The 288,358-nt window shown below is 45.0% G+C and overlaps 1 protein-coding gene and 1 pseudogene across 1 annotated transcript; both read left to right on the top strand.

Moving 5' to 3' along the window:
- Positions 1 to 73,903: 73,903 nt before the first annotated feature.
- LOC112892621 lies at positions 73,904 to 227,271 on the top strand (annotated as a pseudogene).
- A 3,928-nt stretch (positions 227,272 to 231,199) lies between these two features.
- LOC112892620 lies at positions 231,200 to 266,314 on the top strand. Its single transcript, XM_025959753.1, has 13 exons — positions 231,200 to 231,409; positions 237,714 to 237,861; positions 253,829 to 254,041; positions 254,162 to 254,301; positions 254,385 to 254,519; positions 254,609 to 254,852; positions 254,941 to 255,036; positions 255,111 to 255,439; positions 255,616 to 255,828; positions 255,910 to 256,002; positions 256,417 to 256,521; positions 256,612 to 256,972; positions 266,154 to 266,314. Exons 1-13 carry the CDS (start codon positions 231,200 to 231,202, stop codon positions 266,312 to 266,314), a joined length of 2,448 nt encoding a protein of 815 aa, XP_025815538.1.
- The last annotated feature ends 22,044 nt before the right edge of the window (positions 266,315 to 288,358 follow it).

The raw sequence follows: 288,358 nt of genomic DNA, 5'->3' as shown, positions 1-288,358 counted from the left end.
TTCAAGGTGTTGGAACGGAAAGGTGAGGTGGCATATCGTTTGGAGTTGCCACTCAATCTCTCGGGGGTGCACGATGTGTTCCACGTGTCTCAGCTGAAGAAGTGCTTGAGAGTGCCAGAAGAGCAAGCACCGATAGAAGGGTTAGATGTGCAGGAGGATCTGACCTATATCGAGCATCCGGTGAAGATTCTGGAGACATCTGAGAGAGTTACCAGAAATAAGAAGATCAAGATGTGCCGTGTGCAGTGGAGTCATCACACGGAGGATGAGGCTACTTGGGAGCGAGAAGACGAGCTGAGGAAGACATATCCCAATCTCTTTGCTAGCTAGCCTATCCAAATCTCGGGACGAGATTCCTGTAAGGGGGGTAGGTTTGTAACACCCTGAGGTAATTTCTTTAAATTTAATGAGTTTGTTTTGGGCTCAAATAAAATTTCCGGAGTTTTCCTTAATTTATCTCGCATTTAAAGTAATTTCATAACGCAAGTAATTAAAATTTATCATAGGATTAAATTGTTTGTGCACTCATGCTGCAGCATTGTTTTATTTGTGTTGAATTTATAAGGTTTGAATTCAAACTTGTTTGAATTCAAATAGTATTGTTTGAATGTTTGAGTGTAGAAAAGAAAAGAAGGAAGAAAAGGAAAAGAAGGGGCAGCCCACTTCCTCTCCTAGCCCAGCCCAACAGCTCCCTCTCTCCTTTCCCTCCCGGGCCCCCTCTTCCCTCTCCCCGCGTGGGCCAAGCCGGCCCATCTTCTCCTCCCTCAGCCGGCCCCCGTGCGCTTACCTCCCTCCCCCTTCTCTCGCTGTCACCCGGGCCCGCGTGTCGGCGCCGTTTCCTTCCCCAGCCCGAGCCGCGCTCTCCTCCCCTCTTTTCTCTCTGACTCAGCGGCCCCACGCGTCAGTGCCCTCTTCTTCCTCTCCCCTTTCTTCTCCGGCGCAACGGCCCCTCCGAGATTCCCGGCGAGCCTCCCCTCTAGGCCCGCACGCCGGTGTGCTCTCCGTTGCCCCACAAAAGGGGGAACCCGTGCGCCCTGGTGTCCAGAACCCTAGCCCTCATCGCCAGCTAAATCCCCAGCGCCGCCACCCCTTTCCTCCGCCGCGCAAGCTCCCTCGGCCTCACCACCGAGCCGCCGTTCCGCTGCGCTCTAGACCCCCACAGTCCCCGCAGCAGCTCCGCCTAGTCCTCCAGAAGCTTGCCGAGCCCCGCAATTTCACCCCGAGGCCCTGCATCACCAGGATTTCGCGAAGAAACCGCCGCCGGTGAGCTGTGCCGCCCCCGCAATTCTCCATCGTCGGCGATCCCCGGACGTCTCTAATCCTTCTGGCACCTTCGCAGGACCTTCGCGTGTCGAACTGAGGAAACCCGACGCTCGGAGAGCGCCCACAGCCGCCTTCCCCACGAGCGCCGCCTGTCTCCGTCCGTGCTCCACCGCCGCCGTCATCGCCAGCACCTTTGCACCGCCCCCCAGTCGATCTAAACCCCTCGGTGAGCTTCCCCTTCGCGCCCTGGTTCTTTTGCACTAGGAGTCGTGATCCTTAGCTAGCCGCAGAGCCTAGACCGCGCGCACGCCGGCGTGGTTTGTCTTGCCGAGCCGCTCTCACCGTCGTTCCACCCTAACCGAGCTCGAATCCACCTCCTCAAGTGCCCAGCTAGGTTCCCCGCGTTGTGCTCTACCTCCTGGGTTTGATCTCGTCGTGAAATGTCCCTGGGAACGCGTGATCGCGTGTCTCCGGCGAGCTCCCGAGCCGCGCCGCCGCGGGCTTGATCGCCGGCGTCTCCTGCCGCCGCCTGTGCTCCCCGACCCGACCCGAGCCGTCCGATCCGAAGTCAGCGGTCGGGATTAGATCCCGCGTACCTCTTCCATCCCAGCCCTCCGATCAAGATCCAGTGGACCGGACCCCCTCGGACAGATCGGACCGTCCGTAAACGGCAGTCAGATCGGACCGTCCGTAAACGGCAGTTAGATCGGACCGTCCGAACCGGATCGCGTGTAAACCGTTAGATCTAGATCCAGCGGCCACGATGCGCGTATACCCCTTCGCGAAATAGATCTGATCTGGGCCGTAGAAGTTAGATCCAGTGGTCCGCATTAGCACGTACCGCTTCAGCCTGGCCATTTTGTTAAAGAGCCCCTGCGCTTTTCAAGAATCAATCCGCAGTCCACTACAGTTCAATAACAATTGCAGTTTAGCCCTATTTCTTGCACCGAAGCCCTTGATCTTTATAGAATTTGAACCCGCAGTCCAAGCCCTGTATTTTCACGTGTTAGCCCCTGCGTTTAGCCTTTAATTACGTTTAGGTTCCTGGTTTTTGTCCAGAAACCCTTGGAAGTTCTGTTTTTCTTACAGTTTAGTCCCTGGACCTTGTTTTAGCCCTAGATTTTGCGTTTTAGCTCCGTTTTAAGCGCTCTTTATGTCCACGCGATCATTGTAACGCGTAGAATCGTTCTAGGCCAGTTTTATGTGCTATTCCATTGTATTGACGTACTATTTCTTATGTTTTGCTATTGTTTGCATGTGTGTGCATGTGTGGCTCATGTATTGCTGTTACGATCGTGAGTAGACGTCGAGCCACCGGAGCAGTACCAGGAGCAGCCATCTTCCGAGCAGTTCGAGCAGCAGCCGGGAGAGTACGAGGAAGGCAAGTATAACATGAACCTCCTATCACTTTTAAATACAATTTCATACTGCATTTTAATTCTGCATACCTATAAGGACTTCCTAGCCACCTTTATATTCTTATATATATCCTATGGGTTGCATTTTGGTTAGCTGTGCTAGGTTGCTGCGCTATAACAAATCTTGGTCCTTTTTAATTAATTTGATTAATGGTCTTATGCAACTTAATTCTGGAGCCGACCCTCTGTGCTGTGTGCTTGAGTGGTTTGTGCGTCCTTAAAAGATGTTTTTGTTAGAAACATGGTTTAGGGGGCCAGCACGGTGCTTAGTGCTTGGTTGGCTACTCTCCCTAAGGACCGGTTCATAGAGCGACAACCTGGGACAACCGCGCAACCACAAGACTGGAATGGGACGGTCTTGACTTACTAATTAGGTCGTGTTGGTTCGGGAGTAACTTACCTGCGTGGGCAAGAGGGGTGGTAAGCTTCAATGGTCCCTGCTCCTCCGGCTTGGTCTGTGCTGTGTGTCTTGTACCCCCGGAGGTGGGTCCCATCGTTGCTGATCCAGAATCCTTAGCGGTTACGCCTTACCAACGTGGTCCTTTGTAACGGTCTCGTAGTGTGCTTGCTAGCCATCTCACCTAAGGAAGTGTGATGAATAACTAGCGTAGCTCACGACTTGTGGGTAAAGTTGTGCAACCTCTCGAGAGTGTAAAACTGATATATCAGCTGTGCTCACAGTCATGAGCGGCCCAGATCCTCCGTCTGATTAGTGGGGTTATCAACCTTTGACGAGGGAGATTCCCCGGGTGGTTTTGGTTTGGATGGTTCCCAGTAGTTCTTAATTGACACTGATTAATTTCTTATGCAATTTGGGTTTATGGTAACTCATCCACTTGTAGTAATTAGCTTAAATAAAATTTGCCAAGATTAAAAGCTAATGCAGTTGAGTCAGCTAGCCTAGAGCCTCATAGTTTGTGTTATACTTGTTGAGTACGAGTTTGTACTCACACTTGCCTCTCTACTCTTCTGTTCTATTTCGGATATCTTCGACTGCTGCTCAGTGCCCGGCAACGTGGAGGACTACGTCAGCGGCTTCGACGATTTCTAGGCGTTGTCTCCCAGTCGACGTCCCTGTGGCGCCCAGCTCTTCATGTATTCATTTTACGCTTCCGCTTTCCTTGAACTGATCCTTGATTCAGTTGTAATAAAGATATTCATTTTATAATTTATACGCTTTTATTCGTGACATGTGTTGTGATATCTTGATAGTCTATTGTATATATGCGTGACTTGATCCTGGCGCATATATGATTGCTCGATTTATGTTCTTATAAATCGGGTGTGACAGATTGGTATCAGAGCCGTGTTGACTGTAGGATGAAGCCTAGATAGAATTGGTCGAGTTTAGGACTCCTTTCTCTTGCCTTGCTTCCGCAAACCTTCAACCACCATTTTTTCTGCCTCTATTCCTTGAGTCTTAAGCCCTAGATCTGCTATCTCTCCTGTCTTTTCTGGGAAATAGCTTGAACTTTCCGTAGACGTTGGCCTGAGTCGCCTAATCTTATAAGCTATAAGTTTAGGTAGTCCCGATGAAAATACGCTAGAACGAGTGTGTTAGTCGAGTAGTGTGGAAAACTCAACTAAGTTGTGAATATTGAATGTCTATTATTGTGCAAATGTATGATTTGGATCTTTGGTTGATTGCATAGTTTAGTAGTTAAATTTGTTCATGCAAATCGACCCTAACCCAACTCGAACTAAATAATAAAAAATTGAGTTAGATCGTTGGGGTAAAACCTATATTCCTTTCTTTCTGCCATATCCTTCTGAAGTTTCATTTCCGCAGCTGCACAATATCTCCTCCTCATAAACTTCGTTGTTGCAATCAGATGGTGAACACCAGGCGCACCGGTTCCGGTTCTGACCAGCAGGAGCAGAACAACCAGGGTACTGGTCAGCCGCTGCCGATGCCGCCACCACTGACCCCGGAGCAGTTCTTCCAGCTCCAGATGCAGATGATGGCGACCCTGAACAATACCGTTCAGGCTCTGCAGCAGATTCACGCCCAGCCACCACCTCCACCGCCGCCTCAGCCTCGTGATCGGCGTGCGGATTTCCTGAGAGGTCATCCTCCGACCTTCTCTCACGCCACGGACCCACTCCAGGCGGACGACTGGCTTCGCTCGGTGGAGCGCCAGTTGGTTGTTGCGCAGTGCGACAACCGGGAGCGAGTCCTTTACGCAGCAGGGCAGCTGCGAGGCTCCGCTCTTGACTGGTGGGAGTCCTACCCAGCTCGGGATCGTGATGCTCTCACGTGGGACCAGTTCCGTGAGCGTTTCAGGAACCATCACATTCCTGAGGGCATTATGAAGATGAAGCAGAAGGAGTTCCATGCCCTTAAGCAGGTAGATTTGAATGCAATTCTCGGCAATTTCTTTTGAGCTTGATCTATCCTTGATTTCTTTCGTAAACCTGATCAATTGAGCGATTTCTATCCTTGTTGTCTGTGTTCGTTATTGCAGGGATCGATGACGGTGACGGAGTACCGTGACCGTTTCCTTCAGCTTGCCCGCTATGCCCCTGCTGACGTCGCTCGCGATAGCGATAAGCAGGAGTACTTCAAAGAGGGACTGGATGATCACATCCAGTATGCGCTGCTGAACCACCGCTTCGACAACTTCAACCAGCTGGTTGATGCGGCTCTCAACACCGAGCGCAAGCGCTGGGAGATTGAGGATAAGAAGAGGAAGATGGCTCCATCCTCTTCGGGCAGCAACACTCGTCCCCGCTATCAGCATCCACCACAGCAGCAGCAGAGGCCGCCCCAGCAGTACCAGCAGCGGCAGTAGCTTCCGCCTCGTCCTCAGCAGCAGCAGCAGGCGGGACAGGGTCAGAGGCTTCCAGCGCCTCCGGCTCCACCAGCTCAGAGGCAGGGAGCGCCCACTCCTCCTCCTGGGCAGCAGGCCGCTGCATTTCCGCGAGTGTGCTTCCACTGCGGCGAGCCGGGGCACTACGCCAACGTCTGCCCTCGGAAGGCGCAGGCAGGACAGCAGGGCCGTGCAGCTCAGCCCAAGGCCCCAGCTCAGGGCAGGGTGAACCACGTGACGGCCGAGTCAGCGGCCGAGGCTCCTAACGTGGTCATTGGTACGTTCATGGTTAATGCCCATCCTGCTACCGTGCTTTTTGATACTGGTGCTACGCATTCTTTCATCACCCAGTCTTTTGTTGAGCATCATGGTATTCCTACTAGCACATTAAAGAGGTGCATGTTAGTATCTTCACCGGGAGGGCAGTTGAGGTCCCATGTCTTCTGTCCCAGAGTCAGTGTGGCCATAAGGGGGGTAGATTTCAGTGCAAATCTAATGGTGCTAGACACCAAGGGCATTGATGTGATCCTCGGGATGGAGACTCTTGCTAAGTGGGGAGTCCGGATTGATTGTGCTCAGAGGATGGTTCTTCTGTCAGCATCGGATGGTCAGGAGGTTACTGTTGGAGCTACAGAGCCTTCTGGATTTCTTCATCAGATGGAGGCTAGACCCACGGATGGTATTCGCGTGGTGTCTGAATCCCCGGATGTCTTTCCGGACGATTTGCCAGGTATGCCGCCTGATCGCGACATTGAGTTTTCTATTGATCTCTTGCCTGGCACAACTCCTATTGCTAAGCGGCCCTATCGTATGGCTCCTGTCGAGCATGAGGAGGTTAAGAAGACTGTCGACGAGTTGCTAGCCAAGGGCTATATCTGTCGGAGTTTCTCTCCTTGGGCTTTTCCTGTCTTGCTCATGGAGAAGAAGGATGGCGCGAAGAGAATGTGCGTTGATTATCGGGATCTGAATGCAGTCACCATCAAGAACAAGCATCCATTGCCCCGTATTGAGGATCTCTTTGATCAGCTTCAGGGTGCTTGTGTATTCTCGAAGATTGATCTGCGTTCGGGTTATCATCAGCTGAAGATTCGTCCTGAGGATATTCAGAAGACGGCATTCACCTGCAAGTATGGGCTATACGAGTATACGGTCATGTCCTTTGGCTTGACTAATGCTCCGGCTTTCTTCATGCATCTGATGAACAAGGTTTTCATGGATTATCTGGACACCTTTGTGGTGATTTTCATCGATGATATCCTGATATATTCAAAGTCAGAAGCAGAGCATGAGAAGCATCTGAGGCTTGTGTTGCAGAGGCTCAGAGAGCACAAGTTGTATGCCAAGCTCAGCAAGTGCGAGTTCTGGATTGACGAGGTTCCATTCCTCGGTCATGTTATCTCCAAGGGAGGTATTGCTGTGGACCCCGGAAAGGTGAAGGATGTGCTTGACTGGGTTGTACCACAGACGGTGAAGGAAGTACGCTCCTTTCTAGGCTTAGCAGGTTATTATCGGAGGTTCATTGAGAATTTCTCCAAGATTGCGAAGCCTTTGACTTCCTTGCTAGAGAAGGGTGTGGATTTCTCTTGGACTGATGAGCGTCAGAGTGCCTTCGAGGAGCTGAAGAAGAGGTTGACTACGGCGCCAGTCCTTACTCTGTCCGACCAGAGCAAGAGGTTCACAGTGTATTGTGATGCTTCGAGGGATGGTCTTGGTTGCGTTCTGATGCAGGAAGGCAGAGTGATAGCTTATGCTTCGCGGCAGTTGCGCCGGCACGAGCTGAATTATCCCACTCATGATCTGGAGTTAGCCGCAGTTGTGCATGCTCTGAAGATATGGAGGCATTACTTGTTTGGGCAGAGGTGTGATATTTACACCGATCACAAGAGCCTCAAGTATATTTTCACTCAGAGTGAGTTGAATATGCGGCAGAGAAGATGGCTAGAGTTGGTCAAGGATTATGACCTGGAGATTCACTATCATCCGGGCAAGGCTAATGTTGTAACAGATGCTCTGAGCAGGAAGAGCTATGTTAACATGGCCGTGACTTTTCAGATGCCTCAGGAGTTATGCGAGGAGTTTGAGCAGTTGAGTCTGGGGTTCTTGCATCACACCTTGGGTACATCATTCGAGGCAGAACCCACTCTGGAGGCCGAGATCAGGCAGCATTAGAAGGAAGATCAGAAGCTGCAGGAGATTCGTGAGTTGCTCAAGATGGGCAAGGCTCCTCATTTCAGAGAGGATGATCAGGGTACCTTGTGGTACAAGGGTCGTATATGTGTGCCGGATGTGAATGACCTCAGAAAGTTGATTCTGAGTGAGGCTCATGATACAGCATATTCTATCCATCCTGGCAGCACGAAGATGTATTACGACCTGAAGGAACGATTCTGGTGGTATGGAATGAAGCGTTCCGTTGCGGAGTACGTGGCTATCTGTGACACTTGTCAGCGTGTCAAGGCAGAGCATCAGAGGCCAGCAGGGCTATTGCAGCCGTTGAAGATTCCAGAGTGGAAATGGGAGGAGATCACTATGGACTTCATCGTTGGCTTGCCTCGTACTCAGAAAGGGTACAACTCCATATGGGTAGTAGTGGATCGGTTGACGAAGGTTGCTCACTTCATTCCGGTGAACACTACCTACTCCGGCGCTAGACTCGCGGAGTTGTACATCTCCAGGATTGTCTGTCTGCATGGTGTTCCGAAGAAGATTATATCTGATCGAGGATCTCAGTTCACTTCACGGTTCTGGGAGCAGTTGCATGATTCGTTGGATACGAAGCTGCGTTTCAGTACTGCTTATCATCCTCAGACAGATGGGCAGACAGAGAGAACCAACCAAGTGTTGGAGGATATGCTTCGGGCCTGTGCTATTCAGTATGGTACCAGCTGGGATAAATGCCTGCCGTATGCAGAGTTTTCTTATAATAACAGCTATCAGGCCAGTCTGAAGAAGTCTCCTTTCGAGGCCCTGTATGGTCGGAAATGCAGGACTCCATTGTATTGGGATCAGATTGGTCAGAGGCAGGTGTTTGGTCCGGATATTGTTGAGGAGGCCGAACAGCTGGTACAGCAGGTGCGAGAGAATTTGAGAGTCGCTCAGACTCGTCAGAAGAGTTACACGGATGTTCGTCGTCGGGATTTGACCTTTGCAGTGGGTGATCATGTGTACCTGAAGGTCTCGCCGATGAGAGGAATCCGCAGGTTTAATGTAAGAGGGAAGTTAGCCCCTCGATACATTGGTCCGTTCAAGGTGTTGGAACGGAAAGGTGAGGTGGCATATCGTTTGGAGTTGCCACTCAATCTCTCGGGGGTGCACGATGTGTTCCACGTGTCTCAGCTGAAGAAGTGCTTGAGAGTGCCAGAAGAGCAAGCACCGATAGAAGGGTTAGATGTGCAGGAGGATCTGACCTATATCGAGCATCCGGTGAAGATTCTGGAGACATCTGAGAGAGTTACCAGAAATAAGAAGATCAAGATGTGCCGTGTGCAGTGGAGTCATCACACGGAGGATGAGGCTACTTGGGAGCGAGAAGACGAGCTGAGGAAGACATATCCCAATCTCTTTGCTAGCTAGCCTATCCAAATCTCGGGACGAGATTCCTGTAAAGGGGGTAGGTTTGTAACACCCTGAGGTAATTTCTTTAAATTTAATGAGTTTGTTTTGGGCTCAAATAAAATTTCCGGAGTTTTCCTTAATTTATCTCGCATTTAAAGTAATTTCATAACGCAAGTAATTAAAATTTATCATAGGATTAAATTGTTTGTGCACTCATGCTGCAGCATTGTTTTATTTGTGTTGAATTTATAAGGTTTGAATTCAAACTTGTTTGAATTCAAATAGTATTGTTTGAATGTTTGAGTGTAGAAAAGAAAAGAAGGAAGAAAAGGAAAAGAAGGGGCAGCCCACTTCCTCTCCTAGCCCAGCCCAACAGCTCCCTCTCTCCTTTCCCTCCCGGGCCCCCTCTTCCCTCTCCCCGCGTGGGCCAAGCCGGCCCATCTTCTCCTCCCTCAGCCGGCCCCCGTGCGCTTACCTCCCTCCCCCTTCTCTCGCTGTCACCCGGGCCCACGTGTCGGCGCCGTTTCCTTCCCCAGCCCGAGCCGCGCTCTCCTCCCCTCTTTTCTCTCTGACTCAGCGGCCCCACGCGTCAGTGCCCTCTTCTTCCTCTCCCCTTTCTTCTCCGGCGCAACGGCCCCTCCGAGATTCCCGGCGAGCCTCCCCTCTAGGCCCGCACGCCGGTGTGCTCTCCGTTGCCCCACAAAAGGGGGAACCCGTGCGCCCTGGTGTCCAGAACCCTAGCCCTCATCGCCAGCTAAATCCCCAGCGCCGCCACCCCTTTCCTCCGCCGCGCAAGCTCCCTCGGCCTCACCACTGAGCCGCCGTTCCGCTGCGCTCTAGACCCCCACAGTCCCCACAGCAGCTCCGCCTAGTCCTCCAGAAGCTTGCCGAGCCCCGCAATTTCACCCCGAGGCCCTGCATCACCGGGATTTCGCGAAGAAACCGCCGCCGGTGAGCTGTGCCGCCCCCGCAATTCTCCATCGTCGGCGATCCCCGGACGTCTCTAATCCTTCTGGCACCTTCGCAGGACCTTCGCGTGTCGAACCGAGGAAACCCGACGCTCGGAGAGCGCCCACAGCCGCCTTCCCCACGAGCGCCGCCTGTCTCCGTCCGTGCTCCACCGCCGCCGTCATCGCCAGCACCTTTGCACCGCCCCCCAGTCGATCTAAACCCCTCGGTGAGCTTCCCCTTCGCGCCCTGGTTCTTTTGCACTAGGAGTCATGATCCTTAGCTAGCCGCAGAGCCTAGACCGCGCGCACGCCGGCGTGGTTTGTCTTGCCGAGCCGCTCTCGCCGTCGTTCCACCCTAACCGAGCTCGAATCCACCTCCTCAAGTGCCCAGCTAGGTTCCCCGCGTTGTGCTCTACCTCCTGGGTTTGATCTCGTCGTGAAATGTCCCCGGGAACGTGTGATCGCGTGTCTCCGGCGAGCTCCCGAGCCGCGCCGCCGCGGGCTTGATCGCCGGCGTCTCTTGCCGCCGCCTGTGCTCCCCGACCCGACCCGAGCCGTCCGATCCGAAGTCAGCGGTCGAGATTAGATCCCGCGTACCTCTTCCATCCCAGCCCTCCGATCAAGATCCAGTGGACCGGACCCCCTCGGACAGATCGGACCGTCCGTAAACGGCAGTCAGATCGGACCGTCCGTAAACGGCAGTTAGATCGGACCGTCCGAACCGGATCGCGTGTAAACCGTTAGATCTAGATCCAGCGGCCACGATGCGCGTATACCCCTTCGCGAAATAGATCTGATCTGGGTCGTAGAAGTTAGATCCAGTGGTCCGCATTAGCGCGTACCGCTTCAGCCTGGCCATTTTGTTAAAGAGCCCCTGTGCTTTTCAAGAATCAACCCGCAGTCCACTACAGTTCAATAACAATTGCAGTTTAGCCCTATTTCTTGCACCGAAGCCCTTGATCTTTATAGAATTTGAACCCGCAGTCCAAGCCCTGTATTTTCACGTGTTAGCCCCTGCGTTTAGCCTTTAATTACGTTTAGGTTCCTGGTTTTTGTCCAGAAACCCTTGGAAGTTCTGTTTTTCTTACAGTTTAGTCCCTGGACCTTGTTTTAGCCCTAGATTTTGCGTTTTAGCTCCGTTTTAAGCGCTCTTTATGTCCACGCGATCATTGTAACGCGTAGAATCGTTCTAGGCCAGTTTTATGTGCTATTCCATTGTATTGACGTACTATTTCTTATGTTTTGCTATTGTTTGCATGTGTGTGCATGTGTGGCTCATGTATTGCTGTTACGATCGTGAGTAGACGTCGAGCCACCGGAGCAGTACCAGGAGCAGCCATCTTCCGAGTAGTTCGAGCAGCAGCCGGGAGAGTACGAGGAAGGCAAGTATAACATGAACCTCCTATCACTTTTAAATACAATTTCATACTGCATTTTAATTCTGCATACCTATAAGGACTTCCTAGCCACCTTTATATTCTTATATATATCCTATGGGTTGCATTTTGGTTAGCTGTGCTAGGTTGCTGCGCTATAACAAATCTTGGTCCTTTTTAATTAATTTGATTAATGGTCTTATGCAACTTAATTCTGGAGCCGACCCTCTGTGCTGTGTGCTTGAGTGGTTTGTGCGTCCTTAAAAGATGTTTTTGTTAGAAACATGGTTTAGGGGGCCAGCACGGTGCTTAGTGCTTGGTTGGCTACTCTCCCTAAGGACCGGTTCATAGAGCGACAACCTGGGACAACCGCGCAACCACAAGACTGGAATGGGACGGTCTTGACTTACTAATTAGGTCGTGTTGGTTTGGGAGTAACTTACCTGCGTGGGCAAGAGGGGTGGTAAGCTTCAATGGTCCCTGCTCCTCCGGCTTGGTCTGTGCTGTGTGTCTTGTACCCCCGGAGGTGGGCCCCATCGTTGCTGATCCAGAATCCTTAGCGGTTACGCCTTACCAACGTGGTCCTTTGTAACGGTCTCGTAGTGTGCTTGCTAGCCATCTCACCTAAGGAAGTGTGATGAATAACTAGCGTAGCTCACGACTTGTGGGTAAAGTTGTGCAACCTCTCGAGAGTGTAAAACTGATATATCAGCTGTGCTCACAGTCATGAGCGGCCCAGATCCTCCGTCTGATTAGTGGGGTTATCAACCTTTGACGAGGGAGATTCCCCGGGTGGTTTTGGTTTGGATGGTTCCCAGTAGTTCTTAATTAACACTGATTAATTTCTTATGCAATTTGGGTTTATGGTAACTCATCCACTTGTAGTAATTAGCTTAAATAAAATTTGCCAAGATTAAAAGCTAATGCAGTTGAGTCAGCTAGCCTAGAGCCTCATAGTTTGTGTTATACTTGTTGAGTACGAGTTTGTACTCACACTTGCCTCTCTACTCTTCTGTTCTATTTCGGATATCTTCGACTGCTGCTCAGTGCCCGGCAACGTGGAGGACTACGTCAGCGGCTTCGACGATTTCTAGGCGTTGTCTCCCAGTCGACGTCCCTGTGGCGCCCAGCTCTTCATGTATTCATTTTATGCTTCCGCTTTCCTTGAACTGATCCTTGATTCAGTTGTAATAAAGATATTCATTTTATAATTTATATGCTTTTATTCATGACATGTGTTGTGATATCTTGATAGTCTGTTGTATATATGCGTGACTTGATCCTAGCGCATATATGATTGCTCGATTTATGTTCTTATAAATCGGGTGTGACATTGATGGATCAAGTGGCAAGCCTCAAGAGTAGTGTGGAGAAACTCTCAAGAGGAGAATACATCCACAAGGAGATTCTCTTCAACAATGCCCGTGACTATGGGAAGAGAGGTCTTGGTTCATTTCCGGAGCCAAACATAGCTACTACTCCTTCTCCGGAGATCAAGATTAGTTTCATCAAGGAAGTTGGTTCATATTGCTAACATTGCCAAGTCACCGGGCACCACACTAGGGAGTGCACTTTACCATCATGTCCTCTTCCTAATTTACCCAAGAATTACTCATCAATGTTTCAAAATAACCATTTTCTCTTGAGTAAAGTGAAGGGCAAAGTGAAGGCCAAGTTCATTGGCAAAATTGCTAAGGAGTCAAAGAAGAAGCTCCCCAAGCAACTTTGGATCCCAAAAGCTCTTGTCACACATGTGCAAGGCCCAAAGCTTGTTTGGGTTACTAAAACTCAAAAGTGAATTCTCATGTGTGTAGGTGAACTACAAAGCCGGTGGAAAACATTGGGTACTTGATAGCGGTTGCTCTCAACACATGACCGGCAATGATAGCATGTTCACCTCTCTTGAAGACCTTGGCGATCATGAACATGTCACCTATGGTGATAACTCAAGGGGGAAAGTCTTAGGTTTAGGTAGAATAGCAATTTCAAAAGATTTATCTATTTCAAATGTCTTGTTTGTAGAAGCACTTAGTTTTAATCTTATCTCTATTGCTCAATTATGTGATCTTGGACTAACGTGTGCCTTTGACAAGAAAGGTGTTGTAGTAACTCATGAAAAAGACAAGTCATTGGTATTCACGGGGTTTAGGCATGGCAACATCTATTTAGTGGATTTCTCTTCAAAGCAAACAAGCACCATGACATGCCTCTTCACCAAGTCGTCTCTTGGGTGGCTTTGGCATAGAAGAATTGCTCATATTGGCATGAGCAACCTCAAGAAAGCCCACAAGAGAGGGATGATCACCGGCATGAAGGACGTCACTTTTGACAAGAACAAGTTATGCAAAGCATGTCAAGCTGGGAAGCAAGTTGCAACACATCATCCCATCAAGACGATGTTGTCTACCTCCAAGCCGCTCGAGCTACTACACATGGATCTCTTTGGTCCAATTACATACAAGAGCATTGGTGGTAACCTCTATTGCCTAGCAATCGTTGACGATTTTTCACGCTACACTTGGGTCATGTTTCTAGGCGATAAGGGTGAAACTCCGGAGATCTTCAAGACATTTGCAAGAAAAGCTCAAAGGGAGTACAACTCCCCAATTGTGAAGATCCGGAGTGACAACGGCACCGAGTTCAAAAATGTGAAGATTGAAGAATGGTGCGATGAAGAGGGAATCAAGCATGAGTTTTCCGCCACCTACACGCCTCAACAAAATGGAGTGGTGGAAAGAAAGAACAAGACACTCATCACCCTAGCAAGAGCAATGTTGGATGATTATGGCACGTCCGAGAAGTTTTGGGCGGAAGCAATCAACACGGCGTGTCATGCATCCAACCGAGTGTATCCTCACCGACTCCTCAAGAAAACTCCATATGAGCTCATCACCGGGAGAAAACCAAATATATTCTACTTTCGAGTCTTTGGTTGCAAATGTTTCATCTATAAGAAGAAAAGGCTCGGTAAGTTTGAGAGTAGATGTGATGAAGGTTTCTTTCTTGGTTATGCATCAAACTCCAAAGCATATAGAGTATTCAATCAAACCTCCGAGTTAGTTGAAGAAACATGTGATGTGGAGTTTGATGAATCTAATGGCTCCCAAGAGGAGGTTGTTGGCTATGAAAATGTAGGTGATGAAGAGATTGATGAAGCTTTGAAGAATATGTCCATTGGGGATATCAAGCCAGAAAGAGGTGCATGAAGGCAATGATCAAGGGGGAGGACCTTCCTCATCTACACCAAGCACCTCCACGGCACCCCAAGTGGATGAAGATCAAAAAAAGTTGATCCACTACCTCAAGAAAATGTGTCAATGCCAACACCCCAAGTCCAAGAAAAAAAAAGCAAAATGTTCCACCACAAGCACAAGTCACCCATGATCCACCCCAACAAGCATCCACGCAAGTACCGCTAGTGAAGCATGGTCGCATCTCCAAGGATCATCCAATTGGTCAAATCATTGGTAGTCCTTTCAAAGGAGTAAGAACTCGCTCTAAGCATGCTTCATTTTGCGAACATCACTCGTTTGTTTCTTGTATTGAACCCACTAGCATAGAGGAAGCGCTTGAGGACTCGGATTGGGTGATGGCTATGCAAGAAGAATTGAACAATTTCACCCGCAATGAAGTTTGGGTCCTCGAAGATCCTCCGAAAGACAAGAACATCATTGGCACAAAGTGGGTCTTTCGAAACAAGCAAGATGAACATGGGGTGGTGGTACGCAACAAAGCAAGACTTGTGGCCAAAGGGTTTTCTCAAGTCGAAGGTTTGGATTTTGGTGAAACTTTTGCTCCAGTCGCAAGACTTGAAGCTATCCGTATCCTTCTTGCTTACTCTTCACATCATAACATTAAGTTATATCAAATGGATGTGAAAAGTGCATTCTTAAATGGCGTTATTAACGAACTTGTTTATGTTGAGCAACCTCCCGGGTTTGAAGATCCAAGGAATTCTAACCATGTCTATAGGTTGCACAAGGCACTCTATGGTCTCAAACAAGCTCCAAGGGCTTGGTATGAGAGGCTTCGTGACTTCCTAATCATGCAAGGCTTCAAGATCGGGAGGGTGGACACCACTTTGTTCACAAAAGACATCAATGGGGATCTTTTCATTTGTCAAATTTATGTTGACGATATTATCTTTGGCTCAACTAATGATCTACTAAGCCATGAGTTTGCTACCATGATGTCTAGGGAATTCGAGATGTCCATGATTGGCGAACTGACCTTCTTCCTTGGTTTTCAAATCAAACAAATGAAGGAAGGGACATTCATCTATCAAGAAAAATATACTAAAGATATCTTGAAGAAGTTCAAGATGGATGAGTGCAAGCCAATCAAGACACCCATGGCAACCAATAGGCATCTCGACTTGGATGTGGACGGTAAACCAGTTGATCAATCCCTCTATCGTTCTATGATAGGGTCTTTGCTTTACCTTACCGCATCTAGGCCCGATATAATGTTTAGTGTGTGCTTGTGTGCCCGCTTTCAAGCTAACCCAAAGGAATCACACCTTTCGGCTGTGAATAGGATCCTTCGGTATCTCAAGCACACTCCTAGCATAGGCTTGTGGTACCCCAAAGGCGCTAGCTTAGATCTCTTGGGATACTCGGATTCGGATTTTGCCGGAAGCCGTGTGGATCGCAAGAGTACCTCCGGGGGTTGCCACTTGCTTGGGCGTTCTCTAGTTTCTTGGTCGAGTAAGAAGCAAAATTCCGTGGCTTTGTCCACAGCGGTAGCGGAATATATAACGGCCGGTGCATGTTGTGCCCAAATCCTATATATGAAGCAAACCCTTTTGGACTTTGGTGTGAAACTAGATAGGATACCACTCCTTTGTGACAATGAAAGTGCCGTAAAAATTGCCAAGAATCCGGTTCAACACTCTCGCACAAAGCACATTGATATTCGCCATCACTTCTTGCGTGATCACGAAGCCAAGGGGGACATTTCCCTTCAAGGTGTGAGATCCGAGGAGCAATTGGCGGATATTTTCACAAAACCTTTAGACGAGATTACTTTTGTTAGGCTAAGGAATGAGCTTAATGTGTTAGATGCGGCAAACGTCATGTAAGTTGCCATGTCATATAGAAAAATGCATACATATAGGACACTTGTCTAACCATGGTAGGATAGTGATGAGCAAGGGTTTAGCTAGAGGTGGTGGTCCACTTGTTTTCCTCTAGACTTGTAGAAAGGCTCATCATGAAGAAGCTTCCCGTGGGTTCAAACTTGACAAGTAGAATTTAAATTCTCACTATGCATTTCTTGTCATATAGATGCGCACTTCATATGTACCTTACTTTCGCATATGGATGTAGCTTGCATTATCATTGCATGCGTAAGGGTCACAAAGGAGATCACTCGATGAAAATGAGACTTGTTTCATATACAAAATCTCAATTCATGAAAAGTGAAAAGAGTAAAGTGTTAGGTGCGCTATTGCCTAGTGAGCAATGTCATGATGAGTTTGAAGCTTTCTTTCTTCAATATTCCTATGACATGGCTCATACATTTTATTTGGCGCCTTGTCTCTCTTGCGGCTTTTCCTTGTGTTTGAAAAGAAAAATTATATAAGCTAGTGAGCTATCCTATTTACTTTGAGGGGTAAAGTCACCTATGCAAGTCCATTAACTTGAGTTTATTTGAATTTTATAAGTTTATTGGACTTAGCATAGAAGAGTGAGCTGAGTGAGGGTTTTTGGCTTCACCGGTTAAACCGACGTTCAATGGATCTTTACCCATCGGTTTAACCGGCGTTACTAAGTTTCAGCATCAGCTCAGTCAATTCAAGCGTTCAACCGGTGTATACAAATTACGGAGCATCGGATCAACCGGTGAACGTATCACAGATCTGACCCAGTAATCAACCGGCGTTTGTGTCGTTCAACCGGCGAGTTCATTTATTGGATCATCGGTTCAACCGGCATTCAGATGCAGATTTGGTGGAGTCTCGGATAAACTACACCGATGCAATCAACCGGCGTTCGAACCCTAAGCGTCGGATCAACCGGCGATAAGAAAATCTGCGGGGTCCACCTATCATATAACTCTCTTTTGCCCGCTCGCATCCGCCCGCTCGTCTTCACCGTCTGCCACCCCCTCGCCTTCGTCGTCGCCTACGCCCCGCGCCGCCTTGTGCCGCCCGCGTGCAACCGCGCCGCCGCCGCCTTGCGTCGCTCCGCGCGCCCAGCTGCAACCGCGCCGCCGCCCGCACTCCTTGCACCGCCACCGCGCCAGCGCCTTCTGCGCCGCATGCGCGCTACCGCGCCGCCGCCACCGCCATTCCGCGCCATCGCCAGCGCGCCTTGCACCGCACTCGCACATCCACGCCTCGCACGCCAAGTGTTCGGTGTTTTGCCCGAACCATCGCGCTCGCCCTAGCTCGCAGCGCCGCGTCCTAGTCACTTTCAGTTGTCGTGATGGGTCGTGAGAAGAGGAAGGGGAAGGAGATTGTGGTCAAGGAGCCCGCTCGCAAGCGGACTCGTGTAGCGAGAGAGGCCGAGAGGGCCGAGATGGTGGCCAAGGCTGCCCAGGAGCAGGCATCAGGCCGTGCTCGCCCGTTCGCAATCAGGGATTTGCCAGCCAGGGGCAGAGGCTGAGGTCGAGGCATGGGTAGAGTCAGAGGTGCCAGGGCCACCAGAGCCACGACTGCGGCAGCAGCAGCAGAGTCAGATCGGTCACTTTCAGCTGTAGAGTCAGATTCAAATACAGAGGCAGAGCAGTCTGATCAGTCACAGAGGCAGGACACACAGGAGTCACCGACTCTACGACGTTCTGGCCGCACTCAGCAGACGTCCCCAGCAGGAGACACTTCACCTGCGACCGAGCATCGCACTGGACCGAGGACGTGAGGAGGTCGCCAGCCTCAGGTGCCTCGCAGGTCCGTAGCAGCAGCAGCAGCAGCTCGTCGAGCCGAGGCCCTAGCGGCTGAGAGCGCAGTGTTCCGCATGGACACTGTTGTGCGTCTGGAGCCAGGTGTGCTGCTCCAGAACTTGACCAAGGCCAATGTGGCAAAGGTCAAGAGGCTCAGGTGGAGTGTTCAGGAGGAGGACTGGTTTCCCGTGACCCGTGACAGCAGAGTCGACCGTAGGTTATGCACACTTCTTCAGGCCAGTTTCTACGAGACTTACCAAAGGCGGGGCCACAGGATCTTCCCGCACAGAGTGCTTGACTGGGTGTCTCTGAGGATAGCCGCAGGGGGAGCAGATGTCAGAGAGCACTTTGCTCACTTCAGGGGGCTGCCCAGGTTACTCGGGATTGAGAGGAACAGATACATCGAGGACTGGGTTAGAGTTTTCTATGCCACAGCTTGGATAGCCCCAGAGCGCAAAGCAGTACACTTCATGTTTGGAGGCCAGGTCTTTGGTCTGTCCAGGGCGACATTAGCAGGGATTCTCGAAGTTGACTTGGTCGACGTCTCCCTGCACGAGATGGTTTATGGAGATGCAGATCCACCGCGCAGAGCCATGATTGGCGGGATTGCACCCTCTCACGAGGCGATCTCTCAGTGTTTCCGCCAGCCGTTCCCTGCCTCCTACGCCAGAGTTCCCAGCTTGTTGACCCCAGAGGCATACGCAGTTCATATGGCACTTCGGAGGACTCTGCTACCGAGGAGTGGCTACCCAGAGGGGTTCACAGGTCTGCAGCAGCTCCTGCTTCTACACATCCTTACTCACGAGCCGTTTGACATAGTTGACTTCATCTTGGCTGAGATCGAGGATGTTATCACTGACGGGATGGGTGTTGTGCGTCAGTTTCCATATGCTCACTGGATCAGCTATATCTGCTCTATGATCGTACCAGCTGAGTCACCCGTCAGTGCAGTCTACCGTCAGGACGAGGTTCCATGGTTCCCAGTTTACCGTCCGACAGCACCACAGGACCGGAGGAGAGGCAGACGGGCCGATAGTGCTGCCATGGCACAGTTGTCACCCGAGGCACAAGCTCGTGTGGCACAGGAGGACGAGGCACTGCTAGCCGCCGAGGCACAGCTTCCCGAAGGAGAGGATGAGATTCACTGGTCTGAGATTGAGTCAGACTCCTCCGAGGATGAGGAGTACTTCCCTGCACCAGCCCTAGCTAGTCACGACCACGAGGCAGGGGGGTCCAGAGAACCAGCCCCAGAGTCAGCAGCTGCTGCTACAGTTTCAGAGTCCCAGGTGTCTCAGCCGTCTGAGCTCACCGCACTTCTACAGCAGCTCGTGACTCAGCAGAGAGAGGACCGGCTTGCACAGGAGGAGGCCAGGAGAGCCCATGAGGCTCAGCTTGCTGCCATACAGAGGGAGGCCGCCCGAGAGCGGGCCGCGACAGAGGAGCGTTTTGTCGGGCTTATTGATAGAGTATCTCAGAGGACAGACGCTCAGTTCCAGCAGATGCAGCAGGGCATGATGGCGATGTTCGGGATGATCTCACAGCTTTACTCTCACACCGGACTCACCCCACAGCAGCCAGGACAGCCAGGCCTTCAGGGTGTTGGAGCACCTCCGCTTGCCGTTACACCAGCTCCAGCCCCTACTGCAGCTCCAGCTACCTCAGCGACTCCGGAGACCACGTTCTCGATGTCTGCACTACTTGGGTCTGCGGGTCGTCCATTCTTCTCACCACTGCCAGCGACTTCACTCTTCCAGGAGTCACCTCCAGCAGTGCAGACAGTCGGCCTCCCCGTCGTACCACAGACACTACCTTCAGGGGGAGGAGGAGAGGGTTCCTTGCTTCAGCAGTCGACACAGCCGGCAGCTTCAGCACTTACTACTTCAGATGTTGACACATCTTCTGTTGAGCCGGTCACTACTTCCACGGACTCTCTTCCAGGCAGTGCCAGCACGAGAGCCTCGACGACAGCTACACCTCCAGTTAGTTCAGCCCCAGCAGGCAGTTCTGACCAGCAGCTCCCGTCCGTCACCGAGGATCCACCGTCCGACGACGACGATGATGACCCGGACCATTTCCTCGCCTTACCGCGACAGCCGGATCAGTAGCTCGCCTCTTTTGGTGCTTTGATGCCAAAGGGGGAGAGGGAGTTGGAGTCAGGGGGAGGGTAGAGTTAGAGAGAGCTCATAGTTATCAGGACTTTGATGTTTTGTATGTTTTGTATCACATTTGGTGTTAATTCATGGATATGTACATTTGTCACTTGAGTATGCTGTGGTTTGAGACATATCTATGGATTTTGTTTGAGCCGTTGAGCTCTTTGGTTCTTGTCTTTCGAGTTTGCTTGTGTTTATTCTTGCCCTATCTTTCATGCTCTCTCGTTATTTATGTTTGTGTTGTCATCAATCACCAAAAAGGGGGAGATTGTAAGCATCTAGGCCCTCAAGGTATGTTTCGGTGATTAATGACAACCATTATTGTGACTAATGAGTTTGTGCAGCTTAATAGATCATTATCGCTCATTTGGTCATAAGTCAAAAGAGGCCCCTAATTTTCGTTATTCAAAAAGGCGATCTCGGCATTCAACTCAATTATATGTCAAGACTAAGGATCTTTCTAGTCCTAAGTGTCATAAGGTTGAGAAGGACACTTAGGTTAGTACAGGATTTATAGTTTTGTAGTGATCGCACTATTAAGAGGGGTTAAGGCTAAGTAACTTGAGCATGGACATGGTCATTTGAAAATGGATGTACACAATGGTCACTCAGGTTTCTAGAAGCTCAAATAAGTGGTTCTCAACTTATATCTCAAGAATATTTGGATTTCATTCAAGACTCAAATCAGAAAAGGCAAAATCAGAAAAATCCTTAACACCGGTTTAACCGACGCTCTCACTTTTCTATACGTCGGTTAAACGAAGTCAGCAGAGTCTGGACAAGTCAATACACCGGTTAAACCGACGTGTTTGAATTTAACGTCGGTGCATTAGTCCAGAGTTGGTTTTTCCAGGGTATTTCAAGCTCTATACACCGGTTAAACCGACGATGTTTGAAATGGGACGTCGGTGCAGTTGTCCAGAGACTTGGTTTTCCAGTTGATCAGTGGACAACTACACTCACCGGTTAAACCGATGATACGTCGGTTAATCTGCCTAAGTTGTAATGGCTAGTTTTCAGAAGGGGCAGTTTACATTCATCGTTTAAAACGACGATGACTATTGGAGGTACGTCGGATTAACCGGCGCTACGCAGCTTTCTGGCAGCTTTTTCTCCAACGGCTCTATTCGTGTGAGCTGCCTATATATACCCTTCCAATGGGTCATTTTGCTACTCTTGACACCAGGCAACATCCAAATACTCATACTATAGTCAAGAGCCACCTTGAGCTTCATCATTTCATATTCTTATTCATTCAATCAATCAAGAAGCAAGATTAAGGACTTGAGTAGAGAGAAGCTTGTGTGCATCCGTTCTTGGTGATCGGGTCTTGCTCAAGTAAAGGCCTTAGCTTGTTACTCTTGGTGATTGGCATCACCTAGGCAATCTTGGTGATCAAGGTGTTTCTCGCGGAGCTTGCCAAGGATTGTGGGAGCCCGGAGAAGATGATTGTACGTGGCTTGATCTCCACCACGCCGGGATGGTGAACGGAGACTCTTAGTGAGCGCTCTCGTCTCCGTGACTTGGGACGTGACAACACTCTTTGTGAGTGTCACAACGTGGATTAGGGGTGTGTGCCAACACATCGAAACCACGGGAAAAAATCCGGTCGTCTCTTGTCCACTCTCTTTATTCAAGCATTTTCTTTCATGCAATTTATTCATGTGCTTGACTTAGAGATCATATCTTGTTCTACCTTGCTAGGCTTTACTTCTCTTTTTATCTCTCTTAGCTTGTGTAGGTAGCTTAGTTATCCGGTTGGTGAATTGGTGCCTTACTAGCATTGCATAGGTTAAGGTTGCTTTACTTTGTTTTTAAAATTTGAAAAAGGCCCAATTCACCCCCCCTCTTGGTCCATCGATCCTTACATCAGTACAAACTGTGGGATTAAGCTAGGCTTGAATATCTCTTCTACAAATTGGGCATATAGGATAACCACTCGTGGCGGGAAAATCTCCTCTAACCAAATCTGTAGAAAGGTACCACTTTAGCTGGGTAGCCAATTGATAAAAACAGACTTACTCCTACTACATCTAGAAGGAATGGATGTTCTCTTAGGTATGGATTGGATGACCCAGCACCAAGTGTCATTAGATATCTTCTCCCGAACTGTGGAGATAGATTCACCTGAGCATGAACCTACCATTCTTTATCTTCCACAATGAAAGTACACCAATCTTTGTACCTATGCTACAACGGGGATCAAGTTAAAGGATATCCCTATCGTCTGTGAATACTCAGATGTCTTTCCAGATGGTTTGCCCGAAATGCCCCCAGATCGAGATATTGAGTTTATCATAGAACTTCAACTTGGCACAGCCCCCATCTCCAAGAGACCTTATCGTATGCCTCCTAACGAGTTAGCCGAGTTAAAAATCCAAGTCCAAGACCTCCTTGATAAGGGTTTCATTCACCCGAGTGCTTCACCCTGGGGTTGTCCAGCCTTATTTGTGAAAAAGAAGGATAATAGCTTAAGGCTATGTGTAGATTATCGTCCTCTCAATGCGGTGACTATCAAAAACAAATATCCTTTACCCCGCATTGATATTCTCTTCGATCAGTTAGCCGAAGCCAACGTATTCTCCAAAATTGATCTTCGTTCCGGCTATCACCAAATCAAGATCCGGCCAAGTGACATTCCAAAAACAGCCTTCTCCACCCAATATGGTCTATATGAATATCTGGTTATGTCATTTGGTCTTACCAATGCTCCAGCGTATTTCATATATCTCATGAATTCGGTCTTCATGCAAGAACTCGACAAATTTGTTGTGGTCTTCATTGATGACATCCTGATCTACTCTAAAAACTCAGAGGATCATGAAAATATCTTCATGTTATTCTGCAGCGATTAAGGGATCATCGCTTCTATGCCAAGTTCTCTAAATGTGAATTTTGGCTGGATACTGTTAAATTTCTGGGCCATACTATTTCCGGTGATGCTATATCCGTTGACCCCAGCAAAGTACAAGAAGTGATGGATTGGAAACCTCCGACATCTGTCCATCAAATCCGTAGTTTTCTTGGTCTAGCTTGCTATTATCGTCATTTCATTCCTGACTTCTCCAGAATAGCCAAACCTATAACCGAACTACTAAAGAAAGGTGTTAAATTCTCTTGGGATAAAAAATACGAAGATGCATTCCACACTCTCCGAGACCATCTTACAACTGCCCCAGTCCTAGCTCAACCAGATGTGTCAAAACCCTTCGACATTTATTGTGATGCTTCAGGAACCGGACTTGGTTGTGTGCTTATGCAAGACAACTGAGTCATTGCCTATGCATCACGAGCACTTAGGACTCATGAACAGAACTACTCTACCCATGATCTTGAACTCACAGCTGTCATTCATGCCCTGAAGATATGGAGACATCATCTGATGGGTACGAAGTGTCATATTTATACTGACCACAAAAGCCTCAAGTACATCTTCACACAGGCAGACCTGAATATGAGGCAAAGATGCTGGTTAGAGCTTATCAAAGACTATGACTTGGAAGTACATTATCATCCAGGCAAGGCCAATGTCGTTGCGTATGCACTTAGTCGCAAGGCACATTGTTCTTGTTTATCTGTAGAAGCTTTCAACGAAACTCTTTGTTGGAAAATGAGAAAGCTTAATCTAGAAATCATTCCCCAAGGTGACTTGAACCATCTCTCAGTTGAAGCCACGCTTAGGGATAGCATTGTTCTAGCTCAACAGTGCAATGAAGGGGTCAGAATCATTAAGCAGAAGATAACACAAGGAGAAGGGAAGTATAAGTGCTTCCGAGTAGATCCAGAAGGAGTTTTATGGTTCCACGAACGTATCGTTGTACCCAAGGACCACAAGCTCCGTAAACAGATATTGGACAAGGCCCACCTATCTAAATTCTCTATGCACCCTGGCAGTACGAAGATGTACTAGGATCTGAAACAAAACTTTTGGTGGACTCGTATGAAACAAGAAATTGCCAAGTATGTCTCAGAATGTGATATCTGCCAAAGAGTCAAAACCAGTCATCTGAAAACTGCTGGTAGTCTTCAACCTCTATCTATTCCCTCTTGGAAATGGGAGGATACCAGTATGGATTTTATCGTTGGCTTACCCAACACTTCTCTAAGGCATGACTCTATTTGGGTAATCGTTGATCGATTGACCAAGACTGCACATTTCCTTCCTGTGCATACTACATATAATGCCAAAAAGTATGCGGAAATCTATCTGGATCAAATCGTTCATCTTCATGGAGTACCTAAGACGATCATTTCTGATCGTGGAGCACAGTTTATTGCTCGGTTCTGGGAGCAATTGCAACATGCTCTTGGAATCAAGTTAATTCGAAGCTCCGCATATCACCCTCAGACAGACGGACAAACTGAAAGAGTAAATCAGATTCTGGAAGATATGCTTAGAGCCTGCGTCCTTCAGTATGACAAGAATTGGGACAAATGCTTGCCACTGGCAGAATTTTCCTACAACAATAGTTATCAGACAAGCATTAAGATGGCCCCGTTCGAAGCATTGTACGGTCGCCGATGCTGAACTCCTTTGAGTTGGTCACAAACCGGCGAGCGTAAAATCTTTGGACTGGACCTTGTCACTGAAGTAGAGGATAAGGTGAAGACTATACAAACTAATCTAAAAGCAGCCCAATCTCGACAGAAAAGCTACGCTGACATACGAAGAAGACCATTACAGTTTCAAGTCAGAGACTTTGTATATCTCCGAGTATCTCCTACCCGAGGTGCTCAAAGGTTCGGCGTAAAAGGGAAACTTGCTCCTCGATACATCGGACCCTTTGAAATTCTTGAAATCTATGGACCCGTAGCTTACCGTCTTCAACTTCCTCCTCAACTAGCGGCCATCCATGACATCTTCCATGTATCTCAACTTAGGAAGTGTGTCAAAGTTCCTACTGAGGTCATCGATTCTCAAACCATCGAAATCGAACTTGATCTAACCTATACAGAACATCCAATTAGAGTATTAGACACCAAAGAAAGAAACACTAGAAGAGAAACCATCAGGATGTTCAAGATTCAGTGGAACCATCACACAGAAGAAGAAGCAACATGGGAAACTGAATCTTATCTTCAACATAATTTCCTAGACTTCCTTCAAGCCAATCTCCAAACTTGATCGTTCAATTCCATCTTGTTCCGGAATCTCGGGATGAGATTCTTTTTAGGGGGGAAGGCTGTGACACTCAGGTACTTAGTATTGTTACATACTAGATTTTAGTATGAAATTGTGTGCAAAATGTGGTGAAAGTGTGTTTAGAAAAATTAAATGATAACGAAAAAGGGTTGTTTATATAATTATAAATTAATAAAGGTCCTTTAGTGTTAAATGGGTAAGTATGGAAGGTAAAATTTAAATGTATGAGGGTTGTTTTCCAAAAGTTAAAAACTTGCATTTAAATCGTAAATATAGGTGAAACTACACCTAGGATATAAATGTAGTGTAGTTTTTAAATAGGATTTAAATAAAGTTTAGAGACTTTAATAAGTTTCATTGTAGTTTCAAATCTGTTGCTCTTCTGCAAATGAACCTTAAAGCAAAGTTGAAGATTTTGAAAAACCCTACACTTTTGTTTTTGGGCCTATCTTTATTTGAGCTCTAGTTTGAAAGTTACTTAGACATTACAGTGAGGTCCTTGTATTTTTGGAGAATCGCAGACTGGTCCTTGTCTTCCTCCTCCAGCCCGACCTCCTCTGTTTCTCTGCCCGCGTGCCGCCACCGCTCTGCCGGCCATGTGCAGCGCCCTCGCCGCCCCAGCGCCACTCTGCACTAGTCCACGTGCCCTCCCCTGCCTCGCCGCCGCCTTCCCAACCCCGTGCTGGCCCGCTTCTGCTCTTCCCACGTCGCACCGCCGCTGCCCGTGCCGCCACGCGTGCCGCCGGCGTCGCCAGCTCCTGCTCGTGCGTGCAACGCCCCTCCTGGCCTTAAGGCGTGCTCAGCTGTTGCTCTGCGACCTTCCTTACTCACCCGAGCACCCCTAGTCCACAGCATTTCCTCTTCCCCGAGCTCGATCCCTCACCGGACCCCCGCCGCCACCACTGCCCACCGTCGTCAACATCCTCGTTGCCTCTGAACCCCAATCCAGCGCTGCTAGAGCACCATAGCGACTCACTGGTGCTCCCAAGCCCCTCCAATTTCATTTCCCCACGCCCGACCATCATCCCCGACAGCGCCGGTGAGCTCCCAGCTCCACCGCCGCTTGGCCTCCTATCGACCCGCCGATACAGAGCCATCTCACCTCCGCTAAAGGCACCAACAGCACCACACCAATCTGTAGAAGCCCCTCGACTACTTCCCCACCACCCTCCGGCATCCCAGCTTGCAGGACGCTGCACCGCCATCGCCGCCAGTAAGAACCCGAGCCGCCCCACCGTCGACGACCACCCTCCGCCCCGTCTCCGATCAAATTGGGTACGGGAAACGCATCCCTACACTCCCGTGATGCTCCTGCGCGCCTTGTTCACCCCTGTTCGCCGGCACCTCGCCGGGAACACTGCCGCACTGTCACCGCTGCCGCCATCCATCATCGCCGACCATGCTCCGTCACTTGTCCTGGTGCACATCAACCACCCATGAGCACAGTAGATCATGTAGGTCCTGTAGGACTAGTTCTACCCCGGCCAAACCCTCACCGGACTGAACCGCCGACCACCGTCGAGAGCTGTCGAGGACCCATGTGTATTTAAATGAGCTGTTCTAGGGTTTCCTATGCAAGAAACCTAGGGCCTCTCTGTAAGAACCCTAGCTAGTGTTAGCTGTCAGCTTGTAAAATCTATAGAAAATTGTAGAAAAATCCAAAAATTGCCAAACTGGTTTTGTTAAAAACTAGAATTCAGGCTCTACAACTTTTGTTAATGAAGTTTAGTTTGAAACTAAATACTTTTGAATCTATTTTAAACCTAATTAAAAGAGGTATTTTATGCATAACTCTTGCATACAAGCTTAGCTTCTTATGATCTTTGGTATGTAACTTATTTAGGTCATGGGTAAGCCAGTATAAAAATTTCATGCTTAGCATAGCTTTGTAGTTTGAGTTCCTTCAACCTTTTACAAATCAAATTAGAAAAGGTTTAAATTTAGGTAAACATATTCCTAAGGCTCTTTTGTCTAGATCTTTTTACCATAGCCTAATATATTGATAATTAGTTCATAATTAAATTTTCAAGAGTTTATAATTTTGATTGCTTGGGATTTGAATTTAAACATAAAGTTTGAATTCAAATTCAAATATTTTAGTTTCTGTTCCCAGAAAATTATGAAAAATTCACCATATGCTTATTTATTGAAAATAAACTTAACCACAAAAATCCATGGTCAGAACCTTTATGGTTTTAAAAATAAAAATCAAAATTGTCCAATTACTTCAAAGTAATTTTATGACTTAAGTATAACTAATAACTTGGAATCCAAACCCCCCTTGCTTCATGAGTCTATATTAATTAATTTGTTGGATTGCAACTTTATCATGAAATGAAATCTTTAACTCGAGCACTATTTCACTTAAATCATTGCATATCATGTAGAGTCAGCAACACTCGACGACGGAATCTACAAACTGGTTCAGGAACCCGAGCTTGGATTTTCTGAAGATCCTGCGAACATCACCGAGATATTAACTGAAGCCCCGAACCAAAGTTCGTAAGTCTTTGACACTCCTGACCCCAACCCCACTCAAGAAGGCAAGTCCCGATGCATACTCCAGTATTTCAATTTATTACAATTTTACTTATATATTATATATCTTACATTACGTCTAGGAGTTGAAATGAAACCCTAGATGCATAAATCCTAGGAATCCAATATATTGTACCCGAGTCCTTATCACATAGATGCTCTGCTAATAGGACAGGCAGAAGTCGAGTGATTTCCTATCATTCGCGCGATATAGGAGTTGGATGTTTACTCTTCTGCAATCACTATAAGGATGATGGATGGGGTCATGTGTGGTAACATGACTCGGAAGGTTACCCCGTCTATGTTGATAAAAGTTGATAAGGTCGCAGTGTGTGGTAGTGGTGGCTAAGCGTTTGAAAGTACTAGCCACATGCCGCGAAATATAGTAAAGCGGTAAGCCTAGTAACCAATCGGCCCGAGGAGTGGACATACCTCCCACCACTCGTAATTTGGTTTTTCTCATGCACCGACGTGCGGGAGTATGTTCCGTGCAGTGGACAGGAGTACGGTCATGTAGTCGCGCTACAGACATATGTCCTGCACAATTGGTGTGCGTACGGTCCTACAGTCGCTTGTGGTGGCCCTGTTCCATGAGTTGGAATGAAAGGCAAACGGTTGCTTCGGAATTATCGTTGGATATTCCAAGCGTGTGAGTTAGGTTTTCCTTGCAAGGTTTGGAAATTTGATTCAGAATCGTCCATTTCTCATGGAGATTGAGACTGCTTATTCCTTCTGCCACATAGAATAAGAAGTATAACTATTGATGGAATAATCTTGATGAATGTTAATCTCTACCTCGCTTGTCTAGTGTAGGTGCTTACCTAAAATGGCTAATCAAGTAGAATCTGAAAGCTAAAATTTGAAAGTAGATCATACTCTTTGTTGCTTTTTAGCTGAAATTAAACTCAGAACCTTTACAATGCCTTCATGAGTCTAGTTACCTGACTAAGTATACCACGAAGTGGGTAAGTCTTGCTGAGTATTAATATACTCAGTCTTGCTAGTCTATCTTCCAGGAATGACCTTCGAGAACCCCACGGATAGCCCTGCATGGCCAACTTCTGTTCCGTTTGGCTGGTCCATGGAGTGAGATCCATCCCCGGCTGGCATTGACCCTCCTGAGTGACACCAAGCTTTGGGCTGAGTACAGTGTCAACCTTCGCAACGTGCGTAGTTGCGTGTTTATGTTCCTTCCGCTGTGAACTTGGACAAGCTGTGTAGCTTGTCATGTTAAACACTGTTTGTATAAGTTTACATTAAGTTTGAAAAAGGTTTGTAATAATGTTTGCGTTTCTGTAAATTAAAAGTTAATGAGCTGTGCTGTGATTGTAAACTCGCCTTCGTGTGAGGTAAACCTGCTTCAATCCTGTTGAACCGTGGTTGTATCGGGCGGAGACCCGACAGACCAATGAGTTGTTCTGTTTGAAGTGCGTTGAGTTAATATCGGCTGTATAGCGATGATTAGCGCACTCGAGCCGGAATAATTCAGGCGGTTCTGCCACAACATTAAAACAGAAACTAGTAGAGACATGTTCTGGTCTTGAAATTTTTACACAAGTTTTAACAAGCAGAGACTAGTTTATAGTCTAAAAATCATTCACAGTACTGTCCTAGATCAAGAGATACATTTATAGGCTATTTAAAACAAGATTCATTTTAGCCCAAGTTATAATTTGTAACTAGTCATCCATCTATGCAAAGCAGTTGGGTTCATCAAAATGGTCACAACAAATTTTAGTTTGCATTTTTCTGATTTCTCTATGATTTTAGATTGATTTTACAAGTGACAGCCTCTTGAAAGCAAAAGTACTCGGGTTCTCGCAGATAGGTCCCTGAATCTAGCAGAAAGGACCCTAAAAAGAACTTGGCGATTGCAATGTAGTCCCTAGGCAGGGCTGCCATGGTTGGTGGTCAAATCTCGGCGAGGAAACTAGTCGGGAGAGAGGGGAAAGGGTGGGGGAGCACGAGGAGGTCGTGGGAAACCTGTTGGTGTGCTCGGTTGGGGCTGGGGTGGCCGGAGTTGGGCTGCCGGCTTGTGAGCAGGAGCTCCAGCGAGATGCGAGTGATTAACGGTGGTGGTCCGGCGAGAGAGGGCGGCGTAGGGAAGCCAGGGAGAACCAGCAGGTCGAGGGCGACCCGTTTAGAGCCTCGGTTTGGGTGGAGGAGGAGCGGAAAGTGGGGCTCGACGGTGAGGTCGAGTGGCAGCGCTAATGGCGGAGTGGTGGTCGTACTTGAGCGCGTGTGAGCAGGGGCTCGATGCAGCCCTTTTGTAGATGTGCAGGGAAATGGAGGAGGAGCTGGGCGTGACACAACGGAGGGAGGCGCAGCCGGTGTGGCAGAACCAAACTGAATTACATCAGCTCAAGTATGCGAGTCCACTCTTGAGGGCTCCAACGTGCTTCAAACGGTATAATCCCTTGGCTTGTCGGGTAACGTCCCGATAAACCACCAAATGCAGGATCAAACAAGGTACCTCGCACGAAGGTGAGTCCGGAGATATAATTGCCATCACATTTTACAGCTTACCATATTTTGCGGCATGTGGCTAGTACTTTCAAATGCTTAACCACCGCTACCACACACTGCAACCTTATCAAATTCATTAACACAGACAGGGTATCATCTCAACCATGATACCTCACATAAATCCCGTCCGTCATCCTTATAGTGATTACAGGAATGTAAACAGTGCAAGTCCTATATCGCGCGAGTGACAGGAAATCACCCGACTTCTACCGGTCGTATTAGCAGAGCGGCTATTCGAACTCAAGTGCTAGTATTCAATACATTGGTTTCTAGGATAATGTAACTAGGGTTTCTCATACAATTCCTATGAACGTAATGCATAAATAGATATAAATAATATAGGTTGCAGTGTAAATAAAGTAGGGATTATGTCCGGGGCTTGCCTTCTTGAGTGGGGTTGGGGGTAGGAGTGTCAAGGTTTTCCGAACCTTGGTTCGGAGCTTCAGTTAGATCTTCGACAGCGTTTCCAGGGTCTTCAGCCGATTCCACTCCTTGTTCCGGGATTAGCTCGTAGTCACCGTCGGTGAGAGTAGTCATGTCTACATGATATGCAAACTTATATGTTAAGGAATGCATATTCTTTTATTTTACTTCACGATAACATTGCAATCCAACGAAAGTATAATTTACTTTTTACACATATCATTTATTTCTCTACTGGGCAGTCATTTATCGGGTATCAACCATTTTACCTAATTATATTAAGTAATAGGGTTGGTTACCCTAAATATTTGACTAATGGCATGAGGTAACAGGTTGAGTTAGTTTTAAATATTTAAACTAATTATTAATAACTTTATCTATTTACTTTGCTAATTATTTATACTAACCCTAGGTTATTATTTAGCTATGGACTTAATTTATTTGGATAAGAGTATAACATTATCATAGCATGTTTTATTTATTCTGTTTGTTTTACACATGATCCTAGGTTGAGAATTTTAGGGACAGGTTACTCTACTCAAGAACAGTACCTCAAAATATTTTCATAATTTTTGAACATTTAAAACTACAGATAGTAAATATACAAGGTTAAATACGTATTATTCATAATTAAACTCACACATTATGAAAATATTACACAAACAGTAGGTTAATTATTTTTCCTAAGTACTACATGTCAAAACAAGATTAACACAATTGGTTTCACATTTTTACCATTTTTCTGCTAATTGCTATACATTTCCTTAGCCTACAACTAACCAAACTTAGCATTTAAATTAGAGCACAAACCACTTAGAAACTGAAAGTCAATCTATAAGGAAAGCTGTAGATCATAAAATGAGGATTCCAACAAATTTTAGTTTGCATTTTTATGATTTTTCCTTGGATGGATCTGGAATTTCAAAGTTGACAACACAAATAACACAAGGGGGTCCTTCTGGCACTATTCACATGTGTCTTGGCTTTGCATACAGCCCCCTGAGTTTTTGAGTCTTTCAACTTGTGGTCCTTAGCCATGGTCAGAAGGGGAGACAGGGGTTTGACCGGCCTCGTCTGGCGACGGCGATCGCCGGCGGCGAGGGTAGAGGGGTGGGGAAGCATCACTGAGTTCTCGCGCATCTGGGGGCGGTCGGGATCAGGTCGGGGTAGCTTGTAACGGCGGCGCGGCGAGGACAGTGCGGCCGGCGGCGGAGGTGAACGGCGGGAACGGCGCTCCGGTGGTTGGGGGTGGTGAGGAAGAGGTCGGGGAGCTTCTAGACAGTGTAGGGAAGCTCGGTGTGGGACCAATTGGGGTCGTGGGGGGCCGGAGAAGGGTGCTCCACGGCGAACAGAAAGCGGTGGCGGGTGGAGATCGCCAGCACTCATCGGGGAGCCGGTGTGGTGCACTAGCGATTCAATTGGGAGGTCGTAAAGCTTCACGGGGTCGAGAGGAGTCTACCTGAGGTGTTGTCGTAGTGCGGGAGGGCTCGAAGTGGACTGCCCATGGTGAGCAGGAGGCGGCGGCGGAACTCGTGCTGGCCGGAGCTGTGGAAGATGAGGCTCGGATGTGGGAGAGTGAAATTGATTGGGCTGGAGAGCACCAGAGGGTCATGGCGGTGCTCTAGTAGCGCTGGATTGGGGTTCAGAGGGAGCGAGGGCCGCTGACAACGGTGGGCAGTGGTGGCGGCGGAGGTCCGGTGAGGGAGATGAGCTCGGGAAAGGGAAATGCTATGGAAAAGAAGGACGGCAGCGAGTAAACAAGATCACTGAGCTGCCGTGGAGCGTGTGTCAAGGCCAGGAGTGGTGCTGCGGGTGCGAACAGGAGCTGGCAACAACGGCGAGGGCGTGGCAGCTGGTGGTGGCTCGGGAATGCGTGGAGGGCAGCAGGGGAGGGGAATAGGGCCAGGGCAGGAGGAGAACGACGCGTGGAAGTCATTCCAGCAGGAGGTGGCGCGGCGGCGGCGGCAGAGCGGCGGCCAGGGGCGGGGCACTGCGCCGACGGCAGAAGGAGCAGAGCAGAGGAGCACGTGCTCGAGGAAGAAGAAGAGAGGGGGGGTCCGGGGGACCTGTTTGGAAATCTCAAGAATTTCAGGGACCTCTTAGTAAACTAAAATTTCCCACTGATGTAGAGGTCTAATGAGGAAATGCCCAAAATGAAAGTTGGAGAGTTTTTCAAACTCTACAATATTGTTTTCGGGCTCAAGTTCAAAAACTCAAATTTTATAGCTTTTCATATTAAATTTTGAGCAAAGGTGGAATTTGAATTACTTTTGTCCTTACCAAGATGGATTTGATGTAATTTTGGATACATTTGTAAGTTTTCATGGGATGTCATGATGACTTGTATTCTTGCATTTTAGCCCTTAAGTAAATTCTGAGAGTTACTCTTATACTTCAATAATTTGCATAAGAGGACCCATATTTTTGCATTAATTATATTTAGGTCCTTGCTTTCACATAAAGACCTATTTTTCTTAGGATTTAATCTATCTATTGCATTTTCTTTCCTATGGTGATATAAATTTGACACCTAGTATTATATTTTTCCTAGGTTTTGATGCTATCTCCCATTTTACCCAATTAACACTAAAGGACCTATATTTTACAGAATCACAATTATACCCCTATTCCTTTGTACTACACGCATACACCATAGCAAACATACACTTTTCACACTAAAATCTAGTGTCTATATTTCTAATTACCTGAATGTCACAGCCGGGACAAGGTCGCGGCAAGGGCGCGGTGTCACCGGTGCGCCGTGGCTCAGTCGTCGAGAATCGATAGCCGCGTGGCATGTGTGCACTGGGCATGGGTGGATTCGGGGCGAGGCAAATCGCCGGCAGTAGGACTGGTCGGCGGCTAGTTGGGGCCCGTTGGGGGTCGCACCTTGGTACGGCTTGCTAGGGCTAGCATCATCGGCTAGGTGGCCGGCGGCCGCTGCCCCGTCGGACACCTACCCCTCGACGGGACATAACAGAAGAGGGGAGAGAAGAGAGAGGGAGTGAGAGAAGGGCTAGGATTCAAATTAAATTTTCTCAAATTTCCGAACAACAACTTGTAAAACTTTGAACATGAAAGTTGTACGGAATTTGAAAATCTATAGCTTTTGTTTTAGCCAAAAATTTATTTGAGCCACAGTTTAAAAGTTATTTTAAATTCAAGACTACTAGGATTTGAATTACTAGTTTTTTCTTGAGTTAAATTTTAAATTTGCAAAAGTTGTTTGAAGTAGACGTTGTAATGAGTGTGTTTTTATGCTATATTTTTTATGAAAAGTGGAGCATGAACAGTTATAAACACAAAAGGAATAAATCTCACATACACACATATATACACATGCACATACACATTCATACACATGCATATGCACACACGTAATTAGACGTATAGTTTCAATGATTCAGGGTCATTATGCATGATGTTATGTTTAGATTTTCTAGCTTAGGGTTCTAAACACCTCGGGTGTTACAGCTAAGGGTTATAAGGAAGTGGGAGAATGACCACAAGGGTTTTTGGGTCATATCACAACCCTAGGACGCGTCTGAATTGGACTCAACTTGATACACGACCCATTGGGCCAAAATATGGTGACGCGGCACCGTAGACTTTAATAAATTGATGATTGCGGTTGACTCCAAACAGATATTGTGACACCCTAGGTGTCAAAATTGTAACACATTAGGAAAGAATGTGTAATGTATGTATTGAATTGAGTGAAATTGAGTGAATGTGTGGAAATAATGACTTATGTGTAATTTTTCAAAAATATGAGTCCTTTTATGCAAAATATTTGAATTACAAAGGTAACTCTTAAATTTTACTAGGGGTTAAAGTGTAAGAATAATAGTCATCATTGCATTACATAAAACTTGCAATTAAGTCCAAAAATACATGAAATTTACCTTAATATGGACAAAATCTTTATAAAGTTTGAATTAAGTACAAGGTTTTAAAATAAAGCTCTATCGTTTGAGTTTTTGAATTTGAACCCTAAATAAAAGTTGTAGGTTTTGAAAATTTCTACAATTCTTTGTTTGACCATTTTCTCATTTGGGATATAGAACAGTGAGAAAATCTTGTTTTACATCGGGGACCCTGGAATTTTTGAAGTTCGCACATCAGCCCCTGTCGCCCCTCCTCCCCCCTTCTTCTAACTCTGCTCCCCCTCTGCCGCGCAGCAGCGCCGCCGCTGGCCGACGTGCCGCGCCGCTCGAGGCTAGCTCTTGCTCCAGCGCCACTCCACGTGTCGCCCGGGAGCACGGCCACCGCCTCAGCGCTTCCCTGCTGTCTTCTTCCGCGCGAGCCACGCCGCTCCGCCGCTGCCCGAGCCGCCAGCACCGCTTGACGTCGACCGCCGTGCCGTGCCGCTGCCATCGAGCATTGCCTATTTAAACTCGAAGCACGATTGCTGCAACCCTCTTTCGCCTGCCCACTCCCTCTCATCTTCTTTTCCTGGACACAACGCTGCCGCTGCCGTCGAGCTCCATTGCCGCTGCTTCGGGCCGCCGTCGACAGCTCGCCCCGCCCCTTCTCGAGCCACACCATCACCTCTAGCAGCCTTGCCATGATCCCGTGAAGCTTGCCAGCCCCGCCATCGCAACCCTTGAGCACCGCATCCACCTCGCCGACGAGCTCCCCCTCGCCGCCGTCTCAGGTCGCCGTGGGGACCCGCCCTTCCGGCCATCCTAGCTCCCGCCAAGTAGCTTGGGTGAACCGCCTTGACCCCCTGGAGCTATTCCCCCACCTCTGATCCACCGCCGGTGAGCCACCACGCCGGAACACCGCCGCCGTAGTCAAGCTCCATCGGCGCCACCTCGGGTCACCATCGTTCCACCCCCTCCGGTCAACCCCGACCTTCACATCACCCCCAGCAAGGTCCGCTCTAGCCCCCTGATCCTTCCTGACCGGTTCTCCCTCGCCGCCGGCGACCACCGTCGCCGGAATTCAGCCGGCGAGTCTCGGCTCTTCTTCCCCGACGAGCCAAGGACTCGATTGCAATGATCTAAATCTTTCTAAGGGCCTGGCTGCAAGATTCCAGTCCCTCCCTTCAATTCAAATCAGTGATATTTAGAAATTTGTAAGAATTTGTAGGAAATTCAAAAAAATGTCAAACCAATTTTGTTTGAATCCTTGAAGTAAACTCTACAACTTTTGTCTTATAACCTTAAGCTGAATAACAGAATATTTTGAATTAGAATAAATACTAGGAAATGGGTGTGCTAATTAGATCTCTTGATCCATAGCTATTCTGTTGTTGAAATTTGAAACATAGGATGTGTGTCTCATTTATAGCTTTATGTAAAACTTGTAGACTCAAAACTGTTTCCTAGCCATGATGTTTAAGTGTCTTTGTTTTATATTAATGAAAGCTTTAGGATTTATTCAAGCGAGAATCTTTTAGTGGTAATAGCTGAATATTTTACTCCAACCTTATTTCAGCATGTGTAATCCATGATAAAAGTTTGAATATCAGCAGCATAGAGTAGCTTGAGTTATGAATTTAGGCTTAGATTCAAAGATAATTAAAGAATAATAGTTCTGGGATATGAAAATTTATGAAATTAAATTAGAGTGTTACTTTTGAGTAGTGTAATATATTCACAAAATTGCAGCACAAGATCTAGTATAGAACTTCTGATATAAATAGATCTTAATATCACAATGCTACTTATTTTGCTTATTTTATAGCATAATTTCTATAAGGAGAAAAATCTTGATAAAATCACAGTAGTTTAGACTCAGATCAACTTTTTCCAGTAAAATTTTTATCCTTAGTTTTGTAGTAGATCAAACTAGAAAAATAGTTCTTGATCTAAATATGGTTTGATTGAATTAATTATTCTGATTGCTATGCTGTATGAAATATTCTAAAAATTTTATGATAAGCTTATTTCAATTAGACCTATTGATACTAATTTTTATAGCATTAGTAATCACTCCTAACTTAGGGTTTTATTATTTGACCAAGAATTAAAATAATAACCCCAACTCTTATTGAATGAGTAATTTAGTTAATTAAATCAACTAATGATGTTTAATGAATAGATTAGACTCTTTTCCATGTGTTTAATATCAGTAGTTTGATTGTTTAGAGTAACTAGGTAGGTTATCTGATGAAATTAGGTAATGTAATTTAATACTCAATAAAATGATTGCCCGTAGAAGAAGTTTAATTAACTTGTTAGATTGCAACTTTATTGTGAAATTTAATGGAAGAGTATGCATTTCCTCAACTGTAATGTTTGCATATCATATAGACTCGACAACTCTCGCTGACGGAGATTACCTGCTGATCCCGAACCAGAAAGGGATATTTCTGAAGACCCCGAGAACGTCATCGGAGATTTAACTGAAGCCCCGAACCCCAATTCAGAGGATTTTATTAACTTATCTGACCCCAGCCCCACCAGCGAAGGCAAACCCCGAACATAAACCGCTACTATTGCTACACTGCAAATTATATATTCATGTATATCTACTTGTGCATTTAAGTTTCCAGGAATTGTATTGAAACCTTAGTTGCATATTCATAGGAACCTATGTATTGAATACTAGATCCTGAGTCCGACTAGCTGCTAAGCTAATAAGACCGGTAGAAGTCGAGTGATTCCCTGTCACTCATGAGCTTTATTGGAGCTGCAATGTTTACATTCCTGCAACCACTATAAGGATGACAGACAGGGTTGTGATTATGATTCATGACTTTGGCAAAAACCCTGTCTGTGTTGATGAAAATTTGATAAGGTCGCAGTGTGTGGTAGCGGTGGTTAAGCGTTTAAAAGTACTAGCCACATGCCGTGAAATATGGTAAGTGGTAAGCCTAGTAACCGATCGGCTCGAGGAGTGGACATAACCCCCACCACTCGTAATTTGGTTTTTCGCGCACGCATCGACATGCAGGAGTACGTTCTGCACAGCGGACAGGAGTACCATCATGTAGTCGCGCTATAGGCCTACGTCCTGCACATTGGATGTGGGTATGGTCCTACAGTCGCTTGTGGTGGCGCTGATCCACGAGTTGGAATGAAAGGTAAACGGTTGCTTCAGAACCATCAGTGGATGTTCCAAGCGTGTGAGTTAGGTTTACCCTTGCAAGGTTTGAAATTCTATTCAGAATCGTCCATTTCTCGCGAAGATTGAGACTGCTTGATCCCTTTGCCACATAGAGTAATAAGAGCAACCTGATGATGATCAAAGATGATGTTTTCTTAAAAAGTTCTACCATGCTTGAGTAGCTATAGTTGCTTACTTAGAATGGATAACCAATTAGAACTTGAAAGCTAAAAGTTAAAATTAAGGATCTACTCTTTGTTGCTTTTCAGCTCAAACTATACCCAGAACCATTACAAGCCTTCACAGTCTAACTACATGGCTAAGTATACCATGAAACGGGTAAGCCTTGCTGAGTATTAGAATACTCAGCCTTGCAATGTGACCTTTGTTTCAGGTAATCCCCCTGAGAACTCTGTTCTGCCTGTACCCTGGCCCTATGCTCTTCCCGATGGTTGGTCCGTGGAGTGGGATCCGTCCCCGGTCAACACAGGTCCCTCCGAGTAATGTTGAGCTTGGGCTTAGCTCAATATCCGTTCCGCGACATTTGGTAGTGTCATGTTTTACTTTCCGCTGCAGATACTCTAACTTTAAATAGTTTTGTATAAATTCGTACTAGTTAGGTCTTGCTACCATATATGTTTGAATACTAATGTAATATTATGCCTGTAATGTAAAATTGTCAGTGATTGTATCTCTGGACTCGCCTTCGTGCGAGGTACCTTGTTTTGATCCTGAGTTAGGTGGTTTTATCAGGACTTTACCCGACAGACCATGGGGTTACACCATTTGAAGTGCGGTTGAGTACTTACTGCCTTCCGAGAAAGGATCAGCGCACTTGAGCCGGTGTAATTCAGGTTGGTTCCGCCACAGCTGGTATCAGAGCTATCAAGTGTACACCGAAGATATGAATTGCCTTAAAAATACTTTTAGTATAAAATTGGACCAACAAAGTATTTTACAAAACTACGTTGGTTTCATTAAGGATTGTGCTTAGTACGTAAAGCCCTAGGGTGATGTTTAATAAGGGAGTTAGAGGTGGCTATAGTATATATATATATATATATAACTCTAACTTCCAGCATTACCTTTTCGTTAAAACTTAAATTTATGCACAATCAACTTTACATTTTGTAACGACACCTTCAACGATGAGGTATGAAGGTAAGGATCCTCAGCTAACTGGGGAGTTAGCCTTCCCGTCGGTGATGCGAACCGAACGCTGTTTCTCAAGCAGTGGCCTACTTGAGATGCTGCCAATATATCAACTTCGGTTGGTTATATTGGGAGTATATGGTTAGGCACAGTGTATGGTGATCGTTGTTCATACCCTCTCATTTTGCGGTACCCCCGTGAATACGTTGTTTCGATAACGTATGTTAACGTTGTCTGTACGGCGGTAATGGTACAGATGCTATTTCTATAGTGAACAGTAATGATTAGAAACGCTTTCATGATATGCTGGCATGAAAGGTTCATTGGATATATATATATATTGTGGTTTTCTATAGGTACGCTAACCACGAATCGATAGGTTCTGAATGGTTAGGATTTGTCGACTAGATATTATAGGGAGAGACGTACCTATATTATGCCACCGTAACTAACCACGTAAGTCCAAAGATATTTGTCAGTTATTTTTGTTTGTGAGGACGTAGTACGTGCATGCATCTTTGAACTATTGTTTGTAAATTAGAATTCGTGCTCATGTTGTCATAAGGATACCTAGAGTGTTGTTATTTCCCAGTGCAGTTTTGAAATGGTTATACGGACAGTCATGGGGTTAGTATCTTAGCATCTTTCGATTCATCCTCAAGATCTATAGTATCCATCTGATGTTCAATCATTGCTATTATCAGAATCAGATGTCTTGTTTCCTTTATCTTGTGAAGTTCTTAGTAGGATGGATACTATGATGCATTCTAGCATTTCCATCAGCTTGACCCTCATCTTTCCACAGCCATTATCAAACTTTAGGAAATTTATATCCTATCTAACATTTGAATCCTTTTGATTCAGATGGCAAATGTTCAGAGGATCTATTGGGATGCTGAGGGATATGCTCACACTGATTGCCTATATTGGGAAGGGTTTCCGAGAATTCTGTGGGATACACTTCGTATCTATCACTACCCTGATCCACCCCAGTATAGGGGTCGTGAGTTTACTGAGGTCGGAGTCCCTCGATGCCGTGCCACTATCACTATTCCCCCGCATCCTACCCTTGAGTGGCAATCTATTGAGATAGAGGTTGTTGGATATCGTCTCATGGATGCTTTTGAAGCAGCAGCCCTTAAGGCTATCACCACATTTTGTGAACAGCATCCGAATACGGTAGCAGCTTACCCTAACGGACTATTTCCAGCAGTTTTTGCACACGATGCCGAGTGGACCTTCAGAACAACTTATCTCGGACGTTTAGTTGGAGATATAGCCGAGGAGACCCTCAGGGCAGTGATCAGGTATATGAACGCTCAGTATCACCTCCAGTCACTTAAGCAAAGGTGTATGGACGATATGGTGAATCTGGCCCAGGATTTTCATAGGAATCTTACCCTAAAAGATGACCAGATTCATTCGCTTGGTCAAGGAATTGCCGGGAGGGATACTACCATTGGACATTTGGAGGTGTAGATCTTGGAGGGTGATGCTCAAATTCTTCAACGCAACACCGTAATTGACTTTTTGCAGGAACAAGTCTGTGACATTTAGGTGCTTAGAATTAAAACACACTAAATGTTATTAGAAAGCATGTATGTTTGATTTTGTATAGGTGTGCCAACATTTGAATGCAAAGGGAAAAGGGCATTTGTGTAATTTTGTAAAATTTAGGTCCTTTAGTGTTAAATGGGTGAGAATGGGAAGTAAAAATATAAAACGTATAAAGGTTGTTGTGTGAAAAGTCAAGAACTTACTTTAACCCCAAATAGAGGTAAAACTACCCCTAGGATGCAAGTGTAGTGTAGAATTCTAAATGGGATTTACTTAAAGTTTAAAACTTTACCAAGTTTTATGCTAGTTTCAAATATTTAGCTCTTTTGCAACTGAACCTTAAAGCAAAGTTGTGTATCTTGTTGACTTCTACACTTTTGCTTTTGGGCACATTTTCATTTGAGCTATAGTATGAAAGTTATCTAGACATTACAGAGGAGTCCCTGTACTTTTGGAAAATAGCAGATCAGTCCCTTCATCTACCTTCAGCCCCCCTTCTCTGTTCTGCTTTGTCTTCGCTCTGCCCGACGCCCCCGCCGCCTTCGCTGGCCATGTGCCGAGCTTTAACTGCTCTGCGCCGCCCCTCTGTGCATCACGTGCTACTCCTGCACCTCGCCGCTGCCTTCCCGGCCTCGTGCTGGCCTCTCCCCGCCTTGCCGCACCGCACTGCCATCCGCCCGAACTGCCTTCCGCCGCTGCTCGCTGTCGCTGCAGCCCGACCGGCGCCACCTCCTACTTCTGGCACTCCCCACGCGTCACTCCTCGGTCGACCGCCGCTCTAGTTCTCCCCGTTGTCTTCTCCCGCACGCGCCACACTGCCCCCGCCTCTATCCGAGCTCCGCCCGCGACCGCCACGCTCGCCGCCGGCCACCAGCACCAGCTATCGCTCACTGTGCCCTCTCTTCAACTCGAAGCACATCCTGGAGCCCCCAATACACTTCTTCTTATGTTCCCGCACCCACATTCCCATGGCCAATTCTTCTCCCGACCACCGCGCCTCACCGGACCTCCTCCTTAGCTTCTGCTCGCCGTCGACAGCCACCCACGCCGCCTCCCATCCCCGATCCAGTGCACAATTAGCATCCCCATTACCCATTGGTGCTCCCCAGCCTACCCAATCTCGCTCTCGTGCACCGGAACGATCGGACCACTACGCCGGTGAGCTCGAGCTTCCGCCGCCGCTCGGCCTCGTTGTCGTCCCGTCGATCCACCGACTCTTAGCCCCAGCTAAGCACACAGTCAGCACTACATCATTGCGTGGAAGCTTCCTGACCACTTCCCCGCTGCCCTCCTGCCCTCCGGCCACCGGAACGCCAGCGACATCCTTCGGACCTCCGCCGCCCGCCCCTGTTTGCCGTCGTTACACCGCCTCGGCCCCTCTTGTGACAGTTCAAATACTTGTAAGCTAGGCACATTATTTATTTAATGTGAAGTATGTGCTTGTTAGTGTAAAGCTTGTGTGTGTTTATGTGAAGCTTTTGAAAATTTAAAATGCAAGTAAAAGGGGTATTTTTATAATTACGGAAAAACTAGGGTTGTTTTTGCAAAATGTTTTTGGATGGGAGGTAATTTCATAATAAGGATGTTTATATAATTTATCAAAATACAAGTCCTTTTATGTAAATTAGTTGAAGTATAAAAGTAATATCCAAAAATTACCAAGGGTCAAAGTAAAAAAGGTGAAAGTAATCATTACCAGCCTTAAATGCTTGCAAATAAGCCCAAAAGTTCATAAGATTTATACCATTAGGACAAAACTTATGTAATTTTTAAGTTGAGAGCAAAATGGTAAAATAACACAGTGTGCTTTAGGTTTCTGAACTTAAGCCCTAAAGCAAAGTTGTAGGATTTGAAAAGCTCTACAACTTTTATTTTAACCATCTTTTCATTAGAGCTTTGGAACAGTGGAAAAAAAATTTAGTTTACAGTGAGATCCCTGAGGTTTTGCAAATTCCAGAAAGGTCCTTCGGACCCCCTCTCTCCTTCTTCTTCCTCTAGCTTCTGCTCTGCTCCTCTGCTCTGCTTCACGTCTGACGCCGCCGCTTCTCCGGCCATGTGCTGAGCCTCGGCCGCTCCCCGGCGCCACCTCCAGCTTCTAGCCACTCCACGCGTCGCTCCTTAGCCCAGCTACTGCCCTAGCTCTTCTTGCTGGCCGCCTCGCCGAGTACCATGTTGCCTGTGATACTGCCGGCGCCGACCAGTCTCGCCGGCACTTCTGTTCGCCGCCCACCGCATCAACGCAGCCACCCAAGGCCGCGGCATTGCGCCCTTTCCACTCTCCTCTATCTCTACAACCTATAAAAGGCCGGTTCTACCTCACGGTCGCACTACCAGAAACCACCGTTGTCCTCCATTGTTGCTGCTCAACCATCCCACGCCGAGCTCGCCGCTCCGGCCTCTCTTCCCTTGAGCTGACCCCCAAAATCGCTTGCCCCTAGCCCCTTGAAGCTCCTCCCCCTGTTCCCCATCAACCCCGCTCGCCAGAGCTCGCCGGAGCACCACTGCCACCATTAGCAAGTTACTGTCACCGTCATCGGCCCTCCTCCAGCCACCCCGGTGCCAACCGAGCCCATCCAAAGGTAGCCCTCGTGTCCCTCGTGCTCCCCCACCTATCCCTCACCTCTGGGAAGCACCCCATCGCCGGAATCAAGCTCCCTGAGCTTTCTTTATTCCAAAAATCGCGACCAGGGACCCCATACAACAATAGGAGTAATTCCAGGGACCTATCTGCACAGACCATGACTCAGATGAATAGTATCACGCTGGATCTTTTTGAAATCTTTGGCTGAAACTTTGAAAAATCGTAGTAAATCATAGAAAAATCAGAAAAATGCCAACCTAGTTTTGTTGGAATCCTTAAGTAAAATTCGACTACTTTTATTTAGGAAGTTTGAGCTGTAGGTGTATATTTTCTGATGTATATTAAATATTAGGAAATGAGTGTTTTATTTGTATCTCATGTTATATGCATGTGTTGTGTATGAATTCTGGAACCTAGGTGCTATGTCCCATGAGTAGCTTTGTGTAAAAAATTCGAGTACTTTACTGTTCATTTACTTAGAATTCGAGTACTTTTTGTTGTATGTTGATAGAAAGTTCATAATTTAATTCTAGCTGCATTCCTTCATGTTTAATGCTGAAAATTTTACCTTGGCTTTGCTTCAACATGTTTAGTACACTGTAAAAATTTCGAGCCCAGAAACTATGTGCATGTTTGTAAATCTATTTTTGTTCAGTTTGTCTTGTTGAGGCTAAAATAAATACCTTAGGTTGGCAATAAATGCTGGTAAATTGTTTTTACACTCCTTATCAGTGTGTTATCATGCAAGTTAATCTGTGCTACCAGATCCTTGCTGCATGTCAAGTTGTTGCATTTATTTGGTTCCTAGATATAGTTTTCTTTTTGAGTGTTACTAAGAGGTGCTTTCCTACTTGTTAATTTCAGTAGCGAATTCTTGTTCCTGAGTAAGTCATGTTACCCTTGTTGGATAATTATAACATGAGTTATGGTTACAACAAGTGTCTCTGTGCGGCTGCTTAGATTCTGAGCATGTGCTTTAAAGTTGATTGCTTATGCGTGATATTGTTTGTATGCTTGCTAAAACTAGCTCGTAACCCCAGTACAACTTAGCTAACATACCTAAGACCTTGTGACATTTGAGTCATTATGTACGATTTGGAATAAATTATGAACCACTTAAAGCTATATTTAGTCATGTGTGCTTGTTGTTACAATATGATTCTTGTGCCACTTGTTCGAATCTTAATTAGACTTGTTATGCAACTGTAAAACAGATGAGAAGTCTAATCTGCAAGTGAAACATTTGATTTATATTTAACCTGCTGGTGGTGTGACACTAGACTTAATTAGCTCTTGGTAGCCAAAGTCCTTGCGATAGATTGACTGAAGTTAAATTGTGCACCATGCCTGATGTGCTTGCTGCCCCTATGGCAGACTGTTATGATGTTTGGTTAACCTTCTCTGCCAGCACACTTATATCAGCCGATTTATCGACTGAGATGTTGGCCATGCACCCCTTTAGCAATATACCCATAGGACACATACCTATCGGCCATATGTCTTCAAACTACGCACCCGTAGGACACCCATCAGCTGTATGCCCATCAACCTCACGCCCTCTTTAGCTACCCATCTATCGACACCAGCCCATCGGCCACATTCTCTTTAGTCTAGTTCCATATTTGTAGTCTCATCAGCTTAAGTCCGATGTTAATGTCCTATTCCACCTAGTTCTTGTAGCAGGTCTGATTTAGATGAACCCATCGGCTATACGTCAATTGATTATTATACTGACGTAATCAAGTCGATGCAACCACACCTAGTTACCTAGGATAACACTTAAGCACATCTCAGTTAGGACACAACTACTTTAGGAATCATCCCTCTGCTAAAGTAATCGATGCTTTCATCGATCAATTAGAAAACCGATGTACCTTTCTATCGGCTAAACCCCTTTTGTTTCCAATTGACTCTGCTGGAGTCTTCAACAAATAGCCGATCTTAATTAGTTGTCCTCCTAAAGCTCTGTCTAAGTTTAGATCAGATCTTCTTGATTGTTATATGAGTAATATGTGAAATGAGTGTTGGATTGCAGCTTTATTGTGAAGTAAGATAGTTTTATGTGCACACTTTGAATGTAATGTTGCATTGCATGTAGATACGACTACTTCCGCAGACGGTACCTACGAGATCTCCCAGAAGTCTATAGAGGATATTCTTGAAGACCAAGTGAACGTCATCAAGGGATTAACTGAAGCCCCGAACCAAAGTTCAGAAGATCTTAACTTTACTGACTTCAGCCCCACCAGTAAAGGCAAGCCCCGGACATAAACCTACTACTTTATTTACACTGCAATCTACCTTTATATATATGTATACTTGTGCATTACGTTCTTAGGAGTGGTCTGGAAACCGTAGATGCATCACCCTAGGAACCAATGTACTGAATATTAGAAACTGAGTCCGATATGCTAATAGCACCGGTAGAAGTCGAGTTATTTCCTGTCACTCGCGCGATATAGGAATTGATTGATTACAATTCTGCAATCACTATAAGGATGACGGACGGGGTTATGTGTAGTATCTTGGAAAGAAAGGATACCCCGTCTGTGTTGATGAATTTGGTTAAGGTCGCAGTGTGTGGTAGTGGCAGTTAAGCGTTTGAAAGTACTAGCCACATGCCGCGAAATATGGTAAGCGGTAAGCCTAGTAACGAATCGGCCCGGCAAGTCGACTCGTCTCCCACCACTCGACTTTTATTTTATGTTACACGCACCGACTGTGGGAGTACGTTCTGCGGAGCAGACGGGAATACGGTCATGTAGTCGCACTACAGACGTATGTCCTGCACATTGGATGTGCGTATGGTCCAACAGTCGCTTGTGGTGGCATTGTTCCACAACCCGGAATGAAAGGCAAACGGTTGCTTCGGAACGACCTGTTGGTGTTCCAAGCGTGTGAGTTAGGTTTACCTTGCAAGGGTTGAAATTCGATTCAGAATCGTCCGTTTCTCACGAAGATTGAGACTGCTTAACTCTTTTGCCACATAGAGTAACAAGTGTAATGTTGTTGATGAGTAATACTGGTGTATGTTTAAAAAGACTCTACCTTGCTTGAGTAGTTACAGGTGCTCACTTAGAATGGTTAAAGGAACTAGAATCTGAAAGCTAAAATATGAAAGTAAGGACCTACTCTTTGTCGCTTTTCAGCTGAAACAAAACCCAAAACCCCATTAAAGCCGTCATGGTCTCGTTATGGGCTAAGTATACCCAATATCGGGTAAGCCTTGCTGAGTATTAGAATACTCAGCCTTGCTAGTTATTTGTTTTTCAGGTAATGTCTTTGAAGACCTACTCTTACCATGCCATGGCCTTATGCTTTGCCTGATGGATGGTCCGTGGAATGGGATCCGTCCCCTGCCAACAGTGGTGATACCGAGTGATGTCGTGCCCGGGCTTAGCATGACATCCGTCTTGACGACGTGCTGTAGATCATCGCGTATGTTTTCCGCTGCCAAAAACTATAACTTTAACAGTTTGTAATGATTTCTCTAGATTTGAAACTTCATACTGCTTTTGGAAACTCTTGTAATGTAATTCCCTGTGATGTAAAATATGATGGTGACTGTATCTCTGGACTCACCTTCGTGTGAGGTAACCTTATTTGATCCTGTGTATCGGTGGTTTATCGGGACGTTACCCGACAGGCCAAGGGATTATACCGTTTGAAGCACGTTGGAGCCCTCGGGGTGGACTCACGTACTTGAGCCGGTATAATTCAGGTTGGTTCTGCCACAGCTGGTATCAGAGCTATAAGGTTACTCTGGAGATACATTTTACCTTAAAAATGCTTTCAGTATAAAAGTTTGACCAACAAGATGTTTGGCAAAGCCGCATTGGATTCGTTAAGGATTGTGCTTAATACGTAAAGCCCTAGAGTAATGCTTATGAGGGAAATAGAGGTGGCTATAATATATATATATAACCCTAACTACCAGCATTACTTTTCTGTCAAAACTTAAATTCATGCACAACCCAACTTTACTTTCTGTAACGACACCTTCGACGATGAGGTAAGAAGGTAAGGATCCTCAGCTAACTGGGGAGTTAGCCTTCCCGTCGGTGATGCGAACCGAACGCTGTTTCTCAAGCAGTGGCCTACTTGAGATGCTGCCAATATATCAACTTAGGTTGATCATATTGGGAGTATATGGTTCGGCGCAGGATGTGGCGATCGCTGTTCATATCCCCGCATTTTGCGGTACCCCCGTGAATACGTTATCTCAATAACGTATGTTAACGTTGTCTGTACGGCGGTAATTGTACAGATGCTGTTTCTATAGTGAACAGTAATGTTTGGGAACGCTTTCATGACATGCTGGCATGAAAGGTTCATTGGATATATATTATGGTTTTCTGCAAGTATGCTAATCACGATTTGATAAGTTCTGAACGGTTAGGATCTGTCGACTAGATATTATAGGGAGAGACGAATCTATATGATGCCACCATAATTAACCACGTAAGACCAAGGTTACTTGGCAGTTATTTTTGTTTGTGAGGACGTGTAGAACATGCATGCATCATGTCATCTTGGATTGATTTGATTGCCTTGCTTGTTACGTTGTTGTACTAAAATGTATTGCTTGTATCTGAATGCCCGCCTAGACTTTGTGTTGTAGGAGCCAACATAATCTGCTAGGCTAGCCTGGAGTTGAGAAGGCCTGTTGTGAATCAAATGGGTTGGGTCATGTTTGGACCTTGTCGCCAATCTTAGCTTGACACCCAAATCAAACCCTTGATCTTGCTTTGAATCTATTTTGGCAGAAGCACTGAGCTTTTCCTTTGATAGTTAAACCTTGATAATTGTCAGTAAACCTTTCAATCCATCCTTCAGTGATTCGTCTATCCTCTCTTGATGTTGTACCTTATATTGTTGGCTATTCTGGTTACAACATCTGAAAGTTGCACCTTCAATCTTTGCTCAGATGATTTTGGATAAATTAAAAAGATTTATGACAATGATTACTTTTTTTAATACAATTCTCCCGGCAAAAGTCAAGCATCATAACATATACCATTTTTGGTCTGTGCATGGTGTTGCATCGTCATCGAAAATCCGTAGACTAACTAATCGGTGTGCATCCAGTACAACTTCGGGTTGTCTTCGGTTTCCTAAATCTATCTTGTTGCTGTTGGCACTACAGGGTTGTTATTCCTCTTTTGTGGTGGTGTTTAATCACATAACCATGATGCCGTGTTAGAACCTAAGGCCTCATGTGCGCTGCAGCCATATGATTGAGCCATTAGGAGCGCACTGGTGCCTAGGTATATGTGACGTAACTCACTGCAATCTCTTTTTATGCAACCTTACTAGTGTCCTAACTTTTGATCCTCGCTCAAGGATATAGAACTACCCAGGTGTTAGTTACGAGAGAACGGTTGCAGGGTGTGAGTCATATGCATCATCAACTCATGAGGGTATGCATCATACTTTATGCATTTCTTATGTGCATACATCACAAGCATCATCATCCTTGCATCATGGTATACACATCATTTGGCCAGCATCATGGTAATTGCATTGTGTCATATGCATCATTTCGGTCGTGCACGGAATCCTCCATCCTAGTGATACACCATCATTGCAATCATACATCTTAACAGTGCATCACGTTCATAGTCATTATCCCTTGATTGCATCAGTATAAATAGGCATGTTTTGCAATCAACATCATCTAAATCATTCAGATAATAAACTCTGAGCAGGAATGTTTCAAACATCACTTATCAATCTCTCGTACTATCCTCACTTGCTATCCATGAGCTTTGTGATGAATGTCGCCGACATTTATCATCGTCATGTGGTGATCTTAGCTCTATGAGAACTTGATCACCTTTTCCTCTCTTATCTTGTCATACTCATCCATGTACAATCTATCCATGCTCTCGTTATGCTCATCTTGTCATACTCCAATGGCTTTTACCATCAACCTCAATCTTCTCTGGTATGATTGCTTCCTGCCACTTTTGATGGGTGCTTTGCTTCTCTCCCATTAAGAGTCTTTCGTCCTGAATCTCGGGACGAGATTCTTTTTAGGGGGGAAGGCTGTGACAGTTCAAATTCTTGTAAGCTAGGCACATTATTTATTTAATGTGAAGTATGTGCTTGTTAGTGTAAAGCTTGTGTGTGTTTATGTGAAGCTTTTGAAAATTTAAAATGCAAGTAAAAGGGGTATTTTTATAATTACGGAAAAACTAGGGTTGTTTTTGCAAAATGTTTTTGGATGGGAGGTAATTTCATAATAAGCATGTTTATATAATTTATCAAAATACAAGTCCTTTTATGTAAACTAGTTGAAGTATAAAAGTAATATCCAAAAATTACCAAGGGTCAAAGTGAAAAAGGTGAAAGTAATCATTACCAGCCTTAAATGCTTGCAAATAAGCCCAAAAGTTCATAAGATTTATACCATTAGGACAAAACTTATGTAACTTTTAAGTTGAGAGAAAAATGGTAAAATAACACAGTGTGCTTTAGGTTTCTGAACTTAAGCCCTAAAGCAAAGTTGTAGGATTTGAAAAGCTCTACAACTTTCATTTTAACCATCTTTTCATTAGAGCTTTGGAACAGTGGAAAAAAATTTAGTTTACAGTGAGATCCCTGAGGTTTTGCAAATTCCAGAAAGGTCCTTCGGACCCCCTCTCTCCTTCTTCTTCCTCTGGCTTCTGCTCTGCTCCTCTGCTCTGCTTCACGTCTGACGCCGCCGCTTCTCCGGCCATGTGCTGAGCCTCGGCCGCTCCCCGGCGCCACCTCCAGCTTCTAGCCACTCCACGCGTCGCTCCTTAGCCCAACTACCACCCTAGCTCTTCTTGCTGGCCCCCTCGCCGAGTACCACGTTGCCTGTGATACTGCCAGCGCCGTCCAGTTTTGCCGGCACTTCTGTTCGCCGCCCACCGTATCAACGCAGCCACCCAGGGCCGCGGTATTGCGCCCTTTCCACTCTCCTCTATCTCTACAACCTATAAAAGGCCGGTTCTAGCTCACGGCTGCACTACCAGAAACCACCGTTGTCCTCCATTGTTGCTGCTCAACCATCCCACGCCGAGCTCGCCCCTCCGGCCTCTCTTCCCTTGAGCTGACCCCCAAAATCGCTTGCCCCTAGCCCCTTGAAGCTCCTCCCCCTGTTCCCCATCAACCCCGCTCGCCGGAGCTCGCCGGAGCACCACTGCCACCATTAGCAAGTTACTTTCACCGTCATCAGCCCTCCTCCAGCCACCCCGGTGTCAACCGAGCCCATCCAAAGGTAGCCCTCGTGTCCCTCGTGCTCCCCCACCTATCTCTCGCCTCTGGGAAGCACCCCATCGCCGGAATCAAGCTCCCTGAGCTTTCTTTGTTCCAAAAATCGCGACCAGGGACCCCATACAATAATAGGAGTAATTCCAGGGACCTATCTGCACAGACCATGACTCAGATGAATAGTATCACGCTGGATCTTTTTGAAATCTTTGGCTGAAACTTTGAAAAATCGTAGTAAATCATAGAAAAATCAGAAAAATACCAACCTAGTTTTGTTGGAATCCTTAAGTAAAATTCTACTACTTTTATTTAGGAAGTTTGAGCTGTAGGTGTATATTTTCTGATGTATATTAACTATTAGGAAATGAGTGTTTTATTTGTATCTCATGTTATATGCATGTGTTGTGGCTGAATTTTGGAACCTAGGTGCTATGTCCCATGAGTAGCTTTGTGTAAAAAATTCGAGTACTTTACTGTTCATTTACTTAGAATTCGAGTACTTTTTGTTGTATGTTGATAGAAAGTTCATAATTTAATTCTAGCTGCATTCCGTCATGTTTAATGCTGAAAATTTTTTCTTGGCTTTGCTTCAACATGTTTAGTTCACTGTAAAAATTTCGAGCCCAGAAACTATGTGCATGTTTGTAAATCTATTTTTGTTCAGTTTGTCTTGTTGAGGCTAAAATAAATACCTTAGGTTGGCAATAAATGCTGGTAAATTGTTTTTACACTCCTTATCAGTGTGTTATCATGCAAGTTAATCTGTGCTACCAGATCCTTGCTGCATGTCAAGTTGTTGCATTTATTTGGTTCCTAGATATAGTTTTCTTTTTGAGTGTTACTAAGAGGTATGGTTACAACAAGTGTCTCTGTGCGGCTGCTTAGATTCTGAGCATGTGCTTTAAAGTTGATTGCTTATGCGTGATATTGTTTGTATGCTTGCTAAAACTAGCTCGTAACCCCAGTACAACTTAGCTAACATACCTGAGACCTTGTGACATTTGAGTCATTATGTACGATTTGGAATAAATTATGAACCACTTAAAGCTATATTTAGTCATGTGTGCTTGTTGTTACAATATGATTCTTGTGCCACTTGTTCGAATCTTAATTAGACTTGTTGTGCAACTGTAAAACAGATGAGAAGTCTAATCTGCAAGTGAAACATTTGATTTATATTTAACCTGCTGGTGGTGTGACACTAGACTTAATTAGCTCTTGGTAGCCAAAGTCCTTGCGATAGATTGACTGAAGTTAAATTGTGCACCATGCCTGATGTGCTTGCTGCCCCTATGGCAGACTGTTATGATGTTTGGTTAACCTTCTCTGCCAGCACACTTATATCAGCCGATTTATCGACTGAGATGTTGGCCATGCACCCCTTTAGCAATATACCCATAGGACACATACCTATCGGCCATATGTCTTCTGACTACGCACCCGTAGGACACCCATCAGCTATATGCCCATCAACCTCACGCCCTCTTTAGCTACCCATCTATCGACACCAGCCCATCGGCCACATTCTCTTTAGTCTAGTTCCATATTTGTAGTCTCATCAGCTTAAGTCCGATGTTAATGTCCTATTCCACCTAGTTCTTGTAGCAGGTCTGATTTAGATGAACCCATCGGCTGTATGTCAATTGATTATTATACTGACGTAATCAAGTCGATGCAACCACACCTAGTTACCTAGGATAACTCTTAAGCACATCTCAGTTAAGACACAACTACTTTCGGAATCATCCCTCTGCTAAAGTAATCGATGCTTTCATCGATCAATTAGAAAACCTATGTACCTTTCTATCGGCTAAACCCCTTTTGTTTCCAATTGACTCTGCTAGAGTCTTCAACAAATAGCCGATCTTAATTAGTTGTCCTCCTAAAGCTCTGTCTAAGTTTAGATCAGATCTTCTTGATTGTTATATGAGTAATATGTGAAATGAGTGTTGGATTGCAACTTTATTGTGAAGTAAGATAGTTTTATGTGCACACTTTGAATGTAATGTTGCATTGCATGTAGATACGACTACTTCCGCAGACGGTACCTACGAGATCTCCCAGAAGTCTGTAGAGGATATTCCTGAAGACCAAGTGAACGTCATCAAGGGATTAACTGAAGCCCCGAACCAAAGTTCAGAAGATCTTAACTTTACTGACTTCAGCCCCACCAGTAAAGGCAAGCCCCGGACATAAACCTACTACTTTATTTACACTGCAATCTACCTTTATATATATGTATACTTGTGCATTACGTTCTTAGGAGTGGTCTGGAAACCGTAGATGCATCACCCTAGGAACCAATGTACTGAATATTAGAAACTGAGTCCGATATGCTAATAGCACCGGTAGAAGTCGAGTTATTTCCTGTCACTCGCGCGATATAGGAATTGATTGATTACAATTCCGCAATCACTATAAGGATGACGGACGGGGTTATGTGTAGTATCTTGGAAAGAAAGGATACCCCGTCTGTGTTGATGAATTTGGTTAAGGTCGCAGTGTGTGGTAGTGGCAGTTAAGCGTTTGAAAGTACTAGCCACATGCCGCGAAATATGGTAAGCGGTAAGCCTAGTAACGAATCGGCCCGGCAAGTCGACTCGTCTCCCACCACTCGACTTTTATTTTATGTTACACGCACCGACTGTGGGAGTACGTTCTGCGGAGCAGACGGGAATACGGTCATGTAGTCGCACTACAGACGTATGTCCTGCACATTGGATGTGCGTATGGTCCAACAGTCGCTTGTGGTGGCATTGTTCCACAACCCGGAATGAAAGGCAAACGGTTGCTTCGGAACGACCTGTTGGTGTTCCAAGCGTGTGAGTTAGGTTTACCTTGCAAGGGTTGAAATTCGATTCAGAATCGTCCGTTTCTCACGAAGATTGAGACTGCTTAACTCTTTTGCCACATAGAGTAACAAGTGTAATGTTGTTGATGAGTAATACTGGTGTATGTTTAAAAAGACTCTACCTTGCTTGAGTAGTTACAGGTGCTCACTTAGAATGGTTAAAGGAACTAGAATCTGAAATCTAAAATATGAAAGTAAGGACCTACTCTTTGTTGCTTTTCAGCTGAAACAAAACCCAAAACCCCATTAAAGCCGTCATGGTCTCGTTATGGGCTAAGTATACCCAATACCGGGTAAGCCTTGCTGAGTATTAGAATACTCAGCCTTGCTAGTTATTTGTTTTTCAGGTAATGTCTTTGAAGACCTACTCTTACCATGCCATGGCCTTATGCTTTGCCTGATGGATGGTCCGTGGAATGGGATCCGTCCCCTGCCAACAGTGGTGATACCGAGTGATGTCGTGCCTGGGCTTAGCATGACATCCGTCTTGACGACGTACTGTAGATCATCGCGTATGTTTTCCGCTGCCAAAAACTATAACTTTAACAGTTTGTAATGATTTCTCTAGATTTGAAACTTCGTACTGCTTTTGGAAACTCTTGTAATGTAATTCCCTGTGATGTAAAATATGATGGTGACTGTATCTCTGGACTCACCTTCGTGTGAGATAACCTTATTTGATCTTGTGTATCGGTGGTTTATCGGGACGTTACCCGACAGGCCAAGGGATTATAACGTTTGAAGCACGTTGGAGCCCTTGGGGTGGACTCACGTACTTGAGCCGGTATAATTCAGGTTGGTTCTGCCACACCTCTCTTCCATGACACCGGCCACCCCCGAGATCGCCATGAGTCCCTAAGAATTTCCCCTCACTTTCCCCTCGCCGCTGGTGAGCTCTCTCGCCGGAATTTGATCGGCATCGATCGGACCTCCTGTGTAGCCCGGCCAAGGACCCAATTGCAAAGATTCAAATGTTTCCAGGGGCCAATCTGTGAGAAAGCAGCACCCCTCTCTAAACACAATTCAGCCAACTTGTAAAATCCATAGGAATTCATAGAAAAATCCAAAACTTGTCAAACTAGTTTTGTTGTACTCTAGAAGTTGAACTCGACTACTTTTGTTACTAAAGTTTGGTTTGAAACTAAATGCTTTCTGAGTTATTTTAAAGTTTGACAAAATGGTAGTTTCAGCATAACTTTTGCATGCTAGCTCTATTGATGGTGATTTTTGGTGTGTAACATGGTTATTTTATGAATGATCTTGTGTGAAATTTTCAACTACAGTGCTGAACTCTAGCTTAAGTTAGTTTAAATTTATGCAAATTAAGCTTGAAAGGATTTAAATTTAATTAAGCATGCTACTAAGAATTCTATACCTAGATCTTTTTACCATGAGATGATCTACAATAGAATAGTCCATAGTAAATATTTTAGGAATTTACAACACTATTTTACTTACGGTTTGCATTCAAACTTGAAGTTTGAACTAAATTCAAATACCCTAGTGTCTATTTTCAAAAAATTATGAAAAATTCATAATAAGCTTATCCACTAGGAGTAAGCTCATCCACAAAATTTCAAGGCCATAGCCTTTATAAATTTCAAATTAAAAATCAAACTTGTTAACCTAATTCAATTAAATGGATAATTGGATTAGAATACCAATAATGAGTTTGTATTTAACCCTCTTGTTTTATGAGTTTGAGTGTATTAACCTATTGGATTGCAACTTTATTGTGAAATAAAACTCTCAACTCGAGAACCATCTAATCAAATCATTGCATATCATGTAGAGTCAACGACACTCGACGACGGAGACTACGAGCTAGTCCTGGAAACTGAGCCAGGGTTTTCTGAAGACCTAGTGAACGTCGTCGAGACTCTAACTGAAGCTCCAATCCAAAGTTCAGAAATCCTTGACACTCCTGCCTCCAGCCCCGCTCAAGAAGGCAAGCCCCGGTGCATATGACCCAGTATTTCAATTTACTACAATTTTATACTTATATATTATATCTTGCATTAAGTCTAGGAATTGAAATGGAATCCTAGATGCATTGATACTAGGAACCTATGTATTGTGCCTGAGTCCTTATCGCATAGATGCTCTGCTAATAGGACCGGCAGAAGTCGGGTGATTCCCTGTCACTCTCGCGATATAGGAGTTGAATGCTTACTATTCTGCAATCACTATAAGGATGATGGACGGGGTCATGTGCAATACCTTGACTCGGAAGGTTACCCCGTCTGTGTTGTTAAAAGTTGTTAAGGTCACAGTGTGTGGTAGTGGTGGCTAAGCGTTTGAAAGTACTAGCCACATGCCACGAAATATGGTAAAGCGGTAAGCCTAGTACCTGATTGGCCCGGCAAATGGACTTATTCCCACCACTCGATATATTGGTTTGTTGTACACACGCACCGACGTGTGGGAGTATGTTCTGCGTAGCAGACAGGACTGCGATCATGTAGTCACGCTACAAACGTACGTCCTGCACAATTGGTGTGCATACGGTCCTGCAATCGCTTGTGGTGGCCCTGATCCATAACCCGGAATATGAGGGAAATGGTTGCTTCGGAACGATCATTGGATGTTCCAAGAGTGTGAGTTAGGTTTACTGCAAGGGTTGAAATTCGATTCAGAATCGTCCGTTTCTTGCGGAGATTGAGACTGCTTATTCCTTTTGTCACATAGAGTAATAATAGCAACTATTGTTGGAATAATCTTGATGGATGATAATCTCTACCTTGCTTGTCTAGAATAGGTGCTTACCTAGCATGGTTAATGAAATTAGAATATGAAAGCTAAAATATGAAAGTTAGCTCATACTCTTTGTTGCTTTCCAGCTGAAATTAAACCCAGAACCATTTCAAGCCTTCATGAGTTTAGTTATGGGCAAAATATACCCTAATCCCGGGTAAGCCTTGTTGAGTATTAGCATACTCAGTCTTGCTAGTCTAATTTTTAGGTATGACCTTTGAAAACCCCACGGATGGTTCCGCATGGCCAACTTCTGTTCCGTTTGGCTGGTTCGTGGAGTGGGATCCGTCCTCGGCTGGCAATGACTCTCCTGTGATGCCATACTTCGGGCTGAGCGTGGTGTCAACCTTCGCGATGTTTGTAGTCGCGTGTTAATTTCCCTTCCGCTGTGAACTTGACAAGCATGTTTAGCTTGTTATTTTAAACAATGTTTATTTATTACTTTAAATTTGAACCGGTTTGTAATAAAGTTTAATACTTTGTGAATTAAAAGTTGATGAGCTGTTGTGCGATTGTAAATCGCCTTCGTGCGAGGTAAACCTACCTCGATCTTGTTAAACCATGGTTGCATCGGGCGGAGACCCGACAGACCAATGAGTTGTTTCGTTTGAAGTGCATTGAGTTAGTATCGGTGTATAGCGATGACTAACGCACTTGAGCCGGAATAATTCAGGCGGTTCTGCCACAGCTGGTATCAAAGCTATAGGTTTATGCTTACACATTGCAGCAGCTCTTAAAAATGTTTTCAGGATAAAAATTTGCTTAAGAAAAGATTTTACAACTCGCGTTGGATTCGTTAAGGTTGGTGCTTAGAACGCAGAGCCCTAGGGATCTATATATGGGAATAATCAGGTGGCTACTAATATGTAGAGAGTATAGCTCTGATTTGCAGCACTACTTTCTGTCAAAATTTAAATTCATGCACCACCCAACTTTATTTCCTGTAACTACACCATCGATGGTGAGGTAAGCAGGGAAGGATCCTCAGCCAACTGAGGGAGCTTGGCCTTCCCGTCGGTGATGCGAACCGAACGCTGTTTCTCAAGCAATGGCTTACTTGAGATGCTGCCAATATACCAATTTTGGTTGATTATATTGGGAGTATATGGTTCGGCGCAGGGTATGGCGGTCGGTGTTCATACCCCCATTTTAGATGGTACCTCCGTGAATACGTTGCAAATGTAACGTATGCTAACGTTGTTCGTACTGCTGGAATTGTACGGATACTGTTTCTATAGTGAATAGTACTGTTTGGGAACGCTTTCATGTTGTGCTGCCATGAAAGGTTCAGACTATATGAATGTGATCTTCTGCAGGTACACTAACCACGATTAAGAGGTTAAGACGGATAGAATTTATCAACTAGATATTAGTGAGAGACGTATGTATTATGCCACTAAAATTAACCACGTAAGTCCGAAGATATTCGGCAGTTGTTTTGGTTGTGAGGTCGAATAGTACGTGCATGCATAATTCATTAATAAACAAATGAATGCTTGAATGTGTTGTTCTTTTAAGGACAGGTTAAGTGTTGTCTATCTTTAGTATGGTTTTAATAGGATTCTTGTGACAGCCTTAATTGGATTTTTAGTATTCTTCCAAATCTCACCATCTGAAATCTTGTTTCAGATGGCGGCTCTTTCAAACATCTTTTGGGATCATGCAGGGCATCTCCATACCAAGGCCTTGCACTGGGAGGGTTTCCCCGTCTTTTATGGGAATCACTTAGTCTATTCTTCTACACCGAGCCTCCCCAGTACGATGGAGTAGAGTATAGAAAGGAGGGTGTTCCTCGGTGCAGAGTCAAAATGACTATTCCTCAGCACCCTTTCCGTTCTCAGTGGCAGCCCATCGAGGTCGATGTGGTTGGTTATCGTCTCGTCGGCACCATCGAGACTGCAGCTCTTGAAGCCATCCACCTCTTCTGCAACCAGCATCCCATGGAAGTTGCAGGGTATCCTATCGGCCTATTCCCTGCAATAGATTCTGGTGATCCTAAGTGGAATTTCAGGATAGCCCATTATGGCCACTTGTTGGGAGATTCAGCCGAAGAAACGCTCTGTGGTCTTATCAGGTTCATGAATGTTCAGCACCACTATCAGATCTTGCTACGCACGGTATGGATCAGTTAATTGGTATAGCTTAGGGCCACTATCGCAATGCTGATCGCCAGGTCACTCAGATAGTAGAGCTTCAAGCCTTGGTCACGGAGAAGGAGGAGATCATCACAGCACGTGAGGAGGCTATTCTTCACCGGGAGGATCAGATCAATGAGAGTGATGCAATCATCACTCAGCGTAACACGATCATTGAGTTCCTCCAGGAGCAAATTCATGACCTTATCCTTGAGGTTGATGATGCCCATGCTCACATCGACGAACTCCAGCAGCAGCTAGTACCTCCTGCTGTACCTGTAGCCCCTGAAGGTGGAGAAGAAGACCCGGAGGAAATCAAAGGAGTTTCCGATCTCGACTCCGAGCATGGAGACCCAGAACCTAATCCTCAGCCAGATCATTCCTCTTCCAGCAGCCAGTCCTCTGTAGGCAACCTCGATGATTTTTAGTTCATCTAAATCGTCGATATCTTGGTTGTCAATAGTGGTGTGACATAGGTTGTGAGTAGATTACCTAGACTTAGAGCCGCTTGTTATAATATATGTGGCATGTGTACATATAGTTTGACCCGTGGCAGTCAAACCACCCTGATGTAAGACGTTAAGGACCACAGTATCTGCGATGTAATCTAAGCCTCGTGTTCTGTTATCTTGTTCAATATCCTTGCATCTGAAATGAGTTGGTTGAATGGAACATGTGAATTACATATCTGTTTGAGCAACAGTAAATCATCTAAAAATAGGAGTAAGAATATGGTTGATAATGGATATCTCCTTTGTTTCAGATGGTTGGAGCTACTCGTGGAACCCCGGAGGGTTTCCGGCCAGACCAAGCTAGCGGTTCTCAACAACCGCCACCAGCCCCACCAAATCTAGCAGAGGTCATGGCCTGACAGACAGAACTACTTAACTAGCTAGTGCAGGCTCAGATGGGCCAATTTCATCACCAGTCCCGAGGTCGTGATGAACACCCATCGGCTAATTATCAAGACTATGTCAGCACCCAGCCCCCATTGTTCCATAAGGCAGATGAGCCCCTCGATGCTGACGCCTTGCTCCGTACCATAGAGTCTAAGTTTGCATTGTTGTCTGCACCATGCTCAGATGAGAACAAGGCCCTTTTCACAGCGCAACAACTTCGTGGCACTGCCCGCATATGGTGGGACCATTACCATGCCATGCAGCCGGTGGGTCATGTTATCACCTGGGATGAATTCCGGACCGCTTTTAAAGCGCACCACATTCCCGAAGGACTCATTGAGCGAAATCTCAATGAATTTCTAAATCTGACTCAGTGAACCCGCACCGTCATGCAATATGCACAAGTCTTCAACCACTTGTGCCAGTATGCGGGTTATCATGTGGACACTAATGCCCACAAACGTGATCGTTTCCGTCGAGGCCTGAATACCAAACTTAAGGAACTACTGAATTTGGTAAAGGCCGGCACCTTCAATGAGTTGGTCAATATGGCCATCACCTAAGAGGACTGCATCTCAGCCCACCGGGCAGAAAAGAAATGGAAGACACCCACTGGACCCTCAACGGCGCAACCACCAAGGTACCGGTTGGTCCAAACCACTGCTACCCGAGCACCGCCCCGAAATAATTTGCCGGGCAGATGGGTAGCTAGGCCACCCTAGCAAGCCCAATTCAATCGGACACCAACACTACAACCCCAACAACAACAGCAGCAAGGCCCACGATTGAGCTTTCCGCCATCCAACCAAGGAAACAACAATTATCGTTGTTTCAACTGCGGCAGCCCGTCCCACTTCATTAAGGATTGTCCTCAACCCCGGAAATCTTTCCAAGGGCAAGCATCCAAACCGAACAACAAGGGCAAGAAGCAGATGGTACAAGTCCGCCAGGTGAGGGTGAATTTCACAACTCTCTCCGAATTCCCCGAGGCTGCGCCAATAATAACAGGTACTTTCTCTATCAACCATCAACCCATGGTTATACTTTTTGATTCTGGTGCAACCCATAGTTTTATCAGTGCCAAATGTGGAACAAAAGTAGGCTTGGATTTCTATCCTACTCAAGGCACCTATATGATAGTGACTCCTGGCGGTAAAATTTCATCAAATCAAATTTGTAGAAGGGTGCCAATTCAGATGGGTAGCAATCTGATAAAAACAGATTTACTGTTATTGGACCTAGAAGGAATGGATATTCTCCTAGGCATGGATTGGATGACTAGGCACCAAGTGTCCTCGGATATCTCTTCCCGAGCTGTGGAGATAGATTCACCCGATCATGAAACTACTATTCTCTATCTTTCACAACAGGAATGCAATAATTCTTGTGCTTATGCCGTAGTAGGGATTAAGTTAAAGGACATCCCTATTGTCTGCGAATATCCAGACGTCTTTCCAGATGATTTACCTGGAATGCCCCCCGACCGGGATATTGAATTTGTCATAGAACTACAACCCGGCACAGCCCCCATATCTAAGAGGCCCTATCGTATGCCACCCAATGAGCTGGCAGAGTTAAAATTCCAACTCCTGGACCTCCTTGATAAGGGTTACATTTGTCCGAGTGCTTCACCATGGGGTTGTCCAGCCCTGTTCGTGAAAAAGAAGGACAATAGCTTAAGGTTATGTGTAGATTATCGTCCCCTCAATGCGGTAACCATCAAAAACAAGTATCCTCTGCCCCGCATTGACATTCTATTCGATCAGTTAGCCAGTGCCAAGGTATTCTCTAAGATTGATCTTCGTTCCGGCTATCATCAAATCAAGATCAAGTCAAGTGACATTCCAAAAACAGCCTTTTCCACCAGATATGGGCTATATGAATATCTAGTCATGTCATTTGGTCTCACCAATGCTCCAGCATACTTCATGTATCTGATGAATTCTGTCTTCATGCAAGAACTCGACAAATTTGTTGTGGTCTTCATTGATGACATTCTAATCTATTCCAAGAATCCAGATGATCATGTGAAACATCTCCATGTTGTTCTTCAAAAATTGAGAGACCACCATTTGTATGCCAAATTCTCTAAATGTGAGTTTTGGCTAGATACCGTGAAATTTCTGCGCCATACCATCTCCAGTGATGGTATATCCGTTGACCCCGGCAAAGTACAAGAAGTGATGGATTGGAAACCTCCAACATCAGTCCATCAAATCCGTAGTTTTTTTGGTCTAGCTGGCTATTATCGTCGTTTCATTCCTAACTTCTCAAGAATAGCCAAGCCTATGACTGAACGATTGAAGAAGGGAGTTAAATTCTTCTGGGATCAGAAATGCAAAGATACATTCCATACCCTCAGAGCACATCTTACCACTGCCCCAGTTCTAGCTGAACCCGATGTCTCAAAACCTTTCGACATCTATTGTGATGCTTCGGGAATCGGACTTGGTTGTGTGCTTATGCAAGACAACCAAGTGATTGCTTATGCATCGCGAGCGCTCAGGACTCATGAACAGAACTACCCTACCCATGATCTTGAACTTGCAGCTGTCATCCATGCACTTAAGATCTGGAGACATCATCTAATGGGTACAAAATGTCATGTCTATACTGATCACAAAAGCCTCAAGTACATCTTCACACAATCAGATCTAAATATGAGGCAAAGACGCTGGCTAGAGCTTATCAAAGACTATGATCTGGAAGTACACTATCATCCAGGCAAAGCCAACGTCGTTGCGGATGCACTTAGTCGCAAGGCACATTGCTCTTGCTTATCAATAGAGGCTTTCAATGAGACGCTTTGTTGGAAGATGAGAAAACTCAATCTTGAGATTATGCCTCAAGGTAGCCTAAATCATCTCTCAATTGAAGCTACACTTTGGGATAACATTGTTCTGGCACAACAGCATAACAAAGGGGTCAGAATCATTAAGCAGAAGTTGACCCAAGGAGAAGGAAAGTACAAATGCTTTCAAATAGATTCCGAAGGGATCCTATGGTTCAACGAACGTGTAGTTGTACCCAAGGACCATAAACTTCGTAAGCAAATACTGGACGAGGCCCACTTGTCCAAATTCTCTATGCACCCTGGCAGTACTAAGATGTACCAAGATCTAAAACAGAACTTTTGGTGGACTCGTATGAAACGAGAAATTGCAAAGTATGTCTCAGAGTGTGACATCTGCCAAAGAGTTAAAGCCAGTCATCTCAAAACTGCTGGTATTCTTCAACCTCTACCCATTCCCTCTTGGAAGTGGGAGGATATCAGCATGGATTTTATCGTCGGCTTACCCAACACCTCCCAAAGACATGACTCTATTTTGGTAATCGTTGATCGATTAACCAAAACCGCCCATTTCCTTCCTGTGCATACTACATATAACGCCAAAAAGTATGCCGAGATCTATCTGGATCAAATCATTCGTCTTCATGGAGTGCCTAAGACGATCATTTCTGATCGTGGAGCACAATTCATCGCTCGGTTCTGGGAGCAACTTCAATATGCTCTTGAAACTAAGTTAATCCGAAGCTCCGCATATCACCCTCAAATAGACGGACAAACTGAAAGGGTAAATAAGATTCTGGAAGATATGCTTAGAGCCTGTGTACTTCAGTACGACAAAAATTGGGACAAATATTTGCCATTGGCAGAATTTTCATGCAACAACAGTTATCAGACAAGTCTCAAAATGGCCCCATTCGAAGCATTGTACGGTCGCTGATGCCGAACTCCTTTGAGTTGGTCACAAACCGGCGAACGTAAAATCTTTGGACCGGAATTTGTCACTGAAGCTGAAGAAAAGGTGAAGACTATTCAAAATAATCTCAAGGCCACCCAATCTCGACAGAAAAGTTACGCTGACATATGAAGGAGACCGTTACAGTTCCAGATTGGAGTCTTCATATATCTTCGAGTATCTTCCACTCGAGGTATTCAACGATTCGGCGTAAAAGGAAAACTTGCTCCTCGATACATCGGACCCTTTGAAATTCTCGAAATCTGTGGACCCGTAGCTTACCGTCTTCAACTTCCTCCTCAATTAGCGGCCATCCATGACATCTTCCATGTATCTCAACTTAGGAAATGGGTGAAAGTTCCTACTGAGATCATCGATCCTCAAGCTATCGAAATCGAATCTGATCTAACCTATACAGAACATCCAATCAGAGTGCTAGACACTAAAGAGAGAAGCACTAGAAGAGAAACTATCAAGATGTTCAAAATTCAGTGGAATCATCACACTAAAGAAGAAGCAACTTGGAAAACTGAATCCTATCTTTAACGAAATTTCCCAGATTTCTTTCAAGCCGATTCCTAAATCTAATCACCCGATTCCATTCTGTTCCGGAATCTCGGGACGAGATTCTTTTTAGGGGGAACGCTGTGATATTCAGGTGCTTAGAATTAAAACACACTAAATGTTAGTAGAAAGTATGTATGTTTGATTTTGTATAGGTGTGCCAACATTTGAATGCAAAGAGAAAAGGGCATTTGTGTAATTTTGTAAAATTTAGGTCCTCTAGTGTTAAATGGGTGAGAATGGGAAGTAAAAATATAAAACGTATAAAAGTTGTTGTGTGAAAAGTCAAGAACTTACTTTAACCCCAAATACAGGTAAAACTACCCCTAGGATGCAAGTGTAGTGTAGAATTCTAAATGGGATTTACTTAAAGTTTAAAACTTTAACAAGTTTTATGTTAGTTTCAAATCTTTAGCTCTTTTGCAACTAAACCTTAAAGAAAAGTTGTAGATCTTGTTGACCTCTACACTTTTGCTTTTGGGCACATTTTCATTTGAGCTATGGTTTGAAAGTTATCTAGACATTACAGAGGAGTCCCTGCACTTTTAGAAAATAGCAGATGAGTCCCTTCGTCTACCTTCAGCCCCCCTTCTCCGTTCTGCTCTGTCTTCGCTCTGCCCGACGCCCCCGCCACCTTCGCTGGCCATGTGCCGAGCTTTAACTGCTCCGCGTCGCCCCTCTGTGCATCACGTGCTACTCCTGCACCTCACCGCCGCCTTCCCGGCCTCGCGCTGGCCTCTCCCCGCCTTGCCGCGCCGCACTGCCATCCACCCGAACTGCCTTCCGCCGTTGCTCGCCGATGCTGCAGCCCGACCGGTGCCACCTCCTGCTTCTGGCAGTCCCCACGCATCACTCCCCGGTCGACCGCCGCTCTAGTTCTCCCCGCTGTCTTCTCCCGCACGCGCCACGCTGCCCCCGCCTCTGTCCGAGCTCCGCCCGCGACCGCCACGCTCGCCACCGGCCACCAGCACCAGCTATCGCTCACTGTGCCCTCTCTTCAACTCGAAGCACATCCTGGAGCTCCCAATGCACTTCTTCTTATGTTCCCGCACCCACATTGCCACGGCCAATTCTTCTCCCGACCACCACGCCTCACCGGACCTCCTCCGTAGCTTCTGCTCGCCGTCGACAGCCACCCACGCCGCCTCCCATCCCTGATCTAGTGCACAATTAGCATCCCGATCACCCACTGGTGCTCCCCAGCCCGCCCAATCTCGCTCTCGTGCACCGGAACGACCGGACCACTACGCCGGTGAGTTCGAGCTTCCGCCGCCGCTCGGCCTCGCTGTCGTCCCGTCGATCCACTGCCTCTTAGCCCCATCTAAGCACACAGTCAGCACTACAACATCACGTGGAAGCTTTCTGACCACTTCCCCGCTGCCCTCCTGCCCTCCGGCCACCGGAACGCCGGCGACATCCTTCGGACCTCCGTCGCCCACCCCTATTCTCCGTCGTTACGCCGCCTCGGCCCCTCTCTTCCCTGACACCGGCCACCCTCGAGATCGCCGTGAGTCCCTGAGCATTTCCCCTAACTTGCCCCTCGCCGCCGGTGAGCTCTCTCGCTGAAATTTGATCGGCATCGATCGGACCTCCTGTGTAGCCTGGCCAGGGACCCAATTGCAAAGATTCAAATATTTCCAGGGGCCTATCTGTGAGAAAGCAGCACCCTCTCTAAACACAATTTAGCCAAATTGTAAAATCCATCGGAATTCATAGAAAAATCCAAAAATTGTCATACCAGTTTTGTTGTACTCTAGAAGTTGAACTCGACTACTTTTGTTACTAAAGTTTGGTTTGAAACTAAATGCTTTTTGAGTTATTTTAATGTTTGATAAAAGGGTAGTTTGAGCATAACTTTTGCATGCTAGCTCTATTGATGGTGATTTTTGGTGTTTAACCTGGTTATGTTATGAATGAGCTTGTGTGCAATTTTCAACTACAGTGCTGAACTCTAGCTTAAGTTAGTTTAAATTTATGCAAATTAAGCTTGAAAGGATTTAAATTTAATTAAGCATGCTACTAAGAATTCTATACCTAGATCTTTTTACCATGAGATGATCTACAATAGAATAGTCCATAGTAAATATTTTAGTAATTTACAACACTATTTTACTTACGGTTTGCATTCAAACTTGAAGTTTGAACTAAATTCAAATACCCTAGTGTCTATTTTCAGAAAATTATGAAAAATTCATAAGAAGCTTATCCACTAGGAATAAGCTCGTCCACAAAAATTCAAGGCCATAGCCTTTATAAATTTCAAATTAAAAATCAAACTTGTTAACCTAATTCAATTAAATGGATAATTGGATTAGAATACCAATAATGAGTTTGTATTTAACCCTCTTGTTTTGTGAGTTTGAGTGTATTAACCTGTTGGATTGTAACTTTATTGTGAAATAAAACTCTTAACTTGAGAACCATCTAATCAAATTATTGCATATCATGTAGAGTCAACGACACTCGATGACGGAGACTACGAGCTAGTCCCGGAAACTGAGCCACGGTTTTTTGAAGACCCAGTGAATGTCGTCGAGACTCTAACTGAAGCTCCAAACCAAAGTTCAGAAATCCTTGACACTCCTGCCTCCAGCCCCACTCAAGAAGGCAAGCCCCGATGCATGACCCAGTATTTCAATTTACTACAATTTTATACTTATATATTATATCTTGCATTAAGTCTAAGAATTGAAATGGAACCCTAGATGTATTGATACTAGGAACCTATGTATTGTGCCTGAGTCTTTATTGCATAGATGCTCTGCTAATAGGAACGGCAGAAGTCGGGTGATTCCCTGGCACTCGCGCCATATAGGAGTTGAATGCTTACTATTCTGCAATCACTATAAGGATGATGGACGGGGTCATGTGCAATACCATGACTCGAAAGGTTACCCCGTCTGTGTTGTTAAAAGTTGTTAAGGTCGCAGTGTGTGGTAGTGGTGGCTAAGCGTTTGAAAGTACTAGCCACATGCCGCGAAATATGGTAAAGCGGTAAGCCTAGTACCTAATTGGCCCGGCAAATGGACTTATTCCCACCACTCGATATATTGGTTTGTTGTACACACGCACCAACGTGTGGGAGTATGTTCTGCGTAGCAGACAGGACTGCGATCATGTAGTCGCGCTACAGACATATGTCCTGCACAATTGGTGTGCATACGGTCCTGCAGTCGCTTGTGGTGGCCCTGATCCATAACCCGGAATATGATGGAAACGGTTGCTTCGGAACGATCATTGGATGTTCCAAGTGTGTGAGTTAGGTTTACCGCAAGGGTTGAAATTCAATTCAGAATCGTCCGTTTCTTGCGGAGATTGAGACTGCTTATTCCTTTTGCCACATAGAGTAATAACATCAACTATTGTTGGAATAATCTTGATGGATGATAATCTCTACCTTGCATGATGGAGGTATCATTTCGCAATTGCATGATGGAGGTATCAAAATTATCAAACAGAAACTATCCCAGGGTGATGCAAAATATAGATGTTTCCACACTGATCATCAAGGAGTTCTATGGTTCAACAATCGTATTGTTGTACCTAAGAACCATCAGCTTCGTAAACAAATCCTTGATGAAGCACATTTATCCAAATTTTCCATCATCCTGGCAGTACTAAAATGTATCAAGGCCTTAGGCGAAACTTTTGGTGGACCAAGATGAAAAGAGAAATTGCTAAATACGTGTCTGAATGTGATACCTGTCAGAGAGTTAAAGCTAGTCATCTGAAGGTATCAGGTACACTCCAACCACTGCCTATTCCATCTTGGAAGTGGGAAGATATCAGCATGGATTTTATTGTTGGTCTTCCCCAAACATCTCAGAAGCATGATTCCATTTGGGTAATCATTGATAGACTCACCAAAACTGCCCACTTTCTTCCCGTGCATACGATTTACACTGTTAAGAAGTATGCCAAAATCTATTTGGAGCATATTATTCGACTACATGGTGTCCCTAAGACAATCATTTTTGATCGAGGGGCACAGTTTGTTGCACGCTTCTGGGAGCAATTGCAATCTTCTCTCGGAACCAAGCTAATTCAAAGCTCTGCTTATCATCCGCAAACTGATGGACAGACTGAGCGAGTTAATCAGATTCTTGAAAACATGCTCCGAGCTTGTACCATTCATTATGGTATGAACTGGGACAAATGTCTAGCCTTGGCCAAATTTTCTTATAACAACAGCTATCAGTCCAGTCTTCAAATGGCTCCATTTGATGCATTATACAGTCGAAGATGTCGAACTCCTTTGAGTTGGTCTAAGACAGGCGAATGCAAAATCTTCGGACCAGACTTAGTTGCCGAAGCTGAAAATAAAGTCAAGCTTATCCGAGCCAACATTAAGGCAGCCCAGTCAAGATAGAAAAGTTATGCAGACCAAAGGAGAAAACCATTACAATTCCAAGTAGGAGATTATGTCTATCTTCGAGTATCTCCTACTAAGGGTGTTCAACGTTTCGGCATAAAAGGAAAGTTAGCACCTCGGTATATCGGACCTTTTGAGATCACCGAAGCCTATGGCCCAGTGGCTTATAGAATTAGTCTTCCTACTCAGTTGGCCATCATTCATGATGTCTTCCATATATCTCAACTCAAGAAGTGCATCAAAATGCCTACTGAGGTCATTGAACAACAAGCCATCGAGATCGAGCCTGATCTATCTTATGTCGAACAACCCCTTCAAATTCTAGATACCAAGGAGAAAGTCACTAGAAGAAAGAAGCTTAAGATGTATAAGATCTTATGGGACCACCATACCATTGATGAAGCCACCTGGGAAACTGAAGATTATCTTCAGAAAAACTTTCCCGAGTTCCTTAAGAATCCTTAGGTAGCTATCTTCCAATGTATCATAATCTCGGGACGAGATTCCTTTTTGGGGGAAGGTTGTGACAGCCTAGGTGTTGTAACACATTAGGAAAGAATGTGTAATGTATGTATTGAATTGAGTGAAATTGAGTGAATGTGTGGAAATAATGACTTATGTGTAATTTTTCAAAAATATGAGTCCTTTTATGCAAAATATTTGAATTACAAAGGTAACTCTTAAATTTTACTAGGGGTTAAAGTGTAAGAATAATAGTCATCATTGCATTACATAAAACTTGCAATTAAGTCCAAAAATACATGAAATTTACCTTAATAAGGACAAAAACTTTATAAAGTTTGAATTAAGTCCAAGGTTTTAAAATAAAGCTCTATCCTTTGAGTTTTTGAATTTGAACCCTAAATAAAAGTTGTAGGTTTTGAAAAGTTCTATAATTCTTGTTTTGACCATTTTCTCATTTGGGATATAAAACAGTGAGAAAATCTTGTTTTACATCGGGGACCCTGGAATTTTTGAAGTTCGCACATCAGCCCCTAGCGCCCCCCCCCCCCCCCTCCTTCTTCCTCTGCTCCCCCTCTGCCGCGCCGCAGCGCCGCCGCTGGCCGCCGTGCTGCGCCGCCCGAGGCCAGCTCCTGCTCCAGCACCGCTCCACGCGTCGCTAGGGAGCTCGGCCACTGCCTCAGCGCTTCCCCGCTGTCTTCTTCCGCGCGCGCCACGCTGCTTCGCCGCTGCCCGAGCCGCCAGCAGCTACTTGCCGTCGACCACCATGCCGTGCCGTTGCCGTCGAGCATTGCCTATTTAAACTCGAAGCACGATTGCTGAGACCCTCTTTCGCCCGCCCACTCCCTCTCATCTTCTTTTCCTGGACACAACGCTGCCACCGCCGTCAAGCTCCATTGCCGCCGCTTCAAGCCACCGTGGACAGCTCGCCCCACCCCTTCTCGAGCCACACCATCACCTCTAGCAGCTTCGCCGTGATACCGTGAAGCTCGCCAGCCCCGCCATCGACGCCCTTGAGCACCGCATCCACCTCGCTGACGAGCTCCCCCTCGCCGCCGTCCCGGGTCACCGTGGGGACCCACCCTTCCGGCTGTCCTAGCTCCCGCCAAGAGCTCGGGTGAACCACCTTGACCCCCTGGAGCTATTCCCCCACCTCCGATCCACCGCCGGTGAGCCACCACGCCAGAACACCGCCGCTGTAGTCGAGCTCCATCACCGCCACCTCGGGTCACCGTCGTTCCACCCCCTCCGGTCAACCCCGACCTTCACATCACCCCCAGCAAGGTCCGCTCTAGCCCCCTGATCCTTCCTGACCAGTTCTCCCTCGCCGCCGGTGACCACCGTCGCTGGAATTTGGCCAGCGAGTCTCGGCTCTTCTTCCCCAACGAGCCAAGGACTCGATTGCAATTATCTAAATCTTTCGGAGGGCCTGGCTGCAAGATTCCAGTCCCTCCTTTCAATTCAAATCAGTGATATTTAGAAATTTATAAGAATTTTTAGGAAATTCAGAAAAATGTCAAACTAGTTTTGTTTGAATCCTTGAAGTAAACTCTACAACTTTTGTGTTATAGCCTTGAGCTGAATAACTAAATATTTTGAATTAGAATAAATACTAGGAAATGGGTGTGCTAATTAGATCTCTTGATCCATAGCTATGCTGTTGTTGAAATTTGAAACATAGGATTTGTGTCTCATGTATAGCTTTATGTAAAATTTGTAGACTCAAAATTGTTTCCTAGCCATGATGTTTAAGTGTCTTTGTTTTATATTAATGAAAGCTTTAGGATTTATTCAAGGGAGAATCTGTTAGTGGTTGTAGCTGGAAATTTTACTCTAACTTTCTTTCAGCATGTGTAATCCATGATAAAATTTTGAATATCAGTAGCATAGAGTAGCTTGAGTTATGAATTTAGGCTTAGATTCAAAGATAATTCAAGAATAATAGTTCTTGTTTATGAAAATTTATGAAATTAAATTAGAGTGTTACTTTTGAGTAGTGTAATATGTTCACAAAATTGCAGCACAAGATCTAGTATAGAACTTCTGATATAAATAGATCTTAATATCATAATGCTGTTTATTTTGTTTATTTTATAGCATAATTTCTATAAGGATAAAAATCTTGATAAAATCACAGTAGTTTAGATTCAGATCAACTTTTTTCCAGTAAAATTTTTATCCTTAGGTTTGCTGTAGATCAAACTAGAAAAATAGTTCTTGATCTAAATATGGTTTGATTGAATTAATTATTCTGATTGCTATGCTGTATGAAATATTCTAAAAATTTTATGATAAGCTTATTTCAATTAGACCTATTGATACTAATTTTTATAGCATTAGTAATCACTCCTAACTTAGGGTTTTATTATTTGACCAAGAATTAAAATAATAACCCCAACTCTTATTGAATGAGTAATTTAGTTAATTAAATCAACTAATGATGTTTAATGAATAGATTATACTCTTTTCCATGTGTTTAATGTCAGTAGTTTGATTGTTTAGAGTAACTAGGTAGGTTATCTGATGAAATTAGGTAATATAATTTAATACTCGATAAATGACTGCCCGTAGAAGAAGTTTAATTAACTTGTTGGATTGTAACTTTATCGTGAAATGTAATGGAAGTGTATGCATTTCCTCAACTGTAATGTTTGCATATCATATAGACTCAACAACTCTCGCTAACGGAGATTACCAGCTGCTGATCCCGATACCAGAGGGGGATATTTCTGAAGACCCCGGGAACGTCATCGGAGATTTAACTGAAGCCCCGAACCCCAATCCGGAGGATTTTATTGTCGTATCTGACCCCAGCCCCACCAGCGAAGGCAAGCCCCGGACATAAACCACTACTTTTACTACACTGCAAACTATATATTCATGTATATCTACTTGTGCATTTAAGTTTCCAGGAATTATATTGAAACCTTAGTTGCATATTCATAGGAACCTATGTATTGAATACCAGATCCTGAGTCTGACTAGCGGCTAAGCTAATAGGACCGGTAGAAGTCGTGTGATTCCCTATCACTCGGGAGCTTTATAAGAGTTGCAATGTTTACATTCTCGCAACCACTATAAGGATAACAGACGGGGTTGTGATTATGATTCATGACTTTGGCAAAAAACCCCGTCTGTGTTGATGAAAATTTGATAAGATCGCAGTGTGTGGTAGCGGTGGTTAAGCGTTTGAAAGTACTAGCCACATGCCGTGAAATATGGTAAGCGGTAAGCCTAGTAACCGATCGGCCTGAGGAGTGAACATACCCCCCACCACTCGTAATTTGGTTTTTCGCACACGAACCAACATGCGGGAGTACGCTCCGCACAGCGGACAGGAGTACGGTCATGTAGTCGCGCTACAGGCGTACGTCCTGCACATTGGATGTGCGTATGGTCCTACAGTCGCTTGTGGTGGCACTGATCCACGAGTCGGAATGAAAGGCAAACGGTTGCTTCAGAACGATCATTGGATGTTCCAAGCGTGTGAGTTAGGTTTACCCTTGCAAGGTTTGAAATTCAATTCAGAATCATCCGTTTCTCGTGGATATTGAGACTGCTTGATCCCTTTGCCACATAGAGTAATAAGAGCAACCTGATGATGATTAAAGGTGATGTTTACTTAAAAAGTTCTACCATGCTTGAGTAGCTATAGTTGCTTACTTAGAATGGATAACCAACTAGAACCTGAAAGCTAAATGTTGAAATTAAGGATCTACTCTTTGATGCTTTTCAGCTGAAACTATACCCAGAACCATTACAAGCCTTCACATTCTAGCTACATGGCTAAGTATACCATGAAACGGGTAAGCCTTGCTGAGTATTAGAATACTTAGCCTTGCAATGTGACCTTTGTTTCAGGTAATCCCCCTGAGAACTCTATTCTGCCTGTACCCTGGCCCTATGCTCTTCCCGATGGTTGGTCCGTGGAGTGGAATCCGTCCCTGGCCAACACAGGTCACTCCGAGTGATGTTGAGCTTGGGCTTAGCTCAATATCCATTCCGTGATATCTGGTAGTGTCGTGTTTTACTTTCACTGTAGATACTCTAACTTTAAACAGTTTTGTATAAATTCGTACTAGTTAGGTCTTGCTACCATATATGTTTGAATACTAATGTAATATTATGCTTGTGATGTAAAATTGTCGGTGATTGTATCTCTGGACTTGCCTTCATGCGAGGTACCATGTTTTGATCCTGAGTTAGGTGGTTTTATCGGGACTTTACCTGACAGACCACGGGGTTACACCATTTGAAGTGCGGTTGAGTACTTACTGCCTTCCGAGAAAGGATCAGCGCACTTGAGCCGGTGTAATTCAGGTTGGTTCTGCCACAGATATGAAGGTGATTCCGGATACATTGGAAAGTAGATTTGATAAGCTTTCTAGGAAGTACTTGAACATCCAAAACAGAATCCGGATGAAGTAGTGGCGGCCGTCACAAGTCATGTCTGTCCTGCAGTCCGAATCCAACCTGCGCAATGCCTCTCCCCTTTTGATCCACTCCATCATTCATGAGTAAAACAAGAGTGCACGTGTCTCCATTGTCTAAATATGGTGAATCTGAGCTTAAGAGTGAATTTACTTGATGGGTTAGTTGACGAGCACGAGCGCGAGTAATAGGACCAAGTGGTGTTGGCGAAGTAGATGTTGGTGTAGGTGTTGATGTATCATTGGTGGTGATGTCCTCATCACTTCTGGAGCATGGACCCAAACCAAAAGAAAGCTTTCATTGTCTTCTTTCCCATGCATCAAAGAACGCCTTGTTTCGACGTCGTATGAAGGAGATATCGGACTTTTCGTTCAGGGTGGTCGGCTGAGTCCGAACAAGACATGAAGACCAAGTTGGTGATGACTTGTAACTCGTAGAAGACCAAATCTCAGGTGTATCCAGCATGGTGATGTCCTCATCATGAGTGGCCCACTGCCCAGGCCCTCCTGGGGGACTAGGCAGTGGTGGGCGAGAAGGTGGAGGGAGCAGCAAACTTGGTACCGCCCTAGAGCGTGGAAGCCGAGTCGGTGGCGACACCATAGGAGGAGGTGGACGAGGAGGTGGATGCACCATGCATTCCACCACCAGCTTGTCTGACCGAGGTGCAGCCTCGTGTAGAGGAGTCCCATCAATAGGTGACCCCGATGAAGAAGGAGGCGCTGCTTACAGCGGCCCAGCTGGCGGTCGATGAGAAATTGGTAAATGTTTGATGTTCTGCTATACTTCCAATGCATGGGCATCCCTTTGATATTTGTTGTCAGCAGGCCCTTGCAGACCTGAGTCGGTAGGTGGCGGCTCAGCTACGGGTCGAGGATGACTCGGCCAACCGACGATGGCAACCGGAGACGCGGATGTCGCAGCTGGAGCAGGAGCGCTCTGAAGCCACGAGGAAGCACGCCGAAGAGAGGCGCGATGAGTTTCTTTCTGTGTCCTTGTGGTTTTTTAGTTGGGGCATTGTGCTGAGCTGACTCGACAATCTTGTCACAGAGCTGCTTAAGGTGAACCACCAGATGGCCCGGGAGCTCAAGGTGGCCGTGGTGGCCAATGAAGAGCTGCATCAGCTCCGAGAGGGTGCGGAGGGCCGGGAGGCCAACACGGAGGGCAAGCTCCAAATGGAAAAGTAGCAACGTGAAGGTAGTGGCCCTATCTTGGATGAGCGAGTTGTTGGTCCATTCATGCAGCACTGGGCTGATGCATTTATTTTTGTAGAGCTGGAGTTGCACCTGGTTGAGTTGAGGTCAGCCCTGGACCAAGTGATCACCAAGGTGGACTCCATTCTGGTGGTGTTTGAGCAGAAGGAAGTCGCCCTCGCTAAGGAGATGCAGGCCCGCATGGAGGTTGCTCGGGATCGCCTCAAGGTGTTCGTCAAGAAGGCTGCTGGGGACTCAGTGCAGTTTGCGATGGCCCTCGTGAAGTCCCATATCCCGGAGGTGGACCTGTGTCTGGTCGGGGATGGCGTCACGCCGGACTACATCAACGACAAGTGTGCAGTTCACTTCGACTCCGCCAAGCCTCTGTCTGACTGCATCGTGACCCAAATTGACCTGTAGGTAGTTTAAACAAGTTGAATTGGAACAATTGGTGGCCTTCTGGAGGCCGAAAAAACAATTTTGAATTGGAACAATTGGTGGCCTTCTGGAGGCAGAAAAGGAGTTGCAGGGATGTGCTTTGCAGGGCACGAGCAAGGGTGGCACCACATACGCTCCACATTCAATGCCATTGTCCGGGCTGACTAGACCCTCCTCCTTTCGGGCGCCTCCTCCAACGAGCAAGTGACCAGCAGATGCCAGAGTTGCTGCACCACCTAAACCTTCGGATTCAGGTAAAAAGTCTTTCCAGGTTCTAGCAAGTGCATCCTCTGTGGCTTCTATAGGACGCATGACCAGACTTCAGTGCCACTGTTGCCTTCATTTTGGCCATGTGCGGAAGGATTGCCCAAGTCAGCGGGCATAGATGGCTACAGACGATGGGTACATCAGCACCTCCGACATGGAAGATGACACATGTCACATCTGGTTTAAGAAGGACAACCGAATGCATCTCATATGTGTGCCAGGATCAAGTTCCACACATAGGATAGACATCACAAGTGATTACAACATCAATGTCATAACGAAATAGAGTATAATAGTACTTTATTACATGACCGATAGTCTTAATCTTAAACGAATGAATAAACATTTATTCTAGTAGCGGACTTCGTCTTCACAGGCAGTTGACTGGGAGACATACGCCTAGAAATCTCCAATATCTTTAAGAAACTCCGGACAATTATCTTGTTTTGAGCAGCATTGGTTTTAATAAAGCAAGCGTGAGTACACTTATGGTTGGTACTCAGCAAGTGGTGGGAATAATATGACATGCAAGGCCAAATCAAGGAAAAACTGACACGCTGTAACTGGGGTAAGCAATCTTAGTTGATCAAGTTTTATTAAGCAAGCTTAACTAGGTGTAAGTAAATACCAACCCTTAAATAAACTATCTGAGGTGAATCAATCCATGTCACAAAGATAAATAAATAGAACCTGCAATTTAGATCATCTTTAAGTTTAATTATCATGTGAGGGTCCAAGCCGCTCTTAACCGTGAGCACGGCTAATATATTAGTTTTCACTCTGCAGAGGTTGTACATTTTACCCACAATTCATGTTTCCCTTGATGCTCGGGTTTGCAAAGCCCTTAAACACTTCCAAGGTGAGTGGCAGGGATTCACTATGAGGCCTTTACAAAGATTCCCTAACTTGCATTGGTCCGCTAAGGTTTCAGGCCGCAGTGGTCATAACCCTCCCTAATAAGGAAGACGCCTTACCCAGGATCATATCTACACCTCAAGAGGACCGAGCTATACGCCATCAACGCACTCCCCTCTTGCCCTTTCGGTAAGACCTTTACAAGCCAAGGTTCGAATTAATTAGCCAAGACTAGAGCCATATAGTAATTGTGGTTGCACTATTTTCCTGGGTGGTTCTCCATGTTCCCATTAATGCAATGATTTTAATTATCACCATAAAAGTATCCCAGATCATGAGTAGACCAACGTAGCGTGACTTTTAGGTTAACCAACCAAGTTCTAAGTAACTGCAACTAGCAGAACTACAACATAAAAGTAAATAATAACCCAGGTTTAATCAAGGAAGTTAAAATCAGATTAGGCATATCCTTAATTTGGGATCCATCATATTCTAGACACATGCATGCATATAAAGTAAATATGTGTAATTGTAATTGATTAGGACCGGAATATGATCAAGGACCACTTGCCTTCTTCAAAGAACTGCTGCTGCTCGGGAACGTCTTCAAAGTCTTGGCCCTGCGGGTCCTCGAACTGCGCACCGTCTATCGCGACACACAAGCACATACAAACAAACAAATAAAATAAAATAAGAACAGTACACCAATCAATAAAAACAGAACAAAATAACCTTAAAAAGTTACTGCTTATGCTACAAGGATCGCATGAGAGCAAGAATCGGTGAAATTGGAGTTAAAACGAAGAAATTAGGGCTAAATCATGTTTCCAGGGGCCTATTTGTGATAGTTTTGAATCTAAAAGGGCTCTGTCAGAAGAAACTGAGGGCTAGATTGTAATTAAACCCTAGAGAGAGGGGTTAGAACGTAAAACAGAGGGATATTGGATGGCGGGTTCTATTTTGGAAAACTACAGGGGCCTATTCGATTACTTTTGAACTGGGAAGGACTGCGGGTTGATTCCGGGGAAACTTAAGGCTTAAACTGCAAAAAGGCCACGGTTGACCGGTACCCTAATCTATTGACCTGGGGTTAGATCGGATCTGGGCCGTCGGATCTTGATCCGACGGTGGGGGTGCGGAGGGACGGCTCGGGTGGCGGCGGGACGACGCCGGCGGAGGCTTGGGCGGCGGCGCGCGGCAGCTCTTCGCCGGAGGAACGCGATAACGCGTTTCCGATCACGGATTTGCCTCAGATCACGACCTAGAGGTAGCGTGCGAGAAGGGGAATCCAATTGGGGGGTTAAGGGGGAGAGGAGGCGGCCGTAGGCGGCGGCCGGCAGCGAGAGGCGGTGGAGAACTACGGTGTGCGTTGAGCGGGCACGGGAGAAGCGGAGGAGAGGGAAAAGGAGGGCGGCCGAGCATTCTCACCACCACGTGGTGCTCCGGGAGCAGTTGTTCGACGGCGGGCGGCAGCAGAGCGGCTGCGCGGTGAGCGCCTGAGCTCGGCAAGGCAGCGGCAGAGCGGGAGCTCGGAGGCTAGGGTTTAGGGGGCGCAAGACGGCTGCGGCTTGGGGAAAAACCCCTAGGGTTCGGGCAGCACTTATAGGGCTAGGGGCACCGCGTCCGACCCGGCCTCGAGCCCGAGCCTGGCTCGAGGTCGGGGACGACCCCGACGGGTGGGGGCCACCCGCCAGCGAGAGAAAGGGGGAAGGGAGAGGGAGGCGCGGGCGGACTGGGCCAGGGCGTGTGGGCTGTGCGTGGGGGAAAGAAGGGAAGGGGAGGAGGTAAGCGGGCCACGCGGTGGAGGGAGGGAAAGAGGCCGCTCGCTGGGCCGGGCCGTGCAGGGAAAAAGAGAAAAAGGAAAAATGGCCGGGCTGGGCTGCAAAGGGGGAAGGAGAGGAAGGGAGAGAGAGAGAGAGGGAGTGGGCCAGTTGGGCTGGGCCCAAAAGAAGAAGAGGGAGGGAAATAAAATGAGAGAAACATTTGAATGCTTTTAAATTTGAGTTGGAAAATTTGAATTCAAATGCAAATCAACAATAAAAACAATGCATAGAGGCATGAAATGCGCAAACCTATGTGACCTTATATTTCTTTTTAGGTTTTATTAAATTGCCAATAATTCACGATAATGCTCTAAATTAAAATAATTGAAACAAAACCTTAGGGTCCCTAAAGGAAATCTAGCCAAATTTATTTAAGTTTCAGATTTAAATTTTTAGGGTGTTACAAACCTACCCCCCTTAAAAGGAATCTTGTCCTTGAGATTCGGCTGGGCTAGCAAAGAGCTGAGGAAATTCTGCCTGTAACTCGTCCTCTCGTTCCCAGGTAGCCTCATCCTCTGCATGGTGACTCCACTGAACCTTACACATCCGGATCCTCTTACTCCGAGTGATTCTTTCCATTGTGTCCAAGATTTTGACTGGGTGCTCTGTGTAGGTCAAGTCTTCCTGCACATCCAACTCCTCAAGTGGCAACTGTTCCTCTGGTACCCTCAAGCACTTCTTCAACTATGATATATGGAACACGTTGTGTACCTTTGACAACCGTGCAGGTAACTCTAGTTGGTAGGCCATCTCACCTTTCCATTCTAGGATCTTGAACGGACCAATGTAACGAGGTGACAGCTTCCCTTTGACCTTGAACTTGCGCAAACCTCTGATAGGTGACACCTTCAGATACACGTAGTCCCCTTCCTCAAAGGTCAACTCTCATCATCGAGTATCTGCATAGCTTTTCTGCCTCGACTGAGCCACCTTCAGGTTCTCACGTACAACCTGTACCTGTCTTTCAGCCTCTTTAATGATCTCAGGCCCAAACAACTCACTTTCACCTGTCTCACTCCAATACAACGGAGTCCTGCACTTCCTGCCATATAATGCCTCGAACGGGGCCATCTTTAAACTGGCCTGATAACTGTTGTTGTAAGAGAACTCTGCGAATGGTAAGCTTTTATCCCAACTGCCTCCATGTTTTAGGGCACAAGCCCTAAGCATATCTTCCAACACTTGATTGGTCTTTTCCGTCTGCCCATCAGTTTGCGGATGATAAGCGGAGCTGAAGTTCAACTTCGTGTCCATTGACTCATGCAACTTTTGCCAAAACCGAGACGTGAACTAAGTGCCTCTATCCGACACTATCTTCTTGGGTACCCCATGCAAACACACGATCCAGGAGATGTACAACTCCGCTAATCGTGCCCCAGTGTAGGTAGTCTTTACTGGTGTAAAGTGAGCCACCTTGGTCAATCGATCCACTATAACCCATATAGAGTCGTACCCATCCCGTGTACGTGGCAATCCCACAATGAAATCCATACCAATTTCTTCCCATTTCCATTCTGGCACCTTCAAGGGCTATAACAATCTGGCTGGTCTCTGATGTTCTGCCTTAACTCTCTGACACACGTCACATAATGCCACATGAGCTACAACGTCATGTTTCATGCATACCACCAGTACCTTTCTTTCAAATCTTGATACATCTTAGTACTGCCAGGATGAATTGAATAAGCTGAGTCATGAGCTTCCTGCAAAATTTTCTCACGAAGGTGATCCACATCGGGCACACATATCCTCTTGTGGAACCACACCGTTCCCTGCTCATCCTCAGTGAAGTCAGGTGCCTTGCCTGCTTCTATCATCTCCCTGATCTCCTGAATCTTAGGATCCTCAAACTGACCCTTCCGTATTTCCGGTTCTAGAGTCAGTTCCACTTCTATAGTGGTCCCCTCCGTATGAGTGACGAACCCCGGATTGAGTCATTCAAATTCCTTGTACAACTCCTAAGGCATCTGGCTAATCATTGTCGCGTTCACATAGCTCTTGCGAGTCAAGGCATTAGCAACCACATTTGCCTTCCCTGGATGGTAGTGTATCTCCAGATCATAATCCTTGATAAGCTCTAACCATCTTCGCTGCCTTAAATTGAGGTCATTCTGAGTGAAAATGTACTTCAGACTCTTATGATCAGTGTATATCTGGCATCGGTGACCCAACAAATAGTGCCTCCATATTTTCAGAGCATGTAACACTGCTGCCAACTCCAGATCGTGCGTGGGGTAGTTCTGCTCATGCTTCCTCAATTGACGAGACGCATATGCAATCACGTGTCCTTCTTGCATCAATACACAACCAAGACCCTGCTTAGATGCGTCGCAGTAGATGTCGAAACTTTTGTAAATATCAGGCATAGCCAACACTAGTGCAGTTGTCAACCTCTTTTTCAACTCCTCGAAACTGTTCTGACATGCCTCTGACCATATAAATTTCTTTTCCTTCTCTAGTAGTGATGTAAGGGGTTTCACTATCTTAGAGAAACCTTCAATAAACCTCCTGTAGTAGCCCGCGAGTCCTAGGAAACTCCGGATTTCGGAAACTGTCGTTGGCGGCTCCCATTTCAACACATCTTTTACCTTCCCTGGATCCACTGCAATACCTCCGTCTGTGATGACATGACCCAGAAATGAGACCTCATTCAACCAAAATTCACACTTACTGAACTTGGCATACAGCTGATTTTCCCTGAGTTTCTGCAGAACAAGCCTTAAATGTCCCTCGTGCTCCTCTTCATTCTTAGAGTACACCAGAATATCATCAATGAATACCACCACAAACTTGTCGAGATACTCCATGAACACTTTATTCATCAGATACATAAAGTAAGCTGGAGCATTAATCAGCCCGATTGACATCACCGTATATTCATATAGCCCATATCTGGTAGTGAATGCTATCTTGGCAATATCCGAGGGTCGTATCCTTAGCTGATGATAACCTGACCTCAAATCAATCTTGGAGAATACCTTGGCCCCCTTCAATTGATCAAACAAATCTTTGATGCGAGGCAACAGATACTTATTCTTGATGGTAACCTCATTCAAGGCTCTATAATCGACACACATCCTCTGTGTACCATCTTTCTTTTCAACGAAGATCACAGGTGCTCCCCAAGGTGAAGAGCTAGGACGGATGTACCCCTTATGTAGCAATTCTTTCAGTTGTTTCTTAAGTTCCTCTAATTCACCAACTGACATTCTATAAGGCCTCTTAGCAATAGGTGCAGTACCAGGTAAAAGATCTATGATAAATTCAATATCACGTTTAGGTGGCCTACCTGGCAAATCATCAGGGAAGATATTCGGGTACTCGCAGACAACTCTAATATCCTCAATTGAATTTGCCTCAACTGATTCACTGCACAATCTGCCACTGACGGAAGTGTTGCAACGAACTCAAACCTTTCACCTTCCTGGCTAGTGAGAACCACTGATCGCTTGGAACAATCACTGCGTCGTACTTTGTCAACCATCCCATTCCGAGAATAACATCACACCACTTGATGGCAAGACTATCGGGTTTGCACAGAACTCCTTGCCCATGATCTGTCTTTTTACCCCGTGACATCGATACACAACCCTCATATTTTCCCCGGGTGAATTTACTAACATGGAACTAGGCATGGTGCATAGTGGAATAGAGTACTTGGCAACATACTCAGCAGAGATGAATGTATGCGATGCTCCAGAATCGAATAAAACTGATGCAGGGGCTGAGTTGATAAGAAACATACTGAACACAACGTCCTGAGCCTCTTGAGTGGTCTCTGCGGCGACATGATTTACACGCCCACGGGTGAAGTTCTACTGACCCTTGTTGCCCTGCGGCGTTTGGTTGTTGTTTCTAGGTTGCTGCTGCTGCGGGGTCTGCCTCTGTCCGCTGTTGTTGAACTGGCCTGGAGTGTTCTGGCCATTTCCCTTGGGACAACGGTTGGCATAGTGTCCTGCTTCACCACATCTGAAGCAAGTATTACCACCGGCGGGAGCAGGGGCATTGTTTCTCATCGGTGTGCCCGTAGGAGTGCCCTGGCGATTCTGCGGAAAGTTGGAGCGCTGCACTGACTGACCCGCGTGCTGAGCTTGCTGCTGCTGTTGACCTTGTTAGTTGAAGCGCTGGTACTGACTCTGCCCAAAGTTGACATTTTGTCCTCCTAGGCGGAAGGGTGTGCCTTGTGAGGGTTGAAGCGAGGACGTGCATTGTTGCTGGACTGCGTCGATGACTCGTACTTTCTCTTCTGCTCACCCATCTCCTTGCGAGCATGCTCCACCATGATGGCATTGTCCACCATTTTCTGGAAACTGTCAAAATTGTGCACCATTAATTGATACTTGATAGGACCAATCAGACCCTCCCTAAAGTGATCCTGCTTCTCCTCATCATCTGCGACATCTGCAGGGGCATAATGAGACAGTTGGATGAACTTGTCCCGATACTCACGAACATTGTCCCTTGTTTTAATGCAAGGAACTCTTGTTTCTTGAGCTTCATCAGGCCCTTGGGTATGTGCTGCTCCCAGAACTTGCTTCTGAACTCCTGCCAATTGATGGTGTCAGGGTTGTCATGAGCTGCTGTGTAAGCATCCCACCAATCTGCAGCAGTTCCTTCCAGTCTGCCTGAGGCGTAAAGGACCTTCTCCCTGTCGGTGCACTGGGCGATGTTGAGCATCTTCTCCACTGTCTTGATCCAGTCATCAGCTTGAATTGGATCCGATGAGTGAGAGAACGTGGGAGGCTTGTGACTCATGAACTCCCTGTGCCTATCTCTAGTTGGCGGTGGAGGTGGTGGTGGTGCTTGATTCATCTGAGCCTGCATGTTGGCGATAGTGTTCGCCATGTTGGTCAGCAGCTGAGTCTGGGCGGCGAGAAACTGCTCCATCCCTGCGGGTGGCGCCTGGTGTGGTTGGCTCGGTTGCGGATCGGGGTTGGTGTTGTTGTGCGTGTGGCAGAACCAAACTTAATTACACCGGCTCAAGTACGCGAGTCCACTCTTGAGGGCTCCAACGTGCTTCAAACGGTATAATCCCATTGCCTGTCGGGTAACATCCCGATAAACCACCGAATGCAGGATCAAACAAGGTACCTCGCACGAAGGCGAGTCCGGAGATACAATTGCCATCACATTTTACAGCACAGGCAGATATATTACATGAGTGTTTTAAAGTAACATCAGTTCCCAACTGATGGAAATTAGTACAAACAGTTCTAAGTTTTAAGTCATGCAACGGAGTTTAAAGCACGGGCACTGTACACGTCGCCAGTTCAGATATCATGCTAGCCCTGGCATGATATCACTCGGAAGGATCTGTGTTGGCCGGGGACGGGTCCCACTCCACGGACCAACCATCGGGCAGAGGGTAAGGCCACGGCATAGGCAGAGCCGAGTCGTCAGGGGGATTACCTGAACAAAAGTCACAAGGCAAGACTGAGTATTCTAATACTCAGCAAGGCTTACCCGTTCATGGTATACTTAGCCATGTAACTAGACTTATGACAGCTTTAATGGTTACGGGTAAAGTATTCAGCTGAAAAGTAACAAAGAGTAGATCCTTAATTTCAAATTTTAGCTTTCAAGTTCTAGGTGATTAATCATTCTAGATAAGCACCTATAACTATTCAAGCATGGTAGAATCTTTAGTCAAACATCATCTTTGACAACCATAATGTTGCTTTTGTTACTCTATGTGGCAAAGGGATCAAGCAGTCTCAATTTCCGCGAGAAATGGACGATTCCTGAATCGAATTTCAGCCTTGCAAGGGTAAACCTAACTCACACGCTTGGAACTTCCAGAGATTTTTCCGAAGCAACCGTTTGCCTTTCATTCCGACTCGTGGATCACAGCCACCACAAGCGACTGCAGGACCATAAGCACATCCAATGTGCAGGACATACGTCTGTAGAGCGACTACACGACTGTACTCCTGGTTGCCCTGCAACACGTATTCCCACATGTCGAATCAAGTAATAGGAAAAACTAAATACGAGTGGTGGGAGGTATGTCCACTCCTCGGGCCGATTGGTTACTAGGCTTACCGCTTACCATATTTTGCGGCATGTGGCTAGTACTTTCAAACGCTTAACCACCGCTACCACACACTGCGACCTTATCAAATTCATTAACACAGACGGGGTATCATCTCAACCATGATACCTCATATAAATCCCGTCTGTCATCCTTATAGTGATTACAGGAATGTAAACAGTACAACTCCTATACTGCGTGAGTGACAGGAAATCACCCAACTTCTACCGATCCTATTAGCAGAGCGGTTATTCGAACTCAAGTGCTAGTATTCAATACATTGGTTCCTAGGATAATGTAACTAGGGTTTCTCATACAATTCCTATGAACGTAATGCATAAATAGATATAAATAATATAGGTTGCAGTGTAAATAAAGTAGGGGTTATGTCCGGGGCTTGCCTTCTTGAGTGGGGTTGGGGGCAGGAGTGTCAAGGTTTTCCGAACTTTGGTTCGGAGCTTCAGTTAGATCTTCGACGGCGTTTCCGGGGTCTTCAGCTGATTCCACTCCTTGTTCCGGGATTAGCTCGTAGTCACCGTCGGCGAGAGTAGTCACGTCTAAATGTCACAGCCTTTCCCCTAAAAAGAATCTCGTCCCGAGATTCTGAAGCAGAATAGAATTGGACGATTAGATTTGGGAATTGGCTTGAAGGAAGTTTGGGAAGTTTCGTTGAAGATAGGATTCTGTTTCCTAAGTTGCTTCTTCGTTGGTGTGATGATCCCCTAAGATCTTATACATTTTGATCCTCTTCTTTCTGGTAACTCTCTCTTTGGTATCCAAGATTTGTACGGGTTGTTCGGTGTAAGATAGATCAGGTTCAATCTCAATGGCACGGGTTTCAACGATCTCCGTAGGTACTTTGATACATTTCTTGAGTTGAGAGATATGGAAGACATTGTGGATGGCAGCCCATTGAGATGGAAGGCGAATTCTGTAAGCCACTGGGCCACAGACTTTAAAGATCTCAAAGGGTCCAACATATCAGGGTGCTAACTTCCCTTTTATGCCGAAACGTTGAACACCTTTGGTAGAAGATACTCGGAGATAGACAAAATCTCCTACTTGAAATTGCAGAGGTTTCCTTTTTGATCTGCATAACTCTTTTGTCTAGACTGGGCTGTTTTAAGATTGGCTTGAATAACCTTGACCTTATCTTTGGCCTCGGCAACTAGGTCTGGTCCAAAGATTTTGCAATTTCTCTTTTTATTCTGGTCCACCAAAAATTTTGTCGAAGATCTTGGTACATTTTGGTACTACCAGGATGAATAGAGAATTTAGATAGATGTTCTTCATCAAGGACTTGTTTACGAAGTTGATGATCCTTAGGTACAACAATACGATTGTTGAACCATAGAACTCCTTGATGATCGGTGTGAAAACACTTATATTTGGCTTCTCTCTGAGATAGTTTTAGCTTGATAATTTTGATACCTTCATCATGTAATTGTGAGATGATGATTCTATCTTTAAGAGTAGACTCGATAGACAATAGATTTAGACTACCTTGAGGGATAATCTCTAGATTGACTACGGATAAACAATGACAATGTGCCTTGCGGCTAAGGGCATCCGCAACCACATTGGCCTTGCCAGGATGGTAGTGTACCTCAAGATTGTAGTCTTTGATCAGTTCTAACCAATGCCTTTGCCTCATATTCAGGTCAGTTTGCGTGAAGATATATTTGAGGCTCTTATGGTCAGTGTAAATATTACATGTAGCGCCCATAAGATGATGTCTCTAGATCTTGAAGCATGAATAACTGCTGCCAATTCAAGATCATGGGTTGGATAATTTTGCTCATGATTCCGAAGTGCTCAGGATGCATAAGCAATGACCCGGTTGTTTTGCATAAGGACACAACCAAGGCCAGTTCCACAGGCATCGCAATAGACATCAAAAGGCTAGGTATTATCTAGCTGAGCTAGCACTGGAGCGGTTGTTAGAAGTTTTCTCAAGGTGTGGAACGCTTCATCACACTTGTCGTCCCAACAAAATTTAACTTCTTTCTTAAGTAGCTCAGTCATGGATTTGGCTATCTTGGAGAAGTCTGGAATGAATCGGCGATAGTATCCCGCCAATCCAAGGAAACTTCGGATTTGATGGACTGAAGTCGAAGGCTTCCAATCCATAACCTCCTGGACTTTGGTTGGATCAACCGATATGCCTTTACTAGAGATAGTATGTCCTAGGAATTTCACACTATCCAGCCAGAATTCACATTTTGAGAATTTGGCGTAAAGGCGATGATCACGTAGTCGTTGAAGAATGACACGTATATGATTAGCATGGTCTTCTTTAGTCTTGGAATATATCAGAATATCATCGATGAAGACCATGATGAATTTGTCGAGTTCCGGCATAAGACTGAATTCATGAGATACATGAAATATGCCGGCACGTTAGTAAGCCCAAATGACATAACCAGATATTTATATAATCCATATGAATATCTGATGATAACCAGAGCATAAGTCAATCTTGGAATGTCACAAGACTTGATTTTTATCTGATGATAACCAGAGCGTAAGTCAATCTTGGAAAAGACCTTAGCTCCAGCAAGTTGATCGAACAAGATATCAATGCGAGGAAGAGGGTACTTATTTTTGATAGTGACCGCATTGAATGGACTATAATCGACACATAACCTTAGGCTATTGTCCTTCTTCTTTACAAAGAGACCAAGACAACCCCAAGGTGAAGCACTTGGGCGTATGAAACCTTTATCAAGAAGATCTTGGAGTTGGATTTTTAGCTCGGCCAATTCATTTGGAGGCATGCGATATGGCCTCTTTGAAATAGGAGCGGTGCCAGGTTGAAGTTCAATAATGAACTCGATGTCTCTGTCTGGTGGCATTCCAGGCAAGTCATCCGGAAAGACATCGGGGTACTCACAGACTACAGGAATATCTTTTACTTTGATGTTTGTGATAGCATAAGTACAAGAGTGAAGATACTCTTGCTGAGGCAGATAGAGGGTAATGACTCCTTGATGTGGTATGTTAATCTCAATAACTCGGGAAGAGATGTCTAGTAGTACTCTATGTTCAGTCATCCAATTTGTTCCAAGTATAACATCAATACCTTCTAAGTTTAGCAAAACTAAATCAGTTTTGCTTACTTGGCTACCTAACTGAATGTCACACCCAGTTTTTAAAGGACAAAACCGAATGCATAACTATATGTATGCCAGGATCAAGCTCCATACATATAGTGACTTCATCAGTGAATAATCAGCAACAGTATCACAAAAAGAGAATTAAAAGACTATAAAGATTATCAGGGTTATACAGCTTATCCTGGAAATGAAGACTCCAAACTTCACAGGCAATCGACCGGGGGTTATGCAGGCCTAGAACTCAGCATCATCTTCAAAAGACTTCACATCACTTTCTCCTCTAAGCAGCAATTATAACAAGCGTGAGTACACTTATGGTCGGTACTCAGCAAGTGTTGGGAAATATATGACATGAAGGCTAAAATAAAGGAAAGGCTGACTGGCTTACTGCGATAAGCAATTTTAGTTGGTCAAGTTTTATTAGCACCTGATTACTAAGGTATAAGTTCATACCAAAACACACATTAAAAGAGAGAGAAGAGATACAGCATAAGCATAACCACAACCATAAACATGGTCCACGATAACCATAACCATAAACATGGTCCACGATTTAGTTATCATGTGAGGGTCCAAGCCGCTCTTAACCGTGAGCACGGCTGATATATCAGTTTTCACTCTGCAGAGGTTGTACACTTTACCCACAATTCGTGTCTCCCGATTTGCCCGAGGTAGCTAGCCTCTTAAACACTTCCGAGGTGAGTGGCAAGGGATTCACTACGAGGCCTTTACAATGATTTCCTAACTTATGACAATCCGCTAAGGTTTCAGGCCGCAGTGGTTATAACCCTCCCTAGTGAGGAAGACGCCTTAACCAGGAACAGATCTACACCTCAAGAGGACCGAGCTATACCCCATCAACGCACTCCCCTCTTGCCCTTTCGGTAAGATCATCACAAGCTAGAGTTTCTAATTAATTAGCCAAGACCAGAGCCATATAGTATTGGAGTTGCACTGTTTTCCTAGGTGCTTTTCCATGTTCCGATTAAACATATAATCCTGTGATTAACATCACCAAGAGCATGAACATGGATAAAACAGGTATAACATCATCATTGCTGTCATCATGATTATATATTATTCCCAAACCAGAACCAGTTATAGCAACTAAGCAATAGCTACCCAACAATAAAGATAAAACCCAGGTTGACAAGGAATGATCATAAAGACTAGGCATATCCTTAATTAGGATCCATCAATATTAGGCACATGCATGCATATAAAGAAAAATGTTGTATTTATTGTGAGTATTAGGACAAAAGCATGATCAAGGAAACACTTGCCTTTCTTTTAGAGAATAGCTGCTCAGAGTCTTCAATTCTTGAAACTCTAAATCTTCAAAGCTCTTGGATCACGCTCCTTCTAACGTCACACAAGCATCGGGCCCAAATCATACAAGCAAGCAAACAAACAAGAACGACTGAGAACAGATACGGCAAACAATATGAAAGCATTTAAAAGAGCGTACTAAAGGATAGGGCTTGATGCTATGGTCACGAGAGCGCAAGGAACGCGGAAAACGGAACTAGGGTTGAAAAGATATAGCCATCGGGAGATTTATATTAAAAAGAAATAAAGAACTATAGGCTTTCATTTATTTTAATTTGGAAAACTATTATAAAAGATATAAAAGAGAAATATCTCTAATTATAATTAACTCATATTATATTTGCATTTATAAAGACGAAGTAGAACTTAGTCAAATTTTATATACAATTCTCTATGTATAAATTACACTAATTAAATAATTAATTAGAAAAGAAACTGGTGAGAGCATCTAAATGTCGAACTTTATGATTCGAGTTGAACTAAACAAATTAAATTACAAACACATTTAAGTTCATATTAATTGAGTTAACATTACTTATGAAAACCGAAGAAAAGACTTAATTAGATTTTAATTGGAAACACTAGATAAGAGGACATTAATCAAATTAAATCTATATTTAATTTAAAAAAGGAATTACAGCACAACAATGCTACTAAATGATAACTTAGGGTTTTAGAAGACTAAAGCAAAAAGAACCGATCAAAACGGATCTAAAACGCGGAAACTACGCATAAAACAAGGCTGCAAGGACCTATACGCAATTAACTATAGACTTCAAGGGTTAGCTGAAAAGAAAAACAAGACACAGAAAAATAGGGCTCACAAATACAGAAAAGATTAGGGTTAGATCTGAAAAATTCCATGGTGGGGCTGGATTGAAAAGATGGAAAAGATCTAAGGGTTTTCTGCAATTTTCGCTAGCCATAGAAATTTACACGATAATTACAGAATCTTCTAGGGACCAATCTGCAAAAAGCTTGATACAGCCCCAATGGTGGCCGGTGGCTGCAATTTCTCAAATTCCCGTTGATTTAGGGCATGGGAGAGCGCAAGGAGCGGTGCAAATGAAAGAGGACGACGAGAAGATTCGATTCCATACCTAACTTACCACGGGGACGCATCATAGAGATCGAATTTCGCGGAGGAAGTCGTAGCGGCGGGTCTGTTCTGTTCCAAGCGGTTCTTGTGGCAGAACCAACCTGAATTATACCGGTTCAAGTACGTGAGTCCTCAATGAAGGGCTACCTCGCACTTCAAGCGGTATAAAACTATTGGTCTGTCGGGTAACGTCCCGATGAACCACCGAACGCAGGATCCAACAAGGTACCTCACACGAAGGTGAGTCCAGAGATACAATGCCAAAATAATGTACACCACAGGCAGTTATATTACAAAAATATACAAAATAACATTTGTTCTCACTGAGGAGAGTTTATTACAACACAAGTTCAAGTTTCTGGTTAAAGCAGCGGAGTTTGAAAAGCGTAATTAATATACACGACGTTATTACAGATATTATGCTAGCCCTGGCATAATATCATTCGGTGGAGTCTGTGTTGGCCGGGGACGGATCCCATTCCACAGACCAACCATCAGGCAAAGGGTAAGGCCACGGTGTAATGAATGCGGGCTCCTCAGAAGGATTACCTGAAGTAAATAAATGAAAGCAAGGCTGAGTATACTAATACTCAGCAAGACTTACCCGGAATTGGGTATATCTTAGCCCATAACTAGACTCATGATGGCTTTTAGCTTTGGGTAGGGTTTTCAGCTGAAAAGCAACAAAGAGTAGATCCTTATTTTCAATTTTTAGCTTTCAGGTTCTAGTTGTTTAACCATTCTAGGTAAGCACCTATAACTATCCAAACATGGTAGAATCTTTACTCAAACATCATCTTTAATAATCACATAATTGCTCTTGTTACTCTATGTGATAAAGGGGGTAAGCAGTCTCATACATCGTGAGAGGCGGACGATTCTGAATCGAGATTCAACCCTTGCAAGGTAAACCTAACACACACGCTTGGAACACCACAGGGTAGTTCCGAAGCAACCGTTTGCCTTTCATTCCGACTTGTGGATCAGGGCCACCACAAGCGACTGCAGGTCATACGCACTACAAAAGTGCAGGACGTACGTCTGTAGCGCGACTACAAAACCCGTACTCCTGGTTGCCTAGCAACACGTATGCCTACACGTCGAACAAAGTAACCAAAAGAAGCAAATACATGTGGTGGGAGGTATGTCCACTCCTCGGGCCGATCGGTTACTAGGCTTACCGCTTACCATATTTCACGGCATGTGGCTAGTACTTTCAAAAGCTTAACCACCGCTACCACACACTGCGACCTTATCAATTCCACAACACAGACGGGGTATCATCTCAATTATGATACCTCATAAAAATCCCGTCCGGCATCCTTATAGTGATAGCAGGAATGTAAACATTACAATTCCTATATCGCGCGAGTGACAGGAAATCACTCGACTTTTACCGGTCCTATAAGCAAAGCAGCTAGTCGGACTCCAGTTCTAGTGTTCATTACATTGGTTCCTAGAGTGATGCAACTAAGTTTCCAAACAACTCCTAAGAACCTAATGCATAAATAGAGATATATATAAATAATATAGGTTGCAGTGTAATAAGGTAGGGGTTATGTCCGGGGCTTGCCTTCGCTGATAGGGTTGGGCTTAGTCAAACTATTATCTTCCGAACCTTGGTTCGGGGCTTCAGAGAAATCTGTGACAAGAGTCCCGGGGTCTTCAGAATAACCTTCTTCTTGTTCCGGGATCAATTGATAATCTCCGTCGGCGAGAGTGGTCGAGTCTATATGAGATGCAAGGTTATAAGTAAACTGCATATATTTTTATTTAATTCACAATAAAGTTGCAATCTAACTTAAAGAAAATTACATTACGGCGATAATCTAACTACCCCGTACTGGGCAGTCATTTATCGAGTACTAATTAAACTAATTAGTCTCGTTAGGCAGCCGGGGTGGGTTATCTTAAATATCCAATTTAGCTACATTAAGTAGTGTATCTAATTACCTTGAGCAACACTACACACACTTAGTAATTCCCATTTATTAGCTAAATATTGTAATTAACTTTAGGTTATTATTTAATTATGGTTAACCTTGAATTAATCTTAGGCAAATTATAATTTAGTAAAATTAAATTAATACTTATGGAAATTACCCTAGGTGGGTTTAATTGAAATAACATTACTCTAGATATTTTATACAATAAATAACAACTTACTTAATTTTAAACAAGATCAAGATTTGAAATTTTAAGGTGTAATTACAACTAGAGTTTTACACTACAATTAGGGTTCAAAATTTAAGAACATCATAAACTACTCAAGCCTAACATTCCAGAAAAGTTTCATAAATTTTCATGCATTCTAATTATTACTTATGATTTATCTTAAAATTTAAGTTTGAAATTTATAACTCAAGTTATATTTGGTTTCTGTTTCTCAAATTTTTATGTTATATCACACTTATAAAGACTAGACTATAGTAAAAATTTCATCCCTAAATATGCATAGATACTTCTGAAATTAAATTGCCAAGCTTTTATTAACTTATAACAAAAGTAACCAAATACTCTAGCTAGAGAGCTGATCTAGGCCTCAAAAATTTACACAGAGCTATTTACATTACCTACAACACATGCTCCAAAAACTAACAGCAACAGGGCTAAGGATCACAAGATTTAATTAATGCATCCTTTTACTAGCATTTAAAATACAGAACAAACTATGTACTTTCATGGCATGGTGATAAAATAAAAGTTGCAGAGTTCATCACAAGGTTTCTAACCCAACCGATTTCATATTTTTCTGATTTTTCTACTGTTTTCTATGCATTTTCAAAGTTCACAGCAAGAACTCAAATAAGGTTTACACATCAGTCCCTGGAACTTAGCACAAAACCCCCCAAACTTTCGTTTCTTTTAACCCGCAGTCCTTCCTCCAATTCCCCCCCCTCAGTCAAGATAACAACCCGACGTTGACCAGCCTATTCCGGCGACGGCGAGCTCTAGGGATGGGAACAGAGGGGCGGGAGAGCATCCAGGGCTCGATGCGCACCTGCGCGAGCCGGGAATTGGAGAGAGGCGGCTCGGAGCGGCGGCGCGACGAGGACCTGCGGCCGGCGGCGAAGTGGCTCGGTGGGGCAGTGTTCTGGTGCCTTTGGACGACGGTGGAGAGGTCGGGGAGCTGCCTGGGGGTGTGCTGGAGCTCAGGCCGGGGTCAACTGGGGCTAGGGGAGGCCGGAAGGTGGAGTCCCACGGTAGACCGGTCACGGCGGCGACAAGAAAGCTCGGGGAGCTCGTCGGGGAGCCAATGTAAGGCCTCAAGAACTCGATTGGCAGGTCCGGGAGCGTCGTAGGGGTGGCGTGGTGCAAGCTAGAGTACAGTGGTGGCGTGAAGTGGCTTGAGATGGGCTGCCCACGGCGGTGCCGAGCGCGGCCGGAGCTGGGAGAGAAGAACAGCGCGGAATGTGGGTGTAGGGTTCAGGAAACACTACGGCAAAATGGGGAAATAGAATGTAGAGGTTCTGGTAGTGCTTGTGCGCGTGAAAGGGAAGGGCTTTACGGCCTGGTCAGGCGTCCTCCACGGCGGCGATGTGGTGGCGGCCGATGGGCGGTCGGGTCACCGTGGCGTGTGCACAGGGCGACACCGAGGAATGGCTAGTGCGGTGGGAAGGCCTTCAGGCGACGCGTGGGTACGCGCAGGAGCTGGAGGTGGTGCTCGGGAAGCCGTGCCGGCGGTGGGGCGGCGGTGGCAGACGCAGAGCAGAGGAGGAAGCGGCGTGGTCAGAGGTAGACGAAGCAGAGAGGTGTCAGGGGATCTATTTGCAATTCTCAAAAAGTTCAGGGACCCCACTGTAAACTAAAATTTTCCTACTGCTACAAAGGTCAAATGGAAAAGTGCTCAACATGAAAGTTGTAGAGTTTTTCAAACTCTACAATATTGTTTTAAGGCTTGGGTTTGAAATCTTAAAGGGTACGGTTTTATTTTTAGTTTTTGAACACAATTCAAATTTTAACCTTTATGTGTTAATTAAAACAAAATGCCCTAATGTTTGGGGTCCTTTTTGTAATTCTTTCTGCAGTAATCATGACTAGTTCTTTTTACACTTTAGTCCTTAGGTAAAACTAAGTTTTACTTTTATCTTTTACCATTTCACATGTAAATCCTTATACGTTTGTATTAATTACACAAAGGTCCTTAATTTCATATAAAGTCTATTTCCCTTAGTGTTTATTTAACCTTTGCTCTTTTCTTTTCTATAGCCAACTGAAATTTTGACACTTATGCACATTTTCACACACTTGCATATAAGAATTTATAAAATTCATAATTTACAAATATACCCTTACTGCTTTGTACAGGTTGTATACACTATATCCTGCTTACATATATTATACCCAAACTTAACATCTAATTATCTAACTACCTGGATATCACAGTTCTGCTCCTATTCCTGGCGGTTCTGCTCCTGTTCGTTCTGTCCTGGGCGGCAGCAGTAGGAGGAAGGCAAGGGGAAGGGCAGCGCAGGGGGCCGGGGCGGGCAGCCTACAGGGGACGCGGCGCAAGGACAGGAGCGGCGCACAGGGGCAGGGGCAACGCGGCTGCTCTGTTCCTGCGGTGCTGGGTGCATAGGGGATGCATGGCAGCGGCTGTGCAGGGGCGGCTTGCAAGGGGCGCGCACGGCCAGGGGGAAGGGCTGGCGCGGCTGGTGCAGCAGCTGCTGCAGGCGGCGCCCAGGGGCAGTGGCGGCCTGGGCTGGGCGTGGAGGAGGAGGCGCACGGGGCATAAGGATGCGATGGCGGCGCTACACAGAAAAAGTAGGAGCTGCGTTGCAGGGCTGCGCACGACGATCTCAGGTAGGTTTTATAGGGGCGCAGGGGCTAGGGTATAGGGGGAAGATGACGTGCAGAAGAAGTAGATTGGAACGGGGCCTCGACTCATGGATTTTTTTTAGGCCGCAGCGCAGGAAGGGCTCGCGGGGTGCAAGGGCTCGGGCGCTCAGCCTTGCGAACAGGAGGGTCATGCGGTCTCGGCGCTCGCAACTTCTATCGTGGGTGCACGGCCTTGCAGGCAGCGGCGGCGCCGCTAGCACGAGCTTGGGTGTATGTCGCAGGGCTCGCGGGAGGGCTCAGGCCTCACGATTTATGGGCACGACGCTCGGAATCCTGACGTGGCACGCATGCAAGGCGGCTGCGGGGAAACGGGGAGGAGGCGATGCGAGGATGAGGGGTTTGATTATGGGCCGAAACAGGTTTGGGTGAGGGCCGAACATGATAACAGGCAGAAAGCGCTGGTCGGGCGCTTATGAGCCATTCGAGAGCACGGAACAAAAGAGAGAGAGAGAGAGATCGGGCTAGGTGGTTCGCGATCAGATCGGGTATTGCAACGGCGATGCAGGTCGCTAGAGCTGGCACTTACGAAACTAGAGACATCATCAGAAAATACCAAAGTCGAGCTATGACTCTGTTTCAAACGAGGTTTGATCGAGAAGAAAGGTCAGAGGGTGGGTACCATGATGGGACATCTAATGGTCTCGGATAGGATGAAGGAAAAATGACAGACACTGAGGCAACAAATTGGTCCAACTATGATAAGAATTTGAACTTCAGAAAGGAAGTCTACTTTTTGATGGCGGAACTCGAAACACGATGAGATCAAAGCGATGGTCGAGATCAAGCTTACGCGTGGCATGATTCTAGGATTTACGGCGGACTAGACGCAGAACAAGTTGAATCCAACTCGAGATGAAAAGAAAATGAATTCATTTTCCAGAACTTATTTTTAAGCTTAAAATAAATCTAGAAGAGTCCAGATAAATATTTTAAACCACGAAAAATATATCCAGAAGAGTCCCAAAAATTCCGAGGAAAACTCAAGAGGTAATTTGGGATACGAGGAATCCAAATAAAATACTTGGAATTCGAGGGATAGATTTTTAGAACTTTCCAGTAAATAGATTTTGCTCTACGAAAAAGAGAATAAATGCCAGAAAAATCTGGAAAATTTTCGAAAAACCCTAAAGATGGTTAAACACATTCTGAAAGATACTCACATCCTAAAATTAAATATTTTAGGGTGTGACACTGAATTGGCACACTTCTAACCATTTGATTGGAAGTGATCTTTCCCTCAGGGGTAGAAATTATATATGACCCCTGGGTAGGACAAAGATCAAGTCCTATTCGGGTACCACAGTTGTTACTTATAAAACTATGAGTTGCTCCTGAATCAAATAATGTAACAACCGGTTTGTGGTGAATAGAGAATGTACCCGACATGACGGGAGCTCCATCCGGAAGTTCTGCAAGGGTGGTGAAGTTAATTCGCCCTTGCCGGACTTGCATCATCGGCCTCTTGCCCTTGTTTTGGTTACCCTGATTGGAACTCTGCCCTTGATTAAGTTTCTTGGGCCGCGGACAATCTCTGATGAAGTGATCCGTACTCCTGCAATTGAAACAGCGATAATTGCTGCTTCTCTATTGGACTTGTTGAACATTTGGCCGTGGGCCAGATTGTTGTGGTTGTTGCGGAGGTACAGGAGGTCTATACCCTCCTTGTTGTTGAGGCGCCCTGAAAACCAGTCTGCCAAATGGAGCCTTCCGCTGGGGTGTTCTAGGCGGTGCATTCTGAACGAATCGATACCGCGAAGGTTGAACACCCGCGGGACCAGTGGAAATTTTTCGCTTCTTTTCGGCACGGTGTGCCGTGATGCAATCCTCCTGGGTCAGGGCCATGTTAACCAACTCACTGAAGGTATTTGCCTTTATAAGGTTCAGACATTCTCTGAGCTTAGTGCTCAATCCCCGACGGAAATGGTCCTGCTTTTTGGTGTCACTATCCGCGTGATAGCCCGTGTATTGACACAGGTGATTAAAAACCTGTGCATATTGTAGCATGGTGCGGGTGCCTTGGGTAAGTGCCAAGAACTCATTTAGTTTCCGCTCCATTAGTCCTTCAGGTATATGGTGTGCTTGGAAAGCATTCCGGAATTCTTCCCAGGAGATAACATAACCATCAGCTTACATGGCACAATAGTTATCCCACAAGATACGGGCAGCTCCGCGTAGTTGTTGGGCAGCGAAGTGAGCCTTGCTAGAGTCCACACATGGAATTGTAAGAAGAGCAAACTTGGATTCAATGGTACGAAGCCAAGCATCGGCATCAAGGGGCTGCTCTACTTTACTGAACAGTGGGGGGCTGGATACTGAAGAAATCCTGGTAATTGGCCACCTGAGGTTCATCGCGACCTCCTCTTGATTGCTGGCGTTGTTGGTTCTGCTGTGCTTGTACCAGCAGATTGAGAAGTTCGGTCTGCCGAGCCATAACCTCGGCTAGATTTGCAGGTGGTCGTGGCAGTTGCTGGGAACCGCTGGCCTGATCTGCCCGGAAGCCTTCCGGGGTTCCACGCGTGGCTCCAACCATCTGAAACAAAGGAGATATCCATTATTAACCGCATAGCCTTACTCCCAATTTCAGAAGGTACACCACTCAGATAAGTAATGCATATAATCCATTCAATCATCTCATTTCAGAAATAAGATATAGAACAAGATGATGAAACACAAGGCTTATATTACATCGCAGATTCTGGCTATCCTTAACATCATACATTAAAAGGATCCATACACAGGCCATCTATATTACAACAAATGGCACACGGTCTAAGTAACTACTTACTACCTAAGTCATTACACTTTACACGGGTTACATCTAGAGAGTTGATGATTTGACAACTAGAAATCGTCGAAATTGCCTACAGAAGACTGACTGCCAGATGAAGAGTAATCTGGCTGAGGATTGGGCTCCAGTTCTCCATGCTCGGAGTCGAGATCTGAGACGCCCTCAATTTCTTCCGGATCTTCTTCTCCACCTTCAGGTACTTGGGGTGCAGCGGGAGGTACCGGTGGCTGCTGTAGTTCTTCAATGTGATCTTGGGCATCATCAGCTTCAAGGATCAGATCATGGATTTGTTCCTAGAGGAACTCAATAATTGTATTACGCTGAGTGATGATGGCATCACTCTCGTTGATCTGATCTTCTCGATGAAGGATGGTCTCATCTCGTGCTGCGATGATCTCATCCTTCTGAGTCACCAAGGCTTGAAGTTCCACAATCTGAGTGACTTGACGGTCAGCATTCCGATAGTGACCTTGAGCCACTCCGGTCAACTGACCCATGCTACGAAGCAGCAAAATCTGATAATGATGCTGAACATTCATGAACCTGGTGACACTACGGATCATTTCTTCGGCCAGATCTCCCAACAAGTGACCAATATGGTCTATCCGAAAGTTCCATTCCAGATCACTGGAGTCTATAGCAGGGAACATACCAATGGGATACCCGGCAACATCCATTGGATGCAGGTTGCAGAATATATTGATAGCCTCCAGAGCAGCAGTCTCGATAGTATCAACAAGACGATACCCCACCACATCAACTTCTATGGGATGCCACTGGGAGAGGAAAGGATGTTGAGGAATCGTCATCCTAACCCGGCATCGAGGAACACCTTCTTCTCGATACTCCACTCCGTCATATTGGGGAGGCTCAGTGTAATGGAACAGACTTAATGATTCCCATAGAAGACGAGGAAAACCTTCCCAATGCAAGGCATTAGTGTGAAGATGCCCTGCATGATCCCAGGAGACATTCGAAGGAGCAGCCATCTGCGACAAAAATGCAAATGGTAAGATATATTTACCCTGCTAAGAACTCACAAGGTAAATAGAACAAGATAATCAATTCTGATAACAGCAAAGGCTGGAAATTAGATGGATACTTAAGGTACTCAACTAAAGATTTGATTGAACCCATACTAAGAATAACCAACATGTTACCTATCCTTAGAAAAACAACAAATTTAAGCACTCATTTTGTTGGTTAATGTATTATGCATGCACGTACTATTCGACCTCACAACCAAAACAATTGCCGAATATCACCGGACTTACGTGGTTAGTTTCAGTGGCTTCATACATACGTCTCTCACTAATAACTAGCCAATAAGTCCTATGCTGTGGCAGAACCAACCTGAATTACACCGGCTCAAGTACGCGAGTCCTCTCTTGAGGGCTACCTCGTGCTTCAAACGGTATAATCCTTTGGCCTATCGGGTAACGTCCCGATAAACCACCGAACGCAGGATCCAACAAGGTACCTCACACGAAGGTGAGTCCAGAGATATAAATGCCAATACATTTTACATCACAGGCAGATATATTACAAAAATATACAAAGCATCATTAGCTCCCACTGAGGAGAGATTATTACAAAACAGGTTTAAGCTTCAAGTCAAGCAGTGGAGTTTGAAAAGCGTAGACAATGTACACGTCGTTATTACAGATATTATGCTAGCCCTGGCATAATATCACTCGACAGAATCTGTGTTGGCCGGGGACGGATCCCACTCCACAGACCAACCATCAGGCAGAGGGTAAGGCCATGGTGTAATGAATGCTGGTTCATCAGTGGGATTACCTGAGGTAAATCAACAAAAGCAAGGCTGAGTATACTAATACTCGGCAAGGCTTACCCGTCTCATGGTATACTTAGCCATGTATCTAGACTTATGCAGGCTTTTCAGGTTTTGGGTAAAATTTTCAGCTGAAAAGCAACAAAGAGTAGATCCTTATTTTCAACTTTTAGCTTTCAGATTCTAGTTGATTAACCATTCTAGGTAAGCACCTATAACTACTCAAACATGGTAGAATCTTTAATCAAACATCATCTTTGATAATCACAAAGTTGCTCTTGTTACTCTATGTGGTAAAGGGATCAAGCAGTTTCAACCATCGTGAGAAGCGGACGATTCCTGAATTGAATTCAAACCTTGCAAGGATAAACCTAACACACACGCTTGGAACACCAAAGGGTCGTTCCGAAGCATCCATTTGCCTTTCATTCCGACTCATGGATCAGAGCCACCACAAGCGACTGCAGGACCATACGCACTTCCAAAGTGCAGGACGTACGTCTGTAGCGCGACTACAAAACCCGTACTCCTGGTTGCCCAGCAACACGTATTCCTACACGTCGAACAAAGTAAACAAAAGAAGCAAATACATGTGGTGGGGGGTATGTCCACTCCTCGGGCCGATTGGTTACTAGGCTTACCGCTTACCATATTTCACGGCATGTGGTTAGTACTTTCAAACGCTTAACCACCGCTACCACACACTGCGGCCTTATCAAGTTCCACAACACAGACGGGGTATCATCTCAACCATGATACCTCCTAAAACTCCCATCCGTCATCCTTATATTGATAACAAGAATGTAAACATTACAATTCCTATATCGCGCGAGTGACAGGAAATCACTCGACTTCTACCGGTCCTATAAGCAGAGCAGCTATTCGGACTCAAATTCTAGTGTTCAGTACATAGGTTCCTGGAAAGCAACTAAGGTTTCCAAACAACTCCTAAGAACTTAATGCATAAAGATATATATATAAATAGTATAGATTGCAGTGTAATAAAGTAGGGGTTATGTCCGGGGCTTGCCTTCGTTGGTGGGGCTGGGGTTAGTCAAATTAATATCTTCCGAACCTTGGTTCGGGGCTTCAGAGAATTCCGCGACGAGATTCCCGGGGTCTTTAGAATAACCTTCTTCTGGTTCCGGGATTAGCTGGTAATCTCCGTCAGCGAGAGTGGACGAGTCTACATGACGTGCAAAGGTATAAATTATGGAATGCATACACTTTTATGTTATTTCACAATAAAGTTGCAATCCAATTAAAAGAATATTATATTTCAACAAATAACCTAATTACCCTGTACTGGGCAGTCATTTATCGAGTATTAACTAAACTAATTAGTCTCGTTAGGCAACAGGGTGGGTTACCCTAAACATCCAACTAACTACATTAGGTAGCATATCTCGTTACCATAAGCAACACTAAACACACTTAGCAATCTCCATTTATTTTTTTTAGCTAAACATTGTAATTAACCTTAGGTTTTTATTTAATTATGGTTAACTTTGAATTAATTAAGCAAATCTTAAATTAGTAAAAATAAAGTAATACTTATGAAAATTATCCTAAGTGGGTTTAATTGAAATAACATTACTCTAAATATTTTATACAATAGATAATTAGAACAATTCACTTAATTAAACAATATGTTTAACTTGAATAATTTTTACAGAGTAAGATAGTTCAAAACAGGAGCTACAAAATTTACTTAATATAGATTGGTATTAGATCTGATTACTGTAGTTTTATTGGAATTTTATTCTAAAAGGAACTAAGCCACAAAATTAAACAAGATCAAGATTGAAATTTCAAGATGCAATTATAACTAGAGTTTTACACTTAAACTAGGGTTCAAAACTTAAGGATATCATAAACTACTCAAGACTAGTATTCCAGAAAAGTTTCATAATTTTTCATGCATAATAATTATTATTTATGAATTACCTTTGAAGTTAAGCTTGAAATTTATAACTCAAGTTATATTAGGTTTCTGATTCTCAGATTTTTATGATGGATCATGCTTATAAAGATCAAGTTATGGTAGAAATTTCATCCCTAGATATGCACAGATGCTTTTGAAATTAATTTGTGAAACTTTCATGAACATATAAAAAAGACAGCAAAAAAATTCTAGCTAGAGAGCTGATCTAAGCCACAAAAATTTACACAAGGCTACCCAAATCATATGCAACATATGCTCCAAAAATCAACAGCAGAAAAGCTATGGATTACAAGATTTAATTAAAGCATCCCTTTACTTGCATTTAAAATATAGAACAAACTATGCACTTTCATAGCATGGTTATGAAATAAAAGTTGTAGAATTCATCATAAGGATTCTAACCCAACAAGTTTGGTATTTTTCTGATTTTTCTATTGTTTTCTATGCATTTTTAAAGTTCACAGCAGGAAATAAGAAAAACTCAAACAAGCTTTACAGAATAGTCCCTAGATTTAGCACAAAACCCCCTGAAATTCCTTTATCTTCTCCAATGGAGCCCCTGGCTGTGGTTAGAGAGGAGCGGCGGCATTTGACCGGCCAAATCCGGTGGACTCGGGTCACGATGGCGAGGGAAGAGAGGGGGATTAGCTAGAGGAGATCAAGGGCTACCTGGGGAAGTGCTTGGTTGGGTTTCTAGGGTGGTGTAGCGGTCTGCCCGCGGGGAACAGACGGCCGGCGGCGGGGAAGACCTCGACGGCGGCACTCCGGGCAAGCTGGGCGGCGAGGGCCGGGTCCAACAGCTTCAGGGAACCAAGGGAGAGCCTCTAGTAGGGTTGGTTTGGGCGGAGGAGGGCTGTACGGATGGGTCCACGGCGGTGTCGAGCTCGCCGGGGTTACAAGAGAAATGGCGACGGCGTTCCGGGGTCTAGGGGCGAGGAGATGACGAGCTAATGGCAGGAATGGGTCGAGGGGATTCTAGTGGTACTGATGCGCCCACAAGATAGAGCTCGAGGGCTTCAACGCTTCCTCCACGCGGCGGGGCGGCGAACAGAAGGAGGCCGGCGTTCAGGCAACGCTGGCAGCGCCAGAACATCGTGGCATTCGGTAGAAAGGCCAGCACTGGGGATTAGGAGCGGCAGTAGGGCTGTGGAGCGACGCGTGGAAGAAAACTCAGCAGGAGGTGGCGCTCGGGGTGTTGTGCCGGCGATGGGCGGCGGGAGGAGAAGCAGAGCAGAGAGGAAGCGAGGATGATAGAGGAAGAAGAACGGGCAGGTGTCAGGAGGACCCGTTTGCAAATAGAAAAACTTCCAAGTACTCCTCTGTAAAGAAAGATTTCCCATTGATACAAAATCCTAGTGAGAAAAATGTCTAAAGCAAAGTTGTACAGAATTTCAAACCCTACAATGATGCTTTAGGGTTCAAGTTCAAAATCTCAAAGGATACAGTTTTATTTTAAACTTTTGAACACAACTCAAATTATAAACTTTTTGTTATAATTCAAACAAAATGCTTTAATGTTTAAGGTCTTTTTGCAAGATTGCCTGCAGTGTAATCATGACTAGCCTTTTTACACTTTAGCCCTTAAGTAAAACTGAGTTTTACTTTTATCTTACAACTATTTTACACGTAAACCCTTATACCTTTGTGTTAATTACACATAGGTCCTTAGTTTCATACAAAGTCTATTTCTCTTAGGTTTTAACTTAATATTTGTACTTTTCTTCTCTATAGACATTTGATTTTTACATTTAAGAGCATTTTTACACAATTGCACATAGGGACTTATAACATTCATAATTTACAAATATACCCCTAGTTCTCTGTACAAACCATAACATACATACAACTCACTAATACCTAGTGTCTATATTTCTAATTACACGAATGTTACAGCCTTCCCCCTTAAAAAGAATCTCGTCCCGAGATTCCGAAGCTGAACAGAATCGAATGATTAGATTTGGGGATTGGCTTGAAGGAAGTCTGGGAAATTCCGTTGAAGATAAGACTCAGTTTCCCAAGTCGCTTCGTCCTCGGTGTGATGATCCCATAAGATTTTATACATCTTAACTGTCCTTCTTCAGGTGAGCCTTTCCTTGGTATCCAAAATTCGAACAGGTTGTTCGATGTAAGATAGATCGGGTTCAATCTCAATGGCACAGGTATCCACGATTTCCGTGGGTACTTTGACACACTTCCTAAGCTGAGAGACGTGGAAAACATCGTGAATGGCAGCCAATTGAGATGGAAGGCGAAGTTTGTAAGCCACTGGGCCACAAACATTGAGGATTTCGAAGGGTCCGACATATCGAGGTGCTAACTTCCCTTTTATACCGAAATGTAGGACACCTTTGGTAGGAGATACTCGGAGATAGACAAAATCCCCTACTTGAAATTGCAGAGGTTTTCTCCTCTTATCTGCGTAGCTTTTCTGTCTGGACTGAGCGGTTTTAAGATTAGATTGAATAACCTTAACCTTATCTTCGGCTTCAACGACTAGGTCTGGTCCGAAGATTTTGCGTTCACCCGTCTCTGACGAACTCAAAGGAGTTCGACATCTGCGACCATATAACGCTTCAAAAGGAGCCATTTGAAGACTAGCTTGATAACTGTTGTTGTAAGCAAATCCAGCCAGAGCAAGACACTTATCCCAACTTGTGCCATAGTGAATGATACAAGCTCGGAGCATGTCTTCAAGGATTTGATTAACTCGCTCAGTCTGCCCATCAGTCTGGGGATGATACGCGGAGCTTCGAATCAATTTAGTTCCCAGAGCTGATTGCAATTGCTCCCAAAATCGTGCAATAAATTGGGGCCCTCGATCAGAGATGATGGTTTTTGGAATCCCATGTAATCGAACGATTTGGTCCAGATAGACTTCGGCATACTTCTTAGCAGAGTAAGTGGTATGCACAGGAAGGAAATGAGCTGTTTTGGTAAGTCTATCAATAATTACCCATATGGAGTCATGCTTTTGAGATGTGTTGGGAAGACCGACAATAAAATCCATGCTAATGTCTTCCCATTTCCATGACGGAATGGTAATGGCTGAAGTGTACCAGATGCCTTAAGATGACTGGCTTTGACTCTCTGGCACGTATCGCACTCGGATACATATTTAGCAATTTCTCTTTTCATTCTGGTCCACCAAAAATGTTGCCGTAGATCTTGATACATCTTGGTGCTACCAGGATGAATAGAGAACTTGGATAAATGTGCTTCATCAAGGATTTGCTTGCGAAGCTGATGATCTTTAGGCACAACAATTCGATTGTTGAACCATAATGTTCCTTGATGGTCAGTGTGAAAACACTTATATTTGGCTTCTCCCTGAGATAGCTTTGATTTGATAATTTTGATACCCTCATCATGTAGTTGCGACATGATGATTCTATCTCGAAGAGTAGACTCAATGGATAGTAGATTTAGACTACCTTGAGGAATGATCTCTAAATTGAGCTTTCGCACCTGAGGGCAAAGAGTGTCACTGAAAGTTGCTACGGATAAACAATGATAGTGTGCTTTGCAGCTAAGTGCATCCGCAACCACATTGGCTTTGCCAGGATGGTAATGTACCTCAAGGTCATAGTCTTTGATCAATTCTAACCAACGCCTTTGCCTCATATTTAGATCAGCTTGAGTGAAAATATACTTGAGGCTCTTATGGTCAGTGTAAATGTTACACCTAGCACCCATAAGATGATGTCTCCAGATCTTGAGGGCGTGGATAACTGCTGCCAATTCAAGATCATGTGTGGGATAATTTTGCTCATGAGTCCGAAGTGCTCGGGATGCATAAGCAATAACCCGGTTGTTTTGCATAAGAACACAACCAAGCCCAGTTCCAGAAGCATCACAATAGACATCAAAAGTCTGAGTATTATCTGGCTGGGCTAGTACTGGAGCAGTCGTCAGAAGTTTTCTCAAGGTGTGAAATGCTTCCTCACACCTATCATCCCAGCGGAACTTAACTTCTTTCTTAAGTAGCACAGTCATTGGTTTGGCTATCTTGGAGAAATCTGGAATGAATCGGCAATAGTATCCCACCAATCCAAGAAAACTTCGAATTTGATGGACTGAAGTTGGAGGTTTCCAATCCATAACCTCCTGGACTTTGATTGGATCAACTGATATGCCTTCACTAGAGATAGTATGTCCCAAAAATTTCACACTATCCAACCAGAATTCATATTTCGAGAATTTGGCATAAAGGCGATGATCACGTAGCCGTTGAAGAACGACACGTAAATGATTAGCATGGTCTTCTTTAGTTTTGGAGTATATTAGAATGTCATCAATGAAGACCACGATGAATTTGTCGAGTTCCGGCATGAATACTGAATTCATGAGATACATGAAATATGCCGGTGCATTAGTAAGTCCAAACGACATAACTAGATATTCATAAAGTCCATATCTAGTCGAGAAGGCCGTTTTTGGAATATCACAAGGCCTAATCTTGATCTGATGATAACCAGAGCGTAAGTCAATCTTAGAGAAGACCTTAGCTCCGGCTAGCTGATCGAACAAAATGTCAATGCGGGGAAGAGGGTACTTATTTTTGATAATAACCGCATTGAGTGGACGGTAATCGACACATAGCCTTAGGCTATCGTCTTTCTTCTTGATAAAGAGAGCAGAACAACCCCAAGGTGAGGCACTTGGACGTATATATCCCTTATCAAGAAGATCTTGGAGCTGGATTTTCAGTTCGGCTAATTCATTTGGAGGCATGCAATACGGCCTCTTTGAAATAGGTGTGGTGCCCGGTTGCAGTTCAATGATAAACTCGATGTCTCTATCTGGTGGCATTCCAGGCAAGTCGTCTGGAAAGACATCGGGGTATTCACATACTATAGGAATGTCCTTGACTTTGATATCTGTGATAGCATAAGTGCAAGGGTGTAGACAGTCTGGTTGAGGCAAATAAAGGGTGGTAATCCCATAGTATGGTGAATCAATTTCAACAACTCGGGAAGAAATATCTAGCCGTACTTGATGTTTAGTCATCCAGTCCGTCCTAATTTTGTAATCGTGGTTAGTGTACCTGCAGAAAACCACAATATATATCCAATAAACCTTTCATGCTAGCATGTCATGAAAGCGTTCCCAATCATTATTGTTCACTATAGAAACAGCATCTGTACCATTACCGCCGTACAGACAACATTAACATACGTTATCGAAACAACGTATTCACGGGGGTACCGCAAAATGCGGGGGTATGAATAGCGATCGCCATACCCTGCCGCGAACCATATACTCCCAATATAACCAACCTAAGTTGATATATTGGCAGCATCTCAAGTATGCCACTGCTTGAGAAACAACATTCAGTTCGTATCACCAATAGGAAGGCTAACTCCCCAGTTAGCTGAGGATCCTTACCTTCTTACCTTGTCGTTACTGAATGTAAAGTTGGATTGTGTATAAATTTAAGTTTCGATAGAAAGTAATGCTGGGAGTTAGAGTTATATATATATATATACTATAGCCACCTCTAATTCCCTTAGTAAACATAACCCTAGGGCTTTACGTACTAAGCACAAGCCTTAACGAAACCGACATAGTTTTGCCAAATACTTGGTTGGCCAAATTTTTTATACTAAAAGTATTCTTAAGGCTAGTCATGTCTCCAGGGTACACTTGTTAGCTTTGATACCAGCTGTGGCAGAACCAAACTGAATTACATCGGCTCAAGTACGCGAGTCCACTCTTGAGGGCTCCAACGTGCTTCAAACGGTATAATCCCTTGGCCTATCGGGTAACGTCCTGATAAACCACTGAATGCAGGATCAAACAAGGTACCTCGCACGAAGGTGAGTCTGGAGATACAATTGCCATCACATTTTACAGCAGAGGCAGATATATTACATGAGTGTTTTAAAGTAACATCAGTTCCCAACTGATGGAAATTATTACGAACAGTTCTAAGTTTTAAGTCATGCAGCGGAGTTTAAAGCATGGCCACTGTACACGTCGCCAGTTCAGATATCATGCTAGCCCTGGCATCATATCACTCAGAAGGATCTGTGTTGGCCGGGGACGGGTCCCACTCCACGGACCAACCATCAGGCAGAGGGTAAGGCCACGGCATAGGCAGAGCCGAGTCGTCAGGGGGATTACCTGAACAAAAGTCACAAGGCAAGACTGAGTATTCTAATACTCAGCAAGGCTTACCCGTTCATGGTATACTTAGCCATGTAACTAGACTTATGACAGCTTTAATGGTTACGGGTAAAATTTTCAGCTGAAAAGTAACAAAGAGTAGATCCTTAATTTTAAATTTTAGCTTTCAAGTTCTAGGTGATTAATCATTCTAGATAAGCACCTATAACTATTCAAGCATGGTAGAATCTTTAGTCAAACATCATCTTTCATAACCATAACGTTGCTCTTGTTACTCTATGTGGCAAAGGGATCAAGCAGTCTCAATTTCTGCGAGAAATGGACGATTCCTGAATCGAATTTCAGCCTTGCAAGGGTAAACCTAACTCACACGCTTGGAACTTCCAGAGATCGTTCCGAAGCAACCATTTGCCTTTCATTCCGACTCGTGGATCAGAGCCACCACAAGTGACTGCAGGACCATACGCACATCCAATGTGCAGGACGTACGTCTGTAGAGCGACTACACGATTGTACTCCTGATTGCCCTGCAACACGTATTCCCACATGTCGAATCAAGTAACAGGAAAAACCAAATATGAGTGGTGGGAGGTATGTCCACTCCTCGGGCCGATTGGTTACTAGGCTTACCGCTTACCATACTTTGCGGCATGTGGCTAGTACTTTCAAACGCTTAACCACCGCTACCACACACTGTGACCTTATCAAATTCATTAACACAGACAGGGTATCATCTCAACCATGATGCCTCACATAAATCCCGTCCGTCATCCTTATAGTGATTACAGAATGTAAACAGTGCAACTCCTATATCGCGAGAGTGATAGGAAATCACCCGACTTCTACCGGTCCTATTAGCAGAGCGGCTATTCGAACTCAAGTGCTAGTATTCAATACATTGGTTCCTAGGATAATGTAACTAGGGTTTTGCATACAATTCCTATGAACGTAATGCATAAATAGATATAAATAATATAGGTTGCAGTGTAAATAATCCGGGGCTTGCCTTCTTGAGTGGGGTTGAGGGTAGGAGTGTCAAGATTTTCTGAACTTTGGTTCGGAGCTTCAGTTAGATCTTCGACGGCGTTTCCGGGGTCTTCAGCTGATTCCACTCCTTGTTCCGGGATTAGCTCGTAGTCACCATCGGCGAGAGTAGTCACTTTTGAATGTCACAGTGCGTCCTCCGTCGCGGCGATGCAGGCTGATCAACTCCTGACCTGGACCTGGTGTTCACCATCTGATGGAGTTAAAAAAAAGGAGACTCATTAAATCAATCATGGAAAAAGGGTAGGAACAAGGGTAAGATAAAGATAGTAAAGAAGTAGACATCCCCAAAATTTTTACTAAACTATGTATTTGTATTAATAGCTTGATATGATTGTGGTCATCACTCCACAACCTATCGCAATCATTACAAAGATCCAAATCACACTATTGTCACAAAACCAAGCACACCTTCACATTAATCTAATCTAACACACTATTAAGATCGTTTGAACTAGCGATTACAAAAGACTCTCAGAAACTCCTACCTAGAAAGAAAATATACTCCTATCTTAAATCCTAAATCTATCCTCTCTAACGATAGCTGGTGCGGTAGCCGAGCTCTCCGTAGTGAACGCGCTTGCGAGGGGGTGACTCAGGCAAGTACTCCCTCGGCTCGTCACTGTCGTACTCCGGGGGTAACACTGGATCTCCTCTCAGCCGAGCCTCCAGAATTGCCTTCTCCCTGGTGGTCTTCATCAGCTTTCTCTTGACCTCCTAGATCTCTACCCCGGCTGCATCCAGATCCGTGCTGAGAGCGGCGACCAACTCCTGTGTGGTGTCCATGAGCAGGCTTCCTTCCCTAGGGGGTGGGGCAGGAATCTGCGCACAAGTGGCTCCCCTCTTGTGCCGTGGAAACTGCTGAAACTCAGTGCTCTGGAGCTCGTCCTTGTAAACGTGGCAGAGATAGTAGAGTGCCCTTCTAGAAGCTTCACTCGTCCCTGCGGCCAAGGTCCTCCTGGGCACCTCGTCAATGTGTTTGGAGTACTCCACCCAGCAACCAGGTCTCTCATCCTGCATTCCTAAACAAGTGGGCCTCATACCGCGGCTTCCACGGAAAGCCAATCCTCTGCATGGCCCTCCAGAGAAGCGCAGGAAATCCTGCTGTGCATTCCTAAACAAGTGGGCCTCATACCGCGGCTTCCACGGAAAGCCAATCCTCTGCATGGCCCTCCAGAGAAGCGCAGGAAATGGACCCTCAGCAGAGTCCAAGTGAAGTATCTACTTCTCATAGTGAGGCTCAGGTGGTGGTGGGTTTGTGGCGACGACTGGCTCTGGATCATCATCTGGATTGTCGTCATCATCACCTGGTGCACCTGAGTCGTCATTACCACCCTCATCTCCATCTACGGCACCTAAATCATCGCCATCTCCTCCTGCAGGGCCCTCATTGCTACCACTTGAGACCTCTGGATGGTCCTCTGGCAACTCCATGGGCTCCTCCTCAGTGTCAGTGTCCACCCATCCCCCATTGGAATGATTGTAGTAGTAGTAGTCATCGTCCTCTAGGTCACACACCTCCTATGAATGATGTATCGGATGCGGTGGTCCACGGGTGCTCTTACGGGCGATCTGCTTTGTTTCTGGCCATCTGTAACAAATGTGAGGGCAGCGCAAGATAGAGGACTTTTAGAAAATGCTATGGGTGACCTTAAAGCAAGATTGCATTTTTGTAAAAGATCAACACACTTGGGAGACAAGCATGAGTTCAAGGAGAAAAAGATAGTGATGTAATCAAGAAATAAGCAGTTTTCAAAAGCGAGCAGGCAAAAGCTTGGTCACTATGCGAGATAAGACTTAAAATTCGACCATTACTAACTAGGCTAACGTCCTACAGTCAACACTGCTCTGATACCACTTCTGTCACACCCGGTTTAAGAAGGACAACCGAATGCATCTTATATGTGTGCCAGGATCAAGTTCCACACATATGATAGATGTCACAAGTGATTACAGCATCAATGTCATAACGAAATAGATTATAATAGTGCTTTATTACATGACCAACAGTCTTAATCTTAAATGAATGAATAAACATTTATTCTAGCAGCGGACTTCGTCTTCACAGGCAGTTGACTGGGAGACATACGCCTAGAAATCTCCAATATCTTCAGGAAACTCTGGACAATTATCTTGTTCTGAGCAGCATTGGTTTTAATAAAGCAAGCGCAAGTACACTTATGGTTGGTACTCAGCAAGTGGAGGGAATAATATGACATGCAAGGCCAAATCAAGGAAAAACTGACACGGTGTAACTGCGGTAAGCAATTTTAGTTGATCAAGTTTTATTAAGCAAGCTTAACTAGGTGTAAGTAAATACCAACTCTTAAATAAACTATCTGAGGTGAATCAATCCATATCACAGAGATAAATAAACAGAACCTGCAATTTAGATCATCTTTAAGTTTAACTATCATGTGAGGGTCCAAGCCGCTCTTAACCATGAGCACGGGCATTAAGGGAAACAAGAATTGTGGGTAAAGTGTACAACCTCTGCAGAGTGAAAACCCGGCATCAAGAGAAACACAAATTGTGGGTAAAGTGTACAACCTCTGCAGAGTGAAAACTGCCGTGCTCATGGTTAAGAGCGGCTTGAACCCTCATGTGATAATTAAACTTAAAGATGATCTAAATTGCAGGTTCTGTTTATTTATCTCTATGATATGGATTGATTCACCTCAGATAGTTTATTTAAGGGTTGGTATTTACTTACACCTAGTTAAGCTTGCTTAATAAAACTTGATCAACTAAAATTGCTTACCGCAGTTATACCGTGTCAGTTTTTCCTTGATTTGGCCTTGCATGTCATATTATTCCCTCCACTTGCTGAGTACCAACCATAAGTGTACTCACACTTGCTTTATTAAAACCAATGCTGCTCAGAACAAGATAATTGTCCAGAGTTTCCTGAAGATATTGGAGATTTCTAGGCGTATGTCTCCCAGACAACTGCCTGTGAAGACGAAGTCTGCTGCAAGAATAAACGTTTATTCATATGTTTAAGATTAAGACTGTCGGTCATGTAATAAAGCACTATTATACTCTATTTCGTTATGACATTGATGCTGTAATCACTTGTGACGTCTATCATATGTGTGGAACTTGATCCGGGCGCACATATAAGATGCATTCGGTTGTCCTTCTTAAACGGGGTGTGACAACACAGCAGAAGATGCTACTGCGGAGGACGGCGATGTCCTTAGTAGCAAGGACACGGCGGCTTTCAGGAGCATCATCGTGCACCGAGTACTCAGCACGCAGTTATAACAACCAGATAAGCTTCAACGCCATAATTTATTCCAGACTTTCTTCGTCAGCAACAATCGACGAGCACGTGTCATCATTGATGGAGGTAGCTGCAATAATTTGGTGAGTTCAGATTTGGTCAAGAAGTTGGGCTTGACCACACGCCCCCACCCCCATCCATATCATCTTATGTGGTTTAATGATGCTGGAAAAGCTAAGGTAATACATACTTGCAAAGTTTCATTTATCCATTGGTTCCTATGCTAGTTCTGTTGATTGTGATGTGGTTCCTATGGAAGCTTGTTCAATTTTATTGGGTCATCCTTGGGAATTTGATAATGATGCTACACACCATGGTCGAAGTAATATATACACTTTTATGCATAAAGGAAAGAAAATTACTTTGTTACCTTTGACCCCTGCTGAAACTGTACAAGCTGATAAAGAACGAGCTGCTAGTTTGAATGATACTAATTCTAAAAATCAGCAAGTTGCTAAGTCTCTTTACCCACCTAAAAAGAATAAAGAAATTAAATTGAAGGGTGGTGTCATGCTTGCCAGAAAATGTGACCTTGCTGAAATTTCTGATGATGATGTTTGCTATGCTTTGGTGTGCACACAGACCTTGTTTTCACTTGATAATATTGCTAGCTCGATACCTCCTATTGCCACTAACCTTTTGCAAGGGTATAAGGATATATTTCCATCTGAGATACCACCGGGACTACCACCTATGAGAGGGATTGATAGGAGGTTGAATCCCGATCTTCCGAGAGGTATGGTAAACTTGATTGGTGGAGAACTTGACGTTGATGATCCAAGGCTCCGAACGAACAGAACCCCGCAATCACTACACCACTGCTCCGTTGGTTATCACCCGTGTCACATAAATGACCTCACCACGAAGGCTTATCCCTGCAAGCACAATCAAGAACACAAGCAAGAATACGAGATGCAATCAAATAGACTTGATTATGAGGTGGAGTCTCACAAACCGATGAACGGTGTCACTGTTCGAGGACAGATTGAATCTAAGCAAAACCCCCCCAAACCCTAAAGTGGTGATGGCTACTGAATAAAAGGGAGTTAGGGGCATGCAAGTCCCCTGGACGCAACCCTAACGGACTTCAACACAGTACACGGGCCAATGGCCCAACAAACGGTGACACAGCACCCTCTCAGATTCTGGACACCCACTTGTGTTGATGATTCCCGTCGACTCAGAAGGAATTTTGAGGTGGGGCTGGTGCCATTGGAAGCTCTATGCATTTTGGTTCCAACCATATATAGAATGTCCAAATCCGACTCCGTATGTGGCCAGGGCGTCAGTTTTGATGAAGTAAGGTTCTGGAATCCGAGGTGGAGTCAAAGTCGAGTTGGACTTGGACTCCTCCTTGGTGTGGACATCCTAGCTCCTCCTCCTTGAGTCCTTGGCCTTCTCCAAGTCCTTACTAGTCCTCTCCATTGTTCGTGGAGATCCAACTGTTGCGCACATGCTCTAGTGATCGGTCCTTGCATTGTATGCAAAGGAGAGATGTCCTCATCATCCTCCCCCTCTTGAATTGGAGTCGTCCTCGACTCAAGCCCATCTTCCTCACCCAAGTATGGCTTCAAATCTGAAATGTTAAATGTGGGACTGACCCCAAACTCGGGGGGCAACTCAAGTTTATATGCATTGTCATTTATCTTCTCAAGAACCTTAAAAGGTCCAGCAGCACGTGGCATGAGCTTGGACTTTCACAAATCCGGAAACCTATCTTTTCGCAAATGAACCCACACCAAATCACCGGGTTCCAATTTTACCTCCTTCCTTCCTTTACTGGCAGCAATTCGATACTTTTCATTCATTTTTTCAATTTGCAACTTAGTAGTTTCATGCAACTTAAGAATAAATTCAGAGCATTGTGTAGCATCTAAGTTCACAATTTCAGAAGGTGGTAACGGCAGCAAATCAATTGGAGCACGAGGATTGAAACCATATACTACCATAAACGGACATAACTTGGTTGTGGAGTGAATAGATCTGTTATAGGCAAACTCAATATGTGGCAAACACTCCTCCCACATGTGACACTCAGGTAATTAGTATGGTCACACCCTAAAGTTTTGATATGTTGTTATGTGAAAAGTATGGCAAAAGGTGTGTTTAATATGTGCAAGGTTATGGCAAAAGTGATATTTATGTAATTAATTTTAACTAGAGGTCCTTTTATGCAAAATGGGTGTAAGTAGGGGGAAAAGTTTAAAAGTAAGAGGGTTGTTTTGCAAAAAGTGGTACCTGTGGTTAAATTGCAAAAATATGTGAAATTACCCTTGGGTATATATGTAAAAGTGTTTTTAACCATAGGACTTACATAAAATGTGAAAAATTTACTAAGTCTATAATATCTTCAAAACTGTTGCTCAACTGCAGATGAACCTTAAAGGGAAGTTGTAGAGTTTGAAAAACTATGCACTTTTGCTTTTTGGACCATCTCCATTTGAGCACTGGTTTGAAAATTGCAAGTTCTTTACAGTCAGGTCCCTGTTTTTCTCTGATATTGCAAACCAGTCCCCAGCTCAGTTCCTCCCCCTTCTTCCTCCTTGCGCCCTGCTCCTCTGCTCTGCGCCGCTGCACGTCTGGCGCCCCTGCCGCCGGCGCAATGCGCCGCTCCTGGCCACCGCCCTCCACCCCCCGTTCCTCCCCTCGCCCATGCGTCATCCTCCTGCCTGTCCACCGCTCTAGCCCCCCCTGTTGGCGCCTTACCCGCGTGCCACGGTGTCCGCGCGCTGCCAGCACTGCTCGCCGGCGCCTCTGTCGCCGCCGAGTCTCTGTGGTTCATTCCCCCCTCGTAGCGGCTTAGGTCCGAGGTTCAGCTCGCCCTGGCTCCCCCGCCTCACTCCTTTTGCCTATAAAATGGCGCCCCGGACCTCCTCGCGCGCGCACAGACCTAGCCGCCCTCCATTAACGCCGCCGCGACCTCGGTTCATCGTGGAACTTCCCTCTTCGCCCTTCCCCTTCCCAAACCAGCAGCGCCACCAGCTTCCCCATCCCCCACCGCACCTCCCTAGCCCAACCCCTTCCTCCCCTGGACGCCGGAGCCCCACCGCCGCCGCACGCCTCCGGCCGCCGGCTCGGCCTCCCGTGGGCAGCACTTCTCCGGCCACCCCGAGCCTCCCCAAGACCACCAATAGGTAGCTTAAGACCCCCTCGTGCTCTCCCTCCTCTTCCCCCTCATCGCCGGCGACCCCCACGGTCGGAATTTGGCCGGACCCGTGCCCCCATCGCCGGCCATAGCTCCTGGACCTGATTGCAAAGATTGAATTCTATCCAGGGGGTTACCTGTTAGAGCTAGGGACTAATTTGTAATGAAGTGGCTGTTATTTCATGTGTGTGTGATTTCTGTCTTGTAAAATTCATAACAATTCACAGAAAAATCCAAAAATGGCAAAACTAGTTTTGTTAGAAACTAGATTTCAAACTCCAAAACTTCTGTTAATGAAGTTTAGTTTGAAATAAAATACTTTTACCTTTATTTTAAACCTAAGATTAAGGGGTAGTTTATGCTTAACTTTGATATTTCATGCCTTGTTGCTTATGAAGTTGGCATGAAGGTTCTATAAGCTTTAGGTAACTTTGTGCAAAATTTCAAACTCAAATTTGATTTTAACTTAACTTCTTTTATTTTGAACTTTCAAATTTGAAATATTAGCTAAACCTAATGTATAACCTTTCCTAATTGAAATTTATGGTCATTCTCTAATGTGATATTTTATAATGTTTAATTTATAATCAAATTTCTAAAACCTATAATCTTTTATTTAAAAGTTTTGAATTTAAATTTTGGTTCATTTTAAATTTAATTTAAATGTTTTAGTTCTTATTTGCAACAAACTCCACCATATCTTTATGATTCCTTTATAAATAGTGTTTCAAACCTAAACCTCTTTATTTTATGAATTCTTGTGTGGTAATTGGATGAGTTACAATATTTGAAATGTGAAATCTTAAATTTAAATTTCACCTTATTTAATTTATTGCATCTCATATAGAATCAACGACGCTTGACGACGGGGACTACGAATTGGTCTTAGGACAAGACCAAAGCTTCCCAGAAGACCCAGCACAAGTCGTCGAGGGACTAACTGAAGCCCCGAACCAAGGTTCAGAAGCCTCTGACACTCCTGCCCTCAACTCCACTCCAGAAGGCAAGCCCCGGACATAACCCACTACTTTGTTTACACTGCCATCTATGTCTATTTATCTATACTTATGCATTAAGTCTAGGAGTTGAGATGAAACCCTAGTTGCATAAGATCTTAGGGATCCAATGTATTGAACCCGAGTCCTTCTCGTTTAGATGCTCTGCTAAATAGGACCGGTAAAAGTCGAGTGATTTCCTGTCACTCGCGCGACATAGGAGTTGCTTGTTTACAATTCTGCAACCACTATAAGGATGACGGACAGGGTCATGTGTTGTATCATGACCTGGAAATTTACCCTGTCTGTTTCGTTAAAAGTTGATAAGGTCGATATGTTTGGTAGTGGTGGCTAAGCGTTTGAAAGTACTAGCCACATGCCGCGAAATATGGTAAGCGGTAAGCCTAGTACCCGAGTGGCCCGGCGCATGGACATGTCTCCACCACTCGATTTTTATTTTATGTTTACACGCACCGTCGTGTGTGGGAGTACGTTCTGCAAGGTAGACAGGAATACGAGTTTTGTAGTCGCGCTACAGACGTATGTCCTGTACACATTGGGTGTACGTACGGTCCTGCAGTCGCTTGTGGTGGCCCTGATCCATAACCCGGAATATAAGGGAAACGGTTGCTTCGGAACGCCCTGTTGGTATTCCAAGCGTGTGTGTTGGATTTACATTGCAAGGTTGAATCTCGATTCAGGAATCGTCCGCCTCTCACGATGCATGAGACCGCTTATCCCTTTTACCACATTGAGTAAAAAGTGTAACTGTTGCTGAGATAATCTTGGTGGATGATAATATCTAACATGCTTGTTTAGTATAGGTGCTAACCTAGAATGGCTAATCAAGCTAGAATCTGAAAGATAAAACTTGAAAATAGTTTATACTCTCTGTTGCTTTTCAGCTAAAAATAAACCCAGAGCCTCTATATTGCCTGCATGAGTCTAGTTATGGGCTAAAGTATACCCAATCCCGGGTAAGCCTTGCTGAGTATTAGAATACTCAGCTTTGCCAATATCTGTTTCAGGTATGACCTTCGAAAATCACACGGACAACCTTGGGTGGCCAATGTCCGTTCCTTTTGGCTGGTCCGTGGAGTGGGACCCGTCCCCAGCCGGCACTGACCCTCCGGAGTGACACCAGGCCCTAGGCTAGCTTGGTGTCCATCCTTGCGACGTATGTAGTCGCGAAAAACTTTTCTTTCCGCTGTGAGTTTGGACAAGCTGTTGTGCTTGTCAGTTTGAACATGGTTTGTATAAATTTACTTTTCTTTTGAACTCGGTTTGTAATAATGTATGTATGGCTGTAAATTAAAAGTTGATGAGCTATTCTGTGATGTGAACTCGCCTTCGCGCGAGGTAAACCTGCTTCGATCCTGTTGAACCGTGGTTGTATCGGGCGGAGACCCGACAGACCAAAGGATTATTCCGTTTGAAGTGCGTTAAGCTGATTGCAGTTGTACGGCGATCAATAACGCACTTGAGCCGGAGTAATTCAGGCGGTTCTGCCACAGCTGGTATCAGAGCTGTAGGTTTACCTTTACATCTGGAAAAGTTCTTAAAAAGTGTTTGTTTGGATAAAAGTTTGCCAACAAATGAGTTTACAAAGCACGTTGGATCCGTTAAGGTTGATGCTTAGAACGTAAAGCCCTAGGGGTTTATATGGGAAAGTATCAGGTGGCTATTAGTATCTATTTATATATAGATAGTTCTGACTTGCAGCACTACTTTTTGTCAAAACTTAAATTGCTGTATAATTCAACTTTACTTTCCGTAACGACACCTACGATCGTGAGGTAAGAAGGTAAGGATCCTCAGCCAACTGAGGGAGCTTGGCCTTCCTGTCGGTGATGCGAACCAAACGCTGTTTCTCAAGCAGTGGCCTACTTGAGATGCTGCCAATATACCAACTTAGGTTGATTATATTGGGAGTAGATGGTTCGGTGCAGGGTATGGCGATCGCTGTTCATACCCCCGCATTTTGCGGTACCCCCCGTGAATACGTTGTTTCAATAACGTATGTTAACGTTGTCTTACGGCAGTAATTGTACAGATGCTATTTCTATAGTGAGCAGTAATGTTTGGGGACGCTTTCATGTCGTGCTGCCATGAGAGGTTCATGAGATATATATATGTGTGTATTCTTCTGCAGGTACACTGACCATGCTTACGCTATTAGAATGCGTAGGGTGTATCGATTAGTTGTATATAGTGAGAGACGTATGGTTATGCCACCGGAATTAACTACGTAAGTCCGAACATATTCGGCAGTTGTTTTGGGTTGTGAGGACGAGTAGTACGTGCATGCATAACCGGTTAATAAAAGCATTTCCATATATGAAGATGTGTTGTTTGTCTTTGGATTGGGCTAATGAAGTTCTAAGGATAGTTTTAGGTTGGGTATCTTATAAGAAATCTTAGTTTTTCATCTGATTTTCAGTCCTTGCTGTTATCAGAATTGGTTATCTTGCTCTGTTTATCTTGTACTCTCTTAACAAGATAAAAAGTTTCACCATTTGCATTCTGGTCACAGATGGCAGCACCTGCTAATGTCTTCTGGGATTCGGAAGGGCATCTCCATACCAATGCCCTTCATTGGGAGGGTTTTCCCCGCTTACTTTGGGAGTCTTTGCAGACCTTCCATTATACAGAACCTCCTCAGTATGACGCTGTTGAACATTTGGAAGAAGGAATCCATAGAGCCCATGTTAGGATGACTATCCCTCAGCATCCTTTTCATTCACAATGGCAGCCAATTGAGATCAACATGATAGGCTACCGAATTGTGGATACTATCGAAGCGGCGGCTCTAGAAGCTATTTATGCCTTTTGCAGTCAACACCCCGAGGAAGTTGTAGGACAACCCATTGGTTTGTTTGCTACAACCGATCCTGGTGAAGCAGAGCGGGACCTCGGGACAATTCCTGAGAGTCATAGACTGGAAGGTCCACCAGAAGAAGTACTGCAAGGGATGAGGCGTTTCACGGGCGTGCAGTACCACTATCACTTGCTGCTACGCCGTGAGATAGGCCATCTGATTAATGCTGCGCGAAGTCTCCACGGGGAAGCTGCCAGACACATCACCCAGGTGGATCGACTTCGAGCGGTGGTAATTGAGAAGGATGGGATTATTGCTACTCAAAACGAGACCATCCACCATCGGGAAGATCAGATTAATGAGAGTGATCATATAATCACTCAGCGGGATACTGTTATCGAATTTCTACAGACACAAGTCCAAGATCTGATCCTTGTGGTGGATGACGCTCAAGCTCAGATTGAGGAATTGCAGCAGCCCCCGATTCCTCCCGTTGCACCAGCAGCACCTGAAGCTGAAGAGGAAGATCCCGAGGAGATTGAAGGGGTCTCCGAACTTGATTCTGAGCATGGGGATCCTATCGTCAGTCCCTATCATTCCTCTTCTGGAAGTCAGTCATCAGTAGGAAATTTTGATGACTTTTAGTTATGGCTGAAAGGGTGATGGTTTAGATGTAATTAGTGTATAAGATGTAACATAAGTAGTGTGTAGACTATTTAGTTAAAAAGCCACTTGTTGTATGTGTGGCATGTACTTTTAGATAGAAGTTTGTAATAATTTGAGTGTGTTGATGTAAGATGTAAGGATATCAGTATCTGTATAGTAATCTAAATCCTGAGTTTTGGTTATCCTGTTCAATATCTGTGCATCTGTTATAAGCGGATTGAATGGAGCATATGCCTTACCTTTCCGTTTGGTAATTGCATATTATCTGAAATTGGAGTAAGATTATGGTTGATAATGGATGTCTCCTTTATTTCAGATGGTTGGAGCTACTCGAGGAACCCCGGAAGGATTCCGGGCAGGTCAGCCTGGTAGTTCTCAGCAACCACCACCGCCACCTCCAAACTTGGCCGAGGTTATGGCCCGGCAAACTGAGCTTCTAAATCAACTTGTGCAAGCTCAAATGGGCCACTTCCAGCAACAACCTCGAGGCAGAGGTGAACCCCTGTCGGCCAGTTATCAGGACTTTCTCAGTACCCAACCTCCATTATTCCATAAGGGCGACGAGCCTTTGGACGCAGATGCCTGGTTGCGAACCATTGAGTCTAAGTTCGCTTTACTACCAGCTCCATGTTCAGAGGAGAACAAGGTGCTCTTTACAGCTCAGCAACTCCGAGGCCTTGCCCATCTCTGGTGGGACCAGTTTCATGCGATGCAACCCGCCGATCACGTCGTTACCTGGGACGAGTTTCGAACTGCGTTCCGAGCACACCATATACCAGCCGGACTCATTGAGCAGAAGCTCAATGAATTCTTGAGCTTGACTCAGGGTACCCGCACGGTTACGCAGTATGCACAGGTTTTCAATCACCTGTGCCAGTATGCAGGATCTCATGCGGACACCGATGCCCGCAAATGTGATCGCTTTCGCCGAGGCCTAAACACTAAGCTTAAAGAATGGCTGAATTTAGTGAAGGCCGACAATTTCAATGAGTTGGTCAATATGGCCATTACTTAGGAAGATTGCATTGCCGCCCACCGAGCAGAGAAGAAACGGAAGGCACCTACGGGACCTACAACTTCACAGTCGCCAAGGTATCGGTTGGTCCCGAGTAATGCCCCTCGAGCTCCGCCTCGAGGCAATTTACCTGGCAGATGGGTAGCCCGACCTCCCCAGCAAGCACAGTTCAACCGACCACCACTGCCACAAAATCAGCAACAACCCCAACAAGGTCTGCGGCCGAGCTTTCCGCCAGCTACTCCAGGAAACAACAATTATCGTTGTTTCAACTGCGGAAGCCTGTTCCACTTCATCAAGAATTGCCCTCAACCTAGGAAATCTTTCCAAGGGCAAACATCTAATTCGAACAACAAGGGCAAGGGCAAGAGGCAAGTGGTGCAGGTCCGTCAAGGGAGGGTGAATCTTACTACGCTCTCCGAATTTCCTGAGGGGACACCAATAATGACGGGTACATTTTCTATCAACCATCATCCCGTTATTGTTCTTTTTGATACTGGTGCCACCCATAGCTTTGTTAGCGCAAAGTTTAGGACAAAAATAGGTTTGGAATCTTATCCTGTTAGTGGGGTATATATGATCACAACTCCTGGTGGTAGAATCTCCTCAAATCAAGTTTGTAGAAGCGTGCCAATTCAAATGGGTCAAAATCTAATAAGGACAGATTTACTATTACTGGATCTAGAAGGAATGGATGTTCTTTTAGGTATGAATTGGATGACCCAGCATCATGTGTCTTTAGATATCTCTTCCCGAATTGTTGAGATAAGTTCATCCGAGTATGAACCTACCATTCTCTATCTTCCGCACCAGCAGTACCTTAACCCTTGCACCTACGCTACAACCGGGATCAAACTAAAGGATATCCCTGTCGTCTGTGAGTATCCAGATGTCTTTCCAGATGATTTGTCTGGAATGCCTCCAGATAGAGATATCGAGTTTATCATAGAACTCCAACCTGGTACAGCCCCTATCTCTAAGAGACCTTACCGTATGCCTCCTAATGAGTTGGCTGAGTTAAAAACCCAACTCCAAGATCTCTTAGACAAAGGTTTCATTCGTCCGAGTGCATCACCCTGGGGTTGTCCAGCCTTATTTGTGAAAAAGAAAGATAATAGCTTAAGGCTATGTGTGGATTATCGTCCTCCCAATGCGGTAACTATCAAAAATAAGTATCCCCTACCCCGCATTGATATCCTCTTTGATCAGTTAGCCGGAGCCAAGGTGTTTTCTAAAATAGATCTCCGTTCCGGCTACCACCAAATTAAGATTCGACCTAGTGATGTTCCAAAAACAGCTTTCTCCACTCGGTATGGTCTATACGAGTATCTTGTCATGTCGTTTGGTCTCACTAATGCTCCAGCCTATTTCATGTACCTCACGAATTTCGTGTTCATGCAAGAACTCAACAAATTTGTTGTAGTTTTTATTGATGACATCTTGATCTACTCTAAAAACTCAGAAGATCATGCCCAACATCTCCATGTCATCCTTCAGTGGTTAAGAGACTACCACCTGTACGCCAAATTCTCTAAATGTGAGTTTTGGCTGGATACAGTCAAATTCCTAGGCTATACCATTTCTGGTGATGGAATATTCGTTGATCCCAGTAAAGTCCAAGAAGTGATGGATTGGAAACCCCCGACCTCCGTCCATCAAATTCGAAGTTTTCTCGGTCTAGCTGGCTATTATCGTCGTTTCATTCCTGACTTTTCCAGAATAGCCAAACCTATGACCGAACTACTAAAGAAAGATGTGAAATTCTTCTGGGATCAAAAATGCGAAGATGCATTTCATATTCTCAGAGATCATCTTACGACTGCTCCAGTCTTAGCTCAACCAGATGCCTCAAAACCTTTTGACATCTACTGTGATGCATCGGGAACTGGACTTGGTTGTGTGCTTATGCAAGACAACCGAGTGATTGCATATGCATCACGAGCACTTAGGGTTCATGAACAGAACTATCCCACTCATGACCTCGAACTTGCAGCTGTTATTCATGCCCTAAAGATCTGGAGACACCATCTGATGGGTACGAAATGTCATATTTATACTTATCATAAAAGCCTCAAGTATATCTTTACCCAGGCAGATCTGAATATGAGGCAAAGGCGCTGGCTAGAACTTATCAAAGATTATGATTTGGAAGTGCATTATCATCCAGGCAAGGCTAATGTCGTTGCAGATGCCCTTAGTCGCAAAGCGCATTGTTCTTGCCTATCCGTTGAAGCATTCAACGAGACTCTCTGTTGGGAAATGAGTAAGATCAACCTAGAGATCATTTCCCAAGGTGACCTACACAATCTTTCAGTTGAAGCCACGCTTAGAGATAGTATTGTTCTAGCGCAACAGCGTAATAAAGGGGTCAGAATCATTAAACAGAAGATAACACAAGGAGAAGGGAAGTATAAATGCTTCCGAGTTGATCCTAAAGGGGTTTTGTGACAATTCATGTATTTGCAATGCTAGAAATATATTTTGTTAGTGTGAACTATGTGTTTGTTAGTATGAAGCTCATGTGTGTTTGTGTGAAGCTTTTAAAAATTTAAAGTGCAAGTAAATTAAAAAGGGTATTTTTGTAATTACAGAAAACCTAGGGTTGTTTTTGTAAAATGTATTGGATAAGGGTAATTTCAAAATAAGTGAAAGGTGGTTTTGTAAATATGTTTTTCTTATTTTATGTCTTGTAAAGATATATATATTATTTATCCAAAAGTTTCATTTGAAATGTGTATGTTGAAGTGTGTAAAAATTTTGGGTAAAGTGGTGAAAATAAGGGTATTTATGTGATTTTATAAAAGTACAAGTCCTTTTATGCAAATGTTTGATTTACAAAAGTAACTTTCAAAACTACTCAGGACTAAAGTGTAAAAGTGCAAGTCATCGTGATATGTCTATCCACTCATTATGACGAGTCCATCCCGCCATTATGACGTGTCATAAATTCTTGCATTTAGGTCCTGAATATTTTAATTACACTCTTAGGACAAAAGTAATTCAAATCCAACTTTTGCTCAAAATTTCATGTGCAAAGATGCGAGTTTTGAGTTTTTGAACTTGAGCCCTAAAGCAATGTTGTAGAGCTTGAAAAACTCTCCAACTTTTATTTTGGGCATTTCTTCATTCGGGTTTCAGATTGATGGGAAATTTTGTTTTACAAACAAGTCCCGGCAGTTTTCTAAAATTGCATTTAGGCCCTTGGGAAAGTCCATCTGTTCTTCTTCTCTCCTCTTCCTTATCCTGATATTTCCCTTCTTTTTCCTTTCCCCAACCGGCAGCTCCATCCAACTTCCACTTTGCTTCCTTCCTCCCTCCCTCTGTTCACTCGGGCAGCAGACGGCAAGCGGAGGCGAGCGGCCCAGGCGGAGCAGCGGGCGCTCGGCGGCAGCAGCCAGGCGCAGGCACGAGCGCACACGGGAGGCTGCGATCGGGCGGCTCGGCTGGGCCCAAGCGCGAGGCTGGGCGGCGGCAGAGCGCGGGGCGTGCGGCAGGCGGCCGCGGCCCAAACGGCGGGCGGGCAGGCGGAGGCCGGCGCTGGAGCGCGCGCAAGTGCGCGGCAGGCGGGTCCGGGCCAAGCAGGCGCTTGGCAGGTGGCCGGCCGCAGCAGGACAGGCCGGAGCGCAGCAGCTTGCAGGCAGTGCGGCGATGCGGGCCACGGCGCAAGCGGGGGCCCGAGCGGCGGCGGCACCAGGTCGGGCAGCTGGCGGCCCAGGCGCGCGCGGGCGTTGGGGAGCTGCGCAGACGGTGGAGCGCTGGTGCACAGCAGTGAACGGAGCGAGGACGGCTTGGGCGTGACTCTGGTGCGGGAGCTGGGCAGGAGCAGGTGGCCCGAGATGGCGCACGGTGGTGAGTGGAACGGGCAAGGCTCAGGCGTGCACGACAGCAGGAGCGCGGAGCGTGCGTGGGAGGCGCGGAGGTGCACGGGAGTGAGCGCGTGCGCGCGGGCGAGTGAAGGCGCATGTCGCGCAGGAAGTGTACACGGCTCGGCCCAGGAGCAGACGCGCGCGTGCTCAACAAGCTGGCGGCGTGCGGGTGTGACGCAAACTCGTGAGCGGCACGGCTGGCAGTGCAGGAGCGAATGTGAGCGACACCGAGCGGGTTGCACGAACATGCGCGCGGTAACGCAGTGGAAGCCGGTGGCGTGTGCAGGTGTTGAGTGGAGCGCGCGCGGAGGGCGCTGGAGGCGCGGTTGGCGCGCTCGCGCGAGTGGCTCGGCCGGGGCAGGAGTAGGCCCAGGTGGCGTGAACACGCGTGTGTGAGCGCGGGAGTGACGCGGCAAGGCCGGGCGAACACGGGTTCGACAGCAGGAAGAGGAGGAGCAGTTGTGCGGTGTGCAGGGCGACGGCGTGCAGCGCATGACGGTTTTCAATTGGGCGAGCTCAGGCCGCGACCGAGTTGATGTGCAATGCATTGATCAGAGGCCATCGAGGAAAGGGCAACGGAAGACACGGCCCTAATGCAAGTAGACCACGGTCTTCGCGAAGGCGGAGGTGGGAGTGTAGCATGGCGAGTCGGAAGGAGAAGCGGCGCAACGAAGGCGGCGGTTTTAGCGCGGCGGTTTCGAAAGGAGCAACTGTGCGGGTGTACCGACCGTGTCTCAGCGGCACACGCGCATGGGCAGTGAAGGCTTAACCCGTGAGTAGGAGGATCTTGAGGTTCGCGGAGGATTTGGCTTAGCGAACCCATTCGGCTCCATCGTCTCATCCCATAAGTCTACGACATCCAGCAACTCCTATTCCTCATCGATCGCCGAGCAAGACCACGAGTCACCACGGAGACTACTCCTTCAGCTATCTTCCACCCACGGCAACCATGCTCTGCGGACTCCTTTGTCATCCACGGAATCTCGTCATCGTTGAGCTTTTCTCTTCGTCGATCTTGTTCGCCACGGCAGTTCATTTTTCACCCGTTCTTCTCCATAACCAAGGTTTGCCCTAATCCACTGAATCTTCTTAATGCCGGCGATTCCTTTGCCAGAATATCATCGTTAATTTCCTGTTCTCTGTTGTCCCCGATCAGGGACTTCGTTTTAGAAAGTTCTAGGGTGTTTTCTGTAAGGTTTCCAGAGTTTTGTTTATTTCAAATCGATGAACTTCTACATTTCATAGATTTTCGTAGGAAGTTCATAAAAATGTAACATCAGTTTCGTTTGAAACCCTAAGTCAAAACCTACAAGTTTTATGTTGTGATCTTGAGTGAAAGTCTTTGATGTGTGGTTTAGGTCAAATGTTAGGGAATGAATGTTTTATTATGCTCTATATTGTATGCTTGTGTTATAACTGAAAAGTAAGCCATAGAATATAGATCTTAAATAGAAATATGTGATGTTTCGTCAAACCTTTCATATGAGTGCTCATATCCCTGCCATCAAGACATTGTTCTCGCCCTGATTGCAATCTCCTTAAGGCCCTTTTCGTATAAGGATTCCTCTTAGTCCATGTGTATCTACTGCCTAGCTAATACGTCTCGACAGCTATGCTTCAGTGTTAGGTTATCAACCCAACCGCTAAACATCCGTTTCCTTTGAGTTTAGAATACTTCTGTGTAACAGTTATCGGCCGGTGCATTTCTTTTAGTATGCTTCTACCATCGGCTGAATAGCTGATACGGTTGTTACCTTTCTAGTATCGGCTACTGCCAATACAATTCTTTTGTCTATCCTACATTGACTGCACAGAGTCGATGTATCAGAGAGACACACACAATCTTAGGGTTCTTGCCATCGGCCGACCTAAGCCGATTCTAGTTGCTCTCCATATCGGTCACATAGAGCCGATCGACCTTTAGTTTCCCCATTCATATCCACACACCTCTATCAGCCGATTTATCGACTAAGAGATCGGCTATCTATATCTATCGGTCAGGTATCCTCAACCACACTCCCATCGGCGGTACGTCACTCAATTGTTGTGCTGACGTAATCGAACCGATGCAACCACCCCTAGTTATCTAAGATAACACTTAAGCACATCCCCGTTAAGACAACTGCTTAAGGAATCACCCCTCTGCTAAGGTGATCGATGCTTTCATCGATCAATTAGAAAACCAATGCATCTTTCCATCGACTAAACCTCTGTTGTTTCCAATCGGCTCTGTCGTAATCTTCAACGAGTAGCCGATTCTAGTTAGTTGTCCCCCTAAAGCTCTATCTAGGTTTAGTTCAGATCTTTTTGGTTGATATGTGAATAGTATGTTGTATTAATGCTGGTTTGCAATTGAATTGTGAAGTAAGGTAGTTTTATGTGCACACTATGAATGGAATGTTGCATTGCATGTAGATACGACTACTTCCGCAGACAGTACCTACGAGATCTCCCCGGAGTCTATGGAGGATGTTCCTGAAGACCGAGTGAATGTCACCAAGGGATTAACTGAAGCCCCAAACCAAAGTTCGGAAGATGTTAACATTTCTGACTTCAGACCCACCAGTAAAGGCAAGCCCCGGACATAACCCACTATTTTAATTACATTGCAATCTATATTTATTTACGTATTCTATGCATTAAGTTCTTAGGAATTGCTTGAAACTCTAGTTGCATTCTCCTAGGAACCAGTGTGATGGATACTAGTACTTGAGTCCGACTAGCTGCTATGCTAATAGGGCTGGTAGAAGTCGGGTGATTTCCTGTCACTCGTGCGATATAGGAGTTGTTTAGGAGTTGTAATGTTTACATTCCTGTTATCACTATAAGGATGACGGACGGGAGTTTTGTGAGGTATCATGGTTGAGGTGATACCCCGTCTGTGTTGTTGAATCTGTTAAGGTCGCAGCGTGTGGAAGTGCGGGTTAAGTGTTTGAAAGTACTAACCACATGCCGCGAAATATGGTAAGCGGTAAGCCTAGTAACCAATCGGCCCGAGGAGTGGACATACCTCCCACCACTCGTCTTGCTTCTTCTGGTTACTTATGTTCGACGTGTGGGAATACGTGTTGCAAGGGCAACCAGGAGTACGGGTTTTGTAGTCGCGCTACAGACGTACGTCCTGCACTTTGGAAGTGCATATGGTCCTGCAGTCGCTTTTGGTGGACCTGTCCACGAGTCGGAATGAAAGGCAAACGGTTGCTTCGGAACGACCCTGTGGTGTTCCAAGCGTGTGAGTTAGGTTTACCTTGCAAGGTTGAATTTCGATTCAGGAATCGTCCGCCTCTCACGATGCATGAGACTGCTTACCCCCTTTTCCACATTGAGTAATAAGAGCAATCATATGATTATCAAAGATGATGTTTGACCAAAGATTCTACCATGATTGAATAGCTATAGGTGCTCATCTAGAATGAATAATCACATAGAATCTGAAAGCTAAAAGTTGAAATTAAGGATCCACTCTTAGTTGCTTTTCAGCTGAAACTAAACCCAGAACCATTATAAGCCTTCATAAGTCTAGTTACATGGCTAAGTATACCATAACCGGGTAAGCCTTGCTGAGTATTAGTATACTCAGTCTTGCTATGTTACATGTTTACAGGTAAAGTCTTTGAAGACCCTTCTCTTCCCTTGCCTTGGCCCTGTGCTCTTCCAGAAGGTTGGTTCCGTGGAATGGGATCCGTCAGCGACCAACATTGGTGATACCGAGTGATGTCGTGCCTGGGCTTAGCATGACATCCGTCTTGTCGACGTGCTGTAGATCATCGCGTATGTTTTCCGCTGCTAAAGATCATAGCTTAAATAGTTTGTATTGTTTTCTCTAAGTTTGAAGCTTTGTACTACTTTTATAAACTCTTCTAATGTAATTCCCTATTATGTAAATTGTGATGGTGATTGTATCTCTGGACTCACCTTTGTGTGAGGTAACCTTATTGATCCTGTGTATCGGTGGTTTATCGGGACGTTACCCGACAGGCCAAGGGATTATACCGTTTGAAGCACGTTGGAGCCCTAGGAAGTGGACTCGCGTACTTGAGCCGGTATAATTCGGGTTGGTTCTGCCACAGCTGGTATCAGAGCTATAAGGTTACTCTGGAGATACATTTTACCTTAAAAATGCTTTCAGTATAAAAGTTTGACCAACAAAATGTTTGGTAAAGCTGCGTTGGATTCGTTAAGGATTATGCTTAGTACGTGAAGCCCTAGGGTAATGTTTATAAGGGAAATAGAGGTGGCTATAGTATATATATATATAATACTAACTACCAGCATTACTTTTCTGTCAAAACTTAAATTCATGCACAACTCAACCTTACATTCTGTAACGACACCCTCGACGATGAGGTAAGGAGGTAAGGATCCTCAGCCAACTGAGGGAGCTTGGCCTTCCCGTCGGTGATGCGAACCGAACGCTGTTTCTCAAGCAGTGGCCTACTTGAGATGCTGCCAATGTACCAACTTCGGTTGACTACATTGGAAGTATATAGTTAGGTACAGGGTATGAACAGCAATACCCCCGCATTTTGCGGTACCCCGTGAATACGTTATCTCGATAACGTATGTTAACGTTGTCTGTACGACGGTAATTGTACAGATACTGTTTCTATAGTGAACAGTAATGATTGGGGACGCTTTCATGACATGCTGGCATGAAAGGTTCAATATATACATATTGTGTTTTCTGCAGGAATGCTAACCACGATTCGATAGGTTTTGAACGGTTAGGATTATCGACTAGTTATTATAGGGAGAGACGTATTTATATGATGCCACCGTACTTAACCACGTAAGACCAAGATTACTTGGCAGTTATTTTTGTTTGTGAGGACGTGTAGAACGTGCATACATCATGACATTTTGGATTGATTTGATTGCCTTGTTTGTTACGTTGATGTATTGAAATATGTGCTTGTATCTGAATGCCTGTTTTGACTTTGTGTTGTAGGAGTTAATGTAATCTGCTGGGCTATCTTAGAGTTAAGGAAGTCTTTTGTGAATCAAGTGAATTGGGTCATGTTTGAACCCTATCATTGATCTTAGTTTGACAGCCAAATCAAATCCTTGATTTTGCTTTAAATCTGTTTCGGCAGAACCATTGAGCTTCTCCTTTGATGGTTAAACCTTGATAATCATCAGGAAATCCTTCAATCCATCATTCAGTGATTCATCTATCCTTTCATGATGTTGTACCTTATATTGTTTTTGCTCAGATGATTTTGGATAAATTTAAAAGATGTATGACAATAATTACTTTTTGCATACAATTCTCCCGGCAAAAGTCATGCATCATAATATGTACCATCTTTGGTTAGTGCGTGGTGTTGCATCATCATCGGATCCGTAGACTGACTAACGGGTGTGCCTCCGGTACAACTTCGGATTATCTTGGGTTCCTAAGTCTATCTTGTTGCTGTTGGCACTACAGGGTTGCTATTCCTCTTTTGTGGTGGTGTTTAATCACATGACCATGATGCCGTGTCGGAACCTAAGGCCTCATGTGCGCTGCAGCCATATGATTGAGCCATTAGGAGCGCACTGGTGACTAGGTATATGTGACGTAACCCCACTGCAATCTCCTTTTATGCAACCTTACTAGTGTCCTAACTTTTGATCCTCGCTTAAGGATATAGAACTACCCAGGTGTTAGTTACGAGAGAACGGTTGCAGGGTGTGAGTCGTGTGCATCATCAACTTATGATAGCAATATGCATCATATTTCATGCATTTCATACGTGCATACATTGCAAGTATCATCATCCTTGCATCATGGTGTATGCATCATTTGGTCAGCATCATAGTAATTACATTGTGTCATATGCACCATTTCGGTCATGCATGAAATCCTCCATTTCTGTGTGGCATCATCATTGCAAACATACATATCAATAGTGCATCATATTCATGGTTATATACCAAGCATTACACTCTGAATTGGAGCATTTTATTATTATTCCTTGATTGCATCGGTATAAATAGGCATGTTTTGCAATCAACATCATCTAAATCATTTAGGTAATAAACTCTTAGTAGAAATGTTTCAAACATCACTTCGTAACCTCTTGTGTTATCCTCACTTGCTATCCATGAGCTTTGTGATGAATGTCGCCGACATTTATCATTGTCATGTGGTGATCTTAGCTCTGGGAAAACTTGATCTTTTCTCGTCAAACTCATCCATGTACCATCTATCCATGTTTTCGATATACTTATCTCGTCATATTCCAACGATTTTCACCATCAACATCAACCTTCTCTGGTGTGATTGTTTCCTATTATTTTTTATGGATGATTTGCTTCTCTTACCTTAAGAGTCTTTCGTCCGAATCTCGGTACGAGATTCTTTTTAGGGAGGAAGGCTGTGACAGTTCGTGTATTTGCAATGCTAGAAATATGTTTTGTTAGTGTGAACTATGTGTTTGTTAGTATGAAGCTCATGTGTGTTTGTGTGAAGCTTTTAAAAATTTAAAGTGCAAGTAAAAAGGGTATTTTTGTAATTACAGAAAACCTAGGGTTGTTTTTGTAAAATGTATTGGATAAGGGTAATTTCAAAATAAGTGAAAGGTGGTTTTGTAAATATGTTTTTCTTATTTTATGTCTTGTAAAGATATATATATATATTATTTATCCAAAAGTTTCATTTGAAATGTGTATGTTGAAGTGTGTAAAAATTTTGGGTAAAGTGGTGAAAATAAGGGTATTTATGTGATTTTATAAAAGTACAAGTCCTTTTATGCAAATGTTTGATTTACAAAAGTAACTTTCAAAATTACTCAGGACTAAAGTGTAAAAGTGCAAGTCATCATGACATGTCTATCCACTCATTATGACGAGTCCATCCCGCCATTATGACGTGTCATAAATTCTTGCATTTAGGTCCTGAATATTTTAAAATTACACTCTTAGGACAAAAGTAATTCAAATCCAACTTTTGCTCAAAATTTCATGTGCAAAGATGCGAGTTTTGAGTTTTTGAACTTGAGCCCTAAAGCAATGTTGTAGAGCTTGAAAAACTCTCCAACTTTCATTTTGGGCATTTCTTCATTCGGGTTTCAGATTGATGGGAAATTTTGTTTTATAAACAAGTCCCGGCAGTTTTCTGAAATTGCATTTAGGCCCTTGGGAAAGTCCATCTGTTATTCTTCTCTCCTCTTCCTTATCCTGATATTTCCCTTCTTTTTCCTTTCCCCAACCGGCAGCTCCATCCAACTTCCACTTTGCTTCCTTCCTACCTCCCTCTGTTCACTCGGGCAGCACACGGCAAGCGGAGGCGAGCGGCCCAGGCGGAGCAGCGGGCGCTCGGCGGCAGCAGCCAGGCGCAGGCACGAGCGCACGCGGGAGGCTGTGATCGGGCGGCTCGGCTGGGCCCAAGCGTGAGGCTGGGCGGCGGCAGTGCGCGGGTCGTGCGGCAGGCGGCCGCGGCCCAAACGGCGGGCGGGCAGGCGGAGGCCAGCGCTGGGGCGCGTGCAAGTGCGCGGCAGGCGGGTCCGGGCCGAGCGGGCGCTTGGCAGGTGGCCGGCCGCAGCAGGACAGGCCAGAGCGCAGCAGCTTGCAGGCAGTGCGGCGATGCGGGCCACGGCGCAAGCGGGGGCCCGAGCGGCGGCGGCACCAGGTCGGGCAGCTGGCGGCCCAGGCGCGCGCGGGCGTTGGGGAGCTGCGCAGACGGCGGAGCGCTGGTGCACAGCAGTGAACGGAGCGAGCACGGCTTGGGCGTGACGCTAGTGCGGGAGCTGGGCAGGAGCAGGTGGCCCGAGATGGCGCACGGTGGTGAGTGGAACGGGGAAGGCTCAGGCGTGCACGACAGCAGGAGCACGGAGCGTGCGCGAGAGGCATGGAGGTGCACGGGAGCGAGCGCGTGCGCGCAGGCGAGTGAAGGCGCATGTCGCGCAGGTAGTGTACACGGCTCGGCCCAGGAGCAGACGCGCGCGTGCTCAACAAGCTGGCGGCGTGCGGGTGTGACGCAAACTCGTGAGCGGCACGGCTGGCAGTGCAGGAGCGAATGTGAGCGACGCCGAGCGGGTGGCACGAACATGCGCGCGGTAACGCAGTGGAAGCCGGTGGCGTGTGCAGGTGTTGAGCGGAGCGCGCGGAGGGCGCTTGAGGCGCGGTTGGCGCGCTCGCGCGAGTGGCTCGGCCGGGGCAGTAGTTGGCCCAGGTGGCGCGAACACGCGTGTGTGAGCGCGGGAGTGACGCGGCAAGGCCGGGCGAACACGGGTTCGACAGCAGGAAGAGGAGGAGCAGTTGTGCGGTGTGCAGGGCGACGGCGTGCAGTGCATGACGGTTTTCAATTGGGCGAGCTCAGGCCGCGACCGAGTTGATGTGCAATGCATTGATCAGAGGCCATCGAGGAAAGGGCAACGGAAGATACGGCCCTAATGCAAGTAGACCACGGTCTTCGCGAAGGCGGAGGTGGGAGTGTAGCATGGCGAGTCGGAAGGAGAAGCGGCGAAACGAAGGCGGCGGTTTTAGCGCGGCGGTTTCGAAAGGAGCAACTGTGCGGGTGTACCGACCGTGTCTCAGCGGCACACGCGCATGGGCAGTGAAGGCTTAACCCGTGAGTAGGAGGATCTTGAGGTTCGCGGAGGATTTGGCTTAGCGAACCCATTCGGCTCCATCGTCTCATCCCATAAGTCTACGACATCCAGCAACTCCTATTCCTCATCGATCGCCGAGCAAGACCACGAGTCACCACGGAGACTACTCCTTCAGCTATCTTCCACCCACGGCAACCATGCTCTGCGGACTCCTTTGTCATCCACGGAATCTCGTCATCGTCGAGCTTTTCTCTTCGTCGATCCTGTTCGCCACGGGAGTTCAATTTTTCACCCGTTCTTCTCCATAACCAAGGTTTGCCCTAATCCACTGAATCTTCTTAATGCCGGCGATTCCTTTGCCAGAATATCGTCGTTAATTTCCTGTTCTCTGTTGTCCCCGATCAGGGACTTCATTTTAGAAAGTTCTAGGGTGTTTTCTGTAAGGTTTCCAGAGTTTTCTTTATTTCAAATCGATGAACTTCTACATTTCATAGATTTTCGTAGGAAGTTCATAAAAATATAACATCAGTTTTGTTTGAAACCCTAAGTCAAAACCTACAAGTTTTATGTTGTGATCTTGAGTGAAAGTCTTTGATGTGTGGTTTAGGTCAAATGTTAGGGAATGAATGTTTTATTATGCTCTATATTGTATGCTTGTGTTATAACTGAAAAGTAAGCCATAGAATATAGATCTTAAATAGAAATATGAGATGTTTCGTAAAACCTTTCATATGAGTGCTCATATCCCTGCCATCAAGACATTGTTCTCGCCCTGATTGCAATCTCCTTAAGGCCCTTTCGGTATAAGGATTCCTCTTAGTCCATGTGTATCTGCTGCCTAGGTAATACGTCTCGACAGCTATGCTTCAGTGTTAGGTTATCAACCCAACCGCTAAACATCCGTTTCCTTTGAGTTTAGAATACTTCTGTGTAACAGTTATCGGCCGGTGCATTTCTTTTAGTATGCTTCTACCATCGGCTGAATAGCTGATACGGTTGTTACCTTTCTAGTATCGGCTACTGCCGATACAATTCTTTTGTCTGTCCTACATCAACTGCACAAAGTCGATGTATCAGAGAGACACACACAATCTTAGGGTTCTTGCCATCGGCCGACCTAAGCCGATTCTAGTTGCCCTCCATATCTGTCACATAGAGCCGATCGATCTTTAGTTTCCCCATTCATATCCACACACCTCTATCAGCCGATTTATCGACTAAGAGATCGGCTATCTATATCTATCGGTCAGGTATCCTCAACCACACTCCCATCGGCGGTACGTCACTCAATTGTTGTGCTGACGTAATCGAACCGATGCAACCACTCCTAGTTATCTAAGATAACACTTAAGCACGTCCCCGTTAAGACAACTGCTTAAGGAATTACCCCTCTGCTAAGGTGGTCGATGCTTTCATCGATCAATTAGAAAACCAATGCATCTTTCCATCGACTAAACCTCTGTTGTTTCCAATTGTCTCTGTCGTAATCTTCAACGAGTAGCCGATTCTAGTTAGTTGTCCCCCTAAAGCTCTATCTAGGTTTAGTTCAGATCTTTTTGGTTGATATGTGAATAGTATGTTGTATGAATGCTGGTTTGCAATTGAATTGTGAAGTAATGTAGTTTTATGTGCACACTATGAATGGAATGTTGCATTGCATGTAGATACAACTACTTCCGCAGACAGTACCTACGAGATCTCCCCGGAGTCTATGGAGGATGTTCCTAAAGACCGAGTGAATGTCACCAAGGGATTAACTGAAGCCCCGAACCAAAGTTCGGAAGATGTTAACATTTCTGACTTCAGACCCACCAGTAAAGGCAAGCCCCGGACATAACCCACTATTTTAATTACATTGCAATCTATATTTATTTACGTATTCTATGCATTAAGTTCTTAGGAATTGCTTGAAACCCTAGTTGCATTCTCCTAGGAACCAAAGTGATGGATACTAGTACTTGAGTCCGACTAGCTGCTATGCTAATAGGGCCGGTAGAAGTCGGGTGATTTCCTGTCACTCGCGCGATATAGGAGTTGTAATGTTTACATTCCTGTTATCACTATAAGGATGACGGACGGGAGTTTTGTGAGGTATCATGGTTGAGGTGATACCCCGTCTGTGTTGTTGAATCTGTTAAGGTCGCAGCGTGTGGAAGTGCGGGTTAAGTGTTTGAAAGTACTAACCACATGCCGCGAAATATGGTAAGCGGTAAGCCTAGTAACCAATCGGCCCGAGGACTAGACATACCTCCCACCACTCGTCTTGCTTCTTCTGGTTACTTATGTTCGACGTGTGGGAATACGTGTTGCAAGGGCAACCAGGAGTACGGGTTTTGTAGTCGCGCTACAGACGTACGTCCTGCACTTTGGAAGTGCGTATGGTCCTGCAGTCGCTTTTGGTGGACCTGTCCACGAGTCGGAATGAAAGGCTAACGGTTGCTTCGGAACGACCCTGTGGTGTTCCAAGCGTGTGAGTTAGGTTTACCTTGCAAGGTTGAATTTCGATTCAGGACTCGTCCGCCTCTCACGATGCATGAGACTGCTCACCCCCTTTTCCACATTGAGTAATAAGAGCAATCATATGATTATCAAAGATGATGTTTGACCAAAGATTCTACCATGATTGAATAGCTATAGGTGCTCATCTAGAATGGATAATCACATAAAATCTGAAAGCTAAAAGTTGAAATTAAGGATCCACTCTTAGTTGCTTTTCAGCTAAAACTAAACCCAGAACCATTATAAGCCTTCATAAGTCTAGTTACATGGCTAAGTATACCATAACCGGGTAAGCCTTGCTGAGTATTAGTATACTCAGTCTTGCTATGTTACATGTTTACAGGTAAAGTCTTTGAAGACCCTTCTCTTCCCTTGCCTTGGCCCTGTGCTCTTCCAGAAGGTTGGTTCCGTGGAATGGGATCCGTCCGCGACCAACATTGGTGATACCGAGTGATGTCATGCCTGGGCTTAGCATGACATCCGTCTTGTCGACATGCTGTAGATCATCGCGTATGTTTTCCGCTGCTAAAGATCATAGTTTAAATAGTTTGTATTGTTTTCTCTAAGTTTGAAGCTTTGTACTACTTTTATAAACTCTTGTAATGTAATTCCCTATTATGTAAATTGTGATGGTGATTGTATCTCTGGACTCACCTTCGTGTGAGGTAACCTTATTGATCCTGTGTATCGGTGGTTTATCGGGACGTTACCCGATAGGCCAAGGGATTATACCGTTTGAAGCACGTTGGAGCCCTAGGAAGTGGACTCGCGTACTTGAGCCGGTATAATTCGGGTTGGTTCTGCCACAGGTTTTATGGTTCAACGAACGTATTGTTGTACCCAAGGACCATAGGCTCCGCAGGCAAATAATGGACGAGGCTCACTAGTCCAAATTCTCTATACATCCTGGCAGTATGAAGATGTATCAGGATCTGAAACAGAACTTTTGGTGGACTCGTATGAGACGAGAGATTGCTAAATCTGTGTCGGAATGTGATATCTGCCAAAGAGTCAAAGCCAGTCATTTGAAGACTGCTGGTATCCTTCAACCTCTACCCATTCCCTCGTGGAAGTGGGAGGATATCAGTATGGACTTTATTGTTGGCCTACCCAACACTTCTCGGAAACATGACTCTATTTGGGTAATCGTTGATCGATTAACCAAGACTGCACATTTCCTTCCCGTGCATACTACGTATATTGCCAAAAAGTATGCCGAGATCTATTTAGATCAAATTGTTCGTCTTCATGGAGTACCTAAAACGATCATTTCTGATCGTGGAGCACAATTCGTCGCTAGATTCTGGGAGCAACTTCATGATGCTCTTGGAACTAACTTAATTCGAAGCTCCGCCTATCATCCTCAGACTGATGGGCAAACTGAGCGAATAAACCAGATTCTGGAAGATATGCTTAGAGCTTGTGTACTTCAATTTGATAAAAACTGGGATAAATACTTGTCACTGGCAGAATTCTCTTACAACAACAGCTATCAGACAAGTATTAAGATGGCCCCATTTGAAGCATTGTACGGTCGCCGATGCCGAACTCCTTTGAGTTGGTCACAAACCGGCGAGCGTAAAATTTTTAGACCCGATCTAGTTATGGAAGCAGAGGATAAAGTCAGGCTTATCCAGAATAATTTAAAGGCCGCCCAATCTTGACAGAAAAGCTACGCTGATATACGAAGAAGACCATTGCAGTTTCAAGTTGGAGACTTCGTATATCTTCGAGTATCTCCTACCCGAGGTGTTCAAAGATTCGGTGTAAAAGGGAAATTTGCTCCTCGATACATCGGACCCTTTGAAATCCTTGAAGACTGTGGACCTGTAGCCTATCGTCTTCAACTTCCTCCTCAACTAGCGGCTAATCATAACATTTTCCATGTATCCCAACTCAAGAAGTGTGTCAAGATCCCTACCGCAATCATCGAATCTCAAGCTGTCGAAATCGAACCAGATCTGACTTATACAGAACATCCAATCAGAATACTCGACATGAAAGAAAGGAGCACCAGAAGAGAAACCATCAGAATGTACAAGATTCAGTGGAGCCATCATACAGAAGAAGAAGCAACATGGGAAACCGAATCCTATCTTCAGCATAACTTTCCCGACTTCTTCCAAACCAACCTCCAAGCTTGATTCTTCCATTCCTTTCTACTCCGAAATCTCGGGACGAGATTCTTTTTAGGGGGGAAGGCTGTGACACTCAGGTAATTAGTATGGTCACACCCTCAAGTTTTGATATGTTGTTATGTGAAAAGTATGGCAAAAGGTGTGTTTAATATGTGCAAGGTCATGGCAAAAGTGATATTTATGTAATTAATTTTAACTAGAGGTCCTTTTATGCAAAATGGGTGTAAGTAGGGGGAAAAGTTTAAAAGTAAGAGGGTTGTTTTGCAAAAAGTGGTACCTGTGGTTAAATTGCAAAAATATGTGAAATTACCCTTGGGTATATATGTAAAAGTGTTTTTAACCATAGGACTTACATAAAATGTGAAAAATTTACTAAGTCTATAATATCTTCAAAACTGTTGCTCAACTGTAGATGAACCTTAAAGGGAAGTTGTAGAGTTTGAAAAACTATGCACTTTTGCTTTTTGGACCATCTCCATTTGAGCACTGGTTTGAAAATTGCAAGTTCTTTACAGTCAGGTCCCTATTTTTCTCTGATATTGCAAACCAGTCCCCAGCTCAGTTCCTCCCCCTTCTTCCTCCCTGCGCCCTGCTCCTCTGCTCTGCGCTGCTGCACGTCTGGCGCCCCTGCCGCCGGCGCAATGCGCCGCTCCTGGCCACCGCGCTCCACCCCCCGTTCCTCCCCTCGCCCACGCGTCATCCTCCTGCCCGTCCACCGCTCTAGCCCCCCCTGTTGGCGCCTTACCCGCGCGCCACGGTGTCCGCGCGCTGCCAGCACTGCTCGCCGGTGCCTCTGTCGCCGCCGAGTCTCTGTGGTTCATTCCCCCCCCCCCCGTAGCGGCTTAGGTCCGAGGTTCAGCTCGCCCTGGCTCCCCCGCCTCACTCCTTTTGCCTATAAAATGGCGCCCCGGACCTCCTCGCGCGTGCACAGACCTTGCCGCCCTCCATTAACGCCGCCGCGACCTCGGTTCATCGTGGAACTTCCCTCTTCGCCCTTCCCCTTCCCAAACCAGCAGCGCCACCAGCTTCCCCATCCCCCACCGCACCTCCCTAGCCCAACCCCTTCCTCCCCTGGACGCCGGAGCCCCACCGCCGCCGCACGCCTCCGGCCGCCGGCTCGGCCTCCCGTGGGCAGCACTTCTCCGGCCACCCCGAGCCTCCCCAAGACCACCAATAGGTAGCTTAAGACCCCCTCGTGCTCTCCCTCCCCTTCCCCCTCATCGCCGGCGACCCCCACGGCCGGAATTTGGCCGGACCCGTGCCCCCATCGCCGGCCATAGCTCCTGGACCTGATTGCAAAGATTGAATTCTATCCAGGGGGTTACCTGTTAGAGCTAGGGACTAATTTGTAATGAAGTGGCTGTTATTTCATGTGTGTGTGATTTCTGTCTTGTAAAATTCATAACAATTCACAGAAAAATCCAAAAATGGCAAAACTAGTTTTGTTAGAAACTAGATTTCAAACTCTAAAACTTCTGTTAATGAAGTTTAGTTTGAAATAAAATACTTTTACCTTTATTTTAAACCTAAGATTAAGGGGTAGTTTATGCTTAACTTTGATATTTCATGCCTTGTTGCTTATGAAGTTGGCATGAAGGTTCTATAAGCTTTAGGTAACTTTGTGCAAAATTTCAAACTCAAATTTGATTTTAACTTAACTTCTTTTATTTTGAACTTTCAAATTTGAAATATTAGCTAAACCTAATGTATAACCTTTCCTAATTGAAATTTATGGTCATTCTCTAATGTGATATTTTATAATGTTTAATTTATAATCAAATTTCTAAAACCTATAATCTTTTATTTAAAAGTTTTGAATTTAAATTTTGGTTCATTTTAAATTTAATTTAAATGTTTTAGTTCTTATTTGTAACAAACTCCACCATATCTTTATGATTCCTTTATAAATAGTGTTTCAAACCTAAACCTCTTTATTTTATGAATTCTTGTGTGTTAATTGGATGAGTTACAATATTTGAAATGTGAAATCTTAAATTTAAATTTCACCTTATTTAATTTATTGCATCTCATATAGAATCAACGACGCTCGACGACGGGGACTACGAATTGGTCCTAGGACAAGACCAAAGCTTCCCAGAAGACCCAGCACAAGTCGTCGAGGGACTAACTGAAGCCCCAAACCAAGGTTCGGAAGCCTCTGACACTCCTGCCCTCAACTCCACTCCAGAAGGCAAGCCCCGGACATAATCCACTACTTTATTTACACTGCCATCTATGTCTATTTATCTATACTTATGCATTAAGTCTAGGAGTTGAGATGAAACCCTAGTTGCATAAGATCTTAGGGATCCAATGTATTGAACCCGAGTCCTTCTCGTTTAGATACTCTGCTAAATAGGACCGGTAAAAGTCGAGTGATTTCCTGTCACTCGCGCGACATAGGAGTTGCTTGTTTACAATTCTGCAACCACTATAAGGATGACGGACAGGGTCATGTGTTGTATCATGACCTGGAAATTTACCCTGTCTGTTTCGTTAAAAGTTGATAAGGTCGATATGTGTGGTAGTGGTGGCTAAGCGTTTGAAAGTACTAGCCACATGCCGCGAAATATGGTAAGCGGTAAGCCTAGTACCTGAGTGGCCCGGCGCATGGATATGTCTCCACTACTCGATTTTTATTTTATGTTTACACGCACCGACGTGTGGGAGTACGTTCTGCAAGGTAGACAGGAATACGGGTTTTGTAGTCGCGCTACAGACGTATGTCCTGTACACATTGGGTGTACGTACGGTCCTGCAGTCGCTTGTGGTGGCCGTGATCCATAACTCGGAATATAAGGGAAACGGTTGCTTTGGAACGCCCTGTTGGTATTCCAAGCGTGTGTGTTGGGTTTACCTTGCAAGGTTGAATCTCGATTCAGGAATCATCCACCTCTCACGATGCATGAGACTGCTTATCCCTTTTACCACATTGAGTAAAAAGTGTAACTGTTGCTGAGATAATCTTGGTGGATGATAATATCTAACATGCTTGTTTAGTATAGGTGCTAACCTAGAATGGCTAATCAAGCTAGAATCTGAAAGCTAAAACTTGAAAATAGTTTATACTCTCTGTTGCTTTTCAGCTAAAAATAAACCCAGAGCCTCTATATTGCCTGCATGAGTCTAGTTATGGGCTAAAGTATACCCAATCCCGGGTAAGCCTTGCTGAGTATTAGAATACTCAGCTTTGCCAATATCTGTTTCAGGTATGACCTTCGAAAATCCCACGGACAACCTTGTGTGGCCAACGTCCGTTCCTTTTGGCTGGTCCGTGGAGTGGGACCCGTCCCCGGCCGGCACTGACCCTCCGGAGTGACACCAGGCCCTGGGCTAGCTTGGTGTCCGTCCTTGCGACGTATGTAGTCGCGAAAAACTTTTCTTTCCGCTGTGAGTTTGGACAAGCTGTTGTGCTTGTCAGTTTGAACATGGTTTGTATAAATTTACTTTTCTTTGAACTCGGTTTGTAATAATGTATGTATGGCTGTAAATTAAAAGTTGATGAGCTATTCTGTGATGTGAACTCGCCTTCGTGCGAGGTAAACTAGCTTCGATCCTGTTGAACCGTGGTTGTATCGGGCGGAGACCCGACAGACCAAAGGATTATTCCGTTTGAAGTGCGTTAAGCTGATTGCAGTTGTACGGCGATCAATAACGCACTTGAGCCGGAGTAATTCAGGCTGTTCTGCCACACCACAATCTTAAATTATCTTTCAAAACAGCCCGCAACATAGGAGACAAGGTACGATTAACTACCTCCGCTTGCCCATCAGTTTGTGGATGACAAGTAGTAGAAAACAGAAACTTTGTTCCCAATTTATACCATAAAGTTCTCCAAAAATGGCTCAAAAACTTAGCATCCCTATTAGAAACAATAGTATTTGGTACACCATGCAAACGCACAACCTCATTAAAGAACAAATCAGCAACATGTGAAGCATTGTCGGTCTTGTGACAGGGTATAAAATGTGCCATTTTTGAGAAACGATCAACAACCACAAAGACACTATCCCTCCCCCTCTTTATTCTAGGCAATCCTAAAATAAAATCCATAGAAATATCCTCCCAAGGTGCATGAGGAACAGGCAGAGGAAGCAGAAATTTTTGCCACGTTCTTCCCTCTCTACAATTTGCAAAAGCATCTTTGAAGTCCAAATCAGTAGCATATAATCCCTTTATGGTCTTTAAGCCAAAGATTTTATGAGAAAGTTGGGATAGTATGGTATAACGTCTAGATAAAGCATCGGCAATCGCATTGTCTTTCCCTTTCTTATTCTTAATGATGTAAGGAAATGACTCTATGAACTCAATCCATTTAGCATGACATTTGTTCAGATTAGCTTGCCCTTTAAGGTACTTCAAAGATTCATGATCCGAATGTATGACAAATTCTTTACATCACAGATAATGTTGCCAAGTTTGTAAAACTCGCACTAAAGCATAAAGTTCTTTGTCATATGTAGAATAATTCAGCGAAGGATCATGCAATTTTTCACTAAAGAAAGCAACAGGTTTACCTCCTTGTATGAGCACTCCTCCAATGCCAATCCCGCTTGCATCACACCCAATGTGACACTCAGGTAATTAGTATGGTCACACCCTAAAGTTTTGATATGTTGTTATGTGAAAAGTATGGCAAAAGGTGTGTTTAATATGTGCAAGGTTATGGAAAAAGTGATATTTATGTAATTAATTTTAACTAGAGGTCCTTTTATGCAAAATGGGTGTAAGTAGGGGGAAAAGTTTAAAAGCAAGAGGGTTGTTTTGCAAAAAGTGGTATCTGTGGTTAAATTGCAAATATATGTGAAATTACCCTTGGGTATATATGTAAAAGTGTTTTTAACCATAGGACTTACATAAAATGTGAAAAATTTACTAAGTCTATAATATCTTCAAAACTGTTGCTCAACTGCAGATGAACCTTAAAGGGAAGTTGTAGAGTTTGAAAAACTATGCACTTTTGCTTTTTGGATCATCTCCATTTGAGCACTGGTTTGAATACTGCAAGTTCTTTACAGTCAGGTCCCTGCTTTTCTCTGATATTGCAAACCAGTCCCAAGCTCAGTTCCTCCCCCTTCTTCCTCCCTGCGCCCTGCTCCTCTGCTCTGCGCCGCTGCACGTCTGGCGCCCCTGCCGCCGGCGCAATGCGCCGCTCCTGGCCACCGCCCTCCATCCCCCATTCCTCCCCTCGCCCACGCGTCATCCTCCTGCCCGTCCACCGCTCTAGCCCCCCCTGTTGGCGCCTTACCCGCGCGCCACGGCGTCCGCGCGCTGCCAGCACTGCTCGCCGGCGCCTCTGTCGCCGCCGAGTCTCTGTGGTTCATCCCCCCCCGTAGCGGCTTAGGTCCGAGGTTCAGCTCGCCCTGGCTCCCCCGCCTCACTCCTTTTGCCTATAAAATGGTGCCCCGGACCTCCTCGCGCGCGCACAGACCTTGCCGCCCTCCATTAATGCCGCCGCGACCTCGGTTCATCGTGGAACTTCCCTCTCCGCCCTTCCCCTTCCCAAACCAGCAGCGCCACCAGCTTCCCCATCCCCCACCGCACCTCCCTAGCCCAACCCCTTCCTCCCCTGGACGCCGGAGCCCCACCGCCGCCGCACGCCTCCGGCCGCCGGCTCGGCCTCCCGTGGGCAGCACTTCTCCGGCCACCCCGAGCCTCTCCAAGACCACCAATAGGTAGCTTAAGACCCCCTCGTGCTCTCCCTCCCCTTCCCCCTCATCGCCGGCGACCCCCACGGCCGGAATTTGGCCGGACCCGTGCCCCCATCGCCGGCCATAGCTCCTGGACCTGATTGCAAAGATTGAATTCTATCCAGGGGGTTACCTGTTAGAGCTAGGGACTAATTTGTAATGAAGTGGCTGTTATTTCATGTGTGTGTGATTTCTGTCTTGTAAAATTCATAACAATTCACAGAAAAATCCAAAAATGGCAAAACTAGTTTTGTTAGAAACTAGATTTCAAACTCTAAAACTTCTGTTAATGAAGTTTAGTTTGAAATAAAATACTTTTACCTTTATTTTAAACCTAAGATTAAGGGGTAGTTTATGCTTAACTTTAATATTTCATGCCTTGTTGCTTATGAAGTTTGGCATGAATGTTCTATAAGCTCTAGGTAACTTTGTGCAAAGTTTCAAACTCAAATTTGATTTAAACTTAACTTCTTTTAATTTGACTTTCAAATTTGAAATATTAACTAAACCTATTGTATAACCTTTTCTAATTGAAACCTATTATCATTCCCTAATGTGGTATTATTTAATATTTAATATATAATCAGATTTCTAAAACCTATGATCTTTTATTTAAAAGTTTTGAATTTAAATTTTGGTTCATTTTAAATTTAATTTAAATGTTTTAGTTCTTGTTTACAATGAACTCCACAATATCTTCATGATTCCTTTATAAATAGTGTTTCAAACCTAAACCCTCTTTATTTTATGAATTCTTGTGTGTTAATTGGATGAGTTATAACATTTAAAATGTGAAATCTTAAATTTAAATTTCACCTTATTTAATTTATTGCATCTCATATAGAATCGACGACGCTCGACGACGGAGACTACGAGTTGGTCTTAGGACAAGACCAAGGCTTTCCTGAAGACCCAACGCAAGTCATCGAGGGACTAACTGAGACCCCGAACCCAAGTTCGGAAGCCTCTGACACTCCTGCCCCCACCCCCACTCCAGAAGGCAAGCCCCGGACATATCCCACTACTTTATTTACACTGCAATCTATGTCTATCTATATTATATCTTGCATTAAGTCTAGGAATTGAAGTGAAACCCTAGATGCATGAATCCTAGGAATCCAATGTAATGCTCCCGAGTCCTTATCGGATAGTTGCTCCGCTAATAGGACCGGTAGAAGTCGAGTGATTTCCTGTCACTCGTGCGATATAGGAGTTTTTGGCAGAACCGCTCGAATTGTTCCGGCTCAAGTGCGCTATTGATCGCCGTACAACCGCAATCAGACCAACGCACTTCAAACGGAACAATCCTTTGGTCTGTCGGGTCTCCGCCCGATACAACCACGGTTTAGCAGGATCGAAGCAGGTCTACCTCGCACGAAGGCGAGTTCACATCACAGAATAGCCCATCAACTTTTTAACTTACAACCATACATATATTATTACAAACCGAGTTCAAGATAAGTAAAATTATACAAACCATGTTCAAACTGACAAGCGTAACAGCTTGTCTAGACTCACAGCGGAAGAAAAAAAAGTTTTACGCGACTACACACGTCGCGAAGGCGAACACCAAGCTTAGCCCAGGGCCTGGTGTCACTCCGGAGGGTCAGTGCCGGCCGGGGACGGGTCCCACTCCACGGACCAGCCAAAAGGAACGGACGTTGGCCACACAAGGTTGTCCGTGGGATTTTCGAAGGTTATACCTGAAACAGATATTGGCAAGGCTGAGTATTCTAATACTCAGCAAGGCTTACCCGGGGCTGGGTATACTTAGCCCATAACTAGACTCATGAAGGCATTGTAAAGGCTCTGGGTTTATTTTCAGCTGAAAAGTAACAAAGAGTATGTACTACTTTCAAGTTTTAGCTTTCATCTTCTAGTTGAGTAATTATTCTAGATTAGCACCTACACTAAGCAAGCAAGGTAGTGATTATCATTCATCAAGATTATCCATCATTAGTTCCACTTCTTACTCAATGTGGCAGAAGGGATAAGCAATCTCAATCTTCGTGAGAGGCGGACGATTCGAGTCGAATTTTAACCTTGCAAGGTAAACCTAACTCACACGCTCGGAGTACCGACAGGGTGTTCCGAGCAACCGTTTCCCTCATATTCCGGGTTATGGATCGGGGCCACCACAAGCGACTGCAGGACCGTACGCACACCCAATGTGTACAGGACATACGTCTGTAGCGCGACTACAAAACCCGTATTCCTGTCTGCCTTGCAGAACGTACTCCCACACGTCGGTGCGTGTAAACATAAAATAAAAATCGAGTGGTGGGAGCGCGTCCATTTGCCGGGCCAATCAGGTACTAGGCTTACCGCTTACCATATTTCGCGGCATGTGGCTAGTACTTTCAAAAACTTAGCCACCACTACCACACATTTCGACCTTAAAGCTTTTATCAAAACAGACAGGGTAAACTTCCAGGTCATGATACAACACATGACCCTGTCCGTCATCCTTATAGTGGTTGCAGGAATGTAAACATGCAACTCCTATATCGCGCGAGTGACAGGAAATCACTCGACTTCTACCGATCCTATTAGCGGAGCAACTATCCGATAAGGACTCGGGAGCATTACATTGGATTCCTAGGATTCATGCATCTAGGGTTTCACTTCAACTCCTAGACTTAATGCAAGATATAATATAAATAAGCATAGATTGCAGTGTAAATAAAGTAATGGGATATGTCCGGGGCTTGCCTTCTAGAGTAGGGTTGAGGGCAGGAGTGTCAGAGATTTCCGAACTCAGGTTCGGAACTTCAGTTAGTCCCTCGACGACTTGCGTTGGATCTTCTGGAAAGCCTTGGTCTTGTCCTAAGACCAGTTCGTAGTCCCCGTCGTCGAGTGTCGTTGATTCTATATGAGATGCAATAAATTAAATAAGGTGAAATTTAAATTTAAAATTTCACATTTCAAATATTATAACTCATCCAATTAACACACAAACATGCATAAAATATAGAGGTTTTAGATTTAAAACACTATCTATAAAGATATGGTAGGGTTTATTGCAATAAGAACTAAAATGTTTAAATCAAATTTGAAATGAACTAAAATTTGGATTCAAACTTTTAAATAAAAGATTATAGAGATTTGATTATATATCAAACATTATAAAATATTACATTAGTGAATGATAAAAGATTCTGATTAAAGAAGGCTATACATTAGGTTTATTTCAAATTTGAAAGTTTCAAAATAAAAGAAGTTAAGTTTAAATCAAATTTGAGTTTGAAACTTTGCACAAAGATGCTTAGAATTTATAGATTATTTATACCAAACTTCATAAACAAAGCATGAAGTATCAAGGTTAGGCATAAACTACCCTTAATCTTAGGTTTAAAATACAGGTAGAAATATTTTGTTTCAAACTAAACTCTATTAACAAAAGTCATAGAGTTTGGAATCTAGTTCCTAACAAAACAGGCAGAGCGCCAACAGGGGAGGGGCTAGAGCGGTGGACGGGCGGGGGAACGACGCGTGGACGGGGGTGGCACAGAAGATGACCGGCGGTGGCCAGAAGCGGCGCATTACGCCGACGGCAGAAGTGCCAGAAGAGCAGAGCAGGGGGGGGGGGGCAGAGGCGCCAGGAGGAAGAAGGGGAAGAACTGAATTGTGGACTGATCTGTAAATTCAGAGAAAGGCAGGGACCTTACTGTAACGGACTTGCAACTTTTAAACCAGTGCTCAAATGAAGATGGTCCAAAAAGCAAAAGTGCATGGTTTTTCAAACTCTACAACTTCTATTTAAGGTTCATCTGCATTTGAGCAATAGTTTTAGAGATAAAATAGACTTAGTAATAATTTCACATTTTATGTAAATCCATAAGTAAGATTACTTTTACACATATACCCTATGGTAATTTCATATATCTTTTTGTAATTTAACCACAGATATCACTTTTTGCAAAATAATCCTTATGCGTTTAAACTTTTCCCCCTATGTCCACCTATTTTGCATAAAAGGACCTTTAGTTAATATTAATTACATAAACATTACTTCTTCCATAATATTGCATACATAAAATACACATTTGCCATACTTTAAACATACAAGCATACCAAAACTCTAATGTGTGACCAAGCTAATTACCTGAGTGTCACAGAGTTGCATGTTTACATTCCTGCAACCACTATAAGGATGACGGACAGGGTCATGTGTTGTATCATGACCTGAGGTTTTACCCTGTCTGTTTTGATAAAAGCTGATAAGGTCGATATGTGTGGTAGTGGTGGCTAAGCGTTTGAACAGTACTAGCCACATGCCGCGAAATATGGTAAAGCGGTAAGCCTAATAACCAATCGGCCCGGCAAGTGGACATACCTTCCACCACTCGATCTTTATATTATGTTCACACGCACCGACCTGTGGGAGTACGTTCTGCATGGCAGACAGGAATACGGGTTTTGTAGTCGCGCTACAGACGTATGTCCTGCACATATAGGGTGTGCGTACAGTCCTGCAAGTCGCTTGTGGTGGCCTGTTTCACGACCCGGAATGAAAGGTAAATGGTTGCTTCGGAACGATCATTGGATGTTCCAAGCGTGTGTGTTAGGTTTACCTTGCAAGGTTGAATCTCGATTGAGGAATCGTCCGCCTCTCACGATGCATGAGACTGCTTATCCCTTCTGCCACATTGAGTAAAAAGTGTAATTGTTGATGAGATAATCTTGGTGGATGATAATATCTATCATGCTTGTTTAGTATAGGTGCTAACCTAGAATGGCTAATCAAGCTAGAATCTGAAAGCTAAACCTTGAAAATTGTTTATACTCTCTGTTGCTTTTCAGCTGAAAATAAACCCAGAGCCTTTACAATGCCTTCATGAGTCTAGTTACGGGCTAAAGTATACCCAATCCCGGGTAAGCCTTGCTGAGTATTAGAATACTCAGCCTTGCCAATATCTGTTTCAGGTATGACCTTCGAAAATCCCACGGACAACCTTGTGTGGCCAACGTCCGTTCCTTTTGGCTGGTCCGTGGAGTGGGACCCATCCCCGGCCGGCACTGACCCTCCGGAGTGACACCAGGCCCTGGGCTAAGCTTGGTGTTCGCCTTCGCGACGTGTGTAGTCGCGTAAAACTTTTTCTTCCGCTGTGAGTTTGGACAAGCTGTTATGCTTGTCAGTTGAACATGGTTTGTATAAGTTTACTTATCTTTGAACTCGGTTTGTAATAATGTATGTATGGCTGTAAATTAAAAGTTGATGAGCTATTCTGTGATGTGAACTCGCCTTCGTGCGAGGTAAACCTGCTTCGATCCTGCTGAACTGTGGTTGCATCGGGCGGAGACCCGACAGACCAAAGGATTGTTCTGTTTGAAGTGCGTTGGGCTGATTGCAGTTGTACGGCGATCAATAGCGCACTTGAGCTGGAATAATTCGAGCGGTTCTGCCACACCCAAGCTCGAAGGTCTTCTCAAAATTAGGAAGTTGCAGCAATGGTGCTTGTGTGAGCTTTGATTTGAGAGCCTCAAAAGCTTGTTGTTGTGCTGGTCCCCATTGAAACGGCACTCCGTTCTTTGTCAACCCGTGGAGAGGTGTTGCAATGGTGCTGAAATCCCGCACGAAACGCCGGTAAAAACCTACAAGACCAAGCTGTGTGTTCCAGCTAGCTCCGTTCGTCTTTTGCTGTTGCAGGAGGCGCATGGCGGTGGTTTGATGGGACATCTTGGTGTTAAAAAGATGGAGGATGTGCTGGCCGCTCACTTCTTTTGGCCACAGATGCGGCATGATGTGGAGCGCTATGTCTCGCGTTGCTCCACATGCAACAAAGCTAAGTCCTACGTGACCGTGGTCGGAAGTGGCCAGCTTGTGATGGCAACAATCTTTGCCTCGTCCACCTCAATGCCCTGCGATGTAACAACATAACCAAGAAAAGACACACGATCGGTGCAAAAGGTGCACTGCTCAAGGTTACCAAATAAATGTGCATCGCGCAAGACATTAAAAACAGCACGCAAATGTTCAAGATGTGCCTCATATGACTTGTTGTAAACAAGGATATCATCAAATAAACCACCACAAATTTGCTAATGAAAGCATGTAAAACCTCGTGCATCAATCTCATGAAAGTGCTGGGCGCATTAGTTAAACCAAAAAGCATGACTAACCATTCATAAAGACCGAACTTGGTTTTAAAGGCAGTTTTCCATTCATCCCCTAAAGCCATACGAATCTGATGCTATCCACTACGTAAATCAATCTTGGAGAAAATAACAGAACCACTCAGCTCATCAAGCATGTCATCCAAACGAGGAATAGGATAGCGATATCGAATGGTAATGTTATTGATGGCTCAACAATCAACACACATGCACCAAGTGCTATCTTTCTTAGGAACCAAAAGAATAGGAACAAAACAAGGACTAAGGCTCTCATGAATGTACCCGCGGTCCAGAAGGGCCTAGACTTGCCGCTGAATTTCCTTAGTCTCATCGGGGTTGGTCCTGTAGGTGGCATGATTTGGCAAGCTCACCCTTGGAATCAAATCAATCTTGTGCTCAATGCCTCGCACAGGTGGTAATCCGGGGGGTAGCTCCAACGAAAAGACATCCATATACTCCTGCAAAAGGTTAGCAACAGCAGGTGGCAAAGCAATGGACGCAACCTCAATGGAATATAAAGCATGTTTGCACACTAAAGCATAGCAAGGTCCAGTAGAGGCAGATAACTAATCAAGATCGGATTTAGTTGCCAACAAAATAGGATTGTGTAACTTAATAGGCTGCTGATTTTCTAAATTGAAAACACCCTTTTGTTTAGCATTATTCTTTTTCTCAGTCTCAAATTGCACAATTTCAGTGGAAGTCATTGGCAGCAACACAATTTTCTTGCCCTTATGCATGAGAGTATACTTATTAGATCTACCATAGTGAATAGCATCAATATCAAACTCCCAAGGATGTCCCAACAAAAGAGAGCAAGCATCCATAGGCACCACATCAAAATCAGCAAAGTCATGGTAAGATCCAACTGAAAAATGTATCCTTGCTGTTTTTGTTACCTTTACCTTACCGTTGTTGTTGGACCATTGAATGTGATAAGGATGTGGATGCTCCCGCGTGGTCAAGCCAAGCTTCTTAACCACCTCAACATTCACCAAATTGTTGCAGTTACCTCCGTCAATGATTGTATGCACATGGCAGTCCTTGACGACAAGAAACATGTTGAAAAGGTTGTGATGTTGGTGTTTGTCGTCCTCTCCCACCGTGGCGCTCAAAGCTCGGTGCACAATTAAGGTCCTGTAGTTGTTGGTCGCAGATGTACCAAGAACCTCCTCAGCACCGTCATCGGAACCTAAAATGTTAGCTGCAATAATATGTTCATCTTCAATATCAGAAGCACTAGCATACCCACCGTCGGCAGTAGCAATGATGGTCCGTTTGCTAGGGCAATCTCGCTGCATATGGCCAAATCCCTGGCAGCGGTGGCACTTGATGTCGGATGTGCGACCAGTGGAAGTGTGAGCCTTTGCTGCAACACCAGGAGGCGTCTGGGATTTGCTGCTATCTTGTCCCTTTGAAGTTGAAGGTGCGGTGCCACGTACAACACCGGTGGAGGGAGGTGTGGCCGCAGAAGGCGCCGCTTTGGCTAGCGCCGGAAACTGCCGTGGCGTGAAGGTGTTGTTCCGCCGCTGCTGTTGGTGACCCTGCAGTTCATTTTCTGCCAACATAGCAAGTTGAAACAAACATTGTATAGAATGATATTCCTTATAATCAACTATGTCTTGGATCTCACGCCGTAAGCCCCCATAAAACCTAACAATCTGGTCTTCCTGATCCTCAACTACCCCACAACGAAGCATACCCTTCTGCAACTCTTGGTAGTACTCTTGGACAGACATGTTACCCTGATCAAAGCGTTGTAATTTCTTACGAAGATCACGTCTATATGATGGAGGAACAAACCTAGCGTGCATCTCTTCTTTTAACGCAGTCCATGTCTGTGGGGCATTACGTGTAGTGACAAGTTCATTCCACCAAATGATAGCGAAATCTTTAAACTCACTAGTGGCTTGTCTAACTCTATGACGCTCAGGAACTAGATGGGAGCTAAATTTCTATTCTACCGTCATCTCCCAATCCAAGTAAGTCTCAGCATCATCAGATCCATAAAATGGTGGAATAGAAAATTTAATCTTAGCATAAGGATCATTATCTTGCCCAAGAGCATGAGGACGACATCTACCATTACCTCCCATACCTTGACGATTATGCAGAAGGCGACGGCGCTGTTGTGCATCAACCTCGTCATTGTCGAACTCATCCTCTGTGTCATTGTGGGCAAGGCCGCCGGCAGCAGGGATGATGGGGGGTGGATCATGGTGTGGAAAACAAGCCTCCACCGTGTCCAGCCGTGTGGCAAGACCATCAACACTTGTATGAATCCTCTGAAAGGTGGCTGTTGTAGTGGTCTGGTACTTGTCGAAAGCATCAGTCATCGCCCGCATCATGTCTTTTAGTTCCATATGTGACACGCACTCAATATCATCCGAAAGTGTAGAAGGAGAGGTCTCGTCCATCAGCGCCTTTCCTTTCATAGTTAGAACAAAATAGAAATGAAGGCAAAAGATTATGAACCCTACGACTAAACTCTCTAAAGTGGAAGTGGAAAAATAAGTAGTAAGATGTGTCTTACCCCGCTCTTACCAGTGTCCTACCAGCACTGCAGGTGGCAAACGGTGATCAGCATGACAACACGAAGAGAGTGGGTGTGATTGCACAGGGTACCTGTTCTGCTCGGGAGAAGGTGGAGCTTGGGAAGGCTCAAGTGCAGTATATGTATGTGGCACACAAGTTAGTAACAGATAGCAATGCTGAATAAGTGTCCAAAGAACCTGACCTAGTTGCTGGCCTAAAAATGTATTAGAACAGTTGTGGCAGCAAGCAATAAACAAGGAGCGTTTGTCTTTTAGCAGGTATCAAACGATGCACATAGAAAACAGCAAATTCCCCCTATTTTGTCTTTTAGCACTAGTAGGAATCAAATTTTTGTTTTTTTTGCTTTTGCTTTTTTTATATTTTTGCTCAACCAGGGGCACAAGATAGTGAACAGCACCAAATATTAGCTCAAACCGATGAAAGATATGATCAGTACAATTTCAAGAGCGTTTAGGAAAACTGGTGCTGGAACTTCGTAGCCCGAATCAAGTGCCTTCCTGATTTTTTTAAATTTTTCTAAGAACGCCGAACCTGGCATAGCGGGGGAATTGTATGTGCAACTTTTCAAGAGCTTTCCGGGAAAAACATCACCTCAATCGGAGTTCCGAGCGAAAAGTTATGCTCGATTTAAGGAGGACTCTCCGAATTAGGGTTTGTGGTGGTGGAAACTGATTCGGATACGAGTAGGTGGATCAGTGGTGGATGGAAAAGTTTTTGTAGATTGATTTTTTTTGTGGATGGCAGCGGAAGGAATAAACAAAGCTGAACTAAAAAAATCTAAATCAGCAACCAAACTCAACCTAGGACACGAACTCAGAACTACGGACTCCGAAACTAAATTGTGTAAAAGGCTGAGCAAGGATTGTAGGTCGGAACGAGTAACAATTTTTTTGGCTTTTTGTGGACTATAGGACGAAAACAAAACAAATCTAAAGGCACACGAGTATTCCTCATGGGCAACCTGATAACTGATACCACTTGATAGGAGGTTGAATCCCGATCTTCCGAGAGGTACGGTAAACTTGATTGGTGGAGAACTCGACGTTGATGATCCAAGGCTCCGAACGAACAGAACCCCGCAATCACTACACCACCGCTCCATTGGTTATCACCCGTGTCACACGAATGACCTCGCCACGAAGGCTTATCCCTGCAAGCGCAATCAAGAACACAAGCAAGAACAAGAGATGCAATCAAACACACTTGATTATGAGGTGGAGTCTCACAAACCGATAAACGACGTCACTGTTTGAGGACAGATTGAATCTAAGCAAAATCCCCCAAACCCTAAAGTGGTGATGGCTACTGAATAAAAGGGAGTTAGGGGCATGAAAGTCCCCTGGACGCAACCCTAACGGGCTTCAACACGGTACACGGGCCAACGGCCCAACAGACGGTGACACAGCACCCTATCAGATTCTGGATACCCATTTGTGTCGATGATTCCTGTCGACTCAGAAGGAATTTTGAGGTGGGACCAGTGCTATTGGAAGCTCTATCAAATTCCAGTTCCAACCATATATAGAACGTGCAAATCCGACTCCGTATATGGCCAGGGCGTCAGTTTTGGTGAAGGTTCTGGAATCCGAGGTGGAGTCGAAGTCAAGTTGGACTTGGACTCCTCCTTGGTGTGGACGTCCTAGCTCCTCCTCCTTCAGTCCTTGACCTTCTCCAAGTCCTCGCTGGTCCTCTCCATTATTCCTGGAGATCCAACTGTCGTGCACGTGCTCTAGTGATCGGTCCTTGCATTGTATGCAAAGGAGAGATGTCCTCATCAGGGATTGAGCATCAAATTGATTTGATTCCGGATGCAACTTTGCGAAACCATGCTGCTTATAGAACCAACCCCGAGGAGACTAAGAAAATTCAGCGACAAGTCCAAGACCTTTTGGACCGCGAGTATGTACGTGAAAGCCTTAGTCCTTGTGCCGTTCCTATTCTTTTCTTTCCTAAGAAAGATGGTACTTGGCGTATGTGTGTTGATTGTAGAGCCATCAATAATATTACTATTCGGTATCATCATCTTATTCCTAGGATAGACAACATGCTTGATGAGTTATGTGGCTCTATCATTTTCACAAAAATTGACTTGCGTAGTTGCTACCACCAAATTTGAATGAAACTTGGAGATGAATGGAAAACAGCTTTTAAAACTAGATTTGGGTTGTATGAGTGGTTAGTAATGCCTTTCGGTTTAACTAATACTCATAGTACTTTCATGCGATTAATGAATGAGGTTTTGAGGGCTTTTATTGGTCGATTTGTGGTGGTTTACTTTGATGATATCTTGATTTATAGCAAGTGTTTGGATGAACATATGGATCACTTACGTGCTGTTTTTAATGCTTTACGAGATGCACGTTTATTTGCTAACCTTGAGAAGTGCATCTTTTGCACGGATCGAGTCTCTTTCCTTCGATATGTTGTAACTCTACAGGGAATTGAGGTGGATGAGACAAAAATTGAAGCCATAAAGAGCTGGCCGACTCCCCAATCCATCACACAGGTGAGGAGTTTTCTTGGTCTTGCAGGTTTCTATCACCACTTTGTCAAAGATTTTAGCACCATCGCTGCGCCGCTGCACGAGTTGACGAAGAAGGGTGTGGTGTTTCGTTGGGGCCAAACACAAGAGGAGTCCTTTGCCACTTTGAAGGACAAGCTTACGCACACGCCACTGCTGCAACTTCCAAATTTTGGTAAGACTTTTGAGCTTGAATGTGATGCTAGTGGAATTGGCATTGGTGGTGTTTTGATGCAAGATGATAAGCCTGTTGCATACTTTAGCGGAAAATTGCATGGTCCTATTCTAAATTACTCTACGTATGATAAGGAATTGTATGCTCTTGTACGTTTTTTAGAGACGTGACATCATTATTTGTGGCATAAGGAATTTGTTATATAGTCTGATCATGAATCGCTTAAGTACCTTCGTTCTCAAAACAATCTGAACCATAGACATGCTAAATGGGTTGAATTTATTAGTCTTTTCCTTACATCATCAGACATAAGAAAGGGAAGGATAATATAATTGCTGATGCTTTGTCTAGACGATATGCCTTGTTGTCCCAACTTGATTGTCGGATTTTTAGACTTGAATCAATTAAAGAACAATATGCGCTTGACCCTGCTTTTAAAGATGTCTTGCTGAATTGTAATGAGGGACGTACATGGAACAAGTTCATGGTCAATGATGGGTTTGTGTTTAGAGTTAACCGCTTGTGCATTCCAGTTGGTTCCGTTCATCTTTTGTTGATGCAGGAAGTGCATGGAGTAGGATTGATGGGACATTTTGGTGCTAAGAAGATGGAAGATGTTTTGGCCTAACCTTTCTTTTGGCCAAAGATGAGGAGAGACGTTGAGCAGTTCGTTAGTCACTGCACTACATGTCAAAAAGCTAAGTCTTGGTTGAATCCACATGGTTTGTACATACCTCTTCCAGTTCCTTCTATTCCATGGGCGGATATTTCTGTAGATTTTGTGTTGGCTTTGCCTCAGACTAAGAGGGGGAGGGATAGCATTTTTGTTGTGGTAGATCGATTTTCTAAGATGGCACATTTTATACTATGTCATAAAAGTGATGATGTTGTCCATATTGCTGACCTCTTTTTCAAAGAGACTGTACGTTTGCATGGTATGCCTTCTACTATTGTTTCAGATCGTGATGCAAAATTCTTGAGTCATTTTTTGCGAACTTTGTGGAACAAGTTGGGTACCAAATTATTATTTTCTACCACTTGTCACCCACAAACAGATGGACAAACGGAGGTGGTAAATCGCACCTTAGGCACCATGTTGAGGGATGTTTTGAAGAAGAATTTGAAAATGTGGGAAGAATGTTTGCCTCATGTGGAGTTTGCATACAATCGGGCAATACATTCTACAACCAAGGTAAGTCCTTTTCAGGTAGTGTATGGTTTCAACCCCATGCTCCTATTGATATTTTGCCTTTGCCTACTAGTGAAAGGATTCATAGTGATGCAATAGAACTTGCTGATTTTATTTTTCAAATGCATGAAACAACTAAGCATAACATTGAAAAGATGAATGAAAAGTATAGAATTGCTGGTAGTAAAGGTAGACAGGAAGTTAAGCTTGAACCGGGTGATTTATTTTGGTTGCATCTGAGAAAAGATAGATTTCCAGATTTGAGAAAGTCTAAGTTGATGCCTAGAGCTGATGGTCCTTTTAAAATAATTGAGAAGATTAATGATAATGCATATAAACTTGAGTTGCCTCCCGAGTTCGGGGTTAGTCGTACCTTTAATATTTTAGATTTGAAGACTTACTTTGGAGAAGAAGATACGCTTGAGTCGAGGACGACTCCGATTCAAGAGGGGAAGGATGATGAGGACATCACTCATTTGGATGCACACAATATTTCTCCGCTGGACATTCAAGGTCCAATCACTAGAGTCGTGCACGACAATTGAATTTAGAGGTGAGCTCATTCCTAAGCACTTCAACTTATGATTTTGAGAATAGATTGCTACCTAATGATTATATTATGATTAGGAACCAAGGAGAGGACCAGAAGATGCATGGAGAAAGGCTTGGAGGCGTGGAGGTACAGCAAGGGAGTTCAAACCAAGTTGGAGACCCAATCCAACTCGACTTCGAGTCCACCTCAGAGTCCAGCAGCAGTCTGCCTTAAATTGGACGCCCATGCCATATATGGAGTCGGATTTGGACATTCTATATATGGTTGGAACCAAAATTTCATAAGTCTTCCAATGGCACCGGCCCCATCTCAAAATTCCTTCTGAGTCGATGGAAATCATCAAAATAAGTGGACGTCCAGATCTATCAGGGTGCTGCGTCACCATCTTTTTACCCGCTGGCCCGTGTATCCTGTTGGAGCCCGTTAGGGTTGCGTCCAGGTGACTTGTACGCCCCTAACTTCTTTTTATTCAATAGCCGTCACCACTTTAGGGTTTGGGTTTTGCTTAGATTTAATCTATCATCGAACAGTGTCGCTGTTCATCGGTTTGTGAGACCCCAACTTGTGAGTTTAATCATTCATCTGCAAATTGGTTGCATTCATCCTTGTTCTTGCTTGTGTTCTTCGATTGGCAGGCAAGGATTATCCTTCTTGGCGAGGTCGACCGAGCACCGCAGGTCGATAACCAGAGGAGATGTTGTGCTGTGATTACGGGATTCGGAACGTGTTGTTCGAAATCCGGATCGACTTGTGTAGCGACTACACCAAATCGAGAGCTATCAGAACCTTTCGGAAGATTGGGAACCCTAGTCTACATCACTAGTTCTCGACTAGTACTCTATGTTACTGAAGGGGCTTTGCTCCCATGCTTCTAGTAATGCTCAGTTTACTAGTTCTCGACTAGTACTCTATGTTACTGAAGGGGCCTTGTTCCTATGACACTACGTTTACTAGTTCCCGACTAGTTTTGCGTGCTTCTGCCACTTCGACTACTCCTCTTGCCTACAAAACTAGTCGGGATCGACTCCAACTAGTCAGCTTCATCGACACTTCAAGATCTAGCCATAACTTGTCCAATGCCTAGGCTCGGGGGCTGGCGCCACCGACTACTAGGTGTATCTTGAGCGACTCATCTAGCTCCCAGGCTTGGGGCTTGATACGACATAGTTCTCAACGAACAATGTTTGATTTGAGCGATAATTGTGGACGCTTTTTGGAGAAGTTATTTGTTTAACCATCTTTTTAGGGAATTCATCCTGAACAAAGCAGTTTTTGAATTTCTGAACCAATTTGACCATCTTAACCATCAAATCTTTACCGTCATATATCGCATGCCATGATTCTTTGTATCCTTTATTCAAAACCTTGAAGATTTGGATTCAAGGCTCGGAGTCTACAAGGACACGTATCATGAACGACTTATTTTTCAAATCTTTTGGAAGATAAGGATAGAAGACTAAATTTACCCTTAGCCTGATTCTACGAGTCAACCTAAGGCTTGGGGGCTACTCCATATGGAGTGCGAGTTCAATCGCACCCCATACAAAAAAAGACTTGACAACTACTCGGGGCATGAGCACCTCAAAGCCTCAATGCAACCAAGAAAGTACTCGGAAGACACCTTCAAGATGGAGTTCGGGAGAACTTTAAGACGCCTTCAGAAGTACTCGGAAGCCTGCATTACTCGACTATGAAGAGCTCGTGGGCTTGTCAAACCCGGGCCCATGGGACTACGCACATGGCTTACATCTTATAGGATAAGGGGTGGGACATGGCCCACACCTTGCACTAGTTGTAACTACTCGTAGCTAGTAGAACTAGTCGGAACAGAAGGAAACTACCCGAAAAGTACACTGGTAGGACTCCTGTGCTCGTATCTGACTAGGACACCCATGTAACCCTATCCCCCCAAACTATATAATGGTGGGCAGGGACCCCATCCAAATAGGAGATTACTCGATCACCACCTAAGGCAATAGAAACCACACAGGACGTAGGGTATTATGCTCTCGGTGGCCCGAACCTGTCTAAACTTTATGTTCCTTGCACGTTCGAGTTTCTGATCTCGGTGACACCCTACCTACAAACTCATCACCTTAGGGGTATCCCTCGGTGGGCGTGGCGGTAAAACACCGACAATGCGCTCAGGGGCTAAGGATGGAGGTGGCGGAGATGCGCTCGGGGAAGCAGGGGCTCTCAGTGACTACTTTACATACAAGGAGGAAGTTGGGACTAATCTAGATCTAATTTCGGGAGTGGCCACGGCTCAAAGATAGAGGAAGACAAAAGGCCAAAGAAGTAAGAATGCAAGCGAAGGGGTGAGTAAAACCCTAAGTTACCAAGCGGTTAACTTACCAGCGGTGGGCCTACAATTACTATGTGGAATGCAAAGGGTTTTTTCCCTCGGGATAAGATTTGTATTGAGCAGTAATTTCAGGTTACTTTGGGAAAGTTATTTGCTTAACCATTTTTCCAGGGACGTTGTCCCAAAAAAGGGGTTTTCAAATTTCTGGACCAATTTACTCATTTTAACCATCAAATCAAATTCTTATTTTTTTCACAACATATGCGGGATTGTGCACATGGCATACATATTCTAGGATAGGGGATGGGACATGGCCCACACCCTACGTCAGTTGTAACTACTCGTATAGGAGTAGAACTAGTCGGAACAGAAGAAAACTATCCGAGTAGTACTCGGGTGGGACTCCTAAGCTAGTATCGGGGTAGGATTTTCTTGTAACCCTGTCCCCCAAGACTATATAAGGATGGGCAAGAACCCCCTCCAAGGCATCAATCAACACCTAAGGCAATACAAACCACCACACAAGACGTAGTGTATTACGCTCTCAGCAGCCTGAACCTGTATAAAGTTTCATGTTCCTTGCACCTTCAAGTTCCTAATCTCGGCAACACCCCACATACAATCTACCACCTCTGGGTATCCCTCAGTGGGCTTGGAGGTTAAACACCGATAGCTAGCAAGCCAGGTAGGGGTGTTCATCGAGCATCCACCGGAGAACTCGATGGCATCTTTCAACTTCACCAGCGCAGTGCCCGACGAGGGCACCACGTTCACCCTTAGCTCTTGGGTGCATCGTCAACGGCTTAGGTTCAACAACCACCTGGCCAACCCCAAGAAGCTGGAGGCATCCGCTCCGACATCCAGCCATGACATCGATAATCTTGCTGATGATCTCGGTGGGATCAAACTTTTCGATCTAATTTGAAGCTACGCAAGTCATATCAAGGTAAACCCTCGCCCATCAATCAGTCCTGACGATCTAATTGCTGCGATAGATTAGGTGGCAATCCATTTCTCAACCACATGTACATCCACCTTGCTTGCCATTTGAAGTAGATCAAATAATGTCTCGGCTGCAAGGTTAGTGCACAAATGCAACAACGAGCCCTGCATAGGTATTAAAATAAAGCAGAACCAAAGTACAACTATCTAAAGGGCACCGAAAGAAGGACTACCTAAGATGAGCAAAGACTCGTAGTGACTTAGCACAACAGATGGTAGATCTCAGAGATATCGAGGATGAGCATGACTTTTGTGATGGATCGGGATGAATTTTCATGCTCATGGAATGAGTGGTTTGATCTCCAGACAGAGAAAATCAAGAATGTTCATGCCCCATAGTGAAAAAGGATGTGTAACTCTGTGGGCCATAGGAACGATTCTGAGTTCAAGTCACGAGGGAAATGAGTTTCTTTCAACTCATCCCCTCCTTAGGTAGGACAGCTTCGAATTTCAAAGGAGATTATGATGGCCAAGCAAACCATCCTAAGCTTCCAATAGAAGTTTATTTGATATGAACGGTCAACATAACTTCTGTTGGGCTTCAATCAAAATCAAGGAATAAGATGTGAGTCTTGAATCACTTGATTTGATTGGCATTGATTGATAATCGAGGATGAGGGTGTGGGTTTTTTTCACTCGATTCGATCGGTATGGCGTGAGGGTGAATCTCATAGCTAGATGAGGAAAAAGGTTCCTAGAAAGCATGGCTCTAAAGACTCACCTCGAAGGGTAGAAAGGTGTGTACAAGGATAACCTTTCTTGGATAGTGGAAGTAAGGGTAGAGATAAAGAAAAGCAAAAGATAGAGTTGAAAGGTGTGTATGAGGATAACCTTCCATGGATAGCAGGGGTAAAGGTAGAGATAAAGAAAAGCAAAAGATACGGGGACCACTAGGTTCATAGCTACACAGCAACCGTTCCCTAGCAATGGCCAGAAAACTTGTTGGGTATTTTAATGACTGCAAAAGTGAATCCGCAAGTGCACGGATACCATTGTAGCTTTCCCCTTAGAGAAGAGTATTCCAAGGGTATCGAATCGAAGGGAACGAGTGTGCATACCTATGACTCTAGTTATCCAAGGACAACCAACCAGATAAGGTAGGCGAAGTGTAGAGAGGATTCCTAAGGATAGCACTTAGGTAATTTAAAGTTCGATCTCTCGGGTAAGACTCGCTTTGGGCACCGGCTTACTCCTGGCTTGCCAGGAGACTCCGGCCAACAGCTCTACACTATATTCGAATGTGGAGGATTACAAAGGACCAACAAGGCTGTCACCACCTGCGGCTTACCTCTAACAATCCATGGGATATAAGGCAAATGAAGGATAACCCTTAGCCCAGACACCACGTTTGCGCTACTGGTTACTACTGCAGTCTAACTACGTGTGTCGACCCGTAGCAAACTACATCACTCCATATATATATGGAGCAACGAACCCGCGAGTAAGAGAACTGATCTCACTTATACATGAGTACTAAGGAGTATATATCCGGAGTAGAGTGCTTAGGAACTCACCATTCCTCCGAGCTACTCCCCTCTCTCTCTCCCTATTCTAAGGATTAGCCTAGGAAGAGCTTCGCCATGGAGTTGAGAACTACATCTTCAAGTGGAGATGTTGGAGGTCTCGGTGGTGTGTGGAATGAGGGGGGTGTCCTTCTCCTTTTATAGCCCTCCAAGGGTGGTTCCTGGGTGGGGTAAATATGGAAACTCTGGGCACCGTCTTCTAGAGGATCAGGATGATCTTCCTACCAAGATTGAGCCTGCCAGGAAGGCGTCCAGGTTCGGCCAAACCTGGGGTTCGACCGACCCCAGGTGGAGCCTCCCTAGTTCTGCCTTCCTCTTGCTAGCTGGCATGTGGGCCCTGGTGATGATCCTCGATGATTCGTGCCTTGATGCACCCATTTGCTCTACTAGGTGGGCCCTTCTTTCTTAGTGTGATGCAGGATGTGATCTTCTGTGTAGTTCATCTACGTTCTTTGCATGTTTCCCTTCGTTTCCCGACATGTGTTCCTGAAATGACTTATTGAACAATACATGTTGAACTAGGTTAGTGATAGCTCCTACCACTACTATTGATAATCATTCTTTATGTGTTATTGCAGGAGTTGATGGCATAAATTTCATACTTAAGAGCTGTCAACAACACCCCCATACTTAGCCTTTGCTCGTCCTCGAGTGAAGGAGAAAGGACTAAGGTGAAACATAACTTCCAAAGGTATGAAGCGAGCATAAGAGATATTCCACACCTTATCTTGACCTTGTGAACTTTGAGATGTCTATCATGCCATCTTCGGTAGTTGAGAAATGGAACGGTTTTGAATCAAGTCACCTCAACTCTTTATGTCAAGTAGATTGGGATTTTTCAATGAGTTTTCAAAACAAACATTGCTTAGCTCCTCATTTGATTCTTTCAGATCGCTTAATGTGTATATGTCCTCGCCAAGGCATTTGACTTGCCTTTTCTTCATCCTACGTCTAATGGTGGCTATATATGGAGCTCAAGGTAGGTATGTGTCGGTGTTTTACCGTCAAGCCCACCGAGGGATACCCCCGAGGTGGTGAATTGTAGGTAGGGTGTCGCTGAGATCAGGAACTCGAAGGTGCAAGGAACACAAAATTTAGATAGATTCGGACCGCCGAGAGCGTAATACCCAACATCCTTTGTGGTGGGTTTGGTATTGCCTTAGGTGTGTATGTCTTTGGAGGGGGTGCCTGCCCGCCCATATATAGTTTGAGGGGATAGGGTTATATGGAAATCCTAGCCACATACAAGCTCAGGAGTCCTACCCAAGTACTTTTCAGGTAGTTTCCTTCTGTTCCGACTAGTCTACTACGGTACGAGTAGTTCTACTACGGTATGAGAAGTTACAATTGGTGTAGGGTGTGGGCCATATCTCACCCCTTATTCTATAATATGTATGCCATGGGCGCAGTCCCGTGGCCCCGGGTCTAACAAGCCCCCGAGCTCTTCATGGTTGAGTAATGCGGGCTTCCGAGTACTTCAGAAGGCATCCTCGAGTTCCCCCAAACTCCATCTTGAAGGTGTCTTTTGAGTACTTCCTTGGCTGCATCGAGGCTCTGAGGTGCTCATGCCCCGAGTAATTGTCAAGTCTTCTCGTATATGGGGTGCGATTAAACTCGAACTCCATATTGAGTAGCCCCTAAGCCATAGGTGGAATCGAAGGATCAGGCAAGGGTCAAATTAGCCTTGAATCTTCTATCCTTATCTTCCAAAATATTTGAGAAATAAGTCGCTAATGACACGTGTCCCGTAGCCCCCGAGCCTTGAATTCAAATCCCCAAGATTTGGAAAAAAGGATCCAAAGAATCGTGGCATGCAATATATGATGGTAAGAATTTGATGGTTAAGATAGGAAAATTGGTTGAGAAATTTGAAAACTGCTATTTTCGGAATGAATTCCCTAAAAAAATGGTTAAACAAATAACTTCTCCATAAAGCACCCTAAATTACCGCTCAAATCAAACCTTTTTCCTTGAGTCAATGGCTAGATAAGACCTCTTGGTTAAAAATTTTAAAAACCTCTTATTTCGGAATAAAATCCCTGAAATAATGGTTAAACAATTATCTTCCCGCGGTAAATCTTCAAAAGCCTCTTAAATCGGGGTCTTCTACGAATCTTTCGAGTAGTTTAACAGCGTCCACCCTTTGAGCGTGAGAGCTTAAACGATCTGCCGGAAACATGCTGAGTGCCCTGTCGGGCCCAGCCCCTGAGCATGGAGCTAGAGGAGTCAAGGTTGCTGACGGTGCATAAAACTAGTCGGGAACTAGTAAATGCAGTGTAATGGGAGCAAGGCCCCTTGAGTAAACTACTAGTATTACTAGTCGAGAACTAGTAAACAAAGTATTACTGGAAGTGTGGGAGCGAGACCCCTTCAATAAACTACGCGTAGTACTAGTCGAGAACTAGTAAACAGAGTATTACTAGAAGTATGGGAGCGAGTTCCCTTCAGTAAACTACACGTAGTACTAGTCGAGAACTAGTAAATAGAGTAGTACTGGAAGTATGGGAGCAATAACCCATCAATAAACTATGCGTAGTACTAGTCAAGAACTAGTAAACGGAGTAGTAATGCAAGTGCGGGAGCGATGCCCCTTTAGTAAACTACGTGTAGTACTAGTCGAGAACTAGTAAACGGAGTAGTACCGGAAGTATGGGAGCGATGCCCCTTCAGTAAACTACGCGTAGTACTAGTCGAGAACTAGTAAACGGAATAGTAATGGAAGTATGGGAGCGAGGCCTCTTTAGAAAACTACGCGTAGTACTAGTCAAGAACTAGTAAACAGAGTAGTACTGGAAGTATGGGAGCGAGGTCTCTTCAGTAAACTACACGTAGTACTAGTTGAGAACTAGTAAACGGAGTAGTATTGGAAGTATGGGAGCGAGGCTCCTTCAGTAAACTATTCGTAGTGCTAGTCAAGAACTAGAAAATGGTTTATTACTAGAAGTATGGGAGCGAGGCCCCTTTAGTAAACTATGCTATGCTGCAGCTGACAACTTGGGATATAAGTTAGCTAAGGGTGAAAATGGCGTAGGTGCTCGATATTCTAGGAGTTTGGGACCTCCTGGCCATTAGGGTACGGTAAGCGATACAACCCTGGTCCTGTAACTTTGAGCATGATGAAGGGTCCCTTCCATCGCGAATTAAGCTTGTGCAGCCCGGTCTCGTCTTGGATGCGGCGAAGGACCAAATCTCTAACATTGAAAGATCAGTTTTGAACGTTCCGGTCATGGTAACAACGGACGCCTCGTAAGTATCGAGGCGACTGAAGCTAGGCATTGCATCTGACTTCTTCTGCCAAGTCAAGTTCAAGATGTGTTGCGTCATTAGCCTCACCTTCTTCGTACATCTCTAGTCAAGGATATTGCCACATGACATCAATCGGTAGTATAGCTTCGGACCTGTAGCGAGAAAGAAAGGTGATTGTCCTGTGGCCTTGCTTGGTTGTGTGCAAAGCCCCTAGACTACTGATGAGATCTCATTGATCCATTTGCCTCCCTTTTTGCTGTTCTCATTGCAAAGTTTTTTCTTCAGACCATCCAGGATCATGTCGTTGGTGCGCTCAACCTGACTGTTGGCCCGCGGGTGAGCTACTAAAACATACTTGACCTTGATGGCGCTGCGCTCACAGAAATCCCAAAACTGATGCGAGTGGAAATTGGATCCCAGATCCGTGATGATAGTGTTGGGGAAGCTGAATCGGTGCAAGATGTCACAGATGAAGCTAACCACTCGATGTGCAGAAAGCTTTATAATTGGCTTGTACTGGATCCACTTCATGAACTTGTCGAAGGCTACCAACACGTGAGTAAAATCTCCTGGCGTAGTTGTCAAGGGCCCTATCATGTCCAGACCCTAGCATGCGAACGACCATGAAGATGGTATGGTAATAAGGTTGTGGGCCAGGACGTGGGGCTGCTTGCTGAAGAACTAGCAGTTTGTATACCGGCGAACGAATGCTTCGGCGTCTGCCAAAACAGTCGGCCAGTAGAACCTAGATCTGAAAGCCTTCCCAACCAGCATGCGAGAAGCAGCAAGGTTTCCGCACGCGCCTTCATGAATCTCCTGTAGTATTTCTCTGCCTTCCTCCGTGCGGACACACTTCATGAGTATGCCTGATGCTGATCGACGATTGTATACCCGACTAGAACGTACCCTTTGCTGCGCCTTAGGATGCGTGCAGCTTCAAAGCTTTTTGGGTCGACGCCGGGAGGTAGTTCGTGCTCCTTGATGAAGTCGAGAAAAGTCACCCGCCAGTCAACCTTGATCATCAAGACCTCTCGGTTGGGTTCTATTTGGACCCTGAGCGATGGTGCTTTGATCTGGTATCTTGATGGATGGGTCTTGTGGACGAAAACTCCCGGTGGGACATTAGCTCAATCGGAACCCAGTTTTGAGAGCACATCCACTCCCACGTTATTGTTGTGAATCACATGATGAATTTTCAGACCCGAGAACTTGTTCTCAAGCTTGCGTATTTCCACGACATACGCATCCATGGTTTCCTTGTTGATATCCCACTCTTTCTTGAATCAGCAGCAGGGAGTCGCCGTAAACAAGTAGTCGCTTGATGCCCAGAGAGACTACTAGGCATAGCCCATGCAGTAGTGCCTCGTACTCGGCTTCGTTGTTCGAGATCTCAAATAGTATTTGGAATACATATTTGAGTTGTTCTCCTATTGGACTGATCAAGAGTACTCCCACGCCACCACCTCCGAGCTTGAATGAGCCGTCGAAGTAAATCACCCAATGCTCTGGCTGGTTGGCTGGGACTTCCACTTGGTTTTCTCGCCATTCTGCCATAAAGTCAACTAGTGCTTGCGACTTGATGGCAGTACGGGGCTTGAAGTCAAGAGTTATTGTCCACTTGAAAATGCCCCTAGTGGCATCAAAATCAGTGACCACCGTGATCTTGTGTGCGTCAAAATAGTGGCAAAGCTTCCTGGAGGTGATGAGTATAGCGTAAAGTAATTTCTGAATTATCGGGTAACGAACCTTGGATTCAGAATGAATTTCGCTAACAAAGTAGACTGGCCGCTGCACACCAAAAGCATGGCCTTCTTTCTGGCATTCCATTACGATAGTCGTGCTGATGACGTGAGTAGTCACGGTGATGTAGAGTAACAGGTTCTCTCCTGGTTGTGGAGCTATCAAGATGGGGGGCAACTGCAGATGAAGCTTGAGATTGTCCAGCGCCTGCTTCGCCTCCTCGGTCCACTGGAACTTGTCATGTCGTTTGAGAAATTTGAAGAAGGGTAATCCCCATTCTCCAAGTCGTGAGATAAATCTATTCAGGGCCGCCATACAGCTTGTGAGCTTCTGGACGTCCTTGATCGTCCGTGGGGCGTCCATGTCTGTAATGGTTTGAAGCGGAGGAAGGTACTTAGACCATGCCAACTCAGGCGAGCACCAAGGCTAGATTGGACACACGGCTAGTGTGTAGGGACTATGGACCTTGGTGGCATGATCCGTTGGCGCAATGCTTTAGGATTGGAGGTGAAAAATACATCTCCTTTCGTGCATGCGAGCAAGTGCCAATCCGAGTGGAGCAGCAAAGGCCTGGAAAGGAAGAGGAGCATTCCTCTTGCTTTATGCACGCAGGAGCTGCTAGAGCGAAGCTATGAAAAGCTAGGAGCGGATGAGGATTATGACAAGGCTTTGCAAGCATGCGCGAGGACAAGGCTGGGTGGAGCTAGGCGGCGGAATATTTTCCGCTGAAGTATAATGCCACAGTCTTGAAGGCACGTACACATGATGGCCTTTGATTTGTGTAGAGCTTGCTGGCTCTCTCTCACTCTCTTCTTTTCTTTTTTTATAAATATATCCCTCCCTTTTTTCTTTTTTCTTCTCTTTTTTTTCTTTTTTTCTTTGTCTCTCTCTCATTTTTTCTCTTTCTTTTATTTCGCTTTTCTCTCTCTCTCTCTCTCTCTCTCTCTCTCTTTTTTGTCTTCCCCCTTTTTAGCAAGATAGAACTAACATCATCCTTGGTACAAATGGATGTTGTTGTGAGGTGCTCACCAATCTCCCCCACACTTGGACTTTTGTGTCTCACGACACTAAAAATCAAGTCTGCGTTGTTGGTGTCTCCTTCAGAGTGTGTTCGATCACCAAGAAGTACCAAATGTGTAGTTGGTGCAGCTCTCATGTTCACGGGCATTGCATGCCCGTCGTTCTTTTCAATCCCAACCTGAAATGGTTAACGACCAAAAATACACGAAGGTAAGTACTATCCTAAACATGCACCCGAACATCCAATCCAAGGCGCTTGTTTTAGTTCCCTACTCCAAAGACGTCTTGGATGTGGGCTATCTTCAGCTCTCGCATAAGATCATTCGTGTTCTGACTCCCAGTATGGCTCCAATATGGCTCCAATTTTTCATGTTCTCAGAATTTGTTTAGAAGCTATGCATGATTGTATCATATAAGCTATATGATTTGTCCTATCAGTGAAATTTTATAGATATATGGAAGTTATCATTGTTATGTTTTCTCAGATATTTTTGAAGCTATACGTTCAGGTCTCGTTATTTTACTGGAGGTAATCCCATCCTGAGTACAACTAAACCATGTTAAATAGTTCATTCTTTTGGAAGAACCTAATGGATGTCTGAGTGTTATAGTATCAGCATTTTTTTAGTATTCCTAATCTTCTAAAGATGAGCACATCATCAGTTTGGGTGGTGCAGTAACTTCTCAGGTGCGTCTGTGGCCACTTTGAACCGTCAATGAAAGTGTACTTGCACTGTAGATCAGTCCATGGTTTTACTTGATGTTTGAGATACTTTAAAAAACATAAAGTTTCTTTTTCGTACAGAAGTTTGTCTGCACAATGTACTCTTGAAATTTCTTTTGGCTGTTGCAGTTGCTAGGTAGCGGCTCCTATTTTAATTTGCAATGTTCTCAGAGATAATCTTCTTTCTGGCATGGATGGTCTGGAGTAAGAAACTTTGTTGTTTGGCAGTATCCAATTGTCTACCTTTTCTGACATGCCATGCTTATGGTAACATATTTTTCTCCATGATAGATATGGATGGCTTAGTCATGATATTATTTAATTGTTTACCGGTGAATTCTGTCCATTAGGTTCTTCCTTAAAAGTGCAGCAGGATAATCTATTTCTTCAGTGCCAGTGCCCGCTATGGCTTGATTAAAAGCATAGGTTGTGAATGTTGCATATTAAGTTACTTGATTTTATGGCGATGACAATTTTTAAAATTACAAGATGTCCAACTACTCAGAAGTGCAATTACTCTGTTCTCATGAGGTTCTACTCATGCTATGGTTACTCTCAATGTATTCCAAGACCAGAGCACATGCTGATGTGCCTATTATTTTCTTTCTTGTGCATAACTCTTGAGTTATATTGGTATATAACTATATGTTCAGTGATTGGAGGACAAGGACCTGTTCAAATGGAGGCTATGGAGCTTGGCATGAACTATTTCTGAAATCCTTTTCTTCTCTCCAAAAATATTTGAGATGCTGTTGTTTGGTTATGCTGTACTCAGAAATTGTTCTTATATAAATATTTAATATAATTATCTAGAAAACATCATTCTCCTGTAGGATATATGTCACATGATTTTGTGTTTTCAGAAATGTTGTGGAGATATCAATAATGCCATCAAAAGGGCCTTTGAGGTGTCATCATAAATTGTTGCAAGAAGGCCTCGGTTCAAGAATTCAGGTTATATTTCGACAATGATTTGAAGGTTAATTCATAAAAGAGATCATACATGTATTTAAATTGTTTTATTTTAATCTAATCATAAGCACATGGTCGCTTCACAGATTTGCCAAGATACTGTGTTTGATTTCTACCAATGTAGCTATGCTGGCATTTAGGTTGGATGTTCCTATCCAATTACTGAACTCGATTTATTTGTTTTTATCTACCACATTATACGATGGATTGTTCTTATTGTCTATTTGGAGTGTTCCGATCCAGTGTAGTCTTGGCTATAGATCAATTATAGATTTATAATTTTTATGAACCACAGCACTAGATCTTTTCACATGATTGTCAATTAATATGATGACTTAGTTTTCATCATCCACACTTTTCACATCGCTATTGGGCAAACCATGGTAGCACCTTCATGGGAAAAATTGCCAAATATAAGATTGATTTTTTTTACAGAGGGGTGATAATAGAAAATAACTGAGTAATGAATTTCTTTGTCTCTTTGCTCTTTCTATGATGGGATTGCAACCAAAAAATCTTGGCTCCATCAGCAACTCTTCATGCTTCTCTCATATGCACAAAACTTACATTTTTAAAAGTTGGAGAGGTGAACCCAATATTTTAGTTTCCAGTCTTGCTAATCTGGACCATGTACACTGTGAACCATAGCTCATAAAAGAAAAAATCTACTGACTCAAGGTTGGTTTGAGTAATATAGTTGCACTAATCCATTTCACATGTACTTTGTTCTTTATTTTCTAAGTTTTTAGATGTATGCTTGGACAAGGGTAGAAAAGGGGATGCTTGAATCTTGAGTTATGCATCATCCTCGATAGTTGAAGCAAAAGGAATTAAACAGGCAGGATCTGGCTTCAATACTGTAGCTGGGTGAGTTATTCTATACATCACAGTGGTTAGTAAATGTCTCAAACAGATTCTTGAGAGATGGGTCACAAACTCACAATAGTGAATGTACTTATTATGCATGTAGATATATATTTGGCAAGGTTGCTTAGCTTTATCTTAAAAGATTCTGATGATTACACCTATCTGGCTGTCTTCACTCAAGCTTCTGATGACACACTTTCAGATGTATCCATCCTGCCAATACGAACAAAGACTAGAACATGTATATCTATAGATTCAGATCTCAGCTCCAAATTTCCTGCCATTACTTGTTACCGTCTGGAAAAAAATTCACTGCACCCTCACTTGGAAGTCAGCAGGACCCTGCATGCCTTGATGATCGGGCATCATTAGGTCCAAATGGACACAGTGAAATCCATCCAAGTCCTTCAGAAAAAAAAGAAATGCATCCAGACCTGGACTAGATAGGGTAAACGAATAAAGTTTACTTTTTTGTATTTGTAACCAAATATGATCAGCCCTCATCGGAAGTTCTGTAAAAGTAAAGGAATTGTGGAGCTCGATTGCTTGCACTACCGGAGACGGCACCTTTGCCGAGTGCAAAAAATTTTGCCGAGAGCATTTCGTCGGGCACTCGGCGAATAAGACCTTTGCCGAGTGCCGCACTCGGCAAAAAGAAACACTCGGAGAACAATAGATTTGCCGAGTGTGATGAGGACATCTCTCCTTTGCATACAATGTAAGTACCGATCACTAGAGCACGTGCGCGATAGTTGGATCTCCAAGTACGTTCTAACCTTGTCAATTATTTTTCAGAACTTACGCTTGGTTCCATGCATGTGTTATTGATTAGTAATAATGGAGAGGACTAGCAAGGACTTCGAGAAGGCCAAGGACTCAACGAGGAGGAGCTAGGACGTCCACACCGAGGAGGAGTCCACGTCCAACTCGACTTCGACTCCACTTCGGATTCCAGAAACTTACTTCACCAAAACTGATGCCCTGGCCACATACGGAGTCGGATTTGGACGTTCTATATATGGTTGGAACCAGAATTTTATAGAGCTTACAATGGCAGTGGTCCCACCTCAAAAATTCCTTCTGAGTCGATGGGAATCATCGACACAAGTGGGCATCCAGAATCTAACAGGGTGCTGTGTCACCATCTTTTGGGCCGTTGGCCCGTGTACCATGTTGAAGCCCGTTAGGGTTGCATCCAGGGGACTTGCACGCCCCTAACTCCCTTTTATTCAGTAGCTGTCACCACCTTAGGGTTTGGGTTTTGCTTAGATTCATTCTGTCATCAAACAGTGTCGCCGTTCATCGGTTTGTGAGACCCCATCTCGTAATCAAGTGTGTTTGATTGCATCTTCTGTTCTTGCTTGTGTTCTTGATTGTGCTTGCAGGGATAAGCCTTTGTGGCGAGGTTATTTGTATGACACGAGTGATAACCAACGGAGCAGTGGAGTAGTAATTGCGGGGTTCTATTCGTTCGAGACTTGGATCATCAACGTCGAGTTCTCCACGAATCAAGTTTACCGTACCTCTCGGAAGATTGGGACTCAACCTCCTATCCACCACCGATCCATCTATTCGTATCCAAATCAGTTTCCATCGCCACAAACCCTAATTCGGAGAGTCCTCCTTAAATCGGGCATAACTTTTTGCTCGGAACTCCGATTGAGGTGAATTTTTTTCCTAGAAAGCTCTCGAAAAGTTGCACATACGATTCCCCCGCTACGCCGGGTTCGGTGTTGTCAAAAAAATTAAAAAAAATCAGGAAGGCACTTGATTCGGGCTACGAAGTTCCAGCACCAGTTTTCCCAAATGCTCCTGAAATTGTACCGATCATATCTTTCATCGGTTTGAGCTGATATATGGTGTTGTTCACTCTCTTATGCCCCTGGTTGAGAAAAAATATCAAAAAAATGAAAGCAAAAAAACAAAAATTTGATTCCTACTAGTGCTAAAAGACAAAACAGGGGGAATTTGTTGTTTTCTATGTGCATTATTGGATACCTGCTGGTACTGTCTTTGTGGCTCATCATCTTTGATCCTTGTTCCTTGCTTGCTGCCACAACTATTCTAATACATTTTTAGGCCAGCAACTAGGTCAGGTTTTTTGGACACTTATTCAGCATTGCTATCTGTTATTAACTTGTGTGCCACATACATATACTGCACTTGAGCCTTCCCAAGCTCCACCTTCTCCCGAGTAGAACAGGTACCCTATGCAATCACACCCACTCTCTTCGTGTTATCATACCGGTCACCGTTTGCCACCTGCAGTGCTCATAGGACACTGGTAAGAGCGGGTAAGACGTATCTTACTACTTATTTTTCCACTTCCACTGCAGAGAGTGTAGTCATAGGGTTCACAACCTTTTGCCTTCCGTTTCTATTTTTGTTCTAACTATGATAGGAAAGGTGCCGATGGACGAGACCTCTCCTTCTACACTTCTAGACGATACTGAGTGCGTGTCACATATAGAACTAAAAGACATGATGCGGGCGATGACTGATGCTTTCAACAAGTACCAGACCACTACAACAGCCACCTTTCAGAGGATTAATACAAGTGTTGATGGTCTTGCCGCACGGCTGGACGCGCTGGAGGCTCGTTTTCCACACCATGATCCACCCCCATCGTCCCTGCTGCCGGCTGCCTTGCCCACAACGACACAGAGGACGAGTTCGACGATGACGAGGTTGATGCACAACAGCGCCGTCGCCTTCTGCGTAATCGTCAAGGTATGGGAGGTAATGGTAGATGTCATCCTCATGCTCCTGAGCAAGATAATGATCCTTATGCTAAGATTAAGTTTTCTATTCCACCATTTTATGGATCTTATGATGCTGAGACTTACTTGGATTGGGAGATGACGGAAGAACAGAAATTTAGTTCCCATCTAGTTCCTGAGCGTCATAGAGTTAGACAAGCCACTAGTGAGTTTAAAGATTTCGCTATCATTTGGTGGAATGAACTTGTCACTGCACATAATGCCCCACAGACATGGACTGCATTAAAAGAAGTGATGCGCGCTAGGTTTGTTCCTCCATCATATAGACGTGATCTTCGTAAGAAATTACAATGCTTTGATCAGGGTAACATGTCTGTCCAAGAGTACTACCAAGAGTTGCAGAAGGGTATGCTTCGTTGTGGGGTAGTTGAGGATCAGGAAGACCAGATTGTTAGGTTTTATGGGGGCTTGCGGCATGAGATCCAGGACATAGTTGATTATAAGGAATATCATTCTATACAATGTTTGTTTCAACTTGCTATGTTGGCAGAAAAAGAATTGCAGGGTCACCAACAGCGGTGGAACAATACCTTCACGCCACGGCAGTTTTCGGCGCCAGCCAAAGCGGCGCCCTCTGCGGCCACACCTCCCTCCACCGGTGTTGTACGTGGCACCGCACCTCCAACTTCAAAGGGACAAGATAGCAGGAAGTCCCAGACGCCTCCTGGTGTTGCAGCAAAGGCTCACACTTCCACTGGTCGCACATCCGACATCAAGTGCCACCGCTGCCAGGGATTTGGCCATATGCAGCGAGATTGCCTAGCAAACGGACCATCATTGCTACTATCGACGGTGGGTATGCTAGTGCTTCTGATATTGAAGATGAACATATTATTGCAGCTAACATTTCAGGTTCCAATGATGGTGCTGAGGAGGTTCTTGGTACATCTGCGACCAATAACTACAGGACCTTAATTTTGCACCGAGCTTTGAGCGCCACGGTGGGAGAGGATGACCAACACCAATGTGACAACCTTTTCAACATGTTTCTTGTCGTCAAGGACTGCCATGTGCATACAATCATTGACGGAGGTAGCTGCAACAATTTGGTGAATGTTGAGGTGGTCAAGAAGCTTGGCTTGACCACGCGGGAGCATCCACATCCTTATCACATTCAATGGTTCAACAACAATGGTAAGATAAAGGTAACAAAAGCAGCAAGGATACATTTTTCAATTGGATCTTACCATGACTTTGCTGATTTTGATGTGGTGCCTATGGATGCATGCTCTCTTTTGTTGGGACGTCCTTGGGAGTTTGATACTGATGCTATTCACTATGGTAGATCTAATAAGTATACTCTCATGCATAAGGGCAAGAAAATTATGTTGCTGCCAATGACTCCCACTGAAATTGTGCAATTTGAGACTGAGAAAACGAATAATGCTAAATAAAAGGGTGTTTTCAATTGAGAAAATCAGCAGCCTATTAAGTTAAATAATCCTGTTTTGTTGGCAACTAAATCTGATCATGATGAGTTATCTACCTCTACTGGACCTTGCTATGCTTTAGTGTGCAAACATGCTTTCCGTTGCTAACCTTTTGCAGGAGTATATGGATGTCTTTCCGTCAGAGCTACCCCCCGAATTACCACCTGTGCGAGGCATTGAGCACAAGATTGATTTGATTCCAGGGGTGAGCTTGCCAAACCGTGCCGCCTACAGGACCAACCCCGACGAGACTAAGGAAATTCAGCGGCAAGTCTAGGCCCTTCTGGACCGCGGGTACATTCGTGAGAGCCTTAGTCCTTGCTCTGTTCCTGTTCTTTTAGTTCCTAAGAAAGATGGCACTTGGCGCATATGTGTTGATTGTCGAGCCATAAATAACATTACCATTCGATATCACTATCCTATTCTTTGTTTGGATGACATGCTTGATGAGCTGAGTGGTTCTGTTGTTTTCTCCAAGATTGATTTACGTAGTGGATATCATTAGATTCGTATGGCTTTAGGGGATGAATGGAAAACTACCTTTAAAACCAAGTTCAGTCTTCATGAATGGTTAGTCATGCCTTTTGGTTTAACTAATACGCCCAGTACTTTCATGAGATTGACGAACGAGGTTTTACGTGCTTTCATTGGCAAATTTGTGGTGGTTTATTTTGATGATATCCTTGTTTACAGCAAGTCATATGAGGCACATCTTGAACATTTGCGTGCTGTTTTTAATATTTTCAATGATGCACGTTTATTTGGTAACCTTGAGAAGTGCACCTTTTGCACCAATCGTGTGTCTTTTCTTGGTTATGTTGTTACATCGCAGGGCATTGAGGTGGATGAGGCAAAGATTGTTGCCATCACAAGCTGGCCACTTCCGACTACGGTCACGCAGGTTCATAGTTTTCTTGATCTTGCAGGTTTTTACTAGCGTTTCATGCGGGATTTCAGCACCATTGCAGCACCTCTCCATGGGTTGACAAAGCACGGAGTGCCGTTTCAATGGGGACTAGCACAACAACAAGCTTTTGGAGCTCTCAAATCGAAACTCACATAAGCACCATTGCTACAACTTCCTAATTTTGAGAAGACCTTCGAGCTTGAGTGTGATGCAAGCGGGACTGGCATTGGAGGAGTGCTCATACAAGGAGGTAAACTTGTTGCTTTCTTTAGTGAAAAATTGTATGGTCCTTCGCTGAATTATTCTACATATGACAAAGAACTTTATGCTTTAGTGTGAGTTTTACAAACTTGGCAACATTATCTATGGTCTAAAGAATTTGTCATACATTCAGATCATGAATCTTCGAAGTACCTTAAAGGGCAAGCTAATTTGAAAAAATTTCATGCTAAATGGATTGAGTTTATAGAGTCATTTCCTTACATCTCTCCTTTGCATACAATGCAAGGACCGATCACTAGGGCACGTGCACGACAGTTGGATCTCAAGGTACGTTCTAACCTTGTCAATTGTTTTTCAGAACTTACGCTTGGTTCCATGCATGTGTTATTGATTAAGAACAATGGAGAGGACCAGCAAGGACTTGGAGAAGGCCAAGGACTCAAGGAGGAGGAGCTAGGACGTCCACACCAAGGAGGAGTCCACGTCCAACTCGACTTCAACTCCACTTCGGATTCCAGAACCTTACTTCACCAAAACTGACGCCCTGGCCACATACGGAGTTGGATTTGGACGTTCTATATATGGTTGGAACTAGAATTTCATAGATCTTACAATGGCAGTGGTCTCACCTCAAAATTCCCTCTGAGTCAACGGGAATCGTCGACACAAGTGGGCATCCAGAATCTGACAGGGTGTTGTGTCACCGTCTTTTGGGCCGTTGGCCCATGTACCGTGTTGAAGCCCTTTAGGGTTGTGTCCAAAGGACTTGCACACCCCTAACTCCCTTTTATTCAGTAGCCATCACCACCTTAGGATTTGGATTTTGCTTAGATTCATTCTATCATCAAACAGTGTCGCCGTTCATCGGTTTGTGAGACCCCATCTCGTAATCAAGTCTGTTTGATTGCATCTCCTGTTCTTGCCTGTGTTCTTGATTGCGCTTGCAGGGATAAGACTTCATGGTGAGGTCATTTGTGTGACATGGGTGATAACCAACGGAGCAGTAGTGTAGTGATTGCGGGGTTCTGTTCGTTCGGAGCCTTGGATCATCAACGTCGAGTTCTCCACGAATCAAGTTTACCGTACCTCTCGGAAGATCGGGACTCAACCTCCTATCAGAGTGTCAAGCGCTCGGCAAACAATAACACTCGGCAAAATTTGTTTTGCCTAGTGCCCTACACTCGGCAAAGACAGACACTCGGCAAAGCTCCGTCAGCTGCGAACGATAGCAAACGGCCATTAGCTTTGCCGAATGTTGGTATCACGGACACTCGGCAAATGTGTGATTTGCCGAGTGCTTTTTCTAGGCACTTGGAGAAACATATTTATTTTTTTCCTTTTTCCATCCCAACGTTTTTTGTTGTGATTCTAGATTACCTTGAACTACATATATAAGTTTGGCACATTACTCAAATTGTTTGCTATATTTAGTCAATTTATTTCATTTGATTGAATTTCTTGGAATAATTCAAATTTGAATTGCAAGTCATTCAAAGAGTGGAAAAAATGAATCAAAAAATAATATTCATATTATTGAGCCTATTTTGACACCTTATCCATGAACAGACAAGAATTTCAAACATCTCATGTTCAAAAAGCATGACCACAAACTTAGGGTCTGGTTATTTTTAAATTGTATAAAAAGCAAATTTGGTTAGAAAATCATGAAACTTGCCCAGATGTCATGATATCATATGTGGAGGCTGTGATAAAAATTTGGCTAAGTTTCGTGAAAGTTTGTCAGCTACGATGCTTAACACCTAGTTGGCCTTCACATGAAATCATGAAACTTATTTGGACATGCTTCGGTTTGTAAGCATCGTATGTTACAACTTTCACGAAACTTTGTTAAATTTTTATCACAGCCTCCACATATGATATCATGACATCTGGGCAAGTTTCATGATTTTCTGACCAAATTTGCTTTTTATACAATTTAAAAACAACCGGACCCCAAGTTTGTGGTCATGCTTCGTGAACATGAGATATTTGAAATTCTTTTCTGTTCATGGATAAGGTGTCGAAGTAGGCTCAATAATATGAATATCATTTTTTAATTCATTTGTTCCACTCTTTGAATGACTTGCAATTCAAATTTGAATTATTCCAACAAATTCAATTAAATGAAATAAATTGACTAAATATAGCATTCAAGTAATGTGCCAAACTTGCATATGTAGTTCAAGATAATCTAGAATCACAACAGAAAAAGTTCGGGTGGAAAAAAGAAAAAAATAAATATGTTTTGCTGAGTGTCACAGAATAGCGCTCGGCAAATATTGTTTTTGCCAAGTGTCCAGTTTGTGGACACTCGGCAAAGGCAGCCACATTTCAACAGTTCACGCTGATGCGTTGAAAAATAAAAAAATAGGAAACTTTGCTAAGTGCCCGTGATCTGGCACTCGGCAAAGGGTGTGACATTCAGATACTTAGAATTAAAACACACTAGATTCTAGTATAAAGTGTGTATGTTTGATCTTTTGTATGTGTGCTAAAACTTGAATGCAAAGGGAAAAGGGTATTTGTGTAATTCTGGAAAATTTAAGTCCTTTGGTGCAAAATGGGTGAGAATGGTAGGTAAAATCAAATTATGTAAAGGGTTGTTTTGCAAGAAGCAAGTACTTACTTTTAAACCTCGGTGAGAAGTGAAACTACCCTAAGGATTCAATTGGAGTGTAGATTTTAAATAGGATTTCTCCAAAGTTTAAACTTTTGCCAAGTTTTAAATTAGTTTCAAATCCTTAACTCTTTTGAAACTGGACCTTAAAGCAAAGTTGTAGATCTTGCTAAACTCTACACTTTTGCTTTTGGGCACATTTTCATTTGAGCTATGGTTTGAAAGCTGTATTGGTTTTATAGGGGAGTCCCTACATTTTTGGAAGATTGCAGATCAGTCCTCATCGTCTACCTCCAGCCCCTCCTTTCTCTGTTTCTCTCTGCGCCCGACCCCGCCGCCCTCGCCAGCAGTTTTCACGAGCTCCAGCTGCCTCGCGCCGCTCTTCTCCGCGCCACGTGCCCCTCCAGCACCGCACCCACCGCTTCCCGGCCTCTGCTGGCCCTCTCCCTGCCCCTCCACGTCTCGCCGCCGCCGCCCGAGCCGCCACGCACGCCGCCGAGCTTGCCAGCAGCAGCTCTCGCCCGTCGTGCCTCCTCTTTGACTTGAAGCACATCCCTAAGCTCCCCACGAACTCACTCTTCCACTCACACACGCCCATTTTACTTCTCTTTCTTCTTCCCGAGCGCGACGCCTTGCCGGAGCTCCACCACAGCTCCTGCTCGCCATCGTCAGCCGCCTCTACCAGCTCCCACCCTCGATCCAGTGCTCCAGTAGCACCGCCGCCATCCACTGCTGCTCACAGACCCACCCAATTTCACTCTCCCATGCTAGAGCAGCCGGACCACCGCGCTAGTGAGTTCGAGCTTCGCCGCCGCTCGGTCTTGCCATCGTCCCGACGCTCTGCCGCCTCTCAACCCCAGCCAAGCACATCATCAGCACCACATCATTGCAAGGAAGCTTCCTAGCCACTTCCCCGCCGTCCTCCGGCACTCCGGCCACCGGAACGCCATCGCCGACCCTCGGAGCCCCGCCACCCGCCTCTGTTCACCGTCGACTCGCCGCCTCAGGCCCTCTCTTCCTCAACATCGACCACCCCCGTGACCGCCGTGAGCTCCTGGATCTTTTCCCCCACTTTCCCCTCGCCGCCGGTGAGCCCCCTCGCCGAAATTTGGTCGCCACCGATCGGCTTCTCTATTTAGCCCGGCCAAGGACCCAATTGCAAAGATTCAAATCTTTCCAGGGGCCCTTCTGTGAAAAAATCAGTACCCCCATTTCAAATCAGCCAACTTTGAAAATCCATAGAAATTTGTAGAAAAATCCAAAATTTGCCAAACTAGTTTTGTTGTACTCCAGAAGTCTAGCTCTACAACTTTTGTTACTAGAGTTTAGTTGGAAACAAAATATTTTTAGAGTTATTTTAAAGTTTAACAAAAGGGTATCTTGAGTGTAACTTTTGCATGCTAGCTCTATTACCTGTAATTTTTGGTGTGTAGTCTGTTTAGGGTATGAGTGAGTTTGTGTGCAAATTTAACTTGTAGTGCTGAATCCTAGCTTGAACTAATTTAAACTTATGCAAATCAAGCTTCAAATGGTTTAAATTTATTCAAGCACGTTACTAAGGTTTTCATGCTTAGATCTTTTTACCATGTGATATTTTGTAATTATAGTAAATCTTTCAAGAATTTAGGATACTGTTTTGCCTAAGGTTTGAATTTAAACTTGAAATTTGAACTTAATTCAAATTCTTTAATCTCTGATTTCAGAAATTTATGAAAAATTCATGCTAAGCTCATCTGTTAGAAGTAAGCTTACCCACAAAAATTCAAGGCCATAGTCTTTGTGGATTTTAAAATAAAAATCAAACTTGTTAACCTAATTCAATTAATCCCATTTAATTATGATAGTGGGACTAAGATACAAATAGTAAGTTTGAATTCAAAGTTCTTGTTTTATGAAGTTTGTTTATCAATTGGTTGGATTGCAACTTTATCGTGAAGTAAAATTCTTAACTCAAGAACCACCTAATTCAAATTATTGCATATCATCTAGAGTCAACGACACTCGATTGACGGAGACTACGAACTAGTCCCAGAACACGAGCAAGGATTTTCTGAAGACCAGGTGAACATCACCGAGGATTTAACTAAAGCCCCGAACCAAGGTTCGGAAGTCCTTGACATTCCAGACCCCAGCCCCGTTCAAGAAGGCAAGCCCCGATGCATAACCCCGTATTTTAAATTACTACACTTATATAATTTTATACTTATATATCTATATTATGCATTAAGTCTAGGAGTTGAAATGGAACCCTAGATGCATGAATTCTAGGAACCTATGTATTGTGTATGAGTCCTTATCTAATAGATGCTCCGCTAATAGGACCGGCGGAAGTCAAGTGATTTCCTATCACTCGCGCGATTTAGGAGTTGAATGTTTACTATTCTGCAATCACTATAAGGATGATGGACGGGGTCATGTGCGGTATCATGACTTAAAGGTTACCCCGTCTGTGTTGATAAAAGTTGATAAAGTTGCAGTGTGTGGTAGCTGTGGTCAAGTGTTTGAAAGTACTAGCCATATGCCGTAAATATGGTATACGGTAAGACTAATACCTGATTTGCCCGGCAAATGGACTTATCGCCACCACTTGATATATTGGTTTTTGTTGCACACACGCACCAACGTGTGGGAGTATGTTCTGCGTAGCAGACAGGAGTACGATCATACAGTCACGCTGTAGACGTACGTCCTGCATATCGGATGTGCGTACGGTCCTGTAGTCGCTTGTGGTGGCCCTGATCCATAATCCGGAATATGATGGGAACGGTTGTTCGGAAAGATAAGTTTTTGAACGTGTGAGTTAGGATCCCTTGCAAGGTTATGAAACTCAATTAAGAATCGTTCGTTTCTCGCGGAGATTGAGACTGCTTGTTCCTTCTGCCACATAGAGTAAGAACAGTAATTATTGTTGGAACAATCTTGATGGATGCTAATCTCTACCTTGCTTGTCTAAAATAGGTGCTTACCTAGAATGGTTCATGCAACTAGAAGCTGAAAGCTAAAACATGAATATTAGATCATACTCTTTGTTGTTTTTCAGCTGAAATTAAACCCGGAATCATTACAAGCCTTCATAAGTCTAGTTACATGGTAAAGTATACCAAGGTATCGGTTAGTCCAGAACATCGCTACCCGAGCCCCGCCCCGAAATAATCTACCAGGCAAATTGGTAGCCAGGCCTCCCCTGCAGGCTCGATTCAATTGGCCGCCGACACCACAACCCCAGCAGCAACTGCAGCAAAGCCCGAGGCCGAGCTTTCCGCCGTCCAATCAAGGAAACAACAACAATCGTTGTTTCAACTGCGGCAGCTCATCTCATTTCATCTGAGATTGTCCTCAACCCAGGAAATCTTTCCAAGGGCAAACATCTAGCCCGAACAACAAGGGCAAGGGTAAGAAGCAAGTGGTACAAGTCTGCTAGGGGAGGGTGATCTTCACAACTCTCTCCGAACTCCCCGAGGGTGCGCCAATAATGACGGGTACTTTCTTTATAAATCATCAACCCGTGATCATACTTTTTGATTCCGGTGCAACCCATAGTTTTATCAGTTCAAAATATGGAACAAAAGTAGGCCTGGATTTCTATCCTACTAAAGGCGCCTATATGATAGCGACTCCTGGCGGTAAAATTGCATCAAATCAAATTTATAGAAAGGTGCCAATTCAGTTGGGTAGCAATCTGATAAAAACAGATTTACTGTTATTGGACCTAGAAGGAATGGATGTCCTCCTAGGCATGGATTGGATGACTAGGCACCGAGTGTCATTAGATATCTCTTCCCGAGCCGTGGAGATAGATTCACCCGATCATGAAACTACTATTCTCTATCTTCCACAACGGGAATGCAACAACTCTTATGCCTATGCTATAGAAGGGATCAAGTTAAAGGACATCCCTATTGTTTGCGAATACCTAGATGTTTTTATAGATGATTTGCCTGGAATGCCCCCGGATAGGAATATTGAGTTTGTCATAGAACTACAACCCGGCACAGCCCCCATCTCTAAGAGGCCCTATCATATGCCATCCAATGAGCTGGCAGAGTTAAAAATCCAACTCCAGGACCTCCTTGATAAAGGTTTCATTCGTCCGAGTGCTTCACCATGGGGTTGTCCAGCCCTATTTGTGAAGAAAAAGAACAATAGCTTAAGGCTATGTGTAGATTATCATCCCCTCAATAAGGTAACTATCAAAAACAAGTATCCTCTGCTCCGCATTGACATTCTGTTCGATCAGTTAGAGTTAGCCGGAGCTCGGGTATTCTCTAAGATTGACCTCCGCTCCGGATATCATCAAATCAAGATTAGGCCGAGTGACATTCCAAAAACAGCCTTTTCCACCAGATATGGACTCTATGAATATCTGGTCATGTCGTTTGGTCTTACCAATGCACCAGCATACTTCATGTATCTCATGAACTCTGTCTTCATGCAAGAACTCGACAAATTCGTAGTGGTCTTCATTGATGATATTTTAATTTATCCAAAAATCCGGAAGACCATACGAAACATCTCCATGTTGTTCTTCAGAGATTGAGAGACCACCACTTGTACGCCAAATTCTCCAAATGTGAGTTCTGGCTGGATACCGTTAAATTTCTAGGTCACACTATCTCCAGTGACAGTATATCCGTTGATCCAAGTAAAGTTCAAGAAGTGCTGGACTGGAAGTCTCCTACCTCCGTCCATCAAATCCGCAGTTTTCTTGGTCTAGCTGGCTATTATCGTCACTTCATTCCTGACTTCTCCAGAATAGCCAAGCCTATGACTAAACTACTAAAGAAAGGAGTTAAATTCTCCTAGGATCAGAAATGTAAAGATGCATTCCACACCCTCACAGCACATCTCACTACTGCCCCAGTTCAGGCTCAACCGGATGTTTCCAAACCTTTTGACATCTATTGTGATGCTTCGGGAATCGGACTTGGTTGTGTGCTTATGCAAGACAACCGAGTGATTGCTTATGCATCGCGAGCACTCAGGACTCATGAACAGAACTATCCTACTCATGATCTTGAACTCGCAGCGGTCATCCATGCACTTAAGATTTGGAGACATCATTTGATGGGTACAAAGTGACATATCTATACTGACCATAAAAGCCTCAAGTACATCTTCACCTAAGAAAATCTAAATATGAGGCAAAGACGTTGGCTAGAACTCATAAAGGACTATGATCTAGAAGTACATTATCATCCAGGCAAGGCCAATGTCGTTGCGGTTGCACTTAGCCGCAAGGCACATTGCTCTTGCTTATCTGTTGAGACTTTCAATGAGACTCTTTGTTGGGAGATGAGGAAGCTCAACCTAGAGATCATTCCTCAAGGTAGCTTGAACCATCTCTCAGTTGAAACTATGCTTAGGGATAACATCATCATAGCACAACAGCATGACAAAGGGGTCAAAATCATCAAATAGAGGTTAGCACAAAGAGAAGAAAAGTACAAGTGCTTTCGAGTAGATCACGAAGGGATTCTATGGTTCAACGAGCGTATCGTTGTACCCAAGGACCATGAGCTTCGTAAGCAGATATTGGATGAAGCCCATTTGTCCAAATTCTCTATGCACCCCAGTAGTACCAAGATGTACCAGGATTTGAAACAGAACTTTTGGTGGACTCGTATGAAGCGAGAAATTGCAAGATATATCTCGGAGTGTGATATCTGCCAAAGGATTAAGGCCAGTCATCCAAAAACTGCTGGTATTCTTCAACCTCTACCCATTCCCTCTTGGAAGTGGGAGGATATCAGCATGGATTTCATCGTTGGCTTACCCAACACCTCCCAAAGGCATGACTCTATTTGGGTAATTGTTGATCGATTAACCAAGACCGCCTATTTCCTTCCCGTGCATACTACTTACATCGCCAAAAAGTATGCTGAGATCTATCTAGATCAAATCGTTCGTCTCCATGGAGTGCCCAAGACGATCATTTCTGATCATGGAGCACAATTCATCGCTCGATTCTGGGAGCAACTTCAACATGCTCTTGGAACCAAGTTAATCCGAAGCTCCGTATACCATCCTCAGACAGACGGGCAAACAGAAAGGATAAATCAAATTCTAGAAGATATGCTTAGAGACTGCGTACTTCAGTATGATAAAAATTGGGACAAATGCTTGTCAATGGTAGAATTTTCCTACAACAACTGTTATCAGATAAGTCTCAAGATAGCTCCGTTCGAAGCATTATACGGTCGTCGGTGCCGAACTCCTTTGAGTTGGTCACAAACCGGCGAGCGTAAAATCTTTGGACCCGACCTTGTCACTGAAGCAGAGAAAAAAGTGAAGACTGTTCAAAATAACCTAAAAGCAGCCCAATCTCGACAGAAAAGCTACGCTGACATATGAAGGAGACAAATACAGTTCTAGGTTGGAGACTTCGTGTATCTTTCAGTATCTCCTACTCGAGGTATTCAATGATTCAGCGTAAAAGGAAAACTTGCCCCTCGATATATTGGACCCTTTGAAATCATCAAAATTTGTGGACCCGTAGCTTATCATCTTCAACTTCCTCCTCAATTAGCGGCCATTCATGATATCTTTCATGTATCTCAACTTAGGAAGTGCGTCAAAATTCCTACCAAGATCATCGATCCCCAAGCCATCGAAATCGAATCTGATCTAACTTATTCCGAGTATCCGATCAGAGTACTAGATACCAAAGAGAGGAGTACTAGAAGAGAAACCATCAGGATGTTTAAAATTCAGTGGGATCATCACACTGAAGAAGAACCGACATGGGAAACCGAGTCATATCTTCAGCATAATTTTCCAGACTTTCTTCAAGCCAACACCCAAATCTAATCGTCCGATTCCATCTTGTTCTGGAATCTCAGGACGAGATTCTTTTTAGGAGAGAAGGCTGTGATATTCAGGTAGTTAGGATTAAAACACACTAGATTCTAGTATAAAGTGTGTATGTTTGATCTTTTGTATGTGTGCTAAAACTTGAATGCAAAGGGAAAAGGGTATTTGTGTAATTCTGGAAAATTTAAGTCCTTTGGTGCAAAATGGGTGAGAATGGTAGGTAAAATCAAATTATGTAAAGGGTTGTTTTGCAAGAAGCAAGTACTTACTTTTAAACCTCGGTGAGAAGTGAAACTACCCTAAGGATTCAATTGGAGTGTAGATTTTAAATAGGATTTCTCCAAAGTTTAAACTTTTGCCAAGTTTTAAATTAGATTCAAATCCTTAACTCTTTTGAAACTGGACCTTAAAGCAAAGTTGTAGATCTTGCTAAACTCTACACTTTTGCTTTTGGGCACATTTTCATTTGAGCTATGGTTTGAAAGTTGTACCTGCATTTTTGGAAAATCGCAGACCCTCATCTTCTACCTCCAACCCCTCCTTTCTCTGTTTCTCTCTGCGCCTGACCCCACCGCCCTTGCTGGCCATTTTCCCGAGCTCCAGCTGCCCCGCGCCACTCTTCTCCGTGCCACGTGCCCCTCCAGCACCGCACCCACCGCTTACCGGCCTCTGCTGGCCCTCTCCCAGCCCCTCCACGTCGCGCTGCCGCCGCCCGAGCCGCCAAGCGCGCTGCCGAACATGCCAGCAGCAGCTCTCGCCCGTTGTGCCTCCTCTTCGACTTGAAGCACATCCCTGAGCTCCCCACGACCTCACTCTTGCACTCACACACGCCCATTCTACTTCTCTTTCATCTTCCCGAGCGTGACACCTTGCCGGAGCTCCGCGACAGCTCCTGCTCGCCGTCGTCAGCCGCCTCTGCCGCCTCCCACCCTCGATCCAGTGCTCCAGTAGCACTGCCACCACCCACTGATGCTCACAGACTCCACCCAATTTCACTCTACCACGCTAGAGCAGCTGGACCACCGTGTCGGTGAGCTCGAGCTCCGCCGCCGCTCGGTCTCGCTATTGTCCCGACGCTCCGCTGCCTCTCAGCCCCTGCCAAGCACATCATCAGCACCACATCATCGCAAGGAAGCTTCCTAGCCACTTCCCTGCCGTCCTCCGGCACTCTGGCCACTAGAACACCATCGCCGCCCCTTGGAGCCCCGCCGCCCGCCTCTGTTCACCGTCGACTCGCTGCCTCAGGCCCTCCATTCCTTAACACCAGCCACCCCCGTGACCGCCGTGAGCTCCTGGATCTTTTCCCCCACTTTCCCCTCGCCGCCGGTGAGCTCCCTCGCCGGAATTTGGTCGCCACCGATCGGCTTCTCTGTTTAGCCCGACCAAGGATCCAATTGCAATGATTCAAATCTTTCTAGGGGCCCTTATGTGAAAAAATCAGTGCCCCCCATTTCAAATCAGCCAACTTTGAAAATCCATAGGAATTTGTAGAAAACTCCAAAATTTGTTGTACTCCAGAAGTCTAACTCTATAACTTTTGTTACTAGAGTTCAGTTTGAAACAAAATATTTTTAGAGTTATTTTAAGTTTAACAAAAGGGTATCTTGAGTGTAACTTTTGCATGCTAGCTCTATTACCGGTGATTTTTGGTGTGTAGTCTGTTTACGGTATGAGTGAGCTTGTGTGCAAATTTCACTTGTAGTGCTGAATCCTAGCTTGAACTAATTTAAACTTATGCAAATCAAGCTTCAAATGGTTTAAATTTATTCAAGGATGTTACTAAGATTTTCATGCTTAGATCTTTTTACCATGTGATATTCTATAATTGAATAGTTCATAGTAAATCTTTCAAGAATTTAGGACACTGTTTTTCCTAAGGTTTGAATTTAAACTTGAAATTTGAACTTAATTCAAATGCTTTAATCTCTGATTTCAGAAATTTATGAAAAATTCATGGTAAGCTCATCTGTTAGAAGTAAGCTTACCCACAAAAATTCAAGGCCATAGCCTTTATGGATTTCAAAATAAAAATCAAATTTGTTAACCTAATTCAATTAATCCCATTTAATTATGATAATTGGACTAAGATACAAATAGTAAGTTTGAATTCAAAGTTCTTGTTTTATGAAGTTTGTTTATCAATTGGTTGGATTGCAACTTTATCGCGAAGTAAAATTCTTAACTCAAGAATAACCTAATTCAAATTATTGCAAATCATGTAGAGTTAGCGACACTCGACGACGGAGACTACGAACTAGTCCTAGAACATGAGCAAGGATTTTCTGAAGATCAGGTGAACGTCACCGAGGATTTAATTGAAGACCCAAACCAAGGTTCGGAAGTTCTTGACATTACAGACCCCAGCCCCGCTCAAGAAGGCAAGCCCGGATGCATAACCCGGTATTTTAAATTACTACACTTATACAATTTTATACTTATATATCTATATTATGCATTAATTATTGGAGTTGAAATGGAACCCTAGATGCATGAATCCTAGGAACCTATGTATTGTGCCTGAGTCCTTATCGAATAGATGCTCCGCTAATAGGACCGGCAGAAGTCGAGTGATTTTTCTATCACTCGCCCGATTTAGGAGTTGAATATTTACTATTCTGCAATCACTATAAGGATGGTGGACGGGGTCATGTGCGGTATCATGACTTAAAAGGGTACCCCGTTTGTGTTGATAAAAGTTGATAAGGTTACAGTGTGTGGTAGCTGTAGTCAAATGTTTGAAAGTACTAGCCACATGCCGTAAATATGGTATGCGGTAAGCCTAATACCTGATTTGCCCGGCAAATGGACTTATCCACAACACTTGATATATTGGTTTTTGTTGCACACACGCACCAACGTGTGGGAGTACGTTCTGTGTAGCAGACAGGAGTACGATCATACAGTCACGCTGTAGACGTACGTCCTGCATATCGGATGTGCGTACGGTCCTGTAGTCGCTTGTGGTGGCCCTGATCCATAATCCGGAATATGATGGGAACGGTTGTTCAGAAAGATAAGTTTTTGAACGTGTGAGTTAGGATCCCTTGCAAGGTTATGAAACTCAATTAAGAATCGTTCGTTTCTCACGGAGATTGAGACTGCTTGTTCCTTCTGCCACATAGAGTAAGAACAGTAATTATTGTTGGAATAATCTTGATGGATGCTAATCTCTACCTTGCTTGTCTAAAATAGGTGCTTACCTAGAATGGTTCATGCAACTAGAAGCTGAAAGCTAAAACATGAATATTAGATCATACTCTTTGTTGTTTTTCAGCTGAAATTAAACCCGGAATCATTACAAGCCTTCATAAGTCTAGTTACATGGTAAAGTATACCAAGGTATCGGTTGGTCCAGAACATCGCTACCCGAGCCCCGCCCCGAAATAATCTACCAGGCAAATTGGTAGCCAGGCCTCCCCTGCAGGCTCGATTCAATTGGCCGCCGACACCACAACCCCAGCAGCAACTGCAGCAAAGCCCGAGGCCGAGCTTTCTGCCGTCCAATCAAGGAAACAACAACAATCGTTGTTTCAACTGCGGCAGCTCATCTCATTTCATCTGAGATTGTCCTCAACCCAGGAAATCTTTCCAAGGGCAAACATCTAGCCCGAACAACAAGGGCAAGGGTAAGAAGCAAGTGGTACAAGTCTGCTAGGGGAGGGTGATCTTCACAACTCTCTCCGAACTCCCCGAGGGTGCGCCAATAATGACAGGTACTTTCTTTATAAATCATCAACCCGTGATCATACTTTTTGATTCCGGTGCAACCCATAGTTTTATCAGTTCAAAATGTGGAACAAAAGTAGGCCTGGATTTCTATCCTACTAAAGGCGCCTATATGATAGCGACTCCTAACGTTAAAATTGCATCAAATCAAATTTATAGAAAGGTGCCAATTCAGTTGGGTAGCAATCTGATAAAAACAGATTTACTGTTATTGGACCTAGAAGGAATGGATGTCCTCCTAGGCATGGATTGGATGACTAGGCACCGAGTGTCATTAGATATCTCTTCCCGAGCCGTGGAGATAGATTCACCCGATCATGAAACTACTATTCTCTATCTTCCACAACGGGAATGCAACAACTCTTATGCCTATGCTATAGAAGGGATCAAGTTAAAGGACATCCCTATTGTTTGCGAATACCTAGATGTTTTTATAGATGATTTGCCTGGAATGCCCCCGGATAGGAATATTGAGTTTGTCATAGAACTACAACCCGGCACAGCCCCCATCTCTAAGAGGCCCTATCATATGCCACCCAATGAGCTGGCAGAGTTAAAAATCCAACTCCAGGACCTCCTTGATAAAGGTTTCATTCGTCCGAGTGCTTCACCATGGGGTTGTCCAGCCCTATTTGTGAAGAAAAAGAACAATAGCTTAAGGCTATGTGTAGATTATCATCCCCTCAATAAGGTAACTATCAAAAACAAGTATCCTCTGCTCCGCATTGACATTCTGTTCGATCAGTTAGAGTTAGCCGGAGCTCGGGTATTCTCTAAGATTGACCTCCGCTCCGGATATCATCAAATCAAGATTAGGCCGAGTGACATTCCAAAAACAGCCTTTTCCACCAGATATGGACTCTATGAATATCTGGTCATGTCGTTTGGTCTTACCAATGCACCAGCATACTTCATGTATCTCATGAACTCTGTCTTCATGCAAGAACTCGACAAATTCATAGTGGTCTTCATTGATGATATTTTAATTTATTCCAAAAATCCGGAAGACCATACGAAACATCTCCATGTTGTTCTTCAGAGATTGAGAGACCACCACTTGTACGCCAAATTCTCCAAATGTGAGTTCTGGCTGGATACCGTTAAATTTCTAGGTCACACTATCTCCAGTGACAGTATATCCGTTGATCCAAGTAAAGTTCAAGAAGTGTTGGACTGGAAGTCTCCTACCTCCGTCCATCAAATCCGCAGTTTTCTTGGTCTAGCTGGCTATTATCGTCACTTCATTCCTGACTTCTCCAGAATAGCCAAGCCTATGACTGAACTACTAAAGAAAGGAGTTAAATTCTCCTAGGATCAGAAATGTAAAGATGCATTCCACACCCTCACAGCACATCTCACTACTGCCCCAGTTCTGGCTCAACCGGATGTTTCCAAACCTTTTGACATCTATTGTGATGCTTCGGGAATCGGACTTGGTTGTGTGCTTATGCAAGACAACCGAGTGATTGCTTATGCATCGCGAGCACTCAGAACTCATGAACAGAACTATCCTACTCATGATCTTGAACTCGCAGCGGTCATCCATGCACTTAAGATTTGGAGACATCATTTGATGGGTACAAAGTGACATATCTATACTGACCATAAAAGCCTCAAGTACATCTTCACCTAAGAAAATCTAAATATGAGGCAAAGACGTTGGCTAGAACTCATAAAGGACTATGATCTAGAAGTACATTATCATCCAGGCAAGGCCAATGTCATTGCGGATGCACTTAGCCGCAAGGCACATTGCTCTTGCTTATCTGTTGAGACTTTCAATGAGACTCTTTGTTGGGAGATGAGGAAGCTCAACCTAGAGATCATTCCTCAAGGTAGCTTGAACCATCTCTCAGTTGAAACTATGCTTAGGGATAAAATCATCATAGCACAACAGCATGACAAAGGGGTCAAAATCATCAAACAGAGGTTAGCACAAAGAGAAGAAAAGTACAAGTGCTTTCGAGTAGATCACGAAGGGATTGTATGGTTCAACGAGCGTATCGTTGTACCCAAGGACCATGAGCTTCGTAAGCAGATATTGGATGAAGCCCATTTGTCCAAATTCTCTATGCACCCCAGTAGTACCAAGATGTACCAGGATTTGAAACAGAACTTTTGGTGGACTCGTATGAAGCGAGAAATTGCAAGATATATCTCGGAGTGTGATATCTGCCAAAGGATTAAGGCCAGTCATCCAAAAACTGCTGGTATTCTTCAACCTCTACCCATTCCCTCTTCGAAGTGGGAGGATATCAGCATGGATTTCATCGTTGGCTTACCCAACACCTCCCAAAGGCATGACTCTATTTGGGTAATTGTTGATCGATTAACCAAGACCGCCTATTTTCTTCCCGTGCATACTACTTACATCGCCAAAAAGTATGCTGAGATCTTTTTACCATGTGATATTTTGTAATTATAGTAAATCTTTCAAGAATTTAGGATACTGTTTTGCCTAAGGTTTGAATTTAAACTTGAAATTTGAACTTAATTCAAGTGCTTTAATCTCTGATTTCAGAAATTTATGAAAAATTCATGCTAAGCTCATCTGTTAGAAGTAAGCTTACCCACAAAAATTCAAGGCCATAGTCTTTGTGGATTTCAAAATAAAAATCAAACTTGTTAACCTAATTCAATTAATCCCATTTAATTATGATAGTGGGACTAAGATACAAATAGTAAGTTTGAATTCAAAGTTCTTGTTTTATGAAGTTTGTTTATCAATTGGTTGGATTGCAACTTTATCGTGAAGTAAAATTCTTAACTCAAGAATGTCACACCCGATTTATAAGAACATAAATCGAGCAATCATATATGCGCCAGGATCAAGTCACGCATATATACAACAGATTATCAAGATATCACAACACATGTCACGAATAACATTAATATAAATCGTAAATAGATCATGAATAAATTGTTTCATTACAACCGAATCAAGAATCGGTTCAAGAGTTGCGGAAGCGTAAAAGAGATACATGAAAAGCTGGGCGCCACAGGGACGTCGACTGGGAGACAAACGCCTAGAAGTCGTCGAAGCCACTGACGTAGTCCTCCACGTTGCCGGGCACTGAGCAGCAGTCGAAGATATCCGAAGTAGAACAGAAGAGTAGAGAGGCAAGTGTGAGTACAAACTAGTACTCAACAAGTATAACACGAGCATGAGGCTCTAAGGTTAGCTGACTCAACTGCATTAGCTTTTAGTCTTGGCAAATTTTATTTAAGCTAATTACTACAAGTGGATGGATTACCATAACCCAAATTGCATAAGAATTAATCAATATTAATTAAGAACTACTGAGAACCACCCAAACCAAAACCACCCGGGGAATCGCCCTCGTCAAAGGTTGATAACCCCACTAATCAGACGGAGGATCTGGGCCGCTCATGACTGTGAGCACAGCTGATATATCAGTTTTACACTCTCGAGAGGTTGCACAACTTTACCCACAAGTCGTGAGCTACGCTAGTGGTTCATCACACTTCCTTAGGTGAGATGGCTAGCAAGCGCACTACGAGACCGTTACAAAGGACACGTTGGTAAGGTGTAACCGCTAAGGATTCTGGATCAGCGACGATGGGGCCCACCTCCGGGGGTACAAGACACACAGCACAGACCAAGCCGGAGGAGCAGGGACCATTGAAGCTTACCACCCCTCTTGCCCACGCAGGTAAGTTACTCCCGAACCAAAATGACCTAATTAGTAAGTCAAGACCGTCCCATACCAGTCTTGTGGTTGCGCGGTTGTCCCAGGTTGTCGCTCTATGAACCGGTCCTTATGGAGAGTGGCCAACCAAGCACTAAGCACCGTGCTGGCCCCCTAAACCATGTTTCTAACAAAAACATCTTTTAAGGACGCACAAACCACTCAAGCACACAGCACAGAGGGTCGGCTCCAGAATTAAGTTGCATAAGACCATTAGTCAAATTAATTAAAAAGGACCAAGGTTTGTTATAGCGCAGCAACCTAGCACAACTAACCAAAACTGCAACCCATAGGATATATATAAGGATATAAAAGTGGCTAGGAAGTCCTTATAGGTATACAGTATTAAAATGCAGTATGAAATTGTATTAAAAAGTGATAGGAGGTTCATGTTATACTTGCCTTCCTCGTACTCTCCCGGCTGCTGCTCGAACTGCTCGGAAGACGGCTGCTCCGGGTACTGATCCAAAGGCTCCGCGTCTACTCACGATCGTAACAGCAAGACATGGGCCACACATGCACACACATGCAAACAATAGCAAAATATAAGAAAAACAGTACACCAATACAATAAAACAACACGTGAAACTGGCCTAGATCTATTCTACGCGTTACAACGATCGCGTGGATATAAAGAACACCTAAAACGGAGCTAAAACGCGAAAACTACGCTTAAAACAGGATCCAGGGACCTATTTGTAAGAAAAACAGAGAAACCAGGAGCTTCTGGACAAAACTCGGGGACTAAAACGTAATTAAACCCTAGATACAGGGGCTAGCACGAGAAAACCCAAGATATGGACTGCGGGTACTAAATCTGGAAAGCTCAGGGGTCTAAACGAGAAAAAAAGGACCTGATCGTAAATACTTTTGAACTGTGGGTGGACGGCGGGTTGATTCCAGGGAAACCCGGGGGTTCTTTAGCAAAAGAAGCGGGCTGAAGCGGTACCTTCTGTTCTGAATCGTTGGATCATCCTCGGGCGGCTCAGATTAGATCTGCTAAACGAAGGGGTACGCGCGGATCTCACCCATCCGATCGGGATCTAACGCGCCAGAGCCGATCATAACGGGGATTCAATCCCACGCGCCGGATCCATGACGGACGGCCTGGATTTAAAATAAGGGCGAACCGGTACGGGGGAATCCCATCCACTGGATCACGATCCGACGGTCTGGATCAAGAGCCTAAGGATCTAATCCTATCTACTGATCGCGGATCGGACGGCTCAGAAGAGAGAGGGGTGCGGCTGGCGGCGCTGACCGCCGGAGAAAGGAGGGCTGCGGCGGCGCGGCTCGGAAGCTCGCCGGAGATGCGCGATCACGCATTTCCGGGGTCAGTTCACGACGAGATCACGCCCAGGATGCTCAGCACGACACGGGAAATCTATCTGGGCACTTGTAGGGGTGGATTTGGGCTCGGTTAGAGTAGAACGGCGGTGAGGGCGGCTCGGGACGGCGGCGCAACGGCGGCGCTCGCGTTCCGGGCTCGGGTGCGGCCTACGGCCTACGACAACTGGCGCAAAAGGAGCAGGGGATGGAGGAGGAGCTCACCAAGGTGTTTTAGAGACCGGGGCGGTAGCGGACGGTGGAGAACGACGACGACCGGCGGCGGAAGAGCTCGGCTCTTCGCGGGGGAGGATGGTGCCGGGGCGGCCGGGCCTTCTGAGCTGCGGAGACCGGTCCTGGAGGCTCCTGCGGAGAGGGTAGGGGGGTCAGCACGGCACGAGGAGGTACGAGAGCCGGCAATTTGGACTCACCGGCGGCGACGGCTCGGGTCCAATCCGAGGCAAGGCGGCGGCCGCTTCTAGGGTTCGGGACGGCGCTGTTGGGGGGGACGGGTTCCAGGGGTGGCGCAAGGGGATAAGAAGAGCGGGGCCAGGGGGCTCGGGGCAGGTTGCAGCGGGGGAGGGCCGGGGATCTCGGCCGTGCCTTGGCGCGGCCGTTGCGGGAGCAGGGGTGCGGGAGGAGGGGGATGACGGGTGGGGTCGTGTGGTCAGCGACAGGGAAGAGAGAGGGAGAGCGGGGAGAGCCAGCGCGCGGCTCGGGCCGGGGGAAAAGAAGATGGGCCTGCTTGGCCCACGCGGAGAGCTGAGGGGAGAGGGGAGCTGGGCCTCGGGCTGGGGAAAGAGGAGGGAGAGAAGGCTGCTGGGCTTCATTTCCTTTACTTCTTCTTTTCTTTTTCTATACTCTAAGCATTCAAACAACTATTTGAATCCAAATGCAAATTGAATTCAAACCTATGAACTCAACACAAATAAAACAATGCTGCAGCATGAATGCACAAACACTTTAACCCTATGGTAAATTTTATTTTCTTGCGTTATAAAATTACTTTAAATACGAGATAAATTAGAGAAAACCTCTGGAAAATTTATTCGAGCCCAAATAAATTAATTAAAATTTGAGGAAATTACCTTAGGGTGTTACAAACCTACCCCCCTTACAGGAATCTCGTCCCGAGATTCGGATAGGCTAGCTAGCAAAGAGATCGGGATATGTCTTCCTCAGCTCATCTTCTCGCTCCCAAGTAGCCTCATCCTCCGTATGATAACTCCACTGCACACGGCACATCTTGATCTTCTTGTTCCTGGTAACTCTCTCGGATGTCTCCAGAATTTTCACCGGATGCTCAATATAGGTCAGGTCCTCCTGCACATCTAACCCTTCTATCGGTGCTTGCTCTTCTGGCACTCTCAAGCACTTCTTCAGCTGAGACACGTGGAACACATCGTGCACTCCTGAGAGATTGATTGGCAACTCCAAACGATATGCCACCTCACCTTTCCGTTCCAGCACCTTGAACGGACCAATGTACCGAGGGGCTAGCTTCCCTCGTACATTAAACCTGCGGATTCCTCTCATCGGCGAGACCTTCAGATATACATGATCACCCACTGCAAAGGTCAAATCTCGACGACGAACATCCGCATAACTCTTCTGACGAGTCTGAGCGACCCTCAGATTCTCTCGCACCTGCTGTACCAACTGTTCTGCCTCTTCAACAATATCTGGACCAAATACCTGCCTCTCGCCAATCTGATCCCAATACAGAGGAGTCCTGCACTTCCGACCATACAGGGCCTCGAAAGGAGACTTCTTCAGACTGGCCTGATAACTGTTGTTATACGAAAACTCCGCATACGGCAGGCATTTATCCCAGCTGGTACCATACTGAATAGCACAGGCTCGGAGCATATCCTCCAACACTTGGTTGGTTCTTTCTGTCTGCCCATCTGTCTGGGGATGATAAGCGGTACTGAAGCGCAGCTTCGTATCCAACGAATCATGCAACTGCCCCCAGAACCGTGAAGTGAACTGAGATCCTCGATCAGATATGATCTTCTTAGGAACACCATGCAGACATACAATCCTGGAGATGTACAACTCTGCGAGTCTAGCACCGGAATAAGTAGTGTTCACCGGAATAAAATGAGCGACCTTCGTCAACCGATCCACTACTACCCATATGGAGTTGTACCCTTTCTGAGTACGAGGCAAGCCAACAATGAAGTCCATAGTGATCTCCTCCCATTTCCACTCTGGAATTTTCAACGGCTGCAATAACCCTGCTGGCCTCTGATGCTCTGCCTTGACACGCTGACAAGTGTCACAAATAGCCACGTACTCCGCAACGGAACGCTTCATTCCAGACCACCAGAATCGTTCCTTCAGGTCGTAATACATCTTCGTGCTGCCTGGATGGATAGAATATGCTGTATCATGGGCCTCACTCAGAATCAACTTCCTGAGATCTGCTACGTCCGGCACACATATACGACCCTTGTACCACAAGGTACCCTGATCATCCTCCCTGAAGTGAGGGGCCTTGCCAATCTTGAGCAACTCACGAATCTCCTGCAACTTCCGATCTTCCTTCTGATGCTGCCTGATCTCAGCCTCTAGAGTGGGTTCCGCCTCGAACGATGTACCCAAGGTGTGATGCAAGAAACCCAGACTCAACTGCTCAAACTCCTCGCATAACTCCTGAGGCATCTGAAAAGCCAGGGCCATGTTAACATAGCTCTTCCTGCTCAGAGCATCTGCTACAACATTAGCCTTGCCCGGATGATAGTGAATCTCCAGGTCATAATCCTTGACCAACTCTAGCCATCTTCTCTGCCGCATATTCAGCTCACTCTGAGTGAAAATATACTTGAGACTCTTGTGATCGGTGTAAATATCACACCTCTGCCCAAACAAGTAATGCCTCCATATCTTCAGAGCATGTACTACTGCGGCTAACTCCAGATCATGAGTGGGATAATTCAGCTCGTGCCGGCGCAACTGCCGCGAAGCATAAGCTATCACTCTGCCTTCCTGCATCAGAACGCAACCAAGACCATCCCTCGAAGCATCACAATACACTGTGAACCTCTTGTTCTGGTCTGGCAGAGTAAGGACTGGCGCCGTAGTCAACTTCTTCTTCAACTCCTCGAAGGCACTCTGACGTTCATCAGTCCACGAAAAACCCACATCCTTCTCCAGCAAGGAAGTCAAAGGCTTCGCAATCCTGGAGAAATTCTCGATGAATCTCCGATAATAGCCTGCTAAGCCCAGAAAAGAGCGGACTTCCTTCACCGTCTGTGGTACAACCCAGTCAAGCACATCCTTCACCTTTCCGGGGTCCACAGCAATACCTCCCTTGGAGATAACATGACCGAGGAACGGAACCTCGTCAATCCAGAACTCGCACTTGCTGAGCTTGGCATACAGCTGGTGCTCTCTGAGCCTCTGCAACACAAGCCTCAGATGCTTCTCATGCTCCGCTTCTGACTTGGAATATATCAGGATATCATCAATAAATATCACCACGAAGGTGTCCAGATAATCCATGAAAACCTTGTTCATCAGATGCATGAAGAAAGCCGGAGCATTAGTCAAGCCGAAGGACATGACCGTATACTCGTATAACCCATACTTGCAGGTGAATGCCGTCTTCTGAATATCCTCAGGATGAATCTTCAGCTGATGATAACCCGAACGCAGATCAATCTTCGAGAATACACAAGCACCCTGAAGCTGATCAAAGAGATCCTCAATACGGGGCAATGGATGCTTGTTCTTGATAGTGACTGCATTCAGATCCCGATAATCGACGCACATTCTCTTCGCACCATCCTTCTTTTCTACAAGCAATACAGGAAAAGCCCAAGGAGAGAAACTGCGACGAATATAGCCCTTGGCTAGCAACTCATCAATAGTCTTCTTAACTTCCTCATGCTCAACAGGTGCCATACGATAGGGCCTCTTAGCAATAGGAGCTGTGCCAGGCAAGAGATCAATAGAAAACTCAATGTCGCGATCAGGCGGCATACCTGGCAAATCATCCGGAAAGATATCCGGGAATTCAGACACCACGCGAATACCATCCGTGGGTCTAGCCTCCATCTGATGAAGAAATCCAGAAGGCTCTGTAGCTCCAACAGTGATCTCCTGACCATCCGGTGCTGACAGAAGAACAGTCCTCTGAGCACAATCTATCCGGACTCCCCACTTAGCGAGAGTCTCCATCCCGAGGATCACATCAATGCCCTTGGTGTCTAGCACCATCAGATTCGCACTGAAATCTACCCCCCTTATGGCCACACTGACTCTGGGACAGTAGACATGAGACCTCAACTGTCCTCCCGGTGAAGATACTAACATGCACCTCTTTAATGTGCTAGTAGGAATACCATGATGCTCAACAAAAGACTGGGTGATGAAAGAATGCGTAGCACCAGTATCAAAAAGCACTGTAGCAGGATGGGTGTTGACCATGAACGTACCAATAACCACGTTAGGAGCTTCGGCTGCTGACTCGGCCGTCACGTGGTTCACCCTGCCCTGAGCTGGGGCCTTGGGCGGTGCTGCACGTCCCTGCTGTCCTGCCTGCGCCTTCCGAGGGCAGACGTTGGCGTAGTGCCCCGGCTCGCCGCAGTGGAAGCACACTCGCGGGAATGCAGCGGTCTGCTGCCCGGCAGGAGGAGTAGGCACTCCCTGCCTCGGAGCTGGTGGAGCCGGAGGCGCTGGAAGCCTCTGAACTGGTCCTGCCTGCTGCGGAGGACGAGGTGGAAACTGCTGCCGCTGCTGGTACTGCTGGGGCGGCCTCTGCTGCTGCTGCTGTGGATGCTGATAGCGGGGACGAGTGTTGCTGCCCGAAGAGGATGGAGCCATCTTCCTCTTCTTATCCTCAATCTCCCGGCGCTTGCGCTCGGTGTTGAGTGCAGTATCAACCAGCTGGTTGAAGTTGTCGAAGCGGTGGTTCAGCAACGCATACTGGATGTGATCATCCAGTCCTTCCTTGAAATACTCCTGCTTATCGCTGTCACGGGCGACGTCAGCAGGGGCATAGCGAGCCAGCTGAAGGAAACGGTCACGGTACTCCGTCACCGTCATAGATCCCTGAAACAACGAACACAGATAACAAGGATGGAATCGCTCAATGTGTTAGGATTTTACGGAAGAGGTCAAGGATAGATCAAAAGCTCAAAAGAAATTGCAGATAATTTTATTCAGAATTACCTGCTTAAGGGCACGAAACTCCTTCTGCTTCATCTTCATGATGCCCTCAGGAATGTGATGGTTCCTGAAATGCTCACGGAACTGGTCCCACGTGAGAGCATCACGATCCCGAGCTGGGTAGGACTCCCACCAGTCAAGAGCGGAGCCTCGCAGCTGCCCTGCTGCGTAAAGGACTCGCTCCCGGTCGTCGCACTGCGCAACAACCAACTGGCGCTCCACCGAGCGAAGCCAGTCGTCCGCCTGGAGTGGGTCCGTGGCGTGAGAGAAGGTCGGAGGATGACCTCTCAGAAAATCCGCACGCCGATCACGGGGCTGAGGTGGCGGAGGAGGCGGGGGCTGAGCATGAATCTGCTGCAGAGCCTGAACAGTGTTGTTCAAGGTAGCCATCATCTGCATCTGGAGCTGGAAGAACTGCTCCGGGGTCAGTGGTGGCGGCATCGGTAATGGCGTCTGCTGGCCGGTACCCTGATTGTTCTGCTCCTGCTGGTCAGAACCGGAACCGGTACGCCTAGTGTTCACCATCTGATTGCAACAAACGACAATTATGAGGAAGGATATGGTGTAGCTGAGGAAATAAAACTTCGGGAAGATATGTCAGAAAGAAAGGAATATAGGTTTTACCCCCAACGTTCTAACTCAATTTTATTATTTCGTTCAAGTTGTGTTAGGGTCGATTTGCATGAATAAGTTTAATTACTAGGCTATGCAATCAACCAAAAATCCAAATCAAACATTTGCACAATAACAAATATTCAATGTTCACAGTTTAGTCGAGTTTATCACACCACTCGACCAACACACTCGTTCTAGCGTATTTTTATCGGGACAACCTAAACTTAGATCTTGTAAGATTAGGCGACTCAGGCCAACGTCTACGGAAAGCTCAAGTTAATTCTCAGAAAAGACGGGGAAAAGTAGCAAATCAAGGGCTTAAGACTCAAGGAATAGAAGCAGAAAATGATGCTTGAAGATTTGCGGAAGCAAGGCAAGTGAAAAGAAGTCCTAAACTCGTCCAGATTTGTCTAGGCTTCGTCCTACAGTCGACACGGCTCTGATACCAATCTGTCACACCCGATTTATAAGAACATAAATCGAGCAATCATATATGCGCCAGGATCAAGTCACGCATATATACAACAGATTATCAAGATATCACAACACATGTCACGAATAACATTAATATAAATCGTAAATAGATCATGAATAAATTGTTTCATTACAACCGAATCAAGAATCGGTTCAAGAGTTGCGGAAGCGTAAAAGAGATACATGAAAAGCTGGGCGCCACAGGGACGTCGACTGGGAGACAAACGCCTAGAAGTCGTCGAAGCCACTGACGTAGTCCTCCACGTTGCCGGGCACTGAGCAGCAGTCGAAGATATCCGAAGTAGAACAGAAGAGTAGAGAGGCAAGTGTGAGTACAAACTAGTACTCAACAAGTATAACACGAGCATGAGGCTCTAAGGTTAGCTGACTCAACTGCATTAGCTTTTAGTCTTGGCAAATTTTATTTAAGCTAATTACTACAAGTGGATGGATTACCATAACCCAAATTGCATAAGAATTAATCAATATTAATTAAGAACTACTGAGAACCACCCAAACCAAAACCACCCGGGGAATCGCCCTCGTCAAAGGTTGATAACCCCACTAATCAGACGGAGGATCTGGGCCGCTCATGACTGTGAGCACAGCTGATATATCAGTTTTACACTCTCGAGAGGTTGCACAACTTTACCCACAAGTCGTGAGCTACGCTAGTGGTTCATCACACTTCCTTAGGTGAGATGGCTAGCAAGCGCACTACGAGACCGTTACAAAGGACACGTTGGTAAGGTGTAACCGCTAAGGATTCTGGATCAGCGACGATGGGGCCCACCTCCGGGGGTACAAGACACACAGCACAGACCAAGCCGGAGGAGCAGGGACCATTGAAGCTTACCACCCCTCTTGCCCACGCAGGTAAGTTACTCCCGAACCAAAATGACCTAATTAGTAAGTCAAGACCGTCCCATACCAGTCTTGTGGTTGCGCGGTTGTCCCAGGTTGTCGCTCTATGAACCGGTCCTTATGGAGAGTGGCCAACCAAGCACTAAGCACCGTGCTGGCCCCCTAAACCATGTTTCTAACAAAAACATCTTTTAAGGACGCACAAACCACTCAAGCACACAGCACAGAGGGTCGGCTCCAGAATTAAGTTGCATAAGACCATTAGTCAAATTAATTAAAAAGGACCAAGGTTTGTTATAGCGCAGCAACCTAGCACAACTAACCAAAACTGCAACCCATAGGATATATATAAGGATATAAAAGTGGCTAGGAAGTCCTTATAGGTATACAGTATTAAAATGCAGTATGAAATTGTATTAAAAAGTGATAGGAGGTTCATGTTATACTTGCCTTCCTCGTACTCTCCCGGCTGCTGCTCGAACTGCTCGGAAGACGGCTGCTCCGGGTACTGATCCAAAGGCTCCGCGTCTACTCACGATCGTAACAGCAAGACATGGGCCACACATGCACACACATGCAAACAATAGCAAAATATAAGAAAAACAGTACACCAATACAATAAAACAACACGTGAAACTGGCCTAGATCTATTCTACGCGTTACAACGATCGCGTGGATATAAAGAACACCTAAAACGGAGCTAAAACGCGAAAACTACGCTTAAAACAGGATCCAGGGACCTATTTGTAAGAAAAACAGAGAAACCAGGAGCTTCTGGACAAAACTCGGGGACTAAAACGTAATTAAACCCTAGATACAGGGGCTAGCACGAGAAAACCCAAGATATGGACTGCGGGTACTAAATCTGGAAAGCTCAGGGGTCTAAACGAGAAAAAAAGGACCTGATCGTAAATACTTTTGAACTGTGGGTGGACGGCGGGTTGATTCCAGGGAAACCCGGGGGTTCTTTAGCAAAAGAAGCGGGCTGAAGCGGTACCTTCTGTTCTGAATCGTTGGATCATCCTCGGGCGGCTCAGATTAGATCTGCTAAACGAAGGGGTACGCGCGGATCTCACCCATCCGATCGGGATCTAACGCGCCAGAGCCGATCATAACGGGGATTCAATCCCACGCGCCGGATCCATGACGGACGGCCTGGATTTAAAATAAGGGCGAACCGGTACGGGGGAATCCCATCCACTGGATCACGATCCGACGGTCTGGATCAAGAGCCTAAGGATCTAATCCTGTCTACTGATCGCGGATCGGATGGCTCAGAAGAGAGAGGGGTGCGGCTGGCGGCGCTGACCGCCGGAGAAAGGAGGGCTGCGGCGGCGCGGCTCGGAAGCTCGCCGGAGATGCGTGATCACGCGTTTCCGGGGTCAGTTCACGACGAGATCACGCCCAGGATGCTCAGCACGACACGGGAAATCTATCTGGGCACTTGTAGGGGTGGATTTGGGCTCGGTTAGAGTAGAACGGCGGTGAGGGCGGCTCGGGACAGCGGCGCAACGGCGGCGCTCGCGTTCCGGGCTCGGGTGCGGCCTACGGCCTACGACAACTGGCGCAAAAAGGAGCAGGGGATGGAGGAGGAGCTCACCAAGGTGTTTTAGAGACCGGGGCGGCAGCGGACGGTGGAGAACGACGACGACCGGCGGCGGAAGAGCTCGGCTCTTCGCGGGGGAGGATGGTGCCGGGGCGGCCGGGCCTTCTGAGCTGCGGAGACCGGTCCTGGAGGCTCCTGCGGAGAGGGTAGGGGGGTCAGCACGGCACGAGGAGGTACGAGAGCCGGCAATTTGGACTCACCGGCGGCGACGGCTCGGGTCCAATCCGAGGCAAGGCGGCGGCCGCTTCTAGGGTTCGGGACGGCGCTGTTGGGGGGACGGGTTCCAGGGGTGGCGCAAGGGGATAAGAAGAGCGGGGCCAGGGGGCTCGGGGCAGGTTGCAGCGGGGGAGGGCCGGGGATCTCGGCCGTGCCTTGGCGCGGCCGTTGCGGGAGCAGGGGTGCGGGAGGAGGGGGATGACGGGTGGGGTCGTGTGGTCAGCGACAGGGAAGAGAGAGGGAGAGCGGGGAGAGCCAGCGCGCGGCTCGGGCCGGGGGAAAAGAAGATGGGCCTGCTTGGCCCACGCGGAGAGCTGAGGGGAGAGGGGAGCTGGGCCTCGGGCTGGGGAAAGAGGAGGGAGAGAAGGCTGCTGGGCTTCATTTCCTTTACTTCTTCTTTTCTTTTTCTATACTCTAAGCATTCAAACAACTATTTGAATCCAAATGCAAATTGAATTCAAACCTATGAACTCAACACAAATAAAACAATGCTGCAGCATGAATGCACAAACACTTTAACCCTATGGTAAATTTTATTTTCTTGCGTTATAAAATTACTTTAAATACGAGATAAATTAGAGAAAACCTCTGGAAAATTTATTCGAGCCCAAATAAGTTAATTAAAATTTGAGGAAATTACCTTAGGGTGTTACAAAGAACCACCTAATTCAAATTATTGCATATCATCTAGAGTCAACGACACTCGATTGACGGAGACTACGAACTAGTCCCAGAACACGAGCAAGGATTTTCTGAAGACCAGGTGAACATCACCGAGGATTTAACTAAAGCCCCGAACCAAGGTTCGGAAGTCCTTGACATTCCAGACCCCAGCCCCGCTCAAGAAGGCAAGCCCCGATGCATAACCCCGTATTTTAAATTACTACACTTATATAATTTTATACTTATATATCTATATTATGCATTAAGTCTAGGAGTTGAAATGGAACCCTAGATGCATGAATTCTAGGAACCTATGTATTGTGTATGAGTCCTTATCTAATAGATGCTCCGCTAATAGGACCGGCAGAAGTCGAGTGATTTCCTATCACTCGCGCGATTTAGGAGTTGAATGTTTACTATTCTGCAATCACTATAAGGATGATGGACGGGGTCATGTGCGGTATCATGACTTAAAGGTTACCCCGTCTGTGTTGATAAAAGTTGATAAGGTTGCAGTGTGTGGTAGCTGTGGTCAAGTGTTTGAAAGTACTAGCCATATGCCGTAAATATGGTATACGGTAAGACTAATACCTGATTTGCCCGGCAAATGGACTTATCGCCACCACTTGATATATTGGTTTTTGTTGCACACACGCACCAACGTGTGGGAGTATGTTCTGCGTAGCAGACAGGAGTATGATCATACAGTCGCGCTGTAGACGTACATCATGCACATTGGATGTGCGTACGGTCCTGCAGTCGCTTGTGGTGGCCCTGATCCATAACCCGTAATATGATGGGAACGGTTGTTCGGAAAGATAAGTTTCTGAACGTGTGAGTTATGATCCCTTGCAAGATTATGAAACTCGATTCAGAATCATCCGTTTCTCGCGGAGATTGAGACTGCTTGTTCTTTCTGCCACATAGAGTAAGAACAGTAATTATTGTTGGAATAATCTTGATGGATGCTAATCTCTACCTTGCTTGTCTAAAATAGGTACTTACCTAGAATGGTTAATGCAACTAGAAGCTTAAAGCTAAAACATGAACGTTAGATCATATTCTTTGTTGCTTTTCAGCTGAAATTAAATCCGGAATCATTACAAGCCTTTATAAGTCTAGTTACATGGCAAAGTATACCATGAAATGGGTAAGTCTTGCTGAGTATTAGTATACTCAGTCTTGCTAGTCTGTCTTTCAGGTATGGTCTGTGTGAACCAAACGGATAGTCTAGCCTAGCCATTCTCTGTTCCATTTGGCTGGTCCATGGAGTGGGATGCGTCCCCGGCTGGCAATGACCCTCCGGAATGACGCCATGCTTCAGGCTGAGCGTGGTGTCAACTTTCGCGACGTGTGTAGTCGCGTGTTAATTTCTTCCGCTGTGACTCTGAACAAGCTTGTTTAGCTTGTTGTTCTAAATAATGTCTGTATAAGCTACTTTAAGCTTCGAAACAGTTTTGTAATAATGTTTAATTATCCTGCGAATTAAAAGTTGGTGAGCCGTGCTGTGATTGTAAACTCGCCTTCGTGCGAGGTAAACCTACTTCGATCCTGTTGAACCGTGGTTGTATCAGGCGGAGACCCGACAGACCAATGGGTTATTCCGTTTGAAGTGCGTTGAGTTAGTATCGTCTGTATAGCGATGACTAGCGCACTTGAGCCGGAATAATTCAAGCGGATTGGTTCTGCCACAGCTGATATCAGAGCTGTAGGTTTACTCTTACAATCAGCATAAAAAACTGTAGCAGCTCTTAAAAATATTTTTAGGATAAAATTTGCTTAATAAAAGAATTTGTGAAGTGAGTTGGATTCGTTAAGGTTCGTGCTTAGATCGTAAAGCCCTAGAGGTTTATATGGGAATAATCAGGTGGCTACTAGTATGTATATGTCTATAGTTCAGCTCTAACTTGCAGCACTACTTTCTGTCAAAACTTACTTTTGAGCACAACCAACCCTAGTTATCTAGTTGTATTGTCTTGTTCCTCAACATTGAGACAAGAAGGTAAGAAGGTAAGGATCCTCAACCAACTGAGGGAGATTGGCCTTCCCTTCGGTGATGCAAACCGACTTCTCAAGTAGTGGCTTACTTGAGATGCTGCCAATATATCAACGATTAGTTGATCATATTGGGAGTATATGGTTCGGCACAGGGTATGGTGATCGCTGTTCATACCCCCATTTTATACGATACTCCTGTGAATACGTTGCAGATGTAACGTATGCTAACGTCGTCCGTACGGTGAAAATTGTACGGATACTGTTTCTATAGTGAACAGTACTGTTTGGTGACACTTTCATGTCATGCTGCCATGAAAGGTTTATGTTTTAAAAATATTGTCTTCTGCAGGTACACTAACCACGATTAAGAGGTTAAGACGGATAGGACTTATCGACTAGTTATTAGAGAGAGACGTAAATATTGTGCCACCGAAATTAACCACGTAAGTCCAAAGATATTTGGCAATTGTCTTGGTTGTGAGGTCGAATAGTACATGCATGCATAATCCATTATCAAGCAAAGTGAGTGCATTGAATATGTTGTTCTTTTAAGGACATATAGAGTATCGTCTATCTCTAGGATGGTTTCAGTAGGATTCTTGAGGTAGCCTTAGTTGAGTTTTTAGCATCCTCCAAAATCTCACCATTTGAATTCTTGCTTCAGATGGCAGCTCCTTCAAATGTCTTTTGGGATCACGCAGGGCATCTCCATACCAATGCCTTGCACTGGGAGGGTATTCCCTGTCTCTTATGGGAGTCACTTAGGTTATTCTTCTACATCAAGCCCCCACAATATGATGGAGTGGAATATAGGGAGGAAGGTGTTCCTCGGTGCAGAGTTAAGATGACCATTCCTCAGCACCCTTTTCGCTCTCAGTGACAGCCCATCGAGGTCGATATGGTTGGCTATCGTCTCGTTGATACCATTGAGACCGCAGCTCTTGAGGCCATCCACACTTTATGCAACCAGCATCCCGCAGAAGTTGCCGGGCATCCTATCGGCTTATTCCCTGCAATAGATTCCAGTGATTCCGAGTGAAATTTCTGGATAGCTCATTATGGCCACATGCTGGTAGATTTAGCTGAAGAGACGCTCTGTGGTACCATCAGGTTCATGAATGCCCAGCATCACTATCAGATCTTGCTGCGCCGCGATATGAGTCTGTTGACCGGTATAGCTCAAGGTCACTACAGAAATGCTGATGGACGGGTCACTCAGATAGAAGAGCTTCAAGCATTGATCACAGAAAAGGAGGAAATTATCGTAGAGCGAGATGAGACCATTATCCACCGGGAGGATCGGATCAATGAGAGTGATGCAATAATCACTCAACGTAACACGATTATCGAGTTCCTCCAGGAGCAAATCCGCAATCTCATCCTTGAGGTTGACGACGCCCACGCTCACATCGACGAACTTCAGCAGCAGCCAGCACCTCCTGCTGTACCTGAAGCACCTGAAGGCGAAGAAGAAGAACCGGAGGAAATCGAAGGAGTTTCTGATCTCGACTCCGAGCACGAAAACCCAGAGCCTAAACCTCAGCCAGATCACTCCTCTTCCGGCAGCCAGTCCTCCGTAGGCGAGCTCAACGATTTCTAGGCTATCCAAATTGTCGATCTTTTAGATGTAATTAATGTAGAATGTTGTGACATAGGTAGTGAGTAGTCTTCCTGGACCCAGGGCCACTTGCTGTAATATATGTGGCATGTGTACGTATGACTTGACCATGACAATCGGACCCCCCTGATGTAATATGTTAAGGACAACCAGTGTCTGCCTTGTAATCTAAGCCTTGTGTTCCATTGTTTTGTTTCAATATCCTTGCACCTGGAAAATGTTGGTTAAACAGAATATGTGAATTCCATATCTGTTCAACGGCGGTATATCTTCTGAAAATGGGAGCAAGAACATGTTGTTAATTATGGACATCTCCTTTGTTTCAGATGGTTGGAGCTACATGTGGAACCCCGGAAGGTTTTCGGCCAGACCAAGCTAGCGGTTCCCAACAACCGCCACCAGCACCGCCAAATCTAGCGGAAGTCATGGCACGACAAATGGAACTCCTTAACCAGCTAGTACAGGCCCAGATGAACCAGTTTCATCACACGTCCCGAGGTCGTGATGAACATCCATTGGCTGATTACCAAGACTTTCTCAGCACTCAGGCCCCATTGTTCCATAAAACTGATGAGCCCCTCGATGCTGACGCATGGCTTCGCACTATAGAGTCCAAATTCGCATTGTTATCTGCACCATGCTCAGACGCGAACAAGGCACTCTTCGCAGCTCAACAACTTCGCGGCACTACCCGCATATGGTGGGACCATTATTATGCCATGCAACCAGCTGGTCATGTTGTCACATGGGATGAATTCCGGATGGCTTTCAGAGCGCATCACATTCCGGAAGGACTCATTGAGCGAAAGCTCAATGAATTTTTAACTTTGACCCAAGGAACCTGCACTGTCATGCAGTATGCACAGGCTTTTAATCACCTGTGCCAGTATGCGGGCTATCATGCGGACACTGACGCCCGTAAACAGGATTGTTTCCGCCGTGGCCTGAATACAAAGCTTAAGGAACGGCTGAACCTGGTAAGGGCCGACAACTTCAATGAACTGGTCAGTATGGCTATTACTCAAGAAGACTGCATATCAGCCCATCGGGCAGAAAAGAAACGGAAAACACCCACGGGACCCTCCAATGCGCAACCGCCAAGGTATCGGTTGGTCCAGAACATCGCTACCCGAGCCCCGCCCTGAAATAATCTACCAGGCAAATTGGTAGCCAGGCCTCCCCAGCAGGCTCGATTCAATTGGCCGCCGACACCACAACCCCAGCAACAACTGCAGCAAAGCCCGAGGCCGAGCTTTCCGCCGTCCAATCAAGGAAACAACAACAATCGTTGTTTCAACTGCGGCAGCTCATCCCATTTCATCTGAGATTGTCCTCAACCCAGGAAATCTTCCCAAGGGCAAACATCTAGCCCGAACAATAAGGGCAAGGGTAAGAAGCAAGTGGTACAAGTCTGCTAGGGGAGGGTGATCTTCACAACTCTCTCCGAACTCCCCGAGGGTGCGCCAATAATGATGGGTACTTTCTTTATAAATCATCAACCCGTGATCATACTTTTTGATTCCGGTGCAACCCATAGTTTTATCAGTTCAAAATGTGGAACAAAAGTAGGCCTGGATTTCTATCCTACTAAAGGCACCTATATGATAGCGACTCCTGGCGGTAAAATTGCATCAAATCAAATTTATAGAAAGGTGCCAATTCAGTTGGGTAGCAATCTGATAAAAATAGATTTACTGTTATTGGACCTATAAGGAATGGATGTCCTCCTAGGCATGGATTGGATGACTAGGCACCGAGTGTCATTAGATATCTCTTCCCGAGCCGTGGAGATAGATTCACCCGATCATGAAACTACTATTCTCTATCTTCTACAACGGGAATGCAACAACTCTTATGCCTATGCTATAGAAGGGATCAAGTTAAAGGACATCCCTATTGTTTGCGAATACCTAGATGTTTTTATAGATGATTTGCCTGGAATGCCCCCGGATAGGAATATTGAGTTTGTCATAGAACTACAACCCGGCACAGCCCCCATCTCTAAGAGGCCCTATCATATGCCACCCAATGAGCTGGCAGAGTTAAAAATCCAACTCCAGGACCTCCTTGATAAAGGTTTCATTCGTCCGAGTGCTTCACCATGGGGTTGTCCAGCCCTATTTGTGAAGAAAAAGAACAATAGCTTAAGGCTATGTGTAGATTATCATCCCCTCAATAAGGTAACTATCAAAAACAAGTATCCTCTGCTCCGCATTGACATTCTGTTCGATCAGTTAGAGTTAGCCGGAGCTCGGGTATTCTCTAAGATTGACCTCCGCTCCGGATATCATCAAATCAAGATTAGGCCGAGTGACATTCCAAAAACAGCCTTTTCCACCAGATATGGACTCTATGAATATCTGGTCATGTCGTTTGGTCTTACCAATACACCAGCATACTTCATGTATCTCATGAACTCTGTCTTCATGCAAGAACTTGACAAATTCGTAGTGGTCTTCATTGATGATATTTTAATTTATTCCAAAAATCCGGAAGACCATACGAAACATCTCCATGTTGTTCTTCAGAGATTGAGAGACCACCACTTGTACGCCAAATTCTCCAAATGTGAGTTCTAGCTGGATACCGTTAAATTTCTAGGTCACACTATCTCCAGTGACAGTATATCCGTTGATCCAAGTAAAGTTCAAGAAGTGTTGGACTGGAAGTCTCCTACCTCCGTCCATCAAATCCGCAGTTTTCTTGGTCTAGCTGGCTATTATCGTCACTTCATTCCTGACTTCTCCAGAATAGCCAAGCCTATGACTGAACTACTAAAGAAAGGAGTTAAATTCTCCTAGGATCAGAAATGTAAAGATGCATTCCACACCCTCACAGCACATCTCACTACTGCCCCAGTTCTGGCTCAACCGGATGTTTCCAAACCTTTTGACATCTATTGTGATGCTTCGGGAATCGGACTTGGTTGTGTGCTTATGCAAGACAACCGAGTGATTGCTTATGCATCGCGAGCACTCAGGACTCATGAACAGAACTATCCTACTCATGATCTTGAACTCGCAGCGGTCATCCATGCACTTAAGATTTGGAGACATCATTTGATGGGTACAAAGTGACATATCTATACTGACCATAAAAGCCTCAAGTACATCTTCACCTAAGAAAATCTAAATATGAGGCAAAGACGTTGGCTAGAACTCATAAAGGACTATGATCTAGAAGTACATTATCATCCAGGCAAGGCCAATGTCGTTGCGGATGCACTTAGCCGCAAGGCACATTGCTCTTGCTTATCTGTTGAGACTTTCAATGAGACTCTTTGTTGGGAGATGAGGAAGCTCAACCTAGAGATCATTCCTCAAGGTAGCTTGAACCATCTCTTAGTTGAAACTATGCTTAGGGATAACATCGTCATAGCACAACAGCATGACAAAGGGGTCAAAATCATCAAACAGAGGTTAGCACAAAGAGAAGAAAAGTACAAGTGCTTTTGAGTAGATCACGAAGGGATTCTATGGTTCAACGAGCGTATCGTTGTACCCAAGGACCATGAGCTTCGTAAGCAGATATTGGATGAAGCCCATTTGTCCAAATTCTCTATGCACCCCAGTAGTACCAAGATGTATCAGGATTTGAAACAGAACTTTTGGTGGACTCGTATGAAGCGAGAAATTGCAAGATATATCTCGGAGTGTGATATCTGCCAAAGGATTAAGGCCAGTCATCCAAAAACTGCTGGTATTCTTCAACCTCGACCCATTCCCTCTTGGAAGTGGGAGGATATCAGCATGGATTTCATCGTTGGCTTACCCAACACCTCCCAAAGGCATGACTCTATTTGGGTAATTGTTGATCGATTAACCAAGACCGCCTATTTCCTTCCCGTGCATACTACTTACAACGCCAAAAAGTATGCTGAGATCTATCTAGATCAAATCGTTCGTCTCCATGGAGTGCCCAAGACGATCATTTCTGATCATGGAGCACAATTCATCGCTCGATTCTGGGAGCAACTTCAACATGCTCTTGGAACCAAGTTAATCCGAAGCTCCGTATACCATCCTCAGACAAACGGGCAAACAGAAAGGATAAATCAAATTCTAGAAGATATGCTTAGAGACTGCGTACTTCAGTATGATAAAAATTGGGACAAATGCTTGTCAATGGTAGAATTTTCCTACAACAACTGTTATCAGATAAGTCTCAAGATAGCTCCGTTCGAAGCATTATACGGTCGTCGGTGCCGAACTCCTTTGAGTTGGTCACAAACCGGCGAGCGTAAAATCTTTGGACCCGACCTTGTCACTGAAGCAGAGAAAAAAGTGAAGACTGTTCAAAATAACCTAAAAGCAGCCCAATCTCGACAGAAAAGCTACGCTGACATATGAAGGAGACAAATACAGTTCCAGGTTGGAGACTTCGTGTATCTTTCAGTATCTCCTACTCGAGGTATTCAACGATTCGGCGTAAAAGGAAAACTTGCCCCTCGATATATTGGACCCTTTGAAATCATCAAAATTTGTGGACCCGTAGCTTATCATCTTCAACTTCCTCCTCAATTAGCGGCAATTCATGATATCTTTCATGTATCTCAACTTAGGAAGTGCATCAAAATTCCTACCAAGATCATCGATCCCCAAGCCATCGAAATCGAATCTGATCTAACTTATTCCGAGTATCCGATCAGAGTACTAGATACCAAAGAGAGGAGTACTAGAAGAGAAACCATCAGGATGTTTAAAATTCAGTGGGATCATCACACTGAAGAAGAAGCGACATGGGAAACCGAGTCATATCTTCAGCATAATTTTCCAGACTTTCTTCAAGCCAACACCCAAATCTAATCGTCCGATTCCATCTTGTTCTGGAATCTCGGGACGAGATTCTTTTTAGGAGAGAAGGCTGTGATATTCAGGTACTTAGGATTAAAACACACTAGATTCTAGTATAAAGTGTGTATGTTTGATCTTTTGTATGTGTGCTAAAACTTGAATGCAAAGGGAAAAGAGTATTTGTGTAATTCTGGAAAATTTAAGTCCTTTGGTGCAAAATGGGTGAGAATGGTAGGTAAAATCAAATTATGTAAAGGGTTGTTTTGCAAGAAACAAGTACTTACTTTTAAACCTCGGTGAGAAGTGAAACTACCCTAAGGATTCAATTGGAGTGTAGATTTTAAATAGGATTTCTCCGAAGTTTAAACTTTTGCCAAGTTTTAAATTAGTTTCAAATCCTTAACTCTTATGAAACTAAACCTTAAAGCAAAGTTGTAGATCTTGCTAAACTCTACATTTTCGCTTTTGGGCACATTTTCAGTTGAGCTATGGTTAGAAAGCTGTATTGGTTTTATAGGGGAGTCCCTACATTTTTGGAAGATTGCAGATCAGTCCTCATCGTCTACCTCCAGCCCCTCCTTTCTCTGTTTCTCTCTGCACCCGACCCCGCCGCCCTCGCCGGCAGTTTTCACGAGCTCCAGCTGCCTCGCGCTACTCTTCTCCGCGCCACGTGCCCCTCCAGCACCGCACCCACCGCTTCCCGGCCTCTGCTGGCCCTCTCCCTGCCCCTCCACGTCTCGCCGCCGCCGCCCGAGCCGCCACGCACGCCGCCGAGCTTGCCAGCAGCAGCTCTCGCCCGTTGTGCCTCCTCTTCGACTTGAAGCACATCCCTAAGCTCCCCACGAACTCACTCTTCCACTCACACACGCCCATTTTACTTCTCTTTCTTCTTCCCGAGCGCGACGCCTTGCCGGAGCTCCACCACAGCTCCTGCTCGCCGTCATCAGCCGCCTCTACCACCTCCCACCCTCGATCCAGTGCTCCAGTAGCACCGCCGCCATCCACTGCTGCTCACAGACCCACCCAATTTCACTCTCCCATGCTAGAGCAGCCGGACCACCGCGCTAGTGAGTTCGAGCTTCGCCGCCGCTCGGTCTTGCAATCGTCCCGACGCTCTGCCGCCTCTCAACCCCAGCCAAGCACATCATCAGCACCACATCATCGCAAGGAAGCTTCCTAGCCACTTCCCCGCCGTCCTCCGGCACTCCGGCCACCGGAACGCCATCGCCGCCCCTCGGAGCCCCGCCACCCGCCTCTGTTCACCGTCGACTCACCGCCTCAGGCCCTCTCTTCCTCAACATCGGCCACCCCCGTGACCGCCGTGAGCTCCTGGATCTTTTCCCCCACTTTCCCCTTGCCGCCGGTGAGCCCCCTCGCCGAAATTTGGTCGCCACCGATCGGCTTCTCTATTTAGCCCAGCCAAGGACCCAATTGCAAAGATTCAAATCTTTCCAGGGGCCCTTCTGTGAAAAAATCAGTACCCCCATTTCAAATCAGCCAACTTTGAAAATCCATAGAAATTTGTAGAAAAATCCGAAATTTGCCAAACTAGTTTTGTTGTACTCCAGAAGTCTAGCTCTACAACTTTTGTTACTAGAGTTTAGTTGGAAACAAAATATTTTTAGAGTTATTTTAAAGTTTAACAAAAGGGTATCTTGAGTGTAACTTTTGCATGCTAGCTCTATTACCTGTAATTTTTGGTGTGTAGTCTGTTTAGGGTATGAGTGAGTTTGTGTGCAAATTTAACTTGTAGTGCTGAATTCTAGCTTGAACTAATTTAAACTTATGCAAATCAAGCTTCAAATGGTTTAAATTTATTCAAGCACGTTACTAAGGTTTTCATGCTTAGATCTTTTTACCATGTGATATTTTGTAATTATAGTAAATCTTTCAAGAATTTAGGATATTGTTTTCCCTAAGGTTTGAATTTAAACTTGAAATTTGAACTTAATTCAAATGCTTTAATCTCTTATTTCAGAAATTTAGGAAAAATTCATGGTAAGCTCATCTGTTAGAAGTAAGCTTACCCACAAAAATTCAAGGCCATAGCCTTTGTGGATTTCAAAATAAAAATCAAACTTGTTAACCTAATTCAATTAATCCCATTTAATTATGATAGTGGGACTAAGATACAAATAGTAAGTTTGAATTCAAAGTTCTTGTTTTATGAAGTTTGTTTATCAATTGGTTGGATTGCAACTTTATCGTGAAGTAAAATTCTTAACTCAAGAACCACCTAATTCAAATTATTGCATATCATCTAGAGTCAGCGACACTCGATTGACGGAGACTATGAACTAGTCCTAGAACACGAGCAAGGATTTTCTGAAGACCAGGTGAACATCACCGAGGATTTAACTAAAGCCCCGAACCAAGGTTCGGAAGTCCTTGACATTCCAGACCCCAGCCCCGCTCAAGAAGGCAAGCCCCGATGCATAACCCCGTATTTTAAATTACTACACTTATATAATTTTATACTTATATATCTATATTATGCATTAAGTCTAGGAGTTGAAATGGAACCCTAGATGCATGAATCCTAGGAACCTATGTATTGTGCATGAGTCCTTATCTAATAGATGCTCCGCTAATAGGACCGGCAGAAGTCGAGTGATTTCCTATCACTCGCGCGATTTAGGAGTTGAATGTTTACTATTCTGCAATCACTATAAGGATGATGGACGGGGTCATGTGCGGTATCATGACTTAAAGGTTACCCCGTCTGTGTTGATAAAAGTTGATAAGGTTGCAGTGTGTGGTAGCTGTGGTCAAGTGTTTGAAAGTACTAGCCATATGCCGTAAATATGGTATACGGTAAGACTAATACCTGATTTGCCCGGCAAATGGACTTATCGCCTCCACTTGATATATTGGTTTTTGTTGCACATACGCACCAACGTGTGGGAGTATGTTCTGCGTAGCAGACAGGCGTACGATCATACAGTCGCGCTGTAGACGTACATCATGCACATTGGATGTGCGTATGGTCCTGCAGTCGCTTGTGGTGGCCCTGATCCATAACCCGTAATATGATGGGAACGGTTGTTCGGAAAGATAAGTTTCTGAACGTGTGAGTTAGGATCCCTTGCAAGATTATGAATCTCGATTCAGAATTGTCCGTTTCTCGCGGAGATTGAGACTGCTTGTTCCTTCTGCCACATAGAGTAAGAACAGTAATTATTGTTGGAATAATCTTGATGGATGCTAATCTCTACCTTGCTTGTCTAAAATAGGTACTTACCTAGAATGGTTAATGCAACTAGAAGCTGAAAGCTAAAACATGAACGTTAGATCATATTCTTTGTTGCTTTTCAGCTGAAATTAAATCCGTGTCAGACCCGGGGCCACCGGGCTGGGCATGTTACGAAGTTTAAGAGATTAAGCCCGTCTTATCTCTTATTCATTTTGTTTATCTCTTGTTTATCCCGTTTAAATAGGAGATAGAGCTAACCAACACGGAGAGGATCTACTCGAGATATGTTCTGGTGTGATCCCTCGACGGGAGTTGGTTAGCATCTTTGTAACTCTGACCTCTCGGATATATAAGGGAGGTCAGGGACCCCCCTAAAAATAGAAGATCATTAGGACATTCTACATCAAAAGCAATACAAACCATACAGGACGTAGGGTGTTACGCTCCGTGCGGCCCGAACCTGTCTAAGTCTTGTGTTCCTTGCACCTTCGAGTTCCTGATCTCGGCGTCTCCTCACCCAAAACTTACCACCTTGGGCATATCCCTCGGTGGGTAGCCGGTTAAACACCGACAGCTGGCGCGCCAGGTAGGGGAGCGCGTCGAAGATCCATCGGCGAGCTCGATGGCATCATTCAAATTCATCAGGTCAGTTCCCTCTCAGGGCACGACATTCGTTTTTGGTTCATGGGCCTGCGTCGCAGATGGTGCGGGCAGTTTCCGGCGATTCCTCGTCGACATGAAGCCAAAGACCCCCGTTGCGGATCTCCGCAGCGACCTCGACAAGTTCGTCGACGGGCTCGACAACTTGCCGCTCCACACTTCCGCAGCATAGATCGAGATGGAGTCCGCTCCAGCCTCGACTTCTTCTGGTGTTGCGGCAATTCCCCCTGGTTTGGACTCGTTCCAATCTAGGGATCTGCATAACCGATCTCAACTCGGCTTGTGCGAATCGGCCACTGACCTTCACGAGGCCAACGCCTCTGGGTCCCTCTCCATGTTAGAGAAGGACCTGGACTTGCTACTCCAGGTCGGAAAGCTTGAAGCCACCGCGTGTCGGGGGCTTCGGGTTGTTCCGGTACCGGTGATTTGGTGGTCACCTCTCTATCGGAGGGGCACGTGGTGCACTGGAGGGGCATGCCACTCCCCAATCTACTCGAGGTAGAAGGTCGACTCGTGGCCCACCTTGAGCCCTTGCCTTTTCAAGAGGGCAGGCCTTTGGCCACCGTGGCGGAGGGGTCGACTGAACTAGTCGACGAAAGTTCTCATGAGCTTTCCTCCCGCCAGGTGCTGATGGCCGAAGAAGGCGAGGGCGATGAGGACCTCCTCATCGTCAACTTTGAAGCGATCTCTGAGGATGAGATCACAGCCGACGCCGCTGACGAGAACGATGCCGATCGTGAAGCGCGGAGGGCCAGGAACAGGGCCCGTGCGATCCGGCGGAGGAGGGCCAACGAGCGAAGGCGATCTATGCATCGCGAGCTCGATCCTGAGTTTGCCACCGTAAGTGAGCAGGGTTTCCGGACTCCGGTGGCCAACATCGCCAGGGTAACGGCCATCCTCGAGCGCAGCCATGATCCGGAAGTGCGTCAAGCGCTCCTTTATGCACAGAGGGCCTGGATCCAGTTGGATCAGCACAACCCAGCGCCCACCATCAGGGAGGAGCGCGTGGGTGAGAGCCGGAGCCAGGCTCACAGCCGAACGGCTGGTAGCCGTCCTCGACACCAGCCCAGCAACGACAACGCTCGCGGGAGCCAGACCCCTGGCGGGAGGCAGCAGCCACCGCAAGGGGGTCAGCCACGACAAGTCAATCATCGACTTCCTCCTGAGGATCTGCGCCAGCACATCAATGAAGGCCGCGATGCGCGGACCGTGATTTCTTCCAGGCGCAAGACCCGTGAAGAAGTTGAAAACGAAGGTACTGACTGTAGTGATCGATTTCCTGCTTTCTCTGCACGTTTCAGCAGCTACAAGTACCCAGAGGGTTTCAAACCCATTGGCATCACCAAGTACGACGGCAAGCAGGCTCCTCAGCAGTGGCTCCGTTGTTACTCCACGGCTATCGAGGTAGCAGGGGGCTCAAACGTTACCAAAGTCGTCTACTTCCCGATGGCTTTGGATCCTGCGCCGCTCACTTGGCTGGAGAGCCTCGGCAGCAACTCTATCGACTCCTGGGAACGACTTAAGAAGGTCTTCATCGACAATTTCCAGGGAGCGATTGCTCGTGCAGGTACTTGACATGATCTTTCCCAGTGCAAGCAAGAACACAACGAGCTCCTGCGGTCCTACACGCGTCGCTTCTTCGACGTCCGCGCCACCATCGCGAACATCTCGGAGGAGGACATCATCGACTGTTTTTATAACGGCATCACCGACCCGAGCATATACAGAGACTTCAGGCGGAACAGGCCGAAAACTGTTGCTGGCCTTCATGATATGATGCACGATTGGTCCGAGCAGGAGGAGAAGATGCGGGAGTGGTTCCCGCGGCGCCACGATAACAATCTGCGACGCCCAAACAACAACCGCAGCGATAAAGGCCAGCGGGACTTTTCCGGGCCACCCCGGAAACGAAAGCCAGATGATGTCATCGCGGCTATCGATCGTCCTTCACAGGGCAAGAAGTCGACGACACAGGAGGAGTTCGAGAAACTCCTGCAGAAGAAGTGCCCATGGCATCCGGGCGCTAGCCATGCCGCCATTGACTTCTACCACCTTCGGAGGACGTTCAGTAACGCCGGTGGTGGAAAGAAGAATAAGAAGCCTGCTGACAAAGAACCCGAGGATGATGACCACGACGACCAGGGGCGCAATCCGAAGTTCCAGGATGCCTCGAAGGTCGTCAACATTATCTTCGGAGGAGATGAGGATTTCGGTTCCAGGCGGGACCAGAAGCTGCGTCTTCGGGAGATCTTGTCCATTGAGCCGGCGGTACCACGACCACTCCGTTGGTCGGAGGTCCCCATCTCGTTCTCTTTTGATGACCAGTGGACGAGCTTTTCCGAGCCCGGTAAGTTTCCCTTGGTCCTGGATCCTGTGGTGGCGGAGGTCAAGCTTACAAAGGTCCTGATCGATGGCGGGAGTGGGCTCAATCTCATCTTCATCAGCACTTTGAAGAAGATGGGTTTGGATTTCAAGGATATGCTGGTTCCCAGCAAGTCCCCTTCTACGGCATCGTCCCAGGTAATGCGGCGCACCCGGTTGGTACGGTGGTCCTCCCAGTCACCTTCGGCACGCGGGAGAATTATCATACTGAATTCATCAAGTTCGAAGTGGCTACTTTTGACTCTTCTTACCATGCAATACTGGGTCGACCGGCACTTGCCAAGTTCATGGCAGTGCCGCATTATGTCTATCTGCTTCTTAAGATGCCAGGACTCGGTGGAGTGCTCACCCTCCGCGGTGACTTGAAGAAGTCGTACGACTGCAATCAGGAGGCGATCCAGTACGTTTCGACTACTCGCGTGCCAGATGCTTCGGGAGAAGTATTCGCGGCCGCGCAGCAGCTCTACCAGACCGGGCTGGAGATTCCTTCCAAGAAGGCCAACAAGTCGAGCATCCAGTCGACTAATGATGTGGCCCTCAAGATGATCCAGCTCCAGGAGGGAGATTCATCCAAGACGGCCATCATCGGTGCGGGCTTGGGTGACAAATAGGAACTCGCGCTCATCAGCTTTCTTCGGGCTAACCGAGACATATTCGCGTGGAAACCAGCGGATATGCCAGGGGTGCCCAGGGAGTTGATCGAGCATGCTTTGAATGTACACCCGACGGCTACGCCTAAGAAGCAACGCCTGCGGAGGTTTGCCCACGACAAGCGTGAGGCCATTAAACGGGAGATCGCTAAACTTCTCGCGGCTGGATTCATTAAAGAAGTAATCCATCCAGATTGGGTAGCGAATCCCGTCCTTGTAAAGAAAAAGAACAATGAATGGAGAATGTGTGTCGACTACACCGATCTCAACAAGCATTGCCCAAAATATCATTTTGGGCTGCCGCGCATTGACCATGTTGTCGATTCGACGGCTGGGTGTGTCCTTCTTTGTTTTCTTGATTGTTACTCAGGGTATCATCAGATTGCGCTCAAGGAGGAGGACCAAATCAAGACTGCTTTCATCACCCCGTACGGGACTTACGCTTACAAAACAATGTCCTTCGGGTTGAAAAATGCAGGAGCAACATACCAACGTGCGATCCAGATGTGTTTCGCAGATCAGCTGCACCGGAATGTTGAGGCCTATGTGGATGACGTGGTCATCAAGACCAGGGATTCCGATAACTTGATCGCAGACTTGGAAGAAACATTTAGCAGTCTACACAGATATCGGTGGAAACTCAATCCCACCAAGTGCATTTTCGGAGTACCTTCAGGGAAATTGCTCGGGTTCATCGTCAGCAACCGGGGCATCGAAGCCAACCCTGTAAAGATCATGGCCATTACTGATATGGAGGCTCCGGCCACAATCAAGGATGTGCAGAAGCTGACAGGTTGTATGGCGGCCCTGAACAGGTTCATCTCCCGACTCCCTGAACAGGACTACCTTTCTTCAAGCTCCTAAAACGCCAAGACAAGTTTCAATGGACGGAGGAGGCCGAGCGGGCTCTACAAGACTTGAAAATTCACCTCCAGTCACCTCCGATCCTTATAGCTCCGCTACCGGAAGAGGATCTACTACTCTACATCGCGGCGACAACCCACGTTGTCAGCAGTGCTATTGTAGTCGAGCGAGGCGAAGAAGGCCATGCGTTTGGAGTGCAGAGGCCTGTCTACTTCGTCAGCGAGGTCCTCTCTGAATCAAAGGTATGGTATCCAGCTGTTCAAAAGCTCTTATATGCAATTTTAATTACATCAAGAAAGTTGCACCATTACTTCAATGAATACAAGATCACTGTGATTACGGATTTCCCGCTGGCGGATATTCTCCATAATCAAGATGCCACGGGATGCATATCTAAGTGGGCAGTGGAACTGGGGGCTTTGTCAATCGACTTCAAGCCCCGCACTACAATCAAGTCACAGGCTCTAGTCGACTTCATGGCTAAATGGAGGGAGAATCAAGTCCCAACCCCAGTGGACAAGCCAGAGCACTGGACCATGTATTTTGATGGGTCCCTCAAGCTCGACGGCGGGGGCGCTGGTGTTTTGCTCATCTCCCCACGTGGCGAACAACTGAAGTACATCCTTCAGATCCTATGGAAGGTATCCAATAATGAAGCCGAGTATGAAGCCTTGCTTCACGGGCTTCGTTTGGCGATATCACTAGGGATCAAGCGACTACTCGTATATGGCGATTCTCTTCTTGTTGTTCAGCAGGTAAATAAGGAATGGGACTGCAACAAGGAGACAATGGATGCATACGTACAAGAAGTGCGCAAGCTGGAAAGCAAGTTTTCCGGCTTGGAGCTTCACCATGTGCTACAGGAGCACAATGTTGGTGCAGATATCCTTTCCAAGTTGGGGTCAACGCGCGCTCAAGTCCCGCCGGGGGTTTTCATCCAGGAGCTTGATCAGCCATCCATCAAGCCTTCTCCGCAGGTAACCATCGACTCGGGTTCCCAACAACCCGATCGAGAGGTTATGGTGCTGGGGGAGGACTGGCGAGCGGCCTTTATCGACTTCATTCAAGACCAACGGCTACCAGCGGGAATTGACACCAAGAGTGCAGAAGCGGTACGCGTCTTGCGAAGAAGCAAGGGCTTCGCCCTGGTCAACGGCAAGCTCTACCGGCGTGGCGCTCGGTCAGGAGTTCTCATGAAGTGCGTCACGAAGGAAGATGGTTACGACATACTGCGGGAGATCCACGAAGGCGTTTGCGGCAACCATGCGGCTTCAAGAACGCTGGTTGGGAAAGCATACAGGGCCGGCTTCTGGTGGCCCACTGCAGTCACCGACGCGGAGGATCTCGTGCGCAGGTGCCAAAATTGTCAATTCTTCGGCAAACAGACACATGTCCCAGCTCATAGCCTCATCACCATACCGCCATCCTGGCCTTTTGCCTGTTGGAGCCTTGACATGATCGGGCCCTTCACGACGGCACCAGGTGGCTTCACCCATGTTCTGGTGGCTATCGACAAGTTCACTAAGTGGATCGAGTACAAGCCGATAGCCAAGCTCACGCCAGACCGGGTCGTCGACTTCATCACAGATATTATGCATCGCTTCGGCTTCCCCAACTCCATCATCACGGACTTAGGGTCAAACTTCACGGCGAACCAGTTCTGGGAGTTCTGCGAGAATGCTTGCATTGAAGTTAAATATGTCTCGGTTGCACACCCCAAGGCTAACGGACAAGTCGAAAGGGCGAACGGCTTGATCATTGACGGCCTCAAGAAGAGACTTTATGATGAAAACAGCAAGAAGGGAGGCAAATGGGTGCATGAGTTGCCACATGTCATCTGGGGGCTTCGGACTCAGCCGTCCAAAGCCACAGGACAAACACCCTTTTTCCTCGTGTATGGATCCGAAGCTATTCTACCAGCCGATATCATGTGGAAGTCTCCAAGGGTCGAAATGTACAGTGAAGGCAAGGCGGACGAGGCGCGGCAGCTAGAGCTCGATTCTGTGGAAGAAGCTCGCTGTACCGCCCTTGTTCAGTCAGCCCGGTACCTGTAGGGGATCCGGCGATACCATGATCGCAACATCAGGGAGCGGTCATTCAGCGTCGGTGATTTGGTCTTGCGCCGTATTCAGGACGAGTCCGGCCTCCACAAGCTCAATTCAAGGTGGGAGGGCCCATTCGTCGTCAAGCAGGTCACAAGGCCAGGGTCTTATCGACTACAATTCCCCGAGGGTCGCAAAGTCCCAAACTCCTGGAACGTTCAGAACCTGCGCAAGTTCTACCCTTAAGTCGAGGCCCGGTGATCGCTAATTCCCCGGGGGCTCAGAAGATCTCCTTTTCCCGAATCACTTTGGAGGCCATGAGCCACACGACTCGGGTTGTACATGCCTTCTTACTCCCACGATGGCTAGTGTCACATGCAAACATATATATATCGACTTCTTGTCGCGCATGACGCGGGGGCTACGGCCACGGTCATCCCCCTTCGACTTTCGTTTCTGACAGAGCCCTCGGCTCCGGCTAACTCCTCGGCATATCGAGTTCCGCCGTGACCTTGGATGGTCGCACGCGACAGCAGTCGCACTTTTTCCAACACAGTCGATCCGCTCGACTGGCTTACACCTAGTACGTTGGAAAGGCTCGCATAAAGAGCCACATCGACTACATCCTGAGTGGCTGCACTCAGAACAGTCTTGTTTTTGCCAAAAGGAATGGCAAGCTCGTGGCGCTGCCCGCACTCGCTCCTTGCAAGCTTGATCCGTCCGTCCGGGTCTTCTCCAGCTTACGGAGCACGCTCACAGCAGGAGCGACCTTCGACTACACCCCGTCCGCCGCACTCGGGACAGTCTTATTTTTAAGCCCTATGCACGGCAACCCCGCGACGATGCTCGCGTTCTTTCCTAACAAGTTTAGACCCGCTCGATCGAGTTGTGGCTATTCTGTTAGACGAGTACTCGCTGCCCTTCGGGTCGTTGCACCCAGGGAGGCGTCTACTACTTGAGTCTCGTCAGCCTAGATCCCAATCCAGCTAAGACACGCAAACAAGTAGAGATGTCGAGTAAAGCATTTACATACAAGAATGATTAATTGTTTCATACACCCTAATCCTGTAGTACATTGTGTACAATTTGCTCCGCTACAGGTTGGGCCTCTTGCAAGTACTCTTTGAATCGCTCGTCTGTGCAGTCCGCCGCCATCCCTTGCGCAAAGATGCTCAGCTGCGCATTTGGCACGAAGGACTTTACATAGGCGAGGGCATTACTCACGCACGCAACTGGAGCTTCGGATAGGAACTTCAGCATTTTCTTCGGGGCCTCGCGGAGTCGCTCCAGCAGGGGCCGCGGGCCTGCTTCGCCTTCTTCCAGCGGATCCACCATATCCACCAGCTCCTGGGCGGCTCCCCGGAGGTCCTCCAGCTCCTGGTGCTGTTGCTCGTTCTTCTCGCCCAGCGTTTTGACCTGCTGAAGGCAGTCGACGAACTGACGTTCAGTATTGCCAACCACCTTCTGCAGCCTTTCGACTTCATCTGTACAACGATACAGCATATTCTTCACGTCATTCTTGAGCAGCTAGGTCTCTTGAGTCCTTTCTTGCTTCAGTACATCAAGCTCTCGCTGCAGATAGCAATTCTTCGTCTTCTCCTTGGAGATACGTTTGTTCAGGGCAGCTAACTCTCGCGCGTCACTCACAACCGCGCGGAGTTTCTCCGACTTCTTCTGGGACTTGGTGATTACATGCTGCACAAAAGGCGGAGATTGAGTCACAATCAACTCACCAATGAGCACATCTGGAACATTACCCGAGTATTACCATGGAGAAGTCGTATAGCTCCTTGAAGGTGCTCTTGAAAGTCTTCAGATTTTCGGCCGTCAGCAGGAGGTCGTCCACCAGGTCGGTGGTGATGATGTTCTGGTACCCTGGCTCGGTCCTCAGCACCTCACGGGGGCTCCCCGAGGGCCCGGCGGTATCTCCGGACGACGGCTGCGGGACACCTGCAAGTATACAATGTAGTCAACACATTGTGCCCAGACCTCGGTAACCAGTCGCGGGCAGGTAAGCGCGTACCTGTGCCATCGGTAGGAGCGGCATCAGGGGTCACGACTTGTTCTCCGCCACCAGGTCCGGCTCCTTCTGGTCGGGGCTCGGGAGGCGGCAAGTCAGGAAGCGCTGCATCTGTCTCAGGGGCCAACTCCGCGGGCACTTGTTCTCCAGACGCCGGGGGCTCGGAGGCCGCAGCAGCTGGGTCCGGTTCCACACCGGAGGGTTCAGCCCGGGACGCTGGCTCCAGGGCTGCAGTAGCCGCGCCCGGATCCAGCCAAAGCTGCACCGCGCTCGCAGCCCTGATAATGGCAAAGTCGTTATTACCCAAGTGGGCAAGAGCAAGATCTTCAAGCAGCCAAAGAAAAACTCACAGTGTCGACTTCTTTTTGGCGGCTTTCTTCACCCGCCAGCCCCGTCGAGGAGCATCTGTTGCCGGTGGCGAGGCTCGGTCGGCCGTTTGAGGGGCCCCTGCCACGGCAATAGTCACTGCATCGCTGGCGGATGGGCCCGTCTCCACCCTTTCGAGCTCGGTCCCGGGTGGCAGAGCAGGGAGACTATAAGTGGATGCTGTAAGTACTCAGCCTCATTGATACTTAGCAACTCGCCAAAACAACAATTCGATAACTGGAGGACTCGTCTTCTTGCGCCTTGCGTTTGCGCACTTGCCGCTGGCCCTTTGGCACCGGAGGTAGAGAGCCGGCCAACTCCACGCTCTGGTCGGAGGAGTTGTCCCGGTGCGGTTCCCCTTTGGCTCCTCCTTCCGCATGCGAGTCCACGCATTCGACGGACTCGCTGCTGCCTTGGGCCGCGGCAAGGCGAGCCTTCTTGGCCGCCGGGGCAGCAGCAGGGCGCGGTTCTCCTTCGGCTTCTCCTCCTGCCTACGAGTCCACGCGTTCGGCGGACTCGCTGCTGCCTTGAGCTGCAGCAAGGCGAGCCTTCTTGGGTGCCGTGGCTGCAGAAGGGAGGAGGTGATACGCTCGGGGGAGGTCCGGCTGTGGCGGGTAGCTGCAGTACAGCTCCGAGTGTCCCTGCAGAAAGTTCTTCAGTTCAGTATCGGTGCAGTAGTGGATTTCTTCAGTGAAAGAAGTCGAATACTTACCGGCGGGGGCGGATTTCGCGCGGAGAACAAGGTGGGCATGTACGGCACGGCGTTCACGTCCAGCAGCACCCGCTGAACTCGCTGGAGCGCGACTTCGTCTGGCACCTCCTCTGTGCACATGCGAGAAGGGTTAGCGGGGCCGGTGTACTCGAAGCCCAGGCAACAGCGCTGTTGGATGGGTTGGACGCGGCGCTTGTAAAATGAGAACATGACGGAGGCGCCGGTCACTCCCTCCTTCTTCTGTGCCTCGATGGCCTCCAGCAATTCTCTGACCTGTATCATCTCCATGCCGGAGGGTTCAAGGTTCCATTCCCCCCTCACCACAGGTGGTCTGTTCGACTTCGTCGGGAGTTGGGGAGCATGGTTTTCAATGTAAAACCACTGGTTTTTCCACCCAGGAAGGTTTGAGGGGAATTTGTAGGAAAGGTATTTCTTGCCGGCCTGCTGACGCAGTTGGATGCCGGCGCCCCCCACTACAGCAAGTTTCTTTGTGGTACGCTGGGGCTTGACGTAGAAGAGGAAACGGAATAGATCCTAGTGGGGCTCGATTCCGAGAAATGCTTCGCAGAAGTGGATGAAAATGGAAACATGGCAAATGGAATTGGGGTTGAGGTGATGGAGCTCAAGCCCGTAATAATAAAGAAGGCCACGAAAGAAGGAACAAGTGGGGAGGGCCAATCCCCGTTCGGCAAAATGGAAGAATGTCACGATTTCGTCGACATTCTCCATAGGGAAAGGTTCACGGAAAGAGGGGCGCCAGTTAACAAGGTTTTTCTCTTGCAGCAACCCCTCGGAAACTAGTTTGTTCAGATTGTTGAGGGAGCACTTACTGTGTGTCCACTCCGCGGTCGACGGCTCCGCCTCTTTCTTCTTCCCCCCAATCTCCGACTTCTTGGACGCCATCTCCGATGCGCTAAGCCACGAGATGCTCGGGGGCTGCAGGGAGAGGGGTGGGAGGTTGGAGCGGGAGGATCTCCTTGAGGGGACGGCGGCGGCGTTTGGCTCAGATTGGGGCTTTGGTGGTTTTTGGCGGAATGCGGACTGCAAACACAATTTTCCCTCCTCTTGCCGTAGGGTTAAGTAACCAGCGGGATAGGGAAAAGTTACTGTTCTGAAGTTCAAGAGTCGTTTTGTGGAATATTCCGAAGGTGAGGGGTCATTTGGTGATCTGATTGGATTAAAGATTCGATTAATCATTTTTTCAGGGCTACTTAGCCCGAAAAAAGGGGTTTTTCGAATCTTTGGTCTAATTACATCATTTGTATCATCACTTTGATCTCCCCTTAACGTGTCATTGTTTAGCCTTTATGCCACGATTTTTGGACCCTTACCTCCAATTTTGTGTGATTTGGATTTAAGGCTCGGGGGCTGTGGGGTACGTGGCATTGACTACTTATTTTTCAAATTTCTTTGAAGGATAAGGAGGATTACAGATTAATGGGACCCTCAGCCTGATTCTCCGATTCAACCTAAGGCTCGGGGGCTACTCCATATGGAGTGCGATTTTTAAATCGCACACCATCACAAAAATTCGGGGCTTGAGCACCTTATAGCTTCGATGCAGCCAGGCAAGTACTCGAAGAAGGACTTCAAGACGAAGCTTCGGAAGAAGTCGAAGACTGCTTCGAAAGTACTCGATAAGCCTGCAGTACTCAGCTACGAAGAGCTCGGGGGCTTGTCAGACCCGGGGCCACTGGGCTGGGCACGTTACGAAGTTTAAGAGATTAAGCCCGTCTTATCTCTTATTCATTTTGTTTATCTCTTTCTTATCCCGTTTAAATAGGAGATAGAGCTAACCAACACGGAGAGTATCTACGGAGAGGATCTACTCGAGATATGTTCTGGTGTGATCCCTCGACGGGAGTTGGTTAGCATCTTTGTAGCTCTGATCTCTCGGATATATAAGGGAGGTCAGGGAACCCCCCCTAAAAACAGAAGATCATTAGGTCATTCTACATCAAAGGCAATACAAACCATACAGGACGTAGGGTGTTACGCTCCGTGCGGCCCGAACCTGTCTAAGTCTTGTGTTCCTTGCACCTTCGAGTTCCTGATCTCGGCGTCTCCTCACCCAAAACTTACCACCTTGGGCATATCCCTCGGTGGGCAGCCGGTTAAACACCGACAATCCGGAATCATTACAAGCCTTCATAAGTCTAGTTACATGGCAAAGTATACCATGAAATGGGTAAGTCTTGCTGAGTATTAGTATACTCAGTCTTGCTAGTTTATCTTTCAGGTATGGTCTGTGTGAACCAAACGGATAGTCCAGCCTTGTTTAGCTTGTTGTTTTAAACTTTCGCGACGTGTGTAGTTGCGTGTTAATTTCTTCCGTTGTGACTCTGAACAAGCTTGTTTAGCTTGTTGTTTTAAACAACATCTCTATAAGCTACTTTAAGCTTCAAAACAGTTTTGTAATAATGTTTAATTATCCTGCGAATTAAAAGTTGGTGAGCTGTGGTGTGATTGTAAACTCGCCTTCGTGCGAGGTAAACCTACTTCGATTCTGTTGAACCGTGGTTGTATCGGGCGGAGACCCGACAGGCCAATGGGTTATTCCGTTTGAAGTGCGTTGAGTTAGTATCGTCTATATAGCGATGACTAGCGCACTTGAACTGAAATAATTTAAGCGGATTGATTGTGCCACAGAGGGTCACTTGTGCCCCGGCCCCCGCCCACAGAGTACTACTTCGGCTACAAGGACCGCAAGTACCCCTGCGGCACGCGCACCAACCGCGCCACCGCTGGCTTCTGGAAGGCCACCGGCAGGGACAAGCCCGTGCTCTCCTCCAGGTCCGCCGCCCTCAGCGTCATCGGCACGAGGAAGACGCTTGTCTTCTACCGCGGCCGCGCGCCCAACGGCAACCGACTGGATCATCCACGAGTACCGGCTGCAAAACAACGAGCACGCGCCAGCGCAGGTCGTACAAATTTAATTGGATTTAATTTATCTGCAAATGAATTCAAGTTTTACTAGTTGCCATCGTCGACTGAATTTATTTGCATTGGTTTTATTTGCGTGCAGGAGGAAGGATGGTTGGTCTGCCGCGCCTTCCAGAAGCCGATGCCCAACCAGCAGCAGAGACACGGCTGCTACGCCGGCAGCTTCCCGGCCGGCTACCCCTAGCGTGCCCACCTACTACTACGACTGCTCCAACGCCGCCACACACGCGCGGCTGCTGATGAGCGGCGTTGCAGCTCCGGCGCTTCATGACCACCACAGCCTCGCAGCGGAGTCCAAGCTGCAGGTGCATCTCCTCGCTGACATGCCGCCGCTCCAGAGCCCAGCCCTCGAGGACGCTGGCCAGAGCTACGAGCAGTCTGCGGCGGAGTCGTCGGCGGTCGACTGGAACCTGCTGAGCAGCCTGCTGCCGGCGGCACAGCTTAACTTCCATCAGCCGGCGGCTTCGCCTTCCTCTTCCTCGGCAAATAAGTGTCACTCCACGAGCAGTCGGCAAAGAGCATACGCTTTTCGAGTATCACTGCACCAGCACTCGGTAAAAAGCATACACTTTGCAGAGTACTTCTCTCAGGCAAAATCTTTGCCGAGTGCCCGATAAAAAACACTCGGTAAAGAGACCTTTGCTGACCCTTTCTTTGCCGTTTCCTCTTTGCCGACACTCGGCAAAGGGTTTGCCGAGTGCTTTTGTTGTTTTGCCGAGTGTGTTAGGTACTCGGCAAATGAGGCTTCTCCCGTTGGGGCTCCATTCCAAACCAATCTGATCCTTCACAACTTTTTTTTACCATATTAAAACACAGCACATGCGTGTCGTGCAATATTACTAGTAGGATTAAAACAATATGACTTACTACCTCTTATGAAGTAATAGATGAAAACAATTATTATACTTGTTTCTATTTTTCTATATAGAAGATAAGATAAATAATAAGGAATATTATATACCCGCTATTAGATCTAACTAACCTAACGTGATAATAACCACCCTAACGTGATTGTGCGTGACAAGGCAATCTAATGCAAGGTGTATGACAAACTTGGAAATTAAAAATGAATATATTGGTATGCAACACTTACATGCATTGTATAAGCTAAACCGAGACCTTTTCAAACCCTTTCATGACAGTTGACAGGTGCTTAGTTCTAACTTTCGTGTAACATGATAGATGCACATGCATATTGACATAATTTAGCTGTAGTACCTTATACGTGACAGGGTTACATATTTTGTTGACAGTGCCCTATCATGGCATGTACCTAATACTTGCATGTGAGTTGCATTATATGTACGTAACATATTTTAATGACACGTGATAGATGAAATTTATTTTAAGAAGTGGTAGTTGCATTTATATGTAATATATTTTGATGACTTTGGAAGTGATTATAATGTAACATATAATATATTATGAAGACACATGACTCTACAAGTCTTAGCTCTGAGCTATATATATCTAGATATATATTTAGGAAAAAAATGATCTTCTATTCCTATTTTTTGTATGATGGTTAAAAACCAAACAGCTGCACTCGATTCGAGAAACAAAATGCCGGGATAACCAATTATGCATTTTTTTCTTTTGATAATTGTTACTTATCTTTTTTGTCTTTCATTAATTATTTGTCCCTTCTAAAATTTAGTGTCTTGAATTTATTTTACCCCTTAACTCCTAGAGGCATTCGGAGTACCGTACCATAACACATTTGTAAATAAATACCAGGACGGCCATGGTATTCACTTCCAGTGAAGTCAGCACCTAAGTTAGGTTTAAATTTGAACAATATTTGTTCAAATTACAATGGGACAATTTTGTTAAAAATTTTGATTAGTTTTCAATTGTTTTTGGTGCGGAAAATAAGAAGCAAGGCCTACAAGAATAAGGCATAAACAAAATACAATAATAGGAGGTTATGGACGGAGCATGAAGTTTAGGAGGAATGTTTTTAATTAAGAGGTATCGTGATTACAAATCAATACTAAGGATAATGAACTGTATAGTCAAATGCCACAAGATATCAACCAAGAATTAGCATGTACCTGTACCTAGGTAAGGTGAAGAGGATACTCTATACGTACATGGAGCTCACGATACATGATTCCTTAAAAGCTCTCATGACACCACGCGTCTTTGAGGAACAGTGTGTAGTGTCATAAGGAAACCTAAAAGCATATCACATCTGCTTTGCATATGATGTGATCACAATACAAACATTCAGATATTCTGCATTGTAGAAGTGCAATTGCAAAACAAAGGATTGCATAGTGATGGAAAGCTAGCACAACTAGTAAAACATGCAGGCTCTCCCCACCTGTGTTGATCATGCAGCCGAGGGGTATGGAGTCTTATCCTAATTGGCCTAATGATAGCTGTGTCGACATTACTTCTTCGATGCACTGTTACGTAAACTATCTTTCATCCTCCTCATTTATTCCGGCTAGTTTTGGACCCGAGACTAATGAAAGCTTTAGTCCCAACTCCAACGGCTAGGGGACGGCGTAGAGGTTTAGTCCCGGTTGGAGCCATCAACTAGGACTAAAAGTCACTCTTTAGTCCCGCTTGGTGGCTCCAACCGGGACTAAAAGTCCTAACATTTAGTCCCGGGTGGTAACACCAACCGGGACTAAAGAATGACCCTTTAGCCCCGGTTGGTGGCTCCAACCCAAACTAAAAGGGTCTTTAGCCCGGGTTGGTGGCTCCAACCCGGACTAAAGGGTCCTTAACGAGTTAGTTTAAAAGGAAAGCATCCCATTCAAAGTCACATGTGATGTGTACGTGGGGTAGTAAAGAAGTTGTGCGTGAGGCAAGGGGTCTCGGATTCGAGTCTTAGGTATGGAGTAAATTTTTTTCTTTCCACAGACCTTTAGTCCCAGGTATGGGAACTGGGACTAATGGGACTAATAATCTAGGTCTTTAGCCCCATATTCGTAGTCCTAGTTCCATAACCACGACCAAAGAGGGCTGGGAACCAGAACTACTAAGGGATTCTATATTAGTGATGGTTAGAATTTGGAAATGAATGAAAAAGATCACTTTCATACGTACAGAGTCTTTTGAAATTCAGATGGTTGGTTGCTATCAGCCCATTTTGTACTAATTATGTAATTAAGAAAAAACGTACTAATTAAACTGTCATATTTACTATGCATCGATGCTCTTTTTCATTTGCTTATTCATGTGTCCTGCTTTTGCACAATGGTAGACTGATCCATCTTGTTAAGAATTCAAAACTTACAAACTAATGAGAATACAGATATATGATAATCAAAATAAATCTCGAGCGGGCTTTGCAGCCGAAGAAATAGTATTGTTAGAAGACAAATGTGGGTTCAACTAATTTTTATTATTTCTCAGTCAGTTACATATGGGTTCAAAGATTTATTTTCCCACAGCCAAATACAAAGAGGTTGGAACCATCACATCATACATAAAAACCAATGAACAAAATTAAGTGATACAGATCAAGTTTTCAAGTTTTGTGTGCAAAGCATGTGTTTGAAAACAACTACAAATTAAAGATACTAGCACAAATATGTCAGTGTGTTGCTACGGGCGCAGACCATATGTGCAATATCACATTGTAAGGTAAATATGATTTTATAAAGTATGATATGTTATACATATATGTATATTATATGCTAAATTTTTAACTAAAAATAAAAAAATCAGTTCATGACCGGAATGGCATAAATTGGAGTCCCTTTGCTCAAAGTGGTCAGAATGATGGCTGCGCCTTTCATTGCGATCGAGAGCAGGTCCAGCACCTGCGCAAGTGAGATCTACGCTCAGGTTGGTATGCAGTGATTCGCCAACACGGTACATCCGCGGTGTAATTGAAACGAGGAGGCCGGTGCTCCTGCGGAGAGTACAACATTCGGAGTTCATACAGTTGAATTCCAATCTACAATGACGATGTTGACTCTACACAAATAAAACACACATATTTCTGCGAGAAATAAAAACTTGAGGAATATGGATCATGAGTTCATGACTATATATGAGCGCTAGGCACCCGCCACCATTGGCCGAGCTCCCCGTTGACGCGCTCAGCAAGATCGCTGGCCGGCCACCAACTTCGTGCTCTCAGACTGTGTGCAGGCCGTGGCACGAGACGTTGCTGCCTCCTTGCATGCATGAGATAGAGTAAATTGCATGGTCTCCAAAATTGCCCCGCAGTTTTATCTAGATCACTAAACTCTTAAATCGTCCATTTAAATCCCTAAACTGTGTTAAGTGGTCCATCCGAGATCCCAAACGCGCCACGCGAGCAATCAAAGCCGACGTGACATACTAGTGGTGCCATTGTGACAAATATTTAAAAAAAACTCTATATCTTTTATCTTAACTCAATGTCCTCTCTCTCTTCTCCTCCCCTCCATCTCTCCTCTCCTCCCATCGGTCCTCCATTCGCCGCAAGGGACGGCCGGCGGTCTCGGTGCTCTACCCGCCGCCTCCCTCGTGCCCACCCTCTCTCCTCCCCTTCTATCTCTCTCCTCTTCTCCCCTCCTCATCTCCGCGACGCCGACCTAGCACTTGTGCCTGGTGGTGCCGGCAGGGGACGGACCTAGCGGAGCCGCCGCAGTCACACGTGCCCTGGGTTGCGGCGTCGCGGGCAAGGCAGCCGTCGCGCGGGCAAGACGGCTTCTTGCCAGGGCAGGAGGCGGGTGGACCCAGCGGGACGGCGGCGGGCACGCCGCTCTGGGTTGTGGCGGCATGGGCAAGGCGGCAGTCGCGCGCAGGCAAGGGGGCCTTCTTTGCCAGCAGCGGTATTGGCAAGGGAGCGGCAGCGGCGGCATTCGGAGGATCTTGCATCAGCTTCTAGGCGTCGGGCTGCGGGTTGACCTGGACGCCGGTGAAGAGGAACTTCCGGTCGCACTCGCTTTTCGCGACTGCCGGAGCAGGTGCTCCGGTCCCGCCGCCTACGGCACACCACCAGTGGACGTCGCCTAGGAAGAGGAGGAGGAGGAAACTTCGGCAATGGCAACGGCGGCGGCGGCGGGAGAAGCCACGGCGGGCACCGGCGGTGGTCGTTTCCCGGCCCTTACGGTCTCATGGGCGTGAGGCGGGGGCGAGCTAAGCTCAGTGCGCAAGGGGTGGGACGGGTCCACGAGGAGGGGAAGGGATGACGGCGAGTCCAGCAGGATGGGCTCAGCCACGCCGCCGCCCGCGGGCTAGCCGTGACCGCCTCCTCCGCGGCGCCAACGACGCCACCACCACCTCCGACGGCCCTGCTGCTGGGAGAGGAGGAAGGGAGGGGATGAGGGAGAGGAGTGGACCGGCCGGCCCGGCCACTGGCAGCTATGGCCTGGAGATTGGAGAGGGAGGGAGAGAGGTGAGCAATTGGGAGAAGATAAGATTATACAGGTGGGTTTTTGTAAATATTTACCACCGTGGCACCACGTGGCATGCCATGTCAGCTTTAATTACTCATATGGCGCGTTTGGATGGACCACTTAACACAGTTTAGAGATCTAAATTGACGATGTGAGAGTACAGATCTAGATGAAACTGCGAAATAAGTTTAGAGATTTGAAGTGCAATTTACTCCATGAGATACCCCTTCCAAGTCCTGTTATGCCCAGTCTTGAAGCACCGGTTGTCACGAACCGCTCCCATGCTAGCGCTGAAACACGACCTCGCTTCGCTTGCCTGTTTGGCCGCTGCCCAGGTGCCAGAGCCATATATATATAGTACGTCCTTTTGGGCGAATAGCTCCATCAGATGCCGAACCGCTAATGGCGTACACCTTGTCTATGGAATTCTTCCTGTGGAGCTGGAACATGTTCCGAACCTTCTGGACCTAAAGAGAGCCGACGGTCGAGGCCAGGACGGCATGCATGGCCCTCGCCAGTGGTGCTGCATTATTATAGTCGGATGCTAAAATACTGACAATCCTCTGGACCTACCTTTGAAGTTGGGATTGGACTCCTGATTGGCCTCCTCTTCGCCTCTCTCCCGAGACGCACTGCCTGCTGAAGCTGGTCATGGAGACTCGAAATCATGGACTTCCAAGTGGATTAGCAGCTCCAGCACCACACCTAGCCGGCAGTTGGCGCCTGTCCATGCTAGCGTCCAACCGCATCACCCGGTGCCTGCACGATGAGGAGGGATCGGCGACATGTCCGCATGCTGCCGGCATCCGTGAACAACACACTGTCAGGGGCATACGCTAGACCATGCGATTTCGCTTGACGGTAGAGGCGCTGGAACAGTTGCGGATGTGGAAGGAAGAAGAGCGGCTGCATTTTGATACTGATAACTTTATGTGCACTCCAAAGACTAGATAAAATCCTGAATCGTGATTTTTTTCCCCACGAACCAAGATCAAATAGGCCGTGCACACACACGAACCAAAACAAAGGATACTTTCTTCCTAATCCTAACGCACCCCAGAAGCTGTATAGTACACCCAAACCTGAATCTGAGTCAAACCCGATCGGGCAGGGTGCAGCTACGAGCTACAGAAGTAGATTAAAACATGTGACTATTATCCGGATTTTGATTACGATTCCAATTTACGGACCAAGAAATTATTGCTTGCTTTAAAAATAGGTAGAGATAGAAATAACAAAGTATAACCATTAGGGAAACATACACCACAAGGCACAGTTTGTTCATAAATTATTAAAAACGGAAATATAATACCCAACATATATTATGAGTTCAGTACATCAGAAGCATATATAGTGCTGAAACATGAAACATTATAGGCATTGACTATTATTTATGCTTGTTAACTCCCGAAAAGAAGATTGATGCTAACTTCTTTTACATGCCATTGCACTGAGCTCATCTCAATTTTAATCTTTGAAATATACTCATAACTCATTATGACCGATATGGCGATCAGGTTTTTGTGAGTTGAAGCGGTCTACTTAGTTCCCTTTTTCTTAGCTTTGCTATGATAGCTCTTGTGTCCACCAAACGCTTGTGCTGAGGAAAATTTAGCAGGGCAAATCTTGCACTCATATATATGGGCGCCTCTTTCATTTTTCATCATGGAGCTCGACATACTCTGCGCAATATTATCAGAAGCACCAACCGTTTCCCTCACTAGCACCTGCTGCTCCTTTGGCACCTCTGTAGGGTTCTCAAAAATCGGGCCAAGATCTAAACCTTCTATGGTGTTAAGGTGTGCATGGAGAACAGCAACAGGATCACCTTGAAGCAAGGATGTGATTGGTGGAGCCTCCATAGACATAATTGTCATATGATCAGAGAAATTGAGGTAATGACTTACAGGGGTTGTCAGAAAATTACGCTCGGATGAGAATGTTTGTTGCTGATTGATTGAGTTTGCAGTGAACCTGTCTTGGAATGGAATGGAGCTGACTGGGGTAACAGTGGTATGAACTGTGTGTGGAAAGAGCGATGACAGTGGGAGTTCCTCCGTGCAGTTTGGCAGTGTAGAATTATGATTCATTGGCATCTTGGATGGTTCTTGTGGTGCATGGAAAATAGACTGGATGGTAGGTTGGCTCTGCGATGATGGATCAACGATTGGCATTGCTGTTGTGCTTGCCAATGCTTCATGCAAGGGGGAAACTATGGGTTCATTGTTTGTTGAATTGATATCCGGAGGGGGATTCATGGTTTTTGGGAACTAGCTATGTATTGGAAATTACAGAACTATGCTAGAATATGCTTTCGATGAATACTCTGGACAGCTATTTATAGGGACCAAGAGAATCATCGTAATATTTCCCTTGTGTGCAAGCTGAATCTATAATATATATTGTCATAAACAATTGTGCCCATCAACTATATATAAGATATGCAAAATTAATGTGACTCATTGATTTACTCAATCTTTAAAGATTCTATTTGGAAATTCAAAACGTGTATGAGTTGTAGTTTGTATTGGCGGGTCTCTTAATTGAGGTTGTGCTCAAATCTTTTCGCGTCATGTAACCAATATTTTATTATTAATTTGTGATATTGAAGATACAACTATTGCTCTCATTTGGTAATTCATTAAATGCAAGATATGTTTGCCTTTAGATAATCATTCATGAATTCTTTAGCTAGAAGATATGATTTCTAAACATAAAAATGGTATCTTTCTACCATTGGTTATCGTTACTTGGACCGTGTGGCTAGCCATCCTTTTTAAATTATTATAGAATAAGAGAGAAATCATATCTTTTTCGCACACAACATTTAAATATCATATTGTCATTAACCTCTTTTTGTTGAAGCGCAGTTAGAACAGCCCCCTCCTTTCCATGACAGGTTATTTTACATGCATGGGCTAGAGGTGGGAAGCAGCGCCAAAGAAGCGAGGCTGGATAGCCAACAAATATAAGAAAACCAAAACCCAACAATTACAAGGAACCCAATAAAAAGAATATTTTGTGCCACAAAGAGAGGCATCTAAGGTTTAAGAGTGAAAACAAAATCAACAGTACAATTTCGTAAGTCCTAAAGGAAAATTAGCATAACTACGAACATAAATGTGCAACAACTTTACATTTCTTGCCATGTAACTTTAAAATGGTGTATCAGCAAATTGACATAACTGCAAATAGAAAATAAAAACATTTTCAGCTGCTAGGTAGATGTTAAGTGATAGATAGGAAATTTGTACAAAATTCAAAAGAAAGCCAAAGATTAGAGCACGACAATTGGTACAACCTGAACAATAAACTATAAAAGCAATTTGCAGGTACTTTGGTGCACCAATTCAAAACAATATAGCTCAAAAGAATGTAAAACATAATATTGTTATGAATTATTAATTTATGTGGATGTCCATAACCCCATACACCTTTAAAGCCACAACCTCCTACTTGAATGTTGTAACTCTTGTAGCATCAACTCTTCGAAGTCCATTGTTTAATTCACACTCTCATGTATGGCTATATATAGGAGAGCTTATGTATTGGAAATATAAAAACAAAAAAAAAGAGGAGACTTCATTTTATTTCCCTCTCAATTTGTTCTCCATAGTTTTGCATACCAATTCTTAATAATCAATAAACTATTTATTATATCATGTTATCAGCATGACTATCTCTAACAAAGACTATCAGGCATAAGTTTACTAAGTCGATTTTTGCCAAAGCTTGATTTTAAGGCTCTGGATATTTCTAGCAAGAATTACTTATCATGTGTGCTAGATGGTGAAACTCACTTGAAGGCTAATGGACTCGATGAAGCAATCAAAGGAAAAAAATAGTGCATCGACCCAAGATATAACACCCTACGTCCAAACTCTGCTTACAGCCCAGCACCTCACGTGGAATGATCCCACATACGCATAGCACCTATCTTACACTTTCATCCTTATTTTGTGTAAACGGGTTAATTCGGAGGTATTATGTTTGGAGCGATAAGGATTATAAGGTGCCCCCCCCCCCTAAACTTCAAACTGGTACTAAGCTACAACACCATAATCACAATTGGGCTACATGAAAAAACAGAAATTAGGTTGGGGTATTATATCCACCCCACCTTAAGGGCTTACACCCTTGGCAACTCACCACTTACCTAGTAGACACCAGGATCCCCTAGGTACATAGCCATGCCGTGGGACCAATCCACACGCACATGGTCATGTGTTGTGAAGGTTTATGCTCTAAATATCATCTGTAACACCCTGCTCAAGATCTGCTTGCGGCCATGCGCCTCACGTGAAACAAGCCCTCATACGAATACCACCTCCCTAACACATTCATCTGCTCTTCATGTAAAAGGGTTAACCTCGAGGTACTATGTTTGGAGCAATAAGCTTTATGTGATGGCCCTCACCTCCTTAATCTTCCAAGTTGGTACTAAGCCACCACACCACAACCATAACTGGACCATATGGGCTAACAACTACTACAACTAAGGGATATTGGACCCAATACAAGAAATCTGTTGATCTATGATGATAATTTTAAGATTACAAATTATAAGTTTATGATATTTTTAGCTGGAAACATTATAAAATATTGCATCCGAAAAAAATTAGTGATAAAATTATGAAACATCATAAAAAGTTGCCACCGATGGGAAACAGAAAATATCACTCACTACTATACAGAGGTTTTGTAATAAAATAAGGTATGCAAAAATGTCATAAACTGACCAAGGTCTCACATGTAAGTACATGGTGAAAAAAAAGAAGGGGATATAAAAATAAAATTGTTCCTCTGAAGGTTCGAATTTGTTAGCGATTGAATAAGAAGACTTAGTGCTAATGGGTAGTTTAGGATTGAGCTTGGTTCCCTCTACCTTGAAATATTTTATTATTGAAATAAGATAGGCTCTTCAGGGTCCCACATGTAAGTGTGAGCTGAGAAGGTGGCCATGATGGACCATTCTGGCATAGGTCCCCGTGGTGGCTCAATCCTATGGTGGCCCATGATGCTACAAATCTGGTGCTCCTCATGGCGGAGTGTCAACCCAGTTAGTAATGAGCAATTCAATATGTCTAATTTCATTCTGTCGTAAGGTATTTCAACATAAAGCAATTCCAACCTGCTTTATTTGAAACCTTAACAATGATTGTTTGGCAGATGGACATACGTTGGATAAACAATTATGCACATTTTACCCCTAAATATGATAACAGAGTCTATCTGAATCGGATTAGTCATAATCAAGGAGAGGTGTTAAAGCACACACATATAGGATTGGGATGGCAAGCACATACACTAGGTGTATCAATCATGGAGAAACATTTGATGAAGGGGTTGAGGATAATGCAATGTGCAAGATGATAGGGTTTAGGAAAATGCAATGGTGCAGGATCATGGTGTTGAGGATAATGCAATTGTGTAGGATGATGGGGTTTAGGAAAATGCAATTCCGTGGGATTGTAGGTTTGAGGAAAATGCACAACACAGTGCAGATGAAGGCATTGATGATAGACTTCCTGATATGACAGCCAATATGTGTGCTTTGAATGTGGTTGGTGAAGGAAAACTACTATAATATATAAACGTACGTTAAGGCGTAAGGTGGCTCCTGGATCTAGATATACAAAATTCATATTTATTGTGACATTACTTCATATCAAATCTGTCTATCAGATCAGCATTGTCGTATTTAATGTAATTGAGAAGGTATCATATATGTGATGCATTCTTGGAGGCATATGTCCTGGCATCTTATGATGAGGCAACGAAGTACATTAATGCTATTGTACTTGGCTATGATTCAATCCATGTTTGCAAGAGAAATTGTGTACCGTTTCACGGCAAGAAACTTTCCAAAGCTGATGTGTGCCCAGTGTATTGTGAAGCGGATTCAAGATGGAAAGATGTAGACAACATGAAGTGCATTGCGTACAAGGTATTCAGGCATTTTCTCTGATTCTAAGGCTGAAACTGATATTTATTTCACCGAGAACCACAAAGGATGCACAATGGAAAAAGTTAAAGTGAAAACCAGTGGACAATAGGCTGAGCCATCCAGCTAATGGTGCAACATGGAAAGACTCCGATAAAAACTGGCCGCAATTGCAGAAGATGCTAAGAACATTAGACTTGGCCTTGCGACCGATGGTTTCGATCCATTTGGCCACACGAGCAACTCATACAGTACATGGCCAGTATTTGTTGTGCCGTATAACATGCCACCATGGGTATATATGGAAAAATCAAACTAGGCTGAGTTCTCCATCAAAGGTTTTTGATGTGTTCTTGCAGCCTCTTGTTGATGAGCTATTGGAGCTTTGGAAGGGTGTTCATGCATTTGATTCTTCTAGTCATAAGGTCTTTGATTTGAATGTTGTAGTTATATTGTCGATACATGATTATCCAATATTGAGCACATTGGTAGGGCGAGTCATGGAAGGTTATTATTCTTATGTGAATTTGGACAAGAATCCTTGTCAAAGAGGTTCAAGAACAAGGTATCTTATATTGGGCATCATCATTTCATTCCAACTAACCATCCATGGACAAGAAACATGAAATAATTTAATGGTAACACTTCAAACCGTGAGAGCCTAGGGCAATTTACTACCAAATAGGTCCTACAACAACGGGAGAAGGTCAAGTTAAACAAGGAAAGCCTCCTCAAGGTCAGAAAAGGAAGTATGACGTGGAGCAGTGTTGGAGACGAAGGTTTTGTTTCGTTGACTTGCTGTATCGGACAAGTTTGGAGCTGCCACACAATCTGAATGTCATGCACATTGACAAAAATATATGCGAAAACCTTATTGGAACATTGCTAATAATAGCTTGGAAGACAATATACATGATTACTGCTAGGATTCATTTCGAAGAGATTGGTATAAGACCACATCTATACATGAAGAAGACTGAAGGAGAGTCATGCAAATTGCTAGAAGCTTCGTTTACAATGGGTAAATACAAACAGCAGGTGTTCCATGATTTTATATGTAAGGTGAAGTTCCCACATAGATATGCCTCTAACTTATTAAGATGTATTGCCGGATGTAAACTCAAAAGACTAAAAACTCATGATTGTCATATCCTACTCCAAGGGGTTTTATGGTTAAGGACATATATTCAGCCATTGCGGAAAGTAAGAACCTTCTTTTGGCAACTATTTTGCAAAACTCTAAAGTTAGATGTTTTGGACAAACTGAAAATAGATATCCCAATAATTTTGTGCAAGTTTGAGAAAATTTCCCTCCTACCTTCTTTGATGTTATGGTGCTCTTGGCTGTTCATTTAGCTACCTTCTTTGATGTTATGTACACTGAAGATTTTTATGAGAAACATGTCTAGTCCTGAAGGATCCATTGCAGAAGTATATGTTGCTAATGAGTACTTCACATTTTTGCGCAAGGTACTTAGTGGATGATGTTGAGACATGATTTAATCAGGAGGTCATGAAAATAGAGAATGTTGATTTGTTAGGAGAATATGATGTATCTTGTTTCTAGCATGGTGTAACTTTACTTGGAGCCCGGAAGCTTACATACATTGAAGCGGTTTACCGGAAGCTGGCTTGGCATATGCTAAACAATTATGAAGAGGTTGAGCTCATATCACATACATAATTGTGGCAGAACCAACCTGAATTATACCGGCTCAAGTACGTGAGTCCATTCCTGAGGGCTCCAACGTGCTTCAAACGGTATAATCCCTTGGCCTGTCGGGTAACGTCCCGATAAACCACCGAATACAGGATCAATAAGGTTACCTCACACGAAGGTGAGTCCAGAGATACAGTCACCATCATATTTTACATCACAGAGAATTACGTTACAAAAGTTTCCAACATTAGTGCAAAGTTTCAAATTTAGAGAAAACATTACAAACTGTTAAAGTTATGGTTTTTAGCAGCGGAAAACATACGCGATGATTTACAATACGTCATCAAGACGGATGTCATGCTAAGCCCAGGCACGACATCACTCGGTATCATCAGTGTTGGCCGGGAATGGATCCCATTCCACGGACCAATCTTCTGGAAGATCACAGGGCCAAGGCAGGGGAAGAGTAGGGTCTTCAAAGACATTACCTAAAAAACAAGTAACTAGCAAGACTGAGTATACTAGTACTCAGCAAGGCTTACCCGGGTTTGGGTATACTTTAGCCCGTAACTAGACTCATGAAGGCATTGTAGAGGCTTTGGGTTTATTTTCAGCTGAAAAGCAACAGAGAGTATAAACTATTTTCAAGTTTTAGCTTTCAGATTCTAGTTTGATTAGCCATTCTAGGTAAGCACCTATACTAAACAAGCAAGATATAGATTATCATCCATCAAGATTATTCCATCAACAGTTATACTTTTTACTCGATGTGGCAGAAGGAATAAGCAGTCTCAATCCTCGTAAGAGGCGGACGATCCGAATCGAATTTTAACCTTGCAAGGTAAACCTAACACACACGCTTGGAATACCAACAGGGCGTTCCGAAGCAACCGTTTCCCTCATATTCCGGGTTATGGATCGGGGCCACCACAAGCGACTGCAGGACCGTACGCACATCACTCGTGCAGGACATACATCTGTAGCGCGACTACAAAACCTGTATTCCTGTGTGCCATGCAGAACGTACTCCCACACGTCGGTGCGTGTAAACATAAAATAAAAGTCGAGTGGTGGAGACGCGTTCCATTCGCTGGGCCAATCGAGTACTAGGTTTACCGCTTACCATATTTTGCGGTATGTGGCTAGTACTTTCAAAATCTTAGCCACCACTACCACACATTTCGACCTTAAAGCTTTTATCAAAACAGACAAGGTAATCCTCAGGTCATGATACAGCACATGACCCTGTCCATCATCCTTATATTGGTTGCAGAATTGTAAACAAGCAACTCATATATCGCGTGAGTGACAGGAAATCACCCGACTTTTACCGGCCCTATTTAGCAGAGCATCTAAGCGATAAGGACTCAGGTACAATACATTGGATTCCTAAGATCTTATGCAACTAGGGTTTTATTTCAACTCCTAGACGTAATGCAAGATATATAATATAATAATGGAATTGTAATAGATTAAAATACTGGGATATGCACCGGGGCTTGCCTTTACTGGTGGGGCTGAAGTCAGGGATGTTAGTATTGTTGTCTTCCGAACTTTGGTTCGGGGCTTCCAATAATCCCTTGGTGACGTTCACTTGGTTTTCAGGAACATCCTCCGCAGACTTCTGGGAGATCTCGTAGGTACCGTTGCGGAAGTAGTCGTATCTACATGCAATGCAATATTACATTCAAAGTGTGCACATAAAACTATCTTACTTCACAATAAAGTTGCAATCCAACACTCATTTAACATACTACTCACATAACAACCAAAAGATCTGAGACTAAACTTAGATAGAGCTTTAAGAGGACATCTAATTAGAATCGGCTACTTGTTGAAGATTACAACAGAGCCGATTGGAAACAACAGAGGTTTATTCGATTGAAAGGTGCATCGGTTTCCTAATTGATCGATGAAAGCATCGATTACTTTAGCAGAGGGATGATTCCTAAAGCAACTATGTCTTAACTGAGATGTGCTTAAGTGTTATCCTAGGTAACTAGGTGTAGTTCTATCGGCTCGACTACGTCAGCACAACCATTGAGTGACGTACAACCGATTGGAGTGTGATTGAGGGTAGGTAACCGATAGGTATATAGCCGATCTCTCAGTCGATAAATCAACTGATAAAAGTGTGTGGATAAGGATGGGGAAACTAAGGATCAATCGGCCGTGTTTGACCGATATGGAAAAGCAACCAAAATCGGCTTGGGTCGGCCGATGGCAAGAACCTTAAGATCGTGTGTGCATCTCCGATACATCGACTATATGCAGTCGATGTAGAACAGAACAAAAGAACTGTATCGGCAGTAGCCAATACTAGAAAGGTAACAATCGTATCAGCTAACCAGCCGATGGTAGAAGTATCGACGGACAGCTGTTACACAGAAACATCATAGACTCAAAGAAAACGGATGCTAAGTGGCTCGGTTGATAACCTAACACTGAAGCATAGCAGTCGAGACGTCTTAGCTAAGCAGCAGATACATACAAACTAACAGGGATCCTTTTACGAAAAGGATCTTAAGGAGACGGCAATCAAGACAAGGACAAGGTCTGGATGGCAGGGATATGAGCGTTCGTGTGATGGATTAACTAATTATCACACTTCTCCACTTGAGACATACATCCTATAATCTATGCTCAGCTACAACGCATACATATCACAGAAGGTACAAATAAAGCATTCATTTCCTAATATTTAACCTAGATCACAAATCAAAGATTTCAATTCAAGATCATAACATAAAACTTGTAGATTTTGACCTAAGGATTCCAACAAAACTGATTTTGCATTTTTATGAACTTCTTACAAAATTCTATGAAATGTAGAAGTTCACGGATTTGAAATAAAGAAGACTCTGAAAATCTTACAGAAAACACCCTAGAACTTTCTAAATTAACACAATTAAGTCCCTAGTCCGGAAAAATAGATAACCGGAAGTTAACAATGATATTTCGGCAAAGGAGTCACCGGCATTAGGAAGATTCAGTGGATTAGGGCAAACCTTAGGGTGGCCTTGGTTATGAAGGAGAACACGCGGAAAGTAAATTCCCGCGGTGAATAGGATTGGCGACGATGAGATGTGCTCGACGATGATGAGATTCCGTAAAATAAAATACTTGCATAAAAGGACTTGTAATTTTATAAAATTACATAAATACCCTCATTTTCACCACTTTACCCAAAATTTTTACACACTTCAACACACACATTTCAAATGAAACTTTTGGATAAATAAATATATATTTTTACAAGGGATAAAATAAGAAAAACATGTTTGCAAAACCACCCTTCACTTATTTTGAAATTACCTCTTATCCAAATACATTTTGCAAAAACAACCCTAGGTTTTTCTGTAATTACAAAGATACCCCTTTTTACTTGCACTTTAAATTTTCAAAAGCTTCACATAACATACACAAGCTTTACACTAACAAACACATACTTCACACTAACAAATTATATACCTAGCTTACAGGTACATGAACTGTCACAATAATACGTTGGACACTTTAGAAATTTATATTTTAATGCTATTTTTGTCTAATTTTCATCCAACTATGGTTTTGCAGGCTATACATTGAAGAGTTAAAGTGGAAGATTTGTCCGAGACAATTATTGAGAATATTATTAAGGAAGAATTTGGCCAATGGTTTAAGTTGCATGTGAGTTTTCTTCTTTTAGCGAACAAACATTGATGAGACCACAGTCACGTGTATATAGTTGTTAACCACACATCATGGCTTGGTTGTACAGATTGAAAAGTTACCTGCTGCAGAGGTTAGAAAGACCTATATGAATTCTCAACTTTACTGACTTGTGAGGTCGAATATATTCAGGATGTCTTGTTGGCGGAGTCCGGTACCACACACTTGGCCAGTAGGAAAATCGAATGACACAAAAAAATAGAATGAAGCTTTAGGTTATCATAGTAGTGAGGCATTTTAATTTTACAATTGTCTTAAAGAGATTATTGAGCTATGGTATAAATCATTTGCAGGTGGCATGAATCGTATGTTGTTTTATTCTGTTGTGATTGGTATGATCAGGGAGGGCTGAAGAAAGAACTATGAATTAGAAAGGATGAGTACTTCACAAGCATCAAAACTGGAAGCCACGGGTACAAAAATGATCTTTTCATTTTAGTCGAATAAACAACCAAGGTGTTCCAGTTATTACCAAATACCATGCAAAAAGACACCTGTAGAGTGGTGCACAAATTTGAGCTCATGTATTCGTTGATCTTCAGTGAATCCGATGTGGTGGCACCACCCCGTGGCATGAGACTGGCATACTAAAATTCTGAAATTGACGAACGTAATGATGATGGTAATGGTTCAAAGGATCCGAGTCCTATAAGGGACGAGGAGGAAACTATCTTGCAATATGTTGATGAAGATGAAAATCCTAAAAAACCATCTATTATGCTTACTAATATTTAAGAACATCTACTAGAGAAAAAGGTACACAGTAAATAGAATCAAAGTGGATGGTGAATGCAATAAATTCTTACATGCTATGGCTACAGTATCCTATACAAAAAATCTTATATCGCGAGTAGAGGATGAAGCTGGGTATGATATCTATGATCATAAGCTACTCTGATTTGGACAGAATAGGGGTCCCCTCCAACCTGGTCATCAATTATAACCTCTCGGAACTCATAAACCTGAATGTCAATCTGTATTCTCTAATACAGCCATTCACAACAGATGAGATTGATAGATCAAGCTAATGCTTGCAAACATCACACTAGGTTCTAATGGTTTAATACAACATTTCTAAAAGCCTCCTGGAGCATTGTCAAAGAAGATTTTTACCAACTTTACCAAGATTTCTTTGATGGTAATATTAACTTGGAACCTATCAACCACTCTTTCTTGACTCTGGTGCCCATTGTGAACAATCTAGAGACAAATAATGAATTTAGACCTATATCATTGCTAAATTGTAGTGCAAGATCCTGACTGAAATACAAGCAGAAACATTACAATTGGTCATCCTAGAGTTATTACATAAGTATCATTATGGTTTCCTCATGTCCGGATCCATCTAGGACTATCTAGCCTAGTGCATTGAATATATTCATCAGTGCCATCAATTTTTAAGAGAGAAATCATAATTCCCAAATTAGAACGTGCCGATGCTTTTGATATTGTTGAGCATTCATCTATGATTGCGGTCATGGAACAAATGGGCTTTCTTAGCACATGGTGCTAAATGGAGTCCCTAGTGAACAGTTCAAATGTAAAAGGACAGTGAGACAGGGTGACTCTTTATTTCCACTATTATTTGTTCTAGCACCTAAACTATTACAGGTCATCATCGATAATATTCCAAGAAAATCATCTACGAGCACCTCTGCCACAGTTCCATGCTGATTTCCCTATCATCCAGTAATGATACACTTCTCATAATGCAAGGAGATAAGGCTCAACTAGTTCACCTCAAGAGTCTGTAGCACGCTTTTGCTGAGTTAATTGGTTTGAAGGTGAATTACAATAAATCATCCATGGTACCTATAAATGTGTCCCATGACATATTGCCAGCTTAGCTATAGCTTTTGGTTGCCAGATTGGAACAATGCCCTTCATATACCTTGGACTCCCTATGAGAACAACAAAGTCCCAATTAAGGATCTCTCTCCAATCATGGATTGAGTTGAAAGAAGACTCTTTGTTGTCTTACTCTGGTAGACTGGAAATGACCAACTCGATGATCATGCCAATTGCAACCTATGCTATGTGCACCATAAAGCTCCACAAGGGAGCCATTAAGAACATTGATCGTGCTAGAAAGCAATGTATATAGCATGGTAGTGTCACACCCTAAAATATTCAATTTTAGGATGTGAATATCTTTTACAATATGTTTCTCTATCAATAGGATTTTCCAACAATTTTAAAGATTTTTCTGGCAATTATTCTATTTATTTGGAAAGCTCTAAAATTCTTTTTCATGAGTCCCAAATATTTTATTTGGAATCCTCGTGTCCCAAATTACCTCCCAAGTTTCCTCGGAAATTTTTGGAATTCTTTCGGATACAGTTTTCTTGGTTTGAAATATTTATCTGGACTTTCCTCGGAAAATGTGTTCTGCAAAATATTTCTGTTTTGATTCTCATCGTAGTCGGACCGAGCCGTATCTTTGTTGTACATCCTTTTAACCTTATCCTCTCAGAATCTTTAAGATGTCCCATCGAGCTTCCGATCCTCTAATCGTTTTCCCCGATCAAGTCATGCTCGAAAATGACGCCTCGTGGCTCATCTTCAGTGTTTTTTCGACGATGTTCGATCACCGTCAGCTCCAACGACTCGGCCTGATCCTTTCCTTCTCTTTTCCGCACTCTCAAATAACTCATTCATGTTCAACCAGCACAGTTAGCTCGTTTTCATATCCGGTCCTCACCTGAACCTGTTTCGGCCCATAACCGAACTCGCTCGGCCATTCTCGTTTCCTCTTTCCATTACCTCTTCTATCCTCTCTATGTTCGTTAAATTATGGGACCCGCTGGTCAGCCCAAATCTCGCCTCCAGTGGCCAATCCGGACTCAAGAACGAGTCTTAGCCCCATGCGCCACCACGTCCTTGTCCTCGTCCGAGTATGAGCCCAGCCCGATATCTCCAGGTCTATTTAAACATGCCCTGCACCTTTCCTTCCCCGTAGCCTGTGCATCGCGTCTCTGTTGCCCACGTAGCCGGCCCTAGCCTCCCCCATGACTCCCTGCTGCTTGCACCCTTGCGACCTCTTTCTGCATCGCCCCGAGTTCCTGTAGCCAGTCGCTTGTTTCCCCTGATCCTTCTCTATGACATCACGGCCCCACCTGTCATTTCCTTTCCCCCGTTTCGTTTTCTATTCAGGCCCAACCCGTTTCATTTTCTGTTCAGGCCCAACCCGTACACGGGGAGAACTCGGACTCCCCATACACAGCACCCCTATAAAGGGCGAGCCAAAACCCTTAGGCCGCAGCATGATCTCCTGCTCGCAATCTTTTTCCTATGCAGCGCCGTCGCCCTAGCCCCTGCTACCCCACGCATCCTCCTCCTCCGCTCGTCTCTGCATAGCCGCCGCCGTGCCCCTATAGCGTGCCTTCCTCCTCGCGTTCCTGCACCCCCCAATGCCACCACTAGACATGCCGTCGCCCAGCCCCTGCAGGCCGCCTGCGCCGCGCCCTTCCCCGTGTCGCGCCTCACCCCGTCCCCCACCAGAACAGCACTACCTCCAGCCCCCAGCCGCGGCCTTCTCCCTGCACTTCCTGCACACCCTCGCTGCGCATGAGCAGAACCACCGCCCCGCCCAGTGCTGCCCCCTCTCTCTCCCGCATGCTCTATGCCCGTGTGTGTCACCTGAACGCCCTGCGCCCCCTGCCACCCGCAGGACCTTGATGCAGGATGCCGCCACTGAGACAAACAGAACAGCTGCCCATGAACAGAGCCACAGGTGCCTTTTCCTCCACGAAATTCGATCTCTACAATGCATCTCCACTGCAAGTAAGGCATGGAATCGAACCCCCTCCCTCTCCTCTTTCTTTTCCCCCACTTCCCGCGCTCTCCCATGGTCTAAATCGCTGCAATTTCGGCCGGCAGCAAGCTCCCGTGCAGCAGCCATGGAGGAACTCGAGATTTTGCAGTCCAGTCCGTGGAGAAAGATGTAATTTTCCTGTTCTTTCCTGTGTCTTGCAGATTTCGCAGAAAACCCCCTGGATCTATTGCATCTTTTCAATCCAGCCCCACCCGTCGTATTTTTTAGATCTAACCCTAAACTTTTCTGTATTCGCAAGCACTATTTTCTGAGTCTAGTAATTCTTTTCTGCTAACCCCTGAAAGCTATAGTTAATTACGTATACGTCCCTGCAATGCTGTTTCATGCATAGTTTCCGCGTTTTAAATCCGTTTCAATCCGTTCTTTTTGCTTTAGTCTTCTAAAACCCTAAGCTATCGTGTAGTAGTATTGTTGTACCGTAATTCCTTTTTTTTAAAATTAGATATCAATTTAATTTGAATAATATCCTCTCATCTAGTTTTCCGAAATAAAATCCAATTAAGTCTTTACTCCGATTTTCATAAATAATGTTAATTTGATTAATATCAACTTAAATGTATTTGTAATTTAATTTGTTAAGTTCAACTCGAATCATAAAGTTCGATGTTTAGATGCTCTCATCGGTTTCTTTCTAATTAATTATTTAATTTGGATAAATCGTGCATAGAGAATTATATATAAAATTTGACTAAGTTCTACTTCATTTTTATAACTGCAAATATAATATTAGTTAATTATAATTAGGGATATTTCTCTTTTATATCTTTTTACATTAGTTTTCTAAATTAAAATAAATAAATAAAATCCTATAGTTCTTTTATTCTTTTATAATATAAATCTCCCGATAGCTGTATCTTTTCAACCCTAGCTCCGTTTTTCGCGTTTATTTCATTCTCGTGACCGTAGCAACGAGCCCTATCGTTTTGTATGTTCTTTTAAATGCTTTCATATTGTTTGCTGTATTTGCTCTTAGTTATTCTTGTTTGTTTATTTGCTTGTATGCTTGGGCCCGATGCTTGTGTGACGTTAGAAGGAGCACGATCGAAGAGTTTTGAAGATTTAGAGTTTCAAGAACAAGAGTTGAAGACTCTGAGTAGAGATTCTCTAAAAGAAAGGCAAGTGTTTCCTTGATCATTCTTTTGTCCTAATAAACACAATAAATATAACTTTTTCTTTATATGCCTGCATGTGTCCTAATTTTGATGGATCCCAACTAAGGATATGCCTAGTCTTTATGATCATTCCTTGTCAACCTGGGTTTTACCTTTATGTTGGGTAGCTATCACTTAGTTGCGATAACTGGTTCTGGTTTAGGAATAATATATAACCATGATGACAACAATGATGATGTTATATCTGTTTTATCCATGTTCATGCTCTTGGTGATGTTAATCACAAGATTATATGTTTAATCAGAACATGGAGAACCACCCAGGAAAATAGTGCAACCACAATACTATATGGCTCTCATCTTGGCTAATTAATTAGAAACTCTAGCTTGTGATGATCTTACCGAAAGGGCAAGAGGGGAGTGCGTTGATAGGGTATAGCCCGGTCCTCTTGAGGCATATTGATATATGTGGTCCTTGGCTAAGGCATTTCCTCATTAGGGAGGGTTATGACCACTGCGGTCTGAAACCTTAGCGGATTGTCATAAGTTAGGGAATCTTTGTAAAGGCCTCGTAGTGTTTAAGAGGCTAGCTACCTCGGGCAAATCAGGAGATACGAATTGTGGGTAAAGTGTACAACCTCTGCAGAGTGAAAACTGGTATATCAGCCGTGCTCACGGTAAAGAGCGGCTTGGACCCTCACATGATTAATGAACTTGAAGATGAATTAAATCGTGAACCATGTTTATGGTTATGGTTATCGTGTACCATGTTTATGGTTATGGTTATGATTATGCTGTATCTCTCCTATCTCTTTTAATGTGTTTTGTATGAACTTATACCTTAGTAATCAGGTGCTAGTAAAACTTGACCAACTAAAATTGCTTATCGCAGTAAGCCAGTCAGCCTTTCCTTGATTTTGGCCTTCATGTTATATAATTCCCAACATTTGCTGAGTACCAACCATAACTGTACTCACGCTTGTTATAATTGCTGCTCAGAGGAGAAAGTGATGTGAAGTTTTTGAAGATGATGCTGAGTTTTAGGACTGCTCAACCCCCGGTCGATTGCCTGTGAAGTTTGGAGTCTTCGTTTTCAGGATAAGCTGTATTACTCTGATAATATTTATAATATTTAAATTCTCTTTTCGTTATATTGTTGCTGATTATTCACTAATTAAGTCACTATATGTATGGAACTTGATCCTGGCATATATATAGTTATGCATTCGGTTTTGTCCTTAAAAACCGGGTGTGATAGAGGTGGTATCAGAGCTGTGTCGACCGTAGGACGCTAGCCTAGATAGCAATGGTCGTTTTCTAAGATCTATTTTGACATAAAAGTCATAGTTTAACATATCCTTGACCCTCTCGATGTTTATTCCTAGTCTTTCTTCATTTATCTCATCCTTGATGTTGCTTTTATCTAACTCTATATCCTTTCTTTTATTCCCTTATTTCCATTGCTTTTATATCTCACAATTTCCTTGTCTACTTGTACCCTCAATGGCATTGGTTACCTTGTATCCTTTTGTTCCAATTTACCTCCTCCTTGATTTCAAGTTTGGCCACTTTGGAAATCCCCTTATCTTCTATTCCAAGTGGATTTATTTTTCTCCTCTTCTCTTGTTACAAACGCTAGATTGTCCGACCTTGTACCCCAAAGAATGGAAGTAATCGTCTACTACAAGAAGTCAAACTAGAGCAATTGAAAACTACATTGGACTCATAGACGTTTGACTCAAGAAGTCAATGCTCCACCAGACAAGCCGAGACAGATGCTTAACTCAAGAATGCCGAAGCTTTAGGATATGACCCATACTTAGGAGGTTTTCCTTTTTGGTTGTAAAACGCTAGTTTCGGTTGTTTGATAGTTTGTTTTGGTGTGCTTGTAATGCTTGTTGTTTTGCTCTTGACTGCTTAGACTCCTTGTTTTTGCTCGTGGATGTGTTGTGGGACTTGTGCCTGCAATGACATCATTTATCCCTTAGTTTTCTCAACCACGATATCTTCACGTTCCAAAGCATAAGCGAGTAGAAAAGACCCAAACCCAAATTCCATCTTTTTGTCTCAATACCCATCTTGTCATATCATTTTTCTCCTTGTCAGAAGCTCTTTTGCCTGATCTCTCCTTTCTACCTCTAGACTTTACGAACCTCTCGTCAATGCCGTCTTCTTGCTCCCTAGCGACAGTTAGCACAGAAGATCTAAATCCATTTTCTCTCTTTCTTGATACCCATCTTGTTACCTTGTCACCTCCTTTCAACCACAAGATTTTGTAAATCTCTCGTCAACCCCATCTGCTTGGAAGCATGTGAAGAAGACCCAATCATCTTCCCTCCTTTTCTTGTTACCCATCTTGCCATCCCGCCTTACCGCTTATTAAAAAAAAACTCTATGTTCTTTCTTCCCTTCCACTCACCAGTCCTTGTGAATCTCTCGTCAACGCCTTCTGCTCAATCCAGCTGAAAACAAGTGAAGATCCAAATCCCAAATTTTCTCTTTTCTCAACACCGACCTTATTATCTTGTCGCCACCTTGATGAAATCTTATTGCCACAACTCTCGTCTTTGCCACTAGCCCTTGCGAATCTCGGGACGAGATTCTGTTTAAGGGCGGTAGTTCTGTCACACCCTAAAATATTAAATTTTAGGATGTGAATATCTTTTACAATATGTTTATCTATCAATAGGATTTTCCGACAATTTTAAAGATTTTTCTGGCAATTATTCTATTTATCCCAGAGCTAGATCCATTTTTATTTGGAAAGCTCTAAAATTCTTTTTCATGAGTCCCAAATATTTTATTTGGAATCCTCGTGTCCCAAATTACCTCCCGAGTTTCCTCAGAAATTTTTGGAATTCTTCCGAATATAGTTTTCTTGGTTTGAAATATTTATCTGGACTTTTTAAGATTTATTTTAAACTTAAAAATATGTTCTGGAAATATTTCTATTTTGATTCTCATCGTAGTCGGACCGAGCCGTATCTTTGTTGTACATCCTTTTAACCTTATCCTCTTAGAATCTTCAAGATGTCCCATCAAGCTTCCGATCCTCTAACCGTTTTCCCCGATCAAGTCATGCTCGAAAATGACGCCTTGTGGCTCGTCTTCAGTGTTTTTTCGACGATGTTCGATCACCGTCAGCTCCAACGACTCGGCCTGATCCTTTCCTTCTCTTTTCCGCACTCTCGAATAACTCGTTCATGTTCAACCAGCACAGTCAGCTCGTTTTCATATCCGGTCCTCACCTGAACCTGTTTCGGCCCATAACCGAACTCGCTCGGCCATTCTCGTTTCCTCTTTCCGTTACCTCTTCTATCCTCTCTTTGTTTATTAAATTGTGGGACCTGCTGGTCAGCCCAAATCTAGCCTCCCGTGGCCAATCTGGACTCAAGAACAAGTCCTACCCCGATGCGCCACCACGTCCTTGTCCTCGTCCGAGTTTGAGCCCAGCCCGATATCTCCAAGTCTAATTAAACGTGCCCTGCACCTTTCCTTCCCCGTAGCCTCTGCATCTCGTCTCTGCTGCCCACGTAGCCGGCCCTAGCCTCCCCCACGACTCCCTGCTGCTTGCACCCTTGCGACCTCTTTCTGCATTGCCCTGAGTTCCTGCAGCTAGTCGCTCCTTTCCCCTAATCCTTCTCTATGACATCACAGCCCCACCTATCATTTCCTTTCCCCCTTTTCGTTTTCTGTTCAGGCCCAACCCGTTTTGTTCTCTATTCAGGCCCAACCCATGCACGGGGAGAACTCGGACTCCCCGCAGACAGCACCCCTATAAAGGGCGAGCCAAAACCCTCAGGCTGCAGCATGATGTCATGCTCGCAATCTTTTTCCTATGCAGCATCGTCGCCCTAGCCCCTGCTGCCCCACGCATCCTCCTCCTCTGCTCGTCTCTGCACAGCCACCGCCATGCCCCTGCAGCGTGCCTTCCTCCTCGTGTTCCTGCACCGCCCAGCGCCACCACCAGACGTGCCGTTGCCCAGCCCCTGCAGTCCGCCCTGCGCCGTACCCTTCCCCGTGTCGTGCCTCACCCCGTCCCCCACCAGAACAGCACTACCGCCTGCCCCTAGCCGCGGCCTTCTCCCTGCACTTCCTGCACGCCCTCGCTGCGCATGAGTAGAACCACCGCCCTGCCCAGTCCTGCCCGCTCTCTCTCCCGCATGCTCTGTGCCCATGTGCGTCACCTGAATGCCCTGCACCCCCTGCCGCTCGCAGGACCTTGCTGCAGGATGCCGCCAATGAGACTAAGAGAACAGCTGCCCATGAACAGAGCCGCAGGTGCCTTTTCCTCCACGAAATTCGATCTCTACAATGCATCTCCACTGCAGGTAAGGCAAGGAATCGAACCCCCTCCCTCTCCTCTTTCTTTTCCCCCACTTCCCACGCTCTCCCATGGTCTAAATCGCTGCAATTTCAGCTGGCAGCAAGCTTCCGTGCAGCAGCCGTGGAGGAACTCGAGATTTTGCAGTCCAGTCCCTGGAGAAAGATGTAATTTTCTTGTTCTTTCCTGTGTCTTGCAGATTTCATAGAAAACCCCTTGGAGTTCAATCCAGCCCCACCCGTGGTATTTTTCAGATCTAACCCTAAACTTTTCTGTATTCGCAAGCACTATTTTCTGAGTCTAGTAATTCTTTTCTGCTAACCCCTGAAAGCTATAGTTAATTGCGTATACGTCCCTGCAATGCTGATTCATGCATAGTTTCCTCGTTTTAAATCCGTTTTGATCCGTTCTTTTTGCGTTAGTCTTGTAAAACCCTAAGCTATCGTCTAGTAGTGTTGTTGTACAGTAATTTCTATTTTTAAAATTAGATATCAATTTAATTTGAATAATATCCTCTCATCTAGTTTTCCGAAATAAAATCCAATTAAGTCTTTACTCCGATTTTCATAACACTACAAGAATTCCTTTAATCTATGACAGATTTCCAATGACGTTTATCGGAAACGTCACAATCGGAGTAACATCTATGATGATTTATGAATTTTGTCACAGATTTACAAATAGCCCATACAACCTTCTATTTAGGCCCAGTTTTTATGACAAATTCTAAAAATTGTCACAGATTGCTAGTAAGGAAACGTCCCTCCCGCCGGCCCCTACTCCCCCCACCCCCCCCCCGCGCCGCCCCGCCTCCCCTGCTCCCCCCGCATTTTGCCACCCCCTGCTCCCCCCACCCCGCGCCGCCCCTGCTCCCCCCACCCCCGCGCCGCCGGCCCCTGCCCCTGCTCCCCCACCCCCGCGCCGCCCCGCCGCCCCCTGCTCCGCCCCCCCTGCGCCGCCCCGCCGCCCCCTGCTCCCCCCCCCCCCCACGTTTTGCCGCCCCCTGCTCCCCCCACCCCGCGCGCCGCCGCCCCCTGCTCCCCCACCTCGCGCCGCCCCGCCGCCCCCTACTCCCCCCGCGCGCCGCCGCCCCCTGCTCCCCACCTCCGCCGCCGTCGACAACTGCGGCTCTGCTCGCCGGTGGAGGAAGGTGATTAAGTCGCCATTGCCCCCTTCCCCCCATTGGTAAGCCGCACCGCGGCCGTCATCGAGTACCGGCCGCCAGTGGCGACGCTTCTGCCACCGATGGCCACGCTTCTGCTGCCGGTGGCCACGGTGCTGCAATTTGGCCCTACTAGTACTCCTGTTCCCCACGCTGCTGCCGCCATCCATAGCATATATCCGCAGCCACGCTGCGGCGGCGCATAGCACGGTCGGCTGCACTACCAGTGCTCCTGTCCCCCACGCAAAGGCACACCTTCTTCCCTACCTCAGCATCGGTGAACAGCCCCAAGGTACGTTTCTGTAGCATATTAGATTCAGTTTTTATCTATGGGCAAAATGTTGATTTGAGGTACTCGGCAATGTTTCATCAGATGAATAGAAGTTGGGTGCATGCTAGGCTATTTTCCCGTGAATTCATCAATGGTGTCAAAGAATTTATGAACTTTGTTCACGGAAAATTTGGTGAGGATGAACAAATTTTGTGCCCATGTAGTAGATGCCTTAATCAGATTTACCTGCATCAAGTTCTTGTGGAGAGGCATATATTGATGAACGGCATGGAAGCTACATATACTCGATGGATTCATCACGGAGAGAATTGCAATGCATATGTTGGTGAGCATCATGTCGATGTGCATGACCCTGCTGATAGTTGGATACATGGGGCAGGTGTGACCGAGGATGACAGTTATGGTTCATTACATGGGTTAGGTGTGACTGAGGATGACAACTACGATGATGGTCATTTGAATGGGTTATTACAGGACCTGCACACCGCGGAGAAAGAAGGGGAACAAGATGGTGAAAATCAAGATAGAACTGGTGACAACGAGTCATTTTACAAAATAGTGATTGAAGAGGCAAAACGTCAGCTCTATCCAGGTTGTACCAAATATTCAAGGTTGTCCTTTGTGGTAAAGCTTCTTCATATGAAGTCATTATATAAGATACCCAATTCTGCATTTTCTGCAATATTAAAGCTATTAGCTGATGCTTTCCTAGAGTGCAATACACTTCCAAAATCATATTATGAAGCGAAGAGTCTTCTAAAGGAATCAGGACTTGGATATGAATCAATACATGTGTGCTACAATAATTGCGTGCTCTTCAGTAAGAAATATGCCAACCTTGACAATTGCCCTGTTTGTGGTCAGTCAAGATGGGCTGATGCCGAAAGAAAGAAGATTCCTATGAAAGTGTTACGACATTTTCCGTTGGTACCTAGGCTACAGAGGATGAACTTGTGAACGCAAATTCCATTCTTAATAACAAGAAGAAGCCAACTTTTAGAAATAGTGAAGATTCAGAATCTGAGTATCTCCCTAGTGAAGAAGATTTGGTTGATGATGACAGTGTTAAGGTGCAGATTCCTCCATCTATTAACATGATGTTTGCTTGTTAAATGTATCTGCCACTTTATTAATTCACCCATGCTTTCATTTCTATCAGTGCTCGAAGGGTAGTAACATGAGGACTACAAACATGCGTAGTGCTGGAATCATGCAGCGCTCTAAGAGAGTTTTTGCAGAGCAAGAATCTATTAGAATTACAAGGTCAAAGAAAACCACTTCCCAACCTGATGCAACTCTTTCACCAACTGATATCCATGTGCCATCTCCAACTCTATCTCGTGTCAACCAAGCCTCAGAAGTGTTTGGCAACATTGATGGCCACACCCAAGCTATAGTTGAAGGCTAGTTCAGCTGTTATGCTTCTTTCTATCTTTCTATTGTTGTTAATTGCATGATGACTGCACTCTTACAAACTGCATTTTTTTCCAGCTGATGGTCCTGCTCAGTTTGTTGAGAACACCGACATTGCTAATAGAGGTCATGCCACTGCTCAGCCTGATGGGCACAACCTGATGGGAAATCAAGGTGATGATTTCTAACTATCGTTCTATTACCCTTCATTGAATGATGCATGCATTCTTATGTCTGTCGTTTTTTAGATATTGAGAGCACCCAAGTTGATGACAGCATGGCCAATCGAGGTGAAGCTATTACTGAGCCTAGTGTAGATGTACAACTAGGTGAAAATGATCGATGGGAAAGGGGAGTAAATATGGGACATGGTCTCCATAGGATGAATCGAGCTATGCGTGGAAAACTACCAGTTGTCATTCCTGAGGGGAGGATAAGGCCTGTGGCACCTCTTGCTGCTGCTAAGTTTGCAACTGAATGCAACATTGCAGTCAGGAACCATGTGCCGGTGTACAAGCATTGGAAGGATTACAAGGACCAGGCTAGCCTCTTTAACCTATTTACAGATAAACTTAGTGTAAGTGCATTATCCTGATCTTCCCTTCCCGTAAACTTGGACTTTCCAACACTATGCTTACTAGCTTTCATTGTTTGCTTGCATGATTCTGAACTTTACGTACATGTTTACCCCTATTTTAATAATGTATCATGATTCTGAATTTTACCTACATGTTTACCCCTGCTTTTATGTAGGCAAAGTTTGATATCAACACAAATGATGAACCAGTCAAAAAGGCTTGTTCCCAAATGATGAAAATTGCAGTTCGGCAACAACGATACAAACTTAAGAAAAAATACTTTGATCCTTTTCCACTTCATTTGGTGACAAAAACGTCGCCAATCAGATCGATGACAGATAAACAGTGGAATGGCCTTGTGGAATATTGGAAGAGCCCAAAAAAGATGGTACGTTTCTTCCTAATATCTGAACTCTTGCCTCATACATAGCTTGACACTTACCTTACATGTATTTTCTAATTGATGTAGGAGATATCTCAAAAGAACAAAGACAACCGCTCCAAAGTTAAATTTCATCAAACAACTGGATCTCGTAGCTATATGGTTCATGTAGAAAATTTGGTAAGCTACACTTATCAACTTGCACCCTTATGATTGATCAAAGAGAGTAGTACTAGAATATTGTAATAAAGTCAACTAGCTGATGCCTATTGTCTACACAAAGGTTGGACAGTTTGGAAGAATAATTGCCTAGTCATGAGAAACACATGATTTTTCATTTCCTTCACTTGTTATCAACTATTTCTTGCTGCACATATATGGTACCGACCAGCTGCACTTATTGTTGCTGCAGCTGCGGCTGTGCACAGCTCAAGTGACTTGGTAGGGCTGCAGCCACAGCGGCAGCAACAGCCACAGCAATCTCTTCCAATTGTGTCTTATGTCAACAGAAGTTATTTCTTTCTTATTGCTGCATCTTTTATACTATCAAGTGGTGATCATTTAAGTAATAATATTGCTAACTGTTGTTTCTAGGAAGATAAGGACAACAGTCAAAAGTTTGATGCATTAGATTTGTTTAAAGAGTGTCACTACAGCAGAAAGAAGAAATGCTACACACCTAACGTGCAGCAAGCTATAGTAAGACATCTTCATTTAAAAAATGATCTTTTTAATGTTTATTTCCAGGTCTCTTATTATCAGTAACCATTGCTGTTTCTTATATGCTAGACTCAGATGGAAAACAAGTGCTCTACACTAACAGAAGGTGAAGAATCTATGTCTGTTACAGAAGTTGTAGCTAATGTGCTTGCTGAAAATACAAAGAAGAATATGTTCCTTCAAAATGTGGGGATACAAAATGTTGGTTGTAGGTCCAGTTTAAGAAATATTGAAGCACAACTAGAAGTGGAGAAGAGGGCAAATAGTGATCTTAGATCTGTTGTTACTGCTCAGCGTGTACAATTGGATGTGCTGTTGAAGCAAATGCAAGAAACCGAAGAATCTAGGATCAGGGAGCAAGAGGAGGTGAAGAAGAGGCAAGCTGAGATGGAAGCAAAGCTTCAACTTCTGCTGAGTCAGGTTCATCCAAGTTAGGAGAATGAAATGATATTTGTGTTGACCTCTCTTTTGTTGCTAAGTCTTATTCATACAAGTTGATCGGGATAGTATGTGATGTGCTAGTCAGATTGTAATATTTTGCTATTTATGTGTTGGAATGTCAACGTGACAGCTTGAGAGTGTAAGTGATGTGTTAGTTGAATATTTGAATTTAAATATTAACATTTTGTCATATATTTGTTATGTATTGTATGTGCTTTCATTGTGCAGAAATAAAAGTATTGAAAATTATATATTGGGCTGTAATAGTAAATGGGCTAGATATCAAATGGGTGACAAGTGGACTAGATATTAAACTAGGCTAAAATATACGCCTCTATAAAATAAATGGGCTTGTTTTCGTGACGAATTTTATCCTATGTGACGACAATTTGTGATGGTATTTTTCGTCACTAACTGCGGGCTTGGACTGGGTTGAGTGGGCTCTGGGCCATTCTGTGACAGATATAAAACGTCATTGATTATCATAAACTAAAACATCACGAATTACAACCTGTGACCCCCAATACATGACGTTATAGAAATCCGTCACAATTATGGCTTTGTGATGTTTTTTTTACTAATTCATGACAGAATTTGTCCGTCATAGATTGCTGGAATTCTTGTAGTGTAAATAATGTTTATTTGATTAATATCAACTTAAATGTATTTGTAATTTAATTTGTTTAGTTCAACTCGAATCATAAAGTTCGACGTTTAGATGCTCTCATCGGTTTCTTTCTAATTAATTGTTTAATTCGGATAATTCGTGCATAGAGAATTATATATAAAATTTGACTAAGTTCTACTTCATTTTTATAAATGCAAATATAATATGAATTAATTATAATTAGAGATATTTCTATTTTATATCTTTTACATTAGTTTTCTAAATTAAAATAAATGAAATCCTATAGTTCTTTTATTCTTTAATAATATAAATCTCCCGATAGCTGTATCTTTTCAACCCTAGCTCCGTTTTTCGCGTTTCTTTCATTCTCGTGACCGTAGCAATGAGCCCTATCATTTGGTCCATTCTTTTAAATGCTTTCATATTGTTTGCTGTATTTGCTCTTAGTTATTCTTGTTTGTTTATTTGCTTGTATGGTTGGGGCCGATGCTTGTGTGACGTTAGAAGGAGCGCGATCGAAGAGTTTTGAAGATTTAGAGTTTCAAGAACAAGAGTTGAAGTCTCTGAGCAACTATTCTCTAAATGAAAGGCAAGTGTTTCCTTGATCATTCGTTTGTCCTAATAAACACAATAATATAATTTTCTTCTTTATATGCATGCATGTGTCCTAATTTTGATGGATCCCAACTAAGGATATGCCTAGTCTTTATGATTATTCCTTGTCAACCTGGGTTTTACCTTTATGTTGGGTAGCTATTGCTTAGTTGCTATAGCTGGCTCTAGTTTGGGAATAATATATAACCATGATGACAACAATGATGATGTTATACCTGTTTTATCCATGTTCATGCTCTTGGTGATGTTAATCACAAGATTTTAATCGGAACATGGAGAACCACCCAGGAAAACAGTGCAACCACGATACTATATGGCTCTGGTCTTGGCTAATTAATTAGAAACTCTAGCTTCTGATGATCTTACCGAAAGGGCAAGAGGGGAGTGCGTTGATGGGGTATAGCCTGGTCCTCTTGAGGCATATTGATATATGTGGTCCTTGGCTAAGTCATTTCCTCATTAGGGAGGGTTATGACCACTGCGGCCTGAAACCTTAGCGCATTGTCATAAGTTAAGGAATCTTTGTAAAGACCTCGTAGTGAATCCCTTGCCACTGAACTCGGAAGTGTTTAAGAGGCTAGCTATCTCGGGCAAATCCGGAGACACGAATTGTGGGTAAAGTGTACAACCTCTGCAGAGTGAAAACTGATATATCAGCCATGCTCACGGTTAAGAGTGGCTTGGACCCTCACATGATTAATGAACTTGAAGATGAATTAAATCATGGACCATGTTTATGGTTATGGTTTTCGTGGACCATGTTTATGGTTATGGCTATGATTATGCTGTATCTCTCCTATCTCTTTTAATGTGGGTTTTGTATGAACTTATACCATAGTAATCAGGTGCTAGTAAAACTTGACCAACTAAAATTGCTTATCGCAGTAAGCCAGTCAGCCTTTCCTTGAATTTGGCCTTCATGTCATACAATTCCCAACACTTGCTGAGTACCAACCATAAGTGTACTCACGCTTGTTATAATTGCTGCTCAGAGGAGAAAGTGATGTGAAGTCTTTTGAAGATGATGCTGAGTTCTAGGCCTGCGCAACCTCCGGTCGATTGCATGTGAAGTTTGGAGTCTTCATTTCTAGGATAAGCTATATAACTCTGATAATCTTTATAGTGTTTAAATTCTCTTTTCGTGATACTGTTGCTGATTATTCACTAATGAAGTCACTATATGTATGAAACTTGATCCTAGCATACATATAGTTATGCATTCGGTTTTGTCCTTAAAAACCGGGTGTGACAGGTAGTGACAACTCATGAGAAGGAGGCAATCTTGCTGATTGGACCATGGTGACAAAACAAAAAGGCAAGGAGGAACTTGGGGTCCTAAACTTAAGGTTACATAATGATTTGCTATTGCTCAAACGCTTGTATAAATTTTATGCTAAGCAAAACATTCCTTCGGTCAATCTCATCTTGACTATATAGTACTATTACAACATCCCTCATGCATCGAAGGAAGTGGGCTCCTTTTAGTGGAAAGACATACTTAGACTAAATGTAATGTTAAAAGGTGTTGCTAATTGCCAATTGGGAGATGGATCTATAGTCTCGTTCTAGGAAGATTTGTCAAGCTCTCTTCTGGTAGTTGTGGCAGAACCGCCTGAATTAATCCGGCTTAAGTACGCTAATCATCACCATAGAGGAAATCTAGGCTAACACGCACTTAAAACAGAGTAAAACAACAGTCTATCGTGTAACATCAAGATGCAACCACTGGAATTTTGATCGAAACAATGCTTACATACGACCCACGCGAATGTGAGCCCAGAGATTGCAACAATCTACAAATTTTACATCACAGAGTTTAATAGGAATTATTATTGCAAACCAAGTTCGAGTTCATAAAACAAGGTACTTTCAGAGTTTAATAGTGCAGCGGAAAATAAGCGAAAGTTCTAACGATGATACAAGATATCATGATGAAGCCCGTACATGACATCATTCAGCATTATCATCGTTGGCTAGGGATGCATCCCATTCCACCGACCAAGCAAGAGGAAGAGTACATGGCCAAGTCAAACTAGCAACCATATCCTCAAAGGTCTCACCTGAAAACAAAACCACAAGCAAAGCTGAGTATACTAATACTCAGCAAGGCTTACCCAACTATTGGTATATACTTAGCCGACTCCTAGACATGCAAGACTTTTGGCTGAGGGGTTGTTTTTGCCAAAAAGCATCTAAGAGTGAGTCATTGCTTCCAAGTTTTAGCATCAAGTTCTAATTGATTAACCATTTTAGATAAGCGACTATCCAAATCACGCATGGTGGAAAAAATAATTAATTGAGCATCCAACAAGATTAATCATCATCATTCTTCCTCTTCTTACTCTATGTGGTAAAAGGGTTAAGCAGTCTTAATGGCCGCGAGAAACAGATGATTTGAATCAAATTTCTTAACCTTGCAAGGGGAAACCTAAACACACGCATGGGGTCCAGACGAGTCACCTATACAACTTTTCCCCTTTCTTTCCAGGTTGTGGATCAGGGCCACCCCCTTGAGTGTACAGAGGTCCACGAACTACGGAACGAAGCCGGACCATGGCTACTCTTGCACTCACCATGTGCCTATGGAAACAAATTCAATAGGGTGAGGGTAAAGTCCACTCGTCGGTCCAATCAGGTACTTAAGCTTACCGATTATCATATTCTTGGCATGTGGCTAGTTCGTTCAAAAACGTAACCACCACTACCACATACCGCGACCTTATCATTTTCGCTAAATAGACGAGGCCTCCATCATCAACAGGAATAGCGTAACATAGCCTTGTCCGTCAACCTTATGATTCCAACGTAAGTAAACAAACAACTCATATATCTCGCAAGTGATAGGAAATCACTCGACTTTTACTGGAGTCCTATTAGCATGGCAATCTAGCGACCGACACATACTAGTGTTCATATCATAGGTACCTAGGAGCATGCATCTAGGGTTTCAATCCACTCCTACAAACTTAATGCACAATACCTGTAACACCCTAATTTTCAAATTAGAATCCATAAGATTTTTATTCCATCATTTTGATTTTAGAGCATTTATCGTGAATTAATAGTAATTTACTTAACTGTAAAAAGAAATATAAGGAAATATAGGTTTTGTGCATTTCATGCGATATTGCATTGTTTTATTGTTTGTCTTCCATTTGAATTTAAATTTCAAATTCAAATATTTCTCCCTCTTTTTCTAATTGGGCCCGGCCCACTCTCTCTTTTTCTTTTTCCTCTCTCTTTTCTTCCTTGCGGCCCGGCCCAACCTGGCCTGGCTCGATACCGGTCAACCTCTGCCGCCGCCATTGCGTCGCCTCTCGGTCGCTGCCGCAGCCGTCGCCTCGCCGTTCCGCTGCCGCCGCAACTCCGCGTTGCCGTGAGGATCCTCGCCGGCCCCTTCTCCCCCTCTCCCCTGCCTTCCCGCGTGCGTGATCGCCGTCGCTGCCCTGCCACACGTCGCCACCGTGCGTCCCTCTCTGGCCCCCGCCTAGCCAACTCGAGCCCTTAGATGAGTTTCCCGTAGCGCCCGCGTCCTTCCTATGCAGCCCGCGCTCAAAACTATGCATGGACGGCCGTTTTCAGTCAAGTCCGGCGAGCCCGCCGCCGTCCGCTGCCGCCTACTCCCACCGTCGGCGCCTAGCGTCGCCGCACCGCGCCGTCAGCCACCCCCGGCCGTTGGATCCAATCTAACTTGAGTCAAGTAAACCCGATACCCATCAACCCTAGATTTTTTTGCGCATAAGCCCCTGAGTTTCATAGAAATCAACCCGCAGTCCACGGCAGTTCAAAAGTATTCTCGAATAGATTCTTTTTTTCTGAATAGGCCCCTATCCTTTTCTAAAACAGTTCCCGCCATCCCTAGCCTCTCTGTTTTGCAATCTAAACCTTAGACCTAAGGTTTAATTATGTTCTTGCCCTTGATTTCTTTGTTCAGAGCCCTTCTAGGTTCAAATCTTTCACAAATAAGCTCCTGGAATCATGTTTTAGCCATAACTTCTCCGTTTTAACTCCGTTTTCATCGATTCTCACGCTCACACGACCCTTGCAACATATACAGTAGCTTTATAATATTGTTTTGCTCTATTTATATTGTTTGATGTACTATTTCTTATTTATTGTATTTGTTTGCTTGTATGTACTTGTGTGTTATGATAGACGGTGCGCAGTTTGAGGGTCCGCAAGAGCCAAGCTTTGAAGACATTCCCGAGCAGCAGCAGTTCATTAACGAAGGCAAGTGGTCCTTGATCATATTTCAGTCCCAATAACTTTATAAATACATACATTTACTTTATATGCATGCATGCATCTAAAATATGATGGATCCCAAACTAAGGATGTGCCTAGTTTCTTTTGAACTTCCTTGATTAAACCTGGGTTATTATATTTATGTTGTAGCTACGCTAGTCGCTATTACTTAGACTTTGGTTGGATAATCTGAAAATCATGCTACCCTGGTTTAGTCATGTTCTGGATTACTTTTATGGTGATAATTAAGATCATTGCATTAATTGGAACATGGAGAATATCCCAGGAAAACAATGCAATCACAATAACACATGGCTCTAGTCTTGGCTAATTAATTAGAAACTTTAGCTTGTAATGGTCTTACCGAAAGGGCAAGAGGGGAGTGCGTTGATGGGGTATAGCTCGGTCCTCTTGGAGGCTTTATTTATGGTCCTTGGCTAAGGTACGCCTCATTAGGGAGGGTTATGACCACTGCGGCCTGAAACCTTAGTGGACTGTTGCAAGTTAGGGAATCTTTATAAAGGCCTCATAGTGAATCCCTGCCACTCACCTTGGAAGTGTTTAAGGGCCTTGCAAACCCGGGCATCAAGGGAAACATGAATTGTGGGTAAAGTGTACATCCTTTGCACAGTGAAAACTGATATATCAGCTGTGCTCATGGTTAAGAGCGGCTTGGACCCTCACATGATAATTGAACTTAAAGATGATCTAAATTGAGGTTCTTTGTTCATAAGGTTGTTATCTTATCTTTTTATTTATTTAAGGGTTGGTATATACTTACATTTAGTTAATGCTTGCTAAATAAAACTTGATCAACTAAAAATGGTTACCATGTTAGCTTATCCTTGATTTTGGCCTTGCATGTCATATAATTTACTCCACTTGCTGAGTACCAACCATAAGTGTACTCATGCTTAGTTTATTAAAACCAATGCTAGTCACAACAAGATAATTATCCGGAGTTCCCTGAACATTTTGAAGAGTATTAGGCGTATGTCTCCCAGTTATCTACCTGTGAAGTTGAAGTCCGCTGCTAGTTATAAACATTTATTTATTCACTTAAGATTAAGACTTTCAGTCATGTAATAAAGTACTATGATACTCTCTTTTGTTATGACATTGTTTCGGATATACACTTATATTGTCTATCATATGTGTGGAACTTGATCCTAGCGCACATATGAGATGCATTCGGTTCCCTTTTCAAAACTGGGTGTGACAATACCATATATAAGTAAAAGTTGCATAAGTTTAAAAAATAGAGGTTATGCTCTGGGGCTTGCTGTGGCAGAACCGCCTGAATTATTCCGGTTCAAGTGCGCTAGCTATCGCCATACAGCCGATAACGACTCAACGCACTTCAAACGGAACAACCCGTTGGTCTGTCGGGTCTCCGCCCGATACAACCACGGTTCAACAAGATCGAGGTAGGTTTACCTCGCACGAAGGCGAGTTTACAATCACAGAATAGCTCATCAACTTTTAATTTACAGATAGTCAAACATTATTACAAACTAGGTTTAAACTTTAAGTAAAACTTATACAAACCATGCTTAAACTGACAAGCCGAACAGCTTGTCCAAACTCACAGCGGAAAGAAAAGAACACGCGACTACAGACGTCGCGAAAGTGGACACCATGCTCAGCCCAAGGTCTGGTGTCACTCAGGAGGGTCACTGCCAGCCGAGGACGGATCCCACTCCACAGACCAGCCAAAGGGAACAGACATTGGCCATGCAGGGTTGTCCGTGGGATTCTCGAAGGTTATACCTGAAACAGATACTAGCAAGGCTGAGCCTTCTAATACTCAGCAAGGCTTACCCGGGTTTGGGTATACTTTAGCCCGTAACTAGACTCATGAAGGCATTGTAAAGGTTCTGGGTTTATTTTCAGCTGAAAAGCAACAAAGAGTATGATCTATTTTAAAATTTTAGCTATCATATTCTAGTTGATTATCCATTCTAGGTTAGCACCTACACTAAGCAAGCAAGGTAGAGTTTATCATTCATCAAGATTGTTCCATCATTAGTTTCACTCCTTACTCTATGTGGCAGAAGGAATAAACAGTCTCAATCTCCGCGAGAAACGGACGATTCTGAATTGAATTTCAACCTTGCAAGGGTAAACCTAACTCACACGCTTGGAACATCCAAAGATCGTTCCGAAGCAACCGTTTGCCTTTCATTCCGGGTCGTGGAACAGGGCCACCACAAGCGACTGTAGGACCGTACGCACACCAATTGTGCAGGACGTACGCCTGTAGCGCGACTACATGACCGTACTCCTGTCCGCAGTGCGGAACGTACTCCTGCACGTCGGTGCGTGAGAAAAACCAAATTACGAGTGGTGGGAGGTATGTCCACTTGCCGGGCCGATTGGTTACTAGGCTTACCGCTTTACCATATTTCGCGGCATGTGGCTAGTACTTTCAAATGCTTAGCCACCACTATCACACGCTGCGACCTTATCAACTTTTATCCGAAACAGATAGGGTAAAAATTCCAGGTCATGACATCGCACATGACCCTGTCCATAATCCTTATAGTGATTGCAGAATTGTAATCATGCAACTCCTATATCGCGCGAGTGACAGGAAATCACCCGACTTTTACCGGTCCTATTTAGCAGAGCATCTAAGCGATAAGGACTCGGGGTACAATACATTGGATTCCTAAGATCTTATGCAACTAGGGTTTCATTTCAACTCCTAGACGTAATGCAAGATATATATAATGTATAAGTGAAATGGTAATAAATTGAAATACTGGGGTATGCATCGGGGCTTGCCTTCTTGAGTGGGGTTGGAGGCAGGAGTGTCAGAGAGTTCCGAACTTTGGTTCGGGGCTTCAGTTAGATCCTCGGCGACGTTTATGGGCCTTCGGAAAATCCTTGGTCTTGTCCCAAGACCAACTCGTAGTCTCCGTTGTCGAGTGTCGCTGATTCTACATGAAATGCAACAATTTAATTGAAATGGTGTTTGAGTTAAAGATTTTATTTCACGATAAAGTTGCAATCCAACAAAGTCAACACACATGAATTCATGAAACAAAGGGGTTTAGGCTTGAATTACCATTTATAATTGAGTCATGATTATAGTACTGGATTTATTGCAAACAGGAACTAGAACATTTGAATTTGAATTCAAATTCCAAGTTTAAATTCAAAACTTAGGTAAATAGGATCATAAAGTCTTGAAAATTTAATTATATACTAATTATCAACACCTTAGGTTATGATAAAAAGATCTAATTAAATAAGCCTAAGGAACATGCTTAACTAATTTTAAATTATTTCAAATTTGAATTGCCCAAATGCAAAAGAACTTAAATTACAAAACAGAGTTAAGTTTGAAACTTCAACATAAGTTCACACATGACCTATAGCAATTACATATAAAAAATTATAAGAAACAAATCTAATATGCAGAAGTTATGTATAAACTACCTCTTAACCTTAGATTTAAAATAGATGCAAAAATATTTAGTTTCAAAAAATTAATTAATAAAAGTTATAGGGTTTGAAATCTAGTTTCCAACAAAATTAGTTTTGCAATTTTTGGATTTTTCTACAGTTTTCTACGAATTTTATAAGACAGCAACATCAATCACATGAAATAACAAACACTTAGGGGGGTCCTCGGTATTTTGCGTTTGGGTCCCTTGAACATGGTTTCTTCTCACAGGTATACCCCTGTCCGGCCTCGACAGCGGCTGGCCGTTCAGCCCCGGCACGTTCTCGCCGGTGGCGAGGTCGCCGGCGGGGAGGGACTGGTCGGACAGGGCCTACGGGACCCAGGGAGTTGTTTGGGAGGGGAGGTGCACGACAGGCGAGGGTGGAACATGATCAGCGACGGGGAGGTGCGGCGGCCATGGCGGCGCGTCGCCGTTCCCGGTGAAGGGCCGGCGAACAGGGGGATCGAACGCGTGCGCGAGCACCAGGGGAGGTTGGGGATGCGATTCCCGTACTTGGATTGGCCGAGGAGGTGGCGGAGGGGTGCTGTCGATGGTGAGGTCGAGCTTAGGTGGCTTCGGTAAGGGGCGGCTCGGGGTGGAGGCGATTCCGGCGAGGGAGGGCCGGAGGTTGGACCGGATCAGGTCGGGGGGCTAGGGGAGGAGGTGAGGGAGCGGTGTGCGGCGGGAATTTGGGTGGGGTGGAGTGATCGCTGTGAATGCCGGCGAGGAGCACGAGCGAAATTCGGTGGCGCAAGGAAGAAGAAATGGGGAAACAAGCGAGGGCGGTGGGGTTCGGGTCGATTTTATAGGGCAAGTACGGCTCAGCTGATGGGAGAGAGAGGGAGGGAGAGAGAGGGCGGTCATGGGCGGAGCTCAAGATGGCGGGCGGCGCCGGCGTGCTCGACGGGGTGGCATGGCGGCCGCTCGGGGTCGACTGCTCGACGTGGAGCGGCAAGGGGAGGACAGCGGAAGCGGCGTGGCGGTCGGAGGAAGGATAGGGCGACGCGTGGAACAGGTTCAGGGTGGTGCAGAGCTGCAGGTGTGCGGGAAGCGGCCGGCAGCAGCCGTCACGCGCGCGCGCAGAGGAGCAGAGGAGATCGGGGCTCAGGGAAGACGATGGAGGACCCGGTTGCAAAACGCAGAAAATACAGGGACCTTACTGTAATGTATAGATAACTTTCCAACCAGTGCTCAAATGAAGATGGGCCCAAAAGCAAATGTGTAGTGTTTTTCAAGATCTACAACTTTTCTTTAGGGTTCATCTGCAGAAGGGCAACAGTTTTGAAATTAATATGAAACTTAGCAAAGTTTTCAAACTTTATGTAAATCCTATAGATAAAACTACTCTACACATATATCCAAAAGGTAGTTTCACTTACTTTTGCGATTTAAACACAAGTTTTGGGACTTTTGCAAAATAACCCTCATACATTTGAATTCTACCCTCCATATTCACCCATTTAGCACGAAAGGACCTCTATTAAAATATAATTATATAAACAACCACTTTTCCTTAACATTAAAATTTTTAAACCCACTTTTGCCACATTTTGTACACAATAACACACTAAAGATCTAGGGTGTGACCATGCTATTTACCTGAGTGTCACAGCCTTTCCCCCTAAAAAGAATCTCGTCCTGAGATTCCGGAACAGAAGAATTTGGATCATCAATTTCGGAGGTTGGTTTGGAAGAAGTCTGGGAAATTATGCTGAAGATAAGATTCGATTTCCCATGTTGCTTCTTCTTTTGTGTGATGGTTCCACTGAATCTTGTACATCCTGATGGTTTCTCTTCTAGTGCTCCTTTCTTTAGTGTCTAGCACTTTAAGGGGGTGTTCTGTATAAGTCAGATCAGGTTCGATTTCGATGGCTTGGGAATCGATGATTTCTGTAGGAATCTTAACACACTTCCTGAGTTGGGATACATGGAAGATATTATGGATGGCCGCTAATTGAGAATGAAGTTGAAGACGGTAAGCTACGGGTCCACAGATTTCAAGGATTTCAAAGGGTCCGATGTATCGAGGAGCAAGTTTCCCTTTCACGCTGAACCTTTGAATACCTCGAGTAGGAGATACTCGAAGATATACGAAGTCTCCATTTTGAAACTGTAATGGTCTTCTTCGTATATCAGCGTAACTTTTCTATCGAGATTGGGCTACCTTTAAATTGTTCTGGATAATCTTTACTTTATCCTCTGCTTCCAAAAACTTTACGTTCGCCGGTTTGGGACCAATTTAAAGGAGTTCGGCATTGGCGACCGTACAATGCTTCGAACGGGGCCATTTTGAGACTAGTCTGATAACTGTTGTTGTATGAAAACTCTGCTAATGATAGACATTTGTCCCAGTTCTTGTCATATTGAAGGACGCAGGCTCTGAGCATATCTTCCAAAATCTGATTTACCCTTTCGGTCTGTCCATCTGTCTGAGGATGATATGCAAAGCTTCGAATTAACTTAGTTCCAAGAGCATCATGGAGTTGCTCCTAGAACCGAGCGACGAATTGTGCTCCACGATCGGAAATGATTGTCTTAGGTATGCCATGAAGACGAACAATCTGATCCAAGTAAATCTCGGCATACTTCTTGGCATTATATGTAGTGTGTACGGGAAGGAAATGTGCAGTTTTGGTTAATCGATCAACGATTACCCAAATGGAGTCATGCCTTAGAGATGTATTGGGCAAACCAACAATAAAGTCTATACTGATATCCTCCCACTTCCAAGAGGGAATAGGTAGAGGTTGAAGAATACCAGCAGTTTTCAGATGACTGGCTTTGACTCTTTGGCAGATATCACATTCTGAGACATACTTGGCGATTTCTCGTTTCATACGAGTCCACCAAAAGTTTTGTTTCAGATCTTGGTACATCTTCGTACTGCCAGGGTGCATAGAAAATTTGGATAGGTGGGCTTCGTCCATTATCTGTTTACGAAGCTTATGGTCCTTGGGTATAACAATACGTTCGTTGAACCATAAGACTCCTTCTGGATCTTCTCAGAAGTATTTATACTTTCCTTCTCCTTGGGTCCTCTTCTATTTAATGATTCTAACTCCCTTACTGCGCTGCTGAGCTAGAACAATGTCATCCCTAAGGGTGGCTTCAACTGAGAGATGGTTCAAGTCACCTTGGGGCACGATTTCTAGATTAAGCTTTCTCATTTCCCAGCAAAGAGTCTTGTTGAAAGCTTCAACAGCTAAGCAATAACAATGTGCCTTGCGACTGAGTGCATCAGCAACGATATTGGCCTTACCTGGATGATAGTGTACTTCCAAGTCATAATCTTTGATAAGTTCTAGCCAGCGTTTTTGCCTCATATTCAGGTCTGACTGCGTAAAGATGTACTTGAGGCTTTTATGATCAGTATATATGTGACATTTTGTACCCATCAAATGATGCCTCCAGATCTTCAAGGCATGAATGACTTCTGCAATTTCAAGATCATGAGTAGGATAGTTCTGTTCATGAACTCTGAGTGCTCGTGATGCATATGCAATTACTCGATTGTCTTGCATAAGCACACAACCAAGTCCAGTTCCTGATGCACCACAATAGATGTCAAAGGGTTTTGACACATTTGGTTGGGCCAAGACTGGACAGTAGTAAGATGATCTCTGAGGATGTGGAATGCATCATCGCATTTTTGATCCCAAGTGAATTTAACACCTTTCTTTAGTAGTTCGGTCATAGGTTTGGCTATTCTGGAAAAGTCAGGAATGAAACGGCGATAATAGCCAGCTAGACCAAGAAAGCTTCAAATTTGATGGACTGTTGCAGGAGGTTTCCAATCCATCACTTCTTGCACTTTGCTGGGGTCAACGGATATACCGTCACCAGAAATGGTATGGCCTAGAAATTTCACAGTATTTAACCAAAACTCGCACTTGGAGAATTTGGCGTACAGGTGGTGGTCTCTTAATCATTGACGGATGACATGGAGATGTTTGGCATGATCTTCTGAATTTTTAGAATAGATCAAGATGTAATCAATGAAGACCACAACAAATTTGTTGAGTTCTTGCATGAAGACAGAATTCATGAGATACATGAAATATGCTGGAGCATTGGTAAGACCAAACGACATGACCAGATACTCGTATAGACCATATCAAGTGGAGAAAGCTGTTTTTGGAATATCACTGGGGTGGATCTTAATTTGATGATAGCTGGAACGAAGATCGATCTTAGAAAATACCTTAGCTCCGGCTAGCTGATCGAAGAGAATATCAATTCGGGGTAGGGGATACTTATTTTTGATAGTTACCGCATTGAGAGGACGGTAATCAACACATAGCCTTAAGCTATTGTCTTTCTTTTTCACAAACAGGGCTGGACAACCCACGGTGAAGCACTTGGACGTATGAAACCTTTGTCTAAGAGGTCTTGGAGTTGGATTTTCAACTCGGCCAATTCATTAGGAGGCATACGGTAAGATCTCTTAGAAATAGGGGCTGTACCAGGTTGCAGTTCTATGATATTCACAAACAATAGGAATATCCTTTAACTTAATCCCAGATGCAACATAGGTGCAAGAGTTGAGGTACTTTGGCTGTGGAAGATAGAGAATGGTAGGGTCGTGTTCAGGTGAATCTATCTCCACAGTTCGAAAAGAGATATCTAAAGACACATGATGCTGGGTCATCCAATTCATACCTAAAAGAACATCCATTCCTTCTAGATCTACGACAACATTTTTGGTGGACTAGAATGAAAAGAGAAATTGCCAAATATGTATCGGAGTGTGATACGTGCCAGAGAGTTAAAGCTAGCCATTTAAAAACCTCTGGTACACTTCAACCACTACCTATTCCGTCATGGAAATAGGAAGACATTAGTATGGATTTCATTGTCGGTCTTCCCAACACGTCCCAAAAGCACGATTCCATATGGGTAATCATTGATAGACTCACAAAAACAGCTCATTTTCTTCCTGTGCATACCACTTACTCAACTAAAAAGTATGCCGAAGTCTATCTGGATCAAATTGTTTGGTTGCATGGTGTTCCAAAGACCATCATCTCTGATCGAAGGCCCCAATTTATTGCACGTTTTTGGGAACAATTGCAATCAGCTCTAGGAACTAAACTGATTCAAAGCTCTGTATATCATCCCCAGACTGATGGACAAACTGAGCGAGTTAACCAAATCCTTGAAGACATGCTCCGAGCTTGTATTATTCACTATGGTACAAGCTGGGACAAGTGCCTTGCTCTGGCTGAATTCTCTTAGAACAACAGTTATCAAGCTAGTCTTCAAATGGCTCCCTTTGAAGCATTATACGGTCGAAGATGTCGAACTCCTTTGAGTTGGTCTGAGACCGGTGAACGCAAAATCTTCGGACCAGACTTAGTCATTGAAGCTGAAGATAAGGTTAAGGTTATTCAATCCAATCTTAAAACAGCTCAGTCCAGACAAAACAGCTACGCAGATAAGAGAAGAAAACCTCTGCAATTTCAAGTAGGAGATTTTGTCTATCTCCGAGTATCTCCTACCAAAGGTGTCCAACGTTTCGGCATAAAATGGAAATTAGCACCCCGGTATGTCGGACCTTTTGAAATCCTTAATGTTTGTGGCCCAGTGGCTTACAAAATTCGCCTTCCATCTCAATTAGCTGCTATTCACGATGTCTTCCATATCTCTCAACTTAAGAAATGTGTCAAAGTACCCACGGAAATCGTTGAGACCTGTGCCATTGAGATTGAACCCGATCTATCTTACATCGAACAACCTATCCGAATCTTGGATACCAAGGAAAGACTCACTAGAAGAAGGACAGTTAAGATGTATAAAATCTTATGGAATCATCACACCGAAGAAGAAGCGACTTGGGAGACAGAATCCTATCTTCAACGAAATTTCCCAAACTTCCTTCAAAGCTAATTCCCAAATCTAATCGTCTGATTCTATTCTGCTTTGGAATCTCGGGACGAGATTCTTTTTAGGGGGGAAGGCTGTAACATTCAGGTAATTAGAAACATAGACACTAAGTTTTAACATAATATATGCATGCTTGTTATGGTGTATGAGAGTAGTACAGAGAACCAGGGGTATAATTGTAATTTTGAAACATACAAATCCTTGAGTGTAATTGGGTAAAATAGGAGATAACATTAAAACCCAGGAAAAATATAATATTAAGTGTCAAATCTAAATGACCATAGAGAAGAAAAGTGTAAAAGGTAAGTTAAAACCTAAGAAAAATAGGCCTTTGTATGAAACTAGGGACCTATGTGTGATTAAGATAAAAATTGAAGGGCCTATATGCAAAATAGTTGAAGTGTAATAGTAATATTCAGGTTTATTTAAGGACTAATATGTAAGAATACAAGTCATCATGACATTCCATGAAAAATTGTAATCATACCCAAAATTTGATCAAATTTAATTGGATAAAGACAAAAGTAATTCAAATTCCACCTTTACTCAAAAATTTAATATAAAAAGCTGTAAACTTTGAGATTCTGAACTTGAGCCCTAAAGCAATGTGTCTGCGCGAGGAGGAGCCAGCAAGGTTGGTTAAGCGGCGGGCGGGCGAGCTGGGGGCCAGGTGGCGCAGGGAGAGTGGTGAAGGGGCAGCTGGCGACTGGGGAAAACACCGACAATGGGCGGTGGGCGGCGCTGCAGAGAAACAGAGAGGGGGGAGCAGGAGGAAGAAGACGAGAACCTGTTCGTAAATTTTGCAAAAATCCAAGGAGTTCACTGAAAAATAAAATTTCCTTCCAAACTATAGCTCTAATGAAAATATGCCCGAAATCAAAAGTGTAGAGCTTAAAAAGATCTACCACTTTTCTTTATGATCTAACTTCAAAAGAATTAGGGTTTTGAAATTATTTTTAAAAGCCAACAATTCATTCAATTTCAAATAAATCCAAAAATAAGTTTTACCCTTTCAATGAAACCTTTGAGCATTTACACTTCTTACAGTGGTTAAAAAGTGAAAACTCATGTTTGCAAATTAACCCTTCATATTTTTGAAATTACCTCCATTTATACACAATTTACAAAAAGAACCCTAATTTTTCCCATTATTATAAAATACCCTTTAACGTGTATTTAAGTTTTTAAAGGCATTTATCAAAACAAACATAAACTTCACACAAACAAGAACAACTTCATACTAGAAATTAACGTGCCTAGCTCCTAAGTACCTGAAATGTCACACTAGGATTAATGAAGATTATAAGGCGATCGATCTTAACGATCGGCCGAAACTCTTTTCATCACATTCTTTGTCCATTTGCAGCGTTGACTCGACATATGAAGCAAGGATACGGGTATACATCGGATGATGAGCTCGAAGAGGTTGATATTGGTCCTAGGGATAAGCCACGACCAACGTTTATCAGCAAAAAGTTAAGCCCGTGTCTACGAGAGCCGATGACAGCTTTGCTGAAGGAGTACGCAAATTGTTTCGCCTGGGATTACACGGAGATGCTTGGGTTGGACAGGAGCATCGTCAAGCATTGGCTCCCTCTCAAGAAAGGATTTCGGCTATTTCAGCAGCGAGCACAACAAATGAAGGCTGAAGTTCCACAAGAAGTCAAGAAAGAAGTAGAGAAAATGCTAGAAGCAGGATTCATCAGGCCGTGCAGGTATGCCGAGTGGATTTCAAGTGCTGTACCTGTGCAAAAGAAGGATGGCTGATGGCGAGTCTGCATGGACTTCAGAGACCTCAACAGAGCTACTCTGAAGGACGAATACCCGATGCCTGTCGTGGGGACATTGATCAACGCAGCTGCAGGTCACAAGATTTTGAGTTTCATGGATGGCAACGCCGGCTATAACTAGATTTTCATGGCTCCGGAGGATATACACAAGACTGCGTTCAGAGTACCCAGGGCAGTAGGATTGTTCAAGTATGTGGTCATGACCTTCCGGTTGAAGAATGTCGGCACCACGTATCAACGTGCCATGAACTACATCTTTCATGATCTGATCAGCAAGTTGGTGGAGATATATATTGATGACGTCATGGTTAAATCTGCATCGGTTGAAGGACACTTGGGAGACGTACGGCAAGTTCTAGAATGAACCAAAAGGTTCAGGCTTAAGATGAATCTGAAGAAGTGCGCTTTCAGTGTATCAGCCGGTCAGTTCCTGGATTTCTTGGTTCATGAAAGAGAAATTGAGATCGGCCTAAAGAGTCAAAAAGCTGTAAAAATTATGGTGCCACCTACTACAAAGAAGGAGCTCCAGCAGCTCATTGGAAAAATCAACTTTGTCAGAAGGTTTATTTCCAATCTCTCCGGGCGGATTGAGCCTTTTATAGAGTTGGTGAAGATTAAAGCCAATGATGAGTTTCGCTGGGGGGCAGAGCAACAACGGGCATTTGAAGAGATCAAGGAATATTTGTCAAAACCACCCGTGTTAGTTCCACCCCAAAAGGATAAGCCATTCTACATCTATTTATCAGTAGGCGACACCTCCATCGCTTCGGTGGTGATCCAAGTGCATGACGGCAACAAGAGGGTTGTGTTCTACCTCAGCAGAAGGATGCTAGATGCGGAGACCAAGTACCCTGAGATTGAAAAGTTATGCCTGTGTTTGTTCTTTACCTGTACAAAGCTTCATCATATCTTGCTATGTGCCAAAACGGTCGTCATCTGCAAATCGGATGTTATCAAGCACATGCTATCGGCTCCTGTGTTGAAAGGCCGACTCGGAAAGTGGATATTTGCATTGTCAGAGTTTGATATCTGATACCAACCCGCGAAGGCAGTCAAAGGGCAAGCGCTGATGGATCTTATTGCAGAAAGGATCAATATTGACATAGCAGCACACTCCGTGCGTGCATCGGCCATGTACTTCGAGGGATCGGCTTGTGGAGATGGATGTGGCATAGGTATCCTGCTTGTGTCGCCTCGGGGGGCCACATATTCTTTTTCAATTAGATTACCTACCACTTGCACCAACAATCTAGCAGAATATGAAGTGATACGTAAGAGTATGGAGTTGTTTCTTGAGACCGGAGCTGAAGCTGTGGAAATTTTCGGGGATTCAAAGTTGGTGATTTCTCAGCTCACAGAGAAGTACAGGTGTGAGAGCAAGTTGCTCTTCCCATTATGGGTACAATGTCAGGAGCTTATGGCCCAATTTAGGTACATAAATTTCTATTGTATACCTTGGATACAAAATTCAGAGGCCAATGATCTTGCACAGAGGCTTCAGGTGTGGCAGATAGAGCCGATCTTCAGGTACACCTGCAGGAACAAGGAGACTGGAGAGCTGATATCTTCAATTACTTTAAGGATTTGGCTCGGGGGGGGGGGGCACCTAAGAGGATACGTTACAAGGCCATGAAGTACGTCCTGATAGGGGACAACATGGTCTACAGTACTTTAGAAGGATTGTTGCTCAAATGCTTGGGGCCGATTGAATCCAATCGGCTCTTACATGAGGTCCACGAAGGCACTTGTGGGACTCACCATGTGACACCCTAGGTGTCAAAATTGTAACACATTAGGAAAGAATGTGTAATGTAGGTAGTGAATTGAGTGACATTGAGTGAATGTGTGGAAATAAGGACTTATGTGTAATTTTTCAAAAATATGAGTCCATTTATGCAAAATATTTGAATTACAAAGCCAACTTTTAAATTCTACTAGGGGTTGAAGTGTAAGAATAATAGTCATCATTGCAGTACATAAAATTTGCAATTAAGTCCAAACTACATGAAATTTAGCCTAATAAGGACAAAAACTATATAAAGTTTGAATTAAGTCCAAGGTTTTAAAATAAAACTCTATCCTTTGAGTTTTTGAATTTGAACCCTAAATAAAAGTTGTAGGTTTTGAAAAGTTCTACAATTCTTGTTTTGGCCATTTTCTAATTTGGGATAGAAAACAGTGAGAAAATCTTGTTTCACATCGAGGACCCTGGAATTTTTGAAATTTTACATCAGCCCCTCGCGCCCCCCCCCCTCCTTTCTTCTTCCTCTACTTCCCCCTCTGCCGCGCAGCAGCGTTGCCGCTGGCCGCCGCTGCAGCTCTGCCGGCGCCACCTCCTGCCTCTGGCAGCTCCCACGCGGCGCCCCCAGGCCGGCCGCCGCCCTAGCCCTCTCCTCTGGCCTTCTCCCGCGCGCGCCACGCCGCCCCGCCTCTGCCCGAGCATCGCCCGCAGCCGCCACGCAGCTGCTACTACTCGCCGTGCCCTCTCCTGGTCTTGAAGCACGCTTCAGGATGCTCCTCGACTTCTTCTACCCCCTCACGCGCCCGCTGTTGCCTTCTTCTTTCCTTTGCTCGACTACTTTCACCGGACCTCCGCCGCCCGACCGAGCCGCCACCTCGCCGTCACCGTGGCCAGCACCCCAGCAGCCTATAAATCCCTCTCTTTTCTTGCCCCGGCGCTTCCTGAGCTCACTCTTGTGCTATTTAACCATTTCATAAGCGCAGAGCAAGATCGCAGCCCCGGATCCACCATCGCCACCTGTTCTTCATCTTCGGCGAGCTCTGCTCCGCGTGGGCAACCGCCATCAGCCTGCCCCTGCTCAAATTGATCCCCGAGCAAGCTTCCTCATTGCCTACCGGTGCTCCCCGAACCTACCCCGACGCCAATCCCCCACTAGATTGCCCTACTGACGCTCGCCGTCGAGGTTCTTCTCCGCCGCCGTTTGGCTCACCGTAGATCCGCCACTCCAGTCGTTCCCCGCCCTCGACAAGTGTACCACCCGAACCACATCACCCCGGCGCAGCTCATAGACCACACCCCCACCCCTCTCCGATCTCCAGCACACCGGAACACCGCCGCCGTAGTCGAGCTCTATCGCCGCCAGCTCGGGTCATCGTCGTTCCACCCCCTCCGGTCGACCCCGACCTTCACATCACCCCAGCAAGGTCCGCTCTAACCTCCCGATCATTCCTGGCCGGTTCCCCTCGCCGCCAGGGACCGCCGTCGCCAAAATTCGACCGGCGAGTCTCGGCTCTTCTTCCCCAGCAAGCTAGGGACTTGATTGCAACAATCTAAATCTTTCTGAGGGCCTGGATGCAAGATTCCGACCCCTCCCTTCAATTCAAATCCCTGATCTTTAAAAATTGGTAGGAAATGGTAGAAAACTCAGAAAAATGCCAAACTAGTTTTGTTTGAATCATTGAAGTAAACTCTACAAATTTTGTGTTCTATCCTTGAGCTGAATGAGTGAATATTTCGAATTAGAATAAATATTAGGAAATGGGTGTGCTAATTAGATCTCTTGATCCATAGCTATGCTGTTGTTGAAATTTGAAACCTAGGATGTGTGTCTCATGTATAGCTTTATGTAAAATTTGTAGACTCAGAACTGTTCCGTAGCTATGATGTTTAAGTGTCTTTGTTTTATATTGATGAAAGCTTTAGGATTTATTCAAGGGTGAATCTGCGAGTGTTTGTAGCTGAAAATTTTACTCTAACTTTCTTTCAGCATGTGCAATCCATGATAAAATTTTGGATACCAGTAGCATAGGTTAGACTAAGATATAAATTTAAGCTTAGATTCAAAGATAAATCATGAATAATAGTTATGGTTTATGAAAATTTATGAAATTAAATTAGAGTGTTACTTTTAAGTAGAGTAATATGTTCACCAAATTTCCACACAAGATCTTGTGTAGAACTTCTGATATAAATAGATCTTAATATCACAATGCTATTTTTGTTTATTTTATAGCGTAATTGCTATAAGGATAAAAATCTTGATAAAATCACAGTAGCTTAGATTCAGATTAACTTTTCTCTAGTAAAATTTTTATCCTTAGGTTTGCAGTAGATCAAACTAGAAAAATAGTTTATGATCTAAATATTGTTTGATTAATGAAATAGTGCATGATCTAAATAGTTCAGATCACATGTCATTTAATGCAATTAGGTAATTATGTTTATACTCGATAAATGATTGCCCAGTATGAGAATAGATGATATGTTTGCTAAATAGGATGTTTGTTTATTAGATTGCAACTTTATCGTGAAAAGAAATGGAAGTGTATGCATTTCCTCAACTGTGATGTTTGCATATCATATAGACTCGACAACTCTCGCTGACGGAGATTACCAGCTAATCCCGAAACCAGAAGAAGGAATTTCTGAAGACCTCGGGAACGTCACCAGAGATCTAACAGAAGCCCCGAACCCCGGTTCGGAAACTTTTAGTAGTAACATCTCTGACCCCAGCCCCACCAGCGAAGGCAAGCCCCGGACATAAACCGCTATTTTTACTACACTGCAAATTATATATTCGTGTATATCTACTTGTGCATTTAAGTTTCCAGGAATTGTATTGAAACCTTAGTTGCATATTGCTAGGAACCTATGTATTGAATACTAGAACCTGAGTCTGACTAGCTGCTAAGCTAATAAGACTGGTAGAAGTCGAGTGATTCCCTATCACTCGCGAGCTTTATAGGAGTTGCAATGTTTACATTCCTGCAACCACTATAAGGATGACGGATGGGGTTGTGATTATGATTCATGACCTTGGCAAAAACCCCATCTGTGTTGATAAAAATTTGATAAGGTCGTAGTGTGTGGTAGTGGTGGTTAAGCATTTGAAAGTACTAGCCACATGCCGCGAAATATGGTAAGCGGTAAGCCTAGTAACCGATCGGCCCGAGGAGTGGACATACCCTCCACCACTCGTAATTTTGTTTTTTGCACACGCACCGACGTGCGGGAGTACATTCTGCAGCGGATGAGAGTACGTCCTACAGTCACACACACTGTAGGAGTACGTTTCGCACAGCGGATAGGAGTACGGTCATGTAGTCGCGCTACAGGCGTACGTCTTGCACATTGGATGTGCTTATGGTCCTACAGTCGCTTGTGGTGGCACTGATCCATGAGTCGAAATGAAAGGCAAACGGTTGCTTTGGAACGATCATTGGATGTTCCAAGCGTGTGAGTTAGGTTTACCCTTGCAAGGTTTGAAATTTTATTCAGAATCATCCGTTTCTCGCGGAGATTGAGACTGCTTGATCCCTTTGCCACATAGAGTAATAAGAGCAACCTTATGATGATCAAAGATGATGATTGTTTAAAAAGTTCTACCATGCTTGATTAGCTTTAGTTGCTTACATAGAATGGATAACCAGCTAGAACATGAAAGCTAAAATTGAAATTAAGGATCTACTCTTTGTTGCTTTTCAGCTGAAACTATACCCAGAACCATTATAAGCCTTCATAGTCTAGCTACATGGCTAAGTATACCATGAAACGGGTAAGCCTTGCTGAGTATTAGAATACTCAGACTTGCAATTTAACTATATTTTTGGTAATCCCCCTGAGGACTCTGCTCTGCCTGTGCCCTGGCCCTATGCCCTTTCTGATGGTTGGTCCGTGGAGTGGGACCCATCCCCGGCAAACACAGGTCCCTTCGAGTGATGTTGAGCTTGGGCTTAGCTCAATATCCGTTCCACGACGTCTGGTAGTGTCGTGTTTTATTTTCCGCTGCAGATACTCTAACTTTGAATAGTTTTGTATAAATTCATACTAGTTAGTCATGCTACTATATATGTATGCATACTAATGTAATATTATGCCTGCGATGTAAAATTTTCGGTGATTGTATCTCTGGACTCGCCTTAGTGCGGGGTACCTTGTTTTGGTCCTGAGTTAGGTGGTTTTATCGGGACTTTACCCGACAAACCATGGGGTTACACCGTTTGAAGTGCAGTTGAGTCCTTACTGCCTTCCGAGAATGGAATCAGCGCACTTGAGCCGGTGTAATTCAGGTTGGTTCTGCTACAGCTGGTATCAGAGCTAACAAGAGTACCCCGGAGATATGATTGACCCTAAGAATGTTTTTAGTATAAAATTTGATCAACAATGTATTTTGCAAAACTACGTCGGTTTCGTTAAGGACTATGCTTAGTACGTGAAAGCCCTAGGGTAATGTTTAATAAGGGAAGTAAAGGTGGCTATAGTATATATGTACATAAACTCTAACTTCCAGCATTACCTTTCTGTTAAAACTTAAATTCATGCACAACCAAACCTTACATTCTGTAACGACGTCTTCGACGATGAGGTAAGAAGGTAAGGATCCTCAGCTAACTAGGGAGTTAGCCTTCTCGTCGGTGATGCGAACCGAACGCTATTTCTCAAGCAGTGACCTACTTGAGATGCTGCCAATATACCAACTTAGGTTGACTATATTGGGAGTATATGGTTAGGCGCAGGGTATGGTGATCTTTGTTCATACCCCCGCATTTTGCGGTACCCTCGCAAATATGTTGTTTCGATAACGTATGTTAACATTGTCTGTACAGCGATAATTGTACAGATGCTGTTTCTATAGTGAACAGTAATGTTTGGGAACGCTTTCATGACATGCTGGCATGAATGGTTCATTATATATGTATATATTATGGTTTTCTGCAGGTACGCTAACCTCGAATCGATAGGTTTGAACGGATAGGACTTGTCGACTAGATACTACAGGGATAGACGCATTTATAATTATGCCACCATAACTAATTACGTAAGTCCAAAATTATTTGGCAGTTGTTTGGTTTGTGAGGATGTTAGTGCATGCATGCATCTTTACATTGTTTGTAAATCAGAACTTGTGCTTATGTTGTTATGGGGATACCTAGAGTATGGTTATCCACAAGTGCAGCCTAGAAATGGTCACCGAGACAGCCATAGGGTTTAGTATCTCGGCATCTTTATTTCATCTGCCAGATCTATCGTAATTATCTAATCTCCATTCTTTGCTATGACCAGAATCAAATATCTTGTTCCATTTACCTTGTGAGTTCTTAGTTGGATGTATATCTTGGTGCATTCCAACATTTTCTTGAGCTTAACTCACATTTTTCCGCAGCCTTCTTCAAACTTTCGGAAATTTATATCCTATCTAACATTTGATTCCTTTTGATTCAGATGGCATATGTTCAGCAGATCTATTGGGATGCTGAGGGATATGCTCACACCGCTTGTTTACATTGGGAGGTGTTTCCGAGAATTTTGTGGGATACACTTCGTATATTTCACTACCGGTACCCACCCCAATATAAAGGTCGTGAGTTTACCGAAGTCGGTGTTCCTCGATGCAGAGTTACTGTTACTATTCCTCTGCACCCTATTCTTGGGTGGCAATGTATTGAGATAGAGGTTGTCGGATATCGTCTCGTGGATGCTTTTGAAGCAGCAGCCCTCAAGGCTATCACCACCTTTTGTGAACAGCATCCGAATGAGGTAGCAGCTTACCCTATTAGACTGTTTCTGGCAGTTTTTGCACATGATGCTGAGTGGATCTTCAGAACAAACCATCTTGGACATCCCGTGGCCCCGGGTCTGACAAGCCCCCAAGCTCTTCGTAGCTGAGTACTGTAGGCTTATCAAGTACTTTTTGAAGTAATCTTCGGCTTCTTTGAAGCTCCGTCTTGAAGTCCTTCTTCGAGTACTCACTTGGCTGCATCAAAGCTATGAGGTGCTCATGCCCCGAATTATATTTTTGCTATGGTGTGTGATTGAAAAATCACACTCCATATGGAGTAGCCCCCGAGCCTTAGGTTGAATCGGAGAATCAGGCTAAGCGACGCATTAGTCTTGAATCTTCCTTACTTACTTTTTCAAATAAATTAAAAAAATAAGTAGTCGATGCCACATATCCCGCAGCCTCCGAGCCTTGAATCCAAATCTCTAAGGTTTGGAAATAAGGATCCAAAAGTCGTGGCATGCAATGTAAAAATATCCATATGGTAAAGAACTGGTGTGATGGCACAAATGATGGAAGTTAGATCTGGAATTCGAAAAACCCCTTTGTTGGGACGATTAACCCTAAAAAATGATTAATCGAATATTTTATCTAAACAATCCATCAAATGACCCCTCAACTTCCAAACATTCCTTGGAACGACTCTTCAGCTTCAAAACAGTAAAACTGCACCCAACCGCTGGTTATTTAACCCCGCAGTAACATTGAGTAAAAACTGTGCTTCCAATCTGCAATTTGCCAAGAGCCGCCAAAATCCCCCAAACAGAACCATGCTCCGCCTTCATCCTCTTGAAGAACCCCAATCCTCCCAAATCTCCCCGCCCCTCTCCCCGCAGCCCCCGAGCAACTCGTGGCGAGCAGATCCAGAGATGGCGCCCAAGAAATCGGAGAAGGATGGGAAGAAGAAGGAGGCGCAGCCGCCGTTCAGGGAGTGGACACACAGTAAGTGCTCCTTCAACGATCTTAATAGGCTTATTTCCCAAGAATCTTGTCAATTAGCGCCCCTCATTCCGCGAACCTTTCCCAATGGAAAATGTTACGAAATCGTCACATTTTACCATTTTGCCGAACGGGGTCTGGCCCTCCCCTCTTGCTCTTTTTTTTCATGGCCTTCTTTACTATTACGGGCTTGAGCTCCATCACCTCAACCTGAACTCCATTTGCCACATCTCAATCTTCATTCATTTCTATGAAGCCTTCCTCGGAATCGAACCCCTTTGGGATCTTTTCTGCTTCGTCTTCCGAGTCAAACCACAACCCACCTCCAAGAGTCCCTCTGTTGTAGGGGGCGCCAGCATCCAACTGAGACAACAAGCCGGCAACAAGTACCTATCGTACAAATTCCCCTCCAACATTACTGGGTGGAAAAATCATTGGTTTTATATCGAAAATCATGTCCCCCAACTCCCAGAAAAATCAAATAGTCCACCTGTTGTGAGGCTGGAGTGGAATATCGAGCTTTCCAGGGGGGACATGGATCAAGTTGAGGAACTGCTAGACACCATAGCTGTGCATAAGCTGATGGGAGTGACCGGCGCGTCTGTTATGTTCTCCTTCTTCAAACGCTGAGTCCAGCCAATTTAGCAATGCCACATACTAGGATTCGAGTACAAGGGCACTGAAGATCCATCTCGCATGTGTGCAGAGGAGCTGTCAGACGAAGCCGCGCTCCTCCGAGTCAAGTGGGTGCTGTTAGACGTGGATGCAGTCCCCTACGTCCCGCAGCTGTTCGCGTCACAGAATCCTCCAAAACCAGTAAGTATTCGACTAGTTTTGTTGAAAATGAACTCTATTTTGCCGCTGCTAACTGAAAATCTTCTGTAGGGACACATAGAATTGTACCGGAGCTACCCGCCGCAACCCGACATCCCTCGGCCGGACCACCTCCTCCCCAGCGCCGCAGCTGAAGCCAAGAGGGCTCGAGTAGCTGAGACAATGACCGGAAGCGAGTCCACCAAAGGTGGAAGCCCCCTGGTGGAGAAAGGAGCCGAGAGGAAGGCGAGTGCCCAGCAGCCACCTTCTGAAGAAGCCGCAGGGACCTCAAGGGGTCCCGAAGATCTGCTGGTGATTGGGCCCAGGTACCAGAACCTCATTGCCAAGATCTGGTGGATGACCCAATGCTGATGGCTAATAACATCAAAACCTTCAAGAAAGCTTACAAGGAGTTGTACGATTATGCCATGGTAAGATGTGACAACTCTTCTGCTTGTATGCGCTGTCGAATGGCTTGTCTTAATCTCCTCCTCTTTGTAGAACGTGATCACACACTCACAGAAGAAATCCGAGAAGCTGAAAGCCATTGTGAGTGGTCACCAGGAGCTTGCTGCCAAGGACGAGCGCATCTCCGAGGAGCTAACAAAGAACATCTATCTCCGGAGAGAAATTGACAAGCTAAAGCAAGAGCAGACTCGAGAGACATGGCTCCTCAAGAACGACCTGCGTAACCTCAAGAAAGCCAACTCCGAGCTCCAAGAACAACTCGAGGAACAGAAGAAGGCGCACCAGGAGCAGCTCAAAGAGCAGAGGAAAGCGCACCAAGGTAAGCCCTTTCTGCCCTCGAGTACTTTCACTTAACAATTTATCTTGGATTCTGAAAAAACCTTCACCGCAGAACTTAGGAAAATCTTAACGTATAAAGAAGAGCTACTTACTGACGTGAAGAATATGCTGTATCGCCGTACAGATGATGTTGAGAGGCTGCAGAAGGTGATCACCGATACTAAACAACAGTTCACCGACTGCCTTCAGCAGATCAAGACGCTGGGCGAGGAGAAGTGGCGGCGGGAAAAGGAATTGGAGATTCTCAGGAGGGCTGCCTAGACGCTCATGGATATGGTGGATCCACTAGAAGAAGGCAAAGCAGGTGAGCAGCCCTTGCTGGAGCGACTTCTCGGAGCGCCGGAAAGAGTCGTCAAGTTCCTCAAGGAGGCCCCAGTTGCTTGTGTCAGCCATGCCCTTGCATTTGTAAAATCCTTTTGGCCAGAAGCTCCGCTGGGAATGTTCGTGCAGGGAGTGGCTGTGGAATGTACTGAAGAACAATTCAAAAAGTACCTCCAAGAAGCCCAACCTGTAGCAGAACAAATAGTATAAAGTGTGCTGAAAGAGTAAGGTGTAAAAAACAAGTACTTATTGCCTTGTATATGTGTTTATTTGGTATCTCTACTTGTGTATGCCTTAGCTGAATTGTCATCCAGATTTAAAGGCTAAGTAGTAGACACTACCCCAGGTGCAGCGACCCTGGTAGTAGCCATAGCTCCGAGTAGGAAACCATCCCAAAAGTTAGATACAACCCGATCACGCGGGCCTAACTAGTTGGGAAAAAAACGAGCGTCATCACGGGATTGCCGTACATATGGCAGGGAGAAACGAAGCTACCCCGAGTGCAACGACTCTGGGTGTAGTCAAAATCGCTCCTCATGAGCGCGCGTCCAACAAGTTAGGTAGAAACCAATCGAGCGGATCGAATTTGTTGGGAAAGAACGCAAGCATAGTCGCACAGCTGCCATGCTTCTGGCAAGGAGTCGAAATTGCCATGAGTGCAATGACTCTGGGCGTAGTTGACATAGCTCCTTATGCGAGCCCATCCAACAAGTTAGGTATAAACCAATCGAACGGATTGATCTTGTTGGGAAAGACGCGATCATCATCGCAAACGACCATCAAAGGTCATGGCGAGAAGCCGATAAAGCATGGTCGTGGCCGTAGCCTCCATCAAACTTGCGACAAGAAGCCGATAAAGCGTGGATGTGGCCGCAGCCTCCGTCAAACTCATGACGAGAAGTCGATGTATCATGAATGTGGCCGTAGCCTCTATAAAACTCATGACAAGAAGTCGATGGATCATGAACGTGGCCGTAGCCTCCGTAAAACTCATGACAAGAAGTCGTTTTATATAAAACATGCACGTGGCCGTAGCCTCCATGTGTTCACAGAGAAATTTACAATCCGAATCTTGTGGCACGTAGCCTCCAAATTGATTTTGAAGAAAAAGACCACCTGAGCGCCCGGAGATCAACTATCTCCGAACATTTTCTCATGGGTAGAACATGCGCAGGTTCTGAATGTTCCAAGAGTTTAGAACCTCTTGGCCCTCGGGATATTGTAGTCGATACGACCCCGGTTTTGTAACCTGCTTGACGACGAACGGACCTTCCCACCTTGAGTTGAGCTTGTGTAGGCCGGACTCATCTTGGATGCGACGTAGGACCAAGTCGCCTTTGCTGAATGACCGTTCCCTCATGTTGCGATCGTGATATCACCGAATCCCCTGCAGGTATCGGGCTGACTGAACAAGAGCGGTGCAGCGAGCCTCTTTGACAGAATCGATGTATCCACTTTCCTCCTTTCTTGCTGTTTTCATCATAAAGTCTTTTCTTGAGGCCCTCAATTATCATGTCGTTCGCCCTTTCGACTTGACCATTGGCCCTTGGGTGTGCAACAGAGACATATTTGACCTCGATGCACGCATTTTCACAGAACTCCCAGAACTGGTTAGCTGTGAAGTTTGATCCCAGGTTCGTGATGATGGTATTCGGGAAGCTGAAGCGATGCAAGATATCAGAGATGAAATCAACAATCTGATCTGGCGTGAGCTTGGCTATCGGCTTGTACTCGATCCACTTGGTAAACTTGTCGATAGCCACCAATACATGGGTGAAACCGCCTAGCGCTGTTGTGAAGGCCCCAATCATGTCTAGGCTCCAGCAAGCAAATGGCCAAGATGGCGGTATGGTGATGAGACTGTGAGCCGGGACATGAGATTGCTTTCCAAAGAATTGGCAGTTTTGGCATCTCCGTACGAGGTCTTCAGCATCGGTCACTATAGTGGGCCACCAGAAACCAGCTCTGTATGCTTTCCCCACCAGTGTTCTCGAAGCTGCGTGGTTGTTGCAAACACCCTCATGTATCTCCCGCAATATGTCATAGCCGTCTTCTTTCATGACGCACTTCATGAGCACCCCTGATCGTGCGCCACGCCTATAGAGCTTGCTGTCGACCAGAACGAAACCCTTGCTTCTGCGCATGACACGAGCTGCCTCTGCACTTCTTGCGTCCACCCTTGCTGGAAGTTTTTGATCCTGGATGAAGTCGATGTAAGCCTCTATCCAGTCCTCCCCAAGCATCATAACCTCCCGATCAGGCTGTTGAAGGCCATCATTAGTGGTTACCTGAGGTGAGGACTTAATGGATGGCTGCTTCAGCTCCTGGATAAAAACTCCCACTGGAACCTGTGCACGGGTGGATCCTAGCTTGGACAGTATGTCCGTGCCAACATTATGCTCCCGTACCACATGATGAACCTCCAGGCCAGAAAATTTATTTTCCAGCTTGCGCACTTCTTGTACATATGCATCCATCGTCTACTTGTTGCAGTCCCACTCTTTGTTGACTTGCTGAACGACAAGAAGAGAATCGCCATATACAAGTAGTCGCTTGATCCCTAGTGATATCGCCAAACGTAGCCCGTGAAGCAAGGCTTCATACTCGTCTTCATTATTGGATACCTCCCAAAGGATCTGAAGGACATATTTCAACTGTTCGCCCCATGGAGAAATAAATAGGACTCCGGCGCCGCCACCGTCGAGCTTGAGAGATCCATCGAAGTACATGGTCCAATGCTCTAGCTTGTCAACTGGAGTTGGAATTTGATTCTCTCTCCACTCAGCCATAAAATCAACTAGAGCTTGAGACTTGATTGCAGTGCGTGGCTTGAAGTCGATAGACAAAGCCCCTAGTTCCACTGCCCACTTTGATATACACCCCGTGGTATCTTGATTATGAAGAATATCCGCCAAAGGAAAATCGTAATCACAGTGATCTTGTACTCGTCAAAATAATGGCGCAACTTCCTTGAGGCAATCAGAATTGCATATAAAAGTTTCTGAACTACCGGGTACCGTACCTTGGATTCGGAGAGTACCTCGCTGACGAAATATACAGGCCTCTGCACTCCAAATGCATGGCCTTCCTCACCTCGCTCGACTACAATAGCACTGCTGACAACATGAGTTGTTGCCATGATGTAGAGTAGTAGATCTTCCCCCGGCAATGATGCTGTAAGGACCGGTGGGGACTGAAGGTGATGTTTCAGATCTTGCAGGGCCCGCTCGGCCTCCTCCATCCATTGGAACTTATTTTGGTGTTTCAGGAGCTTGAAAAAGGGTAGTCCTCTCTCCCCGAGTCGGGAGATGAACCTGTTCACGGCTACCATACATCCTGTTAGCTTCTACACATCTTTGATTGTGGCCGGAGCCTCCATATCAGTGATGGCCGTGATCTTCATAGGATTGGCTTCAATTGCCCAGTTGCTGACGATGAACCCGAGCAATTTCCCTGATGGTACTCTGAAAACGCATTTGGTAGGGTTGAGCTTCCACTGAAATCTGCGCAGGCTGCTGAACGTTTCTTCCAAGTCTGCAATCAAGTCTACAATCATCCACGTAGGCTTCAACGTTCTGATGCAGCTGATCAGCAAAGCACATCTGGATCACACGCTGGTAGGTAGGTCCTGCTTTTTTCAACCCGAAGGATATAGTTTTGTAGGCATATGTCCCGTACGGGGTGATGAACGCGGTCTTGATTTGATCTTCCTCCTTTAGCGCAATCTGGTGATAACTTGAATAACAATCAAGGAAACAGAGGAGCACACATCCCGCCGTCGAGTCGACGACTTGATCAATGCGTGGTAGCCCGAAGTGATCCTTCGGGAAATGCTTGTTGAGATCGGTGTAATCAACGCAAATTCTCCATTCATTATTCTTTTTCTTTACAAGAACGGGATTAGCTACCCACTCTGGGAGGATTACTTCTTTAATGAATCCAGCCGCAAGGAGTTTAGCTATTTCCCGTTTAATTGCCTCACGCTTGTCGTGAGCAAAACTTCACATGCATTGCTTTTTGGGCACGGCCTGTGGGTGTACATTTAGACTATGCTCGATCAGTTACCTAGGCACCCCTGGCATGTCCGCTGGTTTCCACGCGAATATGTCTCGGTTAGCCTGAAGAAAACTGACGAGCGCGAGTTCCTATTTCTCACCTAAGCCCATGCCGATGACGGCGGTCTTAGATGAGTCACCCTCCTGGAGCTGGATCGACTTGAGGGCCACGTCGTCAGTCGATTGGATGCTCGACTTGCTAGCCTTTCTCGAAGGGATCTCCAGCCCGGACTGGGAGAGCTGCTGCGCGGCCGCGAGTACTTCCCCTGAAGCATCTGGCATGCGAGTAGTCGAAGCATACTGGATC

The sequence above is a fragment of the Panicum hallii genome, chromosome 5, assembly GCF_002211085.1.
Source record: "Panicum hallii strain FIL2 chromosome 5, PHallii_v3.1, whole genome shotgun sequence".
NCBI lineage: Eukaryota > Viridiplantae > Streptophyta > Magnoliopsida > Poales > Poaceae > Panicum > Panicum hallii.
Note: the sequence above shows the minus strand (reverse complement) of the source record. Positions and strands in the feature narration are given on the sequence as shown.

Excerpts from the sequence above, each read along its gene's own strand:
- LOC112892620 (XM_025959753.1), top strand. The coding sequence starts at position 231,200 with ATGACGGCGAGTCCAGCAGGATGGGCTCAGCCACGCCGCCGCCCGCGG. Across the intron at positions 254,042-254,161 it reads AAAACGTCAGCTCTATCCAG|AGTGCAATACACTTCCAAAA; the intron begins GTTGTACCAAAT and ends ATGCTTTCCTAG. Across the intron at positions 256,973-266,153 it reads GCTGAGTCAGGTTCATCCAA|GTATACCCCTGTCCGGCCTC; the intron begins GTTAGGAGAATG and ends TTCTTCTCACAG.